The following is a 251,189-nucleotide window of genomic DNA, read 5'->3' on the forward strand; positions in this document are numbered from 1 at the left end:
TGACCTAGTCAGGAAAGACTTAACAAAGAGATAATCAATTGCTGATAGGAATGTGAGCAAAGAATCCATTTTAAAGCTAGAAATAATCCAGCAGCCCATGGGGAGTGGCCCTTATGAGTCTCATTACACAGGATAAGACCTATGGCCCAGGGACACGGTGCCTTCAGCCTTGGCCCCAACAGGTGCTAGCAGGAGCAAGGCCAGGACCAGCCTCCTTCTGCCAGCCACACATGTTGAAGGCTCCTTGTCTGACTTCCTATTAGGAGTGTGCTCTGCTGGAAGGCACCAAGGCTCTTGACAATTTTCACAATCTTATCCCAAAAATGGAAGGTGTGATGAATCGGTTTTATTGCTACTTCAAGAGCTCTTAATAGAAATGCTGCATGGAAGATGGTTCCAGAGTGCAGAGAGCTGTCTATGAGGGAAGCGTGGCACAGAAGAGAGTCAGGAAATGAGATTCACCCAGGCTCTTTTATTTGGGGACAGAGTCTGGAAACCCTCAGTGCTCTCCCCAGCATGCCAACTGCAGACTTCACTGATCCCTTCCAACTCTCCTGCAGCCACTCCACAGCCACCTGCCATCAAGGGTCTCCTGTCCCCATATCTCCCACACTGTTTATCACTGGGCCCAGACCAGGCCCCAAGACTCATTCCACACTCTTGAAGGCAAAGGGCTCAAACACCTTCTAAGCATTGTGGTCCCTGTCAAGTCACACAGTGTGAAGTCTCACAGATAAACTGAAATCACATTTACATGATACTCATTGCCAAATATTTGGTCATTCTAAAAAATGAAGTTTTTATTTCTGCTCAAATTGCAAGGCCTGCTAAAGTTTCAAATGCTTTCTTTTTTTTTTCTTTTTTTTTCTTTTCTTTTCTTTTTTTTTTTTTTTTTTTTTTTATGATTGGGGATTGAACTCCGGGGCACTCAATCACTGAGCCACATCCCAGCCCCATTTTGTATTTTTTAGAGACCGGGTCTCGCTGAGTTGCTTAGTGCCTCGCTTTTGCTGAGGTGGCTTTGAGCTCGTGATTCTACTGTCTCAGGATTCCAAGCCGCTGGAATTATAGGCATGCAAATGCTTTTTTTTCCCCCTTATCCATAGTCTGATATTAAGTAACATTTTCCACCTATGGAAACTTATGGATTATGATATGCTCTGGGACTACAAAATTCTCCCAAATGTTCAATTACTTCCCAGACAATAAAGTGCCATCTTTCAGACAGGTAGTAGGCAAAAGGGATTAGGAAGTTACAGAATTTCAGAGATGAGAGAGATGAGATCACATTGCACAAAATCCTGTTTTATAGATAAAGAAACTGAGGCTTAGGGAGATTATGCCATACAACCCAGGTCACAGTGTGTGACAATGGTTGGCACTGGTTCCAACTCCTAGCCAAGGAACACTCCTCATGGTGAACAGCAGTGGAGTGTGCCTGTAAGTCCAGTAGCTCAGGAGGCCCAGGAGGGGATCTCAAGTTCGAGGTCAGCCCCAGAAACTTAGTGAGACTGTGTCTCAAAATTTTAAAAATTCAAAAAGGGCTGTGGTAAAGCTCTCCTGGATTTACTCTCCAGTACCAAAAAAGAAAAGAAAGTTGATTGCACAATACCTCTCCAAAAAATACTTCACTTTAACCAATATAAGCAGTCTATCATTCATATTTAAAGGTTTATCTTACTATAATCAGTGACAAAGTAATGTACCTTTGTGCCGTAAATACACACACATATACATATAAAAACAGAAAATTACAATTTTTAAGAGAATTTTTTAATATTTATTTTTCAGTTCTTGGCGGACACAACATCTTTATTTGTTTGTGGTGCTGAAGATCGAATCCGGGCGGCACGCATGCCAGGCGAGCGCGCTACCGCTTGAGCCACATCCCCAGCCCAGAAAATTACAATTTTAACAACTTTTAAGAGTACAGTTCAGCAGCATTAAGTACAACCCCATTGTTGTGTACCCATCACTATCGTACATCTTTTCCATTTTCCCAAACTGTATCTTTTGCCTTAACTGAAAGTTTAATTTTGTGTCTTAACAAGAAATTTACTATGTAACTTGTCAAAGTTTTTCCTGTTTAACAGTATCTGGCAACCTCTGTCCCCTAGGTTACTGAGGAAGCCTCCATCCTTTCAATCTAAGAGCTGCAAAACCACTTAGTGGACTGAGTTGGGACTCTCAGGATCAAACACCAGCACAGGCAGCCACTAAAAGGGCTGAGAGTATCCCAAAACCATGCACCAAGCCTTCAATTTCATCATGTCCCCCTGTGTGCTCCTTTCTTCTTAGCCTCCTTTGCTGCCTCCTTAGAGACTGTTCCTGGCTGGCTTCTTCATCTGCCCCTTCTCCCCAGAATTTCAAACTCAGTCTGCTGGCTCAAGTCTCCTGTGTTTGCTGATGACTCTCAGACATGCATCTCAAGCTTCTCCCCAAGCGCCTCCCTCAAACTCCAATTTCTACTTGACATCTCCACTCAGATGTCTAATAAACATCTCAACTCTAAAGTGAGATCGAAACAGAACTCTTTAATTTCCCCAAAAAATCCTGTTGGTTTTTGTTTTTTTGGTTTTTTTTGGTATGGGGACTGAACCCAGAGAAGCTTAAACCCTGAGCCACATCACTAGCCCATTTTTATATATAATTTTGAGACAGGGTCTAAGTTGCTAAGGCTGGTTTTGAACTCCCAATACTTTGGCCTCAGCCTCCCAAGCTACTGGTATCACAGGTATGCATGGCCAAAATCCTGTTCTTTTCTCAGTCATCTCAGTTAATTATACTGCTAGCCACCCTATTTATTGCTCAGGCCAAAGTTTAAGAAGCAACCCAGAAAGGAGCCCACATCTGAATCTGCTGCTTATAACAAATACACCTCCCAGCTAGATCCCAATCAGATCACATATAATCAGCTCCCGGCTTCTCCCTCATATGCCATGTGGGACAGGAGTACCAGCCTCCACTCTCCTGCCTCATACCATCCTCCATACATCTTCTAAAGCACAAATCACTGATGTCACTACTCTGCTTAAAACACTCCCATGTTGACCATTACACTTAAAGTAAAATCCAAACTTACTACAAGGCTACAATCCCTATAAAATCTGGGCCCTATCTACTTCTCAGACCTTCCCTCCTCCAACCTCCTGCAGACTCTGACAGTGGGAAGGACTGTCAAGCTTGAGTCCTAATTCTGGGTTTCTGTACTGCCTACTCTTCTGGGAAAGTTGTCCCCCAGATCTTTACATAATGCCACCATCTCACCTCTCGTCTCAGAAAGACCCGTCCCAACTCAAACTAAAACACCTCCCTCCACCCTGCCAGTCTTAACTCTACCCTACTTAAAACCACAGCAAACACCCACAATGTGCAGCCCCTGAGCTAAGTGCTTTTGCCAACTTTCTGCTTTCCACAGCAACACTTTCCACTGAAATTTTCTTTATTATTCTTTGTATCACCCCATTCCCCTATGACATAAGCTTATTGAAAGCAGGGACTCAGACAGCCCTGTTCAGTGCTGAATTTCCAGAATTTTCAATAGTATCTAGCACATAAGAGGAACTGAGTTTTATAAAAAGTAGATAGTAAAAATTCATCTCAGATGACAAAGTGAGACTTATTCCCAGAATGCAAAGAGTTCAACAAACAAGTATCAATTAATGTAATATATGAGATTAACAAAATGAGAGAAGAAAACACAATGATCATTTCAATTGATGCAGAAAAAGCATCTGAGGGCTTGGGATGTGACTCAGTAGTACAGAGCTTGCCTGGCATGCCTGAGGCCCTGGGTTCAATCCCCAGCACTAGGGGGAAAAAAAAAAAACCAATAAATTATCTTAGCTGGGCATGGTAGCACACATCTGTAATACCAGTGATTCAAGAGGCTGGCTTTGTACTCTGGATCCTCCTGCCTCAGTCTCCTAAGCCACTAGGATTACAGGCATGCATCAACATGCCCAGCCCTCAACCCCGCTTCTTTTTATTAATATATTTTTTAGTTGTTGATGGACCTTTATTTTATTCATTTATTTATATGCAGTGCTGAGGATTGAATCCAGTGCCTCACACATGCTAGGCAAAGAGCTCTATCACTGAGCCACAACGCCAGCCCTCAACACCCTTTCTTGATAAAAACACTAAATAGGAATAGAAGAAAAATCTCCACATGATAAGGGCCATATATGAGAAATTTACAGCTAATATCACATTCAATGGTAGAAGATCAAAAACAAAATAAGGATGACCATTTTTGCCACTTTAATTTAATACTGTATTGAAAATTCTAGCCAACTGTGCATAGAGGCCATAACCTGTAATGCTATCAACTCGAGAGATGAAGGCAGGAAGACTGCCAGCCTGGGGAACTTAGTGAGACTCTGTCTCAAAATAAAATGTAAAAAGGGTTAGGATGCTGGGGCGGTGGTGGCCCACACCTATAAACCCAGAAGCTCGGGAAGCTGAGGAAGGAGGATTTTGGGTTCAAAGGCAGCCTCAGAAATGTATCAAGGCCCTAAGTAACACAGTAAGACCCTGTCTCAAAATAAAATATAAAAAAGGGCTGAGGATGTCACTCGGTGGTTAAGCATCCCTGGGTTCATTCCCCAGTACTGGAGGAAAAAATTTTTCTAGTCAAAGCACTGAGTCAAGCACCTTCTCCCATTCTAATCTCCCCCTTTTCGCAGACATCAAAATTGGAAAGGAAGTAAAATTATTTGTTTCAGATGACATACTCCTATATGTAGAAAATCCTAAAAATTACACACAGCTACAAAATTAATGCATCAGCTGCAGGAACAAAATGAATATACAAAAGACAGATGCATTTCTATACATTAACAATGAATACCTAAAAAGAAAATTAAGAAAACATTACACTCACAATAGTATCAAAGAGAAAAAATAGAGGCTCAAGTGGTAGCGCCCTCGCCTAGCATGCATGAGGCACTGGGTTCAATTCTAAAAATAAAATATTGTGTCCACCTAAAATAAATAAATTAATTAAAATAAATATAAAAAAAAAGAAAAATAGAAACAAATTTAACAGGGGAGGGACAAAGATAAAGTGAAAGTACAAAACATTGCTAAAAGAAATTAGAGACATAAGTGGAAAGAATGCCTATATTCATGAATTCGAAGAATATACTTAAAGCAACACACTACCCATCGCAACTTACAGGTTTAATGTAACTGCTTTGAACATACCAACAGAATTTTTTGCAGAAACAGAGAAGCCCATTCTAAAACTCACATGGAATCTCAAGGGACCCTGAAGACTCAAAACAATGTTGAAAATGAGGAACTAAATTGAAGGACTTATACTTCCTGATTACAAAACTTACTACTAAGCAACAGTGATCAAAACAGTGAAACTGGCCTAAGGACAGGCATATAGACCAGTGAAACAGAACAGACAACACAGAAATAAACCCTCACAATTATGATTAATTGATTTTCAACAAAGGGAGCAAGGCCATTTGATGGGGAGAAAAGACAGTCTTTTCAACAAACTGTAATGGAATTAGCTGGACAGTCACATGCAAAAGATTAAGATTGGACCCTTACTCTTTATACCCTGTTATATCATACACAAAAATTAACCCAAGCCTGGCACAGTGGCACACATCTGTAATCCCAGTGGCTTGGGAGGCTGAGGCAGGAGGATGGTGAGTTCAAAGCCAGCCTCAGCAATGACAAGGCACTAGGCAACTCAATGAGACCTTGTCTCTAAATAAAATACAAAATGAGGCTGGGGATGTGGCTCAGTGGGTAAAGCATCCCTAGGTTCAATCCCAGGTACGAAAAAAAAAAAAGATATAAACCAGAAGAACTGATAATACAGAAAGTACAAACTAGAGTACCCTGGATACAAATCTAACTCCGAGCTCCCTAGTGGTCAAGGCAAAGAGGGAACACTAACATGGTTCACAGTGACAAAAATCAAACCAGTGGCTCAGAAGAGGAACAACCACTCCAGGCATTTGACTTAAAGAAAATTTCCCATGGGCCCCCAAAAGCTTCCTTGGAAGTGTCTGAAGAAGAACATAATGCAAGCTGATAGGGTCATACAAAGCAAGCTGAGTAAGAACAACTGGAAGAAGGTCCAGAATTACTGTGCTTCCTCATGATCGAGCTTCACCCCAAAACAAAACATTACAGATAGATCTAAAATAGGTAGATGCAGCACTTCTAGCACAGTTCCATTGTTTTCTTTGTTTTTGTTTTTTCCTTTTTATACTGGGGATTGAACCCAGAGGTGCTGAGCCACAGCTCTGGCTCTTTTTGTTTTATTTTGAGACAAGTTTTCACTAAGTTGCTTAGGACCTCACTAAATCACTAAATTGCTGAGGCTGGCCTTAAACTTGTAATCCTCCTGCCTCAGCTAATTCCATTACAGCGGTAGAGCGCTCGCCTAGCACGTGCAGGACCCAGGTTCGATTCTCAGCACCACATAAAAATAAAGTCATTGTGTTGTGTCCTTCTACACCTAAAAAATAAATATTAAAAAAAAGCATTGCCATTTTTACATGAAAATGTTCACAATATGATATGAAAATGGTAAAAACAGTATAATCCAGTCATAGAGAAAGAGCAAGAAAGCAGCCTGAGAAGTCTAAGCAGTGGGTGCTAGTGGTTATCAAGGGGGTTACAGACTATCTAAACTGTGTGTGTGTGTGTGTGTGTGTGTGTGTGTGTGTGTGTGAGCGCGCGTTTCTTCAACCTGGATGACTTATACTTAAAAAACACACAAACTGGGCTGGGTACGTAGTTCAGTGGTAGAGCATGGGCTTAGCATTAATGAGGCCCTACCTTCTATTTCCAGCACTGAAAATATAAATAGGGCCTGGGATATGATTCAGTGGTAGAGTTCTTGGCTAGCATATGGGACACCCTGAGTTCAATCCCCAGGATAGCCAAATAAATAAATAGTCAGGCATGATAGCATATGCCTGTAATCCCAGCAACACGGGAGGCTGGGGCAGGATTGTAAATTATAGGCCAGCCTGGGTAATTTTATTTTTATTCGTTTGTTTGTTTATTTATTTATTTTATGTGGTGCTGGGGATTGAACCCAGGGCCTTGTGCATTCGAGGCAAGTCCTCTATTAACTGAGCTACATCCCCAGCCCACAGCCTGGATAATTTAATTAGAGACCCTGTCTTAGAATAAAATTTTAAAAAAGACCTGGGGGCACAGCTCAGTAGTAAAGTGATTGCCTAGAATTGGAGAGGCTCTGGGTTTGATCTCCAATACCACAAAAAAAAAAAAAAAAAAAAAAGATAAATAAATACTTGAACCTCTTGAGAAATTTAGAAATATGAGATTAAGGGGGAAATGGAAATACTTCTATAATTGAGAATGTAATTTTTTCTGGAGGGATACTGGCAATATACCAGGGGCACTTTACCATTGGAGCCATGCCCCCAGTCCTTTTTATTTTATTTTTTATATTTATGTTTTAGTTGAAGTTGGAAACAATATCTTTGTTTTATTTATTTATTTTTATGTGTGCTGAGGATCGAACCCAGGGCATCACACACAGTAAGCAAGCTCTCTACAACTGAGCCACAACCCAGCTCCTCCAGAGCCCTTTTTTAAAATTTTATTTTGAGACAGGTTCTCACTAAGTTGCTGAGGGTTTCATGTATTGGCTGAGGCTGGCCTTGAATTTACAATCCTCCTGTCTCAGTCTTCCAAGTCACTGGGATTACAAGCATGTGCCACAGCACCCACAAGAATACAATATTAATTATGACATCATCTAAAAGTAATAAGAAAATGGGCTAAAAACAAAAGTCAATAATGTATTGGCAAGCCAACACTATGAAACTGACTGATGCAGATGGGCTTCAGCAGGAAGCACAGGTGAGCCCCAGTGTTGTGCTGGAGTTAATTTAGGTGCCTTTCTATGAAACTCTCAAAGCTGTACCCAGGTCAGCAGCAGCAGCTTTGAGAGTTTAATTTGTTTGGAATTCAAATTTCCAGACATACCTCTGACCCAGAGAATGGGCAACTCTAAGGGTGGGGTTAAAACAAACCATGCAGGTGACTTTGATTCATGCTGAAATTTGAAAACCAATGGTAGGAAGTAATAATGTCTCCCAAAGGTGAAAGCACTTTCTCTAGTTAGGAAAACACTTCTTTCTCAAAACTCACTGTTATAATTATTCAATCTCCCAAACATAAATTATTCCATTCAACTGTGAAAAGATAAACTGGAAGAAGATAAAGATTTCTTAAAATTAGGAAGAATTCAAAGCTGTTCATTTTGAGACAATGTATTAATCATTGCAGTGACACTGAAGAAAAATGAAGTCTGACTGTAAAAAAATGATAAAGAATCGATGTATTTGGAATTTCAATATTTAGATTTGAAAATACTCTAGATCGAGAAGGGATCAAATAGAATTATTACAACTGCAATATTTATGTGGCCTCCAACTTAAATTAACATATTTAAAATAGGAATTTAGGGCTCGGGATGTGGCTCAAGTAGTAGCACGCTTGCCTGACATGCGTGAGACACTGGGTTCAATCCTTAGCACATTAAAAATAAATAAATAGGGCTGGGGATGTGGCTCAAGCGGTAGCGCGCTCGCCTGGCATGCGTGCGGCCCAGGTTCGATCCTCAGCACCACATACAAAAACAAAGATGTTGTGTCTGCCGATAACTAAAAAAATAAATAAATATTAAAATTCTCTCTCTCTCCCTCTCTCTTTAAAATAAATAAATAAATAAACAAATAAACAAATAAATAAATAAAGATAAAATAGGAGTTCAACAAAGGGGAATAAAGGGAAGGGAAGAAGAATGGGAATAGGAAAGACAGTAGAATAAATCAGACATAACGTCCCTATGTTTATATGTGAATACACCAGCAGTGAAACTCCACATCATGTACAACCAAAAGAATGGAAAGTTATACTCCATGTACGTATGTCAAAATGCATGTTGCTATCATATAACTAAAAAGAACAAATTAAAAAAAAATAAGAGTTCAACAAAATGTTAACTTCTAGTCTTGTCTACAGGGCCATATCAATTACCACAGTTTCAAATTTAAGACTGGTGCTAAATTTGAGACATAGACTATTGAAATATCAGATCTTCTTCACATTTGTGATTGCAATTTTTAAAAAATAAGCTGTAATTGGTTATTTATATAAACACTCATCCTCTCTGATTATGTGGAATTACACTGAACTTCACTAGACTCCTGCTTAAGAACAACCAGTGAACACAATGCCTTGCATATTCTATACTTTCAGAAAATGCTAAGAATCAGTCAGGGTGGGCTTGCCTACCCATAATCTCAGCTACTCAGGAAGCTAAGGCAGGAGGATCATAAGTTCAAGATCAGCCTGGGCAATTTAGCAAGACTTTGTCTCAAAATAAAATTTAAAAAGGGCTGGGGATGTACCTCAGTGGTAGAGCACTTGTCTAGAATACAAGAGGCCCTGGGTTTTTTTTCTTTTCAAAAAAGAAAAAAAAAAAAGGTAAATATCAAAGAAACCAGTAGTTCCCAAAAACAAAATTTCAAGTTGTGCGGGGCGAGGGCATATACCTGTCGTCCCAGATATTCAGGAGGCTGAGGCAAGAGAACTCTTCATCCCAGGAGTTCAAAGCAGCCTGGGCAATATGGTGAGACTCACCCCTCCCTGCTCCCCCTCAAAAAAATTAAGTACATGCCCTCAATATATATGTTTACATATAAATTACATACATGACTTACTGTGACAATATACTGTACATTATAAAATGCATAAAAAATTAAGTCTCAAATAAACACAAAGATCAGTTTAAATATTTTTTCCTTCCTAAAACCCAGGTAACCCTGATGCTTGCATACACACCCTCTTTGGATTCCACTGCAAAGCTTATGTAAGACCCAGCAACCCTACAAGCATTCCACTCAATGCCCCTAACAGCCCAAGTGGAAGCTGTCAAATCACGGGTTAAATTGCTGTCTTCAGCCGAGTTCTACCATGTCTAATTCAAGTGTGTGACACTGTCTTCCTCCCTCCACCCTAATACCTTCTTCCACTGCCTTTCATCTGCCAATGCAGTAAACAGAAGACTAAAGTCAGCAGGTCCAATAGCATGAAAACATGGAAGCTCTGTTGTCAGACATTCCTAGGTCTGTACCCAGGACCAGGCCCTAAGTAGCCAGTGAGCCAGGGCCAGTCAGAAAACTTCTCTAAAACTCATCCATAACAGAAAGGCTAATAGTATCATCTCATTTGTTGATTATAAGGATTAAGTAAAATAAGCTAACATTAAAGCACATAGAAGAGTGCCCAGAAAGCATAAGCACTCAACCCAGAAGTGTTAATTCAGGGGGCAGAAAAGGTACATGAATCTTGTTTCCCTTTTTTTTTTTTTTTTTTTTTTGGTACTGGGGATTGAACACAGCTTGCTTTACCACTGAGCTACAACCCAAGGCCTTTATTTAATTATTTATTTATTTTTAAAACAGGGGCTTGTTAAGTGACCCAATCTGTCTTTGTACTTAGCATCCCCCTGAGTAGTACACCTTGTTTCTTTAGCCAGTGCAGGAATATAGCAAGTTACAAGGGCAGCAGCTCAAGTGGTAGAGTCCAGCACACCTGGTCTGAAGGTCTGATCCATCCTTTACAGCTGGGGATCCACTCCCAATGGGAGTAATGACCCAAACTGTATACAGAGAACTAAGAGTACTATAAGAGTACTAAGACTAGTGGCCAGCAAACGGCCACCCATGGTGAGAGTAAATAAACAGCACCTGAACCTAAGTGCCTTTCCAGGGTTCCTGGGACACATTCATATGAATGGCTAGGCGCTGGAATCCCTAAAGTCTATCACCAATTCCAATAAATACATGTGTACCCGAAGTGCAGCAAGCACAGTTCCTCCCTAACTGGACAGTTAACTTATTCACATGCCCATCAGGCAAATCACAACCTTGATGCCTTTGTTACCTTGTCATAAACTAGGAGAAAACTTTTACTCATCTCATGACAATAAACTAATTTGGAAGGGTCCTAAACTGGTGATTATCAAGTACAGGGAAGCCTCCAGAGAGGGGCTGTTTTTGCCACAGTAGCAAAACAAGGTAGAGAGCATTCCAAACCCCAGATTAGTCCATAATAAATGAAAACTAATTCTTACCATTTCAACTTATGAGCAAAGCAATGAATATGGAGATACTATTTATACTTGTATTATGTTTTTTATATCATGTGGCCAGTGGGAATGCTGAAAATATGTAAAACATTTAAAATCTAAGCTATATTAACACATGGTTAAAAAGATAACCAAATTCAAGGCCAGCTTCAGCAACTTAGCGAGACCCCGTCTCAAAATAATTAAGCATCACTACAATGCATTCAGCACCGTAAGTACACCTGATCTCCACTCCTTACTAAAACCTTGAACCTTTAGCATAACACACTGAGATAGCAGCACACCAATAAGAGCACTGCATAACCAAACTCCACAAAACCTTTGGTCAAATGAAAGAAACATACACAAGGATAACATCGCTAAAGAAACCTATGTTCACTTCACAAGAATTATTACCAAATCTCCAGAAAGAGTTTAGTGGCCCAGCTCTACCTGCCACCGCAGAAAGGGGTGTAGTAAGCGTCGGCACTAGGGGAGCCTGCCGGCACCAGGGATTCAATGTCCCTCCATCGCTTCCAGTTGCACAGCACGCTGCGATGCACGCAGTCCACACCTAGGGCTCCCTGCAGCTGGCGCTGGCGTGACATTACAACCCTGCATATACTGGGGTGATACACCCACCTGGAAGTCAACAGAATCAACATCAGTGAGCAAAGTTGAGGGTGCAAGCTACACAGAGAACTAGAAATCGAACGAACCAGCAAACAGTAGTGCTGCCTCTCGGACCTTCTGAGAGAAAAACGGACAACACGCTTCCCTGTGCTCCGGAAACCCCGGCAGCCCTACAGCAGGCTCGGAGCAGATGATGCTGGGGCGGAGATGCGGAGCCCAGCCAGACCTCGTAGGGCGGGACCAGAGGCTTCGGGGCTTCGGGGCCCTGGAGAACTGCCCGGCAGGGTCGGACGGCGGGCGCGTCGGGGGCGCGGAGCTCAACAGGGCGGTGTGAGGACCGGTGACCGAGACCGGCAGCCCCCGCGGGCTGCGGTCCGAGGCCCGCGCAGCTGCTGGACACTCCCCGGCGGCAGACTGAGGCCGGGCCCAAAGCCGGCAGGCGCCGCAGAGGCGCGCGTAGATACCTGTGGCCGAGGCAGCTCCCGACGACAGCGGCACGGCGTGCGCGCTCCCGGTCCGCGGTCCGGTGCGTGGCGCCCGCGCAACTCCCGCCCCTTCACCTCTCACCTCCCACCTTTCCCCTCCCGCCCACCGCCCTCCACACGTGCGCCCAGCGTCCTGCGCGTGCGCGGTGGCTTCGTCCGGTTCCTGCGCGGCCTCTGGCGGCCACCTGCCGCACAGCCCCAGGAAGCGCGAGCGCTCGGGAGCCTTGACGGAGCAAAAGAACGCGCCCAAGATGCTCTGTACGACAGCAGAGCACTGAAGGCAGGGCGGGGTGTTTCGGCGGTGGAGCGCTGGCCTATCACGTTCCAGGGCCTGGGTTTCATTCTCAGCACTGAAGCGGGTAGGGGAGAAGCAGCTGAGATACATTAGATGCAGGTGGTTGAAAAGATGACTTACGTAAAACGAATTCCCTAGTCTCTCTTTTTTTTAAATATATTTATTTTGGTTGGTGCTGAGACTCGAACCAGGGCTTTACACATGCTAGGCAAGTGCTCTACCACTGAGCCCCAACCCCAGCCCTCCCTAGTCTTTTAAAAGAATGTTTTTAAGATGGGAGCAGTAACGCACGCCTGTAATCCTAGTGGCTCTGGAGGCTGAGGCAGGAGGATTGCAAATTCAAGGCCAGCTTCAGCAACTTAGAGATACCGTCTCAAAATAAATAAAGGGTTGGGGACGCGTACCTCAGTAGGGAATCAATCCCCTGTACCAAGAAATAATGTTTTATTTCTATTTACTGAAGTTCAAAGATATTATTGGATGACTGTTCAGAATAAGCTGTAGAGTATGATCCCATTTTTTGTTAAGCACAATGCAAGAAGAGCCTAAGGTGGTAGTGACTGTTGTCAGTGGTTATCTGTGTGAGGGAATGTCACTGGATGGGGTCTGAGGCGGTCATCTGAAGGGACTTCAACTCGATCCTGGCAGGTTCTTGACTGAATACCATAGAAAGGAGTTTCAGGATATTAATGGAGGCATAAGTAGAGATTTATTCAGGAAAGTAAACAATAGGGCATAATAAGGAAGTGCAGGCGTTGGAGAATAAGAGACAAGTTTGGTTGTCCTATGTTATTTTGTTTTGCAATTCTGGAGATTGAACTAGTATGCATTCTTATCACTGAGCTACTCGAACCACAACCGCTAATTTTTTTTTTTTTTTTCCCGAGAGAGGGTCTCGCTAAAATTACTGAGACTGGCCTCACTCTTTTTTTTTTTTTTTTTTTAATATTTATTTTTTAGTTATCGGCGGACACAACATCTTTGTTTGTACGTGGTGCTGAGAATCGAACCCGGGCTGCACACATGCCAGGCAAGCGCGCTACCACTTGAGCCACATCCCCAGTCCATGGCCTCACTCTTAAGATCCTCCTGCCTAAGCCTCCCAAGTCCCTGGGATTACAAGTGTGGGTCCGCTGCCCAGCTGGACTCTGCTTTAAAAGAAAATTATGTAAATACTGAATATGAGAAACATATGGAAGTGACATCACCCTATTATGCTCATTTTCTTTGATGGTGGAGCACAAAGGGCAATGGTGGTCTGGTTCTTTTCAACATCTTCCAGTTGATGTTATCTATTTGACAGCACTTGAACTGTACCCATATCATGTGTCTAACAATATTTCTCCCTCGGCTTCTTTTAATTAATGTAAAAATACATTCTATAAGCAAACAAGGTATATAGGTACTAATTACCTGGAGTTACAGCACTCTTAAGATTTATTGGACCTTTGAAGAATTTAGGCCTGGAGGAAAACAGGCCTGGGGGGTGAAGGTAAGGGCATTTATGGAGTTTTTAGATTTAAAGTTGCAGTTCCTCTTTCCTGGTTGTGTCCTTTTTATCCTATATCTTCTATCCTACCTCAAGAAGAATATGTGTGTGGGAGTTTTGGTTTTTTTTAAATTTTAATATTTATTTTTTAGTATTTGGTGGACACAACATCTTTGTTTGTATGTGGTGCTGAGGATCGAACCCGGGCCTCACGCATGCCAGGCGAGCACGCTACCGCTTGAGCCACATCCCCAACCCCTAGTGTGGGAGTTTTTCCAATGGCAAATTGGCAGGTAACCCTCTTGTGCATGGAACAGGTGACATGTAATGGCAATAGCAACATTGAGTGATCACACTGACCACTGAGTGTCCTCACATTCTACCTTCCTGAGCACAGGAGGCTGGCCTCCTTACTGCCTCACAGAAGGGGAGGGCAAGGCTACACTAAGATAGAAGCACTGCCCAGAGAAGGCAACCTGGTCCTTTTGCATCAGTGCAGAGACACCTTGACCACTCAGAGTCAGAGGTCAGCCTCGTTCCATCTCTACCCCTCCCATATCCACCCCTCCACCCCAGGCTCCCAGGATGAAACCGAATCTGATTCTGCCCTCAAAGGCGCCAGGGCTGTGGTGGCAGACAGTGCCAGTACAGTCACAATGCAATGCAGGAATTGGAAGTAGTCCTTCTCCTGGCCCCTGTGGCCTTCCTACGCATTCTATAAAAAGTCATTCCCAGGGCCAGATGTGGTGACACACACCTGTAATCCAAACACTTGGAAGGCTGAGGCAGGAGAATTGCAAGTTTGAGACCAGTCTCAGAAATTTAGAGAGAATCTGTCTCAAAAAAAAAAAAAAAAATGAAAGGTCATACCTGACTGCCAAACAAATGGACTACCTCTCCAATCCTCTGTCTGGCCTCCCTCCTGATCCCAACTACTGTGGCAGTGACATCGAAAATACCCATTTGGGGCTGGGGATGTGGCTCAAGCGGCAGCGCGCTCACCTGGCATGCGTGTGGCCCGGGTTCGATCCTCAGCACCACATACAGACAAAGATGTTGTGTCCACCAAATACTAAAAAATAAATATTAAAAAGAAAATACCCATTTGGGGGCTGGGGTTGTAGCTCAGTGGTTGAGCACTTGCCTGGCATGTGTGAAACACTGGGTTGAATCCTAAGCACCAAAATAAATATATTGTGTCCATCTACAATTAAAAAAATATTTTTAAAAAATACCCAGTTGCTGTGGCCCAAATGTGCTATGCTGTGTTCAGGATTGAATTTTGAACTAAATGGGAATTTTTCTTCTATAAAAAAAGAATATGTTCCCGGGCATGGTGGTGCATGTCTTAATCCCAGCAGCAGGGGAGGCTGAGGCAGGAGAATCTCAAGTTCAATGCCAGCCTCAGCAAAAGCAAGGAGCTAAGCAACTCAGTGAGACCCTGTCTCTAAATAAAAAATACAAATAGGGCTGGGGATGTGTGTGTGGCTCAGTGGTCAAGTGCCCCTGAGTTTAATTTCTGATACAAAAAAAAAGAATATGTTTAAAGCAAGGATAGTGGCACATATCTGTAATCCCAGGGACTCAGGAGGCTGAAGTAGGCCAATCTCAACAAATTGACGAGGTCGTACACAAACCTATCTCAAAAAATAAAAAGGTCTGGTGATATAGTTGAGTAGTTAAGCACACCTGTATTAAATCCCTAGTATCAAACACACACACATATATATGCTTGCCAGCAAGCGATGTGGTGAGCCCTTCTTTTACCTCTTGTTCACCCCTACATCAATCACTCTCTCCAAGAATGATCCCTTAAATACCATCATCATCAGTCAACAGTGGTACACTCCCATAATCCCAGCTACTCTGCACTCTGAGGCAGGAGGATAGAAAGTTTGATCTGTCCCCTCAGAAATGATCTCATTTCCCTATCACCAGTTCTTTTTTCTCTCTCTCCACTGCCTCTTTTCTCTTGGCAAATATAGTGTATATGTGTGCATATGTGTGCATGTGTGTGTGTGAGAGAGAGAGAGAGAGAAAGAAATGCTGGGGCCAAACACAGGGCTTCAAAGATGCTAAGCAAGTGCTCTGCCACTGAGCTACACCCCCAGCCCTGCCCACTTTTTAACTTTTTTTTTTTTTTGGTGGTACTGGGGATTGAAACCAGGGACTCTCTACCACTGAGCGACATCCCCAGCCCTTTTTATTTTTTAATTTGAGACAGGGTCTCACTGAGTTGCCAGTCTGGCCTCAAACTTGCATCTTACTGCCTCAGTTTCCCAGTCACTGGGGTTACAATTATGTGCCACTGAGGCTGGCAAATTTTTAGGTTTCTGATTGAAAGTATTATGACCTTGCAGGATTGAATCCCAACCTTTTTACAGCCAATTTCCTAAAAAGAATGTGGTTCTAAACTTAGCTCACAACAAAATCACCTAGGGAATAAAGTTAAATCAGAGTCCTTCTGAGCCCTGGGCTCAGTCTTCTCTCCAGAGAGAGTCAGGAGGAGCCTTGAAACAACCTCCAAGGCAGGGATTTAGCCAGACTCTTCTGTTACACACACACCATCTAACCATTCCACCAAACCTGCGTTTGCATGTGACTGGACACTCACCTTCAAAAACAAAAGCCTGGCCTGGTGTGGTGGCACATGCTGGTAATCCAGTGACTCTGGAGGCTGAGGAAGGAGGATCACAAGTTCAAGGCGTGGCCCTGAGAAACTTAGTGAGACCCTATCTCAAAAAATAAAAGGGCTGAGGATATATGGCTTAGTGATTAAGTACCTCTCAGTTCAATCCCCAGTAACAAAATAAATAAATAAATAAAATAAGAGCCTCCAAGACTGGTAAGCACTTGGCTAACTAACTTTGTGCTTTGAAGCACCAGGAACAACCCACTCAATTTCCTCAGAGTCCTCTGGAACCTCTGGGGAAATGAAGCTTATGGGCTCCTGGTAAATCTGTCATAGAATGTATTCCCTCTCTTCTCATAGAGTAGAATGAAATGGCCATGACTTTAAGGATTCTCTCAATATTTTATTATAACAGCATACAGAACAGCTGAAGGAACTACCCAGTGACCAAGCATATACCCAGGCTCTACAACTGTGAATGTTAGTATCTCATATCTCCCTGAAACATTTATTGCTTTATCCACTTATCAATCCATCTTATTTTTAAGATGTTACTTTTTATATGTAATATTCACATAGAACAGCTCCATTTAGCCCCAACTGGCCCAAGCTCAGCCTTACTTCAGATTGTTGCCCTCAAGAAACATAAATTCAAAAATTTTAAAAACTAATGGAGGGCTGGGCTGTGGCTCAGTGGCAGAGCACTTGCCTGGCATGTGTAAAGTACTGGGTTTGATTCTCAGCACCGCATATCAATCAATAAAGTAAAGGTCCACTGACAACTAAAACATTAAAAAAAAAAACAAAAAACACAACTAATGGAGGGGATGGGGTTGTGGCTCAGCAGTAGCACACTTATCTGGTATGTGTGGGGCACTGGGTTCAACTCTGAGTATCACATTTAAATAAATAAATAAAATAAAGATCTATCAACAATTTAAAAAACTTAAAAAAAAAACCAAAAAACTAGTGGAGCCTGGAAATCATCAAGAAATGACGATAATTCCCAAGTACTTCAGCTTCTACCCTGTGCCTATTCTTAAGTCTGTTCTTGCCAGTTGTGGTGACACACAGCTGTAATCCAAGTGACTCGGGAGGCTGAGATAGGAAGAGCGCAAGTCCAAGACCAATCTCAACCCAGGCCCAAAGCAACTTAGCACGATGCTGTCTCAAAAAAAAAGGTTGGGGATGTAGCTTAGTGGTAAAGCACCAATGCGTGAAATCCCCAGCACCAATAAATGAAATATCTAATCCCAATCCCATAGACAATCTTGAAAAACAGAGAATGGTGTATTTCACAAATGCAGAAGCATTCCCCTAGAGAAGGAAGATATGCCCAAGTTCATTCAGGATTGACCAGGTGGCGTCAGTCAGTCTGGGACCCAAGACTCCAAGTTACAGCCTCTTGCCCAGCTGTCTGGCCTGTCATGAACAGACAAGGGTGTTTCATCATGATATGGGGCCGCCTCTGCAATCACTTGCATTTGGTCTCGTGTTCACCATGAATTAAGTATGAGTAATAGCAGTTGGCAATATGATAAAGTGGAAAAGGCTGCTACAGGGTCAGACTCCTAGTATTCAAATTCTAGTTCTGACACAAACAGCAGCTCCATGACCAAGAGGGTTGACTTTGCCTCAGGGGATTGACTTAGAAGTCAAGACCCAGGCTGCAACCAAGAACACCACTGTGTGGCTGTAGAAAAAAATTAAACCAGAGGGTAAACACATAAAATGTCTCTATTCCAATAAATGGGAGCCACTCTAATAGCCATAATACAGTCACTAAAAAAGAAACTTTATAAAATCTCAATGATGAATTCATACTCAAGTTCCTATCATATATCAGACAGCAAGGATATAAGAAGTTAACTCCCTGCAATAGAGATCTCTTCTTTTGTGTGGCAGTACTTTCAAACCCAGGGCCTCACACGTGCTAGGCAAGTACTATACCACTGAGTTACCTTATTTTATTTTGAGACAGGGTCTCACCAAGTTGCTCAGGCTGGCCTCAAACTTGGGATCCTCCTGCCCTAGCCTCAAGTGTACAATTCACAATAGGTATATGTGGAACCAACCTAGATGCCCTTCAGTAGATGAATGGATTTAAAAAATGTGGCATATATACACAATGGAATATTACTCAGCAATAAGAGAATAAAATCATGGCATTTGCAGGTAAATGGATGGAGTTAGAGAAGATAATGCTAAGTGAAGTTAGCCAATCCCAAAAAAACAAATGCCGAATATTTTATTTGATATAAGGAGGCTGATTCATAGTGGGATAGGGAGCGGGAGCATGGGAGAAACAGACAAACTCTAGATAGGACAGAGGGATTGGAGGGGAAGGGAGTGGGCATGGGGTAATTAATGATGGTGGAATGTGATGATTATTACTATCCAAAGTACAGATATAAAGACACGAATTGGTGTGAATATACTATGTATACAACAAGAAATATGAAAAATTGTGCTCTATATATGTAATAAGGATTGCAATGCATTCTGCTGTCATGTATAAATTAAAAAAAAAAAAAAAAAAGAATTTAAACTTGGGCTAGGGGCTGGGGATGTGGCTCAAGCGGTAGCACGCTCGCCTGGCATGCGTGCGGCCCGGGTTCGATCCTCAGTGCCACATACAAACAAAGATGTTGTGTCTGCCAAAAAACTTAAAAATAAATATTAAAAAATTCTCTCTCTCCCTCTCTCTCTCTCTTTAAAAAAAAAAAAAAAAAAAAAAAACTTGGGCTAGGGTTGTGGCTCAGCGGTAGAATGCTGGCCTAGCACGTGCGAGGCCCTGGGTTTGATCCTCTGCACCACATAAGAATAAATAAATAAAATAAAGATATTGTGTCCAACTACAACTAAAAAATAAATATTTTTTAAAAAAGAATTTAACCTTTACTTCATTTACTTTTATTTATTTATTTTTAATGTGGTATACTGAGGATTGAACCCAGTGCCTCAAACATGCTAGGTAAGTGCTCTACCACTGAGCTACAGCCCCAGCCCCAAGTTAAATGCTTTAATGTGAACCTTTATTTTATTTATTTATGGTCTAGGGGATTGAACTCAGCAAAAGTGAGGTGCTAAGCAACTTTGTGAGATTCTGTCTCAACTTTAAAAAACAAAATAAGGCTGGAGATGTGGCTCAATGGTTCAGTGTCCCTGGGTTCAATCCCCAGTACAAAAAAAAAAAAACAACTTAAAAGAGACAACCCCCAGGAAGCCCCAGTGTAGGAACTCACTTTATTCCAGCCACAGTTGTCCTAGTTGTCACTCTGGACACCTGCCATTCAGGTTATCACCTGATAGCACACTGAATCCACTTTGACTCTAAAAGACATAACCCAAAATGAGCAGGTAGGGCTATAGTGTATTTACATGGAAAGCTCCAAAGTGCCTTTTGCTGGAGTTTAATATCCAGCCTCACTCAGGGTCATGGATCTTCACTCTGTTTTCTGAACAGGGCCCAGAGGAACAAAGGCACACACAACATCACAGCCCCTCCCTGGTGAAGGGAGCTGCCAGTCCAACCTGAAACAGTATGACAAAGGCAGAAGACCCCATCCTGTGGGGCTGCTTTGTCTTCCACATCCCAAATAGTCCAAAGGAGCCTTGGTTGCTCCTAAATCAGGTCACAGAATAGCAGGAGACATTCCTTTGGCAAAAAAGGACACACTCTTATCCTGTATCTTGTATTGGTAAGTGAGGCTCCGATCCCGCTGGGCTGTGGGCTTCAATGGTCTCCGCCAAAGGATCCTTAGCTGCAGAGAGGGAGAAGAATGAAAGAGGGGCAAGGGAGAAGAATGAAAGAGGGGCAGCCACAAGTACCACAAGTATCCGTTTGTTTCACTGTGAACCTTGCTCAGCCACTTTGTGCCCTCTTATTGAGATTTCTATGGGATCTTAGTCAGACGAGCCATACAGTAATGGGACCAATGACTTTTTTTTTGGAAGGGGAGTAGTGGTACCAAAGTTTGAACCCAGGGGTGTTTAACTAATTAGCCACATCCCCAGCCCTTTGTTTAAAGTTTTTAAATTTTTTAATTTTGAGATAGGGTCTTGCTAAGTTGCTTGGGCCTCACTAAGTTGCTAAGACTGGCTTCAAACTTGTGATCCTTCTGCCTTAGCCTCCTGAGCCACTGGGATTTAAGATGTGTGCCATCGCACCTAATAGGACCAACATTTTTTTTTTTATTATTTATTCTTTTTAGATATATATGACAGTAGAGTATATTTTGACATATCATACATACATGGAATACATCTTCCCATCTTTGTGGTTATACATGATGTGGAGTTACACTACTAGTGTATTCATATAAGAACACAGGAAAGGGGTTGGGGATGTGGCTCAGTGGTAGAGCACTTGCCTACCATGTGAGGCACAGGTTCAGTTCTCAGCACCACATATAAATAAATAAATAGCCAGGCGCGGTGGCACACACCTATAATCCCAGCAGCTCGGGAGGCTGAGACTGGAGGATCTTGAGTTCAAAGCCAGCCTCAGCAATGATGAGGTGCTAAGCAACTCAGTGAGACCCTGCCTCTACCTAAAATACAAAATAGGGCTGGGGATATGACTCAGTGGTTGTTTGTCCCTGAGTTCAATCCCCAGCACCAATAAATAAATAAATAAACAGTAAAGGTCCACTGACTTTTTTATATTCATAAAAGACCTGTGCTTTAAAAAAAACAAAGAACATAAGAAAGTTATGTCCAATTCATTCTGTTGTCTTTCCTATTCTCATTCCCCCTCTCTGGGACCAACTTTTAAAATAAACTTATTGCCAGCTAACTAAAATAAAAGGTTTCCCCCTCCAATACAATAGTAATATTTGCTTATTACAGAAAATGTGAAAGCAAAAGAAAAAAGATGGAAAAAAAATCCCCCAGAGAAAAACTATACAAGTATATTTACGCATTTCCATTTTTTAAATTTTTTTTTTAGTTTTTCGGTGGACACATCTTTCATTTTTATTTTTTTATGTGGTGCTGAGGATGGAACCCAGTGCCCCACACATGCCAGGCGAATGTATACCACTTGAGCCACATCCCCAGTCCCTCCATTTGGTTTTTTTTTCTATTCATGGTTTTGTACTTGTTGGTTAGAATAACTTTGAAAATCAACACACTAGAATTTGTACAATCAACACAGAAGTTCAGAAAGACTGGACATTTATTCTTTGCATGTTTTTTTTTTGGGGGGGGGTTTGTTTTGTGGTATCAGGATTGACCAAATATATGCTATGCAAGTGTTTTACCACTGAGCTACATCCCCAGTCCTAGGCATTTATTCTGATAATTTCACTGACTTGAAAGGAACCACAGGTACCCCACAGAACCCTCTCATGCTGTGTCACAGGTACCAACACAGCATTTCTGGACTTGCTCCTTTGCTGAAATCTACCAGATTTTGCTCTGAATGACTCTGGGCCAAGGAGAATGGCTGCTGGGTCAAGAGTGGTCAACAGGAAGATAACTGGAAGCTGTGGTGGAGGCCCACAGATGATTCCAACAGAGAAGTTGAGAAAGGTGCAGAACCACAGCAGCCCATTTGAAGGGGCAAAGGCTGGCTTCCCTCCTAGCTTCTGCTCAAGTACTGCACTCTGGCAGAGGCTGCAGTGGGGATGGGAGCAATGCCAGTCCATGGCTAAGGGCTCCCTAAGTCTTCATTTTCAGAGGAACAGTTTTAGCCTGAATAAGTAGAGCAATTTTGCTATTACTTGATATCACAGCCCCTACAATTCACTCTAGACAGCTGTCTCCTTTTTAGCAGAGCTCCACTTTGTTCACAAAAGAGACCACTGTGGAAAATGTGCCCTGCCTCATGAGGCTGAGCACCATCTAGCACAGGTCACTGACTTGCACTGACACAGCTTCTGAGGTTTCCCTTCCATCTGAAGGAATGTCCCAGGCCTAGATATTCCTCCCTCAGACCTGACAATCTCACCTGTACAGTCTGGATTCACAAGCACAGGGCCAAACAGCCCACTGCCCAGTGAACCCCTAACCCCAATGCCTACATACCTGTCCATGTACATCCTTGCAGAAACCAGTAGCCAGGCCCTCAGCTCTCAGGATTAGGTGGCTCTGATGACTGAGGCCATTCAGCAGGATGTCATTCTCCTCATCTTCAGCATCTCCACTATCATGTACCAGGGCCACCACATTTCCCTGCATCAGACACAGACAGAAAATTACTGCTTACTGAAAGGGACATGAAGGTCAAGGAACACCAGGCTCTCAGTGTCTCCACCCCTGTGTATCCTCTCACAGATCATCCTCCCTGTACACTGCTGTAGCTACAGTCAGCCCCTTAGCAGGAAGGACTCCTGCTGGGCTGGAGAACCCTAATTCTAATAATCCACTGGACACAGTCACCAGCAAGCCCAGCCTATACTTCCAGCTCAATTCATCTAAAATCAAGCTCACCCTATAGTCGTCAAAATTAATTCAGTGTCCTCAATTCCTGAACATGTTAACAAGTGCCACCATCTGCCAGGCCCCAATTCATCCAGTCAACAAGTTTCCAGAGTACTTACTGTGTACCAGACACCACAATAGAGTTAAGAGATATAGGCTCTGCAGGATGACAAGTCCAAGAGAGAGGGAATAATGGTTGCTGGGGAACACAAAGGAGACACATCCTGTCTAGATCAGAGGAGGGGCCAAGTGATGAGCACATCTGACCTGAGTTTTAAAGGGCAAGTAGGAGTTAGCCAAGCAGAAATGACGGGGAAGAATGGATGTGGTGGTATGCATCTGCGATGGGATTCCAGCAATTCTGAAGGCTGAGGCAAAAGGATTACAAGTTCGAGAACAACCTGGGCAATGTAGGGAAACTTTGCCTCAAAACAGAAAATAAAAAGGGTTGGAGTTGTAGCTCAGTGGCAGAGCATTTACTCAGCATGCTCCAGGCCTTGGGTTTGATTGAGCCCCCTTCATTACTTCAGAAAAGAAAAAGAAAAAAAAAAGTGAAAGCTGAGGGTTGGACACACAGCTCAGTAGGTTTAGCATGCACTTGGGTTCCATCCCCAGTACTACCAAAAGGAAAAAAGAGAAAAGTGATGGCTTAGATAATAAATTCTTTCAAAGGAATTCTGTCCAGTTGTATTGTTTTTTTGAATATCAAACATACTGACACTGTGTGTTATTTAATGAAAAAAGAAATCCCCAAGAGTGTGGGTGGCAGATTACCAGTAATGTGAAGGAAAATACAGGGAGACAAATCACATATAAAAATGTTCACAATTGGGCTGGGGTTGTGGCTCAGTGGTATAGTGCTTGCCTAGTACACTTGAGGCACTGGGTTCGATCCTCAGCACCACATAAAGATACTGTGTCCACTTACAACTAAAAAATAAATATTAAAAAAAAATGTTCACAATTACATAGACTCTCCAGGAAAATAGACATTGGAGGGAGAAAGACAATTACTTTTCACTAAAGTACTCTTTTTTGCGGGGAGGTACAGGGAATTGAACCTGGGGCACTTGGCCACTGAACCGCATCCCCAGTCCTAGTTTGTATTTTATTTAGAGACAGGGTCTTACTGAGTCACTTAGCACCTCGTCATGCTGAGGCTGGCTTTGAACTCTGTGATCCTCCGTCTTAGCCTCTGGAGCCGCTAGGATTCCAAGCATGTGCCACGATACCCAGCTAAAAGCATTCTTTATACAGTTTCTTTCTTTCTTTTCTTTTTCTTTTTTTTTTAAACTAAACCTGTTTCACTTTTTGAACTAAAAGAAGTAATTTTTACAAAAAGAGAGTAACAATAGAACACAGAGCTAGCTGAGATGCAGAAGGTGACTTTTACTACCTCCTTCACTCTCCCCTCCACCTTCACAGTAGTACCTTAGTTCCTGTGACTGAGGCAGGACAGCCTCAGTAGCTCCCAAAACACAGCTCCCAGGGAGGCTTCTGTACACAGGTGGTGTTCCACATGCTCTGCTAGATATCCTTACCAGCACTAACTCACTCAGCTCCTCTCTCACTACTTCATACTCTCAGCCAGATGGGGCCACACCAATGTCCACAGGTTCTTAGAGCTCCATAGCTCTTCTTAAGGGTGACTGCCATATTAGAGAGTGTGCTGGTGTATACAAGCTTCACCTCACTCAACTCCAGCAGTCAGGTATCAGTGAGGTAGGTGGTTGGTTTACAATCACTGTTAAATATCTCTATTAAGGCAAAATCTCTAGTTTTGCCTCATCAATAAAGATATCTTATATCCTATACTTTATTACACTTTAAATTTGTTATTGTACTGAGAATTTAATCCAGGGCCTCATGCTTGCTAGGCAAGCACTCTACCAATAAGCTAATTTACCAGCCCTTTTTATTTTTATTTTTTATACCTTTATTTTGTTAATTTTTTATGTGGTGCTGGGGATCAAACCCAGTGCCTCACATGTGCTAGGCAAGCACTCTACCACTGAGCTATTAAATTAAATTAAATTACCCAGGCTGCCCTCAAACTCATGAACCTCTAGCCTCAGTCTCCCAAATAACTGGAATTACAGGCATGTGCCTGGTGCACTTTATAATTTTTAAAGCAGTTTAGTGTGAAACCCTGGGCTCAATCTCCAGTACCCCACCCACAAAAAAGAACATATAAAGCAATTTATACTCTTTATCTGAGCAGACATTCAAAATATATGAAGAAATAATACATCCCAGGACTGTGCCACATGTGACCAGTCCCACTGAACACAGTGCTGTCATTCCTTTTACTTTTTTTAATATTTATTTTTTAGTTTTAGGAGGACACAATATCTTTATTTTTATGTGCTGCTGAGGACTGAACCCAGTGCCTCATGCATGCTAGGCAAGCGCTCTACCTCTGAGCCCCAACCCCAGCCCCCTGATCATTCCTTTTATTTTGAAGGATTTACTTTTTAGCAATGGCAATAGGGGAAAACAGGGTGGGTAAACCATGAATTCTAGGCCTACCGGAGGAAAGGGAAATCAAACCCTAAGCAAATAAAAAGATCACTGCAAGCAAATGAGTCCAGACCTGTCTGGACTCTTTAGAGGTCACAGGTGGCAGCACAGAGAGTAGTTCTATTAGTACCTTTAGCTCCTGGCACACAGTGGCTCTGCAGTAGTGGATGAAATCCAGCACGGCCACTGCCCCCAAGCCTAGGCTCAGCAACACACTGAGGTCATCCACCAGCAGCACTGGACACCTCCAGGTAGTAGCCTCCCCATTATCCACAGGTTTCAAGGCCTCCTGTACAAACTGATACAATGGTTCCAAGTTCCCAGCGCTGGCCTCCCTGGAGAAACAAGACAAAAGTCACCAGAGCTCATTTTTTCTACAAATATTTATGTGGGACCAAATGGCACTAGCAAAGTGCCAGAAGAGACCAAGAACTATATCACAGTTCTTGGCAATCTGGAAAAGAAAAGGTATGCTCGTGTGAAGGTTTTACTCCAATTCAAATACTTCCTGCAGCCTAGTAGGTATAACACACTGTTAGAAACTGGGGAACACAAAATGAATAACTGCTGGGTGCCTTAAAAGATACCATACAGGGCTGGGGATATAGTTAGGCTCGTAGAGGGCTTGCCTCACATGCACAAGACCCTGGGTTCAATCTCCAGCACCACAAAAAAAAAAAAAAAAAAAGATACCATACAGGGGCTGAGGTTGTGGCTCAGTAGTAAAGCACTTGCCTAGCACATGTGAGGCACTGGGTTGGATCCTTAGCACCACATAAAACTAAAACAAAGGTGTTGTGTCCAGCTACAACTAAAAACAAAGTAGCATGTAAAGAAAAAAAAAAAAAAAGACACCATGGTGGCACAAACCTATAATCCCAGCTGCTCGGGAGGCTGAGGCAAGAGGATCCAGCCTTAGGCAAAAGTGAGGTGCTAAGCAACTCAGTGAGACCCTGTCTCTAAATAAAATACAAAATAGGTCTGGAGATGTGGCTCAGTGATTAAGTGCCCCTGAGTTCAATCCTTGGTACCCGTCCCGCAAAAAAAGAGACACACCATACAAGCTAGGTGCAGTGGTGCCCTTAGCTACTTGGGGAGAAGAGGCAGAAGGATCACAAGTTCAAGGCCAGCCTCAGCAACTTAGTGAGACCTTATCTCAAAATTAAAAATATTAAGAGCTGGGGATGGAGCTCATTGACAGAGTGCCCTGAGATTCAATCGTCAGTATCCCCAGCGCCCCCCCCCCAAAAAAAAAAGAAGAAGAAAGAAAAAGAGAATATAGTTTCTCAACCCAAGAGTTTATTATACATCCAGGCTGGGCACATTGGTGCATATCTGTAATCCCACCAGCTCAGGAGGCTGAGGAAGGAGGATGCCAAGTTCAAAGCCAGCCTCAGCAATTTAGTGAGGCCCCAAACAACTCAGCAAGACCCTGTCTCTAAATAAAATATAAAAAGGACTGGGGATGTGGCTCAGTCCTTAAACACCTCTGATACAAAAGAAAAAGAGAGAGAGAGTTTATGGGCTGGGGTTGTAGCTCAGGTCTAGTATACTTGCTTAGCATAGATGAGGCACTGGGCTCAATCCTTAGCACCACATAAAACAAATAAATAAAAAATAAAGGTTAAATTCTAAAAAAAAGAGTTCATGACATCTGGAAGATTAGATTAAGCAGACAAAGAATTCCTAGGAGGTCATGTTGCTGTAAAAAGTTAAACAGGCCAGGTGCAGTGGTGTAGACCTATAATACTAACTACTTGGGAGGCTGAGGTAGGAGGATTCTAAGTTCAAGAATGGCCTCAGTCACTTAGTGAGAATCTGTCACAAAATAAAAAATTAAAAAGTATCTAGAGCTGGGGATGTGGCTCAAGCGGTAGTGCGCTCGCCTGCCATGTGTGCGGCCCGAGTTCGATCCTCAGCACCACAAAGATGTTGTGTCCGCCGAAAACTGAAAAATAAATATTAAAATTTATAAAAAAAAAAAGTATCTAGAAATGTAGCTCAGTGGTATAGTGTCCTCAGGTTCAATCCCTAGTACTAAAGGAAAAAAAAAAATTGTTTGATAGCAATTCTGGTGCTTTGGTGGCAAAGGATAGTGGTCTAAGAGCTGTTTCTAAGCATAACAGATCTGACCTGTTTATGACACAAGCTAACCCATCTCCTTCTGAATGCCCCAGCAGTCAACTCCCAGCAATGAGTAGAGGAATAAAGTCCAGGGCCTCATGTTCCAGGGCTGAGCTCTTGGCATTGGGTTATCTTCCCTAACAATGAAGCAACTCCCCACACCTTGGGATCAGGTGTAACTAGCCCTTACATTCAGATGAAGAAACCAGGATTAGAGGTACTAAGGAATGTGTTCAAGATCACAGATGGAGTCAGGGAATATAGTCTTCTAGTCCACTGTATAAGGGGATACCTGAAAGAAGGAGGCAGTGGGGAGAGTTCATATGAACTCCTGATCAGAAGTAGGAAAACCAATCTGAGATCTGTGATTTTTTAAAATTAATTATTTTAGTAGTACAGGGAATTAAACCCAGGGGCACTTTATCACTGAGCTCTATCCCTATCCCTTTTTAATTTTGAGACAGGGTGTCACTAAGTTGCTCAAGTTGGCCTTGAATTACAATCCTCCTGCCTCAGCCTTCCAAGTTGCTGGGATTACAGGCCTGCACGATGGCACCCATGTAGACCTGTGATGTTGGATACCAAACCAGGTGATGACAAATTTTTTCTTAGAAGAGACAGATAATAAATAGAGAGTAGATACTAAATATTTAGAATTGTGGGTCACATGGCCCTTGTCCCAACTATGCACTATCACCATAGATCAAAATAGCCAAAAACAATATACAAACAAAATTTTAAAAAAAATGGCTAGCCAAAGGCCCTCAGTTTGCTGATCCTTGTAGCAAGGAAAGAATAAAGCAAAGTTGTACATGCAATGGCTCTGAGCCAGGGTTTGAAAAACAGCAAAGCATGTTGTTCTGCCATACTCCCAGCAAATGATGCTTTCTGTATGTAGCCTTTGGGACAACTATGTTACCTTGGAACCATGATGAGAGCCATGCACATTCTTTTTGCTACCAAGGATTGAACAGGGGCATTTAACTACTGAGCCACATCCCCAGCCCTTTTTCAAATTTTATTTAGAGACAAGGTCTCATTGAGTTGGGCCTTGCTAAATTGCTGAGGTTTTATGGGGCTGGGGATGTGGCTCAAGTGGTAGCGCGCTCGCCTGGCATGCGTGCGGCCCGGGTTCGATCCTCAGCACCACATACAAACAAAGATGTTGTGTCCGCCGAGAACTAAAAAATAAATATTAAAAAATTCTATCTCTCTCTCTTTCTCCCTCCCCCACTCTCTCTCTCTCCCACTCTCTCTTTAAAAAAAAATAAAAATAAAAAAAATAAATTGCTGAGGTTTGTTTTGAAATCACAATCTTCTTGCCTTAGCCTCTCAAGCTGCTGGGATTACAAGTGAGCCATGTGCTTTCTGATAATGCTGCGACACCAGGTGAAGTGTCAGATCCCAGAAGCTAGTTCTGCCTCCTACACAAGAAGGAATCACACAGCAAACCTTTCCTGGGTCCACCTGTCAGGTATGCACTCTGACCTGAGAAAATGCAGCGGGTGTGTCTCCTCCTGAGCCTGGAAGAAGACATCCACTGAAGACTTGAGACCCTCAAGGAATACAAGCTGCCCACGTTCCCGTGCCATGGTCAGACTGACACCCTAAAGATGAGAAAAAGAACAGTGAATTACTGTGCCTTATAGAGGAACCCTTTAGAGAGGCTAGATGTAGCTCATAAGAAGGTTCAAAACACATTCCAAACCCTGCAAATGTGAACATGTCTAATTATTTTTTTTGACCATGGCACTTGCCCATTAAGCCACATCCCCAGCCCTATTTTGTATTTTATTTAGAGACAAGGTCTCACTGAGTTGCTTAGTGCCTTGCTTTTGCTGAGGCTGGCTTTGAATTTGCAATCCTCCAGTCTCAGCCTCCCAACTGCTGGGATTGCAGGTGCGCAGCCCTCTTTCTCTATATATATTTTTTAAACATGCTGTCATTTTTTTAATACCTTTATTTTGTGTATTTATTTATTTATTTTTATGTGGTGTTGGGGATCAAATCCAATGCCTCATGCATGCTAGGCAAGTGCTCTACCACTGAGCCACAACCCCAGCCCCCTGTCTACTCTTAATACAAGCCCATACTTTCTTGCCCCTGGGCATTCCCAGCTCACAATCCTCATTCTGTTTTCAGACAGGCGTTTCCATTTAATTGCCACATTTTTAAGAACTTACATTATTTTGCTTAAACACATAAACACACACACACACACACACACACACAAATTTTATGATTAAGCCATATTGATATTTTTGGTTTTTAACTTTCTTTCTTTGAAATGGTCTCTTTAGGTTGCCTAGGCTAGCCTTGAACACCTTAGCCTCCCAAATTGCTGGGATTATAGGTATGTGCCACCATGTCCAGATGAGAATTTACTCATAAAGAGTTCTTACTGTATTTCAGGGAGATTGACAGTTGCAGTTTATGAGTTGTATCTTTTTTTTTTAGGTACTAGGGATTAACTCAGAAGCACTTGACCACTGAGCCATATCCCTAGCCCTATTTATATTTTATTTAGAGATAGGGTTCTCACTGAGTTGCTTAGTGCCTTGCTTTTGCTGAAGCTGGCTTTGAACTCCGGATCCTCCTGCCTCAGCCTCCTGAGCTGCTGGAATTACAGCAGCAGTGGCTATGAGTTGTATCTTTTTTTTTCTTGTACTGGGAATTGAATCCAGGGACACATTACCACTGAGTTACAGCCCTAGCCCTTTTTATTTTCTTATTTTGAAACAGTCTTGCTAAATTGTTAAGGCTGGCCTTGAACTTATGACCCTTCTGCCTCAGCCTCCTGAATTGCTGGGATTACAGGTGTGCCACCTCATCTGGCTTAGTTGTGTTCTTTAAAAATTTCAGAACCTTGGGCTGGGGTTGAGCTCAGTGGTAGAGTACTTGCCTAGCATGTGTGAGGCACTGGGTTTGATTCTCAGCACCACATATAAGTAAATTAATCAAATAAAGGTCCATCAATAACTAAATTAAATAAATAAATAAATTCAGACTTTGAGATCACATGCCACTGATGCAGGAAAAAGAGCCAGATGAAACCAAAAGCCTGGCCCTTTTGCCTGCATCATCATTTTCCAGACTTTGACCATTCACCTATTGTCTTATTATTCACTTAACGCTGATTTTAATTGTGATTTTGTGTGTGTGATGCTGGGGACTGAATGTAGTGCCTTGTGCATGAGAGGCAAGCATTCTATCTATGGAGCTATATCCCTAGCCCTGTGCTTATTGCCTAGCATGTGTGAAGCACTGGGTTCGATTCTTAGCACCACATATAAATAAATAAAAATAAAGGTACATTGACAACTAAAATTATATATATATATAACTTTATATTACTATGGTTAATTAAAAACCGATATTGAGCCAGCATGGTGGTACATGCCTGTGATCCCAGTGGTTCAGAAGGATGAGGCAGGAGGATTGTAGGTTCAAAACCAGTCTCAGCAATTTAGTGAAACCCTGTCTCAAAATAAAAAATAAGGGGGCTGGGGATGTGGCTCAAGTGGTAGCGCGCTCGCCTGGCATGCGTGCGGCCCGGGTTCGATCCTCAGCACCACATACAAACAAAGATGTTGTGTCTGCCGAAAACAAACAAACAAAATAAATATTAATTTAAAAAATAAATAAATAAAAAATAAGGGGCTGGGGTTGTGGCTCAGTGGTAGAGCACTCACCTAGTATGTGTGAAGCCCTGGGTTCAATCCTCAACACCACATAAAAATAAATATATTAAATAAAGGTTATAAATAAATAAATAGATAAATAGGGATGGGGTACAGGGTGGGGATGAGGTAGAGGGTGGGGATGGGGTAGAGGGTGGGGATGGGGTATAGGGTGGGGATGGGGTACATGGTGGCACAGGCCTATAATCCAAGCAGTTCGTGGGGCTGAGGCAGGAGTATCATGAGTTCAAAGCCAGCCAGCAATTTAGCGAAGCCTTAAGCAACTCAGTGAGACCCCGTCTCTAAATAAAATATAAAAAAGGATGGGCTGGGGATGTAGCTCAAGCGGTAGCGCGCTCGCCCGGCATGCGTGCGGCCCAGGTTCAATCCTCAGCACCACATACAAATGAAGATGTTGTGTCCACCGAAAACTAGAAAATAAATATTGAAAAAATCTCTCTCTCTCTCTTTAAAAAAAAAAAAGGACTGAAGATGTGGCTCCATGGTCAAGCGCCCCTGGGCTTAGCTCAATCTCTGGTACCAAAATAAACATACGCTATTGAGAGCTTAGGGTGCTTCCCCAGCATTCAATTTCTAGCACTGCAAAAAAAAAAAAAAAAAAAAAGAAAAAGAAAGAGGGCTGGGGATGTGGCTCAAGCGGTAGCGCGCTCGCCTGGCATGCGTGCAGCCCGGGTTCCATCCTCAGCACCACATACAAACAAAGATGTTGTGTCCACTGAAAACTAAAAAATAAATATTAAAAATATTCACTCTCTCTCTCTCTCTCTCACTCTCTTTAAAAAAAAAAAAAAAAGAAAGAAAGAAAGAGGGAGGAGGGAGGGAGGGAGGGAGGGAAAACAAAGGAAAAGAAAAGAAAAAGGCAGATCCCTGGGCCTGATTTCAGACTTCCAGAATGAGGGGAGGGCCCAGGATCTGCATTTCAATGAACACACAGGGATGATGCTGCATACTAAATACACACTCCCTACTCCACCTGTGCAGAAACAGATCACATGGGAAGACTTTCCCAGGCCCTAAACCAGGTTTCAACTGCTCATTCACATACCAAACATCAAGTACCCTTCACCATCCCACAAATTTTGTGGTTCTACAGCTGCGCAAACACACACAAAACACAGACTCCTGATCCTCACTTTGCTCTGGCTCACTACCAGTCTACTTATATAAATGCAGTAAGATGCCACAAGCATGGAAGCTCACTCTAAGTGCCAAGTGCTGGGCATGCCATTCCTGCTGGGCTGATGACCACTCAAAGGTGAAAGGAAAATGGCCAATCTGGATGTGAGCGTGCACAGCCTGCTCATCCTGAAGCAGAGGCTGAGGCCTGAGACATGCCTCAGTGACCTGTAATGCAATGCTAGTCCCAACAGGGCTGCTCTCCCAGAGCTCATGCCCTCACCTCCAACACAGGAGTTTCTTCCTTCTCTAGAGGACAGGAAGAAGTTGCCCTCCTCTTACCCTTCATTTGTTTCTCCCAAACACAGAAAAGGCAGTGACTTGGCCTAACAGTAAGACTGGCATTTTAAAGATCACTGTGGGACTGGGAATGTGGCTCAGTGCCAGAGGGCTTGTGTATGTGTGAGGCCTTGGGTTCAATACTTAGCACTGCAGAAAAAAAGAAAAAAAAAAAAGTAGGTGGCCTGGTTCCTTCCCTCTTCAAGACTGAAATGGACCCTTCAGTCCTCTTCAGTTCCCATGCTCAGGGAGTACGTACAGCTGGTCACAGATTATAGATCATGGCTCCAGCTAGGGGAGGAAGTCCACTGGTCTCTTGGCTATGCTATTCTCATCTGACTATATCTGATGTAGGTGAGGGTCAGGCAACAAAAAGCACCTCTCCCCACATTTGGGTCTCAAGTCCTAGACGGTGATAAAGTAGGAAGCAACTAACTTGGCAAGAGACCAATCTGTGATCTCCAACCCAGCAGGACCAAGATGAAAGCTCACAGTGAGAAGGAGAAACCTTTTAGTAGAAGTATCTGATTAACTGACATCCACAAACAACAAGTCCAACATTTCCTTAGATGGAACCCAGAGATTCAGTACATGATAGGCAAGCACTCTACCACTGAGCCACATCCCCAGTCCCCTTCTTTACTAAATTCTCTACAACCCGAACAGGAAAGTCCATTCTTAGCCCACATTCATACATGCATGGCATACAATCTCACTCAGGAACCGCACCATGGAGGTCTAAAATATTTACCAGCTTCTGTCCCACGATATTATAGTGACTGAAAGACTGGACAAGTGCCACAAAGCAGACTTTACAGTTAGCTAGAAAAGAAAACAAATCGACTTTTAATAACTCCCCTGCTTATAATCCATCCCACACTTCATACCTCTGGAAACAAAAGCACTGAGGCAGATCTAAATATCCAGAGGAGGCCTTGCAGCCTGACACACCTAATTTGCATCTAAGATGCACTTTTCCTCATATTTAACAGTTATGCCTTAATTCACTGCTTCTGAGATGTATTTCTGTTCAATTACTTTTGTCTTATTAGAAAGTGTGTCTTTTTCAACTTTTTTCTTTTCTGTTTACTCTTGATATACAGGATTGTAATTAATTTTTTACTTTTCTGGTACTGAGGATTGAGCCAAGGGCTGCTTGATCACTGTGCTACATGCTCAGCACTTTTTATTTTGAGACAGGATCTCATTAAGTTGCTTATGGTTTCAGTAAGTTGTTGAGGCTGGCCTTGAACTTGCAATCCTCCTACCTCAGCTACCCAAGGCTCTGAGACTACAGGCATGCACCACAGTGCCCAGCACATTTTTTAAACTAGTCTTATATCCAACACAAAATACAAGGACCACAAGGTTGCCAGCTACCTGACTAACTATAATAATCCTAATTTATCTGTAGATTCCATTGCTTTTTCTTTCTTTTTATATTTATTTTTTTTAATTGTAGTTGGACACGATATCTTTATCTTATTTATTTTTATGTGGTGCTGAGGATTGAACCTGGGGCCTCACACATGCTAGGCAAGTGCTCTACCACTGAGCCACAATCCCAGCCCGATTCTGTTGCTTTTTCTGCGCTGACAATCCCATCATCTGAAAGAAAATCACTTTCGAAGTTGTAAATTATTATTTACTTTATATCCTGGCCTGGCACAGGAGAATCCACTGATAAATAAATTTCTTTTTCTTTAGGTTATTTTCTCTTTCTAGTCTACTTCCAAATGTGAACTACAGGTATTCTTTAGGAAGCAACTACTGCCAGGGAAAAGTGTCAATGGGGTCAAGTACCCAGAGACCTAAAACACACAAGGATTTAGAAACAATTAAGTCAGGAAGCTACAGAAGGACCTCGATGAGATAGTGTCTGCACAGCACCTGGAGAAGGGGAAGGCAGGACATGGTTACAGTAAGCACATGCCACTCTTTGAAAGAGGGAACAGATGGCCCAGTAATCTGTTCCTAATAAAAAAAAGTCCCTAGTTACTCAGACACCAAAGCCCTGGTTATTTATACTTGCGTTTCTAGGAATTGAATTTAGGACCTCACACATGCAAGACCCATTCTCTACCATGGAGCTATAGCCCCATGGTTAATAAATGCCTTTTATCTTGTGCTTGTGGGCAAGTGTTCGCTTGGAAAACAAAGGAAAAGAAAAGAAAAAGGCAGATCCCTGGGCCTGATTTCCCAGGTTTAGGGCCTGGGAAAGTCTTCCCATGTGATCTGTTTCTGCACAGGTGGAGTAGGGAGTGTGTATAGGTAAGTGTTCCACCACTAAGTTAAAATTCTGAGCCTTTTATTTATTTATTTTTATTATTTTGTAATAAAAAAAAGTGCCCAGGATGGCCTAGTACTTTTGATCCTCATGCCTTAGCCTCCGGAGTAGCTGGGACTATAGGTGTGTGTCAATCAATGCTCTTCCCATTGCTTCCTCAAAGTTTTTCTTACTCTTCTTCTCCTTCTTTTTTCTTTTCTTTTTTTGCCTTAGGTTTTTTTACAGAATTAATGAGAGTCATACCTTTGAGGTAGAAGGAAAGAAAATGGTGGACAAGGAAACTGCCATCTGTCTTGGCATCACAGAGTAAAGTCAGTTTTCCCTAAAAGTTAAGAGGACACAAAAAGGTGAATTAGACTTCCTGAAAAGAGATCAGCCCAGTGTAGAAATATTGGTCTCTCCTAAATTTCTCCACCTAGACACCTAGAATTTTGGGGTTTTTCTAGTACTTGGGATTGAAACCAGGGACACACTTTACCACTGAGCTACATCCCTAACCCTTTTTAAATTTTTAAGACAGTTTTGCTAAATTGTCGAGGGTCTTGCTAAGTGGCTGAGGCTGGCTTGAACTTGCAATGCTCCTGCCTTATTCTCCAGAGTTGCTGAGATTACAGGTATGCACCACCAATGCCTGGCTAGAAAATGTATTTTTAAATAATATGCTAAACTTACCCCAAATTGAAGAAAATAAATCACAATTATGGGGGAAAGTTATGAGTATTAGGTAACTTATGACGGGCAAGCATATCTCAGCCTCCACTTTCCCAAAGCAAAACACAGAATAAAATTCCTCTCTTTCCATTCCTCACTTTAGTAACTCAGGCACCAGTCTTGGGGAGAACCAAATCCTTAGCAAAGGAAGTGCTGACCATCAGATGCCAATCAATCAGATTGCAGGACAGGAAAGGACCTTCAAAAAGATCTTCTGACATAACCTCTTCCCTATTTCTAATTCTAATGTCAATTCTGTCTGTGAGGTGGGGAAGAGGGGAAGAAATAGCTGTTTACAGAGACCAGCAATTACATAGTTCTCTTGGTGGCCTGCTTCAAATGGGGTTCAAATCTTGGAGTGTCTTTGGAAATACCTCTAAAGATGGCTTCTGCAGAGCCTGGCTGCCCTACCCCAGACAACTCTAGTTCTGTCAATGACAGGGAACATCAGGATCAAGTGGTATCACACATGCCATCTTCAAACTGTGTGACTTTAGGCAAGTGCCTAACTTCTCTGGGCTTTAGTTTTTTCACTTATAAAATATAAGTAACCTTGAGGGTTACCCCCTCCCCAATGCTTTCATTTCCTGGTGCCATTTCAAACCTCACTCTGGTCCAGGGTGAGGACTTCAGAAGTGCTCTAGTAACTGGCAAAGTACCCAGCGCCATCTGGAGGCTTAAACACATGAGAATTGCTGGGCAACCAAAATCCATAAGCATCTACTGAAACTACAATTTGCTGGACACTATCTGGTATCATGGCTGCCTGTGATAGGGGACAGATGTGAGCAGTGAAAATATAAGGTTAAAGGCATAATTCTCTAAACTGGGCCCCCTATACTGACCCCTAAATGCTTTTTTTTTTTTTTTACATTTTTTTTTTTAGTTGTCAATGAACCTTTATTTATTTATATGCTGAGAATCAAACCTAGTGCCACACATATGGTAGGCAAGCGCTCTACCACTGAGCCACAACCCAGCTCCCAAATACTTTCTTTTAAAAAGCAACTTACCTGCAGCCCTGCCTGGCTTAAGTGACAGGATATGTCACTTCAGTAAACTATCTGTTATCTGCAGGAGAAATGCAGTTCCAAAGTAATTCTGATAAGAAAAACATAAGTTATCCTATAGCGGTCATTTTTGTGACCCTTTCACAGACAAGTTCCCCCAACTCAGGGAGATAAAAATAACCCCCCTAACCATAAAATCTTTAAGAACAGGTTCCAATCAGAATCATTCAGCATGGGCCAAAGTGACTTAGAGTTGGCATGGCAGTATGGACTTGAAAGTCTGATGTCCAGGCTAGGGCTGCAGCTCAATGGCAGAGTGCTTGCCTAGCATGTGTGAGGCACTAGTTTCCATGCTTAGCACATTAAAAAAATAAATAAACAAACATAATAAAGGCTGGCTGTCCATCTACAACTACAAAAAAATTAAAAATAAAAATAAATAAAATAAATAACAAGTCTGATGTCATCCTACTGTCAAAAGTCAAGAAGTGGCCCTGGGCCAGGACTCTGGAAACTTCCCTGGGTCCCGCAATAAAACTAGAGGGCAGGGGCTGGGGTTGTGGCTCAATGGTAGAGTGCTCACCTAGCACATGTGAGGCCCTGGGTTCGATCCTCAGCACCACATAAAAATAAATAAATAAAATAAAGATATTGTGCACAACTACAACTAAAAAATAAATAAATAAATATATATATATATATATATATATATATATATATATTAAAAAAAAACAACTGGAGGGCGGAGAGGCATGCCGTCCCTCTTAAAAAGACCCACTCTCTCCCCTTTCTCCTTTCCCATTCCTTCTAATAAACTCAAGCCTGTTACTCTGGACAACATGTCTGAAATCTTTTTGACTCGATCACAAGAATTGCGGGGGGGTGGGGGTGGGGGGGTGGCGCGCGTAGTTTGCGCTGCCTCAATTCCCAGAAGGCCTCAGCTCTTTAACACCTGGAGAAACCAACCACTTCATTAGGAAGATCGAGGTTATGGATTAAGTCAGATGTGTTCTTGGAAAAGGTAGGTCTGCATTAAAATTAAAATATTCCCAGGTGTCGCGGAGTGTGAGAAGGGTGGAATAAACAGTGGCTAGGCTGTGGCGCCGCAGGCTGGCTTTGAACAACCCTTTGAAGACCCTACTAGACACCACAGGAGACAGGTACTGCCGCGTTCTAGGCAACTGCCGAGCGCTCCAGGACAAAGTAGGACTCTTCTCTCAAACTCCTTTGCATGGGCTGGGGTTGTGGCCCAGTGGCAGAGCACTTGTCGAGCATGTGTGAGGCACAGGGTTCGATTCTCAGCACCACATATAAATTAATTAATTAATTAATTAAAGGTCTATCAACAACTAAAACATTAAAAAAAAAACAAAAACTCTGCAATCTCTCTTGGGCGCCAGGGACCCCATCCCAGTGAGCGCACAAAAGTCTCCCCAATATATGTCTATAAACTTAAGCCAACCCGACCGTCCGATAAGCTTTTAAGGGCTGGCACGGCCTTTAAGGGCGGAGGGACAGTCAAGAAGCTCTTTTCCCCCGGGCTCAAGCTCAGGAACAGGCCTCTCCACAGTACAACACCCAGGATCCAGGCACAGACCGTCCGCGTGCCTCCCCCAACGTGCGCCCCACGTCCCGGATGCAGTCTTCCGTCACGCTCCCAGGACCCGCCCCCTTCCGGGCCGCCCGACCTCTTACCTGCTCCACCCCGGCAAGGGTGGTGTTCAGAAGGTTATTAAGTTCCGGGAACATTCCAAGCTCCGGTGACTAGAGCTCTGGGTGAGAAACCGGTGCTGCGGAGGCTCCGGAGTACGAAGAACAACACACACCCGCGATTACACTGTTGCGCGATGCGCGCGCAAACGCAACGCCACTCCTGGGAACTCTATCGCAGCCAATAGACGGGCGCCTCGGCGGGCCGCTGTGGGCGCACGCGCGGAAAGCGCGTTGCTCCTGGGGAGGCGGAGCACTGTGCCATAGCTGCTGGTCTGCGGCTCTAATGGTTTCTGGTCTCTCGTCTCCCATGCCCTCCTTGCTCCGTGCCTGGCCTTCGCTAACTCCATGGTCGAGACGTGCCCTTACCCAACTAGAGCACGTCATGCTAAGTGAAATGAGCCAATCGCCCAAAACCAAAGGCTGAATGTTTTGTCTGTTAAGCGGATGCTGAGCCATAGTGAGGGGAGTGGGAACTTTGGATTGTGCGGAGGGGAGTGGGGGCGGGGGTCGGTGGGGATGGGAAGGACGGTAGAATGAGAGACTTTATTACCTACATACATGTATGATTACAGTACTGGTGTGACTCTGCACCATGTACAGCCAGAGGAATGAGACGTTGAGCTCCATTTGTGTACAAGGTGTCAAAACGCATTCTACTGTCATGTATAACTAATTAGAGCAAAATTTTTAAAAAAGGAGACCAGTAGAATAGAAGAAGGGGATGGGGGAGGGAGGGGAAGGAAAGAGGAGGTACTGGAGAATGAAATAGATCAAATTATACTGTTTAATTGTCGGCACGTATGGATATATTATTTTACACACACACACACACACACACACACACCCCAAAAAAAGGAAATGTGCCCTTGCTCCTCAGGGTCTTTGTACAGAAATTAACTTTTTACCCGAAATTAATTTGATTTACCTGGCATTGTGGACACGTCTGTAATCCCATGTACTCCTGAGGCTGAGATAGAAGGATGGCAAGTTGGCAAGTTGGAAGCCTGCTGGGCCAATTTAGGGATGAAGTAGAGGAAACAGGTAATCATAGTAGGGGTAAAATGGTGAGAGTGCATAAGGAGGATGGATGTCGGAACCACCATTTGAGGTATGCTCCAGCACGTCAAACAACAACATGTTTCCTAAAAGGGACAAAAGACTCCTTCTTTGGGGGGGGGGGGGCGGCAACTCGTAGTTCAGTCTAACACAAAAAACAATTAAAATTTCTAGGACAGTTTCAAGGAGTCAACTTCCCCACCTGTGCCTTTAAAAAAAAAAAAAAAAAAGGATACCAAGAGACCCTAGTGGCACTCTTGCCTCAACCATACTCTCCATTGGGAGCTTTCTTACACTTCAAAACCTTAACCTCCTTAATAAGTTTCTGCTTGCTTGCTTATCTCCACGTCCGCGTGTGCATTCTTCACCTCCCTGGAACACAGAGGGATCCTGATTTCTACCAATAAAACCGAGATCCTGTCTCAATGAAATAAAATAAAAAGGACTGGGACTGTAGCTCAGTGGTAAAGTACCCCAAAGTTCATTCCCAGTACTGGGAGGAGATTCAGCTGATTTAAAAATCCCCACCTCCTTCAAGTCTTTCTTCAGGTGCCATTTATATCTTACACCCTATATCCCATTCAGCCTCAACCTCACAGACACCTGTAAGTAATTCCACCAAAGTCAAGTGTATGGGCTCATTGCTTACAAGTGGAGCCCTAGAGCCTGTCACTAAAGGGAAAAGAGTTGTTTTAGGACTTGGGAAAGAGTGGGGTTCAGGTGACATTAAAGAAAGCAATGTCTGAGAAGCTCAAAGCCAAGCACAGCTTTGTGTAAAGGGGTCACTTATCTGGCCTGCACAGCAAGTGAAAGGATCCAGGGTCCTGTTTTTGTGAAAACAACAAGTTTAGTATAGATAAGGAATGTAGTCACTTATCTGAAGCTCTGCCCCTGAAAAGGAAATCAAGGCCACTTCTGTGTGTCAAAATGACTTAAACACTTCAGCCAAAAATGGGCTGTTTTATGCTTACTGATATGTGAGAAAGAAAAACAGCCACGGTCCTCCAGGAGCCAATCTGGTGCTCACAGCTGTCTTTTGTGTTCTGTTGAGCATAAAAATTTCACAAAACATCAGAGTCAGAGTTATTGTAATGGAACAAAACAAAAGTAGACCATTCCATAATCGTGTTGAACACAAAACATGTACATTATCCATCTCAAAAACTACCAAACATCTTTCTCCCAGCTAATAAGACTTCTGCTTCTTTATCAATCACAACTTTAGCCTGGCTGTACTGTCCCTGACAGATAAGATTTATTAAAATACCCAAATGTAGAATTAACCCACTTTCTGAAAGCACCCATTCCTAAGCAAAATTGTGCTCTGTAAACCTTTCCCAAATCACTTAAGAAGCCCAAATCCTATTATTATTTTATAATATTTTTTTGAGGGGTGGGTACCTGGATTGAACTCAGGGTGCTTAACCACTGGGTCACATCCCCAGCCCTTTCTACATTTTATTTCAAGACAGGGTTTTCTAAATTGCTTAGGGCCTCACTAAGTTGCTGAGGCTGGCTTTGAACTTGTGATTCTTATGCCCAGCCTCCCTAGCCTCCAGGATTATAGGCACATATGCCACTTTTAATAATACCTTAACGAGAGTGGTAAAATCAATCTTTTTTTTTTTTTTTTTTTTTTTTTTTTAGATACCGTATCACTAAGTTGTTGAAGCTGGTCTTGAACTTTCCATCCTCCTGCCTCAGCCTCCTCAGTTTCTGGGATTACAGGCTTACACCACCATACATGGCCTTCTTTAATTTCTCTAAGCAGTATTTTGTAGTTTCCAATATTAATGTGTTTTGTAACTTTTGTCAGAATTATATTTTGTAATTTTATGCAATTGTTATAGTTAAAGCTTCGTCCCAGGGTTTCATAAACTGACTTCCAGACCACTCACGTATAATTGAATCAAGCCTTTATTGAAGCACACCGGTGGCGGCTGACCAGAACATAAAGCTGTTCCCCTGATCAGCCCCAAACAATTGCAAGGGCATTCCTTATAAGCCTGAAAACCACAAAAGGGATGTTCAGGGGGTCTAGCCAATGCAAGCAAGCCAGGTTGCAGAAGTGGGACAGTGCAGTCAAGCGGAAGGAAGCCTAACCAATCACAGTTAGCCCGGTCACCCCAGCTACAGAAACAGAGCCCTGTTACCCTAGTTATAGAAACAATACCCCATTAGGTAGTTCCGTGTTCTTAAAGGTTTCTATAACAAAAGGAAAAGAACATCTTGCTCCAGTCATGACTCTTCTACTTGGCATGGTTGTTTTACAGAATGAAGTCATAAAACAAAATGGAGTCACATTTGCTCCTACTATCACATTCCCCACTGGTTTTAGTAGGTTTGATGTCAATCTTGCACATCAATAGGCTTCAGTTTTTGTTTCATCCTTCTGTGTCTAAGGGACTATACTGGGCTCACAAGACCATAAGTCCGACCCTGTCTACATTCTTTTGTGTATATGGTTTAGGAGGGTTTTTAAGAGGCAGGGTCCTACAGTAATACCAATCAGGTGAAGGACTAGGAGCCCAACTATGGCTGAAATGATGGTAGTCAACCAAGGGGACCATAAGAATAGGTTTTAGAACCAATTGTCTGAAGTTTCTAGTGCTTCATCTCTTTTCTTTAACCTGTTTCTCACAAGCGCCAAACTGTTTTTTATTATCCCAGAATGGTTTGCTTAGAGACAAGTTTCTCCTGGAGCCATACAAAGTCCTCCTTGTTTCAGAAAGAGACCATCTAGACCTCATCTGTTTTGTAAGACTATTTCTGTCAGAGAGTCTAGTGAAACCTTTAGTTTGGAGATTGACCTTTTTAGTTTTCCTAAATCTATATCTATTTGATGGCTGAGAGACTTCTAAAACCAGTCAGGAGGGGAACTCAAATGGGGATAGCCAGTCTTATGTTGATAAATCAGTGGGCCCTGGCCTTTAATAAGTCCAGGTGTTCTTTTCTTTTTACTCCACCAAAATAGTAGGTTACATAGTTCAGAGTTATTGACAGTTTGGAGATATAGGCAAGGAGTTCAAAGTGGGACCTGGGAAGCACAATTTTTGGCGAACAGGGAGTTGTCTCACTTATAGGTTGGGTTGTGGAAGCAAGTGTCTCTTTCTGGGAGATCACCCAGGGTGATCTTGGGAGTAGTTTCCCAGGTACATCTTTCTGAGCTAGACATATTGGCGAACATCTATATTGACTGTAATTTTTCCTCTAATATTAGGGACCTCCAACTGCCATAAGGGAAGAGGGCGATGACTGTTCTTGCTACTTCCAGCTGAAAGGGGGCGATGTGCAGTGGGCAAGCAGTTTGGAGTCCCTTTTTAGAAGTCCATGGTAAAAATCTGGCTCAGGAAGAACAGGATGTAAATTCACCTGGGATGGGCACTTCTATGAGAGAAACAAAAAGACATGAGTGTTGAAGTAAGATTAATAGTTGTAGCATCTGGAACCTGTCCATGAATATCATGAAACTGACAGAAATTAATAATTGTTTACCAGGAGGCAGAAGACCTGAGAAAATGTCCCCATAAAAAGGCCTAACAAAGCCTAATAAGGCACTTTTTTAGGGAACATAAATCTTTAACATTGTCAGAATTATCAGGAATGTAGACACAACATTTAGTTAAATTAGTTAATGTCATCTGATTTTTGTAAAAATACCTTTTTTGGCATGACCACTGTGTTCAGTAAAGATCCTTTTGTTACTTAAGGCTAGATAATTATATTAATAAACACTGATTACATCTCCCTGTATAGGAAGTTAGGAAGATCTATAGGCCTTAAACTGAATAAAATGTTTATTGGTAGTTATCAGGCATTTTTGCCTAAGAATTTTTTTTCTGTTGTCTCTAGTCTTACTTATTTTGGGGGATGCTAACACTAGTGTACATTTTAAGTTACATTAAAATAACTGTTGTTTCTTTTTAAATATCCAGGAATGGCTATGCTTTGGTTTTAACTGTTTTTGCTAGGTATTTAAGACCAAGCTGGTCAAACTGACCTTGTTTCTATCTATTGGTAAGAGTCAGCTGAGTTTCCTTGGAGGACATTCTTGGGGAACCTGTGAGCAGCATTTTAGCTCTGTTAGTGTCATCTGCATTAGGATGGGTCAAGGTCTTGCTGACCATATGGCTTCCCTTGGAAGCATCAGGCATGTCTCCTTTTTAAATGACCCTCCTCTTTTGCAGCATGTACACTCATTGGCTTTCTGTTCTCCATTGGTCTCATTAATCTCCCTTATCGGGAGGTTATGTGGCCCAGAGTTGCAAAGCTTTTTCCCCCGTCCTGGGTTCAGGCTGACTTAGAGGGCAAGAGCCAAATATTGGTTTCTTTGGCCCCTTTATTGTAAACTTAATATTTAAATTTGGCCTTAAACATCCAGCAAGTCAGCTTTACCAGTTTTAAAGTAAGAATGCTGGGCTTTAACTTTAATCTTTATAACTTTACAGTTTATTTTTTTTATTTTTTAATTTTTTTATATTTATTTTTTAGTTATCGGCAGACACAACATCTTTGTTTGTATGTGGTGCTGAGGATCGAACCCGGGCCGCACGCATGCCAGGCGAGCGCGCGCTACCGCTTGAGCCACATCCCCAGCCCAACAGTTTATTTTTATATAACATAATATCCTTATTTTATTTATTAATTTATGTAATGCTGAAGATCTGCCTGAAGGCAGAAGATGACACCTTAGCATCTACTGTATGATCCAATCACTGTACACCAACAAGGCAGCTTGCAGATCCAGAGAGCCCATTAGATTTTTGGCTATAAAAACTCTCTCTTGCCAGGTCCTCCTCTCTTGCTCTCTCCTTTTTCTCTCACTTTCCCTGTCTATCATTCACTTTTTTCCTCTCTCTTTTTCCTTCTCTCTCTCTCTTGCACTTCTCTCTCTCTCTCTCTCTTTATGTTAATCAGACACTGTCACAGTAAAGGTCTCTTGGTTGCTTTGAGTGTAGTGGTCACATTTTTTTTTAGATAATAATGAAAATACAAAGTGAAATTAACAATAGTAAAAACATATTTAGCTTGTATATAATTTTGAACCTTGGCTGAGTTATACATTGTATTTTTTATTTGAGATCACAGTAATCTTTTTAATAAATTAATCTTTGAATATAACTTTAAATTAACTGAAATCTGACCTACTTTGAAGTTATTTTGACATGCTGTAAGGTGGGAGGCAGAGCCTTATCTCAGGTAAGGCAGGGCCTTTTACAAATCTTAGGTAAAGTGTTTTAGTTTTAAAACTGATCTTTGTCTCTCTTTTTAGATATCATTTTATAAAGTTTACATATATTGTTTTTTGACTCTGTATAAATGTTAGCTAGCACAATATGACATATATTTGAAACATTAACTAAAAAAAGGCTGAGAGCCCTTAACATTTTTTTTCCATGTGGAAAAGTGGCAAAATGTTTTATAATATTAATTTTTAAACAGATCAGGATTTTATTATCTTTTTAAAATATCTTTAAATTTTTATATCTTAGTGTAAAAGGTAACATAAGATTTGGTTATAAAACATCAAATAATATAAATAAATTTACAATAAAATCTATAAGTTTAAATTACCATTACAGACAATTTTAGTTTGGAGAATAACAGCTTGATAAAATGTTTCTTTAAACCTTTTACCTTAAAGACATGTTTACCTGAAAGATATGAACACATTTAATCTGTAAAGAAGAGTAATGTACACACTTTTATTGATGTTTTTATATTAACCAAGGTTAGCTTTTAAAGGAAGATCTAGACTTTGTAATGTAGGACAATACTTTAAAATAACATTTGCTGTTTAGCTACAGATGTAAAAACCTTAGTTTCTCCAAGATTACTTGTTCTAGGGGATAAAACTTAACAGACATAATGTAATTAATATTTTTAGAAGTTTTTGTCAATTTAACATATAAATGTATCAGTACATTATTATTTGTCCTTGGGGAACAACCTTGAATAGTTTTAACTATTTGTGTTACATATATAACCAACTTAGTTACATATAAACCTTTTAATATTTGTCTTTTATTTATACACCTTTATATTACTTAATTAGACCCTTTTGTTGTTTATTTAGATGTATTATAATTATACTTTATCACATAAAGACTTTTTACCTGGCAACGTTTTTTTAATTAAATATTTTTTATATTTAGAACTTTTTAATAATATTTTTAACCCATTGATCCTTTTTTAACCTTGAAATAACCCTTATAAATTTCTGAATTTAGATAAATTAATTCCTTTTAATAATATGAAATATTTGTTACTTACAGTACTTTAATTAAAATACAGTTGAAACTTCTTGACTTCTTGTATGTAGAATTATACTGTTGGGACTTTGTAATTTAGAGTAACCTTGTTTTTAAAATAACACAAAATAATTTCAAATTTCTTTTTTAGTTTACCAATTTATGAAAACACCAACATTGTTTAAGTATTTTACCTTATGGAATTTAAGGAGTTAAGAGTACTTGATATTATATTTAACAGTCAGCATTTTAACTTTGAACCAATTAGATGTCTCTAACAAACATGTCCATGATTAATTTTATATATGTTTAGATGTAATTTACGTATCTTTTTTAAAAACAAGGTATCAGACAAGTGCATTGAATAGTATTAGTAATCTTTTTGTTGTTGTTGTTGTTGAATAAAAATCCTAGAGACAATGGATATCAGACACTTTATAGACATTAACATTTTAACAGCTGTTTAACCATCTAGAAACAAAACTGTTTATTAGTAACTTTAAAGACATTTGTACTTTCATCTATTTCCCCAATTTAAATTGACCCTTTTAAATAATATTAACCAAAAGTATTTGGATCCATTTTTAAAATTTTAATTTATGAGCTCATATGTCAATTTTTTTTGTACCAATTTTTTTTGTAGACATGGCAATACACATAGACAGACAGTACACCGGTGCACCCACACAAAGCAAACAGACAAACAAAAGCCTTGTAGCTTCTTTTTTAAAACCTATTAGATTGAGAGTTAACTTTTGTAAATTGGCCTCAGAGTAAAGCAGAGTGTAATCAGAAAAACATATTAACCTAGGCATGTTGGATCAAAATTATGAGTTTAACAAACATAGAATTTTAAAAGTTTTCTGACCTTTTTCCTGAGGTAGTCCTGTTCATGAAAGCTGAAAAGAGTTGAGGGAACATAGACAAACGAAGGGGGTTTATTTTTCTCTGGAGGAACTTCCCAAAGACACAGTTTCATTGGTCTCCTTGGGAGAGTCCCCCAAGCTGGGGTCCCATTCTAAACTGGTTTTTCTGGTTTCTTGGATAGTGGCCACCAACTTTTAGCCTGACATTGAAAAATCTTTAGACCATTTTTTAATAGTTGGGAGTTATTCATGCTTGCAAATATTGAGAGATAAAAGCCAAATTTTTAGACAAAATTATGTTTTTTGTTATACAATTTAGGAAAAATAATTTTATAAAACACTTTAGTTTTAATCTGTCCTCTATAGGAAGTGACATGATTTACCCAGTTGGCCACCTGGCCCAGTTTCTAAATGAAGACAATTTCTAGAATGTCTTTTTCTTTTTACCTTTAGCCTTTACTTTTGACAATCCTTTTAGTCCTGTTGGCAGCACTTTACATTTTAATGTAAGCTGTAGTGAGCACAGTTAAAACCATTTTAACCATTTTTTCCCATTAACAACAAACTGAGGTAGAAATTTTTTTTTTTAAAGAGAGAGTGAGAGAGTGAGAGAGGAGAGAGAGAGAGAGAGAGAGAGAGAGAATTTTTTGATATTTATTTTTTAGTTCTCGGCGGACACAACATCTTTGTTTGTACGTGGTGTTGAGAATCGAACCCGGGCCGCACGCATGCCAGGCGAGCACACTACCGCTTGAGCCATATCCCCAGCCCCTGAGGTAGAAATTAACACAGAACACAAAGGGAACAAACAAAAACAAACCAACAAAGTCCTGAAAATTGTTAAGAAAACTAGTTAAAGGAGTCCAGGTAGAGATCTCTGTAGCATTTCCTTGTCTCTGATGTGGGTGGAGTGAAGGAGTCCTGATGAAAGAAGAGCGGTTATGAGGACAAGAAAAGGGCCCGCGCACAACACTCAGATAGAAGAACAGGACAAACAGCCGGCGAACAGACATGGGACAAATGACAAACAGCAAGAGGATGCTGGAGAAACGACAAACAGCAAAACAGACACAGGATAAGCAACAATCGCTGAGATCACACAGGGAGACCTCTAATGGGGCAGAGACCCCCGCACACAGAACAAAAGGCCGACGAACTGACACTAGACAAATGACCAACAGCAGAAGACGCTGGAGAAATGACAAACAGCAGAACAGACACAGGACAGGCAACAATCGCTGAGGTCCGCACAGGGAGCCCTCTAATGGGGCAGAGACCACGTCTCCTCCTGCCCCCAGACAGATGAGGCCTCCCAGGGAGGCCTCCAGTGGGCCCCAGATACAGACAGATGAGGTCTCGTCCTGTCCCGGGGAAGGTGTAAGCGACTGTGTCCAATCTGACCTTTTCCCCCAGAGAAGAGTCGACTCCCCAGAACTGACAGCTGCACAAACGTGTGTGTGTGTGTGTGTGTGTGTGTGTGTGTGTGTATGGGATACTGGGGATTAAATCCAAAGCCTCCAGCTTTTGAACAAGTGCTTTACTGCTGAGCTACATCCCAAGCCCTATTTATTGTTTATTTTGAGACAAGGTCTTACCAAGTTACCTAGGGACTTAATAAATTTTTTGAGGCTGGCTTCGAATTTGCAATCCTCCTGCTTCAGCCTCTCAAGCCACTGGGATTTCAGGCATGTGCGACTGTGCCTGGCTTAGATTATCTTTTAGTGAGTCAAAGTTGAACACATTTTTTCTTTACTGTTTGAGCATACTAAATCTCCTTTAAGAAAGTCTTTCTGTCCTAAAGCTCATAAAGATATTCTTCTTTATCATCTCTAAAAGTTATAACATATTTCTTTCCACATTTAAGACTTTAAGCTGTCCATAATTGACTTTGATTGGTGTGACATAAAGGATCTAGATCAATTTTGGAATTAAAATGCTGCAATTAGCCTTGTTAGGAATTTTATTGGTATTATATTAAATCTTTAGGTACAATTGGAGGATAATTTGTACTTCAATGTAAAACACTGATTCTTCCTATATTTATTTATTCTATTATCAATGGTTCTTTTTCTTCTGAATGGAAAGATACCTCTGAGCAAGCACCACTGTGTCCCCGGCTCATGTGCAGGAATCTCCCTCTATAATATCAATCCGGAGTAGATTGTTGGGTTATCACCCAACAGGCAGAGATGAATTTGCCATAAACCTAATAAAGCTGATTTCGTATTCACAATGTTGTATTCTTTTTCTTAAAGAAAACCTTATCCCCTGTTGTACAAGCCGTGGTACCAAAATACCTGAATTCGCCTCCACTTAGTTTACACATGTGTTGAACAAGCCAATGTTAAGTTCAGAAAATTCAATCACAGAAGGATTTGACAAAGGAATCGAGTAGAATGGCACTGGAAGGACTGAAGGAACAAAAGGCGAAGAGGCTTTTACATGGCAAGGAGTGAGCCGGCACCTCCCCTGGCCTGGAGTGCTCTCCATTGAAGGCCCTGGAAGAAGGAAGAAGGCATTTTTTTTTTTTTTTTTCTGCCAGTGATGACTTCTGTGGCAGCTTCGGCATCAGTGGTGGGTGACTGACTGCAGCAGCAGTTTCTGGGTTCCAGCATGGGCAAAAGCGGCAGCCACACCTCCAGGGGCCCTGCAAGCTTCCATTCTTGCTCTTTGTTCACAGTCCTCTCATGCCTTCACTCCCCCAGCTCTCCAGCTCTGTTTCATCCTACAGGTCTTCATCATGTTCTTCTTCTTTCTATTTGTCAAGCCTTCCCAGTTCTATTCCCTCATCTCCCCGTGTGAGAGTCTGTGACTGTGCCCTTGAACTCAGAACTCTGTCAAGCAGCGTCTTCACGTTGTTGCCTCCTGGGAACAGTGCCCGCTTCACGGTTCCAGTCCTGGATGCCTGCCTGCTTCAGCCCTTCTGGATGCTGCGACTGTCACCACTGCATTAACACCATGTGTTCTCTCTGCCTTCCTGTCTCTAAATTGATGAGTTGCTTCTCCCTAAGTGCTGCCTGACACCTCTGCCATCTGTGACAAGAGAGCTTTCATAGCCTGGAGTTGAAGGTGAGCCCATACAGCCCATAGGCTGCTGGCAAAAGCAAAGCACGAGTGGATGCCAGTTGGATCATCTCCTGCACAGCCACCAGAGGGCAGCAGACACTGACTGATGCTTGCAGTCAACTAGTTCTGAGACGTTGGGCCAGCATCTGGGCAAATTCCACCCGCCAACAGTTCACTGAGGTGCATGTCACAGACTCCCTGGCCCACAGCCTCTGCCCTGACTTAGCCTTAACTTCACCTTTGGGTAGCTCTGGGAGTTCCTTGCATCAGGTTCTTTCCACAAGAATGGACCTACCGCCCTCAGTTCTCCTCAGCTCACTTCCCTCTAGAAAAAGAGCCAGCATCCTCTGGTGGCTCTTGGTCCTGCCTGCTGGGAGCTCACCCACTCCATACAAGGCCTCTGACACAGTCTCACAGTCTCTGCTTCCCCTCCTACTGTCTGTAAGGCCGTTCTCCAGGTGTCTGCAGGGATGGCTTCCTTGAACTTTTCCAGTCTGCTCTGTGAGGTCTTCCCTAAGCAGCCCCATGTGGTAGATATTAGGGCTGCACCACCAGATATCTTTCCAAGGGCACCTGCAGGAAAAGCAATCACCAAACAACTCCCAGCTCTCTGTTCCTCCAGGGTCCACCTTGGCTGCATAGTGCCTGATCCAAGGTCACTCCCTTCCCACTACAGCCTTGGTCTGGCAACTGTAGATTACAAAGGATCAACCATTTCCACACTCTGTGAGGCACTCTGATGGACCATCCTCATTCCAGAATGCCCCCAAAGCTTTGTTGGATTTCCACACCGTTCAAATTCTTCCTCTGTTCAATCTTGCTTCTTTCTCCTTCCTCTCACAGGTGGTGACCCCAGCCTCCATCTCAACATTTGCTCCTGGAGAAACCAACCTGTGACACCCCAGCACTCCCTAACTGATCCCTCAGCTTTACCTATCTCTATAGAACTTATTGCTACACAACTCAGCTTCAGTCCATTTACCCAGTGTCCTTCCCTGTCAGAATGCAAGCTGGGTGAGGGCAGGAAATGTCTCTTTTCCTCATTAATGTATTACTAGTATCCAGGAGACTATCTGTGAAATAATAAGTTGCTAAATAATGTGATGCATGGACCTGGGGCTAATTTGGGATTGCTGGAGGAAGATGGTGAGAGAGTTGGAGAAAATGAAAAGGGTGTATTTACTGCTTTTCCAAGAGGCTGAGCTGAGAGGAAGTCACACCCTACAGGAAGTAAGGCAGGAGTAGGAGAGGCCAGAGCAGGGGTAAGTTGTCAATATGGAAGAGTCTCCCAGGGTCTAGAAAAAGTCAGCAAAGTGTCTTCCAGAACTCTGAACCTGCAGGACACATGAGTGCAAAGATGATCATTTTCCATCCCCCCTGGTCAGTGGTCAACAGTAGTGTAGATTGCCTGCACCCCAGAGATATCTGCTCACCCTGTCCCTGGGTTAGAGAAGCCTCGAGGCTTGTGAGAGAGACTGAGCACACATTTACAATCCTCTTTAACTCCAGATCGGGCTCTGAAATGACTCCCCTGATGTGACTACCCAGGGAAGGCAGGGTCTCTCCCTGCCCACTCAGAGCTTCACCCAGGATGAAGAGAGCTACACCAAGATGCACCCTGGGAGTCCACCCACAGCCCTGGCGGGTCCAGTTTGCTGCCCTGCCCAGCTTTGGAGTGGAGGGAGAGCAGAAGCCCTTGTCAGACTGCTCAAAACCAAGCATAGACAAAGCGGGGGTTCTGTCCAGACTGCCTTTTGAGGGCTTTATGAGGTCATGAGAAAGAGAAGTCACTATTTAAAATCTCAACTGCCACCTGGATCCCTGAGAAGACAGGGTGACTTTGTGTGAACAGGCAAGACAGGGTTGGAATGAGACCTTGAAACAGCAGTGAATGGGCTCTGCAGAAGTCGGGCTGAGAAGCCTGGGCTCAGGCCCTGTGGTGGCAGGTGGGGTCTGGAACTGCCAAAGGACTTGGAGGAACAGTGATATCTAATATTATATACTTTCTCCCCCAGCATTGGGGATTGAACCAGGGGCACTCTGCTCCCATGTTACACTCCCAGTTTTATTTTATTATTATTATTTTTTAATCTTCTTCATTTAGTTGGGGTCCCATTATGTTGACCAGGCTGACCTGGAGCTTGGAATCCTCCTGCCTTGGCCTCCCGAGTACCTGGGATTTCGGACACATGCCACCATAGCTGGCCCCTGTTTTCTTCTTAAAAAAAAAAAAAAAAAAAAAAAAAACCTGAAGAGCCAGGCAGCACCTGGGACTCCCATTCCTCATTTCAGTCCCAGCTCAGGTATTCCCTGGGCACGTCATGGCCTCTCTGTGCCTCAGTTTTCCTTTACCTATGTCCCCACAGAGGCTGGGCTAGGTGGCTGCATGCCTCCTTCCATCCTTACATTCCAGGACTCTGATTCCCTTGTAAGCCACTGCTGACTTGGAAAATCCCCGGTGCCAGCCTGTGAGTGACTCAGGCCTCCATCACAGGGTGAGGATGTCTCCCTGGGCCCTGGAGTTTAGACTTCAGGCAGATCTGGTAGGGGCTAAGTGTCAGTCATCCTCAGAAGTGGGGCAGGGCTTCTTGTGCTCCCCCAGAGCACTAGGCTTGGAGGGCGAGGGATTGGAGGTCCCTCCTCACCTTTGTTCCTGTCTCTGGGGCTTTGGAGGCCAATGAAAACACAGGCCTGAGAATAAAAGCCCCTTGTCCAGAGTTTTGAGCCCTAATCCTCTTACGTATCACCAGCGGAAAGCCGGAGCCGGTGGCAGAAAAGCTGCTCTGATTCCTTGCCAGCCTGTCCCTCGTCCCACACTCTGGTGCCAACCTGCATCTCATCACGAAGGGCTGCTGCTCTGGCCAAGCGACCAAGCAGCTGAAAGTAATTGCCTCTGATGATGAAGTGGTCAGGCTGTGAGCCTGGACAGGGCATGGAGACCTCAGGAAAGTCTGAGGACTCTTCCTGTCCTGAGAGCCACAGGCAGGTTTACAGCCCCAGGTTGGTTGGGCCCAGGTTCTGGCCCAAGATTCTGCCTCCCTCTGCTTGAAGCCCAGATTCTTCTACTGATAAGGGGCCCAGATTAGATAGTCACAGGGTCTCCCTTGGCTCAGTCATTCCTTTAGGAAGCTTAGACAAAACACCAGCGCTGGCTGAGACTGGCAGGGCCCTCTGTGGGTAACAGAAGGATAGAAACTTCAGAGCAGCAAGAAGTACCCCAGTTCTGGTGTGGCCACTGAGACACATGAGCTGGCCAGACCCCCAGGAAGCTGGAGAGACCCTGCCAGATATTGAAGAGTGGGCAGGAGAGGCAGGAGATGAGAAAGAAGGACTAGGGGTGGGAGAGGAGGAGGGACAGGACATTTCAGGAGGAAGAAGGGGCAGCCTGAGGCTCTGGGGCATGCAGCTACACTGGTGCCCAAGAACTGTGAAATGTGAGCCTTGCACTGGAGGCCCGGCTTCTGGGTGCACATACCCCATGAGACAGAACTTCAGGAAGCCAGGCAAACCAGACACAGTTTTACTTGAATATTTAGTGGATGAAGAAGTGAAGAATTGGGTTGGGGATATATAGCTCAGTTGGTAGGGGGCTTGCCTTGAATGCACAAGGCCCTGGGTTTAATCCCCAGCACCACATACACACAAAAAAAAGAAGTTAAGAATCTAACAAGGAAACACTGTAAAAGTCAATGCTTTAAAATGAAAACATGCACAGCTGTGAAAGTAAAATGCTAAGTTCATGTGAATTTTAAAAATAATTTAAAAAAAAAGGTTTCCAAGATTTGTTTGTGGAGGTACTTTGGACACTGCTGGTCATGTGTTTGAGCAGGGTGGTGACATAATTAGGACTATATGTAGACAGATTGCCAACCAAGTCAGTCAGACAAGTCCCCCCCACCCTCTATGTCCTCCACCCCCATCAAAGGCTGAAGTGTGGCATGGGGAGGAAGCACATCCAGGCAGGTATTTTGTTGGGCCATAATAAAGGCAGAAACAGAATGCTGTGTGTGTCCTCAGACTCTGGGTCAAGGCAGGGTGTTTGCATGCATTGTGTCCTTGAAGCCCTGTTAGAGGCTGGCCAGTCCAGGCATCACAGGCCTATGGGCAGAATAGACTGTGCATTAAGCCAGAAGAGCTGAGATTTTAAGTGACATTTTTGGGACCAAAGCCAAAGTGGTCAGGTAAGGGCAGGTGAGGCCACTGGTTCTGACGTGCAGATTTGCAGGTTGTGGGCCCCAGGCCTGCAGGGTCTTCCTGTGGTGTAGACTCTGGCTAGGCATGCCTGCAGGGTCCCTGCTCCCTGGGACAGCAGGTTCAGCCTTGCCTGGTCCCTGAGATAACTGAAGCAGACTACATTTTGGCTGCTCTGATGCCCCAAACAGGTGCCCCGCAGCTTCCATAGGAAAACACTCCTGGGTAATGCAGTGCCCACTCACTGTGGGGCTGCTTCCCCTCTCACTCAAATGATGCTACTGCCCTCATTGTTCCCTGGACCTGACACACATTCAAGACTCACCTTTTTTTTTTAATATTTATTTTTTAGTTGTAGTTGGACACAATACCTTTATTTCACTTATTTATTTTTATGTAGTGCTGAGGATCGAACCCAGGGTCTCGCACATGCGAGGCAAGCATTCTACCACTGAGCCACAACCCCAGCCCCAAGACTCACCTTTTGCTTTCCCATTTTTCTCTTTGCACCCTTTGCAGGCTTCTCCTCCCCACACTGGGATGGTTCCCAGGTCTCAGGTGTGGAACTCAAAGGGGCATAGACCTCTGCTTCCAATATAATTATTGCCAGCATTGAGGACAGTCTGTGTGGTGAAAGAACAACCCCTCCTTCCTCCTACACCTTACACCCTTGACCCACTGCCAGGAACCCTGCACTGCCTGACCTCCATCCTGCACAACAGCTGCCACCTGGCACACTGTTATGGTTTGGATATGAGGTGTCCCTCAGAAGCTCCTGCATTAAGGCAGGAATGGTCTGAGGTAGAGCAATTTGATTGTGAGAGCTGTATCCTATATTTAGTTGATGAAGAAGTGAAGAATTGGGCTGGGGATATAGCTCAGTTGGTAGAGTGCTTGCCTCAAATGCACAAGGCCCTGGGTTCAATCCCTGGCAATACACACACACACACACAAAAAAAAAAAAAAAAAAAAAAAAGAAGTTAAGAATCAAACAAGTAAACACTATAAAAGTTAGTGCTTTTAATTGAAAACATGCATAGCTGTGAAAGCAAAATGCAAAGTTCATCCTAATCAATCAATCCATCCTAGTCTGAATGATGGGGTGGTACCTGTAGGCAGGTGGGTCATGGCTGGAGGAGGTGGGTCACTAGAAGCATGCCCTGGAAGGGTACATCTTCCCTGCAGCCTCTTCCTCTTTCTCTCTGTCTGCTTCCTGACCTGAGCAGAGCTCCTCTGGACTCTTCCTGCAAGATGTGGCTGATGTGCTGCCTCATCTTTTTGTCAATACCAGGAGCCATGGAGTCAGCTATTTATGGACTGAGACCCTGAAACCATGGGCCTTAAATAAGATAGACTTTTGCTTTATTTATTTATGTGTGGTGCTGAGAATCCAACCCAGTGCCTTACACATGCTGGGCAAGTGCTCTACCACTGAGTCCCAGCCCCAGCCCTAAGTTGTTCTTTAAAAAAAAAATTTTTTTTGTAGTTGTAGATGGACAGAATGCTTTTATTTTATTTGTTTATTTTTTATGTGGTGCTGAGCATCAAACTCAGTGCCTCACACATGCTAGGCAAGTGCTTTACCATTGACCCACCACCCCAGTCCCATCTAAATCGTTCTTGTTGGGTATTTTGGTTACAGTGAGGAAACACATCATGTCTGACAGTACAAAAATGTGGCTCAGAACCAAAAAATTAAAGTTGAAAGTTTCTCATCATACTTGACACTTGCCATACACTCTCAAAGCACTTCACAATCCCGCTCATTCATTCAACTCCCGTGGATTTACTTCTCTGGGAACCTATGAAACACAGTTTAGGATGCTGACTTCTCTACTGAGAAAACAGAAATAAGCAAAAAGAAATTTTTTGTGTGTGTGGAGAATTGAACTCAGGGACACTTTACCACTGAGTTACACCCTAGTCCTTAAGACATTTTAATTTTGAGACAGGGTCTTGCTAGGTTGCTGGGGTTGGCCTCAAACTTTTGGTCCTTCTACCTCAGCCCCTGAGTTGCTGAGATTACAGTTGTGTGCCACCACAAGATTTAGGTTTTTAAAAGAAGAATTTCAAAATATCTTTCCTTAAAGATTTTGCACAGGTGAAGGTATCTGAGGGAATAGATAAGGTGGTTGAATCATAAGAAATATTGTTCTGAGCTGGGCATGGTGGTGTGTGCCTGGAGGGAGGATTGCTTGAGTCCAGCAGTTCAAGACCAGCCTGGGCAACAATTGAGATCCTACCTCAAGATAAAAGAAAAAAATGTCTGCAGTATGATGATGTCTTTTTTTTTTTTTTTTTTTTGTACTGGGGATTGAACTCAGGAGCACTCAACCACTGAGCCACATCCCCAACCTTATTTTGTATTTTATTTAGAGACAGGTCTCAGTGAGTTGCTTAGTGCCTCACTTTTTTTTGAGGCTGGCTTTGAATTCATGATCCTCCTGCCTCAGCCTCCTGAGACACTGGGATTACAGGCATGTGCCATGTCACCTGGCTTTGATGATGTCTTGAATGAGTGGCTCTGTGAAACACAACTTTGAGGAACTTCATTGAGCTTCATGTAGTTCCTTCTGAAAAAAAAAAAAAAAAAAGTAACAGCTACATACAACTAAGGGTCTCCATGAAAATTAAATGAAATTTGATCAGCCGAAATGAGCCTGTATCCACAGGTTCAACCAACCACAAATGATTGAAAATTTATTTCAAAAATTTGTGTTTGAGATGTGCATGGTGGCAAGTTGGAGGCCAGCTGGGCATCTCTACAAGACCCTGTCTCATAAAATAAAAAGGGCTGGAAATATAGCTTAATGGTAAAGCACCCCTGTGATGCTATGTTGATGCCTCATAGCATAAAAATAAAGTGCATCTGTACTGAAAAGATACAACATTTTTTTCTTGGTGCTGGGGTGTAGCTCAGTGACAGGGCTCTTGCCTAGCATGCACAAAGCCCTGGGTACAAAACCTTGCACTGCACACAAAAATAAAGTTGTATTCAAAATTTTCTTTCTTGAATAACCAATAAAAAAAAAATTTTCTTTGTCATTATTCCCTGAATGATACATAGCATTTACATTATACTAGGTATTATGAGTCATCTAGAGATTATTGAAAGGCTACAGGAGGATGTACATAGGTTATGCACAAACATTAGACCATTTTATATTAGGGACTTGAGCATCTGCTGATTTTGGTATCCCAGGGTGGAGGATCTTGAAACCAGTCCCCTGCTGATACAAGAGGATAACTATAATGCTGTTGAGAACTGTGCAGAGTACCTGCCCCTCTGAGAGCTATTGTTTATTAATCATAGTTAATAAAGCCTGAGGGATGGAAGCTTATTATGGAGTAATATCCTGGTCTTCCAAAGGTTAAGCAGAAAACTTTTAAGTCTCCCCATCAAACCTGCAAGAGAGGCCCAGGTATAAAGTAGTCCAGGGATAGCCTCAGCTGACCCCAAAGGGGAAGTCTGGAGCTAAAGCAGGCCAACAGGGGTTCTGGGCCAAGATGACCAGGCTTTCATGCCCCATGTGGATCAGTCATTGGATGTGGGCCACCCTGGGAAGGGAGACCTCAGGTGCAGTCGCTCTGAAGAGGAGCAGTCCCTCAAGGGGCCATCTATTATGAAGGCTGACTGACTGTGCTCCTAGCAGCTGGGCCATCAGCTCTCCCTTGAGGGGGTCAGGATGCAGCATCTCAGCACACAGGGCTGGGGTGGCGCCAGGCTGGCAGGGGATGTAGCACGAGGGTCCACGTTCAGGGAGCCTACATGCTCCAGCTTCTTCACACTCCCTTGGCCTCCTCTCAGACTTCATCTCTAGGGAAGAAGGCTTAGAGCCATTTGGGCAAAAGATTCTGGAAGCTTGGCCTGTGGTTGGACCCTGTGCCAGCTGAAACTCAAGCAATGCTGGAGAGGCAGGGGCTGCGAGACCGCTGTCACAGTCTGAAGTGCTGTGCAGGGCAGCCTGCAGCCCAAAGCTCTGCTTAGCCAATGAACCAGAAACTAGCAACCCAGGACTCACGAAGAACAGGAACTGCAGTTTACCAAGTGCTCTTCATGCTCCTTGGTCCCACCCTCCCCATCAGCATTAGCTTTTCTCACTGCCAACTGCCACACGTACCCTGGTACCAACATAGCCACAGAGAACTGTGATGCCAGGTGAAGCAACCAGGCTCCGGGACTGAGATATATGAAGGGTTTGGTTGGTGCAAGCGGCACACTTGACACAGGTACAGATGGCAGGTGGCACTTACAGTTAGCTCAGAGGTGATTCTGGAGGTGATCCCTGAAAGGATATTAACAGATTAGAAACAGGATACTCTGTTTTTCTAAAGGATAAGTACCAGCCTTGGGCCCCCAACTTAACTGTAAAATAAAGCAGTACTTCTGTCAGAAAGGTGACTTTGTGAATTGTATGGGTGAATTGACAGAGGAATGCATACTGTTGGCAAGTCAGGGAGGCCCTCGGACCCAGACAGGGAGGGCATCGAATCTTCACACAGGGTGAGGGATCCTCAGTGCCAAGGAACAAACCCATGCAGATCTTATACCCTTCCCTTGTGAATCAAACTTACTACCTGGGACCCAGAATCATTTGGCCAAATGGTCCCAAATCTGCTTCCCTGGGGATGGGGACTGAGAGGAGGCCAAGGGAGTGAACAGGGCCAAAAAGATGTCTTGTGTGGATTCCTGAAACATCCTGCATCTTGCATTGCAGGGGGAGCTAGAGGCAAGAGGGAAGGGGACCCAGCTTAGGCCAGTGAGGTTGCTCTCCCAGCCCCATCACATCTGGAGCAGAACTATAAGGGGTCCAGTATATTGAAATTCAAACTTAGTTTCCTACATCATTATGTATGATTTTTTTTTTTTTTTGGTACCAGGGATTGAATCCAGGGGTGCTTAACCACTGAGCCACATCCCCAGCTCTTTATTTATTTATTTATTTTATTTAGAAACAGGGCCTTGCTAAGTTGCTGAGGCTGGCTTTGAACTCGTGATCCCCCTGCATCAGCCTCCCGAGCTGCTAGGATTACAGGTGAGCACCATGGTGCATTATGAAGGTATTATTAGAGGTTTCTTTATTGGTGGTTTGTTAGCTTGCACAATTTCTTATCAGCTTTCAAACATGAGCCTCCATCTGTACTCCAGTCCTGTCCTGTGAATGTTGGGGTGGTCTCTGTAGACCCCTCTGAGTTAATAAAATGCCTAGAATACAGAGACTCTTTCTGAACTCATTCAGAGCATGTGAGAAGACCTCCACCCCAGGACACTGAGGGACTGGGAGAGCTATCCCCTGAAGGTCTGGAAACATTCAGCCAGAAGGGCAGGTGCAGGAACAGCTTTCTGGTTGTTTATGGTCTGGAAAAGACCATGAATTACAGAGAGAGAGAGAGAGAGAGAGAGAGAGAGAGAGAGAGAGAGAGATTTACTCATCCAGTCTAGTGGGTAGAACTAGGACCAGGGGGTGACTCAGGGAGGCAGGAAGTCCCAATAGAAAAATGACACACTGAAGCCAAAGGTGGGGAAGGTGGCAAAAGGGGAAAAAAAGAAGGGTGTGAATGGACCATGGATGGTGGGAGGGCGTGAGGGCCTTCTTGGCGGAGGAAGCACAACCTCAGCCGGCTCATAATATTTGGAATGTTGTGGAGGGGACTTCAGCCGCAAATAGAGGACCCGGAACAGCTGGTAATCAAGCTTTGCTCTGCCCTGAGAGTATCTCCGAGTCTGATGGACAAAAGGTATGTTGAAGCCCCTCAGACAAGGTTCCCCTGGCCCCTGATGGCATGCATCTGAAACTCTTTCCATTTTGCAGGAATTGTTAATCCAGGCCCAGGGAGGGGAAGTCACTGCGGCAACTGCAACAGGCCGGTTCTGCCAGGTTTCAAAGGGGCCTTGCTTCTGCTCCTGTGGTCATCCTTTTTTTTTGATACCGGAAATTGAACTCAGGGGCACTCGACCACTGAGTCATGTCCCCAGCCCTATTCTGTATTTTATTTAGAGACAGGGTCTCACTGAGTTGCTTAGTGCCTCACTTTTGCTGAGGTTGGCTTTGAACTCGGGATCCTCCTGCCTCAGCCTCCCAAGCCCCTGGGATTACAGGGGAGCGCTACCATGCCCGGCCTGATGGTCATTATTTCATCTGCCTTTTTGTGGGTTTGTCAGGGTCTCTAGGGTGTGGGACGATTCTCATGTAGGCACCTCTTCATGAATATCAGAAGCCAAAGTGCCGGTTATTTGGCAGGGTCTGGGCAGCCATGGCAGCTGGCGGGAGGGCCTTTTTCCTGTGGGAACCCGTTCTGCTTGCCAACAGAGTGGGGAGCAGAGCCATGTCCCCCAGCTTTCTGGTCGTTACTCCTGGCAACCTAGTCCGGCCTTGTTTGGGCAGGGACCCAGACGGCCCCAGGGTTTCTGTTGCTCCATCTGTAGAACAAGGGTGAACTTCTGCCCTGGTGGCCGCGGAGCCAGCTGCACCAGGAAGCATGCTGTCTTCCTGGAGAGGGTGAAGCAGTGGCCAGAGTAAAGACAAGTGAGAATCAGGGCCCGCCGCCCCCCAGAGAGGCCCCATTAGGGCAGTGAGCGGTTCCCACCAGAGGCTCTGGCGGACCCTCAAAGCCAGCCGCGTGGGCAGGCTGCAGCGGGCTGTGTGGTTAATGACGGTTGCTTGGGTTGCCTACTGGGCCTGGCCTCAGGAACTTCAAATGAGCATGAGTTCTGCCAAGGAGGAAGGAGGCCAATTCCTTTTCTTCTGCAGGGAAAGGAGGAGAGAGCACCCAGCAACAAGGGGGCAAACCCCAACAAAGGACCACGCCCTCAGGCCTACTGAGGCCTTTGCACAGGCTTCCCAGGTACCCAGAGAGGAACATCACGGGGGATCCAGAAAGGGGCTCATCCACAGGCTCCCCTCAATACTTCCTGAAGAAGACTCCACCTTCCTCCAGGAAGATGGGGCCTGGGTACAAACAAGCAACTGTCCTGTCCTCAGGAAGCAGAGCCTTCCATTCATCCACCCACCCATCCACCCATCCATTGACTGCCGCCTCAAGTGCCCTGGCCTGGGGCCACATGTGTACAAGCCAATCAAGGCCCCCTCCGCCTCTCAAAACTAGACCTACATCCTACAAAGTCAGACAGAATGGAAGTAGACTCCTGAGGAAAAGACTGTTTTCAAGTGCACAAAGAACATTTATCAAGTAAAGATATTCTGGGCCATAAGATAAATCTCAAAAATTTGAAGGTGTTGAACTCATACAGAGCATATTCTCTGACTACAATAGAATTCAACTAGAAATCAACAATGAAGGTAACTGGAAGACCCCCACCTCCAAGCATTTGGAAATTAAACAACACACCTTTGAACCCATGGTTCAAAGACTAAATAATTAGAGAAATGGGAAAATATTTTTTTTCAAAGACAGAGGGAGAGAGAGAGAGAGAGAGAGAATTTTAATATTTATTTTTTAGTTTTCAGTGGACACAACATCTTTGTTTGTATGTGGTGCTGAGGATTGAACCCGGGCTGCATGCATGCCAGGCGAGCGCGCTACCGCTTGAGCCACATCCCCAGCCCATGGGAAAATATTTTGCATTGAATGAAATGAAAATACAGCAAGCCAAAAATTGTGGAAGGCAGTTGGAGGGAAATCAATAGCATGAAACACTCTTATTACTCTAAGTTTTGCTTTCCTCGGTTGTGTTTTTCTTTTTAGATCCATTAATTCATCATCATGGTCAGACTGCCAATACATCACATATAGCAACCAATGGCATGGGTCAAAAAAAAAAAAAAATCTACATTGAAATTCTTTGTTGGAATGCCTTACACTTGGTACAGAATAGAAAATACAATAACTTGTGCAATTAGTGACACACATAGACCTTGAGTTTTAATGCCTGTGCAAATGAAAGTTATCCAGCAGTGAGGCCCTACAACACTGCTTGGCTGAGTTCACAAATCTGTTGTGTCCTGTAGCTTGCCTGTCACTTCTACGACTTCCTCTCCTACTAAGCATTGTTTCCTGGCAGTAATTAAGACCTTCTGCTACTGCTATAGCTATTGCTGCTGCTGAAACCACCAGAGCCACCTCAGTTTTGTGGTTTGGCAAAGTATTGGCCTCTATCACCACAGGGGCCACAGCCTCTGCCTCCAAGTTTCCTCTTTTTGGGGTCCAAAATTTAAAGATTTTTTTTTTTTTTAAATATTTATTTTTTAGTTTTTCAGCGGACACAACATCTTTGTTTGTATGTGGTGCTGAGGATCGAACTCGGGCCGCACACATGCCAGACGAGCGCGCTACCGCTTGAGCCACATCCTCAGCCCCCAAAATTTAAAGATTGATTTAATTTTTTTTTTTAGTTGTTGATAGACCTTTATTTTATTTATTTATACGGGGTGCTGAGAATCGAACCGAGTGCCTCACACATGCCAGGCAAGTGCACTACCAATGAGCCATAACCCTGAAGATTGATTTTTAAATTTTACTTATTTTTAATTTTACTTGATCTTTTTAAATTACTTATTTTTGTGGATGTGGTATTGGGGATTGAAGCCAGGGGCACTTTACCACTGAGCTATATCCGCAGACTTTTTTGTTGTTTGAAACAGAGTCTCACTAAATTGTCCAGGCTGGCCTTGAACTTGTGATCCTCCTATCTTAGCTTTCCAAGTAGCTGATATTAAAGGAATGTGCCACCTTGCTGGGCAATATGGGTGTCTGAATTTAAATTAAGTACAATTAATTTAAATTTAAACACCCACATGTGGCTGGTGGCTCCCATACTGAATAGCATAGCTCTAGAAATTACAACATGCATCCTTTCTTGTCAAGGCCTGGTATTGACATTGATGTTACTCTTCCCAGACAATGCAAGACCCTTAGAATACTAATTCATTTGTTCCTCTTCTGATCTATATGTAACACTTAAATTTTTAAATTTTCTATATATTTAAAATTCCAAAATGCATTACTGTTATTGTTTCATACCATCTTTCCTCTTGTTCAATCCATTCCTTAGCCACTCCAATCTCCCTTATGTTCCTTGGATACTCAGCTCATTTTCACTCAGTCTTCACACTTGCTATTCCCTCTGCCTAGAATGTCTTTCTCCCAACCAGGCTCAGTTTGGTGGTATATTCCTGTAATCCCAGCAATTTAGGAGGCTGAAGCAGGAGGATCCTTTGAATGAGGGAGGAGACTCCTTGCACCCTCCCAGAGGCAGCTGGATTTTCCTGGTGGTGATGACAGGGCAGCTTCTGATCCCTCTGTTGCTGGAAGAGTCTGGGGAGGGGGCCGTGTTTTGGTCTTGTGCACCACCTCCCAGGATGCTCTCAGTCTCTGTCTGTCCCCTGCTGCAGTTTTTCCTGGAGTATCTGGTAGAGGTTAGTGGAAGTCACCTTACACAGGGCTGCAGGCTGCCCTGTGTCTGCAGCTCCCAGGGAAGCCCAGTGGCCATGTTGCTCCTGCGCCACCTGCACAGGTGAGTCCATATTTTAACAGTCTTCTTTCCTGCTCCTATGGTGTTGCTCTTCCTTCTGGGCTCTGCCTTCCACAAAGCAGCATGTGCAATCCATCTGTCCTTGAAGGGGCTTGTCATACTCTGGAATTCAATGTATCTGGTAGGCTTGTGACCCCAGGGCTTTGATAGGCTCAGAAGTTGTGATTCTGTAGATATTTTTCTGCTAGTTAGAGTGCAAGGGACATTTCTTTCTTTCTTTTTTCCCTTTAACTGTTTTGATAAAAGTATGGGGAAATGGCTACTCTACTGCATTGCAGAAAGAAATGTAAATTAGTAAAACTAAACAAAGGAAATTTGGTCTTTTAAAAACTGCACGTATGCACTAACCCAGCAATTCCACTTCATGGGATAACTTTAATATATTTGTATGTGGACACTAAGCAATATATATAAAGATAGTCATCTCATTTTTATTTCAAGGGATAAAAATATTTATGTACCTCAATAAGGGACTGACTCAATTAACTATGGTTTATACCCACAAGATAACACTATGCAGACAGAACACTGATGAGGAAGATGTTCTGTACTTTTTTTATACATTTACTTTCAATAGAGATGCCCTCAAGGAAATCAGTTTTCAAGAATTGTAAAGTTTGGGCTGGGGTTGTGGCTCAGTGGCAGAGAACTTGCCTGGCACCCATGAGGCACTAGGTTGGATCCTCAGCACCACATAAAAATAAATAAATAAAATGAAGGTATTGTGCCTACTGAAAACTAAAAAAGGATTAAAAAACCCACAATACTTTAAAAATTACTTTTTAAAAATTATTTTTTAGTTATACATGGGCACAATATATTCATTTTGTTTATTTATTTTTATGTGGTGCTGAGGATTGAACCCAGTGCCTCACATGTGAGGCAAGTGCTCTACCACTGAGCCACAATCCTAGCCCTAAAAATTACTTTTTAATAGATAAAAGATTACCCTGGTACCCATCAACTCATATATATATGTATGTATGTGTGTGTATATATATATATATATATATATATATATATATATATATATATATATATAATTAGTTATACAAGACAGTAAAATGCATTTTGACTCATCATACATAAATGGAATATAACTTCTCATTCATCTGGTTGTACATGATGTAGAGTTACACAGGTCATGTAATCATATACACACAGGGTAATAATGCAAGGGACATTTCTTGTATGGTTTTCAGCATCCTCTGTGGAAGCAACTCTTTGGGAATGATCCCATAATCATGAAGGAAGACTGATAAATTTTTAAAAAATATTTTTTCTCATTATAGATGGACACAGTACTTTTATTTTATTTATTTATTTTTTTATGTGGTGCTGAGGATTGAACCTATGCCTCACACACGTCAGGCAAGTGCTCTATCACGGAGCTACAACCCCAGCCCAAGACTGGTAAATTTGACTACATAAAAATAAACTTTAAGCTGGGGATGGTGGTGCACACCTGTAATCCCTTCTACTCATAAGGCTGAGGCAGGAGGATCTCAAGTTTGAGGCCAGTTTGGGCATAGTGAGATCCTGTTACAAAATGAAAAATAAAAATAAAAGGGCCTGGGCATGTATACTCTACTTAGAGGTAGAGTGCCACTGGGTTAAATTCCTGGTATCACCAACAAAAAAATTTTATTAACACTAAGACTGTAAGGTTGCAAGCCACCAAGTGGGAAAAGATATTTCAACACAGATGACCAATAAAGGGCTCATAAACAGGACAAAGACTGCTCTTGAATCAAACAGGATATAACCTAATAGAAAACCAGGATGATGAGTTAATAAGTAAGTGCTTCATGATGGCAGAAATCTAGATGACTAATCAACATGTGAAAAGTGTGCAATTTCATCAACTAGGGATCACAAATTAAAATCATAATTACAGACCAGTGCTCTCAAGTACTGCTAAGGATATGGAGCAAAAGCACTGCTCATCCTCTGTTGATTATTGAACCAACCACTTTTTTTTTTCACTGAGAATTGAACCCAGGGACTCTCTACCACTGAGCCACACCCCCAGTCATTTTTATGTTTTATTTTATTTTATTGTTTTTGGTACTGGGATTGAAACCAGGGGCATTCAACCACTGAGCCACATCCCCAGTCTACTTTTTATATTTTATTTAGAGATGGGGTCTTACTAAGTTGCTTGGGGCCTCACTAAATTGCTGAATCTGGCTTTGAACTCATGATCCTCCTGCCTCAGCCTCCTGAGCCACTGGGATTACAATTATGTGCCACTGTGCTCCACCCTTTATATTTTTTGAGACAAAGTCTTGCTAAGTTGCTTAGAGTCTTGTTAAGTTGCTGAGGCTGGACTGGAACTTGTGATCCTCCTGCCTCAGGCTCCAGGGCCACTGAGATTACAGGCATATGCTACCATGCCCAGCCCTCCTCTTTTATATTTTGAGACAAGGTCTCACTCAATTGCCAAAGCTGGCTTTGAACTTGGGATCCTCCTGCCTCAGCCTCCCATGTCTCTCTGATTATCGGTAGGTGACACCATACCTGGTAAAACAACCACTTTGGACATTATCTTATGAAACTGAAGACTCTGTCCTAGCAATTCTGCTCCTAAAGGGACACCTTGGATTTGGATGCACATGATACCAGGGGCAAATCCCTTCCGTTGACATATTCTCTTTTTTGGCTTTGATAAACCATATTAGCGTCCTGCCTGTTCTGGCTGGTCATCTGATTCCTTCTGCTACCTTTAGGTATCTTTCCTCCATGTCCTTTGTGTAATCTCAAAGTCACACACTCAGGAGGCAATACTTGCCAGTGTGCTTTACTGGAGTGCTTTTCTCTTCCCCAGGCCTCCTGTGTACCTGGGATGACTCCTGGGCTGAGGGAAGAGCCTCTAACTGTGCTCCGCCCTGGTGGTGCTCACCAGATACCTCCTTGTTCGACTGATCAGGAAGCTGGCTTATGCCCCTCTGGTATTCACCCTTTCCCTTGGGCCTAGAGGATGAGTGTAGAGCCTTTTCCAGTTCTCAGAACACTTTCCCATATATTACTTCTCTGGTTGAAATATGTCCCCTTAATTTCATGTGTTGGAAATTTAATCCCGAAAATCATATGTTAATGACATTTGGAAGCAGAGTCTTTGCGAGGTAACTGCAATTAACTGAAGTTGTGAGGTGAGGCCCCCACGACTGCATTAGTGGCTACATGAGATGAGGAAGAGATGCGCAAGTATGCACGGTTGCCCTGTCTCGCTTCATGATGTCCAGGCCCTCACCAGATGCCAAGCAGATGTGGACGTCCTGCTCTAGGACTTCCAGAACCTGAGTTAATAGTAAGAGAAAAATTCCAGGATGTCCTAAATTTAACTACAAGGCCTGGAGGGTGGATGGAAAGAGAGATGGGGGAAGTAAATCAGTTAATAAGCCACAGGTCAAAAGGAATAAAAGTCTGTTTCATATTCTCAAATGTATGTTGAAATGTTAACTCAATTCCATCACAACTTCCAGGTGCAGTGGCACATGCCTGTAATCTCAGCATCTTGTGAAGCTGAGGCAGGAGGATTGCAAGTTCAAAGTCAGCCTCAGTAATTTAGTGAGGCCCTAAGCAACTCAGTCACATCCTGTTTCTAAATAAAATTTAAAAAGTGGTTGGGAGGGCTGGGGCTGTAGCTCAGTGGCAGAGTGCTTGCCTTGCATGTATGAGACACTGGGTTCAATCCTCAACACCACATAAAAATAAATATACTATATATATATATGGTGGAGATGTGTCTCAGTGGTTAAGTGTCCCTGGGTTCAAACCCTGGTGCCAAAAATAAAATAAAATAAAATAAAATAAATAAATAAAATAAAATAAATTCCATCACAACTCCCTAGCCATCTTGCTTCCACCCCTACCAATCCAGAAGCAATGATTTCTTCTCCTTAGGGCCTGTTCCCCTAGCTCAAAACACACCACTTTATGTAATCCTGCTCCGGTCTATATCCAATGTAACTAACTTATGTCCTTCTTCCCCAAACCTTTTAGAATGAAAAAGATATTCCTAGCTCTGGTTCAGTGGACACACTTCCAATTGCTACCTAGCTCAGCTGTTGGTAGTTGTGGGGACTTGTCCTAGGTCCCACGTCTTTTTTTCTGACTAGTACTTGCACTGGCTCCATAAACCCTTTTATTTCAGAGACCCTTCATCTCAAGAGTTTTGGTTTAACACTAAATAAGCCTATTTTCCTTATAAAATACCCAGTCAGTGCCATTTAGTTATGACAACAGAAAACAAAGACAATGGTTTTGAATGGATTTCATGACACTGGGAAGTAAGTTCCACTAGGTACTTTTGGTCCATGTGGTTCATTGTTATATCTTGGGTGCCAAGACAGTTCTGTGAAAAGGTAAGGATTTTTTAAAATATTTTTTTAGTTGTCAATGGACCTTTATTTTATTTATATATGGTGCTGAGAATCAAACCCAGTGCCTCACACAGGCTAGGCAAGCACTCTACCACTGAGCTACAGCTCCAACCCAAAAGGTAAGGATTTTTAAAAAACTTTAGTTATTTATTTTAGTTGCAGTTGGACACAATACCTCTATTTTATTTATTTGTTTTTATGTGGTGCTGGGGATCGAATCAGTGCCTCGCACATGCTAGGGGAGCATTCTACCGCTGAGCCACAACCCCCAGCTCTAAGGTAAGGGTTTTCTAGATGAAGAACCTTGGGTTCAGAGAGTGTGTGGCTTCTAACTGGAAGAGAATGTCTAGCACTGAGTCCAGGGTTGAGTGTCACTTTGTGGTGCACAGGCTAATCTTTTTGCTACTATCAGTTCTATGAGAAAGGACGAAGAACCATTAGTACAGTGTCTATGGTACAAGGTGATGCAGAGGAAAGATACTGAAACACATGTCCAAATTTCAAGTTGATGCCTTTTAGTCCCAAGACCAGGCTCCAGGGCTCTGGTGAGGATGGATGAAACCATAGACATGAAAGTGTGTTGTAAATGGTAAGGCTCTTTGTGGTTCGCAGTGTGTCCCTGAACAGACATTAAAGTCTGGACCCTGGAAACCTATGAATGTGACTTTATTGGAAATAAGAATCTTTACAGTTGTAACCAAGTTAAGATTAGATCATACTGGATTAGGGTGAGCCTTGAATCCAATGATGGGTGTCCTTAGAAGACCATAGGAAGACGCCAAGATGTTGACAAACACACACAGGGAAGTCCTGTACAGGCAGAGGCAGCAATGGGAGTGATGTAGCTACAACCAAAGAGTGACAAGGGCTGCCAACAAGGAAGAGGCGAGGAAGGTTCCTTCTTTTGGAGCTGTCAGGGGAGCAGGGCCTGGCTACACCTTATCTCAGGCTTCCTGCCTCTATGGCTGTGAAGAGGAAATCTCTGTTGTTTTAAGTCATTCCGTTCCTGCTGGTTTGAGGCAGTAATCCAAGGAAACAGATACAGGTATGGTACATTGAGGATCTGCTCTGTGTAGACAGAGGGTTCGACACTGCCCACACTGCTCTCCTTGTTGGCATGACCTCCTCAGTGCTGGAAGGCTCCAGAGACACTCAGATTCCTTCCATGGTGTCCAATTCTTCCATGTGTCCAGTCTGTCCTTTCTTCTTTCTGTTGTTTTCTTGCAATACAAGGGATTAAACCCAGGGGTGTTCTACCACTGAGCTATATCCTTAGCTCTTTTTTCTTTCTGTCTTTCATTCATTCATTCATTTATTTATTTATTTTTGGGTACCAGAGATTGAACTCAGGGGCACTCAACCACTGAGCCACATCCCCAGCCCTATTTTGTATTTTATTTAAAGACAGGGTCTCACCAAGTTGCTTAGTGCCTCACCATTGCTGAGGCTGGCTTTGAACTTGTGATCCCCCTGCTTCAGCCTCCCAAGCTGCTGGGATTACAGGTGTGTACCACTGCACCCAGTTTACTCTTTATTTTGAAACAGGGTCTCATTCAGTTGCTGAGGCTAGCCTTGAACTTATGATCCTCCTGTCTCAGCCTCCTGAACTGCCAGGATTACAGTGTGCACCATCACGCCTGGCTCTCTTTTCTTTGGAAAGGAAGAATCAGGACCGGCTATGGTGTGGGTTAGAAAGAGCAGAGAGGGCTGGGGATGTGGCTCAAGCGGTAGCGTGCTTGCCTGGCATGCGTGTGGTCCGGGTTCGATCCTCAGCACCACATACAAACAAAGATGTTGTGTCTGCTGAAAACTAAAAAAATAAATATTAAAAAATTAAAAAAAAAAAGAGCAGAGAGAAGGACACATTCATCTGAAAGCATGAGGGTGAAATGAAGTGTCCCCAGAGTTAGGCAATTACTATGGGGGTTGGGGGAGGCAGTAGCAGCAGAGCTGGAGGGTCCCCAGAGAGGGCGCCAGCTAGCCCTATGAATCACAATCATTGTGCAGCACACACACTCTGGCAGGAAAGAGGACAGGCATAGACAGAAATCAATATATCCTACTCCAACATTTTAGTTCCTCCTTTGGGACAAAGACTCTTGGTAATATCTGGTGACTCTATTCAATAGGCCTCCGCTGTCCCCTTCTGTCCTTGTGATCTGGGATTTCCTATCCATCCTGTATGTACTGTGAAGGTGGGACAAAGCCAAAGGCTTTGATACACATTTCATAATACTCTCATGGGAAACACAAAACAAAGCACAATACTAAACAAACCCTGCCGTCTGGATGGGATTTAGAATTTACAAAGCACTTTTAACACACAAGCCCTCTTGATTGGGCCTCCTTGTGAAAGGATCCAGAGGTGCCTACCCTTGAAGGACAGGTCCCCTAATTCAGAGAGTACAGGAAGTTCTAAGCAGAGCCATGCCAAATCCCTCAAAGTGGATAAGAAATATGGTTAGGAAAGTATAATATGTATCCCAATAAGCATCCCTATCCAATAGCAAAGAGCAGACTGCACTGAACATGGTCTGGGCAAGAGTCCAAGGTGGAAACAGAGGACTTCTGTTGTTAGCCAACAGGAGACGAGGTAAATTGGACCCACTCCCCCACTAACGACAACCAAAGAGCTGTATAAACATCTGACAAGCATCAAAGAGCTAACAAGATACTAAAGAGTTACTAGGCTGACATCCAGAGAAGACAGGAACCTAGACAGAAAAGTCTGATAATGGGGCTATTTTTGTGCCTTGGAGGCACATGCCCATTCAGATAAGGTGAGAAAGAACAAGGAGTGTTTCTGAAAGTCTCACAGGGCTGTGCAGGTGGGACACCGGTAAGCATTGCCCGTCTTGGGCTGTAACTCCAGAGGATTGTTAAAAGAAGAACCAGCAGCAAACAAGCTCTTGCACAGTGTGATAGGTCTGAGACCACAACCTTGAATCTGTATTCATGTGATCCCATAATTCTAGCACCCCTGGCACCTGACAGAGGTAAACAAAAACCCTGACAGGAAGAAATCATCCCAGATGTCAAAATATGTTTAATAAACAAAATTTCAGATACAATGTCCAGCACGTAATAAAAAATAACAAGGCACATGATGATACAAGTCAGGAAGAACACGCAGAAATTAGTCAACTGAAACACACTCCCAGGGGTTTTAGGAGCTAGAATTATCACAGAATGAATGCAGGTAAAAAGTTCTGGAAAACTCCCCAGCAGCTGGTAAACCTTGCTATTTGAACTACTCTCTCTGATCCATCCCTGTGCATTTCCTGGATTGTTACAACCTCCATCCTCAGTGGGCCTTCACTGCTGTCTCCAGTTATCTTTCTAGAAAACAAATCTGGACCTGCCTTATCCATGTTTACTGGGCATTCCAGGTCCTTCCTTATCTCTCCTCAATGGTTCCTTCCAGGTCCATCACCTAGGATCCCTCCCTCTCGCACAATCTCTGCTCATCCAGCACTACTTTCCTGAGTAGTTCCTCTTTTCCTTGAACACCTTCTTCTCCTGCTTTCCTGTTACATCTTGAAAAATGCCTTCTTATCATTTAACATCCACTTGCAACCTCTGAACTCATCATGCACACTCCCATTATAATACTGACACACTGCATTATAATTATTATTATTATTATTTTTAAAGAAAGAGTGAGAGAAAGGAGAGAGAGGGAGAGAGAATTTTAATATTTATGTTTTAGTATTTGGCGGACACAACATCTTTGTCTGTATGTGGTGCTGAGGGTCGAACCCGGGCCGCACACATGCCAGGCGAGCGCGCTACCGCTTGAGCCACATCTCCAGCCCCACATTATAATTATTTAAATCTATTTCTTAAGTAGACTATGAACTTCTTGAGACTAAGATCTACCTTAGTGGGCCTGGCTCAGAGTATAAGTACTTAATACAGTCTGAGGACAAAAGTGGTGAGGCACAGTGGTACATTCCTGAAATCCCAGCTACTCAGGAGGTTGTGGCAGGAAGGTCACACATTCAAGGTCAGTCTAAGCAAATTTTATTAGTAAAATGCTCAAAATAAAATTTAGACAAAAGGGCTGGGGGTGTAGCTCAGCGGTAGAGTATTTGCCTAGCATGCACAAGGTCCTGGGTTCTTTCCCTGGCATTGGATTCTTTTTGGTACTGGGGATGCAACTCAGGGGCACTCTAACACTGAGCTATATCCCCAGCCCCGTTTTAATACTTTATTTAGAGACAGGGTTTCACTGAGTTGCTTAGGGCCTCACTAAATTGTGGGGCTAATCTTGAACTCATGATCCTCCTGCTTTAGTCTCCTGAGCCTCTGGGATTACAGGCATGTGCCACCATGTCCAGATATTTTTTATTTTTATTTAAAAAAATATATTTTTTTAGGTGTTGATGAACCTTTATTATTTATATGCAGTGCTGAGAATTGAACTAGTGCCTTACAAATGCTAGGCAAGCACTCCACCACTGAGTCACAACCCCAGCCCCTCTGTTTTCAGACAGGGTCTCATTACCTTGATGAGGCTGGTCTTGAAGTTGTGATCCTCCTGCCACAGCCTCCTGAGTCACTGGGATTACAGGTGTGCACCAGTGGGCCCTTTGGAAGAGAGTCTTTTTTTTTTTTTTTTTTTTTTTTAAGATTATTCTTTTTTTTCCCCCTTTGTACTAGGAATTGAACCCAGAGGTGCTTAATCACTAAGCCACATCTCCAGCCCAATTTTATTTTTTATTTTGAGACTGGGTCTCACTAGGATGCTTAAGGCCTTGCTAAATTGCTGAGGCTGGCTTTGAAATTGTGCTCTTCTCAGCAGCCTCCCAAGTCGCTAGGATAACAGGTATACTCCACTGCACCTGGTTTAAAAGAGTATTTTTTTTTTTAGTTGTCAATGGACCTTTGTTTTATTTATTTATAGGGCTGGGGATATAGTTCAATTGGTATGCATAACATCCTGGGTTCAATCCCCAGCACCACCCCCCATAAGACATTTATTTATATGCAGTGCTGAGAATCGAACCCAGTGCCTCACACACTCTAGACAAGTGCTCAGCCATTGAGCTAAAACCCCAGTACCAAAGTATTCTTTTTTTTTAATATTTTTTTTTTTAGTTATTGATGGACCTTTATTTTATTCATTTATTTATATGTGGTGCTGAGAATCGAACCCAGTGCCTCACACATGCTAGGCAAGTGCTCTACCTCTGAGCCACAACCCCAGCCGGCAAAGTATTCTTAACAGTAGATGAGACAAGATTATTTGGTCTAAATTATGCCCTGCTCTTGAATTCATACATTGAGGTCTCAACCTACAACCTGATTATAGACAGACACAGGCTTTTAAGAAGCTAGTTAGGGCTGGGGTTGTGGCTCAGCGGTAGAGCACTTGCCTCATAGGTGTGAGGCACTGGGTTTGATCCTAAGCACCACATAAAAATAAATAAACAAAATAAAGGTATTTTTCCATCAACAACTTAAAAAAAAAAAAAAAAAAAAAAAGCAGCAGCAGCTAGTTAAAGGCTGGGTGCAGTGGCAAATGCCTATAATCCCAGAGGCTCAGGAGGAGGAGGCAGGAGGATTGAGACTTCAAAGCCAGCCTTGGCAAAAGTGAGATGCTAAACAACTCAGTGAGACCCTGTCTCTAAATAAAATAAAAAACAGGGCTGGGGATGTGGCTCAGTGGTCAAGTGCCCCTGGATTCAATCCCCAGTACCTCCCCCCCACCAAAAGAAAAGAAAAGGCTAGGTCAGACAAAACGAGGTAATCAGAGAGACCTTATAAGAACAAGAAGAGACATCAGTGACCTTCCTCTTTCTGCACACACAAAGAAAGAAGGCCATGTGGTAACACAGCAAGACAGTGGCCATCTGTAAGCTAGAGGGAGAAGACGCATCAGACACCAACACTAGTGACAACCTTGGATTTCCAGACTCCAGAACTGTGAAAAACTAAATTCGTGTTGTTTAAGCCACGGAGCCTGATGTATGTTGCTCTGGTGACCCTCATCTCCAGTGAGGGTCAGAATGCAAGTCAAACTGGTGACAATGGGTAAGCAGCAGCCACATGACAGGAATAAAATGGATAGCTTTTTAAAAAGTTTTATTTCAAGAACTTTGTTTTTTTTTTTTTTTTTTGACTGGTATTCCAAAAAAAGGTGGGTCAAAGTACAAAAAAAAAAAAAAAAAAAAAAAGTCAGTTGAATAACAGTGTAGGTTTAGAAATCACAGCGGCAGAAGCAATGTACAGACAGCACAGATAAAACAGTCCAGTGTATGCAGTTCTGTTCAGTTTCTTTGCTTATTTTAAGTGTTTCTTTCCCCTCCTGTACAAAATACATCAAAGCATGCCATGAGATCAGAAAAAGAAAGGAGTCTAACAAATGGTTACTCGGACTCTGTACCAGAGGAGATAATGTTTCTTCCCCGCCCCCGCCCCCGCTTCCTCTCTCCTTGCTCTGCTTTAGGTTAGGTTATTCTGGAGACAGTTCACCTCCAAGTCGGCCTGGTCACCTTTGCCACCCTCAAGTTTGGGTGACATGGAGTTCTGGATGTTAAACGACTCCTCCTCTTTCAGGCAGGACTTCAGAACTTCCTGGATTTTGTGGGGAGCACTAGGATCATCCTGGAGGAGGGAAAAAAGTTGGGAAGGGGAAAGAGACAGTGGGCAGAGCAATCAATAATTACCTTGGGTTTTCTAACCGGCTAAGGAAGCAGAGCTTCAAAACCTATATACGTATAAAGGAGAAAAGCTCTAAGTCTTGAATAAACTGAGTAATAAACTGAAGTAACTGACTAGCAACTACTTTTTAGGAAAGTCATCCTTATAAGCTTATAAGCAATGGCCAGATGTAGATAAAAAGTTGACGGTAATCAAAGACCTATAATTGAGGCCATCATGAATTCTCTTGGACACAAACTGGGGGGGAAACAGCCCCCTTAATTTGGCTCAGACACCTTTAAAGTCTCACATAAGGAGCTCTGTTCCCATCAGCGTCTTGGTCAGGGAACCCGAGGGTGGTGGGGGGGACACATGGGACTGTACTCAGATGCACACTCCCCAGACATGCAGACATGTCCCCTGACTACAGGCCAAAGACCCGTGAGCCTCTTGCAATCAGAACTGTACTGCTGAAGATGTTAACTGAAAAGATGCTTCTTCAACCCGACCCCCAGGGTCTGGCTGCCTCAGTGGCCTGCCACACTCTGCCTCAGATGTTACTTAAGTTGTGGATCCCCCATCTACTTCTGAGGTGCACCTCTGCCTTCATGCCACCCATATGTGCCACCTGAAGCCCCAGGACAAGCTCCTGAACCTGACCTGAATTTGCCAGTGAAAGGTTTCCAGAGAGCCCAGTGGCATCCAGTCCTCCAGTTCTATAATTCTGGGCCCTCAGAGGATTTCTGTGATGTGCCTTACTCTTTTCCTTGAGGACCCCCAGAAGGGATCACATCTAGAGTGATTCTGTGGGCCTCAAGTTTTTTGTCTGGTACCCTAAAGAGTTATTGTAAAGTACACGGAACTCAGCTAATCAGAGCGGTGGATTCACGAATGGCATGAAGGGTGGAGAATATTCCATCTGACCAGCTAGTTAATACTATTCTTTTTTTTTCCCCCCTTAGGACTATGCTTGTTTTAACCACTTTCAAAAATGAAGATAATTCATGCTTAATGGCCAGGCATTCTCCATCCGGGGAACTCTAGTCCATTCCACCGGCTGCACTGGCTTAGGGTAGTGATGGGTTGGGAAAAGTCTGGCTTTTCATAGTGCTACGCACACAGAACACTGTGGGTATGAAAAGCTCTGCCACCTGCCCACTGCCACAGACTTGCTGGCTGCTTTTCAGAGGCCTAGACTGAACAAAAATTTAATAGAGTTTTAAAGACTTTGGACATGATAACAGGGGACACATGTTCCCCATACCAATGAGACAAGAGGAAATGGACTTCATAGAGTCCTGAGGCAGACTTGAGGCATAGCAACTGTACACAGCACACACAGGCACCTGGCATTGTCAATCACTGTTTGGAGAGAATAAAAAAAATGCAGGGGCTGGTCACAGGGGTGCATGCCTGGAATCCTAGTGACATGGAGGCTGATGCAGGAGGATTACAAGTTCAGCCTGAGCAACTTAGCAAGACCCTATCTCAAAATAAAAAAATAAGCGAGGCATGGTGATACAGGCCTGTAATCCCAGCGGTTCAGGAGGCTGAGGCAGGAGGATTGTCAGTTCAAAGCCAGCCTCAGCAACAGGGAAGCATTAAGCAACTCAGTGAGACTCTGTCTCTAAATAAAATACAAAATAGGCTGAGGATGTGGCTCAGTGATTGAATGCCCCTGAGTTTAAAAAATAAAATGGGTTGGGTATGTAGCTCAGTGGTAGAGTGTTCCTGGGTTCAATCCCTAGTACCAGAAAACCAAATAAAACAATAACAACAAAAAAAGACCCTAACAACTGCAGGACAAAAACCCATATTCACTGAGATAGAAAGATTTCTAGGCAATATAGCAATATGGTCTATGTGTGTATATATTTTGGTTATTTTACTTTGTGTGTGTATGTTCGTTAGTGCTGCAGGTTGAACCCAGGGCTTTGTGCATGCTAAGCACATGTGCTACCGCTAAGCTATACCCCCAGCCCAGCCCATGTGTATGTTTTATGGAGAGGGAAGAGGGTTGAGGTGGAACTGTATTTCTTATTGTGTGTGCTTCTGTTCTGTTTGGGGAAGATGCTGGACGTGGAAGCTTCAGAGTTGAGCCCTTAAAGATCATGGGCAGGATGGATTTTGAATCACACCAAAGCTTGGGAAAAGACAGTAAGGGTCTATGCTCATTTTTCCTCTTCTAAGGATGCAAACTACTTCCATGTTTTTCCAGAAACTTCCCCACATTCTTTCTATGTCACATGCTTTCTGGGCACATAGGGCACAAGAATTTCTCAAAATGTGAAGAAAAGCACATCAATTGACTCTTTATAGAGCTGTGATGTCACAAAGAAGGGGCCCCCATTCAAGTTGTCCCATCCAGGGCCCATGGGATTTGGAAAGATGAAAAAATTGCCTTCTGTGCCGAGATGGGAGACGCAGATCCTAAAAGTAAGAAACAGAGGTATTCAAATAAGACTCTTAGGCAAGCCAAGTGCCTTCCACAAAAAGAAGAGGCGAGGGAGTGTCTGAAACATGTCTTGTTGTTCTAGCCAGAGTATTTCCTCCAGAATTGTTCTGCTTTTTATTTTTATCTTCCTGTATTGGGGTCTGAATCCAGGAATGCTTTACCATTGAGCTACATACATTCCCAGCCCCTCTTAAAAATTTTAAATTTTGAGACAGGGTCTTACTAAGTTGCTGAGGCTGGCCTCGAACTTGCAATCCTCCTGCCTCAGCCTCCTGAGCAGCTGGGGTTATAGGAGTACACCACTGTGTCCTATTTCCTGTAAAGCCTAAGGTTGCCAAACTCTGTAGCAGCAGATCCATCTGCCTTTGGTATGGCAGATGTATCTAGTCACAGGGGAGCAGGATAGATATCTGACATAAATCCTGGAAACCACAGAGGACCCTTGCTCCCAGTGTTCCATCTCAGCCATATGGGTACCCTGCAGCCCAGGGGTAATACACATTTAGGCCTGGACCCCATGTGTCCAGGTGCAAACCTCTGTCAGAGGGGGTAGGCAGCCAGTGCTTTACTATACACATGCAAAAGCAAAGTCTGGAAAGGAAAAAAAAATGTAACTATGAAAAAACAGCACTTCTGGGTACCACAAAGTCCTAGGAATAAAACAAACTCCTGGAAGCTCTGTCAGGTCTCAGGAGGACCACTTTATCTGCCACATTCCCTTGATAGCACCACCGTGAGGAGCAACAGGGCAGCTCAGCCTGGGCAATCTGCCAGTGGATTTCAGGTGACTTCATTCACATGGTGCACTTGGAGCAGGTCCAGCTTGCTGCGCTCCCTCCAGCCTCCTGATGTCCCCTCCCTAGGATGGCTGCTCAGTCACACAAAAGACTGTGGCCCACACTTACACACTTACAGCACCTCACATCAGAGCAGTGAGCTCAGAGGAGTAGTAGAGGGTGGGAAGCCATTGACACTGAAATCAGTATGGACCCTACCACAGAAGACCCAAAACAACAGATTTTTTTTCTTAATAAAAAAAATTTTTTTTTGTACCAGGGGTGAACCCAGGGAGACCTAACCACTGAGCAACATCCCCAGTCATTTTTTATTTTGAGACAGGGTCTTGCTAAGTTGCTGAGACTGGCTTTGAACTTGCAATCCTCCTGCCTCAGCCTCCCAAGCTGCTGGGATTAAAGGCATGTGGCACCATGCTTGGCTAATTATATGGGTTTTTTGAGTGTCACTGGGGAAGGAAAATGACCCACTCAATTTACTTTATTTAGAAATAACCCCTCTAGTAAGAGAAATAGAATGCTCAAAAATTTTAGGCTCCTCAATACTAAAAAGGAATTTGAGGATGAAGGGAGAGGCTGGGGAAGGCTGACCAGCAGGCCCTTGTCTCTCCTGGCACAGTGCAGAGGTGGACAGTGTGATGGCCATGGCAATAAGCAAGGTTGCATTTCACAGTGGAGTGGCATTTTTTTCTTTCCCTTTTGCTAGGAATGGAACCCAGAGCCTTGCTTGTGTGAGATGCGTTCTACCACTGAGCTTCACCCCCAGCTTCAGCACACCCATCCTAACTGGCCATGCCCACAAGACCTTGACTATGACCAAGTTTGGTCTGTAGGCTAGGTTGGGAGAGCAAGAGAGCACTCCTGCTGCAGGACAACCTTCCCCTCACACTCATGGTTTACAGAGTGGAAAAGATGCTGATGGGGCTGGGGCTGGGGCTAAGTGGTAGCGTGCTCGCCTAGCATGCATGAGGCACTGGGTTCGATCCTTAGCATCACAAAAAACAAAATAAAGTGTCCGCCTAAAACTAAAGATACATAAATAAATAAATGTTAAAAAAAAAAAAAGAACGAAAAGATGCTGCTGTTGGCACAAGCTGGGAGAAGGACATCAGATCCAAGAAGAGCCAAGGGGACCACTAGAGCCTGGTTCCACCCTTTCCCTGAGGAATGGCCATCATGTTGTACCAGCTGACCCCATGACCCCCCTCTCAGGCAGAGTCCACTGTGGCTGCCTACCTTTGCTCTGGTCTTCAAGATTGCCAGTCTGAGGTCGTGGTGGGCAGAAATGTTCATGTAAAGATGCCCCACCTTACACATGGCTGTTTCAGCCATGAACAGGAAGCCCTTGCACTGGCTTATGCAACTAAGTCCCCCAACAGGACCTATCTCCTTCCTGTCTTTTGTGAAGACAAGGCAAAGGTATCCATGTTCATAGTGCCAGAAACACATGGGTCACAACCTTTCCTAGGAAACCTTGCCTTCTGCCTAGCAGGAGCAACCACCAAGGACAGGAATGCCCTGACTGAGCATATTTGCTGTCCCATGTGTATAGGATGGCAGATCCAGCAGTGGAACCAAGAGAGCAGGTGGTGGACTGTTGTCACCAGTGGTCAATAAGTGTGGGTTGAATGCACAGCACTGGGCTGGATAAGGTGGGAGGGATTGGCCTGATGAGTGAGACTCTGACCTGCCCTCAAGGTGCCCACATTCTGATGGGTTGAGTTATGTTGTTATCCATCTTAAAGCTTTAAGACATCCTGTTTCCTTGGTTATTATTTATATCTTGAACTTGTTAATATTTTGGTGAAATCACCTGTTTTCTATCCTTGGCATCAAAGACATCAGGAAAAAAATGATCCTCTCACTTCCTACTTAAATCAATGACTTACTCTTCCTCTGTCAGGCCATTTTTCTTTTCTGTGACTAAGGCTGCATTTACTATTATTCTCTCCTTTCCCTTCTGGGGCTACAGTTTCCCCATCTACAAAAAGATGACTGTCTTGATTTATGCTGTTCACATGGCAAGAGCTCTAGAGTCACACGTTGCTAATGGCTGTTGCAGTAGTGGACAGTGCAGACAGAGGACTCCCCTGTTTCACTGGAAGCCCCACTGGATGGCACTACTCTAGACTGACAAGGTCCTGATGAGCTCTGATACCCCATTACTTCAAAGAACTTCTTCATAATTTCCATTAAACTCTACTGTCTTAGTCAGAAGAGTTTCAGTTTAGCTTCCTGACTGGTGTTATAATAATGCATTTACCTTAAAGTACAGAGCTGCATTAAGTGCAGATTTCCTGGACTTGGATATAACATAATTTGGGGGCTTCTATGGTTTTTATTTGACTTTCAAAATTCTCTGACAGTACCCAGTATTTTTTTTTCATTTTTAGTTGTAGTTGGACACAATACCTTTATTTATTATTTTTAAATATATTTTTTAGTCGTAGACGGACACAATATCTTTATTTATTTATTTTTAGGTGGTGCTGAGGATTGAACCCAGTGCCTCATGTGTGCAAGGCAGGGCTTTACCTCTGAGCCACAACCCCAGCCCACACAATACCTTTATTTATTTATTTGTTTGTTTATTTATTTATTTATTTATTTATTTTTATGTGGTGTTGAGGATCAAACCCAGGGCCTCACACACGCTAGATAAATGCTCTACTGCTGAATCACAACCCCAGCCAACCCAGCGTTTTTATATATATATATATATATATATATATATATATATATATATATATATATATATTTATTAGTTGTAGATGGACACAGTACCTTTACCTTTATTTATTTATTTATTTTTAGTGTGATGCTGAGGATCAAACCCAGTGCCTCACTCGTATAAAGTAAGCACTCTACCTCTATGCCACAACCCCAACCCCAGTACTATTTTAATGGCTGACCTGATCCAGGCCATAGAATAAGCTAGTATCTCTGGAAAATGGTCAACTTGGAACTTTCATTGAATTTCAATTGATATTTATGTGCTCATCCTACTAAGAATAGAATTACTCCCAGGTTTAAAGTTCCACCAGTGTTTTTTGCTCACCTTGCACTAACCAATTGTGTATAAGCCTCGCAGTTGTTAGGGTCCTCAAACAGGATCAAGGATGGAAGGGGTTTTCCACCTGTCCCCAAAGGAAACCACTATTTGCTTATATGACCATCAGAACCTATGAGACTATTAATGAAAGCAGGGTCTTTCTCCATGATGTGGAAAGTAAAAGACAATCAGACTTCTAAAGCACAGATGAAACTAAAATTACCAGTCAACCTTGTAAAAGAGCTCTACTACATATAACCCCTGCTTGTCAAAGAGGCTAGACATTGTCAAGCCCCTATTCCCACCTTCAATGCTCCACTGGGTTGCCCTAATCTGACCTCCAAAGCTGTCTGCAGACTTGGCCTGGGCTGGGGGCTGAGGCATGCATAAGGGTAGATGTGAAGAAGACAAGTTACCTGACAGATAACGTTATCATAGTGAGCCAAGGCACGGGCATGGGGGGAGGAGATACAGGGAGTGTCGCAAAATTTCCTTACATTTGGGTGAGAGCCCTCAGCAATGGTGGAGAGGGAGAAGTTATCGTTGTGGAGCTCAGATGGGGTCCGGAATTTGCTGGTAGGAAAGAAGAGAGACGGGAAAACATAAGTGAAATGATCATGGCAAAATGTAACAATAGAAGTTAATATTTCAGCCTCATGCGCCAAATACTACATTTTATTAAATACCAAGAGTTGGAATAAGATGCCTTGTTATTTGATACACCATAAGACAAAACTTCTGCCACTTAAACCATGATCCATATTTTGTTATCACCTTGTGTGTTTTTTTTTTTGTGTGTGTGTGTGTGGTGTGTGTGTGGTGCTGAGGATTGAACCCGGGGCCTTGTGCACGCCAGGCAAGCACTCTACCAACTGAGCTATATCCCCAGCCCACCTTGGGTTTTTTAAACATAATTGCAGTAGCTTGTTTGGACTTTGGATACAGAACTGACAACGATATGAACAGCTATGACCATGTTTGTGCATGCCAAGCAATTACAACTACATCAAAACTACCATCTGGGTAACAGTGATTGCAAGATGCCAGCGATTGTAAGATACAATCCAATTTCAGAGATGTTAATATGTGAGAAAAAAATATGCATCTTAGAATCAATCAATTGCAGTAGGATCTTCAGTGCTCTGAGCACATGTAGCATCATCAGAGCAGTAACTGGGCTCAGGAAAAAAATAAGGTATGCAGAGAAATGAGAGAGCGGGGGCTGGGGATGTGGCTCAAGCGGTAGCGCACTCGCCTGGCATGCGTGCGGCCCGGGTTCGATCCTCAGCACCACATACAAACAAAGATGTTGTGTCCGCCAAATACTAAAAAATAAATATTAAAATTCTTTCTCTCTCTCCCTCTCTCTTAAAAAAAAAAAAAAGAAAAGAAAAAAAGAAATGAGAGAGCGGCCCCTGCAAAACCCAAGGTCAAAAAGGCAAACCTGACTCTGCTCTAGCTCTTGCTTCTCCTCTTCTCTGGAAGTTGCTCCTTTCTGCCCCCTATCCTCATCAGCAGCTGCCCAGATTTAGATGGTCCTAAACCCTCCACCTCACATACCCACCCCTTTGGTGTAGGCATGAGAAGCCAAGGGTCCTGGCTTGTCTGTGTGGAGTGATCATGTGCCCAGATACACCCCCCGCCTCAATGCACAGGCACAATGGAGAGGCCCTTCCGGCCCCATGGCAGTTAACTGAAATGCCGCAGGGCTGCCAGCATCTGCACATTGCATGCGTCCACCCGCACAGGAGCAACAGATGGTGTTTTGTCCTTTTTTCAGGACCCAGGGAAGTCCTTCAGTCACATTCTCTGGAGGGTGTCTCAGGTCAGAGGGATTAATGGGGTGACAGGTTGAAAGGCAATCGGGGCCAGTTTTGCATCAATTGTCTCTTGGGTTCCAAAGAAGCTGAGCTTCAGTTTCCTCCTTTTGACTCCTGTGACACTTCAGAAAGCTTTTTATTTTACTTCGTGATAAGAATAATTCCCTCATGGTGCATAAGGTCACATCTGAAAGTTCAAGACCTAGCATAATGGTAAATATGTGTTGACATTCACATGCACACACAGGTGCTGCTCTGCTGAGAGCTAAGCAGCCAGCCATTCTGCATCCCCATGTGGGTATAGCAGAGAAAGTTAACCGTGGACCCCCTCCTCAGTCACAAAATTCTACTCCAGAAAGGTAAAGAGAATTTCCTTAAACACTTCTGTCTGGACCAAGGGTTGACCAGTTTTTAAAAAGCAATGCAAGCCAGGCACAGTGGCACACACCTGTAATCTCAGTGAATTGGGAAACTGAGGCAGCTGGATTTCAAATTCAAGGTCAGCCTTGGTAACTCAGCAAGACCCTATCTCAAAATAAGAAAGAAAAAAAGCTAGGGGTGTGGCTCTGTGGTAAAGTGCCCTTAGCTTCAATCCCAGTGGGGGTGGGGATTCAGGAAGGGTGAGGGGTGGGAAGCAATATATTGTGGTGCTAAAGCCTCTCTCTTCAGCATCCACTGAGGGGGAGATGGTAGTGACAGCAGATTTGAGGAGGGTGAAATCACTCCACACTAATTTGTGGGCAAAATCCTCACACTGGCTACTGGTTGTCAAAGACCAGGGAAGCAGATGCTATCTGGCAGGGTGGGCAGACCAAGTACGGCAACTTGCTTGGGGGCTAGGGTTGGGACACGCTCTATGATGGCCAACCTCTTCCTTAAGCACTCTCTGTCCTGAATAAGGGTGCTGGGAATGTTGGCAGGTAGCCACAGTGTGCATGGGGGCTTCACCTCTGCTGCAAAACCAGCACATTCTGTGTGTGAATGGATAAGCCTGGGCGACTCTTCAGCATGAACAAAACTGCTAGGGATACAGAGCAGGTGTCAGAAACCCCTGTGACAACATCCCTGGATCAGGGGTCAGGCATCTCCCACCAAGAGGCTGGGTGGCACAGACTCACTTGGTCCTCCGCAGCTTGGTATTCTCTGTCTTGAGCAGATAGAGCTTCTTGGCAAAAAAGACGGTCATCATGAAGAGCAGGAGCAGCACAAGGGCTGCAGAGCCTACGGCCACGCACATCACCTGGAAATCAGTGATGATGGACTCGCAGCGCATTCCCTTGTGCCAGATGTAGTCCTGGGTGTTGCACCTGCAGCAGTGATAGTGAGACCAAGACTGAGGGCAGCTGCAGCCGCAGCCAGGGTCTGGGCCTGACCCCACCACTCATCTCAATAGCCTGTTCCTAGGACCACCTGGTGTTAATCAAAGCAAGTATTCTCCCCTCTCTTTACAAGTCTTTAGTGAAATGGATCAGGCTGCTCTGAGGGCCATGATATAAATTAGGTAACAAAGGCATAGAGAAACTGAGTGAATGGCTCTAAGTTACATGATTGTTACGTGACTATAACTCAGTGAAGACAATCGCAGGATTCTCTCAGACCTCTGCTTGCCCTGGCTTTGGGTGAAAGACAGATGAGACACAAGATGAATAAGAGCTATCATTACAAAGTACTAGGCCCTTCCCCAAACACGAAAAACCTATCTTGTTGTTCTCATTTCATCTAGTTCACGTGGTTAACCAGACACCGAAAATTAAGAAACTGACAGACAAGGACAGACACAAGGATGGATGTATATTCTCCTCCTACCCCTTCAGTATCCGAACTTCTGCCCCTAGACCTTTCCAATACTATGAGAACAGTCATGTAAGCATAGTGAGAATCAACCTTCTGGGTGGGTTTTAGTCCTTTTGTTGAGTGACTTTCTCCTGCCCTTGGGGACATTCCCAGGCTCCAACTCTTCCAATGACATTGCTGTTTCCATGGGAACCAGGCTGCTTCAAAGAGGAAAGATGTGGAAGGATATAGAGGCAGGCAAAGGAGGGAGGACATGAACCTCAGGGTGAATGACAGACAAGAAAGGGGCCCAGAAATGGGGAAATTATGCACCAGAGAATTGGCTAGTCTACATCCAGAATAGGCTGGGAAGAAATGGCTAACAAGCAATTCTTCTTTGTTTTCCAACTGAACCTCTGCTATCATAGGGGAACTATCTGTTTGAGGTTGCCAGGGAATGCAGACCCTCTAAGTGGGGCCCTCTAACCCCGTGTTCTAGAGAAGTCCAGCCACAGAGCTCATCGTTTCTCTGCAGTGGGTCAGGGTGACAGAGACAAAGGCACGCTGCAGTCTGCAACTAAAGGCTCAGCAGTCTCCTGTGAGTGGAATGCAAAAGCAGTTTTCAAGCTGTGGGCCAGGCTGGGTGTGCACAGCCCGAGCAAGAGTTGGGCAGGGAGGCCCCAGTGTGACCCTGGAGTGAAAGCTAAGCAAGGATTGCTGAAGAGGGCATGTGGGGAAGCCGTTTTAAGGCAGACTGGTGGATCCCTGGTCAGCAGAGCCAGGTAGCTTAGTAAGGAGACAATCTTACTCCTCTACTCAAGAATTCCCTGAGAGCTCCAGGGGGTTCTGGGAACTTTTACAGATCTCCAGAGGCAGTAAGGCCTTCAAATTTCATACTCTGATGGGGAGCTCATTTTAAGGGTGAAACACCAAGTCTCCCAGAGGATAATGGATGACTTTGCAAAGATGACTTTCCACAGCTCCCAGGCTGAAATCATCATTATAGTTCCCCAAAATAAAGTTTGAAGCACAAAACCACGGGGTTTCCCCATATTTCTGGTAGCCCTTAACCAGCTGGCAAAGCCTTACCACCTCCTCCTAATTTCTAAACCACAGCACCTCCTATTGACAATGGATGGACAACTCCAACCAGAACTTTGTGGTCACATCATGTGTGAGTGACCCCAGCATTGTAACTATTTATGACAAAGAACTTTCATAGAAAGGAACTGAAACTCTTTGAACATTCACCAGTGTTATTCTCCAATCATAACATTAGCCCTTAAGAAACCTGACTCTTCACATACCTCTACAAAGGACAAGAAAAAAGAAGCATTGAGAATGACACTGACCAAAGAGACTCTGATAACAGAAATGTTCCTCCTAAGATCAAAGGAAACCAGCCTCAGAGGACAATGAACACTCTATTCCACTTCTAGGACCTGTAAAGAACCACCCAAATCATCCCTGACTCGTGATCCTTCCAGAATAAGACAGGAGTTCTCCAGCAGGTAAATACCTCCCATTAGGGCAGTTCCCAAGAGTGAGGTGATTGGGGTAATTACTGAAGAGAGGGGGATGGTGCTTGTAGACAATGTCCTCAGGGATATTCTAAATTAAATCTTTGAAGGTATCATGAATGTGGTAACTTAAGGGAGACAAGTATCAACCAAGGGAAAGAAAAAGAGTTACTATCCAAAGTCAAAAAACGGCCAGACTATCAGATTGATTTCACCTGTGTGAGTGGCTGCTCTTCGGGTCTGCTCATGCCCATCTATGAGACTGGGCCCTCCTGCTATTCACTGGGTTTGGACAGAGCTGTCTCAGCTGTCTTTACTCTGGAGCAGATTAATAGGCCAGCCCTCCTTGGCTATACTAATGGCCAGCACTCTCCAACAAAAACTTCGGCAAAGGGCTCTTTCCAAAATCCTTTCAGAAGTCTTTCACTTGCCTTCATAATTGAGTAGTATGGGTCAGGAAGAGAACTTTTAAAATCTTATTTCCGAGGAACCTCTCCTGGTGATGAGACCACAGGAAATACATTTTAATAAGTTATTCTGTAGAAGAAATGTGAGTGGATCTTTATTGACCTGGGAATCCTGTGAATGTTCAACTCTTGGAAGTTGTGCCCCCCCACACTCCGCTTTTGCTGGGTCTGCCCCACCTATACTCTTTTATAGTTCTCATTGCCTACCTACTATTCACTTACCTGCAGAAGGCCCCTATGTTCTCCACCAGGTAGCACTGGCCGCCATTGTGACAGTAACTTGGGAAGAGGTCACACACTGACCTGCAGGAGCCATTGTGCCGCACAAAGCCACTACGGCACTCAGTGCCATTTTCATTTGAGGCCAGGTCCCGGTTTGGCTCTCCTGGGCGGGGCCTGAGGGCGATGCTGCTTCCAGGGATCATCCCCAGAGTATGCTGTGGAGGAACAGCATGCCACCGACTGGTAGGCTGGCCTGTCCCAGGTCCCACACCAGGCTTATCAGTGGGCACCAAAAGGTCATTTTCATCTTCTAGGTCTCCTCCTCCCACTGCATCCTTGTCCTCGTCGTCATCTTCCTCTTCCTCTAAGTCATCATAGAAGGATGTGGTAGGGTAGAAATCAGACTCATCAAAGGGGGTGAAGTCATCGTACAAGTCAAGGAGGCTCCAAGAAGGGGTCTCTCCTTCAGTATCAGGGTGGTTCTCTGAGGTTCCTGGTGACCCTGGGAAGCTCCCTATGTCTGCACCACGACCCTGACTGTCCAATCCTTCAAAGTAGTCAATGTCAATTATATCTGAGGCTGGTTGGGACTCTGGTGTGCCTTGAAGTGGGTCAGTGGGCTCTGGCCCTTGAGGTGTGCTGCCTCCTAGATTCAGCCAAACCTCCAAGGGACTCTCCTTGGGGAGTTCAGGGCCTGGGCTCTGCTTGTCAAGAGCAGTGGGGGAGGGAGGCCCATTGGCTTCAGTAGCCTCAGAAGTGGCAGGGGGCACTGTCGACTGCCCAAGGGCTCCATCAGGAGCCTGGAGAGTAGCTGGAAGGGCCTGGGCATCACCACTACCGGCCTCTGCGGTCACTCCGCCTAGGCCTGGGCTGTCGACCTCTAGCCAGGCGGTGCCAGTCACTGCAGCTGATGCCTCTAGTGCCTCCTCTGGTCCGACCCCGGGGCCCACAGAGGCCAGCTCTCTGCCAGGGGCCGTCCACGAGGTCTCGCCTTCATCAGTCCCAGGCAGGCCCGCCTCCTCCCGCGTGTCATTAGCGTGCGGTTCCCACGACAGTACACTCCTCATTAGCTCCTCGGCCTCAACCGCACTTCCCGCCTCACGTGCTACGGGCAGAGAGCGAAATGCTGCTTCAGGATGGCACATGGAGCCTAAACCCAGTCGCCTGCCAAGCTCGCTACCCTAGACCAAGGTCCCCTGGGGCCACGTCTGCGTTCCCAAGGCCACACCCACCTCGAGTCCCGCCCCGAGTACACCTCCTGAGCTAAGAAAATACACTGTCCCTATTTCCCAGACCACCCATACTTGGGTGGTCCTGAAGCCTCAACCTTGACAGAATGAGGCAGAGAGAGCCACCTCCAGGACCCACCTTAAAGAATCACTCATGCCCCTCCCCACCTCCAGGCCCCACCCAATCTCAAGGCTCCGCCCTCCCCAGACCCCGCCCCGAGGTCTTACCCAGGCCCCACCCCCACCGCAGCGCCCCCTGCCAGCCCACCCCGCGGCCTGAGATCTCGGATCTGGGTGGTCCCCACTTGTCTGCCTCCTGGAGACCCTTACAGCCTCCTACGTTCCTTTCCCCACCCCAGGTCCCAGGCCAGGTGGTGCCCCGCCCCCTGCCACAGCTTACGGACTCCACCTGTACCCGAAATCAGCTGGAGGCCGGGATGGGGCGCCAAGGCCCCTGGGGGCCCTGGCCTCAGTCGGTACCTACCAGGCACGGCCCCGGTGGAGAGGACCAGTGTGGCCCCCAAAAGCAGCAGCAGCAGCGGCGGCGGCCCCCGACCCGGGCCCCCGCGCCCAGCTCGGCCCATGGCGCGGCGCCCCGGCCGCTGTCGCGGTCCGCCCGCCTGGCTGCACCCTTGGCTCGCCCGGCCTCTGCGCCTCCCGCCGGTGCCGCGGCTACCTCAGCCCACGGTGGGCAGCGCGAGCAGCCGCATGCCGCCGTCCGCCGCCGTCCGCCGCCGTCCGGGCCGCCGCGCCCCCCGCCTCCCGCGCAGCCGCCGCGCGCCCCGCCCCCGGCCTCCCGCCGCACGCAGCGCTGACACCGCCCCCCAGCCGCCCGCGGGGTACGCGGAGCGCGGGGCAGGCGCAGAGCGCCGCGCGTGGCGCGAGCCGACAGGTGCACGCGCGTGAGAACCGCGAGTGGCTGCCTCCCGCCTCCTAGTTAAGAGCCCCCAAAGGCCCTGCCCTGGAGGACCCACCCGCCACGCGGCGAGCAGGAGGCGGGGACGTCGCGCGCCCAGACACCGCAAACTGGGAACGCAGCTCGGAAGGGCCGCGAGAGCAGGAGCCCCAGTCTGGGTGTGGAAACGAGCCGGTCCGGGAAGCACGGAGCCTCTTGGGTTTCTGTGCCAACCCCGTGTTCTGGGTAGCAAGGTGCTCCGGGAAGCCTCGGGTTCTCCTAGAGGGCGGTTGCGGACGTTGGCAGAGCCTGGCAAGGGACGAATCCGACGGCCCAGGCTCTAAGCGGATCAGACCTAATCCGACCGCAGCCAAAGCCATCAACCCAGATCCCCGCCCAGCCAGGCCTGCCGAACGCGTCACAGGGGCAAGGGGTGAGACCCTCTAGGGCTGCTGCTACTTCAATTTCCCTCTATCCCCCTTGGAGCAGCCTGGGGAGCGGCCTTTGCTTCTGGTATCTTTATACTCTGGAAGCATCATTCCCCGGGTGTCCTGGACCACCAAAGTTCAAGTGCCGGGGTGGACCAAAGAGGCTGATATCTCTGACCAGGTGCACATGGACATGGGGCCGAGCGTTACTCTGAGGGTCCCCTAGACTGCTCACAATATTTCCCAGGACTATTGATTTATGGGGAGACAGAGCCGTGGTACAGTCACCTAGTATATCCTTGTAGCCATTTACCTCTTGATATGTTAAGTAAAATTAAGACGTTCTGGGTCTCAGCCCAAAGAGATGGCAACGCTGGTATTTGTCGTGCTCTCATTCTCTCATGTCATAGGAGACCAAATAAGTGACCCTGATGTGTCATGTGTTTCCTGATGAGACTGCCTTGGTTCAGTCTGTTTCTCCAATAAAAAATTCTGTGGCTTGTTTGCCCAGCCTAGTGTCCCTCCCCTTCATGCCTGACAAGTTTCTTACCCCAGAAAAGGTCAGTTCGGATCACCCTACTCTGTGAGGCCACCTCTGCTTGGCTCAGACAGTTGATTTATGCCCTGATCAGTGTTAGGCAAGGAGGCCTACTCTGTAGAAGACATCAGTGAAGATAAAGCAACCTCACCCCCAATCATGAGTCTGAAGCACCCTGCAAAAGGGGCTGACTTCCTGGCTCTTTCCATGGCTTCATGCTGCCTCCAGATTCAGTAAAATATGTTTGAAATGCAACATTTTCTAAGCAGATCTAGTAGGGCTCCATACTTGCCTTTTGGCCAGAGACAGCAACATACCCTTATTATTTTTTGCAATACTGGGGACTAAACCCAGAAGTGCTCTACCACTGAACTACATTACCAACCCTTTATTTTGAGATAGGGTCTTGCTTAGTTGATGTGGCTGGCCTTGAACTTGTGATCTTCCGGTCTCTGAAGTGTCTGTGATTACCAGGGTGTGTCACTGCATCTGGTTTGTAACCCTTATTTATCTCCAGCCCCCCATCTCTGATTCCTTTGTCACGTTGTATGTTTCGATGTCTCTGTGTTCCTTTGCCTGTATTTGGTGGTAGCAGAGTGGATGTTAGTGGCTGTGCCTACCTTCTCCTTTTATTGAGGACAGTCTGTGTGGGAAGAAGGCCTCAGTAATAGGTACCTATTAAATACATTCTTTCAAGTTTTTGACTTAGCAAAACATGATACAAAATGTGAAATGTGTCCTTCCTCAGATATCTCCTCCCCTTCTCTGAAGACATATTCCATACCACTTTTTTTTTTTGAGAGTGAGGGAGGGAGGGAGAGAGAGAGAGAGAGAGAGAGAAAGAGAATTTTAATATTGGCGGACACAACATCTTTGTTTGTATGTGGTGCTGAGGATCAAACCCGGGCCGCACGCATGCCAGGCGAGCGCGCTACCGCTTGAGCCACATCCCCAGCCCCTCCATACCACTTTTCATTTGGGATTTTTTTTCCCCCTTCCAATGCTGGGGATTTAACTTAGGGCCTTGTGTATGTGAAACAGACACTCTGCCACTGAACTACACCTTCCCTCAACCTGGGAATTTACATCAATTATTGCCATTCTTTCATTCTGAAGTTCTCTAGCAGATGTCACCAGCTGTTTCAGAACTGAGCACAGCATGCTTGGTTGGGTGACACCCATGAAATGGATGGGAAAAGTTCCTCTAGGCAGTAGTGTGTGATAGGTAAGAGTAAGATTTGGCATCAGATCTGTGATTTTGGGAGATCGGTAACCTGAGTCTCATATGTCAAAATATTTGGCAATCATAGAGTGTCAAATGAATGTCATATTTTTTCCTGGAGACAAGGGATGAGGTAGGCATATAAGCTGTAGGAAGTGGTGAATGAGAGAAACTGACCTATTTATAGCTCACACTCACATATTCTTCCGCTTAAGTCTCTTACATTTGGGTGTCAGGGATTTTGTGGCAATGGCTTCTTCATGCCTCTGTTTTCTATTGGGGTTGGCAGGCTGCCTCCAGAGCAAGGCTGGTACAAGGACCATTGCCATAGAGGGAGCAGTTTGGTCTGGACAGAAAGCAGCACAGTTCTTGGTTTTAAATCTTCAGTATTAATCACTAACACATTGAGACTTTAGTTTTCTGAATGCTCTAATGGGAATCAGGACAGGGAGGTAGGGCATCAGTGGAAGTCCTGTCTCCTCCCCTCCCCAAGTTCTTTTCACCTGGACACTTAATATTGATTTTTTTAAAATTAGTTGTTGACAGACCTTTATTTTTTATTTATATGCAGTGCCTCACACATACTAGGCAAGTGCTCTGCCACTGATCCACAAACCCATCCCTGACACTATGATTTTTTTTTAGAATTTTAATATTTATTTCTATTTTTTTTAAAAAGAGAGAGTGACAGTGAGAGAGAGAATTTTTTAATATTTAATTTTTAGTTTTCGGTGGACACAACATCTTTGTTTGTATGTGGTGCTGAGGATCAACCCGGGCCCCACGCATGCCAGGCGAGCGAGCTATCGCTTGAGCCACGTCCCCAGCCCAACACTATGATTCTTAACAGGGAATAATATAACCCATGTTATAGACTGCAGGAAAAATCTGTTTTTGGTGATGGGCTACTGGGAATAGATCTATTTATGCCATTCCCAGGAAGAAGGGAAGGGCTAAGTGTGTTGACTATAACATCCTCATGCAGGGAACTCTGAATTCTCAGCTGAGCAAAATACTCTCAGAAAAGGAAGGTACAACCTGGTCACCTTATTGAGGCAATACCAGATTTGAAAGGTCTCCTGAATTTCTAACCCTAATACCAAAGCCAAGCCAGTTGTGAGTCAGCCACATAAGGGAAGCCAACACAGATAGCCTCAGATGTGGAGTGACTAGATTGTCTGCAGAACAGACCTGCTGCCTCAGCAGGTGACCTAAGCTCTTCTCAGGGATCCTGCAGCACTGCAGAAATGAGCTCAGGATGCCACAATCCAGATGGCCATAGGAACCTGTCAGTGGCAGGCTAAACAAGCCACAGAAACTAGCCTATGCAAAAGGACTATGGCCCCACCACCCCACCTGTTGTGAAGGCACATTAGATTGCCACAGAACTAGAGTGGAATCCTCTTTCCTTTGCCATTTGTATGTAGGTGGCAGGCAATGTACAGTAGCACTAAGAAATAACTATTTTGCTGAGGCCTGCAAAAGTTGTACTCTAAACGTAGGTGTGGTATTTGCCTCAAAGGGAAGGGTTGCTGCTTAAAATGAGTCACCTGGTTGCTCTTCATTGAGTTAGAAGACCAGGGAAAGGCCTCTTCAGATAGTAGTAGTAAAGATAGCTCCAATTCTACAAGGCAGGCCAGGGTAGGGAGAGGGACCAGATAAGGACCTCTTGAGTCCTGGAGTCCCTATAAGAATCAGAGTAGGACAAGGTGATTCCAGAGGGATCTATAGTTGGTTCTGGAAACTGTTTGCATTGATCCATTGAATTTTCTTCTTCCCTATGGTCACTCTTCATATATAGCAATCTTAGCTCTGTCCCAAGTTCAAGCTCAAAAGTACTCCCTAATTACTGGAGTGGTGGCTTGCCTAAAAATGAGCCATAGGTAAACAGTTTAAGTGGAGCGGTCTACAAGGAGGTCCAACATCGAGGGACCTGGGCTTGGAGGAGGGTAGGACTCTCTCCATAGATATACTTTTGCATCCTATTTTGAAAGAGAACCTCCTTAAGTGAAGATCATTCACTGATAGGGATTGAGAAGAAGCCCCATCAAACATGAACAGAATATGCTCTAAAGAGTTGTAGAGAACAGAGGGTTTTATGATAAATAAAGATGGAGAGTTCTCATGAGCTGATATAATGAATCCAGGCAAATGGGTGCCCCGATTATTCAGGTGAAGATTTTTCTGGAAGGAATGAAGGTCTGTCTCTTAGGGTACCATATTCAGCATAAATGAGAGAAATCACAGTTCAGGTCTTTCACATTATCTCCCAGATGTTCAGAGGAAACTCTTGATTATGCCATTTCATTTTCCTCATGAAAATTTGGCACTATGTAAAGTGCTAGTATTTGTTATTAACTATGGTCTGGCATCCCCCACCCCACCAGAATATAAGTGGACTGGATAGCATGGGCCTTGCCTACCTTATTCACAACTAAGACTTCACTGTTTGTAAGTTCCCATAGCTGGCACTTAGTAGGTACTTAAATTTGTTTACTGGATGAAAGGTCTCACAGAGGGAACTGTAGAGATCCTGTTCAAGCACATAGCTTTCTTAACCAGTGGTCCTCAAAGGATGATACCCTGACCAGCATCAGCATCCCCTGGAAACACAAGGCTCCAGAACTCATCAGTGGCTGAGAGCAGGGTTCATCAGATTGTCTATGAAGATGATCCTGATCCACACTTGTTTGAAAACTCTCATGGCAGACAGAATCCTCTTCTTTTGGATTCATACCATTTTATTTATTTATTTGGGGGGGGGGAGCGGTAACAGGCATTGAACTCAAGGGCACTCAACCACTGAGCTATAGCCCTATTTTGTATTTTATTTAGAGATAGGGTCTCACTGAGTTGCTTAGTGTCTCACTTTTGCCGAGGCTGGCTTTGAACTAGCAACCTTCCTGTCTCAGCCTCAGGAGCTGCTGGAATTTTACAGGCGTGAGCCACCATGCTTGGATTCATAACATCTTGAAAACTAGGCACTCTTTTTTTCTGTCCTCAAGGCCTGCCTCCAGTATGGGGCTGTCTAATCTGTACATTCTCTAGCTCACTAAGCAAGATAATTCCTCCCTTAGAGGCACCAGGATGCAACCCTTTCTAGACAACTTCCACTTGTCTTTCTTCACTTTGTCCAAGGGCAAGGCACAATCAACTGCATGCTCCTGAAGCATCATGAAGGTGGTCAGTCAAGGAAGTGGCCTGGAGTCATAGGATTTAACTGCAAACCAGGACCAGGTGGGACTGAATCTTTAGGTTCTTCTTGGATACATGATGAACTTGGTGTATGAATGCAGAAAATGGGACTAGAATCCAGAAATGGTATTTCATTTATTCATTTCTTCCAATCTCTCAAAACTCCTTCTTCTCATTTTTCCAAAATAATAACACAGTGAGAAACATGTTTATACAAAACCACATATTACCCCCCCTCCCCAAAAAACAAACAAACAAAAAAACCTGGGTGGCTGTAATACAGGAATGAAACCAGATAAAAACATGAAAAGAAAGTCATCACTTATACTGAAACATAACAGTGTTGAATTCAGGTACTTTGAAAATTATCGGCATAGTAAAAATATTTCCACCTGGATATTTTAAATTTGAAGTGATCACATTAGAGACCTGAGGTTACAAGGGACCACAGTATGAACCAGAACTACACTTTCTAGGACTCCAGGTTCGGAAAAGGTAAGTATTTGGAATGAGTTTCCTTTGGGAAAACTGGAGGGAAGTAGGGAAAACCCTGGCCATTATCAAAAGGCACTGGGATCTTTCTGGAGGCTAATACGTTGCAAGTAAACTCCAGTTGGAACAAGCTCATTTCCATTTACATGCCAAATTTCTAGAACAAACACATTAAAGGAACAAGGTCTCCTTGGTTCTACTATTCCAGTACTCTGATGGTGACCAGGGCCACCTGGATAGAGGCAAACCTGAGGGTTTGAAAGGCAAATCTCAACTGTGGTTTTATTTTTTTGCTTTCTGATATTAAGGGGAAAAGTTCTATGGTGTTTCATAAACACCTCCCTACACCCTCTTATATGTAAAGCTTTAGAAAATACATAGAAAAAGATGTTCTAATTTGCATTCTAAATAATGAAATTGCCACTTGAGAACATAAAGTGAAGAAGCCAGGTGCTTTGGAAACCAAGATCTGCCAAAACGCCCTTTTGCTACTCATGAAAGAAGGGAAGGAAGAAGGACAAGAAGACAAAACAAAGACTCTCAAGTCACTCATCAGCAGGGGTAGATATGGGCTCAAATTAAGGCATTTTTGTGGCTCTTCCTCTGGAATGGCAACCCACCCTCCCAGCCCGAGCACCCCAAACCTTAAAGCATGATGCTCTGGAGCCAAGTGAGGTCCTTGGTACCCTCAGTACCTCCTTGACAACCCTGTGACAGATGGAATGTGAAATCTCAGAAAGGGAAGGGAGAAGGTACGAGAGGCTGAAGATCTGTTCCCACTCTTCTAATCCTATCCCGAACCTTAAGTACCGCTTCATGAAATTCCACTCACCCTGGCTACTGCAAGAGGTAGTTTGGGGACTTGGACCCCCAGCCATCCTAACCAAGTTCCATGAGCTACAATGTTTAGCATTACCTACTTTTTAATTTTTTTCCTCTTTTAAAGGGCTTTTTAAAGAGAGAGAAAAAAAGAATGCATACAAAACAATGAATAGTAGGCTAGGTTCATGGGGAGGCCATTGCTCTAGAGTCCTTAAACTTTCCTGGGTAGCCTAGGGAACTAAATAATGCCTCCCCAAATTCCAACCCTAAAAGCTCACACTGTCCTCAGAAAAAAATACCCACCCCTCAATTCAGCAAATCATCTGCATAGAAAACCAGAACCATTTAGTCTGGGGAAGGAGTGGATTTATTCTATATTTGTGCTGTCCTCTACCACATACTGGTTGAAGTAGCTATGTTCTGCCAGGTAAGGTGGAGGCCCTCATAAGAGAATAAGATCAATGGGGTACCCCCCCACCTCTTCCTATCTCTCTTAATGTTGGTGCATGTTTATATGGCAAAAGTCTCAGGAAACTTTACCAGCAGCACCACTCTTAGCTCAGATAAGCAGAAATAAGGTCACTTATAATGCCTTAAGGTGTGTCCCCTGTGGCTATCTCCTTCTGCCCATCACCATTTTTTGGTTCCTATTAACTTAGGATGCTCTCCTTTAAAACAACCATAACCAGGGAGAAAAAGAAGCATAAGACCAAAACAAACAAACAAACAAACAACAACAAAAAACAAAAAACAAAAATAAAAAACCCAACCCACACACACACAAAAAAAACCCAACAAAAACCCAACAACAAAAACAAAACAAAACAAAACAGAAAAACCCCCCAACAACAACCACCACAAACAAAAACCCACTACAGGAGAGCAAAAATGATAAAGACATAGAATACTACTGTTGACAGGACCTGCAGATCAACAGACAACACCTCCCACACCAAGACAGGGGAGGTATGGGTTATTTTTAAGATGATCAGGGCACACTGTCACCACAGGCTTCCCCTTGAGTGTCAGCTGAGGACCTGACACAAGAGGTAACAGAGCATGGAGAGGGATGGCAAGAGGAGTGGGGACTTGGGACACGTGCTTGGGGCTGCGAGAAGAAAACTCCTGAAAAAAAAAAAAAACAAAAAAACCCAAGGAAGCCGAGGAACACAAGTCTTGTCATCCCCACTCCAGCTTGTGGTGGGCGTAGAGATTTCCTATCTTCCAGGCTAAGGAGTGGCCGAGGCTGGTGGGCCTGGAGCAGGAGGTGGAGGAATCCCATCTGCAGGTGGTGGTGGCTGCTGCTGTGGCGGAGGGGGATCTGCAAACACATCCAATGGTAACTCGTCACTCCTGGAAACACAGGGCTTGGGAAAGAGCCTCTTCAGTAAAAAATGACATAAGAAGTAACTTTCTTTGTGGCAGGCAAGCAATGTGGCATATGAGGCATTGCTGCCACCGTGGTCTATGTGGATAGATACAAAGGAACTCTCACCCACGAATGTGCTTACCCTAATGTGAGTGGTGGGGTGTTCCAATTGCCTCATCCTTCAAAGCCCATTCCTTTCAAAAATCACTCCAGGCCATTTTGAAACTTAATTGTATTTTGATTTTATTATATTGTAATGGTTCTTTCTATTAGTTTTATTTCTTCAGTTAAACAATAAGCTCCTTCCTGGGCAAGTTCTGTGTCTTTTTACTTTTACTTTTCTTTCTCCCACAGTGTCTAGTCTAGCTGGGCACAAAATAGATTATCAATAACATCTTGCTGATTAACTGTCTCCACCAGGGCCAGGGAACTTCACTGAGGCAGCTGCTGACAAGCTGGATATTCCTGGGAGGCCCTCACAGCTCCTCAACTGCAGTCCTCGGATTTCTGGCCCAAACTAGGTCAGGTCCTGAAGGAAACAATTAGTGTGAGTGTCTGGGGTTCTTTCCTATTTCAACTTTAGCTTCTTTAGTGTACAAAGGAACCCTAGAGATCATTTAATCCAGGGTTTTAAAAATCTCTACATCTTGCCAGAAATGAAAATGTATGAAACAAATAACTAAAGTGCACCAGTCAGTTTGCCCAACCCCACCCACAAGAGGATTCTTCCAAACCTCTAAGGCACTTCAAAGCATTGTGAAGACCAAGGATCCCAACCCTTCTGTTATCTTTAAGTGGAGGAAACTAAGGCCTGGAGAAGGGAAACAATCCAGTGTGGACAAAAGCCAGCAACTCAGAACTCCCCAATCACTCATTTATGGCAGGGATCTTCATCTGAAACCTCCACATTCTCAAGGTGTCTCTTGACTCTTTAGGAGGGATTTCTGAAGTCACAAACTATGGGGGACCACAAGGATACAATAGTGATAAAAGACCAATAATGTTATCTTTGCACTGTGGATGGCAAACTGGTCAAGTCCCTTGGAAGGCCAGTTCACTTGTGTACTGCTTGAGAGGTGGCTTGGCAAATATTTCAAGCCTTTTCTTGCCAAGGAAGATAACCCACTCTATTATATATCTGACCACAAGCTCAGGGGAGATCATTTTCACCCCCAACCCACTATCATGATCCCATACACCAACTAACCCCTGTCTTCATGAACCTACTTTGTCTAGCCCATGTGGATGGATCCAGAGAAGAATGTCTTTGTACATGAAGTCTGCCTTTCTCCCCTAGGAAGTGTCCTAGACAACTAGAGTGCATTCAAGGCACTCTTGTAGTCTCCCATAACCTCAGTAAATCTTGTTTAACTTTTCATTTCTTATTTTCTCAACTAAAGCTTCTGAAGGTCATGGATTCTTATGTTTCTTATTATTTCTGTCTTATGAATAGGAGATGATTTCTTGCAACATGTATGAACTTCTAAATGAACCAAAGATTATGGATGTGGCTGGGGTACCTGATCAATAGATACACTGTGGGATCACTCTCACTGAGTAGGTCTACAGGAGTAAAGGGCGGGCAGAGCCTTGGAAGCAAGCCTCTGGAGGCCAAGGCTGGAGCACAGTAAGGGCTTATGGGAGAAATTACTGGGCCTCTGCACACACCCTCAAACAGGTGCTGTTGAGGAGTACCAGTGTTTTTCCACTGGGTTCACCGGACTTTACATTCCTCCTCTACGCAGTTCCTGAATATTCCCTCCTTATTCTATGCAGCCACTATCAATATATTAAGAAAAAGATCTGTAAGAAACTTATTTGTTATTACTACTCCAAACTGGTTTCCTTTCTTTATACTCACCACTTTGAATCTTTTATGCTTAAAAGGCTTGTATATGTAGCTCTATATGTCTGTTGAGATTCAAAGTGTGTGTGTGTATGTTGTGGGGAGGGCCGGTACTGAGGATTGAAGCCAGGGCCTCATGATTGTTAGACGAGTGCTCTACCGCTGAGGTACATCCCCAGTCCTTTTCTTACTTTTTATTTTAAGACAGGGTCTTGCTAAGTTGCTGAGAATGGCTTCAAACTTGGGATCCTTGCCTTTGCCATTTGTGAAGCTGGGATTCTAGGTCTGTGCCACCACACCTGACCCAGATGGGTTTAAACAGGAGTGGGAGAAGAATCTTATTGACTTTCTCACAGATCTCCGTGCTGAGAGTGCAGCCTTATTGTATGGAAGCATTCCACATGTATCACCTACAAACCTGCCCATCAGGGGTACTAAAGATCAGTGATCAAGAATGGATCTTTTAGAACACACGGTCACAGACTGCACTGTCCATGGACCTGCCAAACCTCAGGGTCATCCATGGACTTTTGTTCTGAGAAAACAAAGCCTTCCTCCCTTATTTTTAGTGCCCAAGGCAGACCCTGAAGTAACATGTCTCCCTACTGTGCTACTTACACATGCCATTTGGTGCTGTGAGGGGGACCCGGGGTCCCAAGATGTTTCCTGGTATAGGAGGCATTCCAGGAGGGGCAGGGCCACTCCCAGCAGGGTGGATGTTGGCTGCCACAGTGGGAATCATGCGGCCTGGCAAGGGCTGCCCAGGCATCATGGAACCTGGTCCTGGTATCTGACCTGTAGAAAGAGATTCAAAGTATTGTTAAGTACACTAGGAAAGGGCAGTAGAAATGGATTAACTCAATGCATGAAACTATTAAATACAGACAAATACCAAACCTCCTAAGGATCTGAAATCTAACAGTGATAACTCATAATCTCTATGATCAACTTTTATTTGTTCATTCATTTTGGGAGCAGCTAATGAGGAACATCTATTCTAAACTCTGGCATAGGCAGGTAGTGGTAAAGAAGCAATTACAAAGAAAGCACACCCAAAAGAAAATATTCATTGTGGCTAGTTTGGGTGAACAGTGGATGGGCAAACATCTTCATGAGGACACACAAAGTTTCACAGAGAACTTTGCTGGGAAATTAGTTCACAGTCCAAGAACTGCAGCTTAGTCCAGACTGCTTCATGCACAGGCTTTGAAGAAAGGTCTGTCTGAAACCCACTAAACAAGGATCCTGATTTGAATCTCCAGGTCCTATCCACAAAAAATTTCTCCCTAATAAGCTTATGATGAACCACAAACCTGAGAGATTCACAAGGGGGAAATAGACAACTCCATCTCTTTCTAGTGTTTTCAAAGTAATGACAGGAGACCTCAGAGACAAGAAACAAACTAAAATATTTCCTGTATTCAGTTTCACACTGAGCTTTAAGAATTTTCAGCCAGGTGCAGTGGCGCATGCCCGTAATCCTAGTGGCTTGGCAGGAGGATTATGAGTTCAAAGCCAACCTCAGCAACTTAGGGAAGCCCTAAGCAACTCAGTGAGATCCTGCCTCTAAATAAAAATACAAAACAGGCCTGGGGATGGGGCTCAGTGGTTGAGTGCCCCCGAGTTCAATTCCCAGTGTCCCACTACAAAAGAAATTTCAGCAAACAACTTCTTTAAAGAGACAATAAATATTTTTAGATTCTGCTGGACATATGCTTCTGGAACAACTAATCAACTCTGTCACTGTAGCATGAAGGCAGTCATAGATGTAGGCAGAGGCTTACTTTTAAGGTCAGAAATATAAAACTTCTAGCCTGGGTACATGCTAGGAGGGCACATCTCCTTTCACCAAGTTCAGATTGGACTTTACATGAGCTAGAAGGAACATCTTGTCAGTCTCTCACTCTAGAAAACTTAACCATAGAACTGTGAAGCATACCTTTATAAAGAAGCCAGAGCCAATACTGGGTAAGGGAGAAAGAAATAGGAAGAATATTCCAGGTGTGTGCTCACATAAGTGACATGATACACAACAGCTCGGTCCCAATCACTTCTTACAGGACAGAGTTTTATATTCTGATGTCTGTAGTAAAGCATGATTTGCCAAAACCCCCGACTGAATACTGGGTCCATGGGACAATCCCAGTCAGTAGCAACCCAGTACCATCAACAGGGAAAGTACAGATGATGCAGCCTGGAAACTAAACAGTTGCAAAATCACTTTGATTTCATTCTACCCTAGGTTAGTTATTTAGCATACCCCTAGCTTCAGTTTCCTGAGATTATACTAAGTTAAATAGTTGCCTACCTATTTAGGGTTTTCAGTATAACCAGAGGAAGTCTTTATTTGGTAAAGTGCCTTATTATGTCACTAGCTTTTCTAATATTCTCATTTTATAGAGGATAAAAGCATCTCAGAGAAATCCATAGACTTCTTTTTTTTAATACCTTTATTTTATTTATCCTTTTAAAAATTTTGTTATGACAGCAGAATGCATTACAACTCATATTACACATATAGATTATAATTTTTCATATCTCTGTACACCAAGTAGCATCACATCATTCATGTCTTCATACATGTACTAAGGTAATAATGTCTATTTATCCTTTTGTGGATAATGAAGTCTACTTATCCTTTATGTGGTGCTGAGGATCAAACCCAGGGCCACAACCCCAGCCCTCAACAGACTTCTTTATGGTCATAGAATCATAGAGGGAATTGTAAATTAGATCCAAAATTCCTCAAAGTTCAATTCTCTCTGCACTACACTACTCTGTGCCCCTGCCACCAAAATAAATGAATGAATAAATGAATGAATGATGCTGGGGGTGTAGCTCAGTGGTAATAATGTGCAAGGCCCTAGGTTCAATTCCCAGGACCATCCCTCTCTAACACCAACATAAAATAATCATGAAGAGAGCAGCATTCGTGCTGACAGATCCATGAGGTAATGCCTGTTGTCATGCACTGGGATGAGCTCACAGGATTTTGCTCTTAGGCAAACGGTGCCCTTTCTGAAGTTATAGGCTCAGTGGCACTGGCTCAATTACCTATTTCCCTATATCCGCATGGCAATAGTTGGATAAGGTAATTTTGAGTTTCTCAAGGCAACAGCAAATCAACCAACCAACCAAAAAACCTTTTGTTTTCACTTATTGCAAATTTTAAAACCTTCCCAAAGAAAGTGTTTCTCTATCCTACTGTCACAGAGCCACTGGGACATGGCTCTCTAGGCAATGAGAGAAAAGTGGCTTTTTGGAAGGGTGGCAGCAAAGAGGAAAGGATGCTAAAGGAAAAATAATTACTTTCCTTTTCTGAACCATACGCAAACATCTTAGGCAAGCAAAGAATGTGCCAAGAGTGAGTGCTGTCCTGTTACTCTGTCATATGCTACATAGCTCATGGGGCTGATATACCTGGGGCAGTAGAATTAGAGAGCAGACAGGGAAGGAGATGAGACACCTCTGAGTGAGTGTCTACCCTACTAATTCTTACCAGTACAAAGAAGAATGGCCCACAGAAACCTGAAATCCCTGAGGAAATCTTACTAAACAAAATACAGGGTAGGTATATATTTTCCATTAAAAATAACTCAGGGAACTGGGTGTAGTGGCGCATACCTGCAATCCCAGTAGCTCGAGAGGCTGAGGCAGGAGGATTGCGAGTTCAAAGACAGCCTCAGCAAAAGCTAGGCAACTAAGTGAGATGCTGATCCTGTCTTTAAATATAATACAAAATAGGGTTGGGTATATGGCTTAGTGGTTAAGTGCCTCTGGGTTCAATCCCCACTACAAAAAAAAAAAAAAAAAAAGCATTTTCTTCCCCAGTAGATAGAGAGAAGTAGGAGGTGAGAGAGACATCACTTCAAAACAGAAGTAGCAAAGCATAGGATGGTGGGGAGTCTGTCCTACATACAAGGAAAAGGAAGAAGAAGAAGAAAAAAAAAAAAAAAAAAACACAAGCAGGCATCTGAAGCCTGAAATATGAAATGGTTTGTTAAAATTAGGTTTAGCTAGTAGAAAATCCCTCAGTCTCTCAGATTTATTTGATATTTTACTAAAGACTTAAATCCATCATGTCTAATGGAATACTAGTTAAAGATTTCATTTTCATCCTTGGGATATTAGAAGAAGCTGTGAAAGGAACCTATGGACACCCAATCTTGAGCACATTTCATCAATCCATTTCTAACTGTCCACAGTACATCTTTTGGCTGAGTCCCCAGGAAAACGAAAATAGCACAATCAAGACTAAGTGAGGGGAAGCCCAGGCTCCTTGCAGGACGTTCCTTCCCCACAGTACACAGCAGCTTCCTGGGAGTGCCTGCCACAGATGCTCTTTGTTAAGAATTGGGCCCTCACTGTTCTCTTTGTGAGGGTAACCTGCTACTCTACAAAGGGTATGGCAGCTATATTATCACATGATACAAGGAGAACCAAAGGCATTTCAGATAAGAAAAGATTAGCTGACATGATGAGCTATTCCTTTCTCCCTCTTCAGGGTGGGACTAAGTTCAGAGAGTAAGCCTGCAACAATGGGTTATAATGATTTCCTAAGTACTATTTCCCATACGTAGGGCTGTAAAAGTAGGTCTAATGAAGGGGTTTAAAAAGCTAAGGATTTGAGCTGAGCATGGTGGCATGTGCCTATAATCCTAAATATTTGGAAGACTGAGGCAAAAGTCCAGCCTGGGCAACATATTGAGACCCTGACTTATATGAGGCTGGCTTTTTGAAATGTTCTCAAAACATATTTTACTGACCAATATAAAATGTTTTAGTTTTTTCTTGCTTTCTTTTTTTGTGGTACTATGGACTGACTCCACTGAACAACATTCCCAGCCCTTTTAATTATTTTTTATTTTGAAACAGGGGTCTCACTAAGTTGCTTACAGTGGCCTAAAAAAATCCTCCCAAGTAGCTGGGGTAACAGGTGTGTGCTACCATGCCCAGCTTAAAATATTCTAGTTTTATCATTAATATAACATTTTATGATGTCTGAATTCTCATTCAATCAGACCACTTCCTGTTTTGATTTTTCTAGGTACTTCCAAATTTTTTTTTACAGTATTAATAATGAAGAAGTTAGGAAGATTTAAACCAATGTACTCTTTAACCTCTGCTTTTCATATACAGAGCTCATACAAAGGCTTCTCCAACGCAGATAGCTCAAATGAGACCCACAAGGTCTGAATATTTGAGAGTCTCTTTTACCATAATGCATAGAAAGTGCTCACCAGTGCACCTACATACTAGGTTTTTGTCATCCCCCCGACCCTAACCCCGGGGTGTTCTACCACTCATCTGATTCCCTTTCTTAAGTTTTTAAATTTCCAGAGAAGCTCTTGCTGAATTAAATTGCTCAGGCTGACCTTGAATTTGAGAACTCTTGTCTCAGCCTCCCAAACACCTAGATCCTGCTGTTATTTCCTCTGATTGAACTCAAAAAACAGAAAATCTGGGCTAGGGATGTGGCTCAAGCGGTAGCGCGCTCGCCTGGCATGCGTGCGGCCCGGGTTCGATCCTCAACACCACATACAAAGATGTTGTGTCCGCCGAAAACTAAAAAATAAAATATTAAAATTTCTCTCTCTCTCAAAAAAAAAAAAAAAAAACAGAAAATCTTTTTCTTTCTTGTTTTTAAGGTACTGGGGATTGAACTTAGGGCCTCATGCTTGCTAGAAAAGCACTCTACCACTTAGCAATATACCCTGTCTGTTTAAATTTTTATCTTAAGACAGGGTCTTGCTAAGTTGCCCAGGCTGGCCTCAAACTTGTAATATTCCTAATCTCAGCCTCCTGACTAGCCTGAGTTACAGGTGTGCACTACTGCCCCCGCTAGTAACCTTCCTTTGAACATGTGCCAAAGCCCCTGGAGTCCTGACCACCTCACCTTCAAGAAGATTCCTAATAGTTAGCAGTGGCCCCCCTGCTCAATAAAAAACACAATAAAAGACAATTTAAGAAGCAAAAGCAACCACTCAAGTTATTCTCCTTTGTGGTCCTCCACATGCTTTCATGGACACCACAGCCTAGGGTATGGTTGGGGACACGATATACATGCAAGAATATATTAAACCAGATGCAGTGGCACACACCTGTATTCCCAGCAGCTCAGGAGGCTGAGACAGGAGGATGGGGAGTTCAAAGCCAGCCTCAGCAAAAGTGATACACTAAGCAATTTGGTGAGACCCTGTCTCTAAATAAAATACAACAGGGTTGGGAATGTGGCTCAGTGGTTGAGTGCCCCTGAGTTCAATCCCTGGTACCAAGAAAGAAAAAAGACTGTAATTATAACTATTCATTTTGTGCCATTTACAATGGCAGTTTTACAGGTAGAACTAGTCTTTAGTTTGGTAACCATTTGATACTATTTTATAGCTTAAATGAAAATGGATGTAATGCAATGGTATGTATTTTTAAACTTGAAAAAAAAAACAAACAAACAGTGGGCCAACTGTACAGCAGAAACACTCTACTATGTAAAATTCTCTAGGCTTTTTGTTTGGTGGGAACAAACCAACACAGGACACTTCATCAGAGATAGGAAGTTCCCCGCAGTAGGACCAAATAACAAAAGCCTAGAAAGAGAAGTTATGAAGACAAGGCAAATCATAAAAAAATTCTCAGCATGTAAATGAATTAAATAAAGGCAGTGGGTGGGGAAAAAAGAAGAAGGGCTGAAGAGTTAGAGACAAACCAAATGGAATATATATGGGTGCCAACTTAGTTATTCTGATGTCCAAGCCCATCAGTGTCTGAAGCCTAATGGATCTGTTACAACACTGAACTGCTATTTTAATGGGCTCTACCATTAACTGATGGACAGTTTTGCAGAGAAAAATTACATACGCATAGAAACATAGGCTAAGAGATGGACAAATTAATCACTTGATAGTAAATCTTCCTTGACCCTCCTTCCTGACATTTCTCCAAATTTGCTGTCATTTAGAGGCTGATTTTTCCTGTCCTTTTACACATGGTTAAGTTCTGGATAAATACCAAAAAGTTACCTGGGTAATTATCCTCAACTCCTAATATAAATGCTGTGACCTGTTAACTTTTCTAAAACTAAGAAAAGTAAGTTGAAAGGATCTGCTTATAGCTCTTAACTTACATCTGTGTAAAATCTTAGACTGAAGACATTGTTTATCCAAAACACATATTATGGACTATCTCAACATGCCTTGATTTGAAAGGCCCCTTTGGCTAACACTAGAATACCAAGTACCAGACTTGATAGAATTAGCTTTTTCTGAACTGGTAAGATGAAGGCAATCCTAAAATACTGGAATTAATTTACTACTGTTATTAATTTTACTTGTTTTTTTTTAGTTGTAAATGGACACAATATTTAAAAATCTTTTTTTTTTTTTTTTTAAGTTGTAGATGGACACACTACTTTTTTTTTTCCCATTTATTTTTTAGTTTTCGGCAGACACAACATCTTTGTTTGTATGTGGTGCTGAGGATCGAACCTGGCTCGCACGCATGCCCAACGAGTGTGCTACCGCTTGAGCCACATCCCCAGCCCACACTACCTTTATTTCATTTTTATGTGGTGCTGAGGATCAAACCCAGTGCCTCACACATGCCAGGCAAGCAGTCTACCGCTGAGCCACAACTCCAACCCCACAAAATCTTTATTTTCTTCATGTGTGCAAGGCAAGCACTCTACCACTAAGCCACAAACCTAGCCCCAATTTTACTCTCTTAACATACTAATTTAATTCAAACTCCAAAGCAACCCCACAAAAGGGGCAATTATAAAAATCAGTTATATAAATTTTGAGCTGTTGAAAACTCTTTATACACTATTAAAAAGCCACAGCCATTTTGGAAACATTTTGACGGCATGTAGTGATATGAAAAAACACAAAGTCTATGACCTATTCCTTGGAACACACCCAATTCTACTCCTTAAGGACAAACTTAACGGGAATGTATACATATGCATATCAAAAGACATTTGCTCACATATGTTTATAGCTATTTTTTAACTATTCATAATAACTAAAGTCTAGAAACCAATTATATGCTTATAAGCAGGAGAATGGACTCATAAATTGTAGAATAGCCACACCGTGTAACACTATTCAGCAAACAGAAGGAAGAAATGTACAACCACTCACAACAATGTGTATATATGTATGTATCTCATATATTCAATGCTTTATTTTTCATTTTTTATTATGTGATTCAGAGGACTGAACCTAGGAGTGCTTTGCCAGACTGAGCTACATCTCCAGATCTTTTCATTTTGAGACAGGGTCTTGCTAAGTTGCCCAAGCTGGTCTTGGATTTGTGATCCTCCTACCTCAGCCTCCTGATTAGCTGGGATTACTGGCATACACTACTGTGTTCAGCTCACATATTCAGTGTTGAGTAAAAGCCAGACAAGCTAACAAATCACTATGATCCAATCAACATTCAAAACCAGCTCAACTAATCAATGGTATTAGAAGTCAGGAGAGGTGTATCTTGGGAGGGGAAGAGATTGAGGGGACTATGATAGAGGCCTCCGAGTGTTGGTTACACAGGTCATGTCTCTTTGTTAAAACTCAGCAAAGAAATACTCATGACATATGTTTTTCCATATGTACATTATGTTTCAATAAAAATTATGAGAATAACTTGACATAGATTAAAAAAGGGAAAAAGAAAGAATTCTCATCTTTTACTGAATGATCTCTCTTACAAATTCACTGTAGAAATGCCTATGTTGGTTAGAAAATGAAAAGGAAAAATGACCTATTTCTCTTCTAAAGACTATTTTTGTCAAGTCATTTGCTGGTACCACCTACTGAGGAGAATCTGCGTCTGCTGGAACCCCTCTCAGCATTCTGTCCCTCCTCACTGTTGAATCAGATGGAGCTCAGTGTGAAACCTGAATATGCTGGGCAGCAGGGTTATTTGGCCTTACCATATACCAGCTCTTCAACTGTTCAGTGAGGACAACAAGAAATGAAATGATGTGGGTGAAGAGTCAGGTGTACCAACATCAGGTGTACCTAGGATGCATCTCTAGGCCCATCTTTTACAAGCTAAATACAGATGCTAGAATTCCTAAGAAGTTCTCTGTAAATAGCTACTGTGAATATTATGCTTCAACCCATCACGAACCAAATACCAAGTAGTCATAGTGAACTTCCCCTAAAAATCTGTCCCATAATTCAGAAATTTTTGTTTCTACTACTGAGCTATATCCCAAACTCTTTTTATTTTGAGACAGGGTTTCACTAAATTGCTTAAGGCCTTGCAAAATTGCTGAGGCTGGTCTTGAACTGGCAATCCTGACTTGGCCTCCTGAGTTTCTAGGATTACAGGCATGCACCATTGTGCCCATCCCTTTTTTCATTATTCTTTGAGATAGGGTCTTGCTATGTTGCCCAGGCTGGCCTTGATCTTGCAATATTCCTGCTTCAGTCTCCCAAGTAGCTGAGATTATAGGTGTGTGCCACCATACTCAGGTGGAAAAAAAAATTTGAATATATTTTTCTTCAGTTACTTTACTAGGTTGACTGGCTGTAAACTTCCAGGAACTTAATTTTACAACCATAACTATTTTTGTAAAATTACTCGGTGATTTGCACTTTGTTGATCCCTCTGTTCATGTGGACAGAGAGAAGTGAGGAAGAAAGTGTCCTATGTTTCAACATGTCATATTTCTAAGACTGTCTCCACAAACACTACTTAGATCAAGTGGCAATTATAATGATGGTAATAAATTCCATAATTACAAAGTAACAGGTGTGTGTGAGCAAATGAACACTTCCCTGATCAAAGTCAACCCTGTCCTATTTTAGGGTAAAGTCAATAAAAACAGTTAACTAATAACAATATGTTTTGGGTTGTAAATAAAAGATTTATGTTAACAATGCAAGATGTGAAATCATAATTTTATATTCAGTCATAATTTCCACAGGAAAATATACCTGGTTATTTTCACATAAAGATTTAAAAATCTGTCTTTTGAGGATGTCAGGTCAACTGATGTTACCATGTTGGGACCTTTGCAGGCTTCTAAGAGCCACTCTATATTTATCTTAGCTTGCCTCTACATGCCCTGGCCACAGTATTTGCATTCTAATCTAACACACACAAACTCTAGCTTTGGGTAAGGCACTTGTATAATCCTGTAGAAGACAAAATTTTAAATTTTTTTGAATGTTTATTTTTTAGGTGTAGATGGACACAACACAATCCCTTTATTTTTATGTGGTGCTGAGGATCGAACCTGGGTCCCGCCCGTGCTAGGCCAGCGCTCTAGCTGAGCCATAATCCCAGCCCCCAATTTAAAAAATTTTATAGAATGACTGTGAGGGCAAAAGGGCTGAAATTAAAAGAGCATTTAGGTTTTAACGATATTGGTAGTCAAGTTTGAAAGAACTGAGTTTAACTTTCAAACTAATTTTAATGGGATAAATAGCAGCAAACTTCAAAGGGCTCCCATAAGTTAAAGATGGAATAATTTGTATATCAAAAAGAATCACTAGTATAAATATAAATAATAAATTTAGAAATCTCATTATTTATTATGCCCAATGAAATAACCGATCTTGGGAGCAATTCTCAATGGCAACTAAACCCATCAGGTGAAGTCTGATGAAGATCTTTTTTGGCACTGAGGATTGAACCCACTAGTGCTTAATCACTGAGCCATAACCCCAGCCTTTAATTTTATTTAGAACCTAATAAAATCTTCACAGCAATCCTCTGGTTTATGGGACATGTATGGAAGGGAAAGGAGAGGGAGGGGGACAAATGATATCACACCTCGAATGTACAATTAAGTATGGCCAGAGTGTGGAAAACCTGGTTTCTTCAACACCTAAATGGCCTTAAGTTAAAAAAAAAGGAAGGTGGGCCAGGGACATGGCTCAGTGGTAGAGCAGCTGTGCAAGGTTCCAGGCTCAATCCCCTGGAAGGAAGGAAGGAATGAATGAAGGAAGGAAGGAAGGAAGGAAGGAAGGAAGGGAGGGAGGGAGGGAGGGAGGATAAAAAGATACATTCTGAAGTGAGGAGGAATATATAAAAATTCATCATCAACATCAATAATTCTGAAGCTCTGTAACAGGTTTATAGGGATTATACTAATCTCTCCTTTTGTCTTCAGTTGAAGATTTTCATAATGAAAAGTCAAAAATAGCAAAAACGTAATGATTACAAAGCTGGGTCATGAAAGTTCACTGCTGTTTTATTATTATTGTTATCTGTCCTTATTTTTTTCCCCTGGTGAACCTAAGGGTGCTCTACCACTGAATTAAATCTCCAGTCCTCTTCATTTTGAGACAGGGTATACTAAGCTGCTGAGGCTGGTCTTGAACTTGTGATCTTCCTGCCTCAACGTCTTGAGTGGCTGTGATTACAGGTAAGTGCTGCCACACCTGGCTATTGCAATTCTTTTTGTATCTATCTTTAAAATTTTTTATAATAAAAAAAGAATGCAGAGACAACCTAAGGGTAAAATTTTAAGAAACCCTGATATATACTGCCATTCAGAGTCTGATCCACCCAAGGAAAAAGTATCTAACCAAGAAGATTGGAAAAAAAAACATCGCAGGTTTTACATGATGGTAAAATCATATCTCACATGTCTATGACTTCCTAGATGACAAGGGAAATTTTGAACAGGCCTTGTCAGAAAATATCACCTACATGATTGATCCCTCTGATAATCTGTGACATGGGATGGTCACAAGTCTCTTCGATGGGCAAAGCTTTCACCTCACCTGGTTGGGGTGGATGAGGTGGTGGCATCTGGTGGTGCATCAGAGGATAGGGAGGAGGCTGCTGATGAGGCATCATGCCAGGGTGTCCTGCTGCTCCAAGAGGGGCCAGGCCAGGTCCTCCTGAGTGCTGGTGTGCTTGTTGAGGGTTCTGGCCATGCTGCTGCTGTTCCATTTGTTGCCGGGCTCGTAATTCGGCATATTTTAGCTGTTCCATGTGGAAATTCTGGCGTTCAGTAAGTAACTGTTGCCTCTGTTGTTCTAACTGTAAAAGGGGAAAAGAAATGATATAGGAAAGGCTCTCAGGATAGGATGACACAGGATATCTACCTGATGCCTGAACTCCCTCTGCCTCAGAGAAACATAGCTACCTTGCCTCCTACACCATCTAAAGTGAGAGAACAGGCATTAGTTCTTGAGTAGCATATTTCCATCTGGATACCTGTTACTGTAAACAGGGTCTTTTTCTGAAGATCTGCTTATCCTTGCCATCTTCAGCCAGTGGGGCTATTACTTTCTGGGTCTACTCAGGATATATATATATATATAGCCAAGTCCACCCAACATTCCCAGGTGCTCTCTTCTGAATGTGATCCTTTTGGTTACTGTGTATTTTAGAATATAACAGCAGAGTTAAATCCTCTGGATAAGCTGATATAGCCTTAGCTGCAAAGACATATTTCTTTATGTGGAACTTTGGCAGTGCCATTGCAAATCGTAGCTTTTAAAGCACCCAAAATTATGCTGGATAACACATTTACAGAATATTTTAGTTGCCTGAATAAAAATGTATATGAATCTTGAAGAATATAGGCATTTCAATATTCAAGATATTCTGGGACTCAAAAGAGAAATAAATTACATGTTTAGCAAATTCAGAAATCATATGCCTAATAACAGCTGAGCCAAAGGAGTCTATCTTAAATTAATTCAGTACATATAGGGCCCATAAAGAAAATCAAACTGATCATGAAAGAAAATAAAAATCTAGATCGCTGGAAGTAGGTAATATAATGATAAGAAGGTTATTTAATATAATAAGGAGGTTAATACATCTGTTCCTTTTCAGTAATGTCTCCATCCCATCATTTTCTATTAGAAGATCTAAGTTACTGCAAATCTTTTCTAGTGATGCATTGTTCCTTGAAGAAGTCATACACCACATCCAGTTTCTAAGCAGTTGAAATGTGGCCAATAAAAAATGAGATGTACTGCTGGTGGCACATGCCTGTAATCCCAATGACTTGAGAGGCTGAAGCAGGAGGACTGAAGGTTTGAGCCCAGCCTCATAAACTCAGTGAGGCCCTATCTCAAGAAAAGAGTTGGGGATGTAGCTCCATTGCATCCCTGGACTAGTAAACATCCCTAGTAAACCTAGTAAACCACTAGGTAACCTAGTAATCCCTAGTAAACCACTCCCTTTGTAAAAAACAAAAAACCAAACCAAACAAACAAAAACCAAAAAGTGTAAAGTACACTACAATTTAAAGACTCAGTAAGAAAAAACAATTTCATATTGATTGCAGTATGCAGAGTTTTATATATTGCATTAAATTAGTACATTTTCTTTCCTCCTCCTCCTCCTTTTTTTTTTTTGGTACCATGGATTGAACTCAGGGACACTCAACCACTGAGCTACATTGTTGTTTTTATTTAGAGACAGGGTCTCACTGAGTTACTTAGTGCCTTGCTGTTGCTGAGGCTGCCTTTAAACTTGTGACCCTTCTGTCTCAGCCTCATAAGTACATTTTCATTTATTTTTTAAAAAATTTAAATGGCTGCTAAAAAAGTTTAAGTACATTTATGGCTCATATTTTATTTCTATTGAACAGTGCTATTCTTTGGCATTTAATGGGTTAGGGAAAGGTCAACATTTTTGGTTTTGGGAGCAGCTAGTTCTATGGATAAATACTACATACTATAATTTGCAAAAACTAGATGGAATAAGCATGATAATTAATCTATGAATCTGGGCTCTTAGCAGAGACCTGTGTAGGAAGAAGACAATGTAGAATCAAATGAGAAGCATCACTGGTTAGCAAGAGTAGCAACTAGGGGAATTCCATGATAAATGATAGGTGTCACAGTACAAAAAGAGGCATGCACGCATAAGTGGGGAGAAAGATAAATGGCGGCAACAGATGTTAGATTCTGATAATAGATTCTCAGTTTTGCTTTCTTCTAATCATTCTTTCTAGGAAATTTGGGACTCTAATAATTTGCTGAGGTTAGATTTAAGAGGCTGCCCTTCACCTATGTTCTTTTTGAATTAGTTTGGACAACTTGGCTGAAGTCCTGCAGTTATGTAAGAACTACAAAAGTTAGGTCAAAATCTACTTCAAGAGAAAGCTAAATTACTACTGGAGATTTTTCTGTCACTGAAGAGAAAGTTGGTGCTCTTACCCAGACCAGTGTTCTTGTTTTGATTTCTATAACCACAATAGCCTCTCTCTTTGGAGTCTAACCTTATCAGCAAGATATTAACTCTGGAAAGAAATAGGAAATCTATCATTGAGAGGATGGGAGGAAAAATTTGCCCAGTTTTCTCACCTATGATATGAATTAAACTTTATCCTATTTATTTCTGAACTTCATCTGTCATTTTAAAACATAAGAAGTAATTAAGAGAAAGTAATTAGAAACATGAAAAAAGTGTAAGTGATTAAACACATACATACACCTCAAAAAGAATCTCGTTTAACCTTAAAGCTCCAATATGGAACAAACAGGTCCCCTAAGATCAAGAGTAATGCTCAGACAGCAGGCTCCCAGATGGCTCCAAGAGGGCCATTTCTACTTTATGGTAGAAGTAGTAAAGCTTATGGCCACATCCTGGCCTCAGCTTGCAAAGGAAATATCTGTCTTGTTTTGGACACCTTATTTTTATTGAATCCAAATGAAGACAGCATTCACTTTCATAGCAATTAGAAAGAATGTGAACTAGGGATTTTTTAGTGAAATTTGACAATTCTTGTCATATTTTAAATGCATTCAACTAATGATCCAGTGATTGGATATTTGCCTTTTTTGTTTTTTATTTTGGGACAGGGTCTAAGTTGCTTCAGGGGGAAAAAAAGTAATTAAGTATAACCACACTTATACACCCACTAAAAATGTTCCGAAAACAGTAAACTCATAGTGATTATTTCTAGTAATGAAATTGAGCACAGGGGATGGGGGTGAAGCTCAATGGTAGAGCACTTGCCTAGCAAGCTTGAGGTCCTGGGTTTGATCCCTAGTACCAAAAAGAAGAAGAAGAAAAAAAAACTTTTAAAATTCACTTTATTATTTGATTTTTTTTACATCACACAAAACAATTTGGAATAAAAAATACCAACATTCCACAAGTTATGTCCTACACACATTGTGATTTCATTCTTTGCCTTCTCCATTTCCTAGGACTATATACACAAGGCTCAAAAGCCAAACTGTAAATTACTCACGTAAATACAGCGTTAATGAACCTGTTAACTTTCTTCAGAACTCCAATGTGGTTTCAGGGAACCAGTTTCATACAAGGCTGCCTGTACCCTGCTCTGAAGCCCCTGGGCAACCCCCATAGCACCGTTACCCTGCCTTCCTATTCCTCTGTGCTCCTACACTGTGTATGTACAAAGCAGTTGTATCCAAGCGGAACTTACAACACAGCACTTTTCAATATCAAGACACCAAATGCAGACACAGCTGCAAGTGCAGCTGAAGTGCACACAAAGCTCTTCTCCAAATCTCTATTTGCATAATGCAGGGAGGAGGGGTGGGAAAGGGGAAAGATGGTGGGCACCAAAAAACTCATCCTCACTGCCAAGGACTGAAAAGCCTAGACTTAAAGACATTAGCTCTTGTCCTCAGAACTAAAATAAATAATCACACCTTCCTTTTCAGTGTTTGCTGTCAGTGAGGGAGTCATTCACTGAAGAAACCAAATCTAAAACAGATATGCCCATTCCTTATTACCTGAGGGGAAAAAACACAACTACATTTTCTATTTCCATATATGCTTCCAGGGGCAGAATCCCAAAGGATGAGCCTGTTCTATTACTGTGTCTGGTCATCTTGTCTTTGCTACAATGTGCTTGCTTCAAAAGGGTATCCATCTTTGTGTTTCAGAAGTGAATCTGCTTCTGGGTATGGCTTTATTAATCTTGGAATGATAATATAAGATGCATATGTAACAAAGGACTTGATTATTTGATGGGCATGAGTTCCACTTCCTTCTTTTTCGTTGCTGCCAGCATGGCCTAAAATTACTATCGTCTTATATGGGTTATCCCAACAGCTTTCCCACTAGTTTCCCAGTTCGACTTTGCCACCTTACAGTTTACTCTCTACAATACAGCTGACAGACTGATTCTTGCTATCATAAACTGAAAGGAAGATCATGTCAGCCAGAGCCGATCTTCTCTGAACTTTCACTGCCCCTTTACCTTACAGTATTTGGTCTCGATGTGTAAAAACGCCCCAACTTCCCTCTCACCTCTTTAAGCACATGGTCTGGGTTTCTCACGCTTTGAGCATCCTCCAATGTCTTTATTTTCTGGAGGTAACACAATTTTTATTCCTAGCCAAATGAATGTCAGAGACTCACAGAGTAATTAGTCCAAAGCTAATTCTCACTGGCCTCAAAAAAAAAAAAAAAGTCTTTTTTTATTTTTAAAAACATTAAAATGTGAATGCTGCTATAGGCAGGGTCCAGGTACTCTGGGTGTCTCCAGACTGTTGTAGTTTCTGACACAATCTGTCTAAAATCTGCTTTCCTGACTGCTGAGTGTGACCTGAGTGTGGCACTAAATAAAGGTGGCTTGGTCCAGCAGCATCTTTCTGGAGACAGGAGTCGATGCTTCTTGTTTTGCCATCTCCCTGACAGACTGTAACTTCCTTAACTGCCTTCCTTCTTATTAACACTATGAGAACACTGGGACAATGGCTGCTGAGCACTAATGATACCTATAAAACATTTAAAATCTTTACATCCTTCTTTTTTTTCTTGGTATAGATGATTGAACCCAGGGGTGCTTAACCACTGAGCTACATCCCTAGCTTATTTTATTTTTTGTTGTGAGACAGCGTCTTGCTAAATTGCTTGGGTCTCACCAAACTGCTGAGGCTGGCTTTAAACTAGTGTTCCTCTTGCCTCAGCCTTCCAAGTTTGGTGGGATTACAGACATGTGCCACCATGCCTGGTCTATATCCTTATTTATTCTTTTTTTTTTTTAGTTGTAGATGAACACACAGTATCTTTATTTATTTTTATGTGATACTGAGGATAAAACCCAGAGCCTCACACATGCGAGGCAAGTGCTTTACCACTGAACTACAACACCAGCCCTACATCCTTATTCTTTTTTTTTTTTTTTTAAAGAGAGAGTGAGAGAGGGAGAGAGAGAGAGAATTTTAATATTTATTTATTTATTTTTTAGTTATCGGCGGACAACATCCTTGTTTGTATGTGGTACTGAGAATCGAACCCGGGCCGCACACATGCCAGGTGAGCGTGCTACCGCTTGAGCCACATCCCCAGCCCCTACATCCTTATTCTTAATTATCAAATACTTAAGACTCAAGAGAACACCTGATTTTAAGGTACTGGGGGGAAAAAAACCACCTTCACATCTGTTTTAAACAAAACCAAATGTTTAATTAAAGAAAAATTATGCTGAATCTGCTGTGTATTGGGTTAAGCAAGTAAGAGTGCTCTTTAAAAATTGAGGGTCAGGTATGGTGGTGCATACCTGTAATCCCAGTGACTAGGGACACTGAGGTAGTAGAAGGATTCCAAATTTGAGGTCAGCCTCAACAATTCAGAAACAACCTCAGTAACTCAGTAACACCCCTTACCCCACCCCACCCCCCAAAATGTTGAACTGAGGCAATGTGGTAGGCACAAGGAAATTAGGGAGCTGGGAAGCTCCACAACCAGAGGATCTGTTCACTTTCCACAGCATCAGCTTTATTGACTCACAAGGGGATGACAAAACCTGCCTACTTCAGAGTCCCTAGGTTAAAATGTGATAAAAATGGCTTATTTCTTTATAAATTATAAAATACTACATAAATCCAGACTGCTAAGTAACATGGGTTTAAGACCTGGCATGTCATTTATTGAACAGAGGTTCATAACCTAACCTACCTGTCTCATCTCTAAGAAGGACTAATGAAGAAATTAAGACTACGGGGGCTGGGGATGTGGCTCAAGCGGTAGCGCGCTTGCCTGGCATGTGTGTGGCCCGGGTTCGATCCTCAGCACCACATACAAACAAAGACGTTGTGTCCGCTGAAAACTAAAAAATAAATATTAAAAATTCTCTCTCTCTCTCTCTAAAAAAAAAAAAAAAAAAAAAAGAAAAGAAATTAAGACTACGCCATTCAGCATCACTACTGGATTCTTGAACAGGGAGATTCAAAGCATAAGTATTTCCTTGCTTATAGTTTCCTCAAATAATTTTTGGAGATTAAATTGCTTGGGTCTCACCAAACTGAGAAAATCTATATAAAATGCTTTAACACACTGAGTAACCTAATATTCACAAAGCCAGAAACAGCTCATAAATATTTAACATTCATATATCATTGCTGCATACTGGTGTGCATAAAAGAAGGCACATAAATATTTACTGAATATTAACTATGTGCTAAACACTGTGCCAGGCATATGCCATCCTTCTCTCATCTTTACAACAGTTCTGTGTGAAAATCACCAGGAGATTAGTAGTTATGGCTTTACTTGCTCACAGAACAGAGTACTAGTGCCAGGTGGAGAAAAACAGGTCATGTTCCCCAACCCTGCCCACTGGAGATTTAACCCAGGGGTGCTCTACCCTTGAGCTATACCCCCAATATTATTTCATTTTTTTAAAAAAAATTTTGATACCAGGGATTTAAGGGTGCTTAATCAATAAGCTATATCCCTGGCCATTTTTAAAATTTTGAGGCAGGGTCTTGCTAAGTTGCTGGGGCTGGCTTTGAACTTGTGATATGCCTGCCTCAGCCTCCTGTGTCACTGGGATTAAGGCGTGCACCATAACACCTGTCCTATTTTATTTTTAGTTTGAGAGAGGGCCTTACCAAGTTGCCCAGGCTGGTCTCCAACTTGTGATTCTCCTGCTTCAGGAGAGGGACTTACGTATGTGTCATTGCACCTGGCTAACTCATGTTTTAATTGAGCAAAAAATGAACAGGAGACATTCTGAGGTTCAAAGGATTAATTCTGGTCATTGTCAAAGCAAGTCTCCAAGCTGACCTCTAACCATCCACTTCCTAATATGTACACCATCCCTGCTGAACCCATGGAACTAGGCTTGGTCTGTGTGGCTGGGAGGGTACAACAGAAGTGATGTATCTTCCAGGTTGAGATAATAGGTTTCCCTTTTGGGGTGCTTTACCACACTCTCGCTGTTTTGAATAACTTTTCAGAAACCATGTGAGAAAATAAATATTATCTGGTTTTAGTTACTAAGCTTTGTTGATAATTTTTAATGCAGTAATAGGTAAATAACAGAGTTGAGCTATTGATACTCTTTAGGCAGGGTTAAGGACTGTCCTGTACAAAGAATTTTCCTGTACTAAATGTAGCCGATTCCAAAAAATTTGAGCAGAGCAGCCCTGTGTGTTGGATAGTGTCAGTATTTTCCCATTTTCAGTTGTGCTGTTTTGTTCAGATACTATATTGTAAAATAATTTGTGTGCTCTGATTAGAATTTAATATTAAAAAAAAAAGTCAGAGCCAGGTGTGATAGTGTATGGATGTTGTCCTAGATACCTGGGAAGCCAAGGCAGGAGGACTGCTAAGCCTCAGAAGATCAGAACACTCTGAGGAAAACAGTGACACTCCACTTTAGAGGATTGAGATGAATTACAAAAAAGCTGGGTACAGTGGTATATGATTGTAAATCTAGCTTCTTGGGAGGCTAAGGCAAGAGGATCCAAGTTCAAGGCCAACCTGGGCAATTTAGTAAGGTCATGTCTGAAAAAAAGGGATACGATGTAGTTCAGTGGTACAGTACTTGCCCCAGCATGTTTAAGGCCTTGGATTTAATCTAATCCCCAGTACAAAATAAGTACGTAAATAAATTTTTAAAAAATTTACAACAGAAGGAAAACTGATGAACTAAGAGAAGTGAAGCCATTATATACTGCTTCTGGGTGTCTGGGAGCCAATGAACAGAAGTGGAAAAGAATAAGGGTTCTACTATTCTTAGATAACAGACCAGTTCTATCAGGTGTAAAAGACTGGTGGTATAAACTCACTCTCTGAAAAGAAAATGACTTAGAGCTAAGAGCCGAGCCCCTGGACAATCTAGACATTGTTCTATAAGAGCTCAGCTACGGTCACCCCAACATTCAAGGCTAATAAATCACTCAGGCTTCATGAATGAAAATAAGGCATCTGGTTGTTGTTGGTAACTACTTAAGCACCACTGGAATTCTGCATGTGCCAATAACTCATTATATTGTAGCCCTATTGCCAGAGTCCCCTAAGAGACTCCCCAAAATGACAAAAGAAAAGCTTATTAAGGATAAACACAAATACTCATTCCCTAAAGCAACACCTCTAGAAATTTTCTCTGATAGCCTTTCCCTTTCTGCATCTCCCAGGGATTCCTCCTTTCTATTTCCCCAATAGCACTGAACACTCTGTATTACTAGTATTTCTTTTCATGACTATTTTCCATATTAAACTAAATCCTCCAAGGGCCAATTTTCCTTTCCATTTTTTTCAACTTTTGACAATGACACTGGCATGAATTCATTCAAGATACTTAAATAAGGGCCTATGATGCGCCAGTTCTGTGTTAAAGAAGACAGATGAGTAAGTCCCTGCCCTTTAAGAGTATACTTTCTGGTATGGGATGTGGATACAAGAATTGGAAATTATATATAGGAAGTGCTTTCGAGGCTGCCACAGCGGTAAAAAAGGAGAGCATATCACCCATAGCTGAAAGATACAGGGGATAGGCAAAAAGTAGGGGAAAAAAAAAATCTTCCTGGTAGAAGAACAGGATATAATCAGGTGTCAAAGAGAAGAAGGCTGCAAGGGAAGCCTATGTGTGGTCTGGCATGGTTGGTGCAGAGGGTAATGGAGATGAGTTTGGGGTCTCAAAGGCTCTTGGGCAGGAAAGGGCCAAAGTATAGCAGACAGGAGCTTGAAGACAGATGTTGGGGGGCTGTGGCTGTGGCTCAGTGGTATTGCACTTGCCTGGCATGTGTGAGGTACTGGGTCTGATTCTCAGCACCACATATAAACGAATAAATAAATAAATGATCTATCAGCAATTAAGGAAAAAAAAAGATGTGGGGAGTGCAGTGATTGAGAGTACACTCAGTTAGGAACTGCTCACATCAGGGAACTGGGGATGGGGTGGTGGGGATGGATGGTGGCGATGGAAGCATGAGAGTTACTGAAGTAGACTCTCCCCCCCTGGATTACTCATCAGGAAGAATTTGCCAGAGGACTTGCTTCGATTGACCACTGAGAAACAGCTGAAAAAATACAAATAGATCCATAAAAATGTGCACTCTTCTGCAATAATTTATTCTTAAAATTCTATTTAGAGAAGAGAATTAATATCTCCTATGTAGATTTAAAAAATCAAAACAGGAGGAAAACTCTTAACTAAATCCTCACATTCAGCTTATGTTTAGGAAGTCATGAATTCCTTCTCAACCCATTTAAAAAAAATAAACTCCCAAGAACTTAATCTCTGGTTATCTCAATGGAATTTCTGAAAAAGCAAAATGTTCCTGTGCTTCTTTTTAATTTTCCTGGCATCCTTTCTCATTTTTGGACTATTTCATAATTTTTCTGTTTGGGTCATGTCCTTATGTCAAAAGTTTCTGCTCCAGAGAATGTTGTGTAAGAGGCTCAATATACAGGGGAGAGAAGGAAAGATGAGAAAGTTCAAGATTGGATGTCAGGAGGGATCACAGAAAATGAGGCTCTTGAGATTAATGCCTACTTCCTCATATTTATACTGAAAAAGATGGGTAATCAAGAAAAATCCCTGAATGAGATAATTAAATTATATGGATTTTACTTCATTGATAACAAGTAGGTAATGAAAGTAAGTCCAAGTTCTAATTTGTATAATTTAACGTTATGTATCTACACAGCAAAGAGGTACAAGAAGCTTAGACAACTGGTTTTAGAAAGTGAATGGAGTTCCTTTTAGTTATAATCACTGGCTGATAATCCTTTGGAAAGGACAATCAAACCAGCCAAAAAGGACAGAATAGAGCTACAGAGACCAATGGGGTAGGTCACTATTTATATTATCTAACTTGTATTTTTGAAAGGTGGTTAGGGTTAAGTGTCAAACACCCACTATGGAATTCCTCTTACTTACAGCCTCTTTCTCTCTGTCCATGATAGTTTCCAGCTCCTCAAAATGTCGAAGTTTAATCTCTAGTTTCTTCATTTGTGTCTCAACCAGGAGAGCTACGAGGGACTTGATCTTTCTCTCTTCCACAGCAGCCAGATGCTAAGGGCAAAAGATCATTCAAATGATTTAGGTAAGTATTTGTTTAAAAAAAAAAAAAAAAACACATTAAAAAATGCAATTTGAAGTGGGAATTTTGTTTTGCTTTTGTGCAGTGCTGGGGATGGAACTCAGGGCTTTATGTATACTAGGCAAGTGCTCTACCACTGAACTATATCCCCAGCCCTCTCAAAGTGGGAATTCTGTAACTGAGGGTGTGCTTTATATGTCCAATTTGCATGTCTCTTCCAAACACTTATTTCAATGTAAAATAATAACTCTCCTTAAATTCCTGGTCCTTATAGCTAAACCAACCCTTTTAAAGGATTGAAGGAAATCTCTCATGTTAAACTTTTCCCATCAAAGAGCCTATAAAGGAGGAGAGGTTAAACTAGGGCTCTGATAGGTGACCTGTGGTACACTTCCTCAGCCTCTCCCCTGTACCTCCCCTCACCATCCTCTCTTCCCTAAGGCAGGCAGTTGTCTCCTCAGCTGCAAAGGAGCAGATGCAAAGCTGCTCTCTTCCCAGTGGTGAGCAGACTGTGTGTGGGGAAGGACAGAATAGTATTGCCCAGAGCATGAGAATGGCATCCATAGCCAGAAAAGCAAACACAGGAGCAGACAGGAAGTTACTCTGGAAGTCTGCCATCTGCTGCCTCCAGCCTGATGGTAGTCCTACTCATGCTTCTTGCCAGCTAAGCAGTATAAAGAATGGACATTACCCGTATTTGGCCAGGGCTCTGACTAAAGATCAATCCTACCTTCTACAGATGCCAGCTGGGGCTTCCCAATACCACTTTGCATTTCCCCTTCATAATACCTGCGGAACTTTTGTGCTCATCTTGCTTGTACACGAGGTTTGTAAGAAATGGCATAGAGTGGCTATCTTACTGCTCTGTTTCCTACAGAACCTAGAAGCTAACATAAAAGAATTTAAAAGGTTTCTAGGAGCTAAACTGACACATAATGGAAGACTTGTTTTTTTTTTTTTTTTCCTCAGTTGAAAAAGAGAAATGTAGTTTTATGTTCAAGCTCTGGGGACCCATATGCAGGAAGATTCAGAAATGTAAGCAAAATATGAGGATGAGGTTTTACAATTTTATTTATTTATTTATTTAAAGAAACTTTTTAGTTGGACACAATATCGTTATTCATTTATTTTTATGTGGTGCTGAGGATCGAACCCAGGGCCTTGCATGTGCTGGGCGAGTGCTCTACTGCTGAGCCACAACCTCAGCACAACAACTTTATAATAATCATGTTTACTTTTCTGAACTATCATAATCTATACCTATTACTCAGTCTAAATAAATATTACAGAACTCTAAGACTGTTATCATTGTATATTGTTATATAATTTATATTTTTGATAAGTTTATGCATAATATAAAATTTAAAAGTTACAAAGAGGCATCAAAAAAGTCTTGGGGCGGGGCTGGGGTTGTGGCTCAGTGGTAGAGTGCTTGCCTGGCATGCGTGAGGCACTAGGTTCCATCCTCAGCACCACATAAAAATAAAATAATGAAACAAAGGTATGTACCCACCTATAAAATAAAAAAGCACTGGGGAAGTAGCTCTGTGGCTAAGTAACCCAAGGTTCAATCCTATGGCACCAAAAAAAAAAAAAAAAAAAAAAAACAAAAACACCTCTTCTTAATTTTGTCAACAAATCACTAATAACTACTGAGGGGGGATTAATGTTTTTAGTTTCTAGGTCTATTTTTATGAGATTATGACTCCTTGAATCCTGATAATTTGTAAAGAAATTATGGTGTGTATACACACACGTATACATACATGCACATATACACACTGGAGTTTTATTCAGCTATGAAGAATGAAATTATGTCATTTGCTGGTTAAGTGGATAAAACTGAAGAACATAATGCTGAATGAAATAAACTAAACCTCAAAAGTCAAGGGCCATGTGAAAATTAGAAAAAAAAGGTAGGGGGTTCTCACAAAAACCAAAGAGAAAACCAGTAGAAAAACAGGGTGGTAGCGTAGAGAAAGGGGAAGTATTAAGGAATAAAAATGACCAAATTATATTGTTATTTTGGATGCATGTATGAATATATAAAAACAAATCCCAAGTTACCAAAAGAGGAGGAAAAAAAAAAACCTGTTCTAATTTAATGAGATTTATTCAGGAATTTGGAGGCATCCCCATGCATTATTAAATAAATTCCAAAACATGTCTTCTCAAAACTTCAGAACAAATGTCTTCAAATTGAAAGGGGCACCAAATGTCAAAAATAAACAAGTAAAATGGAAAAAGACTCACAGTGAACATCATTGGAAATTTAAGAACACAAGACAGAGAGACAAATCCTTACATATCCTTACATATCTCCTTTAAGGAGACAAACAAAGAAACAAAACAAAACCTCTCTCTCTCTCTCTCTCTCTCTCTCTTTCTTTCTTTCTTTCTTGTAGTGCTAGGGATTGAACCCAGGGCCTGTGCATGTGAGGCAAGCACTCTACCAACTGAGCTATATCCCCAGTCCTAGATTAGATTTCTTAAAAGCAAATTCATATTTTTGAGGAAAATGGCAAAATGCCTTCCCAACTCTGAGATAATGAACTTCAAATTAGGATTTCATGTATAGGAACTTAAATCAATAAATAAGTACACACAATAAAGACATTTTTGAAATGAAGAACTCAGTTTACTTTTTGCATATGCTATTAAAGGATATGTTCTAGCTAACATAGAATAATACTAGAAAAACTTAAGAGACAATGACATCTAGAAGTCATAGACCCAACCTAAGGAAGGTACAGCAACTGTCCAAAAGCAAATAGAAACAGATAAAAGAAGACTGATAGACAATACACTGATAACCAAGGTTAGGTAACAGGTAGAGATTCATTTTGTCTACTTCTCTCTCTATATATTGGACGGACAGACGGACGGACACACACACACCCACACACCAATATTTCTGTAACAAAGTTTAAAGGTAGATTTGGATGAGTTAACCAATGCAAAGTAATTAGTTTGGCCCATTACCTTATATCATACACAAAAATTAACTCAATGGATCATAGATCTCAATCTAAGAGCTTATACTAAAAAATTCTTAGACTAGAAAATAGAAGTAAATCTAAATGGTCTGGGATAAAATAAAACATTTATTAGATATGATCAAAGGCACAAGTGATACTTTATCAAAATTAAAAACAATCTTAATGGGGTTGGGGATATAGTTCAGTGGTAGAGGATGTATTTAAAAAAAAAAATAAATAAAGTAAGCCAAGGTAGGAGGATCACAGTTTAAGGCCAGCCCAGGGAACTTAGCAAGACTGTTTCAAAATTTAAAAACATACATAAAAAGGGCTGAGAATGTAGCTCAGTGATAGAGAAATTCTGGGTTTGACCATCAGTACCAAGAAAAAAAAAAAAAAAAATCACAGAAAGATCACAGAAAAAGAGAATTTAAAAAATAGTGAGGGCCAAAGATGTAGTTTGGAGGGGCTGGGATTGAGGCTCAGTGGTAGAGCACTTGCCTCGAATGGGCGGGACCCAGGTTCTATCCTCAGCACCACATAATAATAAAGGCATTGTGTTGTGTCCGTCTACATGTAAAAAATAAATATTTTTTTTAAAAAAAGATGTAGTCTGGTGGTAGAGTATATGCTTAGCATGTGCTGAACCCTGAGTATAATCTTCAGCACAAGAAAAACAAAAAACTTGTAATAAAAAATAAGATGTTATTAATGAGGACATTGAAAGGAAAGGACAAAAAGTACACAGAACTGCTCCGAGTTATTTTTCCAAGTCCCACAAATCTAGTTAGTTCCATGTAAAAATTAGAAGCTGGGCATAGTGGTAGACATCTGAAATCCCAGCAACTTAGGAGGCTGAAGCAGGAGGTTTGAGGTTAGCCTGGGCACTTAAAACCCTGTCTCAAAATAAAAAAACGAAGAGCTGGGAATTGTTGCTTGTAGTAAAGGGCCCTGGGGTCAACACCCCATACTGTAAAAACAAAACAAACAAAATGCCCCCATCAAAAAAAAAAAAAAAAGAAAAGAAAATAAAAAGCATACCAAAGTCTGTACTAGGCCCTACAATTTTCTTTCTTTCTTTCCTCTGTCTGTCTATCTATCTATCTATCTATCTATCTATCTATCTATCTATCAGGTGTAGATGGACACAACACAATGCCTTTATTTTTATGTGGTGCTGAGAATTGAACCCGGGTCCTGCTCCTACTAGGCGAGCACTCTACTGCTGAGCCACAATTCCAGTCCCTACAATTTTCATACAATATATAAAGGATTAAAATCCTGGGACTGGGATCATGGCTCAGTGGTAGCACACTTGCATGGCATATGTTAAGAAATGGGTTCAATTCTCAGCACCACATATAAGTAAATAAAATAAAAGGTCTATCAACAACTAAAAAAAAAAAAAATATATATATATATATATATTTTTTTTTTTAAAGAGAGAGAATTTTTTTTTAATATTTATTTTTAAGTTTTCAGTGGACACAAAATCTTTATTTTTATGTGGTGCTGAGGATTGAACCCAGCACTGCTGCTTGAGCCACATCCCCAGCCCTTAAAAAAATATATATAGAAAAAAAAATAATCATGGGGGCTGGGATTTGGCTCAAGCGGTAGCGTGCTCGCCTGGCATGCGTGCAGCCGGGGTTTGATCCTCAGCACCACATACAAACAAAAATGTTGTCTCTGAGGAAAGCTGAAAAATAAATATTAAAACAAAACAAAACAAAACAAACAAACAAACAAAAAAACAACAACAACCCAATCTCTCTCTCTCTCTCTTTAAAAAAAAAAAAAAAATCCTGGTTTGAAGATTCTAAAACATGATATACAAAGTATGAGGTAGAATAGTAACTGGCTGTCCAAGCAGAAGTTATTTTACTATTTTATGCATTAAAGGGAGTTTAATTTTGTTGAGCAGTTAATCAGAATAAGCTTTAAATGTTTTTAAAAGTTTTTTTTTTTTTTGTATGTATTCAGCTTGTCTCCCTTCATACTAAGATTAGTTTCCTATCATTCTAGCTTTCTTTAAGCAGCTAACAGAAAGCAGAGGACAGAATGCTTATTGTATGTATAGACAGGGCTAGAAGGTACCTTTTCTCTTCATCTGTCAAACTAAAAAACAACTACCTGTAGTAGGTTTGTTATGAGGACTCAATGTCCCTAGAACAGTGCCTGGAACATAATGGGTGCAACACTTGTAAGTTGCAGCCTTGCTTATGCTTTATGGGCCTACTTTGTTGGCTTACTCTCCTAGCACTAACAATGTTGGGAACCTCCAACACATTAACATTAGTTCCTCCAAAGGCCTCCTTGCTTTTTGACTCCAAAAGCCTCCCCAACATTTACAGTGCTATCTACTTATCTGATTTCCAGTCCCCAAAGTCAAGGAGGCCTAGGGAAGACCCAAATTTATGCTTGCTCGGCAATTTTAGAGAGAAAGTAAGGAAAACATGATGTAGGGAGTGGAAACAACAGGAGAAAGAGTCACTCTACTGAGAAACTGAACTCAATTCCTTTAAGAGCCTGAAAACAAAACTGGGCAGTAAGAAAAGAGACACACTAATAGAGAGGAGGTGCTGGGGTTGTGGTTCAGCGATAGAGCACTTGCCTCGCACATGCAAGGTCCTAGGTTTGATCCTCCGTACCACATAAAAATGAATAAATAAAATAAAGGTATTGTGTCAAATTAGAACTTAAAAAAAAAAAAAAAAAAAAAAAAAAAAAAAAAGGAGAGAGAAAGGAGTTAACAATACTGTCTAGTGGGTTCTTTTTTACTGTTCTTTAGTTTTTGGTTCATAAAAATTAGAAACTTAAATCACAATTGGCATACCAGAGATGATAAAGGGGAGAAGATGAATATTTATTATCTAGTCATTGGGTTTCAGTTATAAAATATTAGAAAATATTTTAATTGGCCTGGAGAATTTTATCAGACGATGCTACTAGGTGGGTTGGAACACCAGACTCCAATCCTGGAGATCTGGGTTTTGATCTTAATTCTGCCAGTTACCGATCCTGTGATTTTAGGGTAGCTGTTAACTTCTTTGGGTCTATTCTTTTGTGTGTGTGTGTATGTGTGTTTGCACAGAGCTGTACCACTGAACTATAATGCTAGCCTCTGGGTCTGGTCTTATATCTAAGAACTGAAGGAGTTTAATAAACTGTAGAATCACATTGCAATTCATGGAGCATCTGTTGTGAAAGCTTGAAGTAGTTATTCAGGCAGCAGTCCACTTATAACTTGTATGAAAGTCAAATATGCAAAAACAGAGTAAATTTATGTTATAAGTCTGTTCATTCCACAAAAACTTAAAATAGCACATAATACCTAATTGGATTTCACCTAATAAACCCATTCCCCAAGGTTACATAGCCAGGATTGTGTGTGTGTGTGTGTGTGTGTACTCTAATGGCTCAACCCAAGTGACCAATGATTCAGGATTAATAAGCTGACTGTAAGCTCCGCTCCTAAGACACAGGGGCCATCCATACTATTTTGGAAATCAAAGTAAATCCAGTTTTTAGTACAGTGTCTTCCATACAAAAGACACTTAAATATTATCCTTTTTTTTTTTGTGGTGTTGGGGATTGAACCCAGGGGCTTGTGCATGCAAGGCAAGGACTCTACCAACTGAGCTATATCCCCAGCCCTTAAATATTATCTTAATAAACCAATGTATGACATATTCCAGCTTACACATTAATTACATTTGTGTAATGTATTCCAGCTTAACACATTAATTAATTAATTCTTGAAATAACTTTGTCACAAAGACCAGAAAGCATCTATAGATACAAACAAAATGAAAAGTCAGAAAAGCTATGTTACTTGCTTAAAGGTTACAGACAATTATAAGGATTTTTAAAGACATCTGGTAAACTGCAGAATTGGAACAAAAATTTTAAACCCCAAATCCAAAGGTTTTTTAGTTATCATTACCTTGCCTATTAAGAACGAATGATACTTCCATGGGTATTTTCCTATAGAATTCTTAGCAGGGGCTTTTTGGTATATTAAATATGGCAGTGCAAAAAAAAAAAAAAAAAAGACAGCCACACATTGATTGGCCTTTGTTGAATCAAAAGGGTCTGGGCAGGCTCTCTTAACTGCTTTCAAGACAGAAAATAGGGAAACTTGGGAACGTTCATGGTCCGTCTCTCCAAAGTACTTTCTAAAATACCAAATGGCCACGAAAGTGGTATTTACATCCTGCTAGAGAGAGCTGAGACCACATCAAGAAGGAAAAGGACCCAGCTATGTCTGCCAAGGAGTAGGACTCCAATGAAGTTGCTTTCTTGGACCTTTTAGATGAACTCATTTGTGAGGTAAATACCAACATGAAATGACTCAACATGAAGGACTGCCTAGTAGGTTGGCATTCAGATTTCATAAAATCAAGAGGATCAATAAAATAGTTGTTTAATAAACCACTAAGTTTTGCTACTGGAAAAGAATATCTGAAAAATGGGAGTGTTACTTTAATAACCAAAAATGTAACTTTGGTTGTGGGATAACACAGCATGAGCTAGAAGAACCTCAAGAACACCACTGTTAAGAGCTTAGAAGACAGGGGGGCTGTAATACTATTGGAGAATAAAGAGAAGAGATACTCATGATAAAGTAGTACAAAGTTCAGAAACACAATCTCTTTTAGTGAAGTGGAAAACAGAGTAGTTAACAAACTCACGGATATGCCCAGAGAGAAAAAAAACAATTTTTTCTTATGGAGTAGGGTTTGACAAATACTCTCTTCTCACAGCTAGTTCTTCTATTAGGAGTCTGAAACTAAGAAATGGCTTTGGGACAAAGATAAAATACAAAATACTATTAGTAAATCATGAGTTCTGGGTAACAGCACAAGATGCAGCCTCAGTATTTTCAAACACTGTGCATAACAGGACTTCTAGGAATCTAATGGGCATTCCTCTTAAACTGTAAGAGACAGAAAGGTCTCTAAGTTTAGTTAAAAACAATGCCTCCCATATTCTTTCCAATTGTCCACTTTTTTTCTTTACTTCTGGAACTTGCATCACCTATATGTTGAAACATGTGTCTTTCCAGCCAAGGCTCTAATCACTTCTCAAGAATAACTGATCTAGGGGCTGGGGATGTGGCTCAAGCAGTAATGGGCTCACCTGGCATGTGTGGGGCACTGGGCTCGATCCTCAGCACCACATAAAATAAAATAAAGGATGTTGTGTCTGCCAAAAACTGAAAAATAAATATTAAAAAATTCTCTCTTTAAAAAAAAAAAAAAGAATAACTAATCTGCTAGGTGTGGTAGTACACACCTAAATCCTAGCGGCTGAGGAAACTAAGGCAGGAGGATTATGAGTCCAAAGCCAACTGTAGCAATTTAGCAAGGGCCTAAGCCACTCATCAAGACCCTGTCTATAAATAAAATATAAAAAAGGGCTGGGGGGCTGGGGGTGTAGCTCAGTGGTAGGACAATTGTCTTGCACACTTGAGGCCCTGGGTTTGATCCTCAGCACCACATAAAAATAGATAAAATAAAGATGTTGTGTCTTTCTACAACTAAAAAAAATTTTAAAGGCTGAGGATGTGGCTCAGTGGTTAAGTGCCCCTGAATTCAAACACCCGTACCAAAAAAAAAAAAAAAAAAAGAAGAAGGAAAGACTAACTGCTCCTTCTTCTGTTGTCTACTTCATTGGTTTCATTATCCTGGTATGTTTGTTTCTGGTAATTCTCCTCTAAACTTTTTCTGTGTCATCTCTAAGCTTCTTTGCACCAGCATTACTAAAGCCAGGAGACTCCTAAATCCTTCAAATTAGAGAAGGATAAAAAGAAAGAGAATAAAGGTGAAGCTTTTTTCCTGGTAGAGAATACATTTTATACATAGAAATCCCAAGGTTTTTGAAAGTCACTTGGCAGCAACCCAACTTTTTTCTTTCTTGGTGCTGAGGATTGAACCCAGAGCCTTGCATATGTGTGGCCAGTGCTATGCCACTGAACTACATTCTGTGCCCTTTTCAAAAACTTTATTTTGAAGCCAGGTACATTGGCACACACCTGTAAACCCAGTGACTTGGGAGGCTGAGGTAGGAGGATTCCAAGTTTGAAGCCAGCCTCAGCAACTTAGCAAAACTCTATCTCAAAATAAAAAGGTCTACAAGGAGGGCCATAACACTTCATGAGAAGAACAATCAGGTCTGGGAGTGTGCCATAGAAAACACGTGAAATATGGGAGCCAGAGCATCAAGAAATGACTAATAAGAAGAAAATAGTAACCTGGGTAGAAAAGGGTTAAGCTGAACTTTATATAACACATGGATTGTAACCAAAGAATAGAAGTAGTTCTTATATAGAGATGAAAGTGAACAGCGCTAACTGTAGGCAAAATAGTCAATCAGTTCAATTTTTTCTCTAGAATGTTATCAAGTAAAGATACGATATCAACACTCAATATATTTAATGTAAATCAATTTTAATCAACACTTCCTAATTAAAGCCTTGGAACTCAAATACAGTGCTGACTTTCCTATCTCCAGAAGAAATTTCAGATGTAAATGAGCAAATTATGATATATTTCTGAGATATTAAGAAAATTACTTTGTATTACCCCAGAGCTAACACCTATTTTCACCATTTTAGGGATGTAAAACATGGAGTGGTTTGTGAATAAAACTGAAAGAAATGTATGTGACTTTAAGGAAACATGGTCTCCTGTTTTCTTGGAAGAGCTGAATCTATTGTTGTTGGAAAAAGAGAGAGAGAGAGAGAGAGAGAGTGTGTGCGCGTGCAAGTGCACATGTTTAGAAATTCTAGTTTATTCCAGCAACAGTTCTGGGCCCTTCCTTTCCTCTAAGTCTAAACGCTCCAATGGAAGGGACCTAACTAATGGTGCTCCTGCTTACATTCACGCACTCTTACCTCGGGTGGCACAATTCACAACTTATCAGTAGATGCAATGCAAAAATGGACATATTCTTGAAGAGCATCTCCTATAGTAAGGATGGGGAGAAACCAGAAAGCATGCCACCTCATCTGTTCAGGAGCTTGATGTAGAGACTAATTATCACTTCATGTCAGAGGGTGACAAACTCTTAATAAATAATAATAAGGCTGTTTATAGACACAGTTAAGAGAGTAACTGAAACTTAGATTGGCTAGCTAAGTTATACTAATTACAGTAATTTAAGTGAATTCCTTACCCTCTGATTACCATGTAGTACAGAAATGATTATGTGCTGTGAGATATATCAGATGCAGCTGTAAGTGGTACAGAACAGCTCACATGTGCCAAGCTATAGAGCATAAGCATGTATAGTAAATTCACAAACCAGAGGGAAACATAATAAAAATGAAAATCTAGCCAGGTGTGGTGGTGCACATCTATAATCCCAATGGCTTGGGAGGCTGAGGCAGGAGCTGAGGCAGGAGGATCACACGAGTTCAAAGCCAGCCTCAGCAAAAGCGAAGTGTTAAACAACTCGGTGAGACCCTATCTCTAAATAAAATACAAAATAAGGCTGGGGATGTGGCTATCAGTTCAATCTCTGGTACAGGGGGGAGAACAAAAATATAACTTCTTAGTAATTTGAAATATGAGCAGAATGAAATTTAATCTCAGGGGGAAACAGCATTCTGTAGACACTTTTCTGAATAGTGAAGGCTTCGGCCAAATGATCCATAAAGGTAGTTTCTACGCAGTAAAAAATTCAAACAGTTGTAAGATAGTCTACTAAATGCATTTCTGTGCCCAAAGCTGCAGATATTAAATAGCTGTGATATCTGAGAAAAACACAAGGTATTTGTGAAACTTTTCAAAGTAGCCTACCAGTTTAATTCCTTCTCAGGCAAGGAATTAAGGCCACAGCACAGTGATATTGAGTGGGGAAATAACAGGAAAGAGTAAAAGAAAGATATTCTGAGGGAAGCTAGAGGTAAAACATGATTCTGTTTAACAGAATGGCATAAAGAAAATAATACAGGAGGTACACATTAAGAAAATAGGCTTGGGCTGGGTTTGTGGCTCAGTGGTAGAGTGCTTTCCTGGCACGTGAGTCCCTGGGTTCGATCCTCAGCATCATATATAAATAAAGAAATAAAATCCATTGGCAACTAAAAATTATTAAAAAAAGAAAAGAAAAGAAAAAGAAAACAGGCTTGAAAACCAAAAAGGGTTCTGATCACAAAGAAATTCTGAACCCCTACTAAAGACTCTGAAATTTTAAACGAATGGAGAGGGAAGTTATTAAAGCAGTATAATTCAGGGTCCTTCCTTTCCTTTAAGCCTGAAGACCCAGATGGAAGGGACCCAGAGAGCACCTTGTCAGTGGGCTCTACTTCCAGTGTCATGCCCCTCCTTTCAGTGGGGCAAGTCACAGGTATCAGTAGGATGCAATGCAAAAATGGACATGTTCCATGTCAGGTGCAGTGGTGCATGCCTGTAATCCAAAAGAGACTTAGGAGGTTGAGGCAAGAAGATTCCAAGATTGAGGTTAGGACCTCAGCAAATTAGCAAGGTCCTAAGCAACTTAGCAAGATTCTTTCTCAAAATTAAAAAATAACCAAACAAAATAAAGGTACTGTGTCATCTACAAGTAAAGAAAAAATTAAAAAAGGGCTTGGGATGTGGCTCAGTGGTAAGCCAGGATGGGGAAAGCATGCTACCTTATCTGTTCAGGAGCTAGCTCTTGAGCCTCTACTAGGTCCTGGGTTCAATCCTTAGTACCACATAAAAATAAACAAATAAAAAATAAAGATACCGTGTCCATTTACAACTTAAAATTTTTTAAAAATAAATAATAATTTAAAAAAGTGCTAGAGATGTAGCTCAGTGGTGGAGCAGAATACCCTTAGGTTCAATTACTAGTACCAAGGTTAAAAAATTAAAAAATAAAAGTAAGGGAAGCTGACCTAAGGGAGGGTGGGACATTAACAGATGACCTAGAGGGCTAGGAAGAATTTGGCAGCTGACCAGAGAGGTAATGTTAAAAGAATAAGAGCAATCAAAGATCACCTGAAGTTGTAGGCCTGGAAGATGAGAAAGAAAGAAAAGTTCTTGAATCATCTAGTCATGTTAGCATCTAGCATCTCATCTATAAAACGAAAGAATATGCACAATACAATCCTTAAAGTTTCTAAGAACTTTGGTAACGGCATTAACAATAAGAACTCAGCTCAGAGACAAGCTGACGAAACAGTCCTAGGAAAAGACAAAGAGACATAAAACGGTGTTTCCAATGAAGGCATAAAACTAGAAAACATGAAACACAAATTGGTACCTATATTAGCACTCACTTAAGCACGAGTATACCTCAAAACTTCCTAGAGGAACTGTGTTGGTGGTGGTAGGGGAGAGTGAATACTTAAAATGGGGCTAAAAAGCCATACAGATCAGAAGATACCTTTGGAAGACCTGGGAACTATGAATATGTGGGATGTCAATCGATTATAATAGTAAATATCAGCTGGGAAACTGCTGGGTTGACTGAACATTACTATGCCCTCTAGACACCCATTCTCCCAAGACCATCTGGACATAGGCCATGTGGGTGGGCACTCAAAACAGTGGCCTTGTGGTTGAAACTGGTTCATCTATGGGTCTTTTATGAATCGTTTTCAGAAAAACTCACAGGAGCTGAAAATTCTGAGGAAATTAAAAAGCATGAAAGAACACCTTTACCAAGCTCAAGATAAAAAATGATTAGAAATGTACTTATAATCACTGCTTTTTGAATGTGGTAACCTTAATGGAAGGAAACTACTTCTGAGGTAGAATGTAGAATGAGTGAAAAGATTTTTAAAAACTTCATATATTCATGTTTGGAATACTTTAAAATGCTAAATTAACATGAAGTAGAGAAAAGTAACATTTTCTTGTCTTCTTAAATATGCTGTGCAGCCGATACTTTATTATAAATAGAAAAAAACCACCCCCAGAAAAGCTGGCAAATTCAAGCAGAAAAAGAGCTATTTTCGGTTCCCTCCCTCCTTTCAGTCTGTAATAAGGGTGATGTATTTATATAAGGAAACAAGATTTTTGTCTTAAAAATAATAAGTATTTCAATCTGATAGAGATTATTTGAACAATGGTCCAAGACAAGTTCTGTTGACAAATTCATCACAAAAAGACAATTGGTCCCTAAAAGGGACTTCAGTATATGCCTTCAATCTCTGTAGTCTTCACAAGGCTAAATGACACAATGAATGGAATGAAAAAAGTCACCCTTTAGGACCGGATTTCCTTTTTCTTCCAACCTCCTCCTGCCTGTGAATTTCTTAACCTAGAAATGCCATTCAAGCAAATAGTCATCTCCTATTGGGAGCAAGGCTCTTTATACTAAATGTTTCCAATTAACTCAAAACAATATGGCCATTCATAGTGTAATAGACCTCTGCAAAGGGCTGACCTTGGCTTTGGTAGCAGCTGAGGCAAGAGCAGCTGCTGCTGCTGTGGCAACATTTCCTTCAGAAATTTCATGTTCCACTTTCTTCTTCCCAGTATCACTTTCTCTTTCTTTACATGTATCAGTGAGTTCCTTGTTCTCTTCAGTCTCCTTTTCTTCTGAAAATATCAGAAAGCTTTATTACCAGTGTATATAGTTTCCATAACCCATGTTCCCTCTCACCTCAGCCCTTTTCTTCTTCTTCTTCTTCTTTTTTTTTTTTTTAAGTTTTGTTCAATCATTCCAAGCATTTAGGTCTGCCACTTTTTGAGATGTACTTTCTAAATGTCTTCCTGTTATTTCTCTAGGTTCTGTATATAGTTCCCTTGGATATAAAGGAAAATTCAGGAGAACTTAACCGAAGACCCACAAATTTGTTTATTAGTAAGCAGAATGCTCTGGGAACCCCTAGGATCTAAAGAAAATCAGAAACTGAGAACAAAGTATTTCCACAAGCCTTGAGGAAGGTAAAAAGGGTTATATCAACCAATGACACTGATAATAAAATGGCAGGTATAGGGGCTGTGCTTCAGTGGTATTGAATAACTTGTTCATCTGTGTACTACTGAAAATGAAGAGGCAAAATAAAACTACCAGAATTAGCACTGGTACCTAGCTGCTGAATGAAATTCAAATGCAAATTTATTACATTAAAATACAAACCCAAAATAGATGAAGAAACATTTCTACCTGCATTTTTTCATGCATTTTTAAAATAATTACATAATAATGAAATCTAAGGAACTTTTCAAATTACCTGACTTGATATCTTCACTAACTTCACTATCTTGTTCCTTCTCACTATTTTTTTCGTTTTCTCCATCTTGTACTTTATCACCTTCATCTATTTCATTTTCCACTTTGTTTTCTGCCTGAAAGAGGTACAAAAACAAGAGAATAAGGAGTTAGTTAAAAACAGTCCTTTTAGAAGCAGGAAGAAATGCTACCAGGAAAAAAAAGGTGACAAATCTAACCATTTGTTGGTGATCTTAGGGACAGCCACCAAAAAGCAAATGTTCATGCACTGGGAACTGAATACTACAATTCCTTGGACAAATATGGTATTATTTTCTGATTTTGAAATTCCTATGACTCTAGATAAATTATATCACATCATCTATAAAATGGAGACACAATCATTAACTTGATCAAGCTGTTTTAAGAATTAAGTGAGGGCTAGGGTTGTGGCTTAGCACATAAAAGGCCCTGGGTTCGATCCTCAGCATCACATAAAAATAAATAAAATAAAGGGAATTGCCAACTACAACTAAAAAATAAATATTAAAAAAACAAGATTTAAAAAAATAAATGAATGGAATAAAAATATTGTGTCCAACTACAATTATAAATATTTAAAAAAAGAATTAAATAAAATCAAACCTGGCAAAGTTTGCATCAAAATGATGCAAACTTATAATCCCAAATATTCAAGAGACCAGGACAGGAAAATTGCAAATGGATGAGGCCAGTCTGGGCAATCTTGTCTCAAAAAAAAGGGCATATAATGTAATTCAGTGGCAGAATGTTTATATAAAGCACTGGGTTTTATTCACAGTACTGCCCAAAAAAGAAATTCAGGGGAGAAAAAAAGAATAAAAAACAAAAAACAAGAAAATACAAAGCATGAGACACAGTAGGAATTATAATCCATTTTATTATTATCCTATATTCTCCTTATCTATAAATTAAGAATATCACATGTAATCAAGACTTAAATCCCTGCTTTTACATACTCAAATGGTGACTGACTGCCCATTCTATTCTATTCTATTCATTATAACAGTCTGGGGAATGTAAACACTCAGATCCAGTCCTTGAAGAGGCTATATGGTCTTATACTGTCCAGCCTACCTTGAATTTACAATTTCCTATGAATAGCGAATAGGTCAATAACATTCTGAGCACTTTGATGCCCTCCTTACACTGATACACTATTGTCTCTCCCTACCTAGCATTGTTAATAGTTCTATCCACTCTTTAAAAACTACCTCAACTGTAATCCCAGCGGCTCAGGAGGATGAGGCAGGAGGATCGTGAGTTCAAATTCAACCTCAGCCTCAGCAACTCAGTGAGACCCTGTCTCTATTTTGTATTTTTACTTAAAATTTTGTATTTTTACTTAAAATACAAAATAGGGCTGAGAATGTGGTTTAATGGTGCTACACGCCTAAGTGTCCCTCAGTTTAATCCCTAGTAACCCCTGCCCCCCCAAAAATACCTCAAATGTCAGCTTCTCATTAAATCTTTTATAATATTCTGTTGGCAGTTAACTCTCTTAGAAAACAATGTCATGACTTTAATTCTCTTCTGGAACAAGTATAGGACCTAGAGACTAAAATTCAATACTCACCATTAATATTAACTTTTTAAAAAGTTTGTGGGGTTACAGATTGAACCCAGGGTCATGGGCATGCAAGGCAAGCAACAACTGAGCTATAACCCCAGCAACACTAACTTTTGTATTCACATTTCTAAATTGTGTCTGAAAGGGGTACAAAAGAAGATAGGGTATGGATAAATCTTCAGCAAATAAATAAGTGGAAAATTCTTATCATATGTTGGGAGAACTATATCTTAAACAACAAATCCAAGTGGTTAACAGAACTATTCATAGTTCCCTGAAAGGGATTCAAACAAATACAAAAAACTTGAAATCATTATGTTCAAAAGGCATGCTCTCTCTCTGGTTTTTCCTACTCTAAGACAATTCAAATAGACCTTACCTTTTCAGGCTGCTGAGCTTCAGGGTCTGTTTCCATTTTTTCTTCTTCACCTCCTTCTACAAGTAAAAAAATAAGAAAATTATGGACAGAGCTAAAAATTTTAAAGCAAAAAAAAAAAAAAAAAAAAATTACTTAGCACACATTTAACAAATTTTTAATCAGATACTAAATACTCATAAGCCCAATATTCACCAAACTCCAAGAGCATCACATTCTGGCTGGAGAGGATACAAACCAATAAGTCAACCACAGTTCACAAGAGATGTGTTGGGAAGCAGAGGGGTGCATGACTACTTGTCACAGAATGATGACAACTACATGACCATTTTCTAAGCAGAAATGTCACTGGGGCAGTGATAGCATGTGCATACAGAAGAGCATTCTAGGGAGAAAAAAGATAGGTACAGAGGAAATACAAACCACAAGAAAATAAAAATTACAGGGAGACGATGTTGGGGTGGTTTGCATAATAAAGTTCCCTGAGGGGCTGGGGTTGTAGCTCAGTGGTAGAGCACTCGCCTAGCACAAAGTAAGAAAATTTCCTAACACTAAGGTGCTACTATCTTTTCAGTTTGATTCTTTCACAAATGTGTAAAGGCTACCCGACGTTTTATGAAGCCATCGCTCCAATGGCTAAAGGAACATGTTCTTGTAAATGCCTTTAGTAATCTTTTGATTTCTAAAATAGTAAATATCAACAGACATAATCTTCATAAATTGAAGCACCTTGGGCTCCTAAATTTTGTTGAAGAGCATAAAGGACAAATGAGAACAAAAGTTTTGAGAATTACTAGTAAAATCAATGTTGTCTTATCAAAGAGGAACAGAATGAGTAGCCTGGCAGGAAGTTATTCAATACTGGGAGACTATTCCTGTCTTTCCCTACATTGAAGTTTAAGCATTTCACAAGACAGCAATATACAGCTCAAACTTGTGAGTCTTCCAGCTCTCAACATCTTAGTTACAATCTACCTTTCTGGCCATGCTTGCTATGTCCCCATTTGAACTTTGTACAATGGCCAGTCTGGTTTAATCCCTACACTAAATAACCATCCCTTCTGTTTCTGTGCCTTTGTTCTCATTGTTCTACACAAAGGACTACTTGCTCCAATCTGCTCAGTGACGTTCTGAACATCTTTTCCATGTTCAGCTCAAATTCCACTCTCCTTGTGAAGCCTTTCTAAGTCTAAAATAATGTGTAACTTTGTTCTGTTATAGCACTTCCTATGCATAGTGCTCCTTGAACCAATTAGTACTATGCATCCTTCACTGTATCCCCAAACTCTCCAACAATGGAATGTTTTTTTCATGTATGTGTAAACCTCAATCATTAGAGGTTATTAAATGTGTTTTATATAACTTCCAAATTGCTAATAACAAGAGGTATACATCGAGTAAACAAAAAAGCCTGATCTGATAAAATGGTCCCTGAAAGGCAGGCAATTATATAAGGAAAGACATTTTCTTCCTGAAAATGTGAGTAATCAAGTAAGTCACTTAAATTCCAGCCAGTCCTTAAAGGTTAAATTGTCTAATTAAGAAGTGCTCAGAAATTTGAGTCTCTATTTCAATGTCTTTTAAAACAGATCTGAGAGGGACATTTTAAATTAAGAGTAATAAAGAGAAGAGAGAAGCCCACTCCACAAGATGTGAGTCTCATAATAAAATACTGTTCCTCTATTTTCTTGGGTTCACTGCCTTAGTGTATTTTTACACGTGGTGTTTTAGAAATGCCTGACTTTATAAATAGTGTTATGGAAATCCTCATGGTGAGAATAGTGAGGCTATTTATAAGTTATGAGTAGTATCTGAGGCAAGAATTTTAATAGTCACGTCTGAGTTTTACTTTCCTAGAAAGTAACCTTTTCAATATTATCATAGGATAATCTTCTTAATCTCATGATAGGCTACAGATCTAAATCTTCTTGAAAACTAGGTATGATAACTTGGGCTTTTCTTTACAGTGCTATGACAATGGCTCCAGATGCATTCTTTGAAGCCCTTCATTCTTCAGGCTAAGGAGCTCTGTGGACATTACATGAATTGATCATAAAAGAATCTTCTCTAATCATCCTATTTGCGATTCAATTTCCCAAAAGCATAGTTAATTATAAGGATAACACAAAAATTCACCTCTGAAATTTCTCTAAACTAAAATTAAGATACAGATTAATCTAATCATTAGCAAAAAGGTAATAAGAATTTAAAACCCTGATACTTGAGATGAGGAAATACCAATGGGGATTATGATAAAGTATGACAGACCTTTACTGGTTCTTTTAGGTATGGGGCTTTAACCCAGGAGCACTTTACCACTAAGCTACATCCCCAGTCCTTTTTATTTGTATACTGGGACTCACTGCGTTATTTAGTGTTTTATTAAATTGACAAGGATGGCCTTGAACTTGTGATCCTCCTGCTTTAGCTTCATAAGTCACTAGAATTATAGGCATGTGCATCATGCCCAGCACCCTTACTGGTTCTTGAATGTGCAAGCTCATTCCAACTTTCTTCATGAAAAATTTAATATCCCAAAAGGGGCCAAAATTTACTATAGTAGTTAATGTAGGAAAATGTCCTCATCTTCTAAATAAATAAATAAATAAATAAATAAATGTGATGGAACTGCTTACAGTGCAAAGAATCATTCTGTCCACAACTTACTTTAAAATAGTTCACCAAAAATAACAAATAACCACTTATTTAGATAGCATGACACCTATGGGCTAAGTGGTTGCCCAGAGGTAAGAATATGTGCTGGGCTGGCCATGTGGCTCAAGCAGTAGCGTGCTTGCCTGGCATGTGCGGGGCCCTGGGTTCTATCCTCAACACCACATAAAAATAAAGATATTGTGTCCACCTAAAACTAAAAAATAAATATTAAAAAAAAAAAGAATATGTGCTAAGCATGCACAAGACCCCACATTTAATCCTCTGCATTTAATTGCACGCTTGTGTGCGCAAACACACACACAGGAACTATACAGTTAGATAAATATGGTAAAGCTAAACCTGTTGGGTATAGAAATTTTTCACCAAATAGCCTATCAATTTCAGTATGTTTGTTATAAATAAAGAGATTATCAGAAAAAACTATGTTGTTTAGCCTACAGGTCAAGTGAAGAAAAAACTTAACGAAGCCATTTAATAAAATACTGAACAAAGCCTTGTCCCCCCAACCCCACTAACCGGGGATTGAATCCAGGGCCTTGAACAAGTAGACAACTATTCTACCACCGAGCTATAGTCCCAGACCATAATAAAACTTTTTAATAATAGTTTTAGTGATGCAACAAAGAAAAAAATTTTGATGTTTAAATATATTACATAATTAATCAATTTAACAACTACTTGATAGTGTCAGTGTCACTATCTTTCTCTTCTTCTTTTTTTTTCCCTTTTTTTTTTAAATCAGTGAGTGACATTCCTTGCTCATTTTATTTTGAGGCAGGGTCTCGCTAAGTTGCTAAGGCTGGCCTCAAATTTGTAATCCTCCTGTGTTAGCCTTCTGTGTCATAGGGATTACAGGTATAAGAGACAGGGCATGTTCTCAACACAACGGTTGAAACGGCCAGATTCTGACAATCCTTTGCTTAATTCCTCCACTGGCTCTACCTCACTTAGGGTAAACATTAAAACTTTATGAGGAACCACAAGGGGTCTCATCATCTGATAGGAATACCTGTCTCTGTCAATCCAGAACTTCCTTGATGTTCATCAATTGTGCTGGGTAGATACTGCCCAGGGCCCTTTATAGGCTGCTCCCCTGCCTGGAACACTCTTATTCTAGGTGTCTACATGGCTCCCTCCCTGACCTGATCTACATCTTCATTTGAATGTAACTCTGTCAATGATACATTATCTGACCATTATTTAAAACACCTATGTAACCCCACGTTTCAATTTCTGGATTTTACAATGAAAACAATGCTACTTCCTCATTCAGACCATTTCAAATTGCAGTTCCCTACATTTCACTCTTATCCCCCTCATTCCTGCTGTATTTTTCACCATTGCATTTGTCATCCAACACTCTCTTTTTTATATATTAAATTTTAATTTATATATTCAAATTTTACTTATTGGATTAAATTGATATTATCTTACATCTATAAAATATCAAGTCCACAGAGCAGGGATTTTGGTCTACTTTATTCACAAGTACCATAGCATTGAGAACACAAAAAAAATTACATGATAACGTTTACAATTTCAATCTGTCATTGTAAGTTAATATTTAAAAGCTCAGTTAAGAAAAACCTTTAATCCAAAATGCTTCTCCTGAATAGGCTCAATACACTCACACTGAATGACTTGCTGGGTGTATTTTTTTCAGCATTCAACAGCACATAAATGATCAACCACAGTTATACTGCCTGCGCCTGGTGTCCTTGGGTGTTTCTGTAAGCAGACCCTATTCTCAGAAGGGTTTGGGTCTTCTTCCATTGTATTTCCATATAAGAATATATAAGAATATAAGATAGTACGGTACTTTGGAGCTTTTAGGCCTTTAAAGATCTTTCCTCAATAAAAAAAAAAAACTGTACAGGCATACCTATGTATCTTACTTATATTTTACTTCTGGTACTCTACTTTAGTGAAGAGTTTCCAAATACATCGGAGAATTAAAACAAAGAAACAAACAAAAATCCTGGGGCAGGGGGATGCAGCACAGTTGGTAGAGTACTTGCCTCACATCCACAAGGTCCTGGGTTCAATCCCCAGCATCTCAGAAAAGGAGAGAGAGAGAAAACAAAACAAAACAAAACAAAAAAAAAACCCACCACTTTTCATTTGATGTTGATTTCTCCTACTTTTCCCTCAGGGCAAATAAAAAATCTAATAATATTTTTAATTAGCGCCCCCCAAAGGTCTCAAATATCAATAATTTTTGAATACTCAGAATGGTCTGTCAAAAACAAACAAACAAACCCCTAACAACACAAATTTAGAGGAACCAGATCTTGATGAATATACAGTGAAAAGGATGGACTATAAAAGTTCCTTTTTGTAAAGGATATGGATATGGTTTGAGTGTGTCTCCTAAAAGATCATGAGTTGAGTGTAATAATGTTAAGAGGTGAGGTCTAATCAAAAAAATGGAAACAACCTAAATATCCACCAAAGGATGAATGGATAAACAAAATGTAGTACACACACACACACACACACACACACGGAAATGCTAATCAGCCATAATAAGGAATAAAATCCTGTCACTGTCACATGGGTGAAACTGGAGACCAATATGTTAAGTGAAATAAGTTAGGCACAGAGAGAAGTTACCCCAAAGTATAAAAAAATTAATGTAATAGAAATTAAAAGCAGAATGGTGCTTACCACAGGCTAAGATGAGTAAGGGATGAGAGAGACAGAAATGTTAGTCAATGGGTACTAAGTTACAGTTAGATACAAGAAACAAATTCTGGTGTGCTATTGCAAAGTAGGCTGACTACAGATAAGATATTGTTAACAAACTAGGTTAATGATAGAAACAAAAAAAAAATCTTACATTTCCTAAGGAAGCATATTTTTTCCCATTTTATAATTTAACTACAGTTAATAAAATAACATGTATTACACAGTAAAATTTAAATTCTACCATAAACCTACCATCCAAGTGCATTCTTAGGATCTTTCTAAGTAAAATTGTACAACATTCTATTTCAAATTGGTGAGCTATGCAATAGGCCATTATTTTGTTCTATGACATGTATGAGGCACACTGTTGACTTTCCACTATGAATTTTGCTTAGTTCCAAAGGAGAAACATTTGTTGTTTTCTAATTTAATCCAGTAGTCAAAGCTTAATATAAATCAGATTAACTATAACAGGCCCTGCATTAATTATAAAAACATGTTCACAACTCATTCAGAAATATTCATATTAGAATGGTATTTTTCGAAGCCCTTATTAAAAGTATACAAATATTGGGCTGGGGATATAGCTCAGCTGATAGAGTGCCTGTGTCCCATACACAAGGCCCTGGGTTCAATCCACAGCACCACCAAAAAAAAAAAAAAAAAAAAGTATCCAAATTCTATTGCTGCAACTAGTTGAGTTTATTATATCACACCTGGCACAGTTTAACTGATAGGCTACTTTCAGATCCGTTAATTAACTTTGCTGCTCTCCTCATTCAAAGGCCAGATGGAGTCTCAAATGTTTCCTGCAAACTCTTTCCCAGAGTTTGCCCACTGCAGAAATCAGATGTTCACAGATTAATCAAGAAGCTCCAGCCTCACAAAGACTAAGCCTATTAGATATTTTGATCTTCTTTGTTTCAAATTCTACTTCTAAATTTCAAATTAGAAATGGCTAAATTTGCAAGTTGTTTTTTAACCACTGATGCTCTATGGTATGTATCATCCCTCCACGCACAATTTTTAAATTGGTACATGTAAAAGTATGTCCTGCATTTTGCAAAGTACAGGAGCTTTACTGAACGAATAAGAAGGCTTTGCCAATACTTTTCATTTCCATGACCATGGGGAACCAAAAGACCCTACAAAGAACACCCCCTCATATTAAAAAATTTGAGAAAAATAAAATCCAGGAATACATTAACTTCAGGTTTTCCCAGTCTAAACTGGGCACTGTCTTGTGATGCAGAATTGACAAAAAGAAACAGAGACGTGACTTGGCTTCCTAATTTCAGTCTGTACTAAAGAAAAGGAAAATATGTGAGCTTTCAAACTAACAAGTGACTGTATATAACTCTTCAAATCAAAGGCCTGGTACTTCATATATAGGCAATACTAAGAAAAGTTAGGGCAAAAAATTTAATGAGAGGTTTGATTAATCTGAAAATAAGCCTCTTGTATAAGAACATTTAACAAATTACTGATGGGCGTATAAAGTGATTTGAGTCATTTTACTCCTTTTCAAGACTGATTAAACAAAAACAGAAAAGCCCTTAAGAGCAAAAATGTCCCCTGTCCAATATCACAGAAAGGAAAAAGCTAAATAACACAATACAGAGAATACACAAGCTTACCTTTCATTTTACAAACAATTCAGAGCCACAAAAACTAAATAGCTTTTTAAAGTTCTGTGGCTATAAAGAGCAGAAATAAAGGCAGAACTTATCTCCAGACTCTTCCAATCCAAAAACCTATATGCTGTCATAAGAGATCCACTCTAGACCCAAAAATTCAGACAGAAAGTAACAAGATGGAAAAAGATGTTCGATGCAAATTATAACCAAAAGACAAATAAAATGGTATGCTTAAAAAAAAAAAAGGATGTGAAAATGCTACAAAAGAGGAAAATTATATCAAGATAAAAGGGTCCATCCATTAAAAAATTATAATAATCATAAACACACGTGCAACAAACAACTGAGCCTATGAATATAAAAAAGCAAAAATAGGCAGAATTAAAGGACTAAATGAACAACAATAGTTGGAGATTTCAAGACCTTGTTTTTTTTTCCTTAATATTTTTATTTATTTATGTTTTTTTAGGTATGGATGGACACAACCCAATGTCTGTATTTTTATGTGGTGCTGAGGTTTGAACCCGGGTCCCACCAGTGCTAGGCGAGTGCTCTATCGCTGAGCCACAATCCCAGCCCATCAAGACCTTGTTTTTAATAGAAGATGTAATACACATAACATAAACAAGGAAGCAGATGAATTGAACAATTCTTTCCAAGAAAAGTCTAAAAAATTTTTTCAAGTGTTTCAAGAACATTCTCTAGGATAAAATACGTATTACATTAAAAAAAAAAAAAACAAGTCAATTAATTTTAAAATATAGAAATAACACAATGTCATTTCTGAGTCCACTTGAATACAATTAGAAATCAAATAATAACACAAGGGCTGGGACTATGGCTCAATGGCAGAGCGCTTGCCTAGCATGTGTATGTGTGAGACACTGGGTTCGATTCTCACAACTGCATATTAATAAATAAAATAAAGGTCCATCGAGAATTAAAAGAAAAAAAGAAAGAAATCAAATAACACAAGAAAATCTAAAAAAAAAAATCAGTAAATTTGTAAAGTTAACAATAACATATTCTAAAATGATTAATGAGTCAAAGAAGGAAGCACAAGAAAAATTACAAAGTACTTTGAAAAGAATAAAAAAAACAGCTAAATATAGTAAAACTCATGAAATGTAGCAGAAGCAGTACTAAAAGGGAAATTGATACGGCTATAATTGTCTACATTAGGTAACAAAGAAGTATATCTCAAATGACTACATTCCACCTTAAGGAAGTAGGTAAAACGAGTAAACTTAGCCCAATGTAAGCAGAAGAAAGGATATAATAAAGAATCTGAAGAGATGCTTCTCAGAAGATGATGTACAATCAATCAACAAATACATAAAAAAAGTTCATCATCACTAGTAATTAGAAAAATGCAAATCAAAACCACTCTAAGATTTCTTCTCACTCCAGTCAGAATGGCAGCTATTATGCATATAAACAACAATAAGTGTTGGCGAGGATGTGGGGAAAAAGTACACTCATACACTGTTGGTGGGACTGCAAATTGGTGCAGCCAATATGGAAAACAGTATGGAGATTTGTTAAAAAATTGGGAATGAAACCACCATTTGACCCAGCTGTCCTTTTCCTCTATACCCAAAAGACTTAAAAACAGCATACTACATGGAAACAGCCACATCAATGTTTATAGCAGTACAATTCACAATAGCTAAACTGTGGAACCAACCTAGATGTCCTACAACAGATGAATGGATAAAGAAAATGTGGCACACAATGGAATATTACTCAGCAATAAAAGAATAAAATCACGGCATTTGCAGGTAAATGGAGAGAGTTAGAGAAGATAATGCTAAATGAAGTTAGCCAATCCCAATAAACCAAATGCCAACTGTTTTCTTTGATATATGGAGGCTGATTCATGGTGGGATAGGTAGCGGGAGCATGGGAGGAATAGACAAACTCTAGATAGGGCAGACGGGTGGGAGAGGAAGGAAGGAGGAATGTGGTTAGATATGATGGTGGAACGTGATGATCATTATTATCCAAAGTATATGAACTGGTGTGAACAAAATTGCATTTGAAAAACCAGAACCTCCATGCCTTATTAATGTGAACATAAAATGGTGCAGTCACTAGGAAAAATAATATGGTAGTTTCTCAAAAGGATTGACCATCAGAATTACCATCTGACTCAGCAATTCACCATACAACTAAATATTCAAGAAAAATGAAAATCCTCTGTTCACAAAAAGTTTGCAAATAAATGTTCATATTAGCATTATTTAACAGTATAAAAGTGGAGACAATGCAAATGCCCATAAACTGATGAACAGGTAAATAAAATACAGTAAATCCACCCAGAGGAATAGAATTTAGTGCCCCAAAAATGAAGTCCCTGCTGTCTGAGGAGGCCTCCAGGAACCAGTGTGCCTTTTAACCCGCCGCAGCCACACTTCTGGATGTCTGCGACTTCTGCACCAATGTCTACCCCTCAATAAGACTTCATGCCTCCAGAGTAAGCTAATTCTTCCTTCTTTGGTTCCGGCAAAATTGAACCCAGTGGTGCTAATCCCTGAGCCACATCCCAGCCCTTGGAGACAGTCTGGCTAAATTGTCCAGGCTCGACTACTATTGCTGCAGGCCTCTGGGGATTACAGGCTTGAGCACTGCCCGCCCTGGCCTCAGCTAATTCTTCACATGAAGATAAGACTAGCATATTGAGTCGCCAGTGGGGGTAGAGAACCCTGATCTCATGGACCCTATTTAGGCTACTAGGATGCCCACTAAAGAGGACATGCAGGGGTGAAATGAGAATGTGGTTTCTCCTAGAGGCATTATTACTGGGTACCCCTAACTCATAGCCTATTTTCAATATGCCTAATTTCTAGTGGCCAATGGATTTGACATTCATGTTCCAATTGGGGAAATATCCAAACCTAACCCTCAGCTACAGAGGGAATTCAGAGATTTACAGACTTTTCAGTGTTGCCTGGGTTCCCTGTGCCTTTGATTCCCTTTTCCAAAGGACCCCCAAGGGAGACGGAGTGTGGGGAGCTGCTAGAGGCTCAGCCATTGCTGAGATCTGCTTGGGAAGGTGGCTCCCTGCACTGGACATCCTCTGACCTGGGCCAAGTAGTTGGCATTGCAGGCAGGAGCGACAACGCAGCTGAACACTGTCTTTAATAAACTGTTCTCTTTGGGGGGGGGGGGGGGGGGGGCGGGGGGGAAGAAGTGGTCCTGGCAGGTGTGGGGTTGCATGCCTGTAAGTCCAGCAAGTCAAGAGGTGGAGGTGGGAAGACACTGAGTAGGAGGTCAGCCTGGGGTGGGGGAGGGATGGAGTACTGAATCACGCTGTAACACCGATAAACCTTGAAAATATGCTAAATGAAATAAGCCAGAAACAAAAGACCACATATTATATGATACCCTTTGCATGAAATGTTGAGAACAGGCAAATCTACAGAGACAGAAAGCAGACTGATGGTTATCAGGCTAAGAAGGAGGAATGGGGAATAACCACTTAGAATTTGATAATTCCTTTTGGTGATGAAAACTTCCTGGAATTCTATATATAATGGTGAAAGACATACAATACTGTGAATATGTTAGAAGCTACTGGATTATAAACCCTTAAGTGGTTAAAAGGGGAATATTATAGAAATTTTTATCTAAGTTATAAAAATCAAACAGAATTAAATTAAAAATATACAAATATTAATTTAAAACAATTCAACATAAATTGAACACAAAAAGTATCTTCAATATTCTTATAACTAGTGCTGGGGTTGTGGCTCAGCGGTACAGTGCTCACCTAGCACGTGCGAGGCCCTGGGTTCGATCTTCAGCATCACATAAAAATAAATAAATAACGGTATTGTGTTCAACTACAACTAAAAAATAAATATTAAAAACACAAATTCTTATAACAATATGCTCAAAACCTAGATCTACAGCTGTCAAATGCTTCACAAGTATGGTATTGTTATCAATTGCGGGACTTTTTTTTTTTTTTTTAAAGTTTGAGCTACCATAAAAAAAGCAGTGAGAGAAAAAAGTCATATACTAATTTTAAGAGGCAAGGTTATGATTATTTATGAAGTATTTTTTAGAAAGCTGTTGGGGAATACAAACATCTAGTAACCCTGTCTTTGTATTCAGCAGTGACTCACCAAGCTTCTCAGGCTCTTCAGGTCCTGTACCTGCAATACAGCTGCTCTCCAAGCCATAGGTAGGATCCACTTTCCCAGAGGCTCGGGCAGCCTCTTGTACTTTCTTAACATGGGCTTCAACCAACTCCAGTGGTACCTCCTCTCGGACCCGAGAAAACTCCTCTGGTTCAACAATAAAAATGGAATAATAACTTAGTTTTGCACAAATATTTGCCTTAATTTTAAAACTGCTAGGATGTGTGACAAAGTAATATTCTCTTGGATGTAGTGACCTCCTTTGGGCTAAGTCCTTATAAAAGCAAAATGAGATAAACATTAATGATTTATCTTATATATCACAGTCTTGCTAACTTCTATATTTAAAGTACCTCACTTTAACATGTTTTAGAACTTTTTACAAAGTACATGGTGTCTCTAAAGGATTATGTCTGATTTTTATTATGTATAGAAATTAATGTAACAGCTAGTAATATTTAAATTTGATAAAAATTAAGGTTTTTTGTTGGACAGATGGATTGGGGTGGGAGTCCATACCCAAAGCTGCTTTTGCTGCAGCAGATGCCACACGTGGGTCCACCACAGATGCCAAAAAAGCAACAGTACTCATGACTGGATTTCCCGACTGACTGAAAGGAACTGGCTGATAGGCCAGAGGCCCAAGGGAAGCATCTGAATTTTCGAGGTATGGGTCCTCAATGGGAAGCCTCAAAAAGTGGAGGATGCATTCATCCTGAGTACGACTTCCGACATGTTCTGACACTTTGTTCCAATCATCCTTATACATCTCCAGGGCCTAAAATAGAAAAAAATAGGACTTTTAATATGGTTTAACAAGGAATAATATGTAATGAAATTAGAAGCCTGTCACTGTTCTTTAGATAGCTATTAAAAAAAAAAGAACAATAAACAAACAAAAAAACAAATGGCTTTTGTTATACATAAAAAGGTGAATTTGAGCTGGACACAGTGGTGCATGCCTGTAATCCCCGCGGTGTTGGAGGCTGAGGCAGGAGGATTGTGGATTCAACGTCAGCTCTTCTTATTTTTTATTTTGAGACAGGGTCTCACAAAGTTGCAGATGCTAGTCTCACTCTTGTGATCTTCCTTTCTCAACTTTGTCAGTAGCTGGGATTATAGGTGTGCACACCACGCCTGGCTCCCAGGTCTTTTCATGTAGAAATTGATAAACTGATAATATAATTCATAATGTATACAAATGTCTACTTTTAAAATTTATAATTTTTTCAGGGAATCCTAAAAGTCTCCAATAAAAAGTAATATATCTGTAGGAGGAAAAAGGTGAAAATCAGGAATATGTAGTGTTTAGAATGTCAAGGCAAACACAGTGGTGCGCTCCTGTAATTGGAAGGACTCGGAAGGCTGAAGCAAGTGAATCACAAGTTTTAGGCCAGCTTCCGCAATTAGGAAGACCTTAAACAACTTTTTTTTTTTTTTTTTTAAAGAATCTTTTTGCCACGTCTCTCTCTCTCTCTCTCTCTCTTTTTTAGTTTTAGTTTTCAGCGGACACAACATCTTTGTTTGTTTGTGGTGCTGAGGACTGAACCCGGGCCGCTTACATGCCAGGCGAGCACGCTACCACCTGGGCCACACATCCCCAGCCCCCTTAAACAACTTAATGAGACCCTTTTTAAAAATAAAATAAAATAAAATAAAAAGGCTGGGGAAGTAACTCAGTGGTAAAGTGGTCTGGGTTTAATCCCCAGTTCAAAACAGACAGATCAATGGGTCAAAGAATTAGTACAGCATACTGGTACATGCCTGTAATCCCAATTGCTTGGGAGGCTAAGGCAGGAGGATTGCAAGCCAGGGCAACTTAGCAAGACCCTATCCCCACCAAAATTTTTTAAAATATTTTTTGTTGTAGATGGACACAAAACATTTACTTTGTTTATGTATTATTATTATTATGCAGCGCTGAGGTTCGAACTCAGTACCTCACATGTGCTAGGCAAGGACTCTACCACTGCGCTATGACTCCAGCCCCATCACAAAATTTAGAGTGCAGGCCCTGGGTTCAATCCCCATACAGCATAAAAATTAAAACAAAAAATCTGTAGTGATTTACTGAATTTACTACTCTTACTCTATTCTCACAGGGCTATCTTTCTTTCCTTTTTCTTTTTGGTAGTGTTGCAGATGGGGCCTTTGGCATGTTGAACAAGTACTCTGCTATATCACTAGCCCTACTAGGGCTGTGGTTTTCAATGGAGACAATTACACCTTCTTGGAGACATGTGGGAATGTTAGAGACATTTGTGATGATGTAAGTAGGGAGATAATACTATACTAGTATCTACTGAGTAAAGGCCATGGATGTTGTGAAATATCCTATATTGCACACAGGAACCCAACTTCCCCCGATCATATGGCTCAAATGTTAATAAGGTTGTGAATGACAACCTTAGTTTCAAAGCCTAATTAGCTGTGAGATGGGCTTTCTACAATAGTTTGCTTTATGTTTACTTGCCTCAGTGAATTCATAAGCCTGGGCTCCAAATGCTGCTCCAGGCTTTCATTCTTACTGCAGTGATAGAGGACAATTCTATCTTTTGTTTTGTTTTTTTGAGAATTTTAATATTTATTTTGTAGTTTTCGGCGGACACAACATCTGTTTATATGTGGTGCTGAGGATTGAACCCGGGCCGCACGGCTTCAGCCACATCCCCAACCTGATAGATGACAATTCTAAAACTAAATCAGCAAATGCTCTACCCATTAAATCCTTGAAAAGTTAGGGAAATTATGAGTTTCCTTTGGATATTCAGTGACTTCAGGTAGTTCTAGAGGGAATTACTTAGAAGCCAAAAACATACCTACTAGGACTGTCTCAAATTTCTAATTACAAGTAGAACATGCTCTATCATAACCCTTTCCAATGAACTTGTTAACTTCTTCATTCATTTTGCTTCAACCAATCAAAAAAGAAAAAAGAAAAAGTTCAAACTTTTTTCATTTTTATTTGCAGCACTGGGGGCACTCAATAACTGAGGTACATTCCCAGCCCTTTCTATATCTGAGACAATTTGCTAAATTGCCAAGGCTGGGTCGAACTTGGAATCTTCCTGCCTCAGCCCCTGAGGTAGCTAGAATTGTAAGTATGCATCACAGTGCCTGGTGAAAGTTTTTTTTTTCTCCAGAATAAAGCTGGATTTGGGGAACCTTTCCAGATGCAAAATCTAAGCAAGAGTTAACATCTAGAAGAATATATGGATCAGAAAGAGTAAAATACCACAGCCTGGACACTGACTATAGTATTACATGAAAGGGGGAAATTGGAGAAAAGACTTCAATATGGAAAAAAGGTGAAAGACTGGCGAGGAAGGAAATAGGGTGACACAAAGAAGTTTTTTACTACATATTTATTCTGGGATCAAGCCTTCATACTTAGATTCTTGGAACTTTTCTCTCTGTACTTTAATTCATCATTTTCTGTATTGCTAAACTGAAGTATGTTTCCCCAAAATACTTTTTTCTATCCTGCCTAAAACAATTTCACTGCTTATCACTATCTTATGAAGTTAAAGCCAATTATCGCTAGGAGTCTGCCATCTCACTCTTTCTTCTTTAAGTTCCAGGAATACGCAGACCCCACAACAATTCCTATGTACTGTGCATAAGAGTTTATTCTATACTAGAAACACCTTGTATTAGAACAACTACTTCCATACCATTCCCAGAAAGCTGTTCATTTTATCTTATATATGCAGCCCATTTGCATAGCAGCTCTTCTGTATTTGTCTGGTGCTCTGGGTATACTTCCTATAATAAAATTGGGAATACTATAATTCAAGTGTTGTATTTTATTTATTTCACCTGCTAGATTATGAACTCTTTGATGGTAGGCACTGTGTCCTAGTCATCTCAATCTGTGGTGTCTGTCACAGTTCCTGAAACACAGTACCTAATAAAATTCACTGAACTTTGTCACAGGAAATTGGAATAAACAAGGAAAGATTTGAACTTTTCTGATACTTGAACATTAACAATATTGTTTTCACAGAAGTATTATTTTTCATTTTTTTGCAGTACTAGGGACAGAATTTGGCCTTCCATAAGGCAGGAAAGTGCTCTACCACCGAGCTACCCTTCCAGCCCTGATACTCAGCATCTTATTAAACAAAAATAACTGCCTTTCTTGCACCGGGGGTATAGCTCAGTGGTAGAGTGCCTGCCACTTGGAAAAAAACATTGAAAAAAAATTTTTCCCTATACACAAGTTCTAAAACGGAAGACCTATTCATCTGTACTGCAGTTCAAAATTACACAGGATGAGGGGCTGGGTTTGTGGCTCAGCGGTAGAGCATTCGCCTCTCACGTGTGAGACCCTGGGTTCGGCCTTCAGCACCACATAAAAATAAATAAACAAAATAAAGATATTGTGCCCATGTATAACCAAATTTTTTTTTTTAAATTACACAGGATGAAATATTTGCTTGGTTGCTTATTAACAAAAGGTATAGCTGGGTGTGATGGTGCATGTCTGCAATCAGTGATTCAGGAAGATGAGGCAGAAGAATTGCAAGTTTGAGGCTAGTCTTGGTAAATTTGGGAAAGTTTATTTCAAAATTAAAACAAAGAGCTGTGATATAGCTCAGTGACAGACTGCTACCCACTTAAAAAAAAGAAAGAACAGGGGCTTGGGTTTGGCTCAATTGCAGAGCACTTGCCTAGCATGTGTGAGGCACTAGGTTCAATCCTCAGCACTACATATAAATAAATAAAAAATAAAGGTACATCAACAACTAAAAATATATATTCTAAAGAAAAAAAAAGAGGGGACAATGAAAAAGGTATGTTAAAAATATACACATGAGAAAGCCAGTTTACTGAGTATCTTTTCTATAATTTAATCAGCATTAAAAAAAAAAAACAAAAAACAAAAAACTGAGAAGCCCAGTGTGGTGGTGTACACCAGTAAGCCCAGCAACTCAGGGGGTTGAGGCAGGAAGATTGCAGACTTGAGACCAGTCTCAGAATCTTTGTGTGACCCTGTCTCAAAATAAACAAATAAAAAAAAGGGCTGGTGATGTAGCTCAGTGGTGAGGTGCCCCTGGATTAAATTCCTAGTACCAAAAAATAAAAGGTGAGAAACTGTTCCCATGATATGCATTTTTTCCATGATATGCATTAAAATGCTTTTATATAAAATTTGTTTTACTTCCACTAATTATCTAAGAGAAAATAAATAGATAACCTGAGAAAGCAAAGAATAAAGACTAAAGTTAAGAAGGGAGAACCAGGGCTGGTTTGTGGTAGAGCGGTAGAGCACTCACCTAGCATGTGCGAGCCCTGGGTTTGATCCCTAGCACCACATAAAAATAAATAAAATACAGGCATTGTGTCCAACTACAACTAAAAAATAAATATTTAGGGCTGGGGATGTGGCTCAAGCGGTAGCGCACTCGCCTGGCATGCGTGTGGCCTGGGTTCGATCCTCAGCACCACATATAAACAAAGATAAACAAGAAAGAGAAAGAACAAATTTTTAAAAAGGAAATATTTTTAGTGCACTACTAAAGTAAGTTCCTCAACAAATAAATAATTTTAAGAACTTATAAAGCAATCTCAATTGTTGGAACAATTTGAGAAACTAAATCAAAGCACTATAGAAACCAAGATGTCACTAGGCCCACTGCATCTTAAAATGAGGCCCAGGGAACCAGTAACCACCAAATTCGGCTGGGAGGTCAAATAATTTTCATGAGAATACTAGAACATCACTTTTTCATTAAGTTGACATGTATACTGATGGCACAAAAGTAGTAGTGGCATCTTAGCACAAATCAAGATGGTGACAGCTAAGAACAAACTGTCTTAGCCATTTCATTCACTGTCATACCTTCAAAATTAAGCCACTTTAAAGTAAACATTTCCTTGATGAAACAAAAATTATTGATTTTATTTATTTTATTACAGCTAATTGTCTAAATATGTGTTTTTAATATTTGGTGATAAGAAGTGGGAGGTATGTGGAAGGACTAAACATCCATTGTCAAAGCATGAGGGCTGTCCAAAGGAAAAGCATGTGTCAACCACTTGAGTCTTGAGGATAACTGTTTTAATTAAACACTACAGGTGTATTTAAAAGGCTAGTCAGAATCTTAGTACACACTCTTAGGTGGATAAAGGGGGTCCATTGACAGCTTACCTCCAGGAGTAGAAGGGTCTCTTGTTCTGTCCACTCTCTTCCAGCACTAGCACCTTTACTCTTTAAAAGCAAAATCAACAATGATTTGGTCATAAAAATGAATATGGATGGAGGCAAGCAAGATTCCCTTTTAAGTTCACAGGACTGTTACATGCAAATATGCAAAGTAAGTCCCTCAACAAATAAATACTTTTAAGAACTTAAACTTCCAACAAAAGGTCATCATATTTCAAAAATTCTTGCTATCAGGGACTTATAAATGATTTGGACATGTAATTTCTATTATTTTGTTACTTGGAAAGATCTTTTGCAGACAATAAAGACACAGTAACTATAGTACATATCAAAAATTGACAACTATTTAGTATACATTTAATGTAACAACTATTTAGTATAACTTGAAAAGAGAACTTTTTCCAAGATTCCAAGACAAGATGTTACACATATATAAAACACTGATAGGTTCATGAATCTAATCCCATCAAATTAATTTTAACATCCTTGATTAAAAAAAAAAAAAGATCTCCAATTCCCTAAATTACAAATTACCTCTTTAATATATATATATATATATATATATATATATATATATATATATATATATATATATTTTTTTTTTTAATAGCTTACAAATCATGGCATTTGGGCCATAGACTGCAGGTAACAAATTATGATTTGTTGTGTCACTGGGGTATTCAATATATATCATTCTAAAATATTTTTCATTTGGTGTGTGTGTGGGCGGGTGGATATGCCTAAACACATAGTCCTACAGAACAAAAAGAACTAATCTAAGTATTGTAGAATTAAAAACCTAGAGTACGGTGTTTTGAAAAAGAAAAGGTACATATACCTGTAACTCACAATACATTGTTCAGATCCCCTGAGGATTACGTTAGAAAATAACTAAAGGTTCTTCTTTTTAATAAACCAGAATCAGGTGACCAATCCAATTTAGAGCCCAAGAAGAATAAAATTCATTAACATTTCATCTAAATTCTGAAGATATCAGAGCCAGGAGAATAGAGGGAAGATCTATAAAACCTGGACATGAACATCAGTTGGGCAGGTCTTCAGCAAACATTTCCCCATATCTTTGGCACAATGTATAGCACAGATTTTGTCCATTCTCGGTGGTTTAAGTCAATCTTTCTCTTCTTAAAATCAAATGACTCAAGAAAGATCACATGTAGCCTCATCAGAGCCCATGAAATGTTTATTGAGGTTTTTGCATGATTTATTTTTTCTCTTTTGATTTACTGAGTTATAATACACACACACACACACACACACACACACACACACACACTCTCACAAATAAATATTTAGTGTGCTGCTTGATACAACTTTACCTACAACTCGTATAATACAACTCAAAACCCCAAATACGCCTTGAAATCTAAAGTTGACAGCCACCCTCAGGAGGACACACTATTCTGAACACTCCTACCATTGGTTAGATTACTTGGATCTGAATTTTAAATAATGAAATCATATGATATGTAGTTTGCAGGGTCTGCATTCTTTTATTATGTCAATGAGATTCAACCACGTTTTTACAGGAAGAAGTAGGTAATTTTTAAGTAATATTATACTATCTATACAAAAAACAAATTTTACTATTCATACATTTTGGTTACGTATACTGTTTTGCTAACTGATTAAAATTAAAATGAACATTCTTATAGATTCATTTGTTAATTCTCTGTTATACTCATTTATCAACGTATCTAGATATATTAGGGGTGTGTGTGTGTGTGTATGTGTTTACAGATGTTTGTAACTGGATATCTCTATGTTTAGCTATAATTTAATGTTCATTCCACTTCCACTTCCTCAGAATTTATGTATGTTGGTATTTTTTCTTCCTTAAATGTATGGTTCAAATCTGTGGAATCATCTAGGCCAAGCGTTTGTTCTGGGGAACATATATATATATATATATATATATATATATATATATATATATATATATATATATTTTGGCATTCAACAAGAATTTTTATTTCATTTATCCACAAAACAATATTACAATACATTATAAAAACATTAAGTTTTAGGCTACTATTCATTAAAAAAAGTGTTTGTGCTAGAAGGCTGCTAGAAGGCTGTTTTTGCCAACTCCTTTTTTTTTTTTTTTGGTAAGGGTTATATTAAGACATTGAAGATGAACGCTGTTGGGGAAAAAAATTTTTCAAATGTACAAAACTGTTTTTCTTGGCAATTTAAAAATACATAACAATTTAAACTGAATACACATTAAGTTAGTGTTTTATCCTTACTATATAATTGTTATCACCTGGGGAACATATTTACCTATATATTGATATATTAGATATAAGGCCACTCAGAGGAATTAGCTATTGTCTTTTTAACATGTAGCATCAGTATTAATTTATAATTTTAAATTTTTTTAGTTGTAGATGGACACAATTCCTTTATTTTACTTATTTATTTTTATGTGGTGCTGAGGATAGAACCTGGTGCCTCACACATGCTTGGCAAGTGCTCTACCACTGAGCCACAACCCCAGCCCTACCCTTTTATTAATGATCAGTAATTTATGTCTTCTTTTTTCTTCTTATCACTGTGGATGAAGATTTATCAAATTTATTCATCTCTTCCAAGAACAAGTCCTTACTCCATAACTTTATTAGTTATCTGACTGGAGTTTCTAGTTTTTATTTTGTTATCGGTGAACTATGGGAAGTCACCCGTGAATTACTTGAGGGTCTTCTCTTGGTATAGAGCTATGGAGATTTACCTTTATTCTTGGGAACTATCCTCTGCTCCCCATACCCGGCATTAGATTGCCCAAGGCACATGACCTCTATGTCTGTTCTACTAGGAAGACCCCTCTTGTAGCTCCAGAGTTGGGCTTAACCCATTGGGAAATGGACAGCCTACCTCCTACCTTATTTGGCAAAGAACATTCCATGGAAAAACCTTTGATGTTCCCTGATATAAATAAAGCAAACATGGGCTCCATTATGCTCTTTTCGGTGTGGAAGCTTGTTCCCTAAGATTGACTAGTCCATCCGCCACAACTTTTAAAATTATTTTTTGTGTTCTGTGGTTTTTTCACCACTCTATTTTTTTTTAATCCTTTATTTCGCAGCCAGCCCATCCCCCCCAAGAGGAAACCTATTTCCACCGCCCATGCGGGATATGGGCAGGAGTCAACTACATTTATTTTACATGTATAAAATTGTACAATGTGTTATGATTTTATGTCATTAATGTCATTATATGATTTCAATCCTTTTAAATGTACAGAGATTCACTTTATCACTAATTTGATGAATGTTCCCTGGTACTTGAAAAGTTCTTTTGCAGTCTTTTATAAAAACCAAACAAACAGGTCATGCTGCTTGATAGTATTGTTCTAAGTCTTTTATATATTTTTTTAATATATTTATTTTAGTTGCAGTTGGACACAATATCCTTATTTTATTTCTATGTGGTGCTGAGGATTGAACCCAGGGCCCTGCACATGCTAGGCGAGCGCTCTACCGCTGAGCCACAACCACAGCCTGGCATATATTATGGTTTTTTTTAAACATTTATTTTTTAGTTGTAGTTGGACACGATACCTTTATTTATTTTTATGTGGTGCTGAGGACTGAACCTAGGACCTCACATGTGCTAGGCGAGTGCTCTACCACTGAGCCACAACCCAAGCCCAGTCTATTATATTCTTAATGATTTTCTAACTACTGCTTCTATCAATGACTGAGAAAGGAACATTGCAATCTCTAACTATAATTGTGTGCCTTTTTCTCTTTTCAGTTGTCTAACTTTTTGCTTTCTGTATTTCAGTGCTCTTTAATTAGTTGCACATATATGGAATGTGCTTATGATGAACCCCTTTATCATTATGAAATATCTGATTAAATCTGTTAAAATAACTTTCTGAGGTCTACTTTTACCAATATTATAGAGAGTGACTTGTGCTTTCCTTTGATTAGTGTTTACAAAGGGATATCTTCTTCACTTCTTATACTGTTACTCTACATCTTTTATTTGAAGTGGGTTTCTTATGGACAACATTGTATTCTGATTTGGTAATCTAATTGAGCTATTTCTGCCTTATTTTTCTTTATTTTATTTTTTTAGCTTTAGGTGGACACAATATTTTTAAGAGGTGATGAGGATCAAAGAGTGTCTCACAATTGCCAGGTGAGCATGCTACTACTTGAGTCACATCCCCAGCCCCTATTTCTGCTCTTTGAGTATTAAAAATCACTTTTTTCTTTTTTGTGGGTGGCGCTGAGGATTATTGAATCCAGGGCCTTGTGCATGCCAGGCAAGTACTATACCAATGAGCCACAACTCCAGCCCCAAATCACTTTTAAAAATCATCATTATAATTGCTAGGGTTAGATGTAAATACACAAGCTTGTTATTAGACTTCTACTCTATTTTAATCAGTTCCTTATATTCTCCCTCTCCCTTCCTTCTTATGGAGTTTGTGTGTGTGTGTATTTACCTCCATTATTTGCTTACTTGTTATACTTTATTCAAGAGTTTAGTAAGATTTATAATGCTCATTTATAACTTATCACAGTGTAATTTCTTTTTTTTTTTCAATTTATTTTTTTAGTTGTAGTTGGAAACAATATTCATTTATTTTTATGTGGTGCTGAGGATCGAACCCAGGGTCTTGCACTTGCAAGGCGAGCGCTCCACCGCTGAGTCACAACCCCAGCCCCACAGTGTGATTTCAAATACCATTTTAGTACTTCATGTAAAGGTTAAATACCTTAGTGCAGTATGCGTCTATTCTCCCTCCCATCCTTCATGCCAATTGTTTGGAATCTAACATCCATATGTTATTATATGGATATATAATAACATATACAATATTACTTTTGCTATAAATAATCCCTTATCATTCTTAAAAACTAAAAAGAACTGGAAAATGTCTTTTTTTTTTTTAAGTTTTAATTTTTTTTTTGGGTAGTTGTAGATGAACAGAATACCTTTATTTTATTTGTTCATTTATATGTTGTGCTAAGGATCGAACCCAGTGCCTCACACATGCTAGGCAAGTGCTCTGCCACTGAGCTATAGCCCGAACCCCCCAAAAATGTTTTTTTATACTGATATACAAGTTGACTTTTTCTGGCACTCTTCTATGTAGATGCATTCCATTCCCAAAAATGCTTGGTCAAATTAGAGTTTATCTTGATTTAGTATTTTCCTCTTGTTTGTAAATAATGCAAGATTCACATTGATTTAACTAAATTTAACCTCCAAGCAACTTTTTGCCATTTCTTCATGCCATAAACTCTATATCTAACAACATATTTACTCTTTTCTGTTCTCCTTATTCCTTCCTTGAGTCAAGTGCTTCTGTCTGGGATTATTACACTTCATTCTAAAGAACTCCTTTAGGTCTTCCACTGTAAGGTACTGAAGTTCTCCACGATCTTCAAAGTCTGCAAACAGCTTTACTTTATATATCTTCCATTACAAAGGTATTTCTACTGGATATAGAATTCCAAAGTGACAGTATTTTTTATTACTTTAAAGTATTATTCTATTTGTTCTCAACTGTAGTATTTTTGTTGAAAATTCAGCCTTTTATTATTCCTTTGAGTTTAATATATCCATTTCTACCTCCATTCCTACCCATAACTGGCTTTTTTTCAGATAATGTTTTTAAGAGATTTAATATATTTGGGGGCTGGGATTGTAGCTCAGTGGCAGAGAGCTTGCCTCACACGTATGACACACTGGGTTCGATCCTCAGCACCACATAAGAATAAGTAAATAAAATAAAGGTTAGGGTCAGGGTTAGATGGTTAGATATGCCCATCTACAACTAAAAAAAAAAAAAAAAATTTATATATATATATGGGTATGGTTTTCTCAGTATCCAAATTTGGAACTGTTTGGTGAGTATCTGATCCATTTTTATTAGTTTCAGAAAATTTTTAGCCATCATATTTTTAGAAATCACTCCTCTTCCACTCTTTTTCTTTGAGTCTAAAGAAATATATTAATTCTTTTGACTAAATATCTCTTGAACTCTATTCTCTTTGTCCTGTCCTCTCTTTATACCACACACTTTCTTTGTGTCTTACTATTTTAGTATATTTCAGCTAAAGTATCTACTAACATGTCTGAGTTCACTAATATGTCTTTTGCTGTATCTAGTCGGCTGTTAAAGTCTTCCAATGAGTTTATTTTAGGTATAATTTTCAATTCTAGAATATTCATGATTCTTTAAATATATTTCAGTTCTCTGTTCAACTTCTCCATTTCCCCACGTATACTATTCATAGTTATTTTAAAATACCTATCTGCTAACCATAGGAAAAAAGGGTGTTTGTTGTTTTATAAAATGCCATCGAATTTCCATAGAAAGCTCACTTCCTTCCTCCACATAGGTAGATTTTACTTTCCATGGAAAACAATGCATCTTAAAAGGACATACAGTACATTCTGATTACCTTTGCTAATGTTTTCTTGGAGTAGATGTCAGTACGAAGACCAAAGTTCTGCAAATCGATTGGTTTTTCCTTGTTCTTCTCAGGAAAATTTAACATCTGCTGAGCAGCAGGTACCTATGAGTCAGATAAATGATAAATTATTACATTACCCAAAGTAAAAGGGATAAAGGCTTTTTAAGAATCCTTAATACTGGCATTCATATCACTCCTGGTAAAAAACAACAATACACATACATATACACACCAAAAAAACAACTAACCAAGGGCTGGGGTTGTGGCTCAGTGGTGGAGTGCTTGCTTTTGCACATGTAAGGCACTGGGTTCAACCCTTACCACCACATAAAAATATAAATAAACAAAATAAAGATATTGTGTCCATCCAAGACTTAAAAAAAAATTAAAACTGACCCAAACACTGAAATCTCCACTTACACTTGTAACAAAACTCAAGATGTAAGAAACTTTTTTATGGCATTTTTCACTGGGCTCTGTTGTATCAACCTGTAATCCCAGAAACTCAGAAGACTGAGGGAAAGGGATGACAAGTTCAAGGCCTGTCTGAGCAACTTAGCAAGACCCTCAGAATTTTGATGCTTTTTTCCCTTTCATTCCTGAAAAGCAACAATTTTTCTTTTTAATATGCTCTAATTCACACTGGAAGGAAATTTGTAGCTTACGTTCTTTTTTTTTTTAAAGAGAGAGGAGAGAGAGAGACAGAGAGAATTTTTAATATTTATTTTTTAGTTTTTGGCGGACACAACATCTTTGTTTGTATGTGGTGCTGAGGATAGAACCCGGGCCACATGCATGCCAGGCGAGCGCGCTACCGCTTGAGCCACATCCCCAGCCCTTACGTTCTTATTATACCATCTTATTGCTATTTATAATTTGTTTAGCAAAATAATAATAATAATACTATTTTCAACATGTGTATGGATGTCCACTTTTCAAATCTTTGATCAACTTTTGAACATTTTTTTATTCACATTACTAGAACACAGGTTGAATGTGTTATTTGCTTATTAGTGATAGCAGAAGGATAAAGGATAAATATGAATGGAAACCTATAATTTGAAAGAATAAGACAAATAGGTTTGTAACTGGTGACATTATTACCTTAAACACTAAATTTTTTTTTTTCTTTTCTTTTTTTAAAATTTTTTTGAGGTGGTGGTGGTACTGGGGATTGAACACAGTAACATTCTAACACTGAGCGACATCCTTTTAATTTTTTGAAATTTTGACACAGGGTCTTACTAAGTTGCCCAGATTGACCTTGAACTTGATGATGCGCCTGCATCAACCTTCTGAGTCACTGTGATTATACGTGTATGTCACCATGCCCAGCAAACACTACATATGAACATTTATAATAGCAAAACAAAACACATTCGACACACAAGCCCAAAAGCTATCAGCTAAGATATAACTTTCTAAGACAATAATTACACCTGAATAGGAATGCTTCCAGTGGATGTTGCCATCTAGGCCTGAAGAGAAGTTAGCAATAATTTACCTGAGGTGATCGAAGATGCAGAGGCACAAGCCCAGAGGGAGTATCAGCTAATACATTGAAATGAGGAGTAGGAGGCGGTCCCATTGCCATGGGTCGACTTTCTGGATCAACTTGATAATTAACGAGCCCCCACTGCTCTAAAAAGGCATGAACCCTGAAGAATAAAGCTCTGAAAATTAAAATCTAGAGAATTAACCTCATTTCTATAACCATCATCATGTCATTAAAAACCAAAACACATAATTATGCCACAGTATATTCTATTGTCATGTATAACTGAAAAGAACTAATTAAAAAAAATACAGAAGTATGAAGATGTGAATTTGGTATCAACATACCTTATATACAATGATATGATAAATTATTGTATAATGGTATATTAAAAATTGTAATGAAAAAATAAATAAATGGGAAAAAAAGTACAGGAAAGGAAGTAAATATGTTCTCTGCAGGCTTCATACCACCAAAGTACCAGACAAATTCAATTTGTTACATGAGTGATAACTTCTACAAACCCAAAATGTTGTGGCTAATATAAATCCTCAAAACCGATGATAAACTGAAGTTTAATAGTTTTGATCACAGTAATAAGAACAAATGCTATTTAGGTCAACAGTGAAAAAACTCAAGCATAAATTCAATTCACAGAAGGAAATCCACATTTTGTATTTTTTTCCTTAGATTTAAGACAGAGTCTATCCACTCCCCACGCAATTCACTGTTTATCTCTGCTAATTTTATGATTTGATTTTAAAATTAAAAACTGTATAATCCAAAAAACTCAGTATTAAAAATACTGAACACATGTTTATTAGATTTATATTATTAAGAATTACACATGGGCTGGGGATGTGGCTCAAGCGGTAGCGCGCTCGCCTGGCATGCGTGCGGCCCGGGTTCGATTCTCAGCACCACATACAAACAAAGATGTTGTGTCTGCCGATAATAACTGAATAAAATATTAAAATTCTCTCTCTCTCTCTCTCCCTCCCTCTCTCACTCTCTCTTTAAAAAAAAAAAAAAAAAAAAAAAAGAATTACACATTACTAATAAAAAACATCCAGTTTAATCAAATATTAAAAGCAATGCATCAGTAACCACGTGCTGTGGAAATATCTAAAAAGAAGTCAAAGAAATTTACCTCATCACAGCACACACATCTCCAGTCAAGTTCCTCCGACAAGCAGTGCTGGTTAAATACTCTTGGGGGTTCAGACGGTATGTGTCAATCATAAAATTTCTATATGCCAAATATCTAAAAAACATGGGCAAAATTCAAATTTTTTTCCAGTTGCACTAGAGAAGGAACCCAGGGTTTCTCTTGGGCTAGGCAAGTGTTTTACCACAGAACTACATCTTTCAGATCCCCAAGGGCAAAATTCATAAGGCAGACATGCAATTCTTTCAGAAATAGTTACTCAAAGATTCAAACTTCTTCAGATTCTTCACAATTGTATACAACAAAAAATTAAGACAGCAGGCAACAAACAACAGTGATAATGAGTATTTACAGTTGTCAGTTAACTCAGAAATCCTATTAAGCAAAGTAATTATTTACTAGTGTACAACAAAAAATAGATTGATTTGATGATGTTAATGTGAAATAACAACCGCAAACTTGGTCATGGTGGAGAAGGGATTTATAAATCCTTGGATGCATGCAGAATCTACAGATAACACATGATTTCTTAGGCCATCTCTCCTATTACCATCTACTTAGCACTTAGGGTGTGCCAAGCACTATTCTAAGCATTCTCCATATAGTAACTCAATTAATCCTCAAAATCCCTCAATATAGTAAGATCTTTTATCATCCCATTTATAGATGAGACATAAGCACAGACTGGTTAAAAACTATGTTAGGCTACTGGGCTGGGAAGCAAAAGAGCCAGAATGAAAATAGGAAGTATGGTGGCTGTGGAATCTATGCTCCTAACCTCTGCTCCAATTCATTTCTACAATCTTTCTATAGCCACATGTCAATTTGACATGACTGTATACCTTCCCATGGCAGCAGTTCCAGGGAGACCCAGGAAGGCAACAAGTAAAACCCATGGAGCCAAATTCAGAGGTAAGACAAGAACATACAAAAAAGTTAAAAGAAAAAAAAAAAAAAAAAGACTCAGTGGCATAGCAGATTCCGCAATGTATCCAAGCATATCCACCAAAAATACTTAAAAAACAGAGTGTAAAGGAGTTTGAAACCTTATGATCATTCTTGGCACACAAATAAAACAAGACCTTGGTAGCCTGAGGTCAGCTACATTAGACGAGAAAGAGTGTACACTGATCAAAACAGCTCCTGAATGAGCAATAGGTAAATATGCAAATAATAAAAGATTAATTTGCAAAGTAAAATTGGCTAAAATGCAAAATAATGCTTTTCAGGAGAAAGCTATTAAAAACCATCAAGTATTTACAAATGCTGAAAATGGGCAAATTCTTTGGAATAATAATACCATGTCAGAATAGGTGCAAAAATAGGAAAGAAAGCAGAATAAATCTAACATAAATTTTCTATGGACATATATGACACTACCTAAGTGGATTCCACCATTATGTACACCCACAAGAATGATTTTATCAAAATGAATTCTACTGTCATATATAACTAAAGAGAAGAACAACGAGAGAGAGAGAGAGAGAGAGAGAGAGAGAGAGAAGAGAAGAGAAGAGAAGAGAAGAGAAGAGAAGAGAAGAGAAGAGAGAAGAGAGAAGAGAGAAGAGAAAGAAAGAATAGAGAATAGGTGCAAAAAAACTATCAGGGATTCCTGTGCCCAGTCTGCGATTCTGGTTTTAAGTAACTCCTTAAATATTATTTTGGAAAGGCTGAAATTATATTTAACATTAAAAATTGGAATTTTGGGCCAGGGATATACCTCATTTGGTAAAGTGCTTGCCTTACATGCAGAAGGCCCTGGGTTCAATCCCCAGCACCACAAAAAATAAAATAAAAATTGGAATCTTAAACTAGCATGAATTAACTACCATAAGAAAATGCTTATCAGGGATGGGGATGTAGCTCAGTTGGTAGAGTGCCTGCCTTGCATGCACAAGGCCCTGGGTTCGATCCCCAGCACCACACACACACACACACACACACACACACACACACACACAAAGCTATTATCTTAGATAATATTAGACTATTATCTTAGAGACAAGGATTTCCATAAGTATACACTGGCAGATTGTAAAGAAAAGATAAAAATACTTCCTGGCAAACCTTTTTCTGCCATTATGTTTCTCTATTTCCAAAAAAAAATTATAAACATGCATTATACAATCAAGATCAATTAATATGTAGCTGTATCAACACAGTTAAAATACTTTTAACTAGTAATGAATTATTAGGAAGAGGAAAAAGATTCCATTTTGTCTTGGGTTTTTAATACATGAATATGTATAATCTTTAACACACATGCAAACCAAAGTTGGGAAATGTAATAAGAAAATGAACTAAACACTCTTTACTGAATTCACTCTTTTAAACTACAAGAGGTGATGTGCATGTAGTTCAAGGTTTATGCAAAAAAATATTAAATACACTTTCCATTGAAATAAGTAAGGAATGCTGTGCAGATGACACATGAACTTTTCAGAGTAGATTGAGAAGTAGCTGCAAACTTCCAAATCCCAAAAATACCAAACTCAGAAGCATATTTAAGAATCCCTGTCATGAACACCCAAATAAAAAAGTTTTCTAAAACACTGACTCACATTTCTGGAGTCTTGGATTTGTTTTTTCCATTGAAAAATTCAGGAAGAGCACGCCGTTCAATCACATGAATACTGAAAGGTGGGGGGGGAGAGAAAGAGGATTGAAGAAGAATGAAATCTTGAAATTTGAGCTATGTTTAATTTTCAAAGTAAAACTAAGCCCTGGTTGGCAAAATTAATTACACTGGACAAATATCTTCGTATTAACAGACTACAACAAACAAAGAGAGCTTCCCCTTGGATTCTCAAAGAAGAGGTACATATGTATTTCATTATAGCTCCTAACTATCCAGAGCATTTGGAATAGCATTCACTTAGTTTTTAAGGCATGCAGCAAAGTCTAAATATTTGAGAACAACCATGGTTTTGGACAAAACTAAAGCTCAAGTGAACCATGTACTGTATTTCTCCCCCCATGTTGGTAATGGGGATTGAGCCCCGTGCTTTGCACAAACTAAGCAAGCACACCAAGCATTTACTAAATCCCCTGCCCCTCTCTCCAACTTTTTTTTTTTGGAGATAGTTCACACTAAGTAAGGCTGGCCTTGTACTTATAATATCGTGTAGCAGCTTCAAGTAACTGGAACTAAAGGTGTATGAGACTGCCCCTGGCTCTCTATTCTTCAAATTATCTTTTAAGTCTATATTATATAGAGGCTAGAAAGATGTATTAAAAATTGCATCTATCCTTAAAGAATAAAACAATAATCATTAAGAACACGATAAAAATGTCTAAAGTAACCCCCAAGATCTGAGTAACTGAGCATCACTGAAGTAAAAGCATAACCTTCATATTAGAAACTACTTAAAAATGTTAACATCTATTTGGAGGAATAAATTCTCGTACTTAAATATTTAAAAATAAAAAATTTAAAAAGGCCGCCCAATATGAAATAGAGATAACTCTTAAACAATCAATAAATACAATATCTAGGGCTTTAGTTATTTCCAACCATGGTCCCAAAGAGGTCTGTTTTCTCAAGATTTTTTTTTTCATACCAGAGTTTATACTGAAAAAGACTTCTACATTTAAAATATTTCCTATTAAAACAAAGCTCTATATGGTAGTGAGAATAGTTTTTGGTTTATATAATTAACATTTTAAATCACAAACATAACTAAACATTTTCCTGTGTATTATAGCTGAATCTAAATGATTTATGTTAAAGCTTACAACATTTTACAACCCTGTATTATAATTTTCACCTCTAAATTGTTTTAAAAAACACTTTTTTCAAAGATTAAAATCACTTTCCATCTCCCTTCAACCAATGTGACAGCAATTCCTGATGTGGGACTGAGATTCCAACCTGATTTCAAGAAAAGTTTCCTCAGTACCATGGATGCGGCACACTTACCAGTTATAATCAAACCATGATGCATAGCTGGGAATAATAATGTGATTAGTCTGCTCTGTCACATTATCTTCACCAGGGTCAACTGACCGACTCTGATCACCTTTGCCAGGATCTTCATCTTCCTATAGAAAAGAAGCCAAAGTTCAAAAGACAGAACTAGGCAGATTAACACATCATTCTTTTGATATTAGTTCAAAGATAATGAAGCTAATTGATTTGATTTTTAAAAAAACAGGAAAGAAATTTCAAATATAAAAAATTCAACTTTTAAGGTACAAAGTGGATAGCTGAAAGAGCAGATTTCTTCCCTCCTTTTTACAATTAGGGAATGGACTCATAAAATAAGTACCTCATAACAAGATTAATTAGCAAGTTGAATGAAGAAAGGGTGTCTCTATAATGAAGAATTCACAAAGCTCAAATTAATTAAATCTCTTTTCACAACAGCTTCTTTTTTACTTGTTCAGTTTTATTTAATCCCAGTTCACAAATATAAATTACTAGTTCTAACATTATTATGAGGACAAGAATACTAACAAGTGACAATAGGACAGCCTGTACTACAAACTCCGAGCAGTTAAGTATCTAAGAAGCAGATACTACTTTCTTGTCAACCAAGATACACAAAACTACTAAGTTATAAACAGAATATAAGTCAAGACAGTCCATAGAGGTTTATATCACTCTGATTACTACTTACTACATAACATTTTCTCTGATTTTTTTTATCAGAGGTACTTCAAGTAAACCTCCCCCAAAACTGACTTCCAAATAATTTCAAAATCACTCCTTTAGGTCAAAATACAGGTGTGATGATATCAGTCAATAATATTAGTAATTATTTTAAAATAACACTTGTAATATACTGTTTATATCTAAATGGATACATGTATCCCAGAAATTTTCTACAAAGACTTTTCTTTCAAATCTAAACCTGATCAAATATTCCATATTATACATTATATCTTAGAAGTGTATTTTAATCCCTGACTCCCCCCCTTTTTTTTTTTTGGTGTTGCATAATATTAAAATGTTTAAAGAATCTAGACCAACATGTTATAATAAAACATTTTTAAAAGTCTCTGATTCTTCATAACTAGTTTAAAAATAAAAGATTTTATCAAGAAAACTAAAGGACTACTAAAAGAAATGAGCTTTTTGACAGTCACAAAGTCATTCACTTTTGTACAGTTCAATGTATCATATTTCATTTGTGGTACTTCTATTATTTTTAATCTTATGAAGTCATTTTCTATTAAGAATCCACATAGCTGGGCATGGGGTCCACACCTATAATCCCAACAACTTGGGAGTCTGATGCAGGCAGGACTGCAAGATTGAGGTCAGACTGGACAAAATTTTAAAATCCTGTATCGAAATAAGAAATAAAAGGGGCTGCATATGTAGCTCAGTTTTAAGAGTGCCCTTGGGGATCAATCTCAAGTGCAGAATAGAAAAAAAAAAAAAAGAAAAGAAAGAAACTGGACTGATTTTGAATCTGTATTCTTTGACGATGGTTCCACTGTTAATACTTTTAAGTTAATTCAACTTAATTTCCTGTATTATAATATATGAGATGAAAATCTAGTGTAACTTCCTATAAACTTAAGACATTTCCCTTAAGATCAATGAAAAAAGAAAGCAAGAAAACAACAAGAACTCTAAAATTATTACTTAAATGATGCTGAAAGAAAACAATCTGGTAATACTCATGACAAAGTTCCTTACCCAAAATCAGGGAAGCTACAAGCAAAAAATACTGTGAGGGTTAATGTGTTTTTATTTTAAGTTGGTTTTAATGTATTTTTGAGGTATAGGTTTTATAAATCAACCAGGAAACAAAAAAATTTACTTTATTCAGAAAAACCAGGAAGAGGCTGGCAATGCAAGTAAATAAAAGACAACAGTTTATGTTTCAATGATCTCTCTCAATTGTGACACAAAAGGCAGAATGATACTGTTGGGCAGGGTATTAGAGAAACTCTTAAATTTACATTATGTAGCATTATGACTTGTACATGGATTCAACACTCTTACCTTTGGTATAAAAGAAAATCTCACAAGTAAGTGCCTTTAACTTTCTATTTTCTTCCTTTTACTCTGTATACTAACATCTTTTCAAAATATAATATTCATTATTAAGGTAGCTTTGGAATAATGAAGTTTAATTTTAAAGGAAAAAAAATAACAATAACACAGGTAAAGAATTTGTTGAAATACTTTCACTAGAAGTCTTCAGGACTCTGTTCATCCCTTGTATGTATATAAAACAATGTTAAACATCAAAATGGGGTTTTGATGGCAATTGGAAAAAAAAGGAATATTTTTAGCAAATTAAGAAAGTTATTTCAAGAGCATTTGGGGCTAATTATACATTTTAACAAAGTTAAGCATAACAGCCTGACTGAAACAATGGGTCATTTACTGAAGACGAAGAAAAAATTAAACCCTGCCTAAATCCAACACCTTCTAACGAAATGATTCATATGTCTTCACAGAACTGATGAAATAGGAAGTAGGTAACTGTGAGGCCAAGAGCATAATTCAAAGTCTTCATTAGCCACACCAAAAGAAAACAGAAAAATCAAGGCAAGGTCCCTACTCATCCTCATTGTTATATAACATGTGAAATAGTGTGGTCTTTTCTGATTATCACTTGCAACCAAGGGAGCATGAAAACAGAAACTATACCAAGGGACATTACCTAGGAAGATATAAGATTCTTCTCAATAAAATTCTGGGACCAAGGAAGACAACTATTCTGGAGGACTATTTAAAAGGGAATTCATCTTGGTGGTGTGGTGCCATGTGCCTGAAGTCCTGGTTACTTTGGGAGACTGAGGCAAGAGAATCACTTGAGCCCAGGAGTTTGAGACCAGCAAGGGCACCACAGTGAGACTCCATCTCAAAAAGAAAAAAAAAAGGAAATTAAAAAAAATATATATTAAACCGGGTATACATGTGGTGCACGCTTGTAACCCCGGCAGCACAGGAGGATCAAGAGTTCAAAGCCAGCCTCAACAACAGCAAGACGCTAAGCAATTCAGTGAGACCCTGTCTCTAAATTAAATACAAAATAGGGCTGGGGATGTGGCTCAGTAGTTGAGTGCCCTGAGTTAATCCCTGGTACTAAAAAACAAAACAAGAGTCTCAAAGTAAAAGATTTCTATGGACATTTCCAACTTCCAATCCAATATTTCTACTCAGTACACAGGACAGTTAAAGAAAATCCTCTCAACAGGCCTAAATTATTTTTACCTTTCCTCCTGTTGTTATTGTTTCTTCATCTTGTTCATCTGCAAAATCAAAATATGTAAATTATTTTAAAAACAGATAAATGCTGTTTGGATTATCTGGAATCTTTACAGTCTAAAAACTTATACAGGACAGACAAAAGCAAGCACAGCAAAATCACCCCAAATAATTAGGTAAATTGTAATTTTACAAAGAAGCAGAGAGGTGTTAGAAATTCCAAAATATAGGAAATTAAGAAGAAGAGATAAGGAATCCCTTTCAAAGTACTGGTAGAAAGTTAATAGGACTTAGGACCTAAATGCTGGTCTTACAAAAGAACAAGAGAAAGCTCATCTAAAATTTAAAATAGGCAGTTGATTCCTACAGTGAAACGCAAAAGTGCCAATGTAGTGAGGTTTCTGCACAAATAATTATATTCAGTGCTTTAGTTTTTTTTTTTTTAAATATATAAGTAATATGATCCCCTGGTAGGACAAAAGCATTATGAAGTTCAAAAAGAATATGGAAAAGTAATTCTTTCACTCACATATTCTCTAAAAAAATATTCCCCATTATCTGTTATTTGAAAAGCAATTACCAAAAAAGGAAACAAAAGAAACAAAATATTCAAAAGCTCAGGGGCTGGGAAAAACAGAGTTAACTGGTGAAATGCAGTCAAACGCCTGTTTTTATATGGAATCTGACTCTTTGAATAGTCCTAGTGAACGGGTTAACAGATGTGAAAAGTTAGCTTGCTGTGCTTAAAATGTTTATGAAAATAATAATACGGTTAATTTTTGAATACTTGCTATTTTGGTTTGTAAATAAAGTGCTGCCCAAAGACTCATGTATTAAAGGCTTGGTCCCTAATGCATCAATGTTCAGAGATAGGGATTTGGGGGAAGTGATTTGATCACGAGGTGTCTTATCTCATTAATACATTAATCCTCTCAAAGATTAATAATTGATGGCATTATGGAAAGATGGAAGAAATGTAGGAGGGAGTGGCCTAGTTCAAGGGACTGGATCCTTGAGGATGTGCCATTGGGAACTATACCTTGTCCCCAATCTTTTCCCCGTCCCGCTTCTGCCTGCTTCTCATCCATTATGAGATGGCCAGCTCTCTCCATCATCCCTCATCAATACGCTACTCTACCTCACCATAGGCCATGGTAATACAGACAGGTGACTTCAATCTCTGAAACCATGAGCTAAAATATATCTTTCCTCCTTTAAGTTGATTTCCCCATGTATTTAGTCATAGTGATGAAAAGCTATGCAATACATCGGCTGTCCTTTTAAAGTAAGGAATTTTGGTATCAACTAGGAGAGGGTACCTGTCACATCCACGTCCCCAATAAAACCTTGAGTGTGAATTGTCTAATAGGCATCCTCAGGCTAAAACACTATATATATGTTGCTGCAAGTTCACTGCTGTGGGAGCAGTGCACTTCATGACTCTTGTGTGAGGAAGAACATGAAGAAACCTGCACCCAGACTCCACTTGTGTTTACTCTTCCCATGCACCTATCATGAATGTTAGCTGTGAGTACAACCACATGCCAAATCCCAGGGGGTCATTTTGGAGACTCTCAACACATCTATGAGTAAAATACAGTTTGTATACTCTTAATTGGTAGAAAAGAAAAAGAATAATACTTTGAGATACATAAAAAGTAAATGAAATTAAAATTTCATATTCAAAAATTTCATCATAATATGGCATGAAGATTTGTTTACATGACTCCATGGTTATTTTTGAGCTAAAATGGCAAAGTTGTTGTGATTGAGTCCAAATGGCATAGAATGCCTAAAACATTTGTTTACTGGGGCTGGGTAGCTCAGCTGGTAGAGTGCTTGTCTCCCAAGCCCAAGGCCCTGAGTTCAATCCCCAGCACACCCCCCAAAAAGAAGAGAAAAAAAGAAAAAGAAAGGGGTTACCAATCCTTACCAAAAACATGAGTAGTATTTTAACATGCAATAAGAGACTAGCACTCAAATATTTAATAGGATGCCTGTTGTTTTGTTAGCTACTATCCAAATACTAAGAACACAGTCATGAATCAGAAAAGACACCAGCCTTTATGAACTTTACATCCCACTAATGGGATAGAATAAAAATCTTAGATGTTAAAAATTTCTACACAGATGATAAATATAAAGAAATATGCTTAAGAGGGTTTGGGTTGGTGTCCTCTTCAGAGCAAGTAAAAAGGGGAAACCTCGGGCTGGGGCTGGTGTTGAGTGGTAGAGCACTTGCCTCACACGGGTGAGGCACTGGGTTCAATTTTCAGCACCACATAAAAATAAATAAAGATATTGTGTCCATCTACAACTTAAAACATATAATGCTTATATATATATATTTTTTCTTTTTTTTTAAAGGGAAGCCTCTCTGAAGAGGTGACACTGAAGCTGGCAAGTCAGCAGTGAGGTCAAAGAAGGGAACCAGTCAGGTCAAAGGGCTTTCAGTGGAGACAACACAAAATTGAAAGAACTGAACATGAATAAAAAAATGAGAAAAGCACTTACACAATAGCAGAGTGTAAGGCTATAAAGCATTGGTAAAAAACACAGACCAGGACTCAGATATGGAACTCTGCCACTTAATAGCAAAATAGTTGAAGATAGTTTACTGAACCTCTGAAATCTCTACTTGATCAATAAAACAAGGTTAATGTCGTTTAATACTCAAGTGCAAATATGTAGAATGATACCTGGCAAGTAATCAGGAATCACAAAAATGGATACTGTTGGGCTGAGATTGTGGCTCAGAGGTAAAGCGCTCACCTAGCATGTACGGGGCCCTGAGTTTGATCCTGAGCACCACATAAAAATAAATGAATGGAATAAAGGTATTGTGCCCAACTACAACTAAAAAAATAAATATTTTTAAAAAATGGACATTGTTGTTGGAGATGTAAGTTATGAACAAATACCTGCTAACAGGTTGAGGAGATTCAGGATGTAAAAAATGATGATACCAATTACCAAAAGGAGCCAAAGCTCTATGAAGGGACTATATTTTTCCTAGCAAGTGATTAACATAAAAATCTAGGTAACACTGCCAAAAACTAAAATTTTGTCCACTACATGTTTATAAATCATAGGATAACCAACTTCTTAAGAAATAGTGGTAGTATGACTTAATGATCTCTCTCCAGTCAAAAAATATAATTTATTTTGACAAGTTTCTGTCACTTAGGTAGTCTTGGTACCTAATAGAAATATACTTGTGATAAAACAAAAGTAGGAGGGCTGGGGTTGTGGCTCAGAGGTAGAGTGCCCGCCTAACAAGCGTGAGGCACTCACTGGGTTGAATCCTCAGCACCACATAACACCTACAACTAAAAAATAAACATAAAAAAAAAAAAAATAAGTAGGAGGGAAACCCTTTTCAACTGCTTCTAAATGATAATACTAAATAAAATGTTGTCTCCCTTCTTCTTTATGTGGACAAATACACTTCCAACCCATCCCAAGGATTTTTTAGAGACCTCAAGAGAGAAAGACATTTAGCTAGGAGGCACATCAGAAAGAAATGGATCAGCTAAAACAACCAACAGCTCTGAGGACAGTAATTTATAGATGATGGACCAGGTGTCCTTGGCATGACTCATGTAACAACTAATGAAAAAATGAAAGGCCAGAAAAATGACTTCAAATTTAAAGAACATATCTCTCCAGCTGTGATCAACAGCATCTTCATTCACAACATTCCTAAACTGTGTGTACCTCACAAACTTCACAAGAGGGAAGGGATTTTACACTTGGCTAGTGGAACCTCTAGCTTTTCTCCCAAATTGGGTTCTATTTCATTCCATTAAAAGTCTGTTATGGGGCTGGGGTTGTGGCTCGGAGGCAGAGCGCTTGCCTAGCATGCGTGAGGCACTGGGTTCGATCCTCAGCACCACATAAAATAAAAAATAAAGATATTGTGTCCATCTGTAACTAAAAAATACTTTAAAAAAAAAAAAAAAAGCCTATTATGAACATGTTTTAAATAACTACCTCATTAAAGGAACAATTTTCTACTCTTTTGTAAATTACTGGCTGGTTCCTTTTTAAGATATATATTTAGGGCTGGGGATGTGGCTAAGTGATAGAACACTTGCTTAGCATGTGTGAGGCACTGGGTTTGATTCTTAGTATCATATGTAAATAAGTAAATAAACAAAATAAAGGTTCATCAATAACTAAAAAAATATTTAAAAAAGAAAGTTTTTTAAAAACAGATATATACTTAAAATATATTAATTAACACTCTATATAGCAAATTGTCCCACTGAAGAATATCAAGTATAAATCTTTTACCCTTGTCAATGTACTGGGATATAAAATAAAAGACTGCTTATAATTAGTTTCTGTTTTCTTGGCTATTAATTACGTAGTTAAGTATCAATTACAGAATAGACAACAAAAATTTATGGAGAATGTAATATTATTTATATTACAAGTAATATTATTCAAGATCCATGTTCTATTAATAACGCTAAAACAAGATAGAAATTTGGGGTGTGGGGGGTGATGCTGGGGATTAAACTCAGTGGCACTCAACCACTGAGCCATATTTTATTTAGAGATAGGGTCTCACTAAGTTCCTTAGTGCCCATGCTTTTGCTGAAGCTGACTCTGAACTCTCAATCCTCCTATCTCAGCCTCCTGAGCTGCTGGGATTATAGGCATGCACCACCATGCCCAACAAGATAGAAATGTTTTGACGGCATCTCCTTTTCCACTTTGTTTACGTAATACCTCCCATTACATTGTCATCAGATAATTTTCTGTTTCTGTTTCTGAAATAAAAAGAGAATCATCTTCCAGTATGTACTGCTGGACTGTAAATCAGGAAATGTAGAGATGCATTCAATAAAATGAATTAGAGGAATTCTAAGGAATACCCACTTGTATTTGCTATCAAGAATCACTGCAATTTGTGCACATTTCATTTTCTTTTTAATTAAAAGAAAAAATATTTCTCATATGCTAAACAAACTTGAAGGTAAATTAGTAGCATGCTTATCTTAGCCACTGCTGTCAGTCGCCACCCTTCAGACAAGTATCAAAAGCTTCCTGATAAATTTTGTACTTTTTGCATTGTATGACATTTGTGAATTAAAAAATGGAAAGTATTTCAGATACTTTCTTATTTGTTTAATAGAAAGTATAATTCTTTCTTAATTTAATGGATTTTGTAGGAAAAAAGAAATTACTACAATTTATTAAAAAGCAGATTACTCTCAATTCAGAGATACTGAAATGAAGGTATCATTTTCATCCCAAGGAGATCTTGCAAAATATTTTCTCTTCTAAAATACTACAAGTTCAAAAATTTACTGTAGACTGAAAATAGTAGCTTCTCCTTTGAGTTTTACAACTATAGAAAAACAATCAAGAGGGGCTGGGATTGTGGCTCAGTGGTAGAGCACTCGCCTAGCACGTTCCAGGACCAGGGTTCAATCCTCAACCCCATATAAAAATTAACAAAATAAAACTGAAAAAAAAGAAAAAAAAAAAAAAGAAAAAGAATCAAGACTACTATATTGTCTATAACTTTCAGGATCATGAGGTGCTTCTATTTTATTTATTTATTTATTTATTTACTTACTTACTTACTTACTTATTTATTTATTTACTTAATCACCCAATAATTACACCTTACTTGTGAAAATGTACTCTACATCCTGAACATATAGTTGGCCTTCTGTACACTGGAGTTTCACGTATGTGGACTCTACCCATCAGAGATGGAATAGTCAGGAAAAAAATGTCTACAGTAAACACATACACTTTGTCATTAATCACTAAGCATATAACAACTACTATAACATTTACAGTATATTAAATATTTCAGCATGATTTAAAGTACATGGCAAGATAAGCAGAGGTTAGATGAAAATACTATATGTCATGAAAGGAAGTTGGACATAGCGAATTTTGATATCCATGGGGCATGGGGATCATGCAACAATCCTATATGGATACCTATACTATAAAAAAACCACTGTTTCTCAATTCATACTGCTTAAGAACTTTAATTTAGCTTATAAAGTATAAACATGTAAAAGATGTTTATTGTGAAGATACAAAATCAATTTGCACTATAATATAAGACAAGTAGTTCAGGGAGACTGGGGAAAGTACTTTAATTAGAATTATTTCTTTAAAACTCAAATATTCAGATTCGAGTAAAACATTAGTTTGTGGGAAAATACTATGAGAGGGCATCATTAAGAAACAATGGATCAAGGGCTGGGGCTGTGGTTCAGTGGTAGTGCACTTGCCTGGCATGTTTGAGGCACTGGGTTCAATTCTCAGCATCATATATAAATACATAAATAAAATAAAGGTCTATCAAAAACTAAAAAAAAAAAAAAAAGTTAAAAAAAAAAGCAACAATGGATCATAAGAAATTAACACTGATAAAATGGTGGCAAACCAAATCATGATAGTACTAAGGAAATACATAGTTTATATCTGGTGGTAGGAAACAGTAAGTGAAAACAATACTTTTAAGTAAATAAAGGAGTATCTGAACAGCTGATAGATAAAATAAAGGAAACAAGACTATATAAGGTATGTTTTACCTAGATCTGCTACAGTTCCTCCTTTAACAGGTGTATTTTCACTATCTTTCTTTGGGTTTACTAGAAGGAGGAAAAAAACAAAACAAAACAAAACCACATCAGAATCATGTGTTAGAGGAAAACTTCTGCTTGCTTTTAAGAATAAAACAGAAAAGAACATGATTCAAAAATACATGCATCTCATTAGAACTCAAATGTAAATCATGACTCACCTCATGTAAAAACCATAAACTCAGCTGCAAAAAACACTTAATAACAGACTATACTCTGTAATTATCTAAGTAGCAATATTTTTTTATTATATAAATAAAAAAATGTTTATATGCAAAACATAAAAAGAATTTCTCAGTCTCGTCCACAATTTTTTTTTGACCATTTTTAGGCTTTTATCTGAATTCCCATTTCTGTGCCACTCATTCATTCAGACAGATAAACTGAAGGAAAAATTATACCTTTTTACCCCAGTACTAGAAATGAAGCCAAAAGTGCTCTACTACTCAGTCACACCCTCAACACCCCCAACTTTTTAATATGTTTTTAGATTTGTTCTAATTAATTATACATGACAGTAAAATGCTTTTTGACACATCATACATGAATGGGAGTATAATTTCTCATTCATCTGGTTGTACATGATGTAGAGTTACACAGGTCATGTAATCTTATGCACATAGGGTAATAATTTCTGATTCATTCTACTATCATTCCTACTCACCTATCCCTTCCCCTACATTTATTCCCCTGTGTCTAGTCCAAAATAACTCTATTCTCCCCACATCCTCATTGTGATTTAGCATCTATACGTCAGAGAAAACATTTGGCCTTTGACTCTTTGGGAAATGGCTTATTTCGCTTAGCAGAATATTCTCCAGTTCCATCCAATTACTGGCAAATGCCATAATTTCATTCTTCTTTAAGGCTAAGTACTATTCCATTGTGTATATATACCTCAATTTCCTTATCTATTCATCTCTTGACGGGCACCTAGGTTGGTTTCCTAAATTTAGCTTTTGTGAACTGAGCTGCTATAAACACTGATTTGCCTAGCCCTTTTTTATATATTGAGACAGGTTCTTGCTAAGTTACCCAGGGTAGCCTCAAACTTCCCATTATCCTGCCTCAGTCTCCTAAGTCACTGGAATTACAGGTGTGCATCACCATGCTCAGCGAGAACTGACACCTTTCATGAATACAAACACACACATTGAAATTTATCCTCAGGGTTTTAAAACCTTGTGCCGATGTTACCCATTCTGTACTTATTCCTTAGCACTTACCTTTTCTCATGTAACAGTGTGCCTTTGTTTTAACTATTCTACATGGCTTTCATTTTAACAGGCCCATAGATGGACCATAAACTATCCCTTCTTTGAGGGAAAGGAAGTTTATTTTCAAGAATTCACTGTCTATAAGCAGCATTCTTAAACCATTATCTCTCTGCATGCATGTAATTACTTAAGATGTGCTCTGAAGACAAAACTGTTATTATTAAGTGTATACAATTAAAATTTAAAAGAGAGCCAAAATGTGTTCAGTGGCTTTTTGAATTTACACTTCCATCAAGAGCATAAGTTCCTAAGTCTTCAAAACGTTTTTACTTTCCCATCTACTTGAAACTGTGACAGAGGAAAAGTTATTTGAACCTGGCACGGTGGTGCATACCTATAATCCTAGTGGCTCAGGAGGCTGAGGCAGAAGGATCATGTGTTTAAAGCCAGCCTCAGCAACTTAATGAGGCACCTAAGCAACTCAGTGATACCCTGTCTCTAAATAAAATGCAAAATATGACTGGGAATGTAGCTCAGTGGTTCAGTGCACCTGGGTTCAATCCCTGGTAGGAAAAAAGAAAAAAAAAAAGCTTTAATACTTTATATATTCTTGGTTAAGTAAGGCTGTTCATCCATTCACACATTTAATGGCTCTGCATTTATGATAAATTTATTATAATACATTGCCATTTTACTCTATGGGATTAGAATTGTTACACTATTTGGGATTGTATTCATTTATTTGTTAAATGGGTAAACAAATACCTTTTTCTCAGGCTAAGACTTGATTACATTGTATCCCTATCAGGGCTAGGGTTGTGGTTCAGTGGTAGAGCGCTTCCTAGCTTGTGCAAGGCCCCACATAAAAATAAATAAGTAAAATAAAGGTAAAAAATATAAAAATATATAAAAAAAGGTATTGTATCCATCTACAACTAAAAAATATATATATATTTTTTTTTTAAAAAAAAGCGTATCGGTATTAAGAGGGCTGGGATTGTGGCTCAGCGGTAGACCGCTCGCCTAGCACAAGCGGGACGCGGGTTCGATCCTCAGCACCACATAAAAATAAAGGCATTGTTGTGTCCATCGACATCTAAAAAAATATATATTTAAAAAACTACTATAAACAAATACGAGTCATTTGTCTACTAGTCTTTCTACTCTACTAATTGATTCAGTCACTCCTGAACCAAAACCAAATTATATTAATTATTATAGATAAGTTTAGGTAGTTATTGGTTAAGGGTTGTCACCACTCTCATGAGTCCTTGATTTAAAAATATTTTTTGGGGGGTTATATTTATGATTTTCTCCTTCCATATGAACTTAAAAATATATCACAGTTATAGTTTTTTTTCTTTTTTCTTCCTTTCCTTTTTTTGGTGCCAGGGACTGAATCTAGGGGTGCTTAACCAATGAGCTACATCTTGAGCCCTTTATATTTTTATTTTGAGATAGGGTTTCGATAAATTCCAAAGCTGGCTTTACAATCCTTCTGTCTTAGGCTCCTACACCACTGTGCCTTGCTTGTGTTGTTCTTAATGCCCAATTTTGCAATACAATACTTTTTAAAACATAAATAAATGTTTTATAAAAGAAACAGAAAAGCTAATAAACTAGATAACCTCCCAAGCAAAACTATTCAAGAATTTAAAAAAAGAAAAAAAATAGAGAAAACAATGATGAGGAATACAAGAGGGGAAAAAAAGGACTACATTAAACACTAAAACATTATAAGAAATGCTATGAAACACACTAGATCATTAAAAACATTTGTGCTGAGGCTGTAGCTAAATGGTAAAGCGCTTGTCTCACATGCGTGAGGCACTGAGTTCAATCCTCAGCACCACATAAAAACAAATAAATACATTGTGTGTTCATCTACAACTAAAAAATATACATTAAAGAAAAAAACATTCAAAGCCCAGTTTACAAAGGGGAAGAGATGTTCAACAGATACTATATAACAAAACAAGGAATATAAAATGGGAAGATTCCTGTATCTGTTTTAAAAATTGAATCTTGAGGGGGGATAGGAGAGGATAGGAAAGGCAGCAGAATACAACATACACTAGTATGGCAGTATGTAAAAAAGTGGATGTGTAACCGATGTGAATCTGCAATTTGTATATGGGTAAAAATGGGAGTTCATAATCCGCGTGAATCAAATGTATAAAATATGATATGTCAAGAGCTTTGTAATGTTTTGAACAACTAAAAATAAATAAATAATTTTTTTTTTTTTTAAATTGAATCTTGAAGATTTTTAACAGTGGATAAGAGGAAGGCTGCATTTCCAACTGCTCCATGGCTCACGTTTAAAGCAGTACAAGAATACTGGTTCTCAGTGAGGGTAATGTGTTGGCATGAAGGTGGCTAGGACTACAGTAAAAAAATAAGATCACAGAACTACAAAAGGTCATGGTCCAAGGAGACTCCCATTCTATGTGTGCTTTCTGCAACCAGCAGCCTGAGAGTTGCTCTCTAGGTGCACACCCCTGGCTTTGGAAGAGAGTTACACTTCAGTTCCCAAGTGAAAATATTCTCTGTAGCTTTACTGCAGCACTCTCCAGACCAATACCACTCAAAGTTTCTCAAATATAGGATAAGCCTTTTGTTCTTTAAATGTTATTTTTTTTAATCAAAATAATTAATAAATTAAATAAATAAATAAACATTGAATCTGTGACTAAAACCAAAGAAACCTTAAGGCTGAAGGAGCTACACGAATACATTATTTAAGGAAGAAATGTTCCCAATCTTGTAAGTCTTTCAGAAAATAAAACAAAGAAACAATTCCAAACTCATTTTATGAGTTCAGCACAACCTGGATGGCAAAACTTGATGAAGATTTTACAATAAAAGAAAGATAAAGGCCAAAATACTCCATAAACAGAAACTAATAAAATCCTTGAAAAAAATATTAGAAAATCAAATGCAGTAATACATTTAAAGACAATAAAATTAAATGAGATTATTTCAGGAATGCAAAGTTGTTTTTAAATCATTTCAGCATAATTACATTAATTGATTAAAGGAGAAAAATCATATCATTATATCAATGAATGCAGAAAAAAAATTTGTAAAAATCCAGCAACCATTCATAATAAAAATCTCAAAAATATAGGAATAAAATAAACTTCCTTGATTTGACAGAGCATTTTCTATCAACTGGTAACATCATTTTTCATGGTAAAATATTTCCCCAAAACAGGTTTAAAAAAAGCAAAAATATTTTTATCATTGTTACTTAAAAGTATAGAAGTGTTACAGTATAACTAGAAGTTGGTGTAATAGGGTAAAAACCAAAAGAAAAGATGGGGATGGGGATTATAGCTCAGCAGTAGAGCACTTGCCTCGAACATGTGAGGCACTGGGTTCGATCCTGAGCACAACATATAAATAAATGAATGAATGAATGAATGAATAAATAAAGGTATTGTGTCCATCTACAACTAACAGAAATATTTTTAAAAAACACACTCCCATAAACAATTGCATTAAATAATATATTGATGATCGGGCTGAGGTTGTAGCTCAGTAGTAAAGCACTTGCCTCATGTGTGTGAGGCACTGGGTTCAATCCTCAGCACCACATAAAAATAAAAATATTGTGTCGATCTACAACTAAAACACACACACACACACACACACACACACACACATACACACTGATGGACTAGGGATGGAATTCAATGGTAGAGTCCTCTGGGTTCAATTCTTAGTAATACACACATATACACACACAAATATGTTATATATAAACATTTAAGCACATATAGTGAGTTATAAGTTTTACAAATGGCTGGGGTTGTGGCTCAGTGGTAGAGCATTTGCCTAGCATGTGTGAGGCATTGGGTTCCATTCTAAGCATTACATAGAAATAAAAAAAGGTCTATTAACAACTAAAAAAAATTTTTTTAAAGTTTTATAAATATATGAAATACCTCTACTCTGAAACACATAAAATACTGAAAAGAAACATAATTATGTAAAGGTAAACATGTGACATACTCATGTAGTATCATATTCAATGTTAAGTCAATTCTCCCTCAAATGCCCATTTAAAATGACTTTAATTTCAATCAGAACCTCGGTAGGCTTTGAGAAACTAAAAGGCTGGTTCTAAAATTTATGTGACTCAGCCAAGAATTTAAAATAGCAAAAACAATCCTGAAGAATAGGATTTACAAAAATGGAGAACTGCCTAACTTTAAAACCTGAGTAAAAGTTATATCAATAAAGCACTGTGGTACTGGGTCAAGAAAAAATACACCGGTGGAAAAAACAGTGTCATAGTTTAGATCTGGAATATTCCCCAAAGGTTGAAGGCTTGGTCCCTAACTACTGGCTTCATTAGGAAGTAGACGAAACCTACTTATACAGGAGGTCACAGAAAAGTCACTTAAAGAGTGTATCTTAACACCTTACCCACCTCTGGATCCTTTCTCTTTCTCCCTCTCTTCTTGTTACTTGGCACCAAGAGGTGAGCATCTCTGTTCCAACATGAATTTCTTACTACAATGCTCTTCCTCAACAAAAGCCTAAAGCAATAGAATCAAACAACTGTGGCCTGAAACCATAAGCCAAAAATCCTTCTTGGATATTTTGACACAGCCACAGAAATCTTATTAACACAGAATCTAAAAGTAGATCCACTCAAAAGATTTTTAAAAAAGGATAAAGATTATTCAATCAATAAAGTAGGATCTTTACAGCAAATGGACCAGATAGGAAAACAATAAACTTTGACCTCTATCTCAAAAAATACTGAAAGTTTGATCACAGACCTAATTTAAAGTAGTAAGTATAAACCTTCTACAAGAAAACATAGGAAAATAGGGTTGGGCCTGTAGCTCAGTGGCAGAGTACTTGCCAAGCACTGGGTTCGATCCTCAGCACCACATAAAAATAAATAAATAAAGACATGATGTCCATCTACAACTATTAAAAAAAAAAAAAGAAGAAGAAAACATAGGAAAAAATATCTTAAATATCTAAGGTAAAAATATCTTAGAACACAAGTAATGATAATGATTCAATTTCATCAAAATTAAGAATACATGCCCTATAAAGTATTAGGAAAATGAAAAAGCAAGCCACTATGAGTGGGGGCTTGGCTTGAATTGTTTACAAATCGACTTAGAAAAACCAAATACCTGAATGTCGAGAAGTAGATTTTAAAACACACTACAAATACAGAAAAAACAAGGATAAGACATAAACTGCAAGAAATATACTACATGCATCTGACAAAGAGCTCAAACATGATAAATTATTAAAAAAAAAAAAACATAAAAAGCCAGGTGCAGTGGCACACACCTGTAATCCCAGTGGCACAGGAGATCAAGGCAGGAGGATTCCAAGTTTAGCAAGGTCCTAAGCAACTTAGCAAGACCCTGTCTCAAAAAATTAAAATGGCCAGGGATGAGTCCTCAATGATAAACTAGGTTCCATTCCCAGTGCCAAACAAAACAACAACAACAACAAAAACAAAAACAGCCATCTACATAAATAAAAGCCAAAGAGACTCAGATCCAGATCTGAAAGGATAAATGAAGTCACTAGGAAAAAGTTGAAAATATCTTTTGGATATTTTAAGAGATGCAAATAGCACAAATTATGGAGGAAAACTAATCCATTATATTGTATCAAAGTTGAAGACTTCTTTCCAAAAGACAAAAGATGGATAGCAAAAATAGAGCTAGCTATAAATTCTTTTTTTTGTTGTTGTTGGTCCCAGGGGCACTTGACCACTGAGCCACATCCCTAGCCTATTTTTATTTTATTTAGAGACAGGGTCTCACTGAGTTGTGTAGCATCTTGCCATTGCTAAGGATGGCTTTGAACTTGCAGTTCTCCTGCTTCAACCACCCAAGCTGCTAGGATTATAGGGATGATTCATCACTGCACCTACCTTACATTAAATTTAATATCAAGGTAGTTTAAAAAAGTAGAACAAAAAACTATTGGCGGTGTCGTGCGCGTGAGCCCCGTAGGACCGGGGAGGCACCAGCTGCCGAGTGGGGAGGGGGCCAAGGCCGCAGCTTGAGGGAGGCCCCGGCCCCTCTGCGCCTGTGTCTGGCACAGCCAGTGTGAGACGAAGAGACAATCCTTCCCTGCCGCCTGGATAATCAAGAGTTTTAGCCAGACCTTTGGGCATACACCAAGATAGTGAGGAGCCAGACGAAAAGCACAGACTATGGCGCTGAAACGGATTAATAAGGAAATTAGTGATTTGGCCCGTAACCCTCCAGCACAATGTTCTGCAGGTCCAGTTAGGGATGATATGTTTCATTGGTAAGCCACAATTATGGGACCTAATGATAGCCCATATCAAGGTGGTGTATTCTTTTTGACAATTCATTTTCCTACAGACTTCAAACCACCTAAGGTTGCATTTACAACAAGAATTTATCATCCAAATATAACAATAATGGTAGCATTGTCTTGATATTCTAAGATCACAATGGTCTCCTGCTTTAACTATTTCTAAAGTTCTTTTATCCATTTGTTCACTGCTATGTGATCCAAACCCAGATGACCCTTTAGTGCCAGAGATTGCACGGATCTATAAAACAGAGATAAGTACAACAGAATATCTCGGGAATGGACTCAGAAGTATGCCATGTGATGCTATAACCTGCATTATAGCTGGAATAAACTTTAAATTACTGTTCCTGTTTTGATTTTTCTTATCTGGCTGCTCCCCTATCAGACCTCATCTTTTTTAATTTTATTTTTTGTTTACCTCCCTCCTTCACTCACATGCTCATCTGAGAAGACTTAAGTCCTTCCAGCTTTGAACAATAACTGCTTTTAGAAATTGTAGTTACAAAAGAACAGTTGCCCAAGATTCAGAAACTTTTTTAAAAAATGGAGCATGTGTATTATGTGGCCAATGTCTTCATTCTAACTTGGTCATGAGACTAAACCATTCCTCACTGCTCTAACATGCTGAAGAAATCATCTGAGGGGAAGGGAGATGGATGCTCAGTTGTCACATCAAAGGAAGTAGCATTATTCTAGCAGCATCCATTTTGTTTAAACCTTCCACTGTTCGAGATTTGAGGTTACATGTTATACTTCATGCTCATAACTGATGTGGCAGGAGAATTGGTATTGAATTTATAGCATCAGCAGAACAGAAAATTTGATGTATTTTATGCATGTCAATAAAGGAATGGCCTGTTCTTATTCTACAGAGAATGGAAATTGGAAGTCAAACACCCTTTGTATTCCAAAATAGGGTCTCAAAACATTTTGTAATTTTCATTTAAATTGTTAGGAGGCTTGGAGCTATTAGTTAATCTATCTTCCAATACACTGTTTAATATAGCACTGAATAAATGATGCAAGTTGTCACTGGATGAGTGATCAACTAATAGCTCTGCTAGTAATTGATTTATTTTTCTTCAATAAAGTTGCATAAACAAACAAACAAAAAAAAATATTGGCAATTTTAATGTTCTAATTTCTTGTGTATACTTCAAACCTCTAGTTTGTAGCCCCCTAATGAAATTTTGCATTGGAAAACTGAATTGGTAATATGAGAACTATAAAATTCACCATTTCACTTATGTGGTTTCCAATTTATGGGCCTCCTCCACGATACAGGTAAATAGTGATGATGTATAAATAAGTAAACTAAATGTCATTTATATCTTTTCCCCTTAAAATGTGCTGAACCTTATTTTTAAAAATTTAATTACATGGGGCTGGGGATGTGGCTCAAGTGGTAGCGCGCTCGCCTGGCATGCGTGCGGCCCGGGTTCGATCCTCAGCACCACATACAAAAAGATGTTGTGTCCGCCAAAAACTAAAAAATAAATATTAAAATATTCTCTCTCTCTCTCTGTCTTAAAAAAAAAATTTAATTACAGGCTCACTGAGATCACAAACATGTGATGGTCAATTTAAAAAATTATAAATATTTAAACCATACTTTGAGCTTCATTACTGAAGACTGAAACTTACATCACCAATAACTCAAGTTCACAACACTAAACTTATAAAATTCAATACAGAAAGTTTTCAATTTCATATTCACATAAAGCAATGCCTAGAGATTAAATAGGTTTAAACTATACATAAATAAATGTTTTCCAGCTTTTAATGTGAATAGTGATTCTGTTGTGATTTTTAAAAAATATTAACTTTAAATATTTCTAAAGTTAGGTAAATCGTGGATCACGGTGTATTTTCTCCATAAACAAATAGGAAAAAGTATCACAGATGACTGGAAAACTCCTGTAAAATAAATTAATTAATTAATTGAAAAGAAAATAAATGACTGGGAAAGAGGGAATTTGAAAAAAGTTAATACCAAAAGTAGAAATTTATTCATATTTGAAAGTTGAGAATTATGAACTCAAAGCAAAAAATGAATTATTTCATGATGAAATTAGGTCTATCAGAATACAAACCATTTTTGGGGAGTACCACCTCCTCTATATTGGGCACAGGTGTTGGGTCTTCCATGTCCTTGGTAAGGTCTTCTTGCTCATCTTCTTCTTTCTGACTTCTGCGCTTCCCATAAAGATTAGCTTGGCTGAAACACATAGGTATATAAAATATAAACAAGACCAATTATAGCTAATTATACCAAACCATTCCTGAGGTTCTACATTATTGTTAAAATCTATACTTACAAATCACTTTTAAACAGGTAATAATCAAACAAATTATAGACATCTTACTGAAGATACATTTAACCAGCCCCCCCCCCCAAAAAATTAATATTAAAAGGTACTGGATATAAAAAATGGGCACAGAAATCTTACTATTCAAATTGCAGGCATTATCCTAAAGGAAGCTTCAGTTAGTACAACAAAAGAATACCTGCTAAGGAATATGGCATAGTTTCTCACAGACTATAAACAAATCACATAAGAAATTTTCTCAAAGATATGAACAAGCTATATTTTCCTGGCTTTTTATGTCATCCAAATACCAGAAACTACCATACCACTGAGTATGGTACTCATTCCTTTTTGTAAAAATTGCCTTTGTTCTTTCACTGACAATTCAAATCATTTATTTTTAAAACATACGAATAAAGGGCTGGGGATGTAGCTCAAGTGGTAGTGCGATCGCCTACCATGTGTGAGGCACTAAGTTTGATTCTGAGTACCACATACATATAAAATGAAGATACTGTGTGCACCTAAAACTAAAAAATACATATTAAAAAAAAGCATATGAATAAAAATAGGAATGATTTCCTTATCTTGAGTAATTACAATGAATATAGGACAGAAGTAATTAGAAATACATTAACAGTACTGTACTTCTGAACATGGAAATATAGAGAAAAAAAAGTATGAAGAAAATATATCACAGAGAAAAAAGTGGTAAGTGAGCTGAAATTTTGAGAATGTGCAATAATTTATTAAGGATAAGGCAATGTTTTAGAGTAAAGCGTAAAAGCTAAAGGCGTAAGCAAAAACATAAAAATAAAATAATTTGTTTGGAGATCCAATGGAGAGTAATCTACAGTGCACTGCCAGTGAAAGTGAATGCAGTAAGATCTAGGGAAGACAGAATGATAGGCCAGCCTGAGTCCCTCATTGAAGAGAGAATGCTCAAACTTCTCTTTGAGAGATAACATATTGGTATGGGTCAGAATAAAGCACATCAGGTGAAAAAACTTTTTTCAAATTAAAAATTGCATGATGAGGGGCTGGGGAGATAGCTCAGTGGTAAAGCACCTGCCTAGCATGCATGAGGCCCTGAGTTCAAGCCCCATCACCACATAAAAAATGAACAACAACAATAAAAAATGAAGTCTACAAATCTAAAAGGTGTCCAAGAGATAAAATATTTTTAAAAGGAAGAAAAGACGCAGGGAAGATGAGTAAAACAAAGGTTATGAAAACAGATTTCAAAATATTCTGATTAAATACAGGACTCAAAGAAAAAATTTTAGGGATTGAACCCAGGACCCATGCATGCTAAGAACATGTTCCACCACTGAGTTACAACCTTAGTCTTCGTGGAAAAACTTAAAATATGAAAAGTGTGCTATTAGAAGGCAAATGTATGTAATCAACATACATACATACATACATACACAGGAATCAATCTGGTACGGCTGTATAAACAGGGTGGAGAGTAAATGCCACCACTTGTGAGTCTTCTTGATATCATATTTTGTTTCAACAACTACTGGTGTGCTGGCACCTGCTGGCACCCCATTTTAGCTCATAGCAGGAATAGTTGGATATCTGACTTTAGGCCTGGATCACCGGGAAACGTTGATAAAGGCTTTCCTTACAAAGCTGTCACACAAAATGGGCACAGCGGCGCATATTTGTAATCCCAGAAACACGGAAGGATGAATATAAGTTCAAGTCAATCTCTGCAATTTAATAAGACTCTATCTCAAGAAAAATAAATAAATAAAAATAAGGAATTTAGCTAAGTGGTAAAGCACCCCTCAGTTCAATCCCTAGGACTTCTTCTAAAAAAACTTCAGGTACCTCGGATATCTCTGAACATCCACAGCAAGAGACAGAAATCTAAAGTATTTTTCCTAAAAACATCATTAAGAAAACATATTTGTATGATTTTAATTTCTGTGCCTCAATATATGTGGTCTTAACAAAATCACAAATTTTAAGACCATGACTGGCTCATTAATATATGAAATAAGAGATTTTTAAACTTCCCTAAACAGCCACATACTCCTCTTTCTGAGTTAATGTAATCACTAAAGGGACAGGTGATAAAATCGGAGAAAAATATAGACTATGGTAAATGCGATTTCTTAAACACCTTGCCAACCACATTCTCAATACATACATACAAAAAAACACTCTATTCAGGGTGCCTTTGTATAAATAAACATAAAATGCCTATAAGATAACATCTCATAATAAGATAAGCTATTAAAAAAAAGGTTTCCAAATAAGTCAAAGTACGGCTTACTTTTAGTAAATCTTCCAATGTGAATGTAAAAATCTGAAAAGTCCTTCGGAATATGTTTTAATGCCTTCTGAGTTCTTACCCTTTCTTCCCACTTTTCTTCCGAGATTCTGTAGGTGTGGGAGGGGGAGGTGAAGGTGAATGTTTCCTCTTCCGAGCATTAGCTGATGCTTTTCTATCTCTTCTCTCTGGACTTCTGACTGGCTAGGAAGAAATAAATGAAAATAAATATCAGCGAACTTTGCTGAGTCCTCGGTTTCAGTAAACCTTTGTGCAAAGGTGAGTTTCCATAAACAAAGATAGCAACAAACCCACTAGTTCAGAAAAAAGAAAAAGTATGACATTAAGCATCCAAGACCACTAGCCATAAAGAGACTTTTCTGACCTTTCATCATCAATGGAACTCTCAGTACAAGCCCACAGACATTCAAATTTTGCTGTAACAAGGACAGGCCTGAACCTTGCACAACTAAATACTGTTACTGTTCACATTCTGCACCTCCAGATGGAAAAAGCATTTTCAATAACTGCTATAAAAATATGAAACAAGCTATTAAAACAATGAAATAAAAATATAGGCCAAATGATCCTATGAAAACGTACTATTATATATTAGGACTAGGATTGTAGCTCAGTGGTAGAATGCTTGCCTAGCATATGTGAGGCATTGGGTTCAATCCTCAGCACTCCATAAAAATAAATAAAGGTCCATCAACTAAAAAATATTTAAAAAAAGAAAAGAAAAGAAAATGTACTATTATAGATACTACAGCTCAGTGGTAGGATACTTGCCTAGCACATAGGAATCCCTAGGTTTGATCCCCAGAACCACACAACTACAAAGTACTAAGGGTTAATAAACATATAAAGAGATCTGCCAACGAAGAGTAAAAATTTTTTAAAAATTTATTGAGTTAAATTCTAAAACAAATAGGAATAAACTAAGATTACAAAATTTATGAGACCCCATTTTAAAGTATTTTTCTTAAAAGGATATACATAGTGTGATAAAGAATTTTTAATAGAAAGTTACAGGATTGAAAATAGGAACACACACACACACACAGAGGAATCAATCTGGTATGGCTGTTTACTCAGGATGGAGAGTAAATGCTACCACTGTGAGTCTTCTTGACATCATATTTTGTTTCAACAACTACTGGTGTGCTGGTACCCCATTTTAGCTCATAAATAGGAACAGTAGCATATAGGACTGTAAGATGTGATCTTATAGGTATTTTATTTATTTATACAAAGGCACCCTGAATACAGTGGGTTTTTTTGGTATATGCTTAATACCTCAATGGTTTAAAAAATAACCATGTTTCAAAGACTTTTGAAAAAACTAAAACATAAAGGAAAAACAAAATATTTAACTGTTTCTTATGAAAATGATTTTAGAACCACAGGTGTTACAATGTTTCAAACCCATCTGTAACACACTCTGTTCACCATCTCAAGTCTATTTAAAATGACAAATCTACCCATCAAGTTGTGACCTATAAGGAATCTAAGGTAAATATTTAAGTGCATGTACTTATTAAGAGTAGTACTGAACTTTAACTATGAGACCTTTAAAAAAAATGTACTTTTATTAACTACTGTCTATGCATTAACAAAGCTATTAAATGATATTAAACAAAAAAGTAAAACTATGGTTAAATTAAATAATGTTATAATGATAATTGGACTATAAAATTAAAACTCAGATCTACAGGAAAAATATCAGCTTTACCATTGCTACATTATACTTCATGGGTCACTTTAATTCTTATAACTCTCTGAGATTTTCATTTCTTTCTAAGGGGATGACAGCTTCTGAGATGATTGTTACTGCTATATTAGGAACTTTTTCATGTATATAATGTCTGCTGCATGTGAGTTTATCAATGAAGATATAACATTTAGGGAAAGAAAGACAAAACATCTACTGGTGAGAAAGAGTTCCAAATAAAATACCTCTTCATTCTTTGTTGAAATTCGCTGACGAAAACTCACTGGCTTCCTGTTCTCATCCACTTCATAATCCTCCTCATTCATCCATTCATTGAAAATGTCAGTGTCTAATATCCACTTCACATGAACCTAAAATCACATCAAAACATAAATATCTATATAAATAATAAAATCACTTGATCTTTTAAGTTATTCAGAATGAACCTGATTATTTTCAAATCCTCAATTACGTAAGATATATTAAGAACATACTACTAGAAATGATGAGATGTGACTTAAACTTCTCTAATTTTTATTCCATTTCTTTCACTGAATAAAGAGGACAAGAAGGGCTGGGGCTGTAGCTCAGTGGCAGAGCGCTTGCCAGGCATGTGTGAGGAATTGGGTTTGATCCTTAGCACCACATAAAAATAAATAAAATAAAGATATTCTGTCCATCTACAAGTACAAAAAAAAATTTTTTTTTTTAAAAAGAAAGAAGAGTACCTTTGGCTAGACTGAGACATTGATAGCTAAAATGCCAAAACTGATAATCATGTCATCATTATCCTCATGAAAAACCACTGACAGAAAAAATTCAACTGCACAGAACCAAAGACAATTATTGCTCTAGGCAAAAAGGATATCTTTAGGTTTGGGCAATCAATAACACTGTAAATTAAATTGAACATGATGAAAAATGAGCATAGTCATAGAGACCATCAAGTACATATATTCTTCTGTAGAGATCTTTTCCAGGAAGGGCTAGAAATGTAGCTCAGTGGCAAAATGCCCAAGGGTTAAATCCCAAATTAAAAAAAAAAAAAAAGCTATAGAAATATATAACTCTGTTGATATTCAAGCTTTTAACATATGCAAAATAAAATAAAAACAAGATATATCCTGTTATACACCCTATATATGGTAAAATTATTGTGGAAAAAAGATCATTAAAATATTTAAAATAATGGTTACGTCTGAAAGAGAAAGAAAGAGGTCAAACAAAAGTGTCACTTCAAACTTACAGTAATTTCCTAGATATTTCTTTAATAATCACTTATTTTCAGTATTTTATATTCAATAACTTAATTCTTTAAATTAAGTGCTGCTTTTGTCATAATTATCAAATTTTCTTTAGGAATACAAACTAATATGCAAGCATTATTTTATAAAATAATACAGAAAATGACAGACAGAATTCCATTTTAAATTTCTGCCAAAAGGAAGATAGCTCCTCTTCCTCAGGTTTCAGAGGTTAGACTTCTAAGCATTAAATAGTGTTCTTCACAGCCCTTCCCACACCTTGATTTCAGGCCAGTGAGGCCCATGTTGAACTCATAAACAATAAGACAGTAAGATTCTAAAAAGAAAAAAGAAAAAAATTCTAGTAGCTAGGCATCGTGGAGCACACCTGTAGTCCTGGCTACTCAGAAGACTAAGGCAGGAGGATCACTTGAGCCCAGGAGCTCAAAAATTAGCCTCGGCAAGACAGAACCTAATCTCAGAAAATAAAACAAAACAAATAGTATTCTAGTAATCTACTGTAGTAACAGTCCATTTACATAACATAAAAATACAGGATCAAGAAGAAAAAATATATAACATTTAACATTTTTGCTTTTAGTTGTCAATGGATCTTCATTTTATTTATTTATCTATGGTGCTGAAAATCAAACCCAGTGTTTCACCCGTGCTAGGCAAGTGCTCTACCATGGAACCACAACCCCAGCCCCATATTTAACATTTTTAAAAAGAGCACGTTCATTTATTTTTAGAACATTTATTCATTTATTTTTATTCATTTATTTTTAGAAGAGAGGGTATGAATTCCAATATTATTTAGAGTTCTCATATTTTATCAAAACATAGTATTTACAATATTATGGAAGCCATGTATTTAAACAACTATTTAAACTAAGGAAAAATGTTGTGTCAACTGAAAATAGAAGGGAGTTCTTTATTTTGATTTCTCAAAGCTATGTGATCAACAAAGTTAAAAAAAAAAAAACCACTGATTTTTCATTTGTATCAAAATGCATTCTATTGTCACATGCAATTAAAACACATTTTTTAAAAAAGCAAAAAACCCCCACTGATTTAATATATTTACAATTTGTTTTTATTGTTGACAGGATGTTTTTAGTTATAGTTATTATTGGCTTTTGGGGGAGGAAATGGGGAGCAAATGGGGATTGAACTTGGGGCCATGCTACCACTGAGCTACAAACCCAGTGCTTCCTATTTTTTATTTTGAGACACAGTCTTGCTAAGTTGCCTAGGCCAGCTTTGAACTTTGTGTTCCTCCTGCTTCAGGTTCCCAAGTCTCTGGAATTACAACCTTGCAGCATCCACCCATCATCTTTCATTTTTGTGGTGCTGGGGATTGAACCCAAAGCCTTGGGCATGTGAGGCAAGCAGTCTACTAACTGAGTTAAATCCGCAACCCCCCATCATCATTATTTACTTTTAAAAGTACTTACAGGGACTCAGCAGTACTTGTGGCTCAGCAGCAGAGTACTCGCCTAGTATGTGTAAGGCCCTAAGTTCAATCCTCAGCACCATATAAAAATAAATAAAATAGAGCTGGGGTTGTGGCTCAGTGGTAGTATGCTTGCCTAGCATGCATGAGACACTGGGTACGATTCTCAGCAACACATACACATACAAATAAATAAAGTAAAGGTTTATTATCAACTAATTTTTTAAAATAAATAAATAAATTAATTAAAAGTCCTTGTAGGGCTGGAGGTGGAGTTGCCTGGCAGAGTACACACTTATTATGTGTAAAGCCCAGGTTCTATTCCCAGAACCCCAAAAAAATCATATCCAAACAAAAAATAGAAATTCCATTTTACTAAAAAGAATCAAAGAAAAATATGTCATTATTTGCCTTCTTCCTCACAAGCACTTACCAATTCCAATCACTTATACTAAGGAATCATGGGAAAAAACAGACATAACTCACAGAAATGTCACTCAAGGGGATGTTTCTCACTAGTTTTCTAAATGCAGGTATCATATTTATGACCCAAACCCCAATTTTATATGATATATGAAAATAGTTTTAAAAACCTCTCTAATTTACATATTAAGCAAAAATTTCAACATTGAAAAGTTAACATTTTCCTAATAAATAATTTAATCATAGGTATAAACAGACTTCTCTTTTCTGTTGCGGGTAGTGGGAATTGAACTCAGGGTACATTCTACTACTGAGCTACAACCCCATCCCACACAAACTTTTCTTAATAGCACAAATAGGCATGACAGTTTCTAGGAAGGGGGGTGGGAATTAAGGTACTACTTTAATGATGTACATATTATGAAAAAAAGAAAAGGGAGGGGAGGGGAAAGGGGTAATGGAAGGATAACAGAATAGACATTATTATTGCTGTGAGTATACACGTGACTGCATGACCAATGTAATTCTGCAACCTGTACACTCAGAAAAATGAGAAATTATATCCCATCTGATTCAAATGTATGATATGTCAAGATCATTTTACTGTCATGTGTAACTAATTAAAACAAATTAAAAAAAGTTAAAAAAAAGAAAAAATATATAAAAACTTAAAATATTTTCAGGAAATACACTTTTAAATTTTAAATTTATGTACACAATAGTGTAGGAAGTTTAATGGTAAAAAAAGGGGGGAAATGAATGCCTTAAAGGCTAAAAGGAAAACATTAAACACAATGTTAAGAGAATATGTTTAACTCAACCACATATGGAAACCTAGTATAGAGCAAATGTCAAATCACTGAGAAAAAGGTGGTCTTTTCAATACATTATATATCTAATTATAAACAATTGGATAACCATTTGAAAAGAACATGATGAGATCCATTCTTTATATCAGAATAAAATCAAAACAGATGAGAGATCTAAATTTGAAAGGTGAAACTATGTGACAGCTAGAATAAAAAAATGTGAATTCCTAACAAGGCAGGTTTTTGCTAAATCCAACTAAAATTCTGGATGCAATAACAGTAAAGATGGAAAAAACTGATCACATAAAAATAGTAAATTTTAAGCTGGGCACAGGGACATGTGCCTAGGGACTTGGAAGGCTGAGAGGCAGGAGGATCCCAAGTTCAAAGCCAGTTTCAACAACTTAGCAAACTTAAGCAACTTAGCAAAACCTTGTATGAAAATAAAAAAATAAAAAAGGCTAGGGCCAGGTACAGTGGAACACGCCTATAATATCAGGGACTTGGGAGTCTGAGGCAGGAGGACAGCAAGTTCAAAGACAGCCACAGCAATTTAGAGAGGCCCTAAGCAACTTAGGGAAGTGCTGTCTCAAAATAAAAAAATAAAAAGGGCTGGGGATGTGGCTCAGTGGGTAAGCATTCCTGGGGTTCAATCCCTAGTACCAAGAAACAAAAACAATGTTGCGGGGGTGAGAACAAAGACATGTGGATTTTAAATGATAAATCAAAGAAGGAACAAAGTATTAATGACAGGCAAATCTGGATAAAGATTTCAGAAGTATGCAATATACTATTTTTCCCTATGGTTTTTTTGTGAGTTTAAAATTACTGCAAATAAAGATTCTTTTTAAAAAAAAGTCAAGCCAAGCATAACCCCAGCTGCTCAGGAGACTGAGGCGGAAGGATATCAAGTTCAAAGCCAGCATGGACAACTTAGTGAGACCCTGTCTTAAAATTTAAAAGGGCTGGAGATGTAGCTCAGTGGTAGCAAACCTTGGGTTTAAGCCCCAGTACCACAAAAACACACAAAAAAGGTCTGATGCGGTAGCATATACATGTAATCCCAGTGGACTAGGGAAGTTGAGGCAGGAGGATGGCAAGTTTGAGGCCAACCTGGACAACATAGCAAGATCTTGTCTCCAAATAAAGTAAGATGTGCTGGGGATGTAATTCAGTGGCAAAGCACCCCTGAGTTCAATCTCTAATACCAAATTAAAAAAAAAAAAAAAAAATAGAGACAGAGAAGAAAAAATAGGAAGAAAAAAAAAAAACAAAAAAAAAACCACCTTATTTCAGCCAGGCACAAGACACCATACCTATAGTCCTATATACATAGGAAGCTGAAGCAAGAGGATCAAAATTTGGAGACCAGGGGCTGGGGATATACCTCAGTTGGCAGAGTGCTTGCCTCTTATGCACAAGGCCCTGGGTGCAATCCCCAGCACCACCAAAAAAAAAAAAAAAAAAAAAAAAAAGTTGGAGGCCTACCTGGGCAACAATGTGAGACCCCACCTCAAAAAACAAACAAAACAACAACAAAAAAGCAGAATTTTTGTTGTTGTTAATCACATTTACATATATAAAAGCTAAAGTTTTTTTCTAAGGGCCACATGATTAGCACAATTAGAAATAAAATCAGGTCAAAACATTCAGTTATTTAAACTGGGGATATAGCTCAGTGATAAGAGGAGTTGCCACTATACACAAGGCCCTGGGGCTTAATCACCAAAACTACCAAATAAAAATAAACACACAAAAGGATAAATTTCTTCAAAGAATCAATAGAAGAAATCTTGGAGATGGGTATAAAGTAGTACTTTGATTGTACTATTCTTGCAATTGTAAAAATTATTCCTGTGTTTAAAGTTCAGGGAAATAACATGCATGAAATCATGGTTCAATCCCTAGCATCACCAAAACAAACAAAAAACAAAAAAAGAAAAAGAAATACAAATTTTTTGGGGGGAGGTCAATGCAGAATCTTATCATTATAATAGAATTGGTTAATAAAACAAATCTGTATCATAGTAAAATTCATTTAGGAATTGCTTCCAAACTTCCTAAATGACACACCAATGATGTTCAAACTCTACTGCTCTCTCCAACCAAAATCTGACTTGGTCTGGGATTCTTCTCCATCATCAATATAGACATTTCATCCAAGACCTTGAGAAGAGGTTATGGATGTCTATTAAAAAGGATGACTAGAAAGGGCAATCATTCTTCTGTATCTCCTTAAAAGATTATATAGAGTTAAGATGGATTAATAGATTATGTAAGTTTTTTTTTTAAACCTGGGCACAGTGGTTCATGACTAGAATCCCCGTGACTCAGGAGGCTGAAGAAGGAGGATCACAAGTCCAAGTCCATACTTAGCAATTATGTAGGCCCTAAGCAACTTAGCAAGACCCTGTCTCAAAAAATAAAAAAGGTTGTGGCTCAGTGGTTAAGGACTCCTGGGTTCAATCTGTAATATCCTCCCCCCACCCCAATTTTTTTTCTAGGTCCATACTTTGTTGCCCTTTAATTTTTAAACAAAGATAGCTTGGGGCTGGGGATGTGGCTCAAGCGATAGCGCGCTCGCCTGGCATGTGTGGGGCACTGGGTTCGATCTTCAGGACCCCACTTAAAAAAAATAAAGATGTTATGTCCACCAAAAACTAAAAAATAAACATTAAAAAATTCTCTCTCTCTTAAAAAAAAAGAAAGAAAAAAAGATAGCTCATCTGCTGAATTTTAAATTTCTTTTTTTTTTTTTTAAAGAGAGAGAGAGGGAGAGAGAGAGAGAACTTTAACATTTATTTTTCAGTTATTGGCGGACACAACATCTTTGTATGTGGTGCTGAGGATCGAACCCGGGCCGCACGCCTGCCAGGTGAGCGAGCTACCGCTTGAGCTACATCCCCAGCCCCTGAATTTTAAATTTCATCAAAGATTTTTTTAAACAAACATTTACCTTCCAAGGCTTTTCTGGAATTGGTGGATCTTCAATTTCAGCATCAACATCATTACTATGGACCCAAGTATCATAGCTATAAAATAAATAAAATTAAAAATACAAATTAGAATCAAATTTCATTCTTAATCTTTATCAATCAATAAGGATACATTTTAGTTAGGCACAGTGGTATATACCTATGATCCCAACAGACTGAGGCAGAAAGATTATAAGTTCGCAGCTAGGCTTTACAATTTAGTGAGACCCTATCTTGGGGAGGGGGGGGGGGAGAGCCGGACACAGTGGCCCATAGATTTAATCCCAGTAACTTGGGAAATCACAAGTTCAAGGCCAGCCCAAACAACTTAGCAAGACCCTGTCTCAAAATAAAAATATAAAGGGCTGGGGATACGTCCCCAGTGGTAAAGCATCCCTGTGTTAAATTCCTAATACCAAAAGACAGAAAGAGAGAGAAAATTTCCAGCGGGTGGGAAGTGGAGAGAGAAGGAGGAAGTGCTGGGGAGTGATACTGGCCAATATTTTTTGTTATATTGTAAACACATACAAACATGTAACAACAAACCTCATACAACTATAGTGCACCAATAAAAAAAATATGGAAAGAGGATTTAACAGGAATTTCACTGAATCTATAAAATCACTTTGTATAATTGATGATTTAACACTATTAATCCTTCCAACTCTTTAACATGGGATAGTTTTCTATTTATATTTTCTTTAACTTTTTTCCATAAAGTTTTATAGTTTTTATTGTATAAATATTTCACTTCTTTGTTTTAACTTCAAAATGTTTTATTCTAGGGCTGGGATTGTGGCTCAGCGGTAGAGTGCTCGCCTAGCACGTGCAAGGCCCTGGGTTCGACCCTCAGCACCACATAAAAGTAAAATAAAGATATTGTGTTCAACTACAACTAAAAAAATAAATTAAAAAAAGTTTTATTCTTCTGATGCTATTGTATATGGGATTGTTACTCATTTCCTTTTTAGAATTTTCATTTTCAATATATAAAAATGCAACTGATTTGGGGTATTGACTTTATATCCTGTTATTCTGCTCAATTCATTTGAAAAAAATTTTTTAAAGGAGATAGGGAAGTAGCTCAGTGGCAGAGCACTGAACTAGCATGCTCAAAGACTTTGTTCAATCCCCATGACTTCCAAAAAAAAAAAAGATTGAGAATGTAATTTTAAAATACTATCATTACACTATTATAACAAGTTATCAGTTCTGTCTTTACTATTGTACCAAGAAATCTCCTTGGCATTAGTCATTATTATAGCCTTAATATTGCCTGAAATGGGCAACTCAGTTCACAGAATTCTCAAGTTCTTCTTCCCCAAAAGTGTTTCTTGTCCTTCAGAACATTAGTTTTCACCTGGTGTTTGTTCCTTCTTGTCACCGTTCTTTTTCACCTCTGTTGCCAATTATTAGAACAAAACTCTTGCTGACTTCATTCACTCCTGTGACTTCAAACAAATACTAACGATTTAAAATCTTGTATCTGGTCCTCTATTCTGAATTCTGAACTCATAAATCCAAGAGCCAATTCCACACCTCTTTTGAGTATAACAAGTGTTCCAAACCTAAACACTTAAAGCTCAATTTGTAAACAAATTTAGACTGCAATAATGCACGTCAATCAACCTCATCTCAATAAATGACAACCCCATTTTTTCAACTGTGCAGGCCAAAATCCTTGGACACATTCTTGATTTTACTCTCAAATGCATCCTAAAATCAAACCATCAGCAAATTCTACTGCTCTTCATTCAAACTGTACAGAGTCTACCTTCTTCTCAATCTTTCACTGTGTTCACTGGTTTCCCTGCTTCATCCATTGCCTTCCTGTCAATTTTTCACAAAACCAACCAAAATGATCCTTTTGAAATCCCAGCCTGTCCATAAAACTCCACTACTCAAACAAAATCTGCCAGGGGATCCCATCTAGTCAGAGTAGACTCACAATGCTAATAGTGGGCCTGGGGATACATCTCAGCTGGTAGAGTGCTTGCCCTGCATGGACAAGGCCCCAGGATCAATCGCCAGCAAAACACACACACACACACACACACACACACACACACACACACACACACACCCTAATAGTGGCTTGCCAAGAACTCAAAATCTAGTTCCAGTGCTGTCACTATGCAGCAATGTGACCCCCTTTCCTAGTCTTCTCCTTTTATTCCACACTCATGTTATACTGAGCAACACAGGTTTTAATTCTTCAACATGTGCCATCAATCCTATGTACACTTTACACAGGCTATTTACCTACTGCCTGGAATGTTCCTCACTGCTGTGATATCTACATAGTTCACTTCATTACTCAAAGATCTCTTCTCAGTGAGCTTCAACTCACTAATCTAAATCACTACATATATTCTAACACAAATTTGACATAAGTATAAAATTATCTACCAAGTAAAACTCTTAATACAAATACACAGGCCAATAAATTATTATAAAAACCAAATGATATCTAATCATATATAGATGATTAATCTTTATGTCATTTGTTTATGTATTTTTAAATTTTCAATTATATGTTTTAGACACTACTTAGAAGTCAGTTCAGAAACATTAGGGAGTAGCACAGGTCTGTTTATCTTGCTGGCATAGGGGGAACACGCCTGTAATCCCTGAAACTCATGTGGTTCAGGCAGGAGGAACACAAGTATCAAGGCCAGTCTCAGCAACTTGGCAAACACCCAAGTAACTTAGTGAGACCCTGTCTCATAATAAAAAATTAAAAAGGGCTAAGAGTATTGATTAGTGGTAAAATGCCTCTGGATTCAATACCAAGTACTGCACCTGACTCCAATTGAACATATCTAAAGACACAGTTCATTCTTTTAAAACTATAATTATGAGCCAAGTGCAGTGGCACATGACTATAATCCCAGTGACTTGAGAGGCTGAGGCAGAAGGATTGTAAATTCAAGTCCAACTGCAGTAAATCTGTGAAACCTTTCTCAAACTAAAAAAGAAAAAGAATTAAGGATATAGCTCATTGGTAAAGCACCCCTCAGTTCAATCCCTACTATCACAATATATAACTGTGCCACAAACAGTAGCACATACCTGTAGTCCTAACTAGCTAGGAGGAAGGCTGGGTTGGAGGATCACTTGAGCACAGGACTTTGAGACTAGCCTAAGTATCATGGTAAGACCCAGTCTCAAAAAACAAAAACAGAACAAAGGGAAATAAATATAGCCAGGCATAGTGGCCTAGGCATGTAATCCCAACCACTCCGGAGGCTGAGGCAGGAGGATTACAAGTTCAAGGCTAGCCTGGGCAATTTAGCAAGACCCTGTCTTTAAAGACCATGGCAGCAGGCGGGCGGGAATGGGGGTGGGGGCAAGGGTAGCTGAGGATTTATCTCAGTAATTGAGTGCTTGCCTGGCATGCACAAGGCCCTGGGTTCCATCCCCAGTACCATAATCAAACAAAAGCACTTCATACACAAAATCAGACAATTTTTTTTTTTGCCTTCTAGTGAAGACTAAACATCTATTCAACAGTCTTATTCCTCCTCAGTGGAAATGGAATCTGATCAACCTCTATAGTGAAGTATCAATTTTAAAAAAATACAGAGAAACAACCTGGTTTCTAAAATAGTACATTGCAGAGAGGGGTAAAGAAGACAAAGGAGAACCTATAAATTGTAATTAGTTATATATACCAGTTAATCAAACAGGTGAATTTTATTGGACTTCTAATTCAAACAAATATCAATCATCAATCAAATATATCACTTACATGACAACACTGACAAGGTATTTCATATTAAGTAATATTATTCCTTTTTTTTAGTATTGACAATGATGTTATGATTATTTCCTTTTAAAAATGATTTCTTGTATTTTAGAAATGCATACTTAAATATTTATGGTAAAATGATGTGTCTAGGATTTGATTCAAATAACTTGGGAAGGCAAGAATCAGAAGGGAGTTAACTGTCCCACTCTACATAGCAGGACCAGAATAAAATCAACACCAAAACAGTTCTCCTGTAAATTCAGGAAAATAAAGTACATGGAAAGCTATACCTAAATCCATGTGCCCTAGACAGGCATACTATTGAAAAAGTACCCCCTACCCACTACCATTAACATCAAGGTATTACATGTAATATTATTTATTCATGCTACAAATACTCAAACAGTATGACATATAAGAGTAGGAACAACACTAGGTAAATAAATTTATGACTGGAAAAACTTCTCAGACATACTTTCATCCTTAATAGTTTTTGAAAAATCAAAACAAGCCATTCACAAATATGAAGAAGAAAAATTCATCTCTTAAAGGAAACAAATCTAAACTAGCAATCTAATACCATAAACAAAACCTCTTTGCAAATGCATAGAAGCTCAGTTTTTTGAGAGGGGAAAAAAACACAACTTGTGATCTCATAGAATTCCATACCTTAAATAAGTCAAAAGCCTGATTTACATATATAAATAAATAAATATATATATATTTGTGTGTGTGTGTGTGTATATATATATATATATATATATATATATATATAAAACCTCAGAGCATACACATCAATACTAATTATCTGAAGAGAGGATCTCAAAGGCTCCAAACCCAAAGTAATGTTAAGGAGATTGAAACATTAATTACCCCGATTTGATCAGTACAGATTAAATACACATTTGTATTGAAATATCGGAACATACCTCATAAAGATACCTCATAAATGTGTAAATGTGTACATTTATTAAATGCTACTAAAAATATTTAAAAATTTTAAGGAGATAGAAATGCTCACTAACCCTGATTTGATCATTATATGCTCTATAAATGTACCAAATTATCAAACTGTACCTCATAAATACATGCAATTAAAATAATGATTTAAAAAAAAAAAGCTAGTGGTGCAGGCCTGTAATCCCAGCAGCTCAGGAAGCTGAGGCAGGAGGATCTCGAGTTCAAAGCCAGACTCAGCAAATAGTGAGGCACAAAGCAACTCAGTGGGACCCTGTCTCTAAATAAAATATAGAATAGGGCTGTGTTCAATCTCCAGTAACAAAAAAAGGAGGCGGGGACGGGGGATGTGGCTCAGTGGTTAATCACCACTGGGTTCAATTCCTGACACTAAATAAATAAAAATAAAAAATAAAAAATTACCTCTCTGGGGGCTGGAGTTGTAGCCTAGTGGTAGAGCATCTGCCTTGCATGTGCTGGGTTCAATCCTCAGCACCACATAAAAATAAATTAATAAGGGGCTGGGGTTGTGGCTCAGTAGTAGAACACTTGCCTAGCACATGCAAGGCCCTGGGTTCGGTCCTCAGCACCACATAAAAATAAATAAAACAAAGGTATTGTATTCAACTATAACTCAAAAAATAAATAAATAAAATTACCTGTCTGGGTAGAAGCCCCAATGTACTAACACCTGCTTGTCTTTTCTCATCACCGGTCTCAGCCATTCTTCTGAAAGAGAAAAAAGAAAAACCTTAATTAAACTGATGAAATAAGTGAGCCAATTATGATTTAGCCTTAATTATTATCAAGACTTTTTGGTTTTCTTTTGGTCTGTTTTAAATGACTTCAGAGCTCACCATCCATAGATAGCTAGCTCCATTCCTCAAGGCTCAAGGTGAGGCTGAACATCTTGGAGGAAGGGTGCCACAGAGGGAAGCATTTCATATCATGATCAGAAAGCAGAAAGGCTCTACTCTCCTCAAAACTGCGTACCCAATTCCCACATCCTCCAGCCACACCCTAACATTTCAGTTACTACTCAATTGATCACTATCAGGAATTAATTCATTGATTGGGTTAAGACTCTCAGAATCCTATCATTTCTCTTCTGAACCTTCTTGTACCATTCTCACATGTAAGCCTTTAGGGGACACCTCACATCCAAACCATAACAGTTTTACTATGAGCAGGGCCAGTGAGAAAAGAGGGAAAGAAATTTTAATTGAAGACCATCTACCAAATTAAAGAAAAAATTTCTCAGCTTATATATTCAGACGTTCTGGATTCTAGGTCTACTATCTATCACTCCCTCAAATACACACTGGGAAATGAACCCAGTGCTGCTTTACCACTGAGTTATATCCCCAGCACTTTAAATTTTTGTAATTATAGATGGACAGAATGCCTTTATTTTATTTGTTTATTTTTATGTAGTGCTAAGGATGGAACCCAGTGCCTCATACCTATTAGGTAAGCGCTCTGCCACTGAGCTATAGCCACAGGCCCCATCCCCAGAACTTTTCATTTTGAATAGGCTCTCACTTAGTTGCTGAGGCTGGCCTCAAATTCACAATCCTCCTGCCTTAGTCTCCCAAGTCACTGGGATCACAGGTTGTGCCACTGCACCTGGCTACTATCTGTCACTATGGATAAAACCAACGGCAGTAAACTATCCCCTTCCTTTCATCTATCTTTTCCACTCAAGCCACAATCACCATAATCTTCACAGCTTCATTTCCAATGTACAACCTCACATCGTTTTCTATAAAGTTCTGCATTAACTTCAACTTCAAGGTTTGAGTCATGCCTCATCTCCTTGATGAAGGCACTTTACTATTCTTCTTTCTACAAATTCACTTTTCCTGGTGTCCTATAGTGCTTGACAATGCTACATTAAGGACTGAAGATTTATCTCAGTGGTACATACAATGCTTGCCTAGCATGTGTGAGATCCTGGATTTGATCATTAGCATTCTAGGAGGTATTTAAAAAAAAAAAGAAAGATCTTTTCAATATCATTTTTATTACTCTTTAGTTGTCTCATATCTGTTAATCTAGCACTCGTAACAGGGGTACAAGAACTTTGCAAGTGTAGCTTAGTGGTAAAGCACTTGCCTAGTGTGTATATGACCCTAGATTTGATTTCCAGTATCATTTAAAAACAAAAGTATAAACCAGGGGCAGTGGTGCAAGCCTGTAATTCCATCAGCTCGGGCTTATGAGGCAGAAGGATTGCGAACTCATAGCCAGCCTCAGCAATGAGGCACAAAGCAACTCAGTAAGACCCTGTCTAAATAAAATACAAAATAGTGCTGTGGATGTGATTCAGGGTCGAGTACCCGAGTTCAATCCCCGTACCAAAAAAGAAAAAGTATGAGCATTGTATTCATAGCCAGCCTAGGAATGAGGCACTAAGCAACTCAGTAAGACCCTGTCTAAATAAAATATAAAATAGTGCTGTGGATGTGATTCAGGGTGGAGTACCCCTGAGTTCAATCCCTGTACCAAAAAAGAAAAAGTATGAGCATTGTGTTCATTTTGCAGATAGGTACAAATTGATAATTTTTACTGATTTTAATCACAGTTGGGATTAATTCTACATTTCAGCACTGGTTATCATGTGCTTCTTTGATAGTCTGAATTTATCTTAGAAACTTAATTCTAGTAGTAAGAAGAAGTTCTGAAAAAAGCCCCTTGAAAGCCAAGAAACAGCAAAAAAGCCAATCTTTGTGTAAATATTTCTTTTTAGATCCTGTCTTTAATTATTTTGGATTAATAGCCAGAAGTGTCATCACTGGATTGTTAATTCTATTTTTAGATCTGGGGATGTGGCTGAGTGGTAGGCTACTTGCCAAGCATCCTTGAGGTCCTGAGTTTGATTCCCATCACTGCAATAAACAATACAACAACTAGATTTTTCAGAGACCCTTTACACTGCTTTTTCATAGTTACCACAGTGTACAGTTTTCATAGTTACCAGCAGTGCACAGAATTTCCAATTTCTATACATCATTTCCAACATTTATTAATTTCTGTTTTTTTGATAGTGGCCATTCTACATGTATAAGCTGATCTCATTGTGGTTTTGATTTGCATTTCTCTGATAATTAGTGTTGTTGCGCATCCATGTGCTTGTTGCCCATTCGTATATCTTCTTTGAAGAAATATCTACTGAAGTCTGTTGTCTACTTTTTATTCAATTTGGATATGGTTGAGTGGTTAAGCACTTGCCTAGCATTCATGGAGCCTTTGGTGTGACCCTCAATACCTCCCTGGGGAAAAATTCATAACTTAAAAACTTGGAGATACTGTGTTAGCAACAGAATAGTATCATACACTGCTATCCTCCACCTCCACCTAGTGGCAACCAGTTGCTAATACCAAACAGAAAAGGTGAAGAAAGGCCAACTAACTATAAGCTCTGTAACTGTAACTAGATACAAAGTGATGTTTCTCTTTATGAAAAGATTAAGCTATGGTTTCTTAGATTTGATACCAAATATATAATCAACCCACCCTCCTTCTCCTTCCCCCACCAAAAAAATTAAATTCTTATGATAATTTTTTTAATGACTGTATGGTCTGTGAGTTATGTCTCCTCCTTTCAGTCTTGATATTTATTACTTGATCTTTTTTTCCTCCCTGTGTGCACAGCAGGATTTTTATAACCTTATTAGTCTTTCAAAGAATCACTGACATTGCTGAGGATCACACTGTTGCATATATATATTTTTAAGATGTCAATGGACCTTTATTTACAAGTGATGTTGAGAATTGAACCCAGTGCCTCACACATGCTAGCTCTACTACAGAGCTACAATCCCAGCCCGATTATTACATATTTTTAATTCATTAATTTCTACTCCATTATTTTTTCTTTAGATTAAAATATATTTGGAGTCATTTTAAGTCTTTTTTTCTTTCTTAATATATGCATTTAAAGAAACATGTCGGGCTGGGGCTGTGGCTCAGTGGTAGAGTGCTCGCCTAACATGTGTGAGGCACTGGGTTCAATCCTCAGCATCACATAAAAAAAGAAATAAACAAAATAAAGGTATTGTGTCCATCTACAACTAAAAAAAAAAAATTGGGGGTTGGGGATGTGGCTCAAGCAGTAGCGCGCTCGCCTGGCATGCGTGCGGCCCGGGTTCGATCCTCAGCACCACATACAAACAAAGATGTTGTGTCTGCCAAAAACTAAAAAATAAATATTAAAAATTCTCTCACACACACAAAAAAAGATACATATGTCATGGGTTTAAGCATTTGCTTACACTGTATCTTATAAAACTTAATGTTGTTATACTCTGCTATTTTTTAAATTATTACTCAGTCAAAGGATTTTCTGTTTTCAGTATAATTTCTTCTTAACCCATGGATTATTTAACAATATATTCCTTGAATGTTCAAATACACATGCAGCATAAATCTTAAAGAGTCAGGAAAATAACACTCCATGGAGTTATTGGCCATTCAAATATGATATAATTTAGCTTCCTATATGCTATAAGTCATGATGCAATGTGCAGTCTTTACCCAAAGACTTAATTGTGGTATCCCTACAGATTTATTTCTCATTATAAATTAATTTTTATCATGTATTTCAACTCAGTTTTTTGAAAGAATGGTTAGCACAGGTTAAGTTTCTGTAGGTATGATAAACTCTGCCCACTGTTGAAATCATCTTTCAGAGCAAGTTAAACATCAAAAATCAAACCACTGGGGACTAGGACTGTAGTTCAATGGTAGAACTCTTGCCTAGCATATGAGAGAGACTGGGTTTGATCCTAACATCACATAAAAATAAATAAAATAAAGGCATTCTGTCCAACTACATTAATTAATTTTAAAAATAATCGAAATACTGAAAATTCACCAAACTAGTATGCTACTCTTGGACTCTACGGACAACCAGTCAACTGTTTTTTTCCTCAAAAGTAAGAGATGATTGCCAACAAAGAAATAAAAGCTGGACAAAACAAAGTAAGTCTAATTAAGGAACACAATTCTTTGTTGAAGAAAACAAAAAAACTATGTATTTAAATAGAATGTGAGGGGCTGGGGTTGTGGCTCAGCGGTAGAGCTCTCACCTAGCATGTGCAGGGCACTGGGCTTGAGCGTCAGCACCAACAAAAATAAATAAATAAAAGTATTGTGTCCAACTATAAAAAACTAAAAAAATATTTTAATAGATAAATAAATGGAATGTGAAATTTAATATCTAAAACTCACTTTAAAAAGCTGGATATAGGGACTTGGGTTGTGGCTCAGCGGTAGAGCGCTCGCCTAGCACATGTGGAGCACTGGGTTCAATCCTCAGCACCACATAAAAATAAAATAAAGGTATTGTGTCCAACTACAACTAAAACATTTTTAAAAAGTTAAATATACTATTAAACCTGATATAGAAGCCATATGATATGATGTATGAGTTTATTAGTTCACAGCCAGAAACTAACTTACCATCCTCTTGTGAAGAAGGATACGGATAAATGTGATGGGAAGCTTTTGACTTCTCCTCAGTAAAGGTTCCCTGGAAAGCAAATGAAAAAATTACATAAAAATATAACACACAGCAGGCAAATTAATTAGTTAGAAATTCCCTAACAATTATAAAAGTACTCATTTATTTATATTTGAAGACTATATTATTTTTCATTAAGGAAAAGGGATAATAATAACAAAGATATTGTCTATAGACATACAAGTTGAGTATCCCCTATCCAAAATGCTTTGGGACCTGAAGTATTTCAGATTTCTGAGCTTTTCAGATGTTGGAATACTTGCAAAGACCTTACCAGTGGAAAATCGCTAATCCAAAATGCTCCAAAATTCAAACTTTTTTGAGTATTATAGTGGCACTCAAAATGTTTCATATTTCAGAGTATTTCAGAATTCAGAGTTTCAGATTAGGGATGTCCTACCTTTACCTCTTAGCTAATTCTCTACATATCTCTCTATGGGTACTTCTAACTAATTCTTAAAATTGCTCCAAAACTAACACAATTATCACCATTAACTTATGTGAATTAATGTAGGTTTTATGACATAGAGCCATAAGCTTAGGCTACACAGATATTACTGCCCCCACCTTAGTCCCCCCCATTCTCTCTCTCTCTCTACACACACACACACACACACACACACACACACACACACACACTAACGCTATTGCTATAGTTTTAAGTCAATGCTGGAATACTAATGAACATAAAAAGTCAAGTTTTACCTAGGTCACAGCCAGAATATTGAATACAGTCTAGGACATACTTGGAGCAATTTAGATCAAAGTATGTTCATTCTAGAAACCATAAGATGAATGGAAAGTCTTATACTCAGTTGTAAGTAGCATGTCAATACATTCTCTGAATTGTTTCTTTGTCTCCTCTCCCAAAACTGGTGATTGACCCAAGAGTGCTCTAGCACTGAGCTATATCCCAAGTCCTTTTTATTCTGAGACAGATTTCAGAAGTTGCTGAGGCTGGTCTGGAACTTGTAATCCTCCAACTTCAGCCTCCCATGTAGATGGGATTCAGGCATGTGCCAAAGTACTTGGTTGTTTTCAATTTTTTTTAATATTAATTTTTTAGTTATTGGTGGACACATCTTTATTTTTATGTGGTACTGAGGTTCAAACCTAATGCCTCACGCGTGCTAGGCAAGTACTCTACCTCTGAGCCACAATCCCAGCCCTATTTTCTTTTCTCACAATGAATATTTACTATTACAATCAGACAAACACTTAGTAATGCTTCATCAAAGAATTCTAAAATTTATAAAAATTTGGAGCCGAGTTAGGTGCTTCATAAGATAAGGAATTCTCAATCATTGAAATGTTTTAGGTGCATTTTTTGAATAGCCACCAGAGGAGGGAAAGATGTATCAATATTCAATAAGTCAGAGGCAACAAACAGAACAGCACATGTTGGCATATACACCCTATTAGACAGTCCTGGATTTTGAACCGTAGCTTTGTATACTACTTGCATGACATGGAACAACTTATTTTTATGCATCAGTGACTTACATAAAATGAAATGATAATATGCCTATCAAAATTTTTTTAAGGGCTGGAGATGTGGCTCAAACGGTAGCTCGCTCGCCTGGCATGCGTGCGGCCCGGGTTCGATCCTCAGCACCACATACAAACAAAGATGTTGTGTCCGCCGAAAAATAAATAAAAATTCTAAAAAATAAATAAAATAAAATAAAATAAAAATAAATAAAAATTCTCTCTCTTTCTCTCTCTAAAAAAAAAAATTAAGTTGTAGTTATTAGATTAAGACTAAGAGTAATGACAGGCTCACTATAAGTGCTTAATCAGTATGGGTTGTTAATGCATGTAAAATGATAATTAGGGCTGGGGTTGTGGCTCAGTGGCAGAGCGCTTGCCTAGCATGTGTGAGGCACTGGGTTTGAGTCTTAGTACTGTGAATCAATAAATAAAATAAAGGTCCATTGACAACTGAAAAAAATGCTCAAGTAAAGCCCTGATGGTCAGTGCTCCAAAATGGCACCATTTTTACCTCCTGAGGTCTCTCTTCTCTATTAGGGATAAGGGTATAATTTAGTGGTAGAGCCTAGCATGTACAAGGTTCAGTTCCAAGCACCACAAAAAAAAAAAAAAAAAAAAAAGGGCTGGGGATGTGGCTCAAGCCGTAGCGCGCTCGCCTGGCATGCGTAGGGTCCGGGTTCAATCTTCAACACCACATACAAAGATATTGTGTCCGCCGATAACTAAAAAATAAATATTAAAAATTCTCTCTCTCTCTCTCTCCCTCTCTCTCTTTAAAAAAAAAAAAAAAAAAGATGACTCTTTGAAACCAGGCAACACTACTATCCCCTCAAGAGTATACCTAGCTAGCTGGGTGTGGTAGCACACTATAATCCCAGTGGCCTGGGAGGCTGAGGCAGGAGGATTAAAATTCAAAACCAGCCTCAGCAACTTAGTGAGGTCCTAAGCAACTTAGTGAGACCCTGTCTCTAAATAACATGCAAAAAAAAAAAAAAAAACTGGGGATGTAGCACAGTGGTTAAATGCACATGTATTCAATCCCCAACCCCTCTCCCCAATTAAAAAAAAAAGTATATACCTATACAACATTCATGAAGTCATGTTTTTTACAAAGTATTATAGCTAACTATTTACTGTTAACTATTCAAAAATAACTCCTTGCAGCATGATTTGGTAGTCTTGACTAATTTTAGCTTGAAGGCATGAACCAGTAAGTTCATCTTCCCTTTTAACAGTCCACTTGTAATTAAGCTATACTTGACAGTCCAATAAACAAATATTCCAAGAGAAAAAAAGGTGGTTAAAGATCTACTAAAAGCAATAATGCACCAGATGTGGTGGCACATGCTTGTAATCACAGCAGCTCGGGAAGCTAAGGTAGGAGAATCACAAGTTCAAAGCTAGCCTCAGCAACATTTTTTTTTTAAGTTGCAATTTTTAAAATATATGTTTTAGCTGCAAACAAACATGATACATTTATTTATTTATTTATTTTTATGTGGTGCTCAGAGTTGAACTCAGTGCCTCCCATGTGCTAAGCAAGCACTCTACCCCTGACCTACAACCTCAGCAACTTAGCAAAGCCCTAAGCAACTTAGTGAGGCTCTAAGCAACTCAGAGAGACCCTGTCCCAAAGTAATAAAAATAAAAAGAACTAGGTATGTGGCTCAATGATTAGGCGTCCCTGTGTTCAATCCCTGATACTACCCCCCCACACCAAAGTAATAATGCTAGTGAAAAGAAATAGACTTCACATTGCTCCATCTGATAGTACAATTACACTACCTTTCTCTATGTGTTTGATAGAGATGTCACATGTAAAAAGCTATACGAAAATCTGTAATTGTAAGCAATTTTTGAAACATCTGCATTCAAAACACAGAAGATATTTTACTAAATGCTAAAACGTATTTCAACTGGCAGTCTCTTTTGCAACAGAGAAGAAAAAAAAAGATACTTAATGAGACTTCTCAACTAATCCCACAGATCAGTAAAACTGTATAACACAAATGATGTTCCAAAAAATTATCTTGAACCTGGGTACTCTCAGTTAGTTTATAGAATGTCATGAGTTTCATTACAGTTACATGTAACCAAAAACCTAGTAAATACCAAAGACTCAGCCTAAAAATGAATTTAGTGAAGGAGTTTAAAACATCAAAAAATAGCATTACGTGACTCAAGACATGTAAACTTGGACTGAGGATACAGCTCAGGGATAGATTGCTTCCCTACCATGTACAAGGCCCTTGGGTTCATTCCTCAGTACTGAGAAAATACACACACTCGCGTGCTTATCAGGAAAGTACAGTTTTGTTTTGTTTTCACCCACCAGTCTCCAATTCATAGACCCACGTGCTCCTCCTGCCTCAGCCTCCTGAGTAGCTAGGACTACAGGCATTCACAACAATTCCTGATAGAAAGTAGCATTTTTTTCAGTAATTTTAAAAGAAACACATATCTAAATAGAATATGTATAGCTGGGTGAAGTGGGCAAGTTTACTTGAAGTAAACTCCTATTATCAACAATTGTGTCACAGACTCTGTTTTCTGTGATTGAGAGTTCAGTTGCTTCGCCCCTCCCCTGACTCAGGCAATGGCAAGGCCCTACTGGGGTGGATGGCATAAAGCATCCATCCTCTGGAGGAGCGCAATATGTTTCTGGGAATGGGGCTGGTTTGTTTTTGTATTCCCTTTAATAAGTATAGTTGCGACTTCTCATATGACCATTAAGTATGGAGGAAAAAAAATGACTTTCCCAATTAATGCAACTACTTCTAAAGAATAAATCTGTTTGCTCTAAATGCAATGATTCAGCTGTGGAACATAAATTGTTAATGTTTAATGAGAAACCCCCTGAAGGAAAATAGTCAAGGAAGTTTTTGAGAAATTAAATTAAAATCTAGAGAAGAAAAATTAATATTAAGAAGACAGATTAGTGCTTAGTACCGGGCAACTTGTTCTTGTTCCTGTGCACAATGGTTTGGTGCTCTTACTCTTGTTTGATTAAAATTAGTATCCTCTCTTTTCAAGTTAACCACTTGCCATAACCGTGGCGCCGGTTCTAGTCAGTAAGTCAAGAAAGAATAGTCAAGGTATAGGCCAACAGTCTGGGACATTTCTAACTATTATTAAAAGCTAACTAAGCAGAAACAGCTCAAAGCAATATACGAACTGAAAGTAAAAATGCTTGCTTATGAATAAGCCAAGATACATTCTTCTTATCTAATTGTAGCTATGTAATATTTTGTTTCTTTGAATAATGATTCCCGTTTTGTAACCACAAAATATTGTGAGCCTGCCAAAATGAAAAGTATATATGATTAACTTCATAGTAAAGACTGGGATTCAGCACCTTCACTTTTGTGTCTATGTTGTTTCTCCACCCCCTTTCACCGACTCCTCACCATCCTTTCGTCTTCTGAGACCCCCTGCCAGAGCTGGACTCCGACATTCAGTGATGCAGAATATTCCAGTTTCCTTATGTAAGTGTACTTTGCTATAAGACTATGATAACTCCATATCAGTGCACTTTAATTAAATGCTCCCTGGGCATTTAGGAGAAGGAAAAAACAAAACAAAAATCCCAGATATTATACTTATTCAAAAAGAGAAAAATTTATTTTAATACAGAACTATATAGAAATCCAAAGATATTATGGTTAACATTTGGTAGAGGCATACACTACACAATGTTTCTGAAGTGATGGTGTCTATTACCTGATGTCGCTTGATGATATCTTTCAATTTGTTAGCCAACTTCAGATCAATGTCTGGAATGAGGTAGATGTTGGGTCTGGTCAGACAATTGTTCTGAGGAAAAAAGAATAAACTTTGAAATTCTACTGGTTTTAAAATAATGTAACAATATTCATCCATTATCACAATGGCAAAAGTAGGTGTTCAAAATCACACTTCTGAAGACATGCAGGAGGTATGCCTTTTAAAATTAATTAACTTATTTATATTCTTTTTTGCAGTACTAGGGATTGAATTCAGGGCTTTGTACTTGCTAGGCAAGCACTCTACCTCAATAATATATCCTTATTCCTTTTTTTTTTTTGTATTGGGGATTGAACTCAGGGGGACTTAATTACTGAGCTATACCCACAGCCCTCTTTTTATTTTTTGAGACAGGGTCTCATTAAGTTGTTTAGAGCCTCCCTAAATTACTGAAGCTGGCCTTGAACTTGTGATCTTCCTGCCTCAACCTCCCAAATCGCTGGGATTATAGGTACATGCCACCATACCCAGCAAAAATATACTTTGATGTAGAAAATAAAGTTTTATCTCAGAATAAAACACAGGTGATTCAGCAGACCACTTATAAAACCATCCCCGGTCCTCTCTGCAGCTGGCTATATGTGGGCAAAAAATGTTAAGACTCAAGACTTAAGGAAATTCAGCATGTAAAACTCATTAAGGTTCCATACCAGATTGCCAGATTAATCCTCCTAGACAATTTTACCTGCATTTACCTTAAATGTAGTATTTTCACAGCTAAATTTTTGATTTGGGAAGTAATTATACCTCTTTCTTTCCGTTTCTAATCTTAAGAATGGCAATAAATCATGTTTATTAACTTTTCAAACCATGACCAAAATGCAACCAACAAACAAAACACACCCAATTATTTTGCTACTAACAGTCAATGGACAAACAATAAAAAATTAAATATTAAGCTTAACTTTTGCCAGGTACGTTTCACAGGAAGGTTAATTCAATGATCACTATAAACTACTAGTCAATAAAAATATGACAGCAGTCTGGGGATACAGTTCAGTGGTAGAACACATGTCCAGGATGGGTGAGGTCCTTGGTTCAATCCCCAGCACCATAAAACAAAAACCAGGAGACATGATGAAGAAAATTAAGCATTCTTTCATCCAAGTTATAATCTAGTTAGGGAAACATATTTATGGCACAGTCATAGAACAGATCCAAGGAAAAAAACTATAAACCAAGTGTCTAGCAGTAGAGAGGGTTTTATCAAATGAAGTAAAAAGTGATTTAAATAATGGATAAAGTGGCATTAATGAAGAAAAATAACCATAGATTATTTCACAAGAAATGTTACATAACAGTAACAAACAATTTTTAACAATGACAATAACAGTAACAAACCTATACAAAAGAATAGAGCAATAGGGCTAGGGATGTGGCTCAAGCAGTAGCTCACTCGCCTGGCATGCGCGGGGCGCTGGGTTGGATCCTCAACACCACATAAAAATAAAAAATAAAGGGCTGGGGATGTGGCTCGAGCGGTAGTGCGCTCGTCTGGCATGCGTGCGGCCCGGGTTCGATCCTCAGCACTATATACCAACAAAGACGTTGTGTCTGCCGATAACTAAAAAAATAAATAAGTATTTAAAAAATAATAAATAATAAAGATATTGTGTCCACCTAAAACTAAAAAAATAAGTATTAAAAGAAAAAAATAGAGCAATATATTTCAGAAAAAAATTTGTTCTTTTGATGTTTTGGAAGTCCAATATAACCAATTGTAGAACTGAAAGTATATTTAAGAAAAAAATTTAATGCCATGTTATTTATTTATTTTGGTACTGGAGATTTAACCCAGAGACACTTTATCTTTGAACTACATCCCCAGCCCTTTTTATTTATTTAGAGACAGGGTCTCACTAAATTACTGAGGGCCTCAGTAATGAGTTGCTGAAGCTGGCCTTGAACATGTGATCCTACTATTTCAGCCTCCCAGTTTGCTGGGATTACAGGCATGGGCCACTGTGCTCAGCATAAAACAAAAACATTTTAATAATAACCTAATTTTCCAAATTACCTGCACCAATGTTTTCTCAATGTTCATAAACATTTCAACATTACGATCCATTCGTGATGGATTCTGCAGATCAAATCTCCGCCTAAAAGAGAAGAAAATCATTAGAAGATTGTCTGTCTCCCTCCTTAAACACAAGGGAAAATTGAAAAATTCAATTTTAGAATTCAATGCAAAGAAATTAGAAAGACTTAGTAGCCAAAATAGGACTCTACAAAATAATAGTATAAGAATGCAGCATTAATACTTTCATAAAAGAAAAGGCTATTAAACCATATTAAACCAAAGCTAGAACAATGGAAACTGAGGACATTCATTCAGGCACAAAATACTGAAATGATGGCAGAGTTTCTATGACAAGCTAATTTACAGTTAAATTTTTGAACATGGAGAGGCAACAGATGCTAACAGATGCTAGGATATTTTTCTGGAGGAATCACAAACCACACTTTGACACAGTTCCCAGAACTTTTTCTCTTTTTTTGCTAAGAGTCTAGACTCTCATCCCCTGCTTTCTACACAGGAAGGGTTTGTTTAGGATCCAGCTCTCATTTATTGAAGATGCTTTTATCTTCAACATCAGTAGACGACATTTACTGTTTAGGCAAATAGTAAAAAGTGATTTGAATAATGGATAAAGTGGCATTAGGTCACATTTGCCTTTCTGCTGGTCAATAAAAATATGAGAGCAGTCTGGGGATTCAACCAGAACACCCTAAAAAAATTTTTTTTTTTTTGAGAACCATTTCTCTACAACTCCATCCCTGTGGATTGTAGATTGGATGGGGTTCCTTATCATTTTCCAGAGGCAGCACACATGATCAAGGCCTGACTAATCAGGAATGGGCAGGTAAGCCAAATGGATCTGGTCCACATGGATCCAAGGATCCACTCAGGAGGCAGGGAGACAAGGAAGAACTGAGAGATGAAGAAACAGTCTTAACAATATCATTAAGGTTCCTGGATCAAATAAAGCCTGAAAACATTATCATCTTTTCAACAAAACAAACAAAATCCTTTGACTACAACATGTTAACTCAGTGTCTGTAATTTTCAATAGGAAAAGTCATAACAGATACTGCATCTGACAATCAGCCTATGGACCTTTATGTTATCTAGGGTAGCTTGTACATAGTTTTTATAAATTTTTTTTATAAATTATTTTTATTTTTAAATATATTTTCATTCATTTCTTCTTTAAAAAAATATAATCAACCTTTGTGATTTTCCAGAAAATAAGAGATGATAAAAGCTACCATTGTTGAGTACAGTACTTTATTTTTCTTAAATCCAAGATATTTTAGAGGGCTGGGGTTGTGGCTCAGCGGTAGAGTGCTCGTCTAGCACGTTCGAAGTGCTGGGTTTGATCCTCAGCACCACATAAAAATGAATAAAATAAAGGCATTGTGCCCAAATACAACTAAAAATTTTTTTTTAAAAAAAGATATTTTACATCATACAGAAAAAAAATCCTGAGATCCAATGGCAGGGAATCACCATACTATCTTTCAAGAATAAAGAAAGTGTGCTGGGTACAGTATGCATGCCTATGATCCCAGCTATTCAGGAAGCTAAGGCAGAAGGGACCACAAATTCAAGGCCAGCAACTGAGCAAGACCCTGTCTCAAAATAAAATAAAAAGGGCTAGGGATGTAGCTTAGAGGCATAAAGCCCCTTGAATCAATTCCCAGTACTACAAACATGCACACACAAGCACGTACACACAAAGAATAAGGAAAGTTTATCTACATGTGCTTAAAATTCAATTGTTCAAATTGAACAGTATCTTGTGTTCTTTTCAATCAAGGAAAACATCTTGGATATTCTGGTACAGTTTGTAAGATACATGATATAAAGAGATGAGAGTTCTTCAAATTTCTAACTGGCTACAGTAATGTTCAAGAGTAGAAATTAAGGACTAGAGATTTAGTTCAGTTGGGAGAGTGCTTGCCTCGCATGCACAAGGCCCTGGGTTCAATTCCCAGGAACGAACACACAAACACACACACACACACGCACACACACAAAGAGTAGAAATTAATTTTCCCATAATCTGTGATCATGTGAGAGCTACAAGTATTCCAAACCTTTAAATTACCTATAAGAGGTACACAGCAATGACATGAATGATCTATGTAAGGGCAAATTCAAGTGCCCATTTTTTTTTTCCACAGAAAGTCCAAAAGGCATGCAATAGAAAGCCACAGCCATCAAGAATTAAAGATGCACAGAATGCTTGAACTGACACAACTGACGAATCAGAGTCACCCCTTTCCACTGTGATCCCATCATATGGGAATACTCACATAATTTTTCTAAACTCTATAGCTTTTCCACCATGATATCACCCTCTTAATGGGCTTGACACTAACATTCTAAAATCATCCCATGAGTCACTTCTATGAAATTATTCCTGTCTTCTTCTTTCATGTTCTTAAAAAATCCTGAGCACAGTGATATTACAGCCTCATAAGAGAACAATCTTGTTGGTAAGAGAACTCATTACATGCCTTGGGGACAAGAACCAGGTTCATTAAAAAATGTTCCCATGTAGCCCTAGTGGCTAGCAGAAAGTATGGCTATATAAGCAAACTACTAAATACATTAATATTTACTATGATTGAGAACTAATATAATACAACTTTATTATTGATGAGCTAGGGCAAGACTGAAATGTATCCTAAACTAACTACAACTAAGAAAGTAAGAAAAAGATTTAAAAAGCGCATAAAAATAGATACTTTTAATATATTTTTTTAAAATATTTATTTTTTAGTTTTCGGCAGACACAACATCTTTGTTTGTATGTGGTGCTGAGGATCGAACCTGGGCCGCACGCATGCCAGGCGAGCGCGCTACCGCTTGAGCCACATCCCCAGCCCAATACTTTTAATATTTACCATAGGTTTAAAAATAGATTTTGGGTTGTGGTTGCAGCTCAGTGGTAGAGCGCTTGCCTTGCACATGTGAGGCACTGGCTTTGATCCTCAACATCACATTAAAATAAACAAAATAAACATATTGTGTCCAATTATAACTTTAAAAAGTACTAATAAAAAATACAAAGGTATTGTGTCCATCTACAACTAAAAAAAAAAAGAGAGAGAGAGTTAAAAATAGATTATAGGGGCTGGGGTTGTGGCTCAGTGGTGGCGTGCTTGCCTCGCATGCATGAGGCACTGGGTTCGATCCTCAACACCACATAAAAATAAAGACAATAAAGTTCATCAACAACTAAAAAAAAAAAAAAAGATTATATTATAAATACAAGGGACCTCTGTCTTTAACTTTACATTGATTTAACCTCGTACGCAGAACTTTACTTTTACTACTTGTTAAGTTTTGAATATCCCCTTTCCACAAATACTTCTAAGGAAAGGGTAGGTTAGATCTCAAGCAATTTCCTCTTACAGGGCAAAAGATTATTACCCAACCAGGTGGGAAAATCCTATTTTAGCTGACAGCCTCCCACTGGTTCTTGTGTGTGTGTGTGGGGGTGATATGTGAGTATCTCTCCCCTTCATAAAGAAAATGACACTCACAGGGTCTTGATAATAGAAGAACTATACCTAGAAGCCATCACTTATAGGATTACTTACACAGAACTTATTTATTTTCAAAGAAACTGCTTCCTTAATAAAATATTAGAATAGGGTTGAGTGGAATTATCTCCATTAGAAATCTGAGAAATAATCTGAAAGTATTCATTAAAAAATTTAATATAGGACTGGATGAATTTATCTGTAGACAAAGATGAAAAACTAAATGAATCTGTTAATAGAAAAAAATTTTTTTCTCTGCTTTTCCAATTGTTGATAAGTTTCTCTTTATAAAAGTATTCCAAGACTGGGATTGTGGCTCAGTGATAGGGCGCTTGCCTGGCATGGTGACTCCCTCGGTTCAATCCTTAGCATCACATATAAATAAACAAAATTAAAAAAAAAAAAATCCTTTTGTAACTTAAGGAAAAAAAGTATCCCAGTTAACAAGAATATAACAAAGTAACACTCTTTAAGGATGAATAATTTATAAAACATATCTATTCCAACTTTAAAAATTAAACATCCATGTGTTTCCATTACAAAGAGAAACAACCTAAAATTATATACCTCCTCATGGAGGAAAACCATACCATCTATGAAGTACTATTACAAAAAGAATTCAACTGAAGGTAATCCTCTGGATCTAACCCTCAGTTTACTAAAATTTAGAAGACCACTAAATTGATTTCCTGTAAAATCCCAAACATGAACAATCCTATAAGCTAACTTTAAGGTGTGTATGTATACGTGTATGTGTATGTATAAAAAAAAAAAAAGCAAGGGAAAGAGCCAAAAGAAAGATGGCTGAAGATTTTTACAGACTTTAAGAATCTTGGCAACCAAACACAATGAATAGACTATAGACAGACTCAAATAAGATAAAAATCATCCTGGATAAAATTAGGGAAACTTGAACACTCTAATAATTTTTCAAAGATTATTGTTAATTTTACTTGTGATGGTAACAATAGCACTATTATGCTTTTTAAAAATTTCTATTTCAGAAATAGTTAGCAAAATATTTTTTTAAATTTTTATTAGTTATTGATGGGCCTTTATTTGTATTTATATGTGGTGCTGAGGTTTTTTAAAATATATTTTTAGTTGTAGATGGATAGGATACCTTCATTTTATTTATTTTTATGTGGTGCTGAGGATCGAACCCAGTGCCTCACACATGCTAGGCAAGCATACTACCACTGAGCCACAACCCCATCCCTTAGCAAAATATTAATAGATGAAATTATATAAGCCAGGCGCTGTGGTACATGACTATAATTCCAGCTACACAGGAGGCTAAGGCAACAGAATCCAAGTTTAGGGATAGCCTGGACAACTAAGCAAGACCCTGTCTCAAAAAAGAGATGGGCTGGCAATGTACCTCAGTGGTATAATACCCATGGGTTCGATTCCAAGTATCAAAAAGAAAGAAGAAAAAAAAAGAAATTATGTAAAGATAAAAATGTATGATGATAACTGATGATTCACTGTATTATTCTTTGTAAATAGGTTTTCCACAATAATTAACTAAAATGGTTTGCTAAATAATGATTTAATAATATGGACTTAAACTTTCCAGAATCATCAGTATAAGTAAAAGAAGCATTTAAAATGCATGGGTATTAGGAAAATTTTAAATAAAGAAATCAGATCAAGGGCTAGCTGGGGTTGTAGTTTATTGGTAGAGCATTTGCCTCGCATGCATGAGGTCCTGGGTTTGATCCTCAGCACCACATAAAAATAAATAAATATAAAGATATTGTGTCCATCTACAACTAAAAAAAAGAGAAAGAAATCAGATCAATGAAAGATTTTATTTTTAAATTACCAAGAATATTTAAGGCTAGATTTTTAATGTAGCTCAGTGGTAGAGTACTTGCCTTACATATGCAAGGCCCTGGATTCCATCTCCAGCACCTCGCCACCCTAAAAAATAAATCTTAAAAAACAAAAAGAATATTTATTTATTTATTTATAGTTGAGCCACAGCTCCAGCCCCAAAAAGAATATTTAAGTAAGTTGTTTTCCTTTTAGAATATGAAAAGATGGTTGAGCTTGCCCATAGAAATGCAAATGAAGGGTATAATTACAAAATATTTTTAAACTATCTCAGGCAAAGATCAAAACATAAGCAAATATAAAATACCAACAAATACTCTGGTGGCTAGTAAATGGGGATAGGGCACACCATCAATACACTTTTAGACCTATAAATTAGTACTATTAGAACATGATTTGGTGACGATTGTGTCCCCAAAGCTCATGTATGAGAAACAATTCTAGTGCAACACTAATGGGAGGTGGGACCTGATGAGAAGTGATTAAAGTCCTTATCTCAGGAGAGGGTTAGTTGTCTTGAATAGACTTGGGAAAGGGGTACAGAAGTAAACTTATATAAGGCAAACAAAAATGCCCTTGAGCTGTGGAACAAGTTAACAATACAGGAGAACAGTTGTGTGGGGGAAGTGACCAAAATCAGTAAGAAGCTTTGAATGAAGATGGCAAGCTAAAAAAAATGCTAGAGACCATCCCCAGAAGATGGTCAAGTATGTCACACTCCAAAAGGGCAGTTAACTGCACAGAGATAATTAGAGCCTGGAAATGGTATCTGTATAAGGAAAGAAAGGGGTCTACTATAAGTTGAAAAAATTATATTCACACAGGAGGCAGGTTTTTTAAAATATATTTTTAGTTTGTAGATGGACAGGATACCTTCATTTTATTTATTTTTATGTGGTGCTGAGGATTAAACCCAGTGCCTCACACATGCTAGGCAAGCACTCTACCACTGAGCCACAACCACAGCTCACAGGAGGCAGTTTTTTAAATATGATAGTACAATAGATAAGTCTTCTCAACTTATAAGACAGACACCAAAGCAGGGCTTGATAGTGCACACCTGTAATCCCAGTTACTCAGGGGGCTGATGCAGAAAGATTTCAAGGTAGAGGTCAGAATGAACAAGACCTTGTCTCAAAATGAAATTTTTAAAAAGAGCTGGAGATGTAACTTAGAGTTAGAGTGCTTACTTAGCCCCGTGTTCAATCCCCATTATTGCCAAAAAAGAGGGGAGGGTATATTTAGGTACTTCAAAACTTAAATCAATCTGCAGTCTCTTTACAAATGTGCCAGTAATTACCAGGTAGTCCAACTGATGATCATATACATAAACTTCAGTTGGGCAAACAAAAATGCCCTTGAGCTATGGAATAACAATAGCTATGGATAACAGTACAGGAGAACACTTGTGTGAGGGAAGTGTCCAAAGTCAGCAAGAAGCTTTGTATGAAGAAGGCAGCTAAAAAACCCTGGCACCCAGTTAGCACATATAGCTAAAACCAAGGCCACCAGAAGTCATTAAAACTGGGCTGGGGATGTAGCTTAGTAGCAGCTATGCTAACTACTAGCTTTGAATACAATGTACCTTAGAAATTCATAACACACACTAAAACATTCACAGTGAGTGTACCTTCTAATTTGCTAATAATGTACACCTATTTGTTATCTATATTCAATTATGTATAAGAAGTAACTTAGAGGGACTGGGATTGTGGCTCAGAGGTAGAGTGCTCCCTAGTACATGCGGGGCCCTGGGTTCCATCCTCAATACCACATAAAACTAAATGAATGGAATAAAGGTATTGTGTCCAACTACAATTAAAAAAATAAATATTAAAAAAAGAAACAACTTATAAAGACCTTACATGATCATGGATAGGCAGAATTAATATTATTAAAATAGCTATCTCCATACTATTGAGATAGGAGATAGGTGCATGACTGTAATCCCAGTGGCTTGGGAGGCTGAGATAGGAGTATTGTGAGTTCAAAGCCAGCCTGAGCAATAGGGAGGTGCTAAGCAACTCAGTGAGACCCTGTCTCCAAATAAAATCCAAACAGGGCTGGGGATGTGGCTTAGTGGTTGAGTACCCTGAGTTCAATCCCCTGTACAAAAAAAAAGCCATACTACAGAAAGCAATAAACAGATTCAATGCAATTCCCATCAAAATACCAAAGAAAAGACGAGGGTCTCATGAATATCAAAGGGAGATCAGTAGAGTTGAGGAAAAGGAGGGAAGGAAGAGAAGGAAAGCAAAAATACTGGGGAATGATACTGGCCAAATTATATTGTTATATTATGTGCACCTATGAGTATGTAACAACAAATCCCAACATCATGTCCAACTATAATAAAAAAATGGGGGGGGGGTAGTAACTTAGGCCTGGGTATATGGCCTGGTGGTAGACTGCCTAGCAAGCATAAAACCCTGAGTTGATCCGTAACCACACAGAAAAAAATTTTTTTTTTTTTGCCTAATAAATGCAATAGTTGTTTGGTATTTTTCTAGGATTCAGGAAAAAAAATAAGGCTCTTGATAAGACATAACTTGCTTTTACACTTAATCATAATGTTTATAGTATTCTCTAGCACCAATCAAAAGAACAGAATGAAACATTAATTTAAATATCACATCAAGCCATACAAATAAATACAAAAACTTACCATCCCTGTTCGTTTTTATACTTGTAAGCAGCCCCGAGAATATGACACAAGGTGCCTCCAGCTTTGAAATCCATGAAACATTTTGCCTAAAAATGATACAAATTACATTACAAATAAAGATTCTGACAAAATTACTCATGTCTGGATTCTAAGTTTTAGAAACTCAAAGATATAAATGACTGTCAGTTTAATAAACCTTCTTAAATGCTTTCTTAAAAAAAACTGATTTATAAAATGTTTCTGAAAGTAAACTTAAAAAGATTACTTTTTAAATATATTAATATTTCTCTTTGAATAGAGTTGTGAAAGCAAGAGTTAAAATACACACACACACACGCATTAGCATGCATGAGGCCCTGTGTTTGATCATCAGTAAAGCCTCCTACCCCCAAAAAAGACATAAAGTGTTTCAAAAGGAAATATGATTGTACTAAAGGAAAAAAATAATTAACTAGATACTGCAGTGTTAAATTTTGAATTTATATTTTTTTAATTTATAAAACTCCAGTTATACAAAACTCAACAGTAATTTTCCTGTATAAGAAACATTAGTATATCAATAAATTTTTCTTCATTTAGATTTTAGTTTGTTTGACAATAGTACAGATTGAACCCAGGGCCCTGTGCATGCTAAGCAAGTATTCTACCACTGGGCTCTCTCCCTAGTTCCTCAATTATAATATTTTATCAACCACTAAAACACAGCAGAGGGCTTAGGATGCAGCTCAGTGGTAAAAGTAAACCTAGGTTGTTTGAATAATACATACAAGGAAGGCCCTAGTTCCATCAAAAGGAGGGAAGAAGAGAGAACAGGGGAAAGAAAGGGAGAAAAAAAAAAAAGAAAAGCAAAACAGTGTAATTTTCATTAAACTATATTTAAGTTTATAGTCAAAACCAGTAAAACTATTTTAAAAGGGCTGGGGAAGTAACACAGTGCTAGAGCAATTGTATAGTATGTGTGAGGCCTTGGGTTCAATTCCCAGAGCCACCACAACAAAGAGAGGAAAGAGAAATTGAGATTTGCATATTATGGAACATAAAAATACAGCTCAAATCAAATGTTGAGTTCTATATAAGTAAGAACTGAATATAAACTGAGCATCAAATAGGCTAAATAAGATGAAAGTTTGGGCTGGAGATGTGGCTCAAGCGGTAGCACGCTCACCTGGCATGCGTGAGGCCTGGGTCCAATCCTCAGCACCACATACAAAAAAAAAAAAAAAGATGTTGTGTCTGCCAAAAACTAAGAAATAGATTTTAAAAATCTAAAAAAAAAAAACAAAACGCAACGAAACATGAAATGTTATTATAAGTTCATCATGTTTTTTTTTTCTTTCTTTGAAAACTATCAAAAAAAAAAAAATTTCAGAAGAACATTAAGAAGACAGACAACAAGTAGGGTCAGAAGGAGGAAGGAGGGTTAGGGTTGTAGCCCAGTGGTAGAGCACTTGCCTAACATGTGTGAGGCACTGGGTTCAATCCTCAGCACCACATAAAAATAAATAAATTAAAGGTCCAACAACAACTAAAAAGAAAAAGAATTTAAAAAAAGAAAGAAAGAGAGGAGGAAGGAATGCCAGTTACTGTTTAACGAGTACAGAATTTCAGTTTGGGCAAACAAAGTTCAAGCCCAGTCTCTGCATCTTAGTGAGACCCTGTCTCAAAATAAAAGATTAAAATATAAAAAAGAGGCTGGGATGGAGATGTAGCTCAGTGGTAAAAGTAAACCTGGGTTGTTAGATCTGTAGTACCACACACACAGAAAGTTCTAGAGCTGGACAGTGGTGATAGTGATTGTATGATGATATAAATGTACTTAATACCAATGAATTACTAAGGGAAGAATTAGGGGTGTGGCTCAGTGGTAGAGTTCTTGCCTAGCATACTCAAGGTGTGAGTTCAATCCCCACCACTGTAAAAAATATAAATGAATATTAAAATGGTAGATTTTATGTTGTATTTTACTACAATGAAAAATAAATAAAGTTGTTTTTTTTTTTTTTGGTACTGAGGATTGAACCCACAGTCACTCTACTGCTGAGCTACATCCTAATCCCTTTTATATTTTAAGACGGTTTCTGATTAGTTTCTTAGGGCCTAGCTAAACTGCTGAAGCTGGCCTTAAACTTGTGATACTCCTGCCTCAGGCTCCCAAATCACTGGGATTACAGGAGTGCACCAAATGCCCGGCAATGATACTTTTTAAAATAAAAAATGTTAACAATTATGAAGATGAACTCCTCCAAATAAGATGATAAATAAACTCTCCAAGTTTGCCTGGATATCCTGTCATTTTTAGATACATGGGTTTTTGAGTTCCTACTTTTTGCCCAACACTATACCTAGTACATCCCAAGAGCTGCTTTAGATTCCTAATCAAATATTTGAGTGCAATTCTTATCCTCTGACAACTTGTTATTTAGCTGGGAAAATACACAAGTATTTAAGAGAGAAACTCATGAATATGTCAAAGGTACTTGTTTCACTAATCAAGTACAAAAAAAAATTATAGCAATAGGTTTACTAGAAGAGAATGAGACTCATTTCAACAAAAGTCTTCTCTGAATACCTAGATGGGCTTAAATATCCTCTTTCAACCATACATGCATATCACTATTGTATCATTGAAACAACTGATTCATCTGAATTGTGAACAAGAATAAAACGTTACCTTTTTTTTTAAATGAGGGAATGAATGAATTCCAAAGAGATTTTAAAATTAAATGAATAAAATCCAAAGGCATTTTAACAGTGAGTTACATTGAGACATGTCTCCCTAAATTACTTCAGGCCTCCCTACATTGCAGAGGCTGGCTCAAACTTGTGATCCTCCTGCTTCAACCTCCTAAATTTACTGGGATTACAGACATGGCCCAGCTACATCTGTTTTCTTAAGTGGCTTCAATATAATTGAATTTTTGAGAAAATTCTTATAGTATCTACATTTTCAGGGACTCTGCTAAATATTACAGATTTGAATAAGACACTGTTGGAGGCAATTTAGGGAGCAATTTAGGGAGACCCTGTCTAAAAAACAAATACAGTACAACCAGAGAATTGAAAAGTTGTGCTTCATTTGCGTACAAGGAATCAAAATGCATTCTACTATCATGTATAATTAAGTAGATCAAATAAATAAATAAACAAAATAAAATTAAAAACAAATAAAGCCAGGCACGGCTGTAATCCCAGTGGCTCGAGAGGCTCAAGAGTTCAAAGACAGCCTCAGCAACTGCAGGGCTCTAAGCAACTGAAACCCCTTCTCTAAATAAAATACAAAATAGGGCTGGGAATGTGGCTCAGTGGTTGAGTGCCCCTGAGTTCAACCCCTGGTACCTCCCAAAAAATTAAAAAATAAATACAGGGCTGGGGTTATAGCTCAATGGTAGAGTGCTTGCCTAGCACGTGAGGTGCTGGGTTTGATTCAACACCACATATAAATAAAAGTCTACTGATAATTTTAAAAAGTTTTTAACATAAATAAATAAATACATAAAAAATTCACAAATTATTTTTTCCACTTTGAATTCTTTTATTAATTTTTTACTTATGACAGTGGAATGCATTACAATTCATATTACATATATAGAGCACAAATTTTTCATATCTCTGGTTGTATACAAAGTATATTCATATCAATTCATGTCTTCATACATGTACTTTGGATAATTATGTCCATCACACTCCACCATAACTTCTAATCCCATGCCCCCTCCCTTCCCCTCCCTACCCTTTTGCCCTATCTAGAGTTCATCTACTCTTCCCATGTTCCCTCTCCCTACCCCACTATGAATCAGCCTCCTTAAATCAGAAAAAATATTCAGCATTAGGTTTTTTGGGATTGGCTACCTGCAAATGCCATGTTTTTATTCTCTTTTATTGCTGACTAATATTCCATTGTGTATATATGCAATTTTAAAAAAATTTTTTAATATTTATTTTTTTTAGTTTTTGGCAGACACAACATCTTTGTTTGTATGTGGTGCTGAGGATCGAACCTGGGCCGCACACATGCCAAGCGAGTGCGCTACCCCTTGAGCCATATCCCCAGCCCTGTTATTTGTATTCATAATAGCTGCTATTCTGACTGTAGTGAGATAAAATCTTAGAATAGTTACATCTTGGGAGCAAATTTTTACCCTTTTACCCTTCACACATCAGATAGACTACTAATCTCTAGGGCATATAAAGAACTCAAAAAGCTAAACACCAAAAAAACAAATAACCCAATTGATAAAGGGCCAAGGACCTGAACAGACACTTCTCAGAAGATGATATACAATCAATCAACAAATATATAAAAAAATGTTCATCATCGCTAGCAATAAGAGAAATGCACATCAAAAATTTAAAAATTATTAAAAAGGACTGGGGATATTAATTTAGTGGTAAAATGCCTCTGAATTCAATCCCCAGTACCAAAACAAAACAAAACCTAAGATCCATGCTACTGAGAAATATATATTGAACGGAATAGAACAAGACACTTATATACAATTTATACTCAATTCCTCAACAGATACTAAATCCAAAAAATTATATCATTTCCATTTATATGCTTAAGACTGACAAAAATTCTACAAATGATAGAAGTATTTCTGATTCCAGCCATATGACAGATTAAATAACAATAAAACCTCACCACTACAAACAACTAGAAATGTTGGATATATGGCAACTGACTTTCCATCAACTTTCTTTGAGGGCTGAGCAATATTGGGGATCAAGTCAGGGCCTTACACATGTTAAGCAAGCATGTTACCACTGAATCACATCTCTAGTCCAGACATTTTAAATGAGCAGCTAAAAAACCTAGAAATAAAGCAAACCTGTAGGGGCAAAAATCAAAGAGGAGGGAAAAAAACAAAACAATTCAAAGTCAAAATAGTGATCTTTTGTGGTAAAAAATATGATCCTGTTCCATTTTACTTTTTAAAATTTCAAGTTGGGATGATGCTAAATAGCCCAGGCTGGGCTGAACTTGGGATCCTCCTGGAATTACTCCAGTGCATCACCATGCCTGGCCTTCACTCTTGATTTCCTAAAGGTGAGGATTTTACTGTCTGTGCCAAGACAAGAAATGAGAACTTAGACCAAAACAAGGGAGAGCATTGGAACTAATACAATTGCCTCCACATGTATATAAATCCAAGAGTTTCAATAAGTGGAACCATTAGGGAAAAGATAGGCAATAAAAAATAAATCTGCCTTGCCAATAACAAAGGAGGAAAAGAGTTTCCATCTCAAGATAATTTGTTTGAAACTTAACATTAATCACTTAGCCTGGGAACGACATGCTTAAGAGTAGAAGTCCTCTGAAGTACCTTAAGGAACTAACTACTTAGCCCAGTACAGTAGACACACACCATGTGCTGAATATTGGGGAGGGTAAAGCAGGAGGCTAACTGCTTGAGCCCAGGCAAAAATTGAGGCCAGCCTGGGCAACACAGACCTCATTTCATCTGCCACACGACCAGCACGAGCTTCATAAAAGAAGGTTTGATGCCTAAGAAATTGCTAGTGAGTTTTAATTAAAGAGACAGACTCTCATTACCTTTATTCCCAGCCCCGAGACAGCTTCTCCTAGATCCCGCCTCCAGCCACCTAATGCCTAATACACCTAATACAGAAGAGGCTAGCAAGAGAGAGGGAGTGCACGCCAGGGAGTGAGCTTTTATTGGGGAACAAAAAATTCAAGGGAAAATCCCATCCAATGAAGGTTAAGGGAGGCAACATCCCAAGGTCAGGGCCAGCGATTGGGTCTTCAGGTCAGTGGCCAGGCACACCGCCTGGGAAAGGGTGAGGAAGGCTCTGACACTGCTATGTCTAAGCACCTCTCACCCAGTCAGGGTGATAACTCAAATCACATGCGAGGATGGCCTCCCATAATTTCAAAGAAAATAAACAAATAAAAATAACTGAAGTAAAGTAAGAACTAGCTCTCAACCAAGATTACCAAATTTCAAAGAACCAGAAACAAAATATTAAGTGATTATAAAGAGATAAAACATAAAATAAGATTAGAACCACCAGACATGATGATGCATGCCTGTAATCCCAGTAGCTTGGGAGGTTAAGGCAGGAGGAATTCAAGTTCAAGGCCAGCCTCAGTAATTTATTGAGGTCCTAAGCAACTTACTGAAACCCTGTCTCAAAATAAAAAATAAAAAGGGGTGAGATGTGGCATTGTAGTTAAGCACCCCTGGGTTCAATCCCTGGCACAAAAAAAAAAAAAAGGTTGGATACAAAATACAAAATATTCAGGTAATAGGAAAAAAGTGCTTATTAAAATTAGTAACGTAGGGGCTGGGGATGTGGCTCAAGCGGTAGCGTCTGGCACGCGTGGGGTGCTGGGTTCAATCCTCAGCACCACATAAAAAAAAATAAAGATGTTGTGTCCACTAAAAAGTAAAAAATTAAATATTAAAAATTTTTTTTTCTCTCTCTCTAAATAAAATAAAATAAAATAAAATTAGTAATGTATAAGCCAGGCACAATAATGCATGCCTGTAATCCCAGCAACCAGGGAGGCTAAGGCTCGAGGATATTAAGTTCAAGGCCAATCTCAGCAACTTATCAAGACCTCTGGAACTTAGTGAGACCATGTCTCAAACTAAAAAAATAAACAAGGGCTGGGTATATAGCTCAGCTGGTAGAGTGCTCGCCTCACATGCACGAGGCCCTGGGTTCAATCCCCCCGCACCACAAAAATAAATGCATAAATAAATAAATAGGTAAATAATGAGAGGACTGGGAATGTAGCTTAGTGGTAAAGTGCCCCTGGGTTCAATCCTCAATACTGTCCCCCCAAAATAAAAATCAGTAATATATAAAAATGATCAAAGATAATACAAAATAGAAACATTTGAGATATATGTAACTCCTACACAAATAAAATTAAAATCAAATAAAAACAAATATCATTCAGGCTATTGGACATATGAACATTGAAAGAAGAATAAAACTTAAAATTTGTGGCAAGGACATAAATTATTATGTTCAAGGAACACATCAGTACTAAGAAATGTTATTTATAGTATATAAAATAACCTACACCTAGACACAGTTAAATGCAAATTATATAGCAGCAAAATCAAAAAGACCTTAAAAGTAAACAATGACCAAAAGAACATAAAAAATGAGCTTAAGTTAAACATTACACAATGTACCTATGTATGAAAACACCACATACAACTCCACTAATATGTATTATTTTTATGTTTCTTCTTATGAATTAAAAACTAAATTCAGGGCTGGGGTTGTGGCTCAGTGGTAAGAGTGCTTGCCTAGCACCTGTGAGGCACTGGGTTCAATCTTCAGCACCTCATAAAAATAAGTAAATAAAGATATTGTGTCCATATACAACTAAAAAAGAAGATTGTTAATTCAAAGAAAATTACAATGTTAATCAATATAATCAATCTTACATTACAAAAAATAGTACTAAAACTTGTATTAACTTAATAAATTAGCTTTGTATATATGTATGTTTCAAGAGTCAAGGTGTTGGGGCTGGGGATGTGGCTCAAGCGGCAGCACGCTCGCCTGGCATGCGTGCGGTCCGGGTTCGATCCTCAGCACCACATACAAACAAAGATGTTGTGTCTGTCGAAAACTAAAAAATAAATATTAAAAATTCTCATTCTCTCTCTCTCTCTCTCACCTCTCTCTTTAAAAAAAAAGAGTCAAGGTGTCACTATGTTGCCTTGGCTGGGCTCAAAGGATTTTCCTGATTCAGCCTAAGTAATGGGAAGTACAAGTATATACCAGCATAGTAGCTTACAATTTTTTTTTCTTTTTTTGATACCAGGGATTGAAAGGGGCACTCAACCACTAAGCCACTTCCCCAGCCCTATTTTCTATTTTATTTAGCGACAGGGTCTCACTGAGTTGCTTAGTGTCTTGCTTTTGCTGAGGCTGGCTTTGAACTCGCAATCCTGTCTCAGCCTCTCAGCGGCTGGAATTATAGGCATGCAACACCATACCCAGGAAAACCATCCCCCTTTAAAAAATATTTTTAGTTGTAGATGGACACAATAACTTTATTTTATTCATTTATTTTTTTATGAGGTGCTGAGGATCAAACCCAGTGCTTCACACACAGTAAGCAAGCACTCTACCACTGAGCCACAATCCCAGCAACCAGTCCCTTTTATACTTTATTTTGAGACAGGTTTCACTAATTGCTTAGAGCCTTGCTAAATTGTTGAGACTAGCCTCAAACTTGCAATCTTCCTGGTTCAGTCTCCCAAGGTGCTTCATTCAGGAAGATTTTAAGCACTATTTTGAGAGGAAAAGAAGTACATCCGGTCCCACTGGCACTAAGCCATGAATTATTTTTAATTATGGCTTATGCCTAAAAATGTTTTTTCTAGTCTTTAAAGTCTGGAAATAAATGGTTTGTTTCCCAGGAGTTAAATATCCTAGTGATGGATATTTAATCACTAGCCAGGGCTAGTGGTTCATACCTGTAATCTCAACAATTGGGGAAGTTGAGGTGTAGCTCAGAGGTAGAGAGCGTCTTTAGCATGTGTGAAGCCCTGGGTTTGATCCCCAGCACCACAAAAAGAAAAAATTTCAAAGATAATATAAAAAACAGGGAAATAAATAGTAATGCCAGATTTTTCTCTCTACAAAAGCAACAAAAGTCACAAATCTTAAAAGGAAATAAAGTATAATCCACTACTTATCACCAGCTCAAACTATCAAAGTATCAGTTGTGCAAGGCCTGTTGGTGCATGACTATGATCTGAGACAACTGGGAGGCTAGGGCAGGAGAATTTCAAGTTTGAGGCCAGCATGGGCAACTCAGTAAGACCCTGTCTCAAAATAAAGTTTAGAAAAGGGCTCAATAGCCGAGTGCGGTGGCGCAAGCCTATAATCCTAGCAGCTTGGGAGGTTGAGGCAGGAGGATCAACAGTTCAAAGCCGGCCTCAGCAAAATGTGGCCCTAGGCAACTCAGTGAGACCCTGTCTCTAAATAAAATATAGGGCAGGGATGTGGCTTAGTGGTTAAATGTCCCTGAGTCCCTGAGTCCAATCCCTGGTACCCCCCCCAAAAAAGCGGGGGGGCTCAATCATAAGAGTATGGGCTGAGCTGTGGCTCAATGGTTGAACACTTGACTGGCATGTGTGAGGCACTGGGTTTGAATCTCAGCACCACATATACATAAATAAAGGTTCATAGACAGCTAAAAAAAATTATGTATATATTAAAAAAATAGTAAAAGTACTTGTTTAGCACCTGAGAGATCCTGCATTTTACCCAATGCAAGGGGGCAGTGTGCAGGAAAGAGTTAACTACAAGAAAAAATTTAAAAATGAACCAATTTTAAAAACAAAAGAGGGGCTGGGGATGTGGCTCAAGCGGTAGTGCGCTCGCCTGGCATGCGTGCGGCCCAGGTTCGATCCTCAGCACCACATACAAAACAAAGATGTTGTGTCTGCCGATAACTAAAAAATAAATATTAAAAAATTCTCTCTCTCTCCCCCTCTCTCTTTAAAAAAAAAAAAAAAAGAACAAAAGAATTGTATTCTCACAAGTCAGAAGGTTTCCCACTGACAATATATAAAAATTCCATAAAATAGTGTGGCAAGGTAGCATATACCTGTAATCCCAGCACTTAGGAAGTGGAAGCAGGAGGACCCCTTGAAACCAGGAGTTCAAGACCAGCCTGGGCAACACAGCATGAACCCATCTCTTAAATTAAAAAACCCAAGCCAGGGGACTGGGATTGTGGCTTAGCGGTAAAGTGCTCACCTAGCACATGTGAGGCCCTGGGTTCAATCCTCAGCACCACATAAAAATAAATAAAGGTATTGACAACTACAACTAAAAATTAAATATTAAAAAAAAAAAATCCCAAGGCAGGTGCAGTGGTGCATGCCTATAATCCCAGTGAGGATCGCAAGTTCAAAGCTAGCCTCAGCAACTGCAAGGTACTAAGCAACTCAGTGAGACTCTGTCTCTAAATAAAAATACAAAATAGGGGCTGGTAGAGTGCTCGCCTAGCACGTGCGAGGCCCTGGGTTCGATCCTTAGCACCACATAAAAGTAAATAAATTAAATAAAGGTATTATGTCCAACTACAACTAAAAAATAAATATTTTCTATAAATAAATATATAAATAAATATGCATGCAAAATAGGGCTGGGGAAGTGGCTTAATAGTCATGTGTCCCTGAGTTCAATCCCCAGTACAAAACAAAACAAAAACACAAAATAGGACCCTAGCGATAAGAATTCAATCAGGAAAAAGAAGGGTCTAAATGGTAAAGCAGAGATATCAGGAAACTATAACTGTAAATTATTAAGGTAAGCCTTTTTAATGATTGTTGCAGTGTTTAACGCAAATATTAAATCACCCCTAAAAAAGAAGCTTCCAATAGTTGAAAAGTAGAAATACACTACAGCTGAAATTCCATTGAGAGTCCTTATTTTATTCTACAAGCTGACAGCAGAAAAGGAAATGAGCTCTGGGCTACAACCAAGGATATGGAAACCAAAGATGCCACCAGGATAGGTGTGGTGAACCCTATAATACCAGCTACAGAAGGCTGAGGCAGGAGGATCACAAGTTCAAGACTAGTCTAGTCAACTTAGCAAGACCCTGTCTCAAAAGAAAAAGTGCTAGGGATGTATATCATTTGTAGAACACCCTGGTTTCGATTTTAATACTCCATACTGCAAAAAATTAAAACTAAAGATTACACCATAGTAAGCTGAAATACTTACAGGGAGTTTGGTGAAAGCCGGATTAGTGACATGCTTCCCAAAGGCATCTTCCTGGAACTGGAGAAGCTGTACCACAAGTCCAGACAGAGTTTTATTGGTAGGAGCATCTGCATGAACATACTGCAAGGAAAAGAAAGAGATTAAAGAACTGGTACATTTCATGAAAAAAATAAAGTCAATCACTCTCTAATACCTCCAAAGCACTGGTATTGTGGCAAATTTAATATGTGAGACATGCTCTCTGCTTTAAAGAGACTTAAAAAACACACATCTGTGAGTACTTAAAATAAAACTGGCCTGGGCGTGATGTCACACACCTGTAATCCCAGTGGCTTAGGAGGTTGAGGCAAGAGGCTCCATAGTTCAAGCCAGCCTCAGCAATGGTAAGGTGCTAAGCAACTCGGTGAGATCCTGTCTTTAAATAAAATACAAAATAGGGCTGGGGATATGGCTCAATGGTTGAGTGCCCCAGAGTCCAATCCCTGGTACCCGATAGATAGAAAGATAGACAGATAGAAAGAACGAACTGGAAAAATCAGGTGTGGTGGTACATGCCTATAATCCCAGCAACTTGGGAGGTTGAGGCAGGAAGATCGAAACTTTGAGACCAGACTCAGCATTTCAAAGAGGCTCTAAGCAAATTATAGAGACCCTGTCTCAAAATTACAAAAAAGGAAAAAAAAAGAACAGGAGATGTGGCACAGTGGTTAAGTGCCCCTAGGTTAAATCCCTGGCACCAAAAAAAAGAGAGAGAGAGAGAGAGATGGTGGTGGTATAACACTTAACTACTTACACTACCAATAAAATAAAATAAAATAAAAAGGGCTGAGAATATAGCTAAATGCTAGGCTGAGTTCAATCCCCAATACTGGGAGGGGGAAGAGGGACAAGAAAAGAAGAAAAAGTTGAAAACCTTCATTTGTTTTTTGGTGGTACTAAAAATTGAATCTAGAGCCCTGCACATGCTAGGCAAACACTCCATCATTAGCCACTTCCCAGACTCTTTTATTTTGAAACAAGGCCTCGCAAAATTTTCTAGGCTGGTCTCAAATCTGTGAAACTTCCACCTCAGCCTCTCCAGTAGCTAGGATGACAGACAGGCTTGTGTCTTCAGCTAATACCTTCTTTTAAATACACCGTATACCTTTTCATTTGTTTTCTATTTTGAGTCAGGGTCTTGCTAAGTTACTTAGGGTCTCATTAATTTGCTGAGGCTGGCTTTGAACTTGTGATCCTCTTGTCTCAGCCTCCCAAGTCACTGGAATTACAGATATGCACCATCACGCCTACATAAAACCTCCAATTTTGAGCAGGAAAAAGAGCTATGTTTCTTGACATATATCATATTTCATACATTTGATTTAAGTGGGTTATGAACTCAGATTTTTACCCCGTATACAGATTGTCAAGAATTATGTAATGTTTTAAACAACCAATAATAAAAATTTAAAAAAAAAGAGCTATGTTTCCACTTTGGTTTCACAAAAGATAAGGAACAACTTAATTTTTCTTTCTAGTAGTAAACCTCTTTTCAAATACCATCCAACATCTCAAGGTTAATGTGGTATATTTCTGTTGTTAAAAAATAACTTTTTCACCAGGCACCCGTAATCTCAGTGGCTCAGGAGGCTGAGGCAGAAGCATCTTCAAAGCCAGCCTCGGCAAATTAGTGAGGCCCTAAGCAACTTAGAAAGACCCTGTCTCTAAATAAAATATAAAAAAGGGTTGGGGATGTGGTCAGTGGTTAAGCACCTCTAGGTTCAATCCCCAGTACCAAAAAATAAATAAATAACTTTTTTCTTTTTAGTGCTAGAAATTTACCATCTTATTATAAACATTTTTAACTGATGTATTACAAAATACCATCAGCTGCAGAGTCTACAATTACTGGGCATTGAGTTGCAAGTTTTCAATTTGTGCTACTGTCAAAGACACAGAATAATATAAAAGGGCAATCTTTTTAGTATACTCTTTTTTTTTTTTTTTTTTAGAAAGAGTGAGAGAGAGAGAGAGAGAGAGAGAGAGAGAGAGAAAATTTTAATATTTTTTATTTTTTTTAGTTCTCGGCAGACACAACATCTTTGTTTGTATGTGGTGCTGAGGATCGAACCCGGGCCGCACACATGCCAGACGAGCGTGCTACCGCTTAAGCCACATCCCCAGCCCATAGTATACTCTTAAATTTTTTATGTGTTGAGATGTGTTAGTTTTCCACTATAAATGAAATAGCTAGTGTGACAATTATCTCTGGAAAGCTGGCATTTTCTTAAAATGCTTTACTTTATGTCAAGTATTTTAGACCTTAGGTCAGCAGAATCCAGTCAACTGCCTGTTTTCTGTGTCCACAAGCTAAAAATGATTTTTACATTTTTAGATGGTTGGAGGGAAAAAAATTTAAATACCATTTCTTAAACACTGAGCCACAATCCCAGTCCTTTTTAATTTTAATTAACTAATTTATTTGTTTGTTTGTTTTTGGTACCAGGGTTTGAACTCAGGGGCACTCAAACACTGAGAAAAATCTCTAGCCCTATTTTGTATTTTATTTAGAGACAGGATCTTACAGTTGCTTAGCACCTTGCTTTTACTGAGGCTGGCTTTGAACTCTCCATCCTTCTGCCTCAGCCTCCTGAGCTGCTGGGACTACAGGCATGCGCCACCACATCCAACCCTTTTTTATATTTTATTTAGAGATAAGGTTTCCCTGAGTTGCTTAGGACCCAAGTTACTGAGGCCCACTTTGAACTTGTGATCCTACTGCCTCAGCCACCAGAGCTGCTAGAATTACAGCATTAGCCATCACACCTGGCTAAACACTATTTCCTGACATATGAAAAATACACTGAAATTTCAATTTCCCTAAGTTTTACTAAAACACAACACGTTCATTTACATATGATCAATTTCTGTTTTCATGAAACAGCAAAGTAGCTGCAAGTGAGACACGAGGGTGAACAAAGTCTTAAGTAGCTGTTATCTGGCCTTTTTTTATATTTATTTTTTAGTTGTAGTTGGACGCATACCTTTATTTACTTACTTATTTATTTATTTTAATATTTATTTTTTAGTTTTAGGTGGACACAATATCTTTATTTTTATGTGATGCTGAGGATCAAACTCAGTGCCTCACACGTGCTAGGCGAGCACTCGACCACTTGAGCCACAACCCCGGCCCCTATTTATTTATTTTTATGTGGGTGCTGAGGATCAAACCCAGGGCCTCACACATGCTGGGCAAGCACTCTACCTCTGAGTCACAACCCCAGCCCTGTTATCCGGCCTTTTATGGAAAAATTTTGCCTGTCCCTTTTCTAAACCATTCATTTTTATCATTATAAAAAGCTTCTTTTAGCAGGGTATGATACAGCACACCTATAATCCCAGTGACTTGGTAGGCTAAGACAGAAAGATCGCTTACAAGTTTCAGCAACTTAGGAAGATCCTGTCTCAAAGTAAAAAATTAAAAAAAATAAAAAAAAGTGGTGAAGCACCCCTGGATTCAATGCCCAGTACCAAAACAAAAACAACAACAACAAACAAAAACCCTAACTTCCTTCAACATTACTTAAAAGGTGTGTTCTGTACAAATTTATTTCTTTATAGTCAGAAAGTGATGCATGTATGTCAAAGAGGAACTAAAACTGTGGAAACAAGTTTCACATCATTAATTAGACATGGATGATGTTAACTGTTAGTCTATAACTATGGTTCTCAAATTTCAGCATGGAACAGAATCTTCTATTATCAGCTCCATGCCCAGAATTTTTAATTCAATAGGTCAGGCCCAAGAAACTGCATTTCAAACAAGGAACAAGTTCTCAGGTGGTACTCCTGGCCTGGAAATCACACTTTAAGAATCACTGGACCTTTAAAAAAAAAAAAAAAAAAAATCCATTTCAGATATTATGTATCTAAGTGAAAAAATAAATTTTAGGGGCTGTGGCTATATCTCAGTCACAGAGCACTTGCCTCACATGAAGGAAGCAAGGGGGTTGGATCCTCTAGCATCACGTGGGATGGGGGAGTGTTTTAACAAAATGAATAAATTTTATCATAATACAAAAGTCAAAGATTGGTGGTATAACTCAATGTTAAGCTCCTGCTTAACACGGGTAAAGCCCTGAGTTGGATCCCATGAACCAAAAAAAAAGCAAAAAGTTAAGGAAGTCTGGGATTGAACCCAGTACTTCAGGCATGCTATGAAAGCTACTCTATCACAGTGCTATATCCCCAGATCATTTTTCTTTTCTAATTTTGAGACTAGGTCTCACTAAATTCCCCAGGCTTGGCTGGAACTTGCAATCCTCCTGCCTCATCAACATGAACAGGTGGGATTATAGGCATACACCACAATGCCTGAGTTGTGGGGTTTCCGGCAGGGAGATACTAGGGATTAAACTCATAGGCCCTCTACCACTAAGCCACACCTCCAGCCCTTTTTTTTCAATTTTATTTTTGAGACAGGGTCTTACTAAATGCCCAGGCTGACCTCAAACTTGTGATCCTCCTGCCTCTGCCTCCTGAGTCACTGGGTTTACAGGGATTCAACACCATGCCTGACTTTGGGGAGTTGTTTTAAGTACCTGACATAAGGCAGATGCTCAATTGTTCACTGAATAAATAGTAAACACATCAAAAAAATGGGGCTAGCAGGCATGGTGGCACATACCTATAATCACAGTGACACAGGAGGCAGAGGCAGAAGAACTGATTGCAAATTCAAGGCCAACCTGGGTGATTTAGTTAGACCCTACCTCAAAATAAAAAATAAAAATGGCTGGTGGTATAGCTTAGTGGTAGAGTGCTCCTGGGCTCAATCCCCAGTTTTGGGGGGAAAATGGAACTAGCAATGTCACATTTATTTCATATAATTGTTGAGATGTCTATAAATTGCAACTGCTCTGAAAATGCAATATTAAATGCAACAGAAATGTTTAGTCAAACTCATCAATATATATAGAAAGTAGAAATACAAGTCAAACTTAACTTTAACTTGAAAGCCTCAGGGATCACAGAGGAACTAAAACTGTGGAAACATTAGCCTAGACCTCAACACTGTGGGTCAAATGTGTCCGCCAGCCTCACAGCCATTTCTTCACCACCCAAACAAATCTCAAGATACCCAAGCCTAAAGCTACCCTCTTAAATTGGGGCCCAGATCAATGCACACTGAGCACTGGAAGAGAGAGAAATGACTATTATCATTTCCCACTCTATTCTTCCATACTCAAAGGAGCCTTCTGAGTAGTTTTTTCTTTACTAAAGGCCCTCCCCAGCAACAAAACAAAAACAGCTACATTTAAGACCCAAAGTATTGGTTGAAAGTAATATGATTTAAAAGAATTAACAAACTAGGTACAGTGGAGCATGTCTGTAATCCCAGCAACTCAGGAAGCAGAAGCAGTATGATCACAGGTTCTAGGCTAGCCTAGGCCATTTAGTGAAATCCTGTGTACTGGGGTTAAAGCCAAGGACCTTCACTACTGAGCTACATCCCCATCCCTTTTAAAGCTTTTTTGTTATTGTTGTTTATTTTTTTTTTTGGTACTAGGGATTGAACTTAGGGTGCTTTATTTTGTGCTACATCCCCAGACCTTTTTTAAAAAATTTTAAGACAATGTCTTACAAAGTTGCTTTAAGGCCTTGCTCAATTGCTGAGGCTGGCATCAAATTTGAGATCCTCCTGCCTCAGCTTCCACTGTTCCCAGCTATACCCTGTCTCATAAAAAAAATAAATAAATAAAAAAATAAAAGGGCTGGACATGGGCTGGAGTTGTGGCTCAGTGGTAAAGCACTTGCCTGGCATGTGTGAGGCCCTGGGTTCAATCCTCAGCATTGTATATAAACAAATAAATAAAATAAAATATCCATTGGCAACTAAAAAATATTTTAAAAGGGTGGGGGGTGGCTGGACATGTAGTTTAGTGGTAGAGCACCCCCTAGGTTCAATGCCCAACACCATAGGGTTCGGGGGTTCGTATACATTCAGTTTCCATAGGCAATTCCAGAAGCTCTGTTACTACACAACAAAAATAACCACTTGTATAAGAGAGATTAATATTCTTGTCTACTTATATGGAAATGAGAAAAATATATAGATCCAAATTTGATTTCAAAAGGGGAAAACTCTCTAAGTACCTAAAAATATAATTATTGTCTCTCACTTCCTCAAACTTCAGATAAGGAATAGTCCCTCGGGGGCTGGGGATGTGGCTCAAGTGGTAGCGGGCCCAGGGTTTGATTCTCAGCACCATGTACAAACAAAGATGTTGTGTCCGCCGATAACTAAAAAATAAATATTAAAAAATTATCTCTCTCTCTCCCCCCTCTCTTTAAAAAAAAAAAAAAAAAAGGAATAGTCCCTCAAAATACTATAGCATGGGGCTGGGATTGTGGCTCAGTGGTAGAGTGCTTGCCTAGCATGCATGAAGCACTGGGTTCAATTCTCACACCACATACAAATAAATAAAATAAAGGTATCAACAACTTAAAAAAAAAAGAAAGAAAATATCATAGCATAATATCAAAGGAACCCAAGATCCCTACCCATGCCTAACAACTGTCAAACATTGACAGGTCACTGAACTGTAGACCTTATATGAAAAAAGTTTGTATACCAGCTTATCTTTTCATTCATTCAATAAATATTTAGGCTCAGATAATCCTTTTGAGATTTGGATAGGTTTAAGTAAGAAGTGGCTATGAAGCTGATGTATAGAGTTCTAGGCTAATGATACCTCAGGTTTTAAAGACCAGGTTAGTTTTGACTTATATTTCTACTAATTATTAATATTGTTATTATTTGGTATCCAAATGGATGAGTTTTGACTAAATATTTCTACTGCATTTTCACAGCAGCTGCAATTCACAACTATTTGAAATAAATGTGATATTGTTCCCATGTGCCCCACCTCCAGTACTGGGAATTAAACCCAGGAACACTTTATCACTGAGCTTTTTGATTTTTATTTTTATTTCTGATTGCCACCGGGCACTCAACCACTGAGCCACATTCCCAGCCCTATTTTGTATTTTATTTAGAGACAGGGTCTGAGTTGCTTAACGCCTTGCCATTGCTGACGCTGGCTTTGAACTCATCATCCTTCCGTCTCAGCCTCCCAAGCAGCTGGGCCTTTTCATTTTCTGAGATTTGCCCACTAAGTTGCCGAGATTGGCCTTCAACTTGAGATCCTCCTGCCTCAGTCTTCCAAATCACTGGGATTTAATGTGCCACCATGCCTGCTATCTCCACTTTTATTGATGTACTACCTTATAAGGCAACCCCTTTCTAGTACACAGTCCTGACAAAGCCTTTGCCCCAATTCTATGTAGGGGAAGAAGAGAACTGAAGCGGTGCTCCTCAAATCTGCAAGCGGAGAGTTTTGGGCTATCTACTTTATTACACCATCTAAGACAGTCAGTCATTCCTGTAATATTTACATCGTGGGTAAATCTGAAAACGTTATAAACAAGCGCTTTAAGTCACAACTCTTGCAATCCGTTGATTCAGCAGAACTCACATTCCAAAGTATGAGAAACAAATCAGTGAAAAAAATTAAAAATAACTATTAAGAAAATAAAGGCAACATGAAATAGGGTGTTCTGGTATAAATGGGTCCTCCGGGAAAGGCTTCATTGAAGAACATATTTCATACAACCGATCTTACCTCACACCACACACCACCCAAAAGTACAATTAAGTGAAACCGTCACTTTTTAAGTCCTGAGGTTCTCCTTAGTACTGTATGCAGTTCATGCTACTAACGTACGTAATTAACTTCCGAGGTCACTCGTCCACAGTCCCTTAGCAAATCCTTCCTCACCTCACGCTGGGAAGCCCAGTCGCTAAGTAAAACTTGGGCTGCTTCAACCACACTAGCTCGGTCTCTAACGAACCCCGTTCGGCACACTCCAGGAGCTAACAAAAGGGAAGGTTCGCGCCCTCCGGAGCGCCTGCCCCCGGCAGGCCGGGAGCAGGCCGCGCGAGGCGGCGGGGGCGTGGCGGGCGGCGCCGCCTTTGTTGTCCCGCGCGGCTCCGAGGACGCCCGAGCCGCGCCGCCCCAGCCCCAGCGGCCCCGGCTGGCGCGCGCACCCACCTTCTTGTAGTGCTTGCCCAGCCAGACGCGCACTGAGTCCAGCTGAGATACCGTCTCCGGACTCTCCCAGAACTTGCCGGCTGGGCCCCCGTCCTTTCGCCGATAGGCGGCTAGGCCCGCGGCCGCCGCAGCGCCCCCTGTACCCCCTGCGCCCGCCGTCGCCCCCGGCCCGCTGCCCGCTGCCGCGGCCATCGTCGCCGTCCGTCGCCCCGCCACCCACCCCGGCCCTCGCGGTTTCCCGTCCGCACCCGCGCGCTCGACTGCCGCTCCGCCCCCTTCCGGTGAGGAAGCTCCACCCCCAGGCACTGGCGCCGCAACCGCAGCGAGCACGCGCATGCGCACACGTAGTACCCGCGCTGCAACTGCGGAAGCACGCTCCGCCTTCGTTTTCTGCCCTCGCCTAGGACCGCTGGGAGCCCATTTGCTTGTTGTCTCTGTAGAGTCAGTTCTCCAGGGGCTTGCTGAGTACGTCTACTGTCGCAACGAGGTTCTGCGTTATAGCCAGCTCCGCTGCCAGGAATGTCCTTAAGACGGACCGAGCGAAAAGCTATCTGGACTGCCTTCGCGCCGCAGACCCCGCGCCGAGAGTAGCTTCACTCTCCGGACACTTGTCTGGCTTCCAGCTGCGGGGCGTCCTTGACCTTACTGACTGGTTTCACGCTCCCGCCACTGGTCGGTTACCGCGATCTTCCCCCTGAGGCACTCCGCCTCAGGTCTTCAAAGTACTTTTTTCTTTTTCATCTTCTTGCCGTGGTGGGATTCAAACCCAGGGTCTCGCGCTTTACCAGCTCTTCAAAGTACTTTACACAACCCACCTGTATGGATTTGAACACGAATCACACTAACCACGACCCGGTATTTTTCTTGTGTACAGTTGTGTCCTCGCCTCCGGGACCAACACCTGTTACCTAATCGATGTTAGATAACTGTACATAAAGGCCATTATTAGTGGCAGGAAGGTTTTATATTACTTAACATAGTTTGGACACGATAGAGTTGTGAACATAATACTGTATGACCTGGAGAAAGTCACTAATTGCTTGTGAGAAGGTGTGAGGAGTCTTTCAGACCTTTTTAAAAATGAGTAAAATGAATGCCGGACCCGGTAGTGCACGTCCGTAATCCAGCGGCTGGGGAGGCTGAAGTTGGAGGATCGCGAGTTCAAAGCCAGCCTCAGCAATAGCGAGGCACCAAGCAACTCAGTGAGACCCTGTCTCTAAACAAAATACAAAATAGAGCTGGGGATGTGGTTCAGTGGTGGAGTGCCCCTGAGTTTAATCCCGGTACCAAAATAATAATGATAATAATAAATCTTTAAAATATATCAATCCCTAGTACCAAAAAAGAAGAAGAAGAAGAGTAAAAATGAGATCAGAGAGGACAAGCGAGAACAATTGAAACAAAGGCACTGAGAAGTGAAAGAATTCTTGGTGAAGTGCTGCTTGAGTCCATGGGGGATACAAGCTATGTGATTAGGTTGTGTAGTAAGTTTTGACTTTACTTTTAGACACTGGGACACTAGCTTTAACAGGAAATGACAGGATCAGGTTTATATATTAGGAAGATAGCATTATCTCTGTGGAGTGAAGGAGATTAGAAGAAAAAGACTAGAGAAAGATGACCTGATAAACTGTCTAGATGATAAGAAAAAAAAAATAGGTAAGTTAGAAATCATGCCCTCTAAAAGCTTATGCTCTAGAAATAATGATAGTTACTGGTATTTATGAAGAACATATATGCCATGCTCTGTGCAAAATTACTGCATAAAAGGAAACTGAGGCACAAAAAGGTTAACTAACTTGCCAGAAAGTTAGTTCTATCTAATGAGTCAAGATTTTTGGACCGTGGAGTCCCCCAGGTACATTGTTTCTATTAATAACTTCTGAGTAAAGTAAGGAAAACCCACTGGAGAAGTTCAAAAAGCTATTTAATTTACCTGGAGCTGTGGAGAAGGATGTTAGTTCTGCCAGGGAGTGAATCCAGCTTTTTTGCTCAAATAATTTGAAAAGCTATATTACCTCATTTTGTTTAAAAAAGAACATGAAAAAAATTCATCAAAAATTAAATAGTTGGGCTGGAGATGTGGCTCAAGCGGTAGCAAGCTCGCCTGGCATGTGTGTGGACTGGGTTCGATCCTTAGCACCACATACAAACAAAGATGCTGTGTCCGCCGAAAACTAAAAAAATATTAAGATTCTCTCTCTCTCTCTCTTTAAAAAAAAAAAATTAAATAGTTTTGCTGGATATGGTGGCACATGTCTGTAATCACATCTACTCAGGTGGCTGAGGCTGGCAGACTGCAAGTTCAAGGCCAGCCTGGGCCACTTAGGTAGACAGAGTCTCAGAATAACAAAAAGAGGATGTAGCTCAGTGGTAGAGCACTTGCCAAGCATCTGCAAGGCACTAGGTTCAATCCCCTGCACTAAAATAAATAAGATTGAGTTCCAGTAAAATTTGATTTACAAAAACATGGCAAGCCAGGTGCAGTGGCACACACCTGTAATCCCAGCGGCTTGGGAAGGCTAAGGCAGGAGGATCTCAAGTTCAAAGCCAGCCTCAGCAAAGGGACTCACTAAACAACTCAGTGAGACCCTGTCTCTAAATGAAATACAAAATAGGGCTGGGGATGTGGCTCAGTGGGTTGAGTGCCCGAGTTCAATCCCCAGTAACCACCCTCCCCCCACCCCACTAAAAAATACACATGGCAAGCTGTGTGCAGCCTAATAACACAGGAACACATTTGGCTAAGGCAAGAGAATTACAAGTTTAAGGTCAGCCTGGGCAACTTGGTGACACCCTGTCTCAAAAATAAAAACTAGCAAAGCATGAGGGAACATGCTTGTAATTTCAGCAACATCAGAGGCTGAAGCAGAAGGATTCCAAGTTTGAGGCCAACCTCAGCAATTTAGTGAGAACTTGTCTCAAAAACTACAAAGGACTGGGAATGTAACTCAGTGGTAGAGCACCCAGGAGTTCAATCCCCAGTACTGCAAAAAGAAAAAAAGTTTATTAAAAAATGATCTGATCAAAAGGACTTAAAACCAGCATACTACAGTAACACAGCCACATGAATATTTATAGCAGCTTAATTCACAATAGCTGAACTATGAAACCAACCTAGGTGCCCTTCAACAGATGAATGGACAAAGAAATTGTGGTATATATACACAATGAAATGTTACTCATCCTTCAGGAAATTATAGCATTTGTTGGTAAATGGATGAAACTGGGGAATATTACACTAAGTAAAATAAGCCAATCCTCAAAAAAACAAAGGCCGAATGTTTTCTCTGACATGCAAATGCTAATTCACAATAAATAGGGGGTGGGGAGGATATTGGTATTTTGAACTAGAAGGTGGGGAGTGAAGGGAAGGGAGGGTATGGGGGGAGGAATGATAGTAGAAAGAATCAGAGGTTATTACCCTGTGTGCACATATGATTACAGGACCTGTGTAATTCTACATCATGTAAAGCCAGATGAATGAGAAGTTATGCTCCATTTATGTGTCAAAAAGCATTCTACTGTCATGTATAACTGATTAGAACAAATTAAATATTTTTTAAAATGGCCTGGTCAAAATTGAAATATTTTTTTTCCAAAGTTTTCTTTTTTTTAAAAGAGAGAGAGAGAGAAAGAGAATTTTAATATTTATTTTTTAGATTTCGGCGGACACAACATCTTTGTTTTTTGTATGTGGTGCTGAGGATCGAACCTGGGTCGATCGCATGCCAGGCGAGCGCGCTACCGCTTGATCCACTTCCCCGCCCCCAAAATTGAAATATTTTAAATCAAAGACAATTCCCCCAAATAAAGTAAACAAATGAAAAATTTCCTAAGTCATAAAAAGATCTAATATTCTATTTCTCAAGTCGTTTTGTACTATTGAATCAGAATGCATGACTGTTCATAAACCAAAAAGCATGATATGTAGGTCTGTTGGTATAGAGAAAGTAAATTCAAATTGTTTATTCACAACACAGATTACTTCTGTGATCTCAGTATGTGTATTTCTTCCCACCAACAATCAATTATGCAACGAACACCAGGTATGTGTCCCCTAATTCAATTCTATCACTATCTGCCTGCAGATAGCATCAGATCCCACAAGTTGAAGACTCAGTCCCCAGGATTACCACTATTCTGCTTTATATGCCAGTCAAAAGCCCTAAGTTCTTTTACATGTGTTTCTGACTAATCAGCCATAAGTTGGGGTTCTTATAGTCTCCTCCTCTAATTTGATTAATTTGCTTTAGCAGTTTACAGAACTCAAGAAAACATGCTTACTGGTTTATTATGAAGAATATTATAAAGGATACAAATGAAAAGACAGAGCAAGCTATGAACAAAAGGATGAAGAGTTTCTAAACCTTCCAAGAACCTCTGCAGGTTACTCTGGAAGCTCTATGAAGGCTGTCCTTTCAGGTTTTTACAGAGGTTTCATTCATAAACATGATTGATCAAATCATTGGCCATTGGTTATCAACCTAACCTTTAGCTTTTCTTCTTCCCAGAGTTTGGAGGCTAGGGCTGAAAAATCCCAAGTCTCTAATCCTGCCTTGTTCTTTCTGGTGTCAGGAATCTGAAGTTACTTAGAGACATCCAGCCATCAGTTAATTCATTTGCATAAAAAGACACTATCATTTCAAAGTTAAGGATTTGGGGAGTTATGATGCCAGAAAATAGAAAGAATAAATAGGTAGTTCAAAAATACTATAGTACCTTTGCATGTTGCAAACCTGAGCTGCCCAGAAAATGCAAGCTCTCTGAATTTAGAATTAAGATGTTCCCAGGTTAAGGGGCTGGGATTGGCTCAGTGGTGGAGTACTTGCCTAGCATGTGTGAGGCATTGGGCTCAATTCTCAGCCCCACATATAAATAAATAAAAAATAATGGTCCATTGACAACTAAAAAATATATTTTTAAAATGCTACAGATTATACTTAATAAAAAAAATGTTCCCAGGTTAAGAGTGCCCCAAGCTGTTGTAGAGTACAAACAAAACTCTTCTCTGGCAAACGATAACATTCTTCTGGGTCTAAAGTTATTTCTAAGAATATTTTCTCAAATATATTGCCTAGGATACAAAGAAAACCAAGCACATGAGGAGAAAAAACAGTTGGTGGGAGAACCAGTAGAAATGAGACACGTTAACAGATATGCAGGAATATAAAACAACTTGGACTATTCATTTCTGAAGTTAAATACAAGCTTTGATTTTTATTATTATTATTATTTTAAAGAGAGAGAGAGAAAAGAGAGAGCGGACACAACATCTTTGTTTGTATGTGGTGCTGAGGATTGAACCTGGGCTGCGTGCATGCCAGGCAAGCACGCTACCGCTTGAGCCACATCCCCAGCCCTTATTATTATTATTATTATTACTATTTGCAGTACTGGATATAGAAATTATGATCCTCCTACCTCAGTCTCCTCAGTTGCTGGGATTATAATAGGCATGTGCCACCACACCTAACTGGTCAGGGTTTCTGGTTTTGGGAAATTTAGCCTGCAAGCTTCTCATGAGTAGGAAATTTTTCTCTATACATTTAATTTTCCCTCCCCAATGATTTGTGTAGGGGTTTGAGGATAGAACTCAGGGCCTTATGCACTCTAGTCAAGAGCTCTACCACTGAGCTATTTATAATCCAGGCCCCTCCCTAATGATTTTTTTGGTAACCTCTACTCAATCTGACATGAACCCCAGCCAGAAACAAATCTTACATTAGTCACCTGATACTCTGCTCCCACCATGAAAATTGGGAGACAGGGATCTAGGCCCCAAGTTAGAGGATAGCTTGGACTCTAAGGCCATGTCACAAAGTATACTACTTCATATAATCTGTATTTTCATGCATGGGTCAGTTGCAGTTTTTTTTTCAATCTTTGTTAAATTAGGGAGTCCCACTTAAATTTCTGTGCCCTAAATTCCTAATTCCAAGTAGCAATACTGACTGCAGTTGTTCACATTACTTGGGCTACTTCTCCCCACCTTCTCAATTACATTAGATTTAGGTTATAAAACTCCAAACTGCCTCTGCCTGTTTCTGAATCTATAACCCAGCATGATTATAACTTTTTTTTTTTTTTTTGTACCAGAGATTGAAACCAGGAGCAGTCAACCACAAAGCCACATCCCCAGCCCTTTTTTATATTTTATATAGAGACAGGGTCTTACTAAGTTGCTTAGGGTCTTGCTAAATTGCTGAGGCTGGTTTTGAACTTATGATCCTCCTGCCTCAGCCTGCTGAGCCACTGGGGTTACAGAAGTGCGCCACTGTGCCAGGCCTTGTGATTATTACTCCTTGGCTGGGGAGACTGTGGCAGAGGATCTAAAGTTCAAAGCCAGCCTCAGGAACTCAGTGAGACCCTATCTGTAAATTAAATACAAAAATGGGCTGGGATGTCGCTCAGTGGTTAAGTGCCCTGAGTTCAATCTCTGGTACCAAAAAAAAAAAAAAAAAAATCATAACAAGTTGAGGAGGTGGCTCAGTGGTAGAGTGCTTGTCTAGCATACACAAGGGTCTAGTAGCACAAAAACAAAACCAAAATGAGTTTTTTTTTAAAATGTATTTTTAGTTATACATGAACATAATACCTTTATTTATTTTATGTGGTGCTGAGGATCAAACCCAGTACCTCACACATGCTAGGCAAGCACTCTACCACTGAGCTACAAACCCAGCCCAGTTTTCACACACACACACACACACACACACACTCATACACAGTACATCTGAGTTTAATGTATTTAAAAATGTGTATATGGCTAGCACAGATTTGTTAATGGTTCCTTTTATAATCAGGGTCTAAATTGCTGAGATTGACCTTGAATTTATTATCCTATCTCAGCCTGCCACGTTTCTGGGATTACAGGTGTGCACTACTATAGGCAGCAAGCAAGAGTTCTAATATCATATTCTTTCAGGATTTTTCTTTTTTTTCTTTTAGGTAATGGGAATTGGACCTAGGATCTGTGCATGCTAGGCAAGTGCTCTACTACTGAGCTACATCTCAAGCCCTATTTTAAAAATTGAGACAGGGTCTTGCTTAATTGGTCAGATTGGCCTCAAACTTGCTCTTCTCCCACCTCAGCGTCCTGAGTAGCTGTGATTTCAAGTTTGGCTCTTTCAGTATGTTCTATGCTTACATAAACATACTTATAAACATATGATCTTGTTTAAAAAACACAATTGGGATTATAAACAAACCAGGCATAGAACTTGCCTTTCACTTATTAGATATTTTTCTATGTCTGTACACTAGATCAGACTCATTATTTTTAATTGTTGCAGCAATCTTCATTTAATTGAAATTGTTATGGGCTGAGTAGTGTCCTCCAAAACTATTCATTGAACCCTAGCCCCCAGTATGACTGACTGCATTTGGAGACTGGGACTTGAGGGAGCCAATTATGATTACATAAGGTTAAACATGGGGCGCTATAAGGGAAGATCCAGGTGTGGTGGCACACATCTATAATCCCAGCTATTTGGGAGGTAGAACAGGAAGATGGTAAGATGGTAAGTTCAAGGCCAGCCTGGGAAACACAGAACTTGTCTCTCTCTCTCTCTTTTTTTTTTTTTTTTTTTCTGGACAAGTCATTAAGCAAGATGCATTTATTGCCTAAAGAGATCTATATCCACTCACCCCACCTCTGAGAAGACCTCTTGAAGCATAAATAGAGAGGGGGGAAAAAAGCTTCAAGTGCCAGAGATATTCACCATGGCATTGTTTATAACAAAAACTGGAAGGCACCTAAATATCCAGCCAGAAGACAGGCGGCCCACAGGGGTGGGGGGTGGGGGGGTGTTCTGCATCTGGTCAAACACGGAGCCCCCATGGGTCACTGTCTCCAGGTCACCTGATGGAGGGTGAGTAGTAGAAACTTAAGGAAGCTCAGCTCAAAAGAAGGACCACTTTATACAGCTGAAGAGTGTCCCAGATTCAATAGCCAAAAGCATGGAGCTACCAACCTCTGGCCCCAGCTCCTCCCTGACAGTTTCCTCTGCTCACCAGTGTGGCTGCTCCATCCCCAGGGGTCACCAACTTATCCAGCTCATGCTCCCAATGGCTTGATTTAACCCTCTCCTGCTGAAAGAAAGAGAACTTAAGAAAAAAAGTCTTACACTGGTGGCACATTCCCATAATTGTGGCAACTTGGGAGGCTGAGACAGGAGGATTGTAAGTTCAAAGCTAGTCTAAATTTATGGAGGCCCTAAGCAATTTAGCAAGACTCCAAATCATAATAAAAAATAGAAAGGGCTGAGGTTTGGGCTCAGTGTTACATTCCCCTGGGGTTCAATTCCTGGTTAAAAAAAGAAAATAGCTGGGGGTGAAGCTCAGCAGTGAAGTGTATGCTTGAGGCCTTGAATTGATCCCCAGCACTCAAAGTAAAAATCTCTTAGGATCTCATTCCCAACTCTATTTTTTCTGTTCTAGCTTCTCTAAAGCCTTCACACTTACCTAACCTTCTGGACACACTGAATTATTGTGTGTATCCTAAAAATATAAAAATATATTCCTTATTCCACCTGGATATCCTTGCTCACAGCTGCTGCTGCTTTTTTTTTTTTTTTTTTTTTTTTTGTACCAGGGATTGAACTCGACCACTGAGCCACATCCCCAGGTCTATTTTGTATTTTATTTAGAGACAGGGTCTCACTGAGTTGCTTAGCACCTTGCTTTTTCTGAGGCTAGCTTTGAACTTGGGATTCTCCTGCCTCAGCTT

General features: G+C 39.5%; 4 protein-coding genes and 1 pseudogene across 11 annotated transcripts in view; 1 reads left to right on the forward strand and 4 right to left on the reverse strand.

The window, feature by feature from the left end:
• Scap (SREBF chaperone) overlaps positions 1-12,320 on the reverse strand; it is a 54,777-nt gene extending 42,457 nt beyond the window's left edge. The window contains exon 1 of one of the 3 annotated variants that reach the window (XM_076844854.2): positions 12,244-12,320. The gene's annotated coding sequence lies outside the window, so the exon portion shown is untranslated. Of the gene's footprint in view, positions 1-11,865 lie in introns of all 3 variants that reach the window. The other 2 variants (XM_076844861.2, XM_076844846.2) reach the window with 2 other exon arrangements.
• Positions 12,321-17,145: 4,825 nt separating this feature from the next.
• On the reverse strand, positions 17,146-38,762 carry Elp6 (elongator acetyltransferase complex subunit 6). 2 transcript variants are annotated; one of them, XM_076869965.2, is made up of 7 exons: positions 38,610-38,762; positions 35,437-35,515; positions 33,658-33,728; positions 29,239-29,357; positions 25,757-25,961; positions 22,711-22,857; positions 17,146-20,444 (listed from the first exon to the last, which is right to left on the reverse strand). In XM_076869965.2, the coding sequence occupies exons 1-7, from the start codon at positions 38,661-38,663 to the stop codon at positions 20,316-20,318; spliced, it is 804 nt and encodes a 267-aa protein (XP_076726080.1). In that variant the 5' UTR covers positions 38,664-38,762; the 3' UTR covers positions 17,146-20,315. The 2 variants fall into 2 exon arrangements, with proteins under 2 accessions (XP_076726080.1, XP_076726087.1); XM_076869972.2 differs by lacking the exon at positions 33,658-33,728.
• A 35,620-nt stretch (positions 38,763-74,382) lies between these two features.
• Cspg5 (chondroitin sulfate proteoglycan 5) lies at positions 74,383-88,496 on the reverse strand. 3 transcript variants are annotated; one of them, XM_076869992.1, is made up of 5 exons: positions 88,397-88,496; positions 86,684-87,788; positions 83,820-84,008; positions 81,379-81,454; positions 74,383-74,544 (listed from the first exon to the last, which is right to left on the reverse strand). In XM_076869992.1, exons 1-5 carry the CDS (start codon positions 88,494-88,496, stop codon positions 74,383-74,385), a joined length of 1,632 nt encoding a protein of 543 aa, XP_076726107.1. The 3 variants fall into 3 exon arrangements, with proteins under 3 accessions (XP_076726107.1, XP_076726098.1, XP_076726114.1); XM_076869983.1 differs by having other exon boundaries at positions 81,298-81,454; XM_076869999.1 differs by lacking the exon at positions 81,379-81,454 and having other exon boundaries at positions 74,505-74,544.
• A 5,810-nt stretch (positions 88,497-94,306) lies between these two features.
• Positions 94,307-242,650, reverse strand: Smarcc1 (SWI/SNF related BAF chromatin remodeling complex subunit C1). Of its 3 annotated transcripts, none has more exons than XM_076844895.2 (28): positions 242,459-242,650; positions 234,363-234,482; positions 223,629-223,714; positions 215,586-215,667; positions 213,506-213,598; positions 208,234-208,303; positions 203,430-203,499; positions 198,044-198,119; positions 191,401-191,526; positions 189,524-189,645; positions 186,942-187,066; positions 177,245-177,304; positions 170,682-170,719; positions 167,424-167,545; positions 166,066-166,137; positions 163,487-163,600; positions 162,346-162,499; positions 160,830-160,943; positions 154,372-154,431; positions 148,737-148,995; positions 148,203-148,364; positions 137,075-137,130; positions 135,109-135,223; positions 134,316-134,467; positions 120,792-120,926; positions 110,455-110,716; positions 99,338-99,514; positions 94,307-96,825 (listed from the first exon to the last, which is right to left on the reverse strand). In XM_076844895.2, the coding sequence occupies exons 1-28, from the start codon at positions 242,648-242,650 to the stop codon at positions 96,734-96,736; spliced, it is 3,306 nt and encodes a 1,101-aa protein (XP_076701010.1). In that variant the 3' UTR covers positions 94,307-96,733. The 3 variants fall into 3 exon arrangements, with proteins under 3 accessions (XP_076701010.1, XP_076701002.1, XP_076701019.1); XM_076844887.2 differs by having other exon boundaries at positions 134,316-134,470; XM_076844904.1 differs by lacking the exon at positions 94,307-96,825 and adding an exon at positions 97,072-97,402 and having other exon boundaries at positions 134,316-134,470.
• On the forward strand, positions 184,703-185,149 carry LOC143409602 (ubiquitin-conjugating enzyme E2 D3-like; annotated as a pseudogene).
• Positions 242,651-251,189: the final 8,539 nt, after the last annotated feature.

The sequence above is a fragment of the Callospermophilus lateralis genome, chromosome 1 (genome assembly GCF_048772815.1).
Source record: "Callospermophilus lateralis isolate mCalLat2 chromosome 1, mCalLat2.hap1, whole genome shotgun sequence".
Classification (NCBI taxonomy): domain Eukaryota; kingdom Metazoa; phylum Chordata; class Mammalia; order Rodentia; family Sciuridae; genus Callospermophilus; species Callospermophilus lateralis.

Coding starts and splice junctions, on each gene's coding strand:
- Elp6 (XM_076869965.2), bottom strand. CDS start 38,663: ATGTTCCCGGAACTTAATAACCTTCTGAACACCACCCTTGCCGGGGTG. Junction 33,729..35,436: donor TCTTTCCTTCTACCTCAAAG/GTATGACTCTCA, acceptor TTTCTTTTCTAG/CTAACTGTAAAGTCTGCTTT. Junction 20,445..22,710: donor GCAAGGATGTACATGGACAG/GTATGTAGGCAT, acceptor CCCTCTCTGCAG/CTAAGGATCCTTTGGCGGAG.
- Smarcc1 (XM_076844887.2), bottom strand. CDS start 242,650: ATGGCCGCGGCAGCGGGCAGCGGGCCGGGGGCGACGGCGGGCGCAGGG. Junction 154,432..160,829: donor CCAAGAAAACATTAGCAAAG/GTAATCAGAATG, acceptor TTGCTTTTAAAG/AGTAAAGGTGCTAGTGCTGG. Junction 135,224..137,074: donor AAGCTCAGCAGCCTGAAAAG/GTAAGGTCTATT, acceptor TACCTCTTTCAG/GCAGAAAACAAAGTGGAAAA.
- Cspg5 (XM_076869983.1), bottom strand. CDS start 88,496: ATGGGCCGAGCTGGGCGCGGGGGCCCGGGTCGGGGGCCGCCGCCGCTG. Junction 87,789..88,396: donor CTCCACCGGGGCCGTGCCTG/GTAGGTACCGAC, acceptor CTCTGCCCGTAG/CACGTGAGGCGGGAAGTGCG. Junction 81,455..83,819: donor ACCAAGCTGCGGAGGACCAA/GTGAGTCTGTGC, acceptor CTTTCCTACCAG/CAAATTCCGGACCCCATCTG.